The sequence below is a fragment of the Pristis pectinata genome, chromosome 4 (genome assembly GCF_009764475.1).
Source record: "Pristis pectinata isolate sPriPec2 chromosome 4, sPriPec2.1.pri, whole genome shotgun sequence".
Taxonomy (NCBI): Eukaryota; Metazoa; Chordata; class Chondrichthyes; order Rhinopristiformes; family Pristidae; genus Pristis; species Pristis pectinata.
Genome location: NC_067408.1, coordinates 105,343,495 through 105,631,852, shown reverse-complemented (window position 1 = coordinate 105,631,852; position 288,358 = coordinate 105,343,495). Strand labels below are relative to the sequence as shown.

Here is a 288,358-nt window from a genome sequence, read left to right as displayed (position 1 = left end):
GCTGGCAGGAGAGCAGTGAGGCACGACCATCTGTGCTATCAATTTCAGATGCAGGAAACCAACCAGGATTCCTTCTTTCCAATATCATCAAGTAATCTTGGTTGGACAATGGGCTTGCACAAGCATGATTGAAATATTTTAGTATCAGCAAAGGACAAAAAATTGTCTGACAATGTGGGTTGAGTTAACTCTGGTTTTCTCTCCACAGATGCTGCCCAGCCCGCTGTGTGTTACCAGCAGTTTCTGTTATAATTTCAGAACTGCTCCATGTTGAACACCACATGGATGCAGCAAGGAAGCAGAAAAATAGGAGTAAACTGCCAGAAAAAAGATATGAACAAATCCTTATGTAATTACAAAATCTTTGGGAAACAGACACATGAATACAATGCAAGGTCATGTTAGGGTTAACATGGAAGTCTATGCCCATATAATAGTAAGAATAGAAAACATACATGGGATGGGATACCAATGACCATTGCCAAGGATGGCAGAATCCTAAATGATGCAACTGTCAGTAAGGGTCTGCGGCAGGTGGTGACAAGAACGACTTGATTTAGTTCTCACTAATCCACCTCATAGATGTATCAGTCCACCTGAATGTTGAATTCCCATTTTCACTTTGAGGATCTCCTTCATTGTACTGTGTGACAATACTGGTGTTAAATAAGATTGATTCAGAACTACAAGCTCAAAACTGGGCGGTTACAAAACATATGGGGCATCAAATGAAGAATTGTATTCACCATGATCTGTACCTGAATGACCTTCCTTTTCCTTCACTCTACTATAGCCATCAATTCAGGAGGCCAGTTTTTGGTTAAATGAGTAGTGGAGAGGAACATGACAAGATCAGGATTAGCTCTTATAAGTTAGGTGCCGATGTGGTTGCTGCATCATTAACCCTCCATCAATAAATCAAATCACAACTCTATAGCCCTATCACATCCCACAATCATGAATTATGGTGGACAAATAACTTACAATGAATATAGAGACCGAAACAAGATTTTGCAACCATTTTCAGATACAATTGAAGGAACAGTCCATCTCTCCTGAGGTCCCACTGTCACAGAAACCAGTTTTCAGTCAGGTTCGCTCAATTTATAAGCTAAATGAGCTTTTCAGACAATTATTGCACTCTTTGATGGCAAATGCTCAGTTTTCAAACCTTTATCTTTTGTTTCAGGTCTCCAGCTTAGCCACTTTCCACAACACTTCCTCAAGGCTTAAGAATGGTGATCATATTCACTAATTTGCTGCCTTTAAACTTCAGCCGTGCAGCATCAGAGGTGTGAACATAGAACAGTACAGCACAGAACAGGCCCTTCGGACCACAATGTTGTGCCGACATAGCTAATCCCTCCTACCTACAGAATGCCCCTATCCCTCCATTTTCCTCTCATTCATGTGCCCATCCAAGCCCCTCTTAAAAGCCCCCAATGAATTTGCCTCCACCACCCTATCAGGCAACGCATCCACATTGGCCGGGAAGGTGTGCTTAAAACAACAAGAGAATCTCTGAGGTCCAGAACTGAAAAAGATGGTGGTATGATTGCTGGGGTGAATAATGGAGTAATTCTGATAGGGAAGCTCTGACAGCATCAGACTTGCAAAGGCAAATGATCCTATGTGTTCCAGAGCCTGATAAGCGTGTCCATCCACATTCAATGTCATGATAGCTTTAACTATGAAGCAATCCCATATAGGCAGCAACGAACCAACATCTCGGGGTCCGTGACTGTCAGGGAAATGTGCTGGAATCTGATATTGGTGGGGTATAGCGTAAAACTGGGGGCAGGAGTGCCGCTAAATGCACATGCAGTGGAAAGGTCAGACCAGGGCGGACAGGCATTATCGTTCGGAGTGCGGTAAGAATTTCCAGCGTGCAGAATTATGGAACTCAAGCGACATGAATTTTTTTCATAATCAACACTACAAGTGCAGCGGCCAGCAGTTTTCTGGGACTGAAGAGCTTTCCCAACAGCCCTCCATCCAACCTCACCTCAAACACCGCGACTGGTAAACTTCCACTGTTGTCTATTTACTGCTTAACTATGCCCGCAGAACGTGGTTGAAAGCGATACAACTGATAGCAGGAACCGTGCTCTGTCCACCCCTTTTTTAGTAGCATATGCTCATTTAATAAGCTGAGAAGGAACGGGTAAAAAAATGGTGCAAGCTTTTCCAGCTATTGGAAGTTGGCTACGCAGTACTCGAGGTGAAGGGGATCCTCATGCTAATTGCCAATAATGGATTCGACTAACACAGCCGATATACCTACGCAGAAATGTGTGTTCAAAAGGGTCCCTAACGAAAACTTAAAACGCTGGAAACACTCCGCAAGTCAGGCAGTATTTGTATTAAATGAGCCGACCTTTCTGCAGAATGGATTTTCTTAATAGACACAAGTCATCTACCCTCATCTCTCCAAAGATTTCCATCCGTCATTCACTAAGGCACATCCAGGAAAGGGGAGGCAGTTTATTCCGCCCCAATGACTCATTTCCTTTGCTAAACCAGATACCCGCCTCCACAGCAATTTACTATTTAAAAAAAAATTAAAACTTATCCACCGTACAAGGGAAGATACCACTATTTTTTATCTTGCCTACACTTTGCGGAATAAGGTCTGTGAAACACGCTGGCGGCAAGGTATGTTAAATTGAATAGTATGAATTGTGTAGTTTCGGCACAACTTTTATATGTCGTTGGTGGGAGATGAGTGGTTAGCTCTAGCTTCAGTTTACGTAAATGGCAGAAAGGAGGTCGAAATTGACTGAGTTATAGTAATCACACATGCCAAAGTATTATATTTAATATTTTAATAATAATCGATTTTGAGATCATGCCATGATCTTTGGGAATGCGAACAAAGATCAGAGTAAGTTCAGCTTAGAATTTGTTTTTTTAAAAAAAGCTTGTCACAAAAAAAAATGCAAAAACGTCTCAGAGTTGTATTGCCAAGGCTGGTCCACGAAGGAAGTTGCTGCATTCTTCACGGTGGTAGCCTGCTACGTTCATAAATGAAATTCAGTTTTTCTGCTACCTCAAAACTGTTGCTTTATTTAAAAAAACAGGGTAGCGAGCAATGATACACTGGAAATTAATACATATTATTAATACTACTGGCCAAACGCCGATATAGTAGAAATCTGGTCTCACAGACGAACAGCAGCAGCGCTCATCCAGGGGTTAAGTGTCGTTTATAAGTTTTGAATGAGCTACCAGCTAAGTAGTAAAACTATACACTTGAGAATTTTAAGGACGTCCGTAAAACCGGAATCCATTCGTTATCCAGAGACAATCTGTACTTATTTGCATTTTGTGAAATATGAAATTGCCTACAGTATGACTATATTTGTACCTCACGCTGGTGTGAAAAAAAACAGTAATTTGGTTTTGATCAGTGTTACAAAATTATTTCATCCTTAGAACAAATGGACACGGGCAAGAATTGCTAAAACTATTTTGCAAATATTGCAAACAATTTGTTTAATACAAACTAAAAGATAAAATGCTGTACTAAATTAAGCAGGTCACAGCCTCTCATTGTTAAAGGTCGTCCTTCTGAAATTTACTCCCCTCTCTCCCCGCAGATGTTGTTGAATGGCGGGTACTTCAGCGTCTGCAATATTTTCCTTTGGTACAGCACTTGTTTATATCAATTTTCAATATACCATTCTCAATCAAAGATGGAGAAAATAAATTACACTTTCAACTTGTTCTATCCCCATATCTTCACCCCAAAAGTAAAACTATTTCGTTTACCAGACATTGTATTGAGTACCAGGAAATATAAAGCTAAATGCAGGGTTTTTTTTAAATATTGACTGCTATTATTTCTGTCAAACAGTAGGTGGAGGAAAGAAACAAGAGTTCAATCCATAAACCAGTAATAACTACAAATAATAAGAACAAATGACATTTAACCCATGAAATGCCAGATGGCAGAAAATTTGAGTAAAAGCAAGGAAGTGTATGCCACTGATGTGTTTTAAGTATCGTTTCAGGTCTTATGAGAAAATGTCATCCCAATGACTAACAGATGATACTGTACTATTTTTGAGATAGGATAATGTTTGAATCAGATGCAAAACTCAGTTTTTGAAACCTAGAAATAATCACACACACAAAAAGAAAGAATGAGGACCAATTGTTCAATTTATCATACATAAGACTGCATGACTATAATACAAAGGGCTTGTCTTTTGTCATTTAACATATTACAATATACACAGCAAGTCTTGACTAGGTCTTACAATCTCTGGACACAGGTACTTAACCTTATTCCATGCTGTTTATGTATACAATGCACAGTCAGAAGTCCTGTAACCAAACTGTGTAGTCAAGCAAACAAAACTGGACTGTTAATTTAGGCGAGACAGGAGAGAAAAGGAGAAACATGAGCAAGAGCGCATTCTGAAATGAGAGTGCCTAGAACAAGGCAATGCCAAGACAAAAATGAGACACGCAAACACAAGGCATGAAACACGCACGCAAGGAAAAAAAGTGTGCATATTGTGACAGGTTTTAATACAGATGTTAACCGTTATGATTTGGATACAAATCTGACTAGTTTTGAGTTTGAAACTGATCTCACATCATATCTATTTGTATTTGGCATTTATTAGTTTGACAGCTGATGATACAGCATTAAATACTCCTAACTTAGGTGAAGAGTGAGTCAATATCAATCACTGCTATTTAGCATCTAAGATCCTAACTTTAAGATCCAATACACTGCATCGTAACACAGTATGCTGTACTTCTGTAGCCTTGGTGTTCAAATTTGCAAGGTTTTGATCTCCGGACTTGTGGCAATGGAGATTCATGCACCTCACCGGGCCAGCATAAACATTAGCAATCAAGATTCCCTCAAAAATTGAATTCCGCCCTCGGCAGGGCTCTTATTCCAATGTCCCATCACATTGGAATCCATTTCCCAATATTCAAAAGACAGATCTTCAGTCACAGCAGTGAGTGGATAAGAGTTGTACTGCATCAGATAGATGCTCATTCCATTCTTGTTTTAGAATATTTGTACCGCAACAGTTGATTTGAGTGAAATCGTATCTTGTAGAATTGTCCAGTCTGTAAAGAAACATCTACACCCAGTGGCCAGTTGACACCGAAGTCAAAGCTACTAAATATTGGACTGGATTGCTCAGAACAACAATCCCTGGGCACAGGTCAGCTATTACACACAGTGAAAATGGATTTAAATTATTTAGACTGCCAATAACTCTGCAGTCCGAAAGTGGACTGCTTTTCCTATTCTGAGCACTGATCCACTTGGATCAGAGTATGGCCATTGATCCATTAATTACAGAAATCTATTTGAGATTACAGACCAACAGGAAAATTATTAGTTTTCAAGGACCAGTTGCAGAGGCCATTAACCAATCTGTCAGTAAAATATGGCTGCAGGCGTTATATTGGTGTTTATGTACAATTAAAAAAAGTTAGGCTAGCCTTTTTAATGGCATATTGTCTTCGAGTTTTATGAAGAGATTGCAGATATTATACAATTGTAGATGTCATACTGCAATTGCTGCCCAAAGTTTGTGCCCTTTAAGATAAAAAAAATGGCTTATTTTGGCTCAAGTGAGATTATACCATCTAAACATTTTACAGATGGGTCTCTTATGTAGCATGCGCAGTATACAGAGTGGTCCATTAAAATGTATGGATATTAGCACAAAACTGCATTGTGAATAGTTGGTCCTTCCCACCTACTTACGCACACAAGACCTCATCTAATTAACTGGTCTGCATCAATGAACACTTGAGGTCCCAAGGCCTGCCAAACAAACAACTAATGACTGGACTTGCATAAAATGAGAAACTATTCTTCAGATATCAAAGGAATCCCTTTTGGGGTAAAATGAAACTACAACATATTTAGGCTATGAAAGGACTGCATAAAGCTAACATCAGTTCCAGTTTTGTTAAGCATTAGGTATAGCCATAATTATAATTAACATTTAAAAAGAAAAATGATCTAAATATACCTTGTCAAAAGTGCAGAACTGCTACATTATTGGTTACAGACATCTATGTGCTATAAAAACAGCTTTGGTACAATAAATTATCAAAAAAAAAGGAAAATAAATTCTTGTAAAATTCACAGCATAATCGTGAGGCGAGAGCAGTCACATAAAATTCTGCATTTTAAAAGTGTTCATAATGAACAGGAGTTGTCTTTGCGCAAAGTAATAGTGGGGAAATCACGTGCTGAAGGAAAAGCCAGAAACAAAATTCAGGTTGGGGTAGGAGAAAGAAAAGAAAGGAGTTAATATTCCAGAAAACTGAGATTGCTATTTTCGTGCCATATAACAGAGGATCTATATGGCACACATGACCTCTTCAATTCCTGCAACTGGTGGCGATGCAGGGGTGGGATAAGGGGCACAGGGGAATGTTACCAGAAGAGAGAAAAGGTGCAATAGGGTCATATTGTTTTCTCCAACAAAGGCCTCATTAATTACCCATGCTTGGTTTTTAAAAATAAGGACTATCTGAAAGTTCAATGACCTCTGCACAATGGCATGTTAAATGATGCCCAGCCTCTTAAAACGATTTTTCAGTCAAAGTCCAAAATCGAAAGGCCCAGGATATCCAACTGCCACTCAGAAAAATGTAAGCAATAGGCCAAGAATGACCAGATGATTGCCACTCACTGCATCTTAATGATTGGACCAAAATGAATGTTCAATCGCTATTAAAAGCCTTTGAATGATTTAACCGATGAGGGCCCAAAGAAATCTCCACTCAAAGCTTCAGTATGATTAGAACAAGGATATTTTACTAACCATCACTCAGCATGCCAGATGTGCTTTTGAAATTCCATTTACAGTGTCCTTTCAGTTCATGTACTGCTCTGATGGCAGCAAACTCCAATTTATCAAGCCCTCCTCTGTTGCAGCACATCACAGGACCATGTTAGGATATTCCAGGGACTCTGTTTTATAAATCTGACACAAAGTAGGTCAGAAAAGACAGAAGAGTGTTGATTGTTCATATAAAAAAAACAATCTGCAGTTCCATTTCTTTTTTCTCAGGTGGTTTTTAAACTAATGCTGCTACTTCACCCATGCCAAGTTGTGCTAACTCAGGTGGCGGGATGCTGTGTAAGAGAATTGTAGCTTAAGATGAAGCTACAGCTCTGGGTGACCCATAACATGAAGTGTAAGGTGATTTCTGGGCATGAATCCAGTCTTAAGCACTTTGACTCCACAGTCCATTAGCAAATTCCTTTTCAATTTAAAAATATAATCAGCTCTGCGCTCTTGACCTACCAATCCTGTTTCCTTTGTTCCAAAGCAGCACTGTTCTCAATGCACTTTGTTAAAACCCCCACCTTGAAGACACACAAAAACAAACCCCATCTCAGTGTAGTCACGAGCTCGCGACAGGACTCTGCTGAACACAAACACCTACCATTGGAGACTCCTCTCTATCCATTCCTTGCCGCGTTGACAAATGCCCTTCTGTCATGTAATGGGCAGGACCTGCTGTTGCTGAGAATTGGTACACTTGTGGGCCAGACACTCCCGTCTCTTGACGGGGATTGGCAAATGTACCCAAATTAACGTCCACAGTGCCATTTTGAGCAAAGTCCAAAGTATTGGCAACAACAGGCCGGTTGTGATAGGCTTGAGAGCCAGAAACAGATGAAGAGGAAGTGGACGAAGAGGAATTTGAGGAAGACAAGGACGTCATGGAGTGGTGGCTATGTCCCACTTCCATTGAGTCCTGGGCAGCAGCGCCATTTGTTGGGGAGTTATAAGCTCGAGGCCTGTTCCGGGTACTCATGGTCTGTCCATGGTGATGGTGATGATGGTGGTGGAGGTGGTGATGAGAACTGTTAGAGTGGTGGTGGTGTAATGCACTCTGTTGTTGAGGGACAATGTGGAACGTTGTCTCTTGAACTGGATGAGTTTCAACCGTGACTTGCGAAGTGGCATCACCAGGCGTCCATCCCAACGCCACAGGATACTGCTGTCGAACCTACATTTTGAGAATGCACAGTGGGGGAAAAAAAAAGTTCATTATATCAAAATTAAACTGACTTTGAAACAGAAGGACAGATTTTATTTTAGAACAAGAAGTGATTATCTATGGTTCCATTGATGCTTTATTAACTAAAGTAACAGAAGGCACGTGTAAATTAGACTCCAATAAATTGGCATTTCAATGCTAATACTCCATACCTGTAAAATTGTAAAAACAAAAGATGCACTGGCAATATCAACTTCTGAAGAAAGTGTGTCTTATCAGCTACAAAATACATACATGCACTGGTTACTGCAAATAGCAAAATAAAAATCAGTATTTTGTTAGTGATGGATCAGAGAATAGTCCAGGAGAACGTAGGATAATACATTGTGTAAATTAGGTCTGAATGCGCAAACTAATATTTCAATATCCATGAATAAATCAAAAATGAAATGTTTGAAGTTCAACATAATCAAAAGAATTGGATAATATTTTTCTAAAAAAAAAGCTTGAGGCAGCAGACAATATCCCCAAACTGCTCCATTATCTGGTAACCCTTCTCACTTTCAGACTTGCCTCTACAAAGTCTCCTTCAGCTCAGGAGCATGGCTGCGAGTTTTTGCATGACTATATTTACCAAAGCCACCATAAACCAGATGATGGGAAGCACATTTACTATGTCGTAAAGGTGCCAGTTCTATTTCTCAACTGAGATATATCATGTTCCTTGTCTGGAGAATTCTCATCAAGCAACTGATAGAACTGCCCAAACGAAATCACATGTGCAGCTGGCAGAAATGAATGTCAGATTTCACTGGACTCAAATCTGCAGCCACAGGGATGTGAAGGAAACATTTTTCAAGCACAGAGCTCACCTGTGGGCTGTGTGTCTCGCAGTCCATGGCCTGGACAGCTCCGCTGAAATGCCCACCACTGTGTCGGTGCTGATGCGTTGGGTCTGACCTTGCCCTTCCACTATTACTTGTCCCAGAAGAACCACCTGTTAAAGATGAGCATTAGTATATGCTTCATACAAAACATATCATACAAAATATGTCTTGCGTGGTGTGTGATCTGGGTAGGATGGTGGTGGGAAGGGCTTAGGTAGAGGCAAGGAAAAGTGATCAAAATGGAAACAATCATGCCATTGTACTGGTATCACGTCAACTGACTGAAACTACATTCATACCATTTAAGTACACTGTAACATCAATCAAAACACAAGCTTCCCATTAAAATACCAGTAATATGGTTTCAAAACTATAACTCATTTAAGTGTGGTACTAGACAAGATAGTCAACAAGTAGGGGCATTGTTTTAGCACTTCATGTGCTTACCTATTAAACATAGGAAAATGCACTGCAATGAATACAAAACAGTGATACAAGAAATGACTTAGTGTCATTAACCTCAAGAATGATGCCCAGTTTGCTAATTATCCCCATAACATGTGCCACTGCTTTGGAATAGGTTCAAGTGTATATGCCCATCCTTAAAAACAATATATAAAGGCTGAAAGAAGAATGCAAGTTGAAGTGGAAGTTAAACTGTTCAAAATAGTGTGGCACGGTGGTCTAACGTTAAAGATTTACTGGACCAGATTTTGATTAACTGCTCCCTAGCCAGAATTGCCAAAAGCAGGGAGCCTATCTTGCTGAACCAAAGCATCCCAGACTTCAGCAGTGCAGTCTAGATGGTGACAGAGTCTCTGGTGAGGCATGGGCCGCTGACTCAACCCCAAGTAGCTTCGACAGTCAGCAACCTACAGCCCCAGCATTTCCAGCTATAAAAGCTATTTGTGATTTTTCTTTAAAAAGATAGAAATAATTTAAAAATTTAACAAGTTAATTAAAACCCACAGATAATGAAAATTATTCAACTATATTAAATTTAAAATATCAACTTATCTTCTTTAGTGATTCATAACGCTTAGTCCTACAAACCCTGAGTCTAGCAGAGGAAATTGACCAATTCAGCATTTCAATCTGTCGGCAAGTCCAGGACTTCAGAAAATCCAACCATAATCCCAGATTTACTGCTATTTAAATGGCTAAATGATGGCAATTCCAAATGCATTAGCCAGCAAGATCCAGACATGAATACAATTTTCCCTGCTAATAAGAAAATTGGTGCCCAGAAAACAAAGGATCAAAACTGATAAATTTAGCTGTATATCTATTTAATCCTAAATAATAGGAATTTCAAACTAAACAGCACACCTTGATCAATATGCATTCACTTCAAAGATTTTTTGTTTCTCATCATGTGGGCGTGGTGTGCTAGTGTCAGGTGGGAATTAAAGATGAAATACTGGAATTTCAAATTTAATGAAAATACTGAGGATTTTTTTTTAAACTTGTTGGAAAAGAAATACATTCAGATATATTTACATGCAATTCCTGCCAAATCTTTGAAATATACTTGTGTTCAACCTCAAAACAACAATGGTCACTTTAATAATCTGAGAACCATGTAATTGAAGAAGATAGAAAAGCATTTGTTTTTGCCCTTTGCGGGGTGGGGGAGAACATTGTAAAAAAAAATCATGATGCTGCCTGAACAAACATGAAAATCTGCTGTTTGGGAATGCTTTTGAAACTTCTGGTTGACCATTCGCTTCTCTCTGTTAAATAAGACATAATTTTTACTATCACCTGGGAAAGAAATTGCAATAAACGTATACGTATGCAATCTAACTGTGGCATCATCATCAAATATAATGTTGCTGGGGTTTGGAGCTTAATTCTGCATTTCACATCTCTCCAAGTGGTGTTTGTCTTTATTGTCCCAGGTAAACTGTTAAACAACTTTACAAAATTGTAATAACAGATATTGGCAGCCTTCTGATTTTTTTTTGAACAGGGTAAAATGCAACGCAAACATAAAAGTTTCCCTCTCAGTCAAAATCTAATGGCATAAAACAAGTTTTTGCAATATATTCAAAATTTATCAGAATTTGCTTTAACCTGGTAATTTTACTCAGAAGATAATTCCAGGAATTGTATGTGACCTGATCACCGATAAGCATAATGCACACTGTCCAATTAAATAAAGAATTCATCCAATTATGAATTCTTGTCATAGAATTATCATATTGTATTGTCATAGGAGCATTCTTCTAAACAATCTACATTTTCCATCTGATCCCCTCAGGGGAATTCCAAAAATGACAAATATTTAATTTGCCAAATCTTCTAGCCCTTACTTTAAGGAAATAACAACTGACCCCAATAACAATTGTCTCTTGATGCAATTAGTATAATGGGGTGTGAAGGAAGTATTGCAACAATTTACAATCTATCATACATTCTGTAAGTGTGTACCTGAACTTGAGGATGTGCTAGAAGAGGTGCCTGTAGACTGCGACTGTTCCATGGCTGGACTTGTTGAAACACTATTACTTGTGTTTGTCCCTTCATCTGCTGTCTTTTTGAAAAAGCTGTGCTGCAGTGCATAATAAGGGGCTATCCGCGTCTTAGGGTCATAGTCCAGCATTCTCAAAATCAGATCCTTAAACTTCAGGTAATCTGCTACAGTATGACCCGACTCCCCAGCTCGACGTCCACCAGGACCACCAGTCTCTACTCCAAGAATACTGTGAAGTTTTCGGGTTCCAGGTGGCTTATATTCCTAAGAAATATTAATTATGATTAATTCTACTTCAGTAACTGAGACTGTACTGAGCCAGAAAATTTATCATACATGCTTATAAAATCATTGTAAACTGAATTTTAAAGGTCCCAGTAAGACATTAGCAATTCAATCAGAATTAACCCTAATAATTAAGGACAGTGCAGGCAACTTTCCTGCAGCAAGCGACAATGCATTTATTTCTACATGCAAATCGTGAGGCGGATTCCAGATGTGTCATGCTTTTGGCAGGGCAGTGACGAGCAAAGGTTACATATTCCCTATCTGATTGTTTTTTTTAAAAAAAATTCAAGCTCATTACATTGGACCAAGTTTATACCTTCAACTGCTGGTGATACTGGAAACAGAATATGAGCCAATATCTTAAAGGCAATAAATTGACAGAAAAATTTAGAACAAAAAGGTATAAAATTATGAACTGGAGCAAAAAAGTACAAATGCTGGAAATCCAAAATGTAAAAAGAAAATGCTGGAAACACATAGCAGGTCATGCAGCATCAACAGGAAATGAAACAGAAAAAGAATCAGGCCATTATCTCCCAGAAAGTCACTCATTTTCTCAGGAGATGTTCCTTCCATTGCCTCAAGCTCAGTTCTTCCAGCCCCACTTCTGCCACCTCCCAAGATCCATAAGCAAGACTCTTCTTGAGACCCATTATTTTAGCTGCTTCTTATTCCACAAACTTGCTTCTTACCTCGACTCGACCCTTTCTCCCCCTCAAATTTATATCCATGACCTGTAATGCCTTTAGCCAGTTTTGACAGTTTCCAATTCCCTGGTCCCAATTGATTTCACAGCAGATGCCCAATCCTTCTATATTTCCATACCATATCAGAATGGTCTGACTGATTTCACTGCTTCCTTGAGGACGACCAACCAGTCTCCTTCCACCACTTCTCCTTGGCTTGGCTGAATTGATTCTTACATTCAACAACTTCACCCACTTTCATCATGTCAAAGATGCAGCTATGAGAACTTGAATGGGCTAAATTAATGTTGTATTTCTTTGATGTTTGGAATTGTCATCATTTCAATCTTATTCAGGTCTCTTCCCTCAACTCTTGACCTATTTACATGGATAACTATATTGGTAGTTTCCTGAACTCATACAAAACTGGGAAATTTCACAATCTTTATTGCTGATTTTCACCCTGCCCTTACATTTATATGGTCCATAGCTGACACCCCTTCCCTTCCTTAACATCTCTAAATCCATCTCAGGGAATAGATTAGTCACTAACATCTGTTATTAGCCCACTGACTCCATGGGTATCACTACACGTCCTCCCACCATGCTCCCTGGAAGGACTCCAATCCTTCGTAGTAGTAGCTCTCTCTCTCTGTCATGAGGTCTGATATGGAGACTTCCCTCACCAGTGCTGTTAACATGTCTTCCCTTTTCCTTAACCATAGCTTTTCCTCTACTATAGTTGACATGGCTTTCAACAGCGTCTTCTCTATTTCCTGCACTTCTGCAGTCAACCCCTCTACTCACAGCCAGAACTAAAACAGTGTTTCCTTTTGTACTCACCTTCCATACTATGGAAGAAAATCCACTATTTCCACCAGTTCCTATACAATTCTACCTGCAGACAATCGTCCCTCCCAGCATCACAAAGGGACCGCTACCTCTGATCTACTCTTCCATCCCCACAAACTACTCACCTTCTTAAAGCACTTTCCCATACAATACCTCTCTATTTACCTCTTCTCTTCCTTTCCCACCATCAGGGACCCAAACAATCTTCCCAGCACTTTTTTCCAACTTGGTGTATTGCATTCAATGCACAGGATGCTAAAAGCTCAGGGTTGTGCAGACTAACAGAAGTGTTTTGCAAGGTGATCACCCAATAGGTGATTGAGTTTCCAGATTGGGTGACCACTTTGTAAAACACTTCTGTTCAGTCTGCAAGACCAAGGTTTCGGCATGCTGTCACTTTAATTCTTGATCACACTCCCACTCTGACCTGCCTTCAGCCTGCTACATTGTTCCCAATGCAAGCTCAAGGAACAGCATCTCATCTTTCACTTAATGATTTTATCAATTTCAGGGTAACCTTTTCTTCCCTTCTCTTTCCATGGATGTAGCAGTATATGTCTGTTTCAGTTGTTTGACTTTTCCATCTCCGACTACTGACTTTTAAAGTAATTGTTACCTTGTTATGCACCCTATCACAGATACCTCCTCTTTTCTCCATCTCTCCTTTCTGCAACTTGAAACATGCACTTCTCACTTTTCCCATTCTGACAAAGGGGTACTAAATGTAGACTGTTTCTCTCAATACTGATACCACCAGAGCTATTAAGTGCTTCCCGCATTTAACATTTTTGTTATAAAATTATGGTCTACTTCAAAAATCCCATCAATTAAATAAGGATAAATTTCTACTTTCCAACATCTGTGATGTGGTTCTTTGATTATCAATCTTTTATTCTGTATGCAACCAAAACAAAAGTTCAAAGGGAAACAACAGTAAAACATTGTGAATGCTAGAAATCTGAAATAAAGACTTAAGTGCTGAAAATACTCTGCAGAGCACACAGCATTTGTGAAGAGTTAATATTTCAGGTTGATGAGTTTTCATCAGAACAGTGAATGATATAAATGTTAATTTAAAAGAGACTTTAGCTGTGGGGTTTCAAGTTTGGGAAGATAAACACATTTCTTCTTATGTAGCTAAGGGAAAATAGCTTTTCAGATGAATTCAATGATACTAAAAGTGCCAGATATTTCATTCTCATGATTCTGAAGCAGCCACAGAAGATAAATACTGAGAGCTGTTCATTGTTAACATCAGAAATGAGAAAGTAAGTGCATTCTGGTTTACAGAGAATGCGGTGTAATTTTTAGCAGGCTGCCAGCAAGGGGGCAACCAAACTCCCTCAAATGGAAAATAATATCTGGAACAATTACTTCACCCTTGTTACAATATGGTGATAGAAACTCCTTCCAACTGTCGTCTCCTTTGAAGTACTCATTTCAGACATAATTACATGGTGTGTTTTCTCCCCCACAGTAATAGAGCAAATGTAAAGATACAGTTGAATTAGAACTAGTTAATAGTGTATTCCATGCTGCAGCTATAACCACATTCTTATAAGCTAGGACCACTTCTAAACAGTATTAAGATTGGTCTCACTTGGAAATTTTAAGCAGATTGCTAGAGGTATTCCTGCTCATGAGATATGGGATGGCACAACACAAAATTGATTGCTGCAAGCAACAAAAGTCTGCAACAGTCATCCAATTTAGAATCTCCTACCTTTAATTGCTCATTTACACTTATGCATAGATTACCCCCTCTTAAACAGAGATAATTTCTGTACAGGAGTGTTAGAAACACACATTTTGTTAAAGCAATAATGGCAATAATTGTAACATGGAATATCACTCATCTACTAAATACTAGGTCAGCAGTCACATGAATAAGTGTCACATAGCGGTCTATAAAATGGCTGGGAACCTACAGGTACATTGCTAAAGCAGCACAAAACATGCAAAAGATCTCTGAACTTTCCCTATGGAAATATGCATTTTAATCAACTGTCAAAAATCACATCATTCCATCAGGATTATAATCCATAACGTATGGTCTAATTTTCAAGTTAAATATGTGATTATGGCTCAAGAGTTAAATGCTGTCTAAATTTTAAAATAACATTTATTTGTCATTAACAATTAAGAAGCACTTAAATCTGTACTCCATCAATGTGCAATGAAAGAACAAACTTCATGAAGTTTACTATCAAAAGGAAGTCAGAAAATATAATTAGCCTAAATACTAGCAAATATTAAACTCAGGTCAATCCACTGGTCCTTCTATTTAGTAATTCAGAGTGTCACTGATGGAGGTCATGAAGTTGACAATTCAGATACTGCACTAAAGGATACAAGATTCATACAAAACCCCACCAAACTGTCACATGTAGTTAGTAATTATATTTCAAATAAGTTCAAGTCCTTACTGTGTTTCCAATTTTTTTTATGTTACTCTTGATATTCACCCTCTTGCCATCTTTGGTCTTCTTCACTGTCCACGAGGCATCAGATAACTTCTCAAAAAATTTCCGTGCTTTGGGAGCCTGATCTAAAATGTGAGATGGGGGAATTCCTAGAACTTCTACGATTTTATTCATCTGATCCACCTAAACAGAGGATGAGAACAGAAATGGTTATGCCAAAAATCACAGTTGAATAAGCCTCCAACAAAAGTCCTATGTTTTATATTTTGTGGACTTATTTAGGACAATGTGTCTTCACTTGAAGTAAACACAAGCCAAGTTATGATCTTCAGTAGAAAGCGGATAATGTTCTGTGCACACATCAGTGAGTGCTAAATGAACCCGTGAAGCCTTGTCTTTATTTCTAAACATTAGGCTTTAGTGAAATCGCAGTTAATCAAAGACTGGAGAAGCTGGAAATCCAAGATAGAAGCAGAAAATACTCAGGTCAGGCTGCATCTGCGGAGGGAGAAACAGATTTAATTTTTCAGGCTGATGACCTTAGACTGGTGACTTCGGATAGTGTCTGACTTGCTAAGTATTTCTAGCACTTTTGTGTTTTACCTGATGTTTTGTCTAGCTTTACTCAGTCAATAATTTGTCAAACAAATTAACATGCAGGTAAATGCCACCATTGTGAGGACACAATGAAATTTTAACTGAATACAGAACTTGGCCACAAAACTTTATTTGCACATGAATACCCGAGCAAATCCAAGTTTAAGCCAGAGTTAAGCAACTATCAAAACCTGAAATTCTACAAAAACAAAGCAGAAAAATGGGTCTTTTTTTTTACACATAACAACAATATTACGGTTATTGAAATACAAAGCCCAATATCATACAAGTTTCTCAAGTTCTCTCATGCGGTATCAGTTCTAATACAGAATGAAAAATAAAAATTCAAGTTTTATTTTCACAAAAACATTTTAGTGTTGGGGAGGGGGCAGGGTAGGCTATGATTATCCTTTCAGCCTCAATTGCTATAAGAAATTACTTAAATAGGGAAGTCATTTTTTGAAGATGCATTCAGTAGATGGGCAGTGATTACCTAAAATTCCCGCATCATAAGGTTTCTGCCCTCAATAATCTTTGAAATAAAATAAGGTGAAAAGAATTCTACACAAAGTCCCCTAAGCCTATTCCACCATTACTAAGGTAATGGCTGATTTGAGTGTATCCTCAATTCTGTGTATCCATAGTAGACTTTCACCCCTTGTTTATTAAAGTGTTCAGTTACCTGCACCTTAAAAATACCCAAAGACACTGTTTCCAACACCCTTTGAGGAAGCAGCTCCAAAGACTCTTAACTCACGAAGAAAAAAAATTCAACTCATTTTATAAACATGTGACCCTCGCTTTTAAACAGTGACCCCTGCTCTCCATATCTACCCTGTCAAGAAGCCTCAGGTTCTTTTGTTTCAATCAAGTCCCCTTTCATTCTTCTGGCCCTCAACAAATTCCTGGGATGCAAGTCTAGCCCGTCCATTCCAGATTTCAGTCTAGCAAACTTGCTTTGAACTGCTTCCAATGCATTAATATCCTTCCTTAAATAAGGAGGACAATACCCTGAACACAGTACGCATCAATGCCTACCTAACTGAAGCACAAGCTCCATACTTTTGTATACAATTATCCTGACAATAAGCAATAACTTGGTAGTTTTCCTAACTTGTAGTACTTGCACACTAGCCTTCTGAGAATCATGTACCACAACATCCAGATTCTTCTGCATCTCAGAGCTCTGAAACCTCTGATCATTCAGATAAAATGCCTCTTTTGACAAAATGGACACTTTCACATTATGCTCCATTTGCCACATCTTTGCCTACCACTGAACATATCTTTTTCCTTTTTGGGTATTATTTCATCATTTCTGCTCAGTACATCTCTCAGCCATCAAGTAAACTTAGAAATACTATTAGCATTAAGAAAATAATAGCTCCTCTACAGCTTAATGGAACAACACTTGCAAAAAAAATCCTACTATATTTTATAGGTTCCATAGACTTGATACAGCATATCTGGTTTTTCTCAAACAATAAAGTGTTACTCTGAGACAAATGCTGAGAGTGCGAGCATCTGTTCTAGTTACTTGATACAATCTTGCTTTAAAGTGATTTTCCTACCTCATTAGCACCACTGAAGAGTGGCTCTCCAGTGTGCATCTCCACCAGAATGCAACCTAGTGACCACATATCAATAGCTAGGTCATAGGGCATTCCCAGCAGCACCTCTGGTGACCGGTAAAAACGACTCTGAATGTATTGGTATATCTACAAAAAAGTAACACAACAGTTAATACAGGAACTATTAAGAGCGTAAAAATCCAACATTTTTGTCTTGCATTTAAGAATATTCTATCAAAACTGCAGTTTCTTGTTTAATGTTTACATTGTGATCTTAAAGTTAAGCATTGTTTTATTGGGTCACTGGAATAAATTTTAACATATCCAAGTTAAACTGAGGAAAACTGGCGTGAAAAATGCTTTGATTCTGTAAAAGTTAAAAATTTAAGGTGGCACAGTGGCAAGTTAGCAGATGCATTGCCTCACGGCTCCAGACACCCAGCTTAAATGCCAACCTTTGGTGTGCATAGTTTGCACATTCTCCATGACTGAGTGGGTTTCCTTCAAGTCCTCCCACATCCCAAAAACAAGCTGGATCAGCAAGTTAATTGACCACTGAATTGCCCCTACAGTGTGGACGAGAGGTGGAATCAAGTGGTTGACGGGAATGTGGGAAGGATAAAATGGGCTTAGTGCAAATGGGTGCTGATGGTTGGTGCTAACTCAGTGGCTGAAGGGCCTGTTTCTGTGCTGTATGTCTATGAAATGAGTGATAACTTTTTTTGCATTATCTGATCTATGCCATTTTAAAAAAATAACTAAACAAGACTAAATAAAAGATCCTTTATCCTATAAATTTAGTATTTAAAGTTTTAAGCAATATTTATGATGGCCTGTGGATTACCCAGATGTGGGAATTCTCTCAGTGAAAAATAAAAATATTACATATGCTTTTCTAATTAGTTTTCATTTTCAATGGATAAAAGTTTAGCATTAGAATTCAAGTTTGCATTTCGAGCAAAAAGCATAATTTAAAGACATTAAGAAACAGTATTCTGTAGCAGCTTCTATCCAATAACAGTGATGCACCCAAGTTTCCTAAAGACTCAGCTGCTTCAACTGCCCTCCCAACTGCTTGGAGTTTCTTCTCATTCAGTTGGCTCACTTAATTCAAGATCTGTCAGTTCACCACTTCTGAATTCCAGCAGATCAAGCCAGCTCTCATCTGGCATCATGCACACCTGCTTCAAAACTTTTCAAAACCCATCTTCAACTCCAAACAAATCAATTTCCTATGGTTACTATTTAGTCAAGATTTACTTTTCAAAGCCAATGTATAGGCCAATGCGTTAAAATAGAAGTTTGTATCATATTGAAAACTTATTGAAGCAGCAACAAAACTCATAAAAGCCACGATGTAAATGGTACACACCCTCTGTCCAAGCTGACAAGAGCTTCCAAAGTCAACTATTTTGATAGCGCTCCTTTTGGGATTGCACAATAATATGTTTTCAGGTTTTAGGTCGCAATGGATAATGCTGAGCTCTGGTGTAGCAAGAAAGAGCAGAGCGGTGCACATCTGCTGTGCAAATTTCCGTGTAAGGTTCAAGGAAACGCCACGGAAATTGGTGTTGCGGAGCAAGTCATACAGGTTGTAGGATAGCATCTCAAAGACAAGGCAGAGGTGATTTCGAAACATAAAGTGCCGCTTCAGATGAACTGTAAACGGAATAAAATATATTTAAGCAGACCAGTTGTGCAAATTTTCCAAAACAAGGTGTATTATCTAATCAATGACTATTGTAGATACCATACAAATGTTGCTGAAATATACAATTGAGAATTTTCCTGACAGAAATTGATGTAAAACATTAATTCCTTCCTTTTCCAGAGATTCTACCTGACCTTCCTAATACTTCTACCATTGCTTTTTTGTTCACTATTTCTCCATGTTTTGATTTAGACATTACCCCACTCACACTATGATGCAGACTTATCATATTGATCAGTTATTTTATATTTGACAACATTTTGTTTCTTCATAAGTAAAATTGTCAGAATGCCTTTTTATTCTTCATGATCCTTATTATTACTCACTCTTGTTCCACATGAATATTTTCTGAATAATGTTCAAACACAGTGAACTTAAAAAAAATCTTTCAGAATATTCCTTTAAATGTACACATCAACATAGCTTTGGAAAAAATTCAAGTTACGAATACATAGTGTGGACCGACCCATCAATTACATGTTGCTAAAAGTGAAATCAAACACATCATCACTCCTTCCAGTCCAGTGCATTGCATTTGGTGCTCGTAACATGGTCTCCCCTACACTGGCAAAACCAGATGCAAACAGGCTGACCACTTTGTGAAGCATTTCCATTCAATCCACAGAGCTGACCTCATGCTTCAGTTGCCGGTCACATCAATCCTCTATCCCATTCCTACTCTGACTTGTCTGTCTGTGGCCTAAACTCTTTCAATGAGGAACAACACTTCATTTTTCAACTAGGTAAGTGGCATCTTTTAGGGCTCAATATCAAATTCAACAATTTCAGGTCATTTGCTTTTTCTAATTTTATCAGAACTGGCCAGTTTTGCTGTTGGGTTATCCATCTATAACGTTAACTTGTTTTTCCTCTCCCCACAGGCATTGCCTGAAGTGATGGATATTTCTAACCTCCGATTGGCTTCAGGTTCTACAATATCCGACCTGGATTTCACAGCATCACATGTTCCTCTGTTTGCTTTCTAATTGCTCCTATTTATTAACTAGACAGTTCTGTAAAAATTTGAGTCTTTGATCTCAGCCTATCAGAAATATTGACTTTATCCTGTATCCTATACATTCCTCCCTTAGCCTCCCTGCAACTTTCCTAGTTTTCTCACATTCCCAGTTCTAATGAAAGGTCTTTGACAGAGAACACCAACCCTGTTTCTCTTTTCACAGATGCTGTCTGACCTACTGAATATTTCCAACATTTCCTATTTCATGCTACCAAAAACACCTAGTGCATGCTGTGAAACTGAACCAACACTAGAAAATTTCAATGAAGCCCCATTTCTGGTTTTCTTCAAATATGTAATGCAACTAGAGAATACTCCTTCGAAACTCATGCAGGAAAATTCAAAACGTGGTCTTTTGCAACATACTTCATTTTCATACTACAATGGCAATTTTTTTTTAAAAATCAGAAGTTTCTAAACATTGTTTTCCAACACATACACCACAGTCTAATGAGATACAGTCAACTGCCAAATTAAGGCTCAAGTTCTGGCACATAATGAAATCACAGATCTGAGCTGCACCTGGAGCCATCAAAAACCATTTCAGTATATGTTGTACAATGACCAGACCAACCACTTTCTAAGTGTTCTTGCCTCACAATGTATGGTACTGAACAACAGATTTAAAACAAAAGTTTCAAATGCTTAATACTTTACTGACAACATTTATCATTGGTATTAGAATTAGAGAAAATTCAACTGAATTTTTTTCCCCCAAATACTTGTAAATACATGTCTAAGTTTAAAATAAATTAGTTGATCGTTACCTATATAGTATTTCATCTCAGTGTCATGTTTGTTCATCAGCTCAAGCAGCCGGACCTCAATCTGTGCCTGATTTAGGAATGCCTTCTTGTTCTTTATGATTTTTATTGCTACACACTCCTGTTCCACACGATCATATGCTTTGACAACCTGCAAGTAAAGCAAGAACAATCAGCAAACCACACGGAGATATTTGTTGGCAAAAATGGCACTCACCAATAGCAATATTATTCTACACAAGACAATCCCACATGAAAAATACATAGACATACTTTCGCTTTCAAGACAACAGCTTACGTCTTTCATTGAATTTTATATTTCACACCTAGGCCTAGGGATCCAAACAGTGGTGGTGTATACCAAATGCCTAAGGGAAATATGCAAGACATTATTTTTGGTGGATTTTACTTGCTTTTATACTAGACTACCCACTTAAAAGGCTTGAAACTGAATTTAAAATGTATTAAGTAAAACACATGCAATGATGTATCCTGCTTTCATACCCAATCACCAAACTTTACAGCCTATTCAGTTTCCCAACAATGACTTAGTCTAAGTTCACAAATAAGTTGGGTTTTATTTTTCTAAACAGATACAAAGTTATGCCATATTATAATTAAGCATAAAGGAGAATGCACGAAGTATCAGAGATGAGAAGCAAATTTTGAAAATAGCCTTGTTAGTACCCTGTACTTGCTAAAATCACCACTGAAATGGCAACAACTGAATCAACACTTGAATCTGACTTATTGTTGAAAGCAGACCCATAACAGAATCCAAACCAAAGAGAAGAAAATAGATACAAAAAGTACATTTTGAACTAAAGCCAGTGGCACCTTCAGCCTCAATGTGTCTTATGAAGTCCAGTAAGTAACAGCTTTGCAGGCTCATGAAGAACCAAGGACAAACTTACAGACTCGTTTCAAATGGACTTGGGTGTAGGTAATGCCAACAAAGTTTAAGATCTGATGCCAATAGTGACAAAGTATGAAGGCCCTTGACTTTTCGTTCTTAAGAAGTTATTTCCGACACCTTACAAAACTGAAATTACGGAAAAAATGTTAGGTCTTAATCCTTATCAGAAGAGCTTGATAGCAATAATCTATGATTTAATTATGAAAATACGCCCAGAATCACTGGACAAAATCAAGAATGAATGGGAAAGCGAACTCCAGACATCTTTACCTACAGAGACTTGGAAGAAAATTCTTCATTTAGTTAATACATCTTCAATGTGTGCCAGACACTCTTTGATACAGTTTAAGGTAGTTCACAGGACCCATATGTCAAAAGGTAAGCTAGCTCATTTTTAATCACCATATAAATCCTATATGTGACAGATGTAAATCGAATGTGGCTTCTTTGACACATATGTTTTGGTCCTGTTCTCTTCTGGAAAAATATTGGAAAAACATTTTTAACATTATTTCAAGTGTATTGAAGATTGATTTACAACCTCACCCTATCACTGCAATTTTTGGATTACCAAGGATAGAGTCTGGCCATTTATCTGCTTCCGCTAACTGTATGATTGCCTTTGTTACATTAATGGCCAAACGATCCATTTTGCTTAAATGGAAGGATCCAATACCCCCTACTACTTTTCAATGGTTCTCTCAAACTATATGTTTAAACTTGGAAAAAATTAGGAGTGGTACTGTTGATCATTCACTTAAATTTGAAGATATTTGGAGTCCATTTATTCAATATTTTCACATGATACAGATCCCCTTTCAACAGCTTTCCAACTTAGAGGAACGGAGTTGATGACATAATATTGCTCTGTTTCTACTGAGAAATTTTAGTCCAGTGTTTTTCTTTGTTTTTTTAAAAAAATATTTCTGTTTAGCTTAGTTTGGTTTGATATATTGTTTATAATTTTTCTTATTGATTTGGGGATTTTTTTTTCTCTTTCATTTATATAATAAATCTTTTTCTTTCCTTTCTTTTATATTATATTCATTTACTAAGAGACCATTAGATCTACAGATTTTTTTATATTTTATTGTTCTTCATGATTATCTAGGCCATGATTGTTCTCCTGATCTCTCTGTATTACATGTACAAACATTGATGTTATATATTAATCTGTATTAATTTGAAAACTAATAAAAAGATTGAAAAAGAAAGAGAGGAAGTTATGAAGCTGCGAAGTCAGGAAAACCTCACCATAGCAAAGCAACTAATATAACCCGCAGCTATAGGATTAGCATGTGCAACACTTGAAGACTTAAGTCAATTCAGTAAAATAAAATGAACACATTGTCACACTGAATAAATGGCTTGCCAACAATGCCTAACTCAATGTGTCATTAACAGCTAGTAGTTCACTCTGCAGCTTGTCAAATCCACTGAAATAGCTCACCTTTTGATACAAATCCATCCATATTACATTTACATAGGTGCAATACCAGACATTTTGTTTTGCCATTTACCAACTTCCAGAACAAGAGATTTTCCACCTTCATAAATAAATGCCTGGTGACAATATACAGGGACTGATGAAGCAACCTCATATTGGTAAAGCAGTGAGGTGACTTAAACCCAAAGAAGTTGCTCCCAAATGCAAAATGGATATATTGCAAAGGGAAGCATTCTTGCAAAAGTACAACCTGAAAGAAATGATGCACAATGCAGTTAAGGTGGTAAACCTGTGAACTGGGACCCTGCAGTGTTCCCTGTGGTACCCCAATAGGTACAGCTTGCCAGACTGAAAAAGATCTATATATTGCAATTCAGTTAGCCAGTCAATGTTTCACAAGAAGATTTGACAGCTGTACTGTTGCAGTTATTTGAACTTCACTTTGGCTTTATTTCTTGCTGGCCACCCCTTCTCCCTCTGTCTGAACAACACAGCCATGTTTTCAAAGGCTGAAAGGGTTGTCCAAATGAGCTAAATTTAGGACAACAAGGGCTGAGTGCACCACCTTCAAAGAGGGGGACAAAATTGACCATGATTTTTTAAACAATTGAATTCCAGGTTTGTTTAATGAAGGAAAATAATGAGATTTTCCTAAGCATTCAGAACCTGCAGTAAATGAATTACAGTTGCAGAAATGTCTGAAAGAAATCACAAACAGCACAAACTGTCACACTTCACAAATTTCTCTGCAGTACCCAGAGTAGGACACTTGATAAAACAAGAGAACCTTCTGGAAGTTTCAAATTACAAGAAACTTAAGACCATGCTTCAAGCAAGAGGCATTTGGTTGGGCACTGAGTCAAAAGGTAAGAGCACTGACTTTGGGGTTAATATATTAGCATGGATACAAGTTGGCTCACTAATAGAAAACAGAATAAAAGTTTAATTTAATAATGAAAGGCTATAGGGATTATTTCTGAATCATACACGTTTCCATAAGCCTCTTCATCAACTATTTAAAAAGTCTAACTTATCAAATAGAATAGATAAATGCTTTCACCAGATAGCTTGAGACATTAGACGTCTAGTAGCGGCTTATGAAAGTTAACATGCAGTGTCAATAAACGATCAGTAAGGCAAAGAGTTTATTTTACTATCTCTTTGTACATGGTACATGGCAAGGACAACATGTATTGTCATCTTTAATTTCCCTTGAAGAAGGCAGTTAAGAGTCAATAACCACTGTAGAGTCTTATATAGGCCAGACAATACAAGGATAGTAGTAAAGGCATTGGTGAATCAAATAGGTTTTTATAACATACAACATGAGTGGTACAAGTTTGCAGATTAATTAAATCACTTGAATTAAAATCTCCATTCTCAGGACACTAGCCCAGTAACTTAAGCACTTTGCCAAATTACTAGCCTATATTGTAAGAGATTTAAATTACAAAAGTAAAGACATCTTGCTACAATTGTATAGGACTTTGGTATGAGCAGACCTGGAGTACTGCTAGGTGCAGCTTTGATCTTTGTTCCCAGAGAGCAAAAAAATACTTATCTTTGGAGTTGATGTAGCATGCATTTCTAAATGGATTCTTGGGATCAAGTAGTTAGTCTTATAAAGCGAGATAAAGATTACTTTATACAAGGTAACTTCATTTAAATATATTAAGATTCCGAAAGGAAATTACAAGCTGTTCCTGAGGCTGGAGAGTTCAGGGGGTATAGTCTCAGGGTAAGAGATACATCATTTAAATCTTTGAAATTCTCTGCCCCACGGGCCTGTAAATGTCCAGTCAATAACTATGTTCAAGATAGATCAATACAATTTTGGACACCAAAAAATTGAAGGATACAGTAATTAAAACAAGAAATGGACAAGGCACACAATCAGCAATCACCTCTGAAAGGAGCAGATTTGAGAGGACAAATGGCCTACACCTGACTCTCTTTATATTCTTATTCATTCCGGATTAGAGTAGATACCAAATATCCAATCAGAGAATCACCAAATGAGAGAATATTCAAATCAGAGCCTGCTGCTCCACACAATACAGCACTACAATTACAAAAATGAGTTTCTAACACACACACAAAGCAGACACCTGTGTGCAACTATGATGAAATATTTGAATCCAACTCAAATAGGGAAATTACAAATAAATAATAATCTCAGTTGTTTCCCCGATCTTGCAATATCACATTTTGAAGTGAGAGCCACTATGGTGATGCTAATGAACATGTCAAATCCACATGTTTATCTGTCAAAATATTATACCAAATAGGACTTGGATTCACGAAGAAAAGCTAACTTCCAAAATATTACAATAGGAAAGTGGAGACTAAACTTGGAGAAAGTTTATCATATTTTTCAAAATCTCAAGACTGTGCATCAAGAAACAGGCAGCGAGATGCGAGCTAGTTTCAATACTGAACAAAGAGGGAAAATGCAGCTACCAAGAAGTTCGAGAAGTGCAACAGATTAAATGATCTCAAAGATCACATCCTGATGTAGGGTCTTGAGCTTAAACATTGACTATCCCTTTGCCTCCATAGATATTGCCTGACCTGCTGAGTTCCTCCAGCAGTTTGCTTTTTGCTCCAGATTACATCTGCAGTCTCTTGCATCTCTGTGATCCTAAAGATCTGCAGAACTTGTAATAAATACTGTGCCATGTTCCCAACGGTAAAACATTGCCACCATTAGTTGTGACTGAGCAACTGCAATGTTTGCTGATATAAATCTCCAATGAAGAAAACTGCACTCAATTTATAAAATTAATAACTTCAATCTGTGCAGTATGAGTCTACAAGTCTGTCATGCATGCACCAGCCCTTTGAAAAGACCAATTAAATAATATAAACTTCCTTCCATCTAACCCTACAAATTTGTCCTCTCTAACTGTGTGCCCCACTGTCCTTCAAAGTTCCTGTGAAATTTGATTCTACCATCCTTCAGGAATTGTATATATGCTCATTGCAACAGTTGGCATCACTGCAGTACATCCACTAGGTTGAATACTTCATGGACAGTATGTGATATCGTTGCACAGCTAAAGAGTGCAGACCAACAAAAAGTAGTAGGGACAGCTATTTCAGGAAACCCCAAGGACATTCAGCTTTTAGACGAGGATTTGGTCAAAAAGGTGGTACCGAAGACTGCAGCCAAAACCAACATCATAGCATTATCGGTAGCTCAGGTGCATAGGGAGCAGAGAAAAAAATGTTAAAATGGTGGTAGTTATGGAGAATTCCATAATTAGGGGGATGGGCAGGCTTTTCTAGAGCCACAGAGGATGATACATAGCCTTCATGCGTCATGGTCAAAGATATAAAGTGGCTGCAAAGCATTCGGCGAAATAAAAATACACACCCAAAAGTCTTGGTTCACACTGGTACCAGTTATTTGGTCTGTTACCTCATAACAGTTACTGGGTCTGACGGGCAGGTTTTAAGAAACTCTTAAGCAGCAAATCTTGAAAAAGGTAGTGATCGCCAAATTACTCATCGAGTCAGAAGCAAGCAAGCAAGCATATCACATCACAAGAATAGTGCAAACAAATGCATGGCTCGGGAAGTGTTACAGGAGGGAGGGCTTTACATGACCAGTTATCAGGGAGGGTGGATTTGTACAAATGGATGGGCTGCACCTCAAAAAAGGGACAACCGTCCTTCTGGGAGAGACTGGGATTGGGGTGGAGAGGGGAAGGGGAGTAGTGGAGACGTTGGTTTAACTAATGAGAAGACAACTAAGCAGACCAACTACACAGACAATCTCATATAGTTAGACCACACATATATAAACACACAAAGCACATTAAACACGGTTGTTTAATTGCAGATCCACTTAATAGAACATAGAACAATACAGCACAATACAGGCCCTTCAGCCCACCATGTTGTGCCACCGTTCAAACTACAGCTCAGACTATCTAACCCCTTCCTCCCACATATCCCTCTATTTTAAATTCCTCCAGATGCTTATCTAACAATCTCTTGAACTTGACCAACGTATCAGCCTCCACCACCACCCCAGGCAGTGCATTCCACGCATCAACCACTCTCTGGGTGAAAAACCTCCCCCTGACATCTCCCTTGAACTTCACACCCATTACCTTAAAGCCATGTCCTCTTGTTTTGAGCATTGGTGCCCTGGGAAAGAGGCGCTGGATGTCCACTATATCTATTCCTCTTAATATCTTGTATACCTCTATCATGTCTCCCCTCATCCTCTTCCTCCTCCTCTCCAATGAGTAAAGCCCTAGCTCCTTTAGTTTCTCCTCATAATCCATATTCTCCAATCCAGGCAGCATCCTGGTAAATCTCTTCTGCACCCTTTCCAACGCCTCCACATCCTTCCTATAATGAAGCGACCAGAACTGGACACAGTACTCTAAGTGTGATCTAACCAGAGCTTTGTAAAGCTGCATCATTACTTCGTGGCTCTTAAACTCGATCCCACGATTTATGAAAGCTAACATCCCATAAGCTTTCTTAACTACACTATCCACCTGTGAGGCGACTTTGAGGGATCTTTGGATATGAACCCCCAGATCCCTCTGCTCCTCTACACTGCCCAGAATCCTGCCATTTACCTTGTACTCCACCTTGGAGTCAGTCCTTCCAAAGTGTATCACCTCACACTTCTCCAGATTGAACTCCATCTGCCACTTGTCAGTCCAGCTCTGCATCCTGTCAATATCCCTCTGTAAGCTTCGACAGCCCTCCACACTATCCACAACACCACCCATCTTTGTGTCATCTGCAAACTTGCTAACCCACCCTTCCACCCCCTCATCTAAGTCAGTAATAAATATCACAAAAAGTAGAAATCCCAGAACCGATCCCTGTGGGACACCACTAGTTACAGCCCTCCAATCTGAATGCACTCCCTCCACCACAACCCTCTGCTTTCTACAGGCAAGCCAATTCTGAATTCACACGGCCAAGCCTCCCTGGATCCCTTGTCCTCTGACCTTCTGAAGAAGCCTACCATGCGGAACCTTGTCAAACGACTTACTAAAATCCATGTAGACCACATCTACTGCATTACCCTCATCAATCTTCCTGGTCACCTCCTCAAAGAACCCTCTCAGGCTTGTGAGGCAAGATCTTCCCTTCACAAAGCCATGCTGGCTGTCCCTAATCAGTCCATGATTCTCTAAATGCTCATAGATCCTATCTCTTGGAATCCTTTCTAACAGCTTACCCACCACAGACATAAGGCTCACTAGTCTGTAATTCCCTGGACTATCCCTACTACTTTTTTTGAATAAGGGGACAAAATTCACCACCCTCCAATCCTCCTGTACCATCCCCGTGGACAACGAGGACTCAAAGATCCTAACCAATGGTTTAGCAATCTCCTCCCTCACCTCACGAAGCAGCCTGGGGAATATTCCGTCAGGCCCCGGGGACTTATCTGTCCTAATATTTTCTAACAACTCCAACACATCCTCTCTCTTGATATCTACATACTCTAGAACATTACCCTTACCAACACTGTCCTCAGCGTCATCAAGACCCCGCTCCTTGGTGAATACTGAAGAGAAGTATTCATTGAGAACCTCACCCACTTCCACAGCTTCCAGGCACATCCTCCCACCTTTGTCTTTAATCGGACCTACCTTTACTCTAGTCATCCTTCTGCTCTTCACGTATGAGAAAAAAGCCTTGGAATTCTCCTTAACCCTACTCGCCAAAGCCTTTTCATGTCCCTTCCCGCTCTCCTCAGCCCCTTCTTAAGTTCCTTCCTTGCTACTCTATATTCCTCACGAACCCTGTCTGATCCTTGTTGCTTACACCTTATGTATGCTGCCTTCTTCTTCCTAACTAGTTGTTCCACCTCTCTCATCACCCACGGTTCCTTCACCCTGCCATTCCTTCTCTGCCTCACCAGTACAAATTTATCCCTAACATCCTGCAAAAGATCCCTGAACATCGACATCTCCAGAGTACATTTTCCTTCAAAAATGTCATCCCTATTTACACTCCCAAGTTCTCACCTTATAGCCTCATAATTCGCCTTTCCCGAATTAAATATCTTCCTGTCCTCTTTGCTCCTATCCTTGTCCATGACAATGCTAAAGGTTATGGAGCAATGGTCACTGTCCCCCAAATGCTCACCCACCGATAGATCTGTCACCTGTCCCGGTTCATTACCTAAAACTAGATCTAATATGGCATTCCCTCTAGTCAGCCTGTCAACATACTGCATCAGGAATCCGTCCTGGACACACTTAAACTCCGCCCCGTGCCAATCAATATTTGGAAAGTTGAAGTCTCCCATTACAATAACCCTGTTATTTTTGCATCTTTCCAAAAACTGCCTCCCAACCTGCTCCTCAGTATCCCTACTGCTACTGGAGGGCCTACAGAATACTCCCAGGAGGGTAACTGCTCCTTTCTTGTTCCTAACTTCCACCCATATTGACTCTAGAGAGGATCCTTCTACATTATCTACCCTTTCTGCAGCTGTAACAGTGTCCCTGACCAGTACTGCCACCCCTCCTCCTCTTCTCCCCCCATCCCTATCCCTTCTAAAATACTGAAACCCAGGAATATTCAATATCCATTCCTGCCCTGATGTCAGCCATGTCTCTGTAATAGCCACAATATTGTAGTCCCATGTACTTATCCAAGCTCTCAGTTCATCTCCCTTATTCCTGATGCTTCTTACATTTAAGTGCACTTTAGCCCATCCACCTTACCACTTTTGTAGCCTGTACTCTGCTTCTCCTTCAAGGCCTCTCTACCTGTCAGATCTGACTTTTCCCCATCCCCTTCTTCCTCTGACCTACTCCTCCGGTTCCCATTCCTCTTGCAATCTAGTTTAAATCCTCCCGAACCACCCGAGCAAACCTGGCCGCAAGGATATTGGCCCCCCCCTCAAGTTCGGGTGCAACCCGTCCTCTCTGTACAGGTCCCACCTTCCCCTGAAGAGATCCCAATGATCCAAAAAATTAAAACCCTCCCTCCTGCACCAACTTCTCAGCCATGCATTTATCTGCCATCTCCTCCTATTCCTACCTTCACTATCGCGTGGCACTGGCAGCAATCCCGAGATCACTACCCTCGAGGTCCTGTCCTTCAGCCTTCTGCCTAGCTCGCTAAACTCACTTTTCAGGACCTCATCCCTCTTCCTACCTGGTTGGTACCAGCGCCATAGACCTGGCTACTGCTGCTAGGCCCTGGCAGGTCATCTCCCACAACAGCTTCCCAAGCAGAAAACCTGTTATTGAGGGGAACAGCCTCCGGGGTCCTCTGCTCTATCTGCCTGTTTGTTTTCTTCTTCCTCTTCCCTCCCCTGACAGTCACCCTTCTACCTACTTCCTGGACTCCAGAAGTACCTGCTCAAAGGGGGCGGGGTGGCAGCCGTCTCCTGATGTACAGTATCTACATAACTCTCCCCCTCCCTGATGCTGCGCAGTGTTTGAAGCTGCAACTCCAGCTCATCAAGTTTGAGCCGAAGTTCCTCTGGCCTCAAGCACTTACTGCAGATGTGGCCATCGTGGACCACAGCAAGGTCCATGGGCTCCCACATCAAGCAGCTGCAGCACACCACCATGTCCTCCATCTGAACTAATTCTTTTTTTTCCCCCCCTAGTTTTTCCTACTTAAAAATTTATAAACAGATAACAGGTTAAAACCTTTACCTACTTACCAGATACTCACTCACCCGCATTGTATTTGTAATGGGGACTAAAAATTTGTCAGGAATGGACAGGTTCCCAGATACAAGGTGTTCACAAAAGCAAAGAGAAGGAAGGAGGACAAGGGCATCAATATGATTAAGGAAAATATTGCAATGCTGGAGAAAGAGGTTATCTGTAGCAATCAAAGCAAAATTTGTTTGGAGTTAAGAAACAAAGAAGTGGCATTATACCACTTAGAATACCCTTTTGCAATGGCTTTCAAACTGGGGGCCGGCAATCACTGGGTCTTTTGAAGGATGTTAAAAAATGGGTCACTATCGCCAATCCTTTCAATAAATGCCAGGCTGAAGACCTAAGAACTTCATTATTGGGTTGTGTGGGTGAACTATTTGGTTGAAGTGAGTTGCCTGGAAAATGACTGCTTTAAGGAGCCAAAAAGTGGAAAGGTTATGGAGGATCAAATTTACTTCAAAATTACAGATTTATGCAAAAACCATTGTGTCATCTTAATGGGAGAATTCAACTAATCCAACAAATTGGGAGAGCAAGAATAAGGGGTGAAAAGGTGTGGTAGTTTTTAAAATGTGGTCATACAAATTAAGACAACTCTATGACTTTAAAAGGGTGTAGGTCACTCTACTTTCCCATTTAAAAAGATCAAGGCTTTTTAACTTTGCATTCCTGTCCACACATGATACTCTTACACCCCCTTGATTATGAAGTATTTATCCACCTTTGCCTCCAAATTATTCAAAGACTCTGCTTCCACAGCTTTAAGAGAACCCCAAAGACACATTGTGAGAGAAAAAAAAACAGCCTCGTCTTAAATGGATACCTGCTATTTTTGAACAGTAGCCACTGATTCTACATCCTCCTACAAGAGAAATCACCCTCTCCATATCCACCCCTCAGGATTTTGCATATTTCAATCAAGTCCCCCCTCACTCTTTTATACTTCAGTGAATACAAGCCATTCCTGTCCAACCTCTTCCCATAAGACAACCTAGGAAGGAGTCTGGTAAACCTTGTCTGAACAACTTCACATTTACATCTTTCTTCAAATGAGGAAACTAATACTGTAAACTGCACTCCAGATGTGATCTCACCAATACCGTTCATAACTGAAACATAACCTTGCTAATTCTGCAGTAAATTCCCCCAGAACAAAAATAAAAATTCAATGTTAACTTTCCCATTTACTTGCAGTACCTACATGCTAACCTTTTGTGAATCATGCACCAGGACTCCCAAATCCTTTTGCATCTGGAAGCTCTGCAATCTCTGATCATTAGACAATATGCATTTTTTCCCCCAATTTATCCTACATTATACTCCATTAGTAGGATCTTTGCCTACTCACTTAACCTATCTTCATCTCCTTGTATCTCTTAACAACTTTCTTGTCCTGTTAGTTTCAGGCCAAATAAGGAAGGAGGCATTGACGTACTTAATTCTCAGGAATGATGCAGGCCAAGGAGAGCAAATACCAGTAGGGAACATTTAGTGAAGATCATTTAAGGTACAGAAAAGCTAAGAAAAACAGATTAAAGCATTCCAAGGTAGTCAGTCAAAGATGGGCTGATTTCCATGGGATAAGAATAGGTAAACTGGGATCAAAGCCTGGCAAGCAAAATTCACACTGAACAGAAGGCAGCCTTTGGGGAGATTCAGGTGTTGTCTACGTACATTCCCATGAGCTCCCTGAATGACTAAGTTAAAAGAGTAAAATAAAACGGGACTTATGACAGATTAAGAACAAGAACCAGGATGATATAGAGGGGGAATGAAAAAAAATAAAAAGGGACAGAGACGAGTATGAGAAAAGGGGGACAAATCTAACAGTGAAAACTGCAGGGGGATTTTCTTCCTGTTCATCAGAGATAAGGTCTTGGCTTGCGTTCTCCTGAACTGCCTTCAGGCTGTCACTGATAAGATCCTCCCAAAAATCCAGTGCTGCCTCCATTCATCCAAGAGCACTGCAGCTCAACTCGCTTGCCAAGCAAATCCAAGAAAAATGGTGGGAACAAAATCAGTTGTTTCTTTCCCTCTTTGACATGATTAAAGGGTTTAACCCCTTAAATCAGCAGGCTCTGTGGATCACCCTCCAATGCCTTCGTTGACTGCTGAAGTCTGTCACCAAGCTGAGACTTTGGCATAGTAACATATGGAACGCAATCAGCACAACCCTCATCACTGCAGTTTCGCAACACTATGACCACTTTCATCACTGAAATGGACTTTGTTTTGTAAAAATTGTGTATAATTTATTTTTAATTAATGGTTTTCTTGTAAATGCTGCTTATATGATGCTATGTGCCTGTGATACTGCTGCAAGCAAGTTTTTCATTGCATATGTGCATACATGTAGAACCATAGAACACTACAGCACAGAAAACAGGCCATTCGGCCCTTCTAGTCTGTGCCAAAACAGTATTCCGCTAGTCCCATTTACCTGCACCCAGTTCATAACCCTCCAGACCCCTCCCGTCCATGTATCTATCCAATTTATTCTTAAAACTCAAGAGTGAGCCCACATTTACTACATCAGATAGCAGCCCGTTCCATACGCCCGCCACTCTGAGTGAAGAAGTTCCCCCTAATCCTTTCCCCTTTCACCCTAAAGCCATGTCCTCTCATACTTCTCTCTCTTAATCTAGGTGGAAAGAGCCTACTTGCATTAACTCTGTCTATACCCCTCAATTTTGCAAACCTCTATCAAATCTCCCCTCATTCTTCTGCAGTCCAAGGAATAAAGTCCGAACCTGTTCAATTTTTCACTGTAACTCAACTCCTGAAGACCCGGCAACATTTTAGTAAATCTCTTCTGCACTCTTTCAATCTTACAAGTATCCTTCCTATAGTTAGGTGACCAGAACTGCACACAATACTCCAAATTTGGCCTCACCAATGTCTTATACAACCTCACCACAACATCCCAACTCCTATACTCAATACCTTGATTTAAGAATGCCAGGATGTCAAATGCCTTCTTTACAACCCTGTCTACCTGCGACGCCACTTTCAGGGAATTAAGTATCTGAACCCCAAACCCCTTTGTTCCTCCGTACTCCCCAGTGCCCTACCACTTACTGTGCATGTCCCACCTTGATTTGTCCTTCCAAAATTCAACACCTCACATTTGTCTGCATTAAATTCCATCTGCCATTTTCTGGCCCATTCTCCCAGTTGGTCCAGATCCCTCTGCAAGCTTTGAAAGCCCTCCTCGCTGTCCACTACACCTCCAATCTTAGTATCATTAGCAAACTTGCTGATCCAATTTACCACATCATCATCTAGATCTTTGATATAGACAACAAACAACAATAGCCCCAGCACAGATCCCTGAGGCACACCACTAGTCACAAGCCTCCAGTCTGAGAAACAATCATCCACTACCACTCTCTGTCTTCTCCCACACAGCCAATTTCAAATCCAGTTTACAACCTTTCCATGGATACCTAGTGTCTGAACCTTCTACACTAACCTCCCATGTGGGACCTTGTCAAAGGCCTTACCAAAGTCCATGTAGACAACATCCACAACCTTTCCTTCATCTACTTTCTTGGTAATCTCCTCGAAAAACCCTACAAGATTCATTAAACACAATCTACCACGCACAAAGCCATGCTGACTATCCCTAATCAGCCCTTGGCTGTCCAAATACTTGTACATCTGATCTCTCAGAACATCTTCCAATAATTTACCCACTACTGATGTCGGGCTCACTGGCCTGTAATTACCTGGTTTACTTTTAGATCCTTTTTTAAACCGCGAAACATGAGCTACCCTCCAGTCCTCCAGCACCGCACCCGTGGCTAAGGACATTTTAAATATATCTGCCAGGGCCCCTGCAATTCCTAAACTAGTCTCTCTCAATGTCCAAGGAAATATCTTATCGGGCCCAGGGGATTTATCCACCTTTATTCGCTGTAAGGCAGCAAGCACCTCCTCCTCTTTAATCTCTATATGTTCCATGACACTAGTGCTTGTTTCCCTTCCTTCCTTATCCACTATGCCAGTTTCCTGAGTAAATACTGATGCAAAAAAACTGTTTAAGATCTCCCCCATCTCCTGAGACTCCACATATAGATGACCACAATGATCTTTTAGGGGATCAATTTTGTCCCTTACTATCCTTTTACTCTTAATATACTTGTAGAAACCCTTTGGGTTTACCTTCACATTATCTGCCAAAGCAACCTCATGTCTTTTTTGCCTTCCTGATTTCCTTTTTTTTTAGTATTTTCTTACTTTTTCTATACTCTTCAAGTACCTCATTTGTTCCTAGTTGCCTATACCTGCTATACACCTCTCTCTTTTTCTTAACCAGATCACCAATATCCCTTGAAAACCAAGGTTCCCTATGCTTGTTAACTTTGCCTTTAATCCTGGCAAGAACATGCAAACTCTGCACTCTCAAAATTTTGCCTCTGAAGGCCTTCCACTTACTGAGCACATCCTTGCCAGAAAACAACTTATCCCAATCCACTCTTCCTAGATCCTTTCTCATTTCCACAAAATTGGCCTTTTTCCAATTTAGAACCTCAACTCGAGGACCAGACCTGTCCTTATCCATAATTAACTTGAAACTAGTGACATTATGGTCACTGGACCCAAAATGCTCACCTACACATACTTCTGTCACCTGACCTGTCTGGTTCCCTAATAGGAGATCAAGTATTGCATTCTCTCTCGCTGGTACCTCTATATATTTACTTTGAAAACTTTCCTGAACACATTTGACAAATTCCAAGCCTTCCAGCCCTTTCACAGTGTGGGAGTCCCAGTCAATATGTGGAAAGTTAAAATCCCCCACTATTACAACTTTGTTCCTTACATCAGTCTGCTACCTCACTACAGATTTGTTCCTCCGATTCTGACTATTGGGCAGTCTATAATACAACCCTATTAGTGTGGCCACACCTTTCCTATTCCTCAGCTCCACCCATATGGCCTCAGTAGACGAGCCCTCCGGGCTGTTCGGTCTACGCACAGTTGTGATATTTTCCCTGACTAGTAATGCCACTCTTCCCCCTTTCATCCCTCCCCCTCTATCACGTCTGAAACAACAGAACCCCAGAACATTAAGCTGCCAGTCCTGCCCTTCCTGCATCCGTCTCATTAATAGCAATAATGTCATAATCCCATGTGCCAATCCACGCCTTGAGCTCATCTGCCTTACCTTCAATACTTCTTGCATTGAAATAGATGCACCTGAGAACATTTCTATCACATACAAACTTTTGATTTCTGTCGATACCTGCAGTCCTCGCATGACCTTTTTCCTCCTCCACCTCACTATCTGCTCTAACACTCTGGTTCCCCTCCCCCTGCAAATCTAGATTAAACCCTCCCGGAGCAGCACTAGCAAACCTACCCGCAAGAATGTTAGTCCCCCTCCAGTTCAGGTGCAAACCGTCCCGTTGGAACAGGTCCCACCTTCCCTGGAACAAAGCCCAATTGTCTAGAAACATGAAGCCCTCCCTCCTGCACCAATTCCTAAGCCACGCATTTAGCTGCATGATCCTCCTATTTCTAGCCTCACTAGCTCGTGGCACAGGTAGCAATCCTGAGATTGCAACCTTGGAGGTCCTGTCCTTCAACTTTGCACCTAATTCTCTAAACTCTCTTTGCAGGACCTCCTCCTCTTTCCTATCCACGTCATTGGAGCCTACATGGACCATGACATTTGGCTGCTCACCCTCTCTCCCGAGGATATCGAGAACTCGATCCGAGATATCATGGACCCTGGCACCAGGGAGGCAACAGACCATCCGGGATTCTCGATCTCTCCGACAGAACCTCCTATCTGTCCCCCTAACTATCGAATCCCCTATCACTACTGCTCTCTTCTTTTCCCTCCTTCCTTTCTGAGCTGAGGGTCCCGTCTTGGTGCCAGAGATGCAACCACTGCAACTTGTCCCTGTTAGGTTGTCCCCACCAGCAGTATCCACAACGGTATACTTATTGTTGATGGGAACAGCCACAGGGGTGCTCTGCTCTTTCTGTCTATACTGCTTCCCTTTCCTGACAGTCACCCAGTTACCTGCCTCCTGACTTTTAGGCGTGACTATCTCCCTGAACCTCCTGTCTATATCTGCCTCTGCATCATGAATGATCCGGAGTTCATCCAGCTCCAGTTCCCTAACTCGGTTTGTCAGGAGCTGCAGCTGGATGCACCTTTCACAGGTGTAGTCATCAGGGACAAGTGTGCTGTCCCTGACTTCCCATATACTGTATACGGAGCACACGACTGCACTGCTGCCATCACTACCTCTCTGGGAGCAAGCTCTTCTTCAGCCTCTGCTCGCTGAAGCCTCTTGAGCAAAAGCTTTAAAGCTCCACTCTTACCCTGAGCCACTCACACACTGGCCACTCCTCTTCAGTTACTCCTCCTTATATTTGTCCCTGCCAATTACCTCAAGTACACACTCCCTCTAATCAAGCAATCAACACTGTTTAACCTTTCAGTTGCCCTCCACTTATTAAGCTTTTTAAATACACCCACCGTACCTGAAAAGGAACCGCTGCTCCAACGGCTGCCAGGCTGCTTCTGTAAAAGTGTACTTGTGCATATGACAATAAACTCAACTTTGACAATCACTGGCCCAAATAAAAGAACTGTGACTGATGCCTTATGCACCTGTCTCAAGTCAAACAAGACTGTGTGATCGTCCCACCTACCAGAGTGTCATCATCGACCTCATCCAGCAGTAGTATCAAGTATTGACTGGTTGCAAAACTTTAATTCCAGTCACTTCCAGGCCAAAACAAAAATCATCAGGGACCTCCAAGACCTTCAGTTTGCAGTCAATTGCGCATCTCTGCAGAGAGCCATCGCACAAGTGATGTTCTCTTCAATGCTTCATTTGAGAGCTCAGTGATGACCTATGGGAAGAGCTCCACATACACAGCAACATCCCATCTGTATGGATGGCACATGGGAAGTTTACATGTCCTTCAACATCATCAAGAGAAAGGTCATCCTCCAAGCTCCTCTAGGCCAGCTGAACATCCCACATTTCATCCACACAAAATTCAATGATTTTGCAATATGTCAAGCACTTCCCATATCTCAGCAGTCAACTCTCCCAAAAACCTTTAATAGTTCGGCACCATGCTGCTTTTTGCAAGCTGTGACAAATGTCTTCAAAAACAGACCACCAGAGATCGTCAAAAGTCCTTGTTTATAGGGCTGTCATGTTGACTACTCTTCTCTGCTGCTTCAAAACCTGGACCACCAACAGCACATGATTATCCTTGATGGCTTCCACCAGCACTTCTTATACCAAGTTCTGAGGATCACACAGGAGAACTACAGGACGAACACAAGCATCCTCCTTGAAGCTGTGGGCACCAGCATCAAGTCCTTGCTCTTCATGAGCAAGTATGATATATAGGCCTCTGCATCCAGATGGCTGAGAACCATTCCGAGGTTTTCTCCCAACTTTTTATTGACTGATGTTTAAAAGGCAGCCAAGAGAAACGGTACAAAACACACACAGTCAGCCTCAAACATGATCGATGACATAATGACCGGGAGGAGCAAATTACTAACTGCTCAGCAGGATGCCAACGAGTTTATCGAAGCACACACCACCTCAAGACTCAACAGCAGCAGAGAAGGGGACTAATCCAGGGCTGCAAATCCCAATACCCTGAGCAATAACATGCCACCACTTCTAAAGATCACAGGCATCCAGAATCTGGTTCCTTGGTCATCTGAAGATTCACAAAGACCGACTATCATCATCTTTGATTCCAATGAATCTCCCCCGAGTAAGGGGAGGGATGAGGCCATTCAGAAACCAAAAAGATTTACTCAGAGATAGCGCTCATTAAGAACCTAATTGAAAATATCAGTCTTAACCAAAGAAGATACCATGGGAGTGTTAGCAAAAAGTTGTTGAGATTTTTGGATGGGCTAGGAATTGCTGAAGAGATGGTAGTAGAAAACCTAGCATTACAAAGTGGGTAAATCACCTGAGCAGAAGGAATGCACCCTTGGTTATTGAGGAAAATATAGGTGCAAATACTGAGTTCCTCCAGCTGTTTGTTTTTTGCGGTATGAATTACATGTTCAAATAAAAGGGGCAAGGAAAAACCCAGCTTAATCTTAATGGTGGGGAAGCTTCTACAAATGATAACCAAGGATAGAACGGGTGGTCATTCGGATAAGTGTGGACTGAATAGCGAAAGCTGATGTGATTTGTCAAAGGTAAATAGTGTTCACTAAACTGGACAGAACTTTTTAATGAGGTAGCAGACACAGTTGATGCAGGAAATGTAGTTGATGTCATGCACAAACATATACTACATATACAGATTTCAAACAGGCTTGTCATCAAGATTGAAGCACATTGAATATAAGAGATCAAGTAAAAAGAAACATAGTGGTGAGTAGTTATTTCAATGGATTGGAGGGATTTGCATAGTGAGATGTCCCAGAGTTCAGTACTAGGACCATTACTTTTCTTGAAATATATTAATGGCTCGGATTTGAGTGCACTTTGAGCATAATTTTCAATTTTGCAGATGATACAAAACTTGGAGGCATGGTGAACTGAGGACAATAAAAGATTTTGAAGAGAGAGACAGGCTGGGTGGAATGGACGACCACGTGGCAGACGAAATTGAATGCAGAAAAATGCTTGACATTATATTTTGGTAGGAGGAACAATAAAAAACAATAAAATAGAAGGCATAATTCACCAATGGAGATCTTGGGATATTTGCATATAAATAACTGAAAGCTGGTCAGGTTGAGAAAATGGTTTAAAAACAGCACATGGTATCCTGGACATTATAAATAGAGTTATGGAGTACAATGACAAGAATTTACAGTTATAAAACAATTGGTCGGTCACAACTGGAGTACTGTCTCCAATACTTAACATCACATTTTAAGACAACATCTTTTCTGCAAAGGTCATTCTTCTTATCCCCAGGAGAAGGTAATTTAATTACTTGGACCAAATGGAGAAGGTGGGGTTGCTCACCTTGGGTTGGAGGGCAAGATGGGAAAAATCACAAAGCAAATAGACAGTAGGAGGAGAAAAACATCTTTGCAATAGTGGTATGGTCAAACATTTCAATGAAGGTAATTGGCAAAAGGGCAAAATATTTCAAAATGGGAGTGGTAGTGTTCAAAAGGGAACTCAGTATATACTTGAAAGGAAAAAAATCTGCAAGGCAATGGGAGTGGACGGGGAGTAAGAAACTCAATTAGACTTAAGAAGAGTCAACATGGACTCCATGAACCAAATGGCCCCCTAGCCTGTTCCAACCTGTGGTTCTGCAAAATCTTTATTCCAAGAATTTTCCAGTCATTATCAAAAACTTTAACACTAGGGAAAGATCTTTTTCTCTGGCCTATGGCCACTTCATGGATATTGAAAAGTAAAAGATTAACAAAGTCAAGAGGTTCAGGTTAAATACCACTAATGCATAACATGATTTCCTGCAGTTCATATCACACATCCAAAGCAGTAAATGTCAAGCATCCGAAAAGGTATTCAGCTGAGAGTATAGATAGAACACAAAGTAGTACTACGTCTTCACTGTGATGAGCTAAAACTGGCCCTAAAGTCAAGACTTTTAAAGGCAATTTACATTGTAAGACCATTAGAATTTTTAAACTGGAAATTAAGAGATTCAAAGAAACATTTATATCAAATAGTAATTCATATCGACAGGAATTAGGAAAGGTGAAAATGTTTCCTTGCTTTTAGTTACTCTTTTACATTGAGCATATGTATCCAAAAAGGGACTAAGTCTGAGAAATAATCTGCAAGACTCAAAGTTGCCACGCAGGTCGATAGGGTTAAGAAGGCATATGGTGTGTTGGCCGTCATTAGTCAGGGTATTGAGTTCAAGAGCCATGAGGTAATGTTGCAGCTCTATAGAACCCAGGTTAGGCCACACTTGGAGAATTGTGTTCAGTTCAGGTCGCCTCATTATGGGAAGGATGTGAAAGCTTAAGAGGGTGCAGAGGAAATTTACCAGGATGCTGCCTGGATTGGAGAGCATGTCTTATGAGGATAGATTGAAAGAGTTAGGGCTTTTCTCTTTGGAGACGAGTATGATGAGAGGTGATTTGATAGAGGTCTACAAGATGATAAGAGACATAGATCGAGTGGACAGTCAGAGACTTTTTCCCAGGACGAAAATGGCTAACACGAGGGTCCACAATTTTAAGGTGATTGGAGGAAGGTATAAGGGGGAATGTCAGAGGTAAGTTCTTTTTTTTTTAAAAAACACAGAGTGGTAGGTGCATGGAATGCACTGCCAGCAGAGGTTGTGGAAGCAGATACATTAGGTACATTTAAGAAACTCTTAGATAGCCACATGAATGATAGAGAAATGGAGGATTATGTGGGAGGGAAGGGTTAGATAGATATTAGAGCAGGATAAAATGTCAGCACACATTGTGGTCCAAAGGTCCTCTACTGTGCTGTAATGTTCTATGTTCAAAGACCCAAAACAGAAGTGGGATCAACTTCAAGACTATTTTTGGCTGTCATTGGGCAACATGGGCCAAATGGCCTCCTCCTGCATCATAAATTTCTATGAAAGCAGCTGCTCAGCATTTTAAGTAAAACTCCTACATTTTAAAACACAAGTGAACTGGTAAATATCACAAGTAACAAGAATCATTTAAAACTGGCTATTGTTTCCATTCAAAAACTGATGGATGGGAAGGTATAATATTATTACAAATTTGTACAAAATATATTTTTAACTATAGCAAAACTCTAATAATCCAGCAAACTCCACACCATACAGGACATGGCAGCAGCACACCATCTACTCCACTACTACCAATGCACAGTAGCAATTTGTACCACCTACAGGATGCTCTGCAGCAACTCACCAAGACTCCTTAGACAGCACCGTACAAATCCATAACCTCTAGCAGCTTGGAGGACAACTTGCAGCTGGAAAAACCACTACCTGCAAGTTGCCCTCCAAACACCATCCTGACTATATTGCCATTCTTCATCATCACTGGGTCGAAATCCGGGAACTCCCCAACAGTATTGTGGGTATACCCACACCATAAGAACTGCAGTGGTTCAAGGTGGCAGCTCACCAGCACCTTCTCAAGGGGAATTAGAGATGGGCAATTAAATGCTGGCTCAGCCTGCGAAGCCCTCATCCTTGAATGAATGAACAAAATAAAAACCTCTGGGATTTCAGTGGTGCAGGTCTGGCAGATTTTATAGACTATTGGATGTTATTCCTATTGATACCGCAAAATACTTTGAATTCAGTATTTTGATAACTTTTCCAATGAACCCACTAAATCTAAAGGCAGTAAAAATAAACTACAGATGCTAGAAATGTAAAATAAAAAAATGAAAATGATGAAAATCCCTAGCAGCCCTTGCACCTGAAACTTTATTTGTTTCTGTTCCCACAGATGCAGCCTGGCCAGCTGAGTATTTCCAGCGTTTTCTGTTTTCATTTTAAATTTAATGGGAACATGGGAACTGGGGTCCCAGTGAGCCTAAAAGAAGTGTGGCAAAGATCATCTGGTAAACAAGGATGTGAACCTTTGATAATCTGCTATTCAGAAATCCCAGAGTTTTACTGTTTTAAGGATCAGGATGATTACCTGGGAGTAAAGGAGGCAACCTATGGTACATGAATACAACTTGCAAGCTTCTCATCACTAATGAATGAAATTACTTTAATCTATATTTCATCTAAAACCCAATTAGTTTGCCCATAAAATCAACACCAACCTGTCCAAAAGACCCTTTCCCAATTAAGGAGTCAATTTCATAGCGGTCCATCCACTTTTCCCCATTCTTCACTATGTAGTCATAGTTGTCATCATCATAGCCATCATTATAGACTTTTCTTTCCTTCTTGTGACTGGAATCATCTCCTTGACCCTGTTGGTGCCGTCTTTTCTTTTTTGCATAGTATACCTGAAAGATAAACAAAAATCACTTAAAAACTTGTACCGTTTAGACCAAAGCATCTGTTGACTATCCAAAAAGGACCCAAGTTCTTCAAAGGCTGAGTGCTTTGCTTCCTCCCATGCCAAGTTGGATGTAGTTTACTTACCCATCTTATGCATTTACAAATGTGCAATTAAACTTTACACAATGCAATTTATTTGTGCAAAAAACAAAACAGCAAAAGGCAGGAATTGTTTGCAGAAACTAAATCCAATGGCTGTAATGACAATGCTAAACCCTCTCATATAATATTCAGTGTATGACAAAGGGAAATTTGTTTCATTCAAGTGTAAACATGCCTGCCGTATTTTCAATATGAATAGTAACATCAGTTTTTAAAAAAAATTACATTTTTCAATGCTTTTGTTGTTATATGGTTGGTCCTTTTAATTCCAGATCCTGTGAAAAGCACAAAGATGCAACTCTAAAGGAAGTACATGTGGTTGTCAAACCAAGTGACTTCTGTTAAATCTCTCCTGGAGGGTTTCTAGTATGGTCTGAAGTATCATTCTTGGTTATAAGGATAGATGCATATTGCTTATATCTTGGGAGCAAAAAAAATTAACTTAATTTCTCAGACAACATGTACAAGTCTGTGACTAAAGGAGGCAGATGCATTTTTTGTAAGTCCGCCTCACTGTCTTAAAATTAACAACAATATGAAAGGTCCTGGTGTTGTCGTGAGCGGCATTAAGTCACTGCAGCAAAACCAAATTTTATGATGCCTCATACCCATGTCTTACAGTTGAAGTCAAAAACCTGAATAGACCCCAAGATACTTTTGGTCTCAAATCAGTTTAATGTATGAAGTCCAGTCCTAACATACACGTTGAAATCAAGTCAGCAATTTTATTGGAGAGATCAGGAACATTCTACAGGCAGCCATAACATTTGGAATCATCCAGCAGTAAAAGGAACAAATCCAAGGTGTAATTCATCCCATTCCTCCCACTTGGAAGGCAAAGTTTTGATTTATAGAAAACTACCTTTTCGTGGTGAGCACAAGTACTGCACAGAGCAATCTAAACTGCAGCAGTATGAAATAATTACAGCAAAGAAAGAAGCTGTTTAGCCCATCAAATCTATGTTGTCTTCCTGCACAGCAACCCCTTCAATCCCATTAATTAGTTCAATTGATATACCCATTTTGATAATCAGTCCTATTATCCTGGTCTTTTCCTGTGGGCCTTCAGTATAGTGCCTGTCCAATTTCCATTTTCAAAGCACTGTTTGACTGTTTCCACCACCTTTACAGGCAAGGTTCCAGATCATCATCGTCATCTGCATTAGAAAGTTTTTGCCTTACATACATTCTGTATGTTTGGCTCAGTACTTGTGAATCTGTGTCTGCTGGATCTAAGCATATCATGATCTTGTACAGTAATCCCCATTCCCCCCAAATTATTTCTTGGCCTTCAGTGCTCCATAGGACAGGAGCTCCAGCTTCTCCAATCCTAACCCTGTAGCTGAAATCCTTGTTCCTGGAGTCATTTTTGTAAATCTATTCAGCACTTACTCTAAGACGCTCATACCCCTTCCTTCAAGACGCTCATACCCCTTCCTTCAGTGTGATTAACAGAATTATACAAATTCCCATTTCATAGCCTAATTTGCCCGTTTTTTTTTTAAAGTTAAATTTTAAATTTTTTAAAAATTTTATTTACAGCGTGGTAACAGGCCCTTCTGGCCCAACGAGTCCACGCCGCCCATTTTAAACCCATATTAACCTACCCGTACGTCTTTGGAATGTGGGAGGAAACCAGAGCACCCGAAGGAAACCCACACAGACATGGGAGAATGTACAAACTCCTTACAGACAGCGACGGGAATCGAACCCCGATCGCTGGCGCTGTAATAGCGTCACGCTAACCGCTACGCTACCGTGCCGCCCCATGCTATAATTTATGAAGTCTAGTATTCTATATGCTTTACCATCTGCTCTTTCCAGACATTTGGAAAACTTCACATCTGGGAAGTTGCAGAGCCTTATGCCCCCAGATCTCCCAGTTATAGGAATGGGGACATTTAGTCAATGATCTTTCCTCATTCTTCATACTTACTTATTACATCCAATAAATTTCATGTCTTTGTCTGCCCAGTCTGACAATCAATGTTCTTTTGCACTCTAATGCTATGCTCATTGTTTACTACGCTTCAAGTCTTGGTGTCAGCTGCTAACTTTGAAATTTTACTGCATACATTGATGTCCAACTATACACCCATGTCCAAACAATTGCCTGAAACCCAACCGGTTTAAATAAAAATCAGTATAATTTCCTCATTTCCAATACTCCCTTCACTCTCTCAGTGAACACCAGATGGAAAATAAGCAAGTATACAACTCCTGTCTAGAATAAGGCTGTCAACTTTAGATGAGCTGAGGTTCCAAGGAATAGGACACAAGCAATAGAAGAGACAAAGGCTAGAGGTTCTTTAAACCAACCACAATGGAGTAAAAGGTTTTTAAAAAGCCCCTCTCCAGAACAAAATCTTTACTGCTCACCCAAATGTTCTAAATCCCTTCAAATCAACCTTCATTACTCCCCACAAAAATATTCTTAATTCCTCGATCATTTTCCCATTTCTTCAAAGACATTGTAGCCTGCAAACCTATGTCTCCCTTTCCAGTCACACTGTTTGATCCCTCCAATCAGGTTTTCACCCAGCCATACCATAGAAACAACTCTTGCAGCAAATCTCTTAATTTCTGATTGCAACAAAGATCCCTTGCCTTCTCTTTAGCCTTCAGCTTAATTGATGACACATGCCTCCTCCAACAATTTCCCATTGTTTGGTGTTACCCAAGAACCTACTCTTGGCTCCTGATTTCTCAGCTATACATTGGTGCTTGACAACATCACCCATAAATAAATATTGATAAGATTGTCCTCACTCCCAATTACAAACAGCACTGCCTACCCAAAGATTCCCTCTCTCTCATCTACCTGAAAATGACATCAAACTCATAATCAACTCCATGATGAGTTTCAGACTACAAACACACACCATCATATTCCATATTTCCATCTCGCTGTACGACTCTGCCTACCTCAGCTCATTTGCCATGATTACTTCAGCTCATCCCTGGCAAACCTTTCTCATTCCACCCCGAGCAAACAAACTCATGCAAAATTTTGCCTCCTGTATCCTGAAGTTCCTTACATTCATCAATCCTGTGCTTGCTCCCAGCTCAACTACTACTCTGTGCCAGATCCTCATAGCCCTCAGCAAGAACACACACATCTTCTGTAGGCCTATAATCCTTTGGGAAATCTACACTCCTCAGAACACGACATTTTGATCACCATTGAAATAATTTTCTCCACTTTGTTGCATGACTTTCAGAACATTCCCTTTAAATAGTCAACACCCAAAGCTTAGAATTCCCTTCTTAAATCTTTTACTCATTCTCCTCCTTTAAAATGTGCCTTAAGATATACCACTTGACAAGTTAATACCTCATGTGACTGTTTTGCTTGCTAACTTTCCAGTATAGCACCTTAGAACATCTTGTGATGTTAAAGGCACTGCAGAAATATGTTGATGATGATCTAGTGCATTAAAGCAACAGTGATACCTCAGCTGACATTATCTATTACTGGAGTGAGTTGGAACCGAACCTTGGATGTTTTTAAATCAGCGTAGATTGGTACTACACTGATAACCCTCTAATCAACTGGGCTAAGGGGAAGCTCTAAAATGCATCATTATAATAGTTACATAAGAAACCATCTCAGTCCATATAATTAATTGCATTTGCTTTGTGTATTTTAATAACACAAACTCTTTTGTCATTATCAACATCATGTAGTAGTTAATCAATGCCATTTTTAGTCCTCAGAACCAGAATATTACAAGCTTCTAACCATACTACTTCAGACCTATTTTACTATAACTTTTGATCATAACTCTGATGTCTTAAGTTACTTGTGTGGACAACTTAACAATTGATGTTTTAAACATTTTTTTCCTCCACAGAACTCATCACAAATGAACTACATCTCCTTACACCCAAAGATGATCAAAGCTACACTTGTAAAAACTACATGTGGCTCACAGCATTAAAGATCAAGTAAAAGGGTAAATAAAGCCATAATGACTTTCTTCTGAAGTAGGAACATCAAAAACATGTGTTTGATTAGGCTTTTGGGAACATTACACTGATTTATGACCAGTTTACAGTATTTACATATAAAAAAACGATATATAAAAATAATTTTGTCATGCACAAATTACTACTTTGGCCATCCTACAAAAAGCTTCCAAAGTGTTCATTCGAATAAACAGTTTAATATGGTTTACATTCATAAATCACAAACAGGGCTACTCAGCTCTGTGTTTGTGACAGCTCCAAGTACAACTATGTAACTGATGCCAGATTCTAGCTCTGACCATGATTCTGTAATTTATTAACTTAAATACTTACCCAGCTCTCTGTTGAATTGTACCATAAGGCCTACTTCTATCACCCTTTCAAGCAGCATATTCCAGATCCCAGAGTGTAGTCATTTAGGAAGATACTGACTGATAGACTATCATGGACTGGTAATATGGCCTGACACATGGCTGTTGAAATTTCGTGCATAAATATGAGAATTATTGTATTTTGGCAGAAAGAATATGAAGAGGCAGTACAAACAAACTGGTAAATTGAATTGAGACTATAGAAGTAGGCAGATCTGATTCCTTTGCCACTTTAAATCTCCCATACAGCTACAGTTAGTTTAAATCCATGGTCTTTAACTTTGCTGACAAATTTATAATGGTACTCTGTTAAACAAATTTAAAAGTCTAACTACCTCCCTCCATAACTTTTATCAAGAACTTTAGCATCTCCAACACAATCTGCCTTTAACTCCTTGTTGACATTTATCTGGTCATATTTTACAAATGTCAATTAATTTTGACCCAGATTGTTGTTTTTCTGATGTGAGGCTTATTGTCTGCCTGCACTGCACTCTCTCTGTAACTGTAGCACTTTATTCTGCCCTCTATTATTGTTTTCCCTTGTACTACCTCAGTGCATTGTTGTAATGAAATGATCTGTATCCAAGGCATCCAAAACAAAGTTTTTCACTCTGCCTTGGTACATGTGACAATAATAAACCAATTATTCTGTGAAAGCTTCCATACTTTTACCTTCCAATTTTTGATTTCAAATCACATATGCTAGATCACTTCTCAACTCAATTAGATTAACCCTGATAGGAGTAGAGAAATAATAGAGGGCACTTAAAAATTAGGAGGACACAATAGGTAGCACAAGATATCTATCGGTAGCAGACAAGATTAAGGAAAATCCCAAGGCATTTTATAAATCGATTGTGGGCAAGAGGTAACAGGGAAAGAGCAGAGCACATGAGGCACCAAAGGGGCAATCTGAGAGATTGTAGGTGATGTCTTAAATGAATATTTCTCATTTATATTCATTGAGGACACAGTAGTTGGAGAATTCAGACAGGGGGTGCTGAAATCCTATAACAAATTACCATTAAGGAGGTTTTAGATGTCTCAGTGGGCTTAAAGGTGGTTAAATCCCCAGGGCCTGATGAGATTCATCTCAGGCCATTATTGAAGACAAGGGAGGAGATTGCTGGGGCTCAGTTATTTTTAAATCTTAGATGGTCAAAGGTGAGGTGCCAGAAGACTGAAGGGCAGCAAACGTGATACCTTTATTTAAGAGCAGCAGGGACAAGCTAGGATACTACAGGCCTGCAAGTCTACCATCAGTGGTAGGGAAGTCATTGGAAAAACTTCTAAGGGTCAGAATTAATCTACAGTTGGAAAGGCAGAATTGATCAGAGAAAGATAGGGGAGATCTTGTACAATTGATTTAAATGAATTTTGCAAGGAGGTGACAAAGTGCTTCTGTATAGTTGATATTATCAGCACTAAGGCTTTTGATAAGATCCCACGTGGAAGACTCGTTCAAAAGAATGGAGTCCATTGGATCCAGGGCACATTGTCAAACTGGATCTGAAATTGACTTGGCTATTTTTGCCATCAGAAGATTGCAATCAGTGATAAACTGCAGGCATTGTTCCCGAGGTCCTTGCTATTTGTTACATGCATTGATGGTCTGGAATGTAAACATAGAGACATGGTTTGCAAGATCACAGATTGATGGTGTGTGGGTAGTGAGCAGGATAGTTTTCAGTTAAAAAATATTGATGAGTTGGTAAGATGAGTAGAGAAGTGGCAGATGGAACTTAATCCTGAAAAATGTGAGGTGATGCATTTTGGGATGACTAGCAAGGTTTGGATATATGCAGTGAATGATAAGTCCATTGATAGTATTGAAGACGACGGGCCTTGGTGTAAGAAGGATCCCTGAAGGTAGGAGCAGCAGCAAGATAGATAAAGCAGTGAAAGAAGGCATATGGAATACTTGCTTGAGCATGGACTCTAAGAGAGCAAGATGATGGTACAACTTTATAAAATATTAGTTCATCTATGTGTAGTTTGGAGTGTGCAGTTCTGGTTGCTACGCAATGGAAAGGATGCCAGGAGAGAGCACAGAGGAGATTCACCAGCATATTATCTGGGATGCAATGTTTCAGCTATTTGGAGACACAGGATAGGCTGTGTTTGTTTCTTTAGGGGACCCGATATAGGTATACAAAATTGTGAAAGGCATAGATAGGATAGATAATGAGAAATCTTTCCACTGAGCAGAGATGTCTATCATCAGAGGGCATAGGTCTGAGGTAGGAGATTTAGAGGGCATTTGAGGAAGAAATGTTTTTCGCCCCGAGGATGGTTGAAACCTGGAACTGCCTGAGCAGGTACAGGAGGCAGGCACTCTCATAATATTTCAGTATTTAGATGAGCACCTGACAACAGGAAGCTGATGGCTGACATCACAAGATCACAAGGGAGCAGAAGTAGGCCATTCAGCCCATCAAGTCTGCTCCAAGGAAAAGGGAAAAAAGAAAAAAATGAGAAATGGGGGGGAAGGAGGAAAAAAACTGTTCTAATCCCAATTTCCGGCCTTATGCCCATATCCCTTGATACCCCGACTATTTAGATATCTATCTATCTCTTCCTTAAATGCCTCCAATGATCTGGCCTCCACTGCTGTACCTAGCAAGGAATTCCACAAATTAACCACCCTCTGGCTAAAGAAATTTCTCCTCATCTCTGTTTTGAAACTGTACCCTCTAATTCTAAGATTGTGCCCTCTGGTCCTGGACTCACCCACCGAGGGAAACAGCTTGACCACATCTACTCTGTCCAGTCCTTTCAATATTTTAAATGTCTCTATGAGGTCCCCTCTCATTCTTCCGTACTCCAGTGAGTACAGTCCAAGAGCCGATAAACATTCATAATACGTAAGCCCTTTCATTCCGGGAATCATCCTCGTAGATCTCCTCTGAACCCTCTCCAACATCAGCACATCCTTCCTAAGATATGGGGCCCAAAACTGTGCACAGTATTCCAAATGAGGCCTCACTATTGCCCCGTAGAGCCTCATCAACACTTCCTTACTTTTATACACTATATCTCTCGAAATGAATGCCAACATAGCATTCGCTTTCTTTACTGCCGATCCGACCTGGTGGTTAATCTTTCAGGTATCCTGCACGAGTACCCCCAAGTCCCTTTGTACTTCTGTACTTTGAATCTTCTCTCCTTCTAGATAATAATCTGCCTGCTTATTTCTGTTTCCAAAGTGTACAACTGCACATTTCTCAACATTGAATCTCATCTGCCATTTCCTTGCCCATTCTCCTAAACTATCTAGGTCTCTCTGCAACCTTCCTGTCTCCTCAATACTCCCTACTCCTCCACCTATCTTGGTGTCATCCGCAAACTTAGCCACAAAACCATTTACTCCATCATCCAAATCGTTAAGGTACAAGGTAAAAAGAAGCGGCCCCAACACCGACCCCTGCGGAACACCACTAGTAACCGGTAGCCAACCAGAACAAGATCCTTTTATTTCCACCCTTTGCTTCCTGCCAACCAGCCAATGCTCCACCCATTCTGTTATCCTACCTGTAATTCCATGACCTCTCATCCTATTAATCAGTCTCTTATGCGGCACCTTGTTGAAGGCCTTTTGAAAGTCTAAATACACAACATCTACCGCCTCTCCCTTATCCACCCTACCTGTGATTTCTTCAAAAAAACTCCAATAGGTTGGTCAGGCAGGATCTTCCCTTCACAAAACCATGTTGGCTAGGACCTATCTTGCCTTGCACCTCTAGGTATTCCATAACCCCATCTGTGAGGATAGATTCCAGTAACTCTCCCACCACTGACGTCAGACTAATAGGTCTGTAATTTCTTTTATGCTGCCTCCCACCTTTCTTATACAGCAGAACTACATTTGCGACCCTCCCCTCCTCCAGAACCATGCCAGAGTCTATCGATTCCTGGAAAATTATCACCAATGCCTCTGCAATCTCTAAAGCCACCTCCTTCAGAACCCGGGGATGCACCTCATCAGGTCCGGGAGACTTATCAATCTTTAGCCCATTCAGTTTTCCGAGCACCTTCTCTCTAGTAATCTTAACTGAACTCAGTTCCATTCCGTGAGACTCCTGACTAACCGGCACATTGCTGATGTCCTCCACAGTGAAGACGGATGCAAAATACTCATTCAGTTCCTCTGCCATCTCTTTATCATCCATTATAATCTCTCCCGCGCTGTTATCAATTGGTCCTATATCAACCCGTGTCTGTCTTTTACTCCTTATATATTTAAAAAAACTTAGTATCCTTACTGTTATCTGCCAACTTCCTTTCATAATTCATCTTTTCTTTCCTAACGACCTTCTTAGTTTCTTTCTGCAGGTTTTTAAAAGTTTCCCAGTCTTCTGTTTTCCCACTAATTTTTGCTTCCTTGTACGCCCTCCCATTTGCTTTTATTTTAGCCTTCACCTCTCTCATTATCCACATTTGTGCCTTTTTTCCATTCAAAACCTTTTTTCTTGGAATATATCTATCCTGCATTTTCCTTATTTCTTGTAGAAATTCCTTCCATTTCTCCTCTGCCATCCCTCCAGCTAGCTTACTCTTCCAATCAACTTGGGCCAACTCCTCTCTCATACCATTGTAATTTCCTTTGTTCCACTGAAATATCGATACACCAGTTATCAGCTTCTCCTTCTCAAATTTGAAAGTGAACTCAATCATATTGTGATCACCAGTTCCCAATGGTTCCTTTACCTTTAGTTCCCTAATCACCTGCGGTTCATTACACAGCACCCAATCCAAAACAGCCGATCCCCTGGTGGGCTCATCAACAAGTTGCTCCAAAAAACCGTCCCGTAGACATCCCACAAACTCACTCTCCTGAGTTCCACTGCCTTGCTGGATTTCCCAGTCCACCTTCAAGTTAAAATCCCCCATAATTATCTTCACATTGTCACTCTGGCACGCTTTTTCTATCTCAAACTGCAACTTATCGTCCACTTCCTGACTGCTATTTGGGGGCCTATATATAACTGCTACTATTGTCCTTTTACCCTTGCCATTTCTTAGCTCCACCCATAAGGATTCCACCTCTTCTGACCCAATGTCCTTCCTTTCTATTGATTTTATATCACTACTAACCATCATGGCCACACTTCTCCCTCTGCCTACCCATCTATCCTTCCTATACACTGTGTACCCCTGGACATTCAGTTCCCAATCACATCCATCATAAAGCCATGACTCGGTGATTGCCACAATGTCGTATTTATTAACCTGTAGTTGTGCCACTAGGTCATCTACTTTATTCCTAATGCTACGTGTATTTAAATATAGTACATAGACGTGGTGGGAAGGGCCCATTTCCTTGCTTTATGACAAAAGACTCTACTACTTGCCTTCCTAATTGCTCACTGTAGCTGCACGCTACTTTTCAGTGATTCATGTATAAAGACATTCAGGTCCCTCTGAATACAAACCCTTTTCAATCTCTCATCATTTAAAAAATATTCTGCCTCTCTCTTTTTTTCCCAAGTGGATGACCATTTTTCTATACATTTTCCCACATTATATTCCACCTGCCATATCCTCATCCATTCTCTTTACCCGTCTATATTCCCTTATTTCTTCATCATCCCCATACCTCATAGTGTTCCCAAAAATGACGCATTAAACTGGTTTCTGTCTGTTAACTTATCCTTATTCCACACTAGTATATTACCCCCAAGATCATGTATTTCAATTTTCTACATTAAATGCCTTCTGAAACTCCAAATACACTATATTGTCAGTTTTCCTTAACTTTTCTGCTCGTTACAACTTCAAAAAAATGTAACCAATGTGATAAACTTCAGTTCCCTTTCAAAAATCCATGGCAACTCTGCTGAATCCTGTTATTATTTTCTAACTGCTCTGTTACCAATTGATTAATATTATTTTGCCACTACTTACATCAGGTTAACTGATTCATAGTTCCTTGTTTTCCCCCTCCTCTTTCTGAAATAGTCTCGTTATATTTGCTACCTTCGTAATTGTAGGAGCCATTCTGCAACCCAAAATTTTGGAAGGAGACAATACATTCACCTTCTCCATGACTACCTCTTTCAAATCTTGAGGATGCAGGTCCAGAGGTAATGGGTTTTTTTAAAATCAGCTTTCAGTCACATTAATTTCCTAATGCTTTTTCCTAAAAAGAAATGGTAATTTCTTTGAGCTCCGCATTCAATGAAATTCTCCACTATATTTGGCAGGTTTTACGCATTTTTTCCCGTAAAGATAGACAAAATAATTGTTTAATTTCTCTGCCTTTTGCTTATTGTCCAATTAATTTTTTTTGCATCTGAGGGACCCGGATTAACATCAGCTGATCTTTACCCATTTTAAATATCAATGGAGTGGTTTCATCTTTCTCGTTACACATTTCTCACATTCTACTTCCCTTTTACAATGCCTTACCTCTCCTTAACTGAATTCTAAAATTTCCCCCAATCTTCAGATCAACTACTATTTTTGGTAATGTTTTATATGGTCTACTGCAACCTTCAACTCCGCTTGATAGCTAAAGCTGGACTACTTCCCTTGTTGGGTGTTTTTGCTTTAAAGGGTATAAAAAGATATATTACTTGTAAACAATGTATTAATTCTTTAACTATTAACCTCATTGAGAAACTATTATAAGGTATGAGATAAAAGCAATCTAGCACAGTCAACCTGCATCTCAAGTCCTCAATTTCCTTTATTCAGATTTAACTAAAGCGCTTTCAATCTTGATTTTATATTCTATCATATTATGACCACTGATCCCTAAATGCCCCTCATCTACCAGATCATCAATTAACACTTAACATGAGATACAAAATACACTGTTCCCTATTGATTCCTCAACATACTGAGCTAAGTATCTTTTATAGATGAATTATCCACAAATTCATCCTCCACTAATTTGGTTTGTCCAGTAAATATGCAGATTTGGGTACCCTGCAGTTGTATTTCTTTCGCTACATGCACCTCAAATTTATTTATACTATGCCCTCAATATCACCATTATTCAGGGTCAATATACAGTGTTTGCTTTCCCTTGCTATTTCTTAATGTCACCCAAACTGTTTCTACTCCTTAGTTTTCTGATCTCAGCTCCTGCCTCTTTGCTGCTTTTGTCACATGTTCTGACATTAGAACAATTGTGCCTCATTTCCCATTTTGTATTTCCTCTTCTAAAAACAGTAATATATCTGGCATATTTAATTACCAACTTTGGTCATTTCATAAGCACATCTCTGTAATGGTTATTAGATAAAAATAATTATTTGCCCCATTAATTAATCAATCTCGCTACAAATACAACATGCGTTCAAATAAAGGGCATTCAATTGTGTCTCGGCACCATTTTTCCCATTACGATTCTAAAATATTCCCTGAAAACTTTCTTTATACAACACTGTAACAGGCCCTTCTGGCCAAATGAGTCTGCACCACCCATTCAGAATCCACGTTAACCTACCTATACGTCTTTAGCATATGGGAGGAAACCAGAGTACCCAGAAGGAACCCACACAGACACAGGGAGAACGTACAAACTCCTTACAGACAGCGACGGGAATAGAACCCCGATCGCTGGTGCTGTAATAGTGTTGCGCTAACCACTAAGCTACCATGCCACCCCTACGTTTGCATGCTTTGTACCTTTGAGACAGATTCTGGTTAACCTTACCTATTTCACCATGCACCGTCACATTGATCCTTCTAAACTTCCCCTCAGCAGAACCCACCTCCTCCTATTTCCCAATTTATACAGAGCTCCAGATATTCATTTTGCAAAGACGCTGGTTGCAGCCCAATTCAAATGAAGCCGGTGTCAACAGAATAGCTCCATTTCCCAGTACCGCTGTCAGTGTTCCACAAAGTGAAACACAATTCTCCCACACCAATCTTTAAGTCATTTAATTTTCTGATAATTATGAATGTGCATTTGTCTTAGGCATTATTATACTTTTGTGGTAGCTTTTACTTTGAAACCTTAGCTGCTCATATCCTTTTGGCATAACCACCTCCTTTGTGCTATCAGTGTAGACAACTGGATCTTTACGCTGTTTATAAATTAGTAATGTCCTTTATTATTCCTTAAGTTTAATGGGACAGAATGAGATTCCATCTCGTCAAATATATTATTGCCTGCAGAGTTGCTATAGTTTCTCATTTTTTTTTTCCCTTTTCTTTTCCTCATCTTTTCTGAGCAACTAATCAAAAGGAATATCAATTTCCAATTCCTTTCCTCGAAGTTAGGTTTGTCCTCTGGGCACTGCATCATGTGACCACCTGAGTCTATAGTCACCAACCTTACTCTGTGCATTTACATCTGAGCATTCCAGAACTATTTGAATACAACGTCATCAACTAATCATTCAGTGACAGAAGTCCTGTTCAGACAATATGATAAAAATAAAACTTGCTCCTGCTTTTATAACCTTCCATTTGTTTATTTGTATACTCCAGCAAAACTTAAATTTTATTTTTACTTCAAAAACTGTTATTCCTCTAGCTGTGCTGTCCTATCTACTCACTTCATTCTGGATCAGACTTAACTGTTCACTTTTCCCCCCCACACATCTTGGTATACATCTCTCATATAATGATTTTATTTTAGTGTTGTTCCCTTCACACTTGCCCAAAAACAGCAGAATCCAGGTTCTACCTCTAGTAGCACTAGAGATAACTTTTCTTTAATCAGAAATAAATAATACTGCCCTTGCCTATCTCAAACTCCCAGTCAAATAGATCAGTCACTAGAGAAACACTTCACTGAAGTATGAAGCAGGAGATCCTCCTATAACAATCCTTCAAGACATAATGCACCCCACATCTAAAATTATTAAGATGTATAGCCCTTCCAAATTTCAGAAGGACTGATGAGATTCAAGGCCAATCCAGAATTAGTTTCTAATATCTGAAGTGTTTGAAAAATACTCCTAAGAGCACAAAGGTAAATTAAGATATCACAGGTCCACCATATATCTTTGCAGAGTAGAAAATGAACAACTGAGCTGTCACATACTGTATACTTTTAAAACATCTAGTCAATACATTAAATTAGATGCTTGTGAAAACAAATTAACATCAAATGCAATTGTATGCACTTTCAAAATTGTTATCCAAGAATTGATTTAATCACAAGTAAAATTACCTCTTCCAATTAATTGAACATTTCAAAACAAATCTATATACACTCAAAATTTATCAATGCATTTCATAAATGGAACAACTTTACCTCATTAATGTGTTTGTAAGTTTTGATCAAATCTACAGAAAGTTTCCTCAGTGGAGCAGTGATAGGGTCACGGAAAGTTTGGGGCATTCGCCGCTGCAACATGACAACATCAGGCATCACCTGTAACAAATACAGCAATATGTATTACTTGAAGGATCGTCCTTGACATCAAGACAAAAGCACATTAGTACCATGAAATAAAGAGAACGGCCTGATTTAACAAACTAGTTTTCTGTAATCACTGAATTTTACATCCCAGAATGACTTAAATTCTCTTGTGCATCAGCCACTAGCCTACATTGTTTGCTTTCACAAGCATGCAGTAGATTCTCCCTTGAAAGTTACCACTGAGATTGCTTTCACCAACTATCATGATGCTATCCAAGAATCAACACTTAAAAATCAATGGATGAAATTCAAAATATTCATTGCATTTTATTAGATAACTCCTACATCAAGTGGAACAGTGCTCTCCATACATTCAAAAGGGTGCATTATTTTGAAGGACAATGAAAAGTAGAAATCTAAATAAAACCTGAACATCAAAAATATTTTAAGAGCCATTTTCCAGAAACATTGGAATACAAACTTAAAAAAATAATCAAATGCATACTCCAAAAATGCATAAATAGATAACAACTGCAGAAAACCTAAAAAAAACTTTCCTTCTGATGCCATGTGTGCTTGCATTTGTAACAGCCAGCTTAAATGAAAATAACACAAGGAAATAGGAGTAAGCCACTTAGCCCCTAGCCTCCATTACCATTCAATATGATGGCTGATCTGCTCCAGGCCTCACTTCTTCTTCTGTGCCAGCTACCCAGAGCCCTCTGTTCCCCGATCTTTCAAAAATTGATCTACTTTCTCTTTAAGAAGATACAGTGGCAACATTTAAGAGGCATTCAAACAGGCACATTAATAGGCAGGGAATGGAGGGATATAGACCAGGTGCAGGAAGATGGGATTTGTATGGATTGGCATCATGTTTTATGTTTAAATACCTCCAATGATCTAGCCTCCACAACCTTCAGGGTAGAGAATTCCCTGAGTTTTACCACCCCGTGAGAAGATTAGTTGCTCCTCTTACACAGGAGCATGAAAGAAATTAGCACCTGATATTACAATTTATTTCTAAGAGATATTCTAGCTTAGGCAATCGATAAGTTATAATTGTATCACACAGATGCCAGGCAATGACCATCTTCACTAGCCCTCTCCTCCAGCTCCACCCTACTCCTCCTCTCCCAAACACCAAATCTCTCATCATGTTCCTCCTAGAGATTAGCTTTAACTGGAAAATCCACATAGTATTGTGGATACAAGTGCAGCTCAGAAGCAGAGTATTCTGTGGCAAATGATTCATTTCCAGGAGTATGGAGTTGCACTTAACTGTCAACAGCACTTGAAACTCAACATCGTACAAAGCAAAACAATCCATTTCATCATATTTGTTCCATCCAGGTTTAGCTGCTTTAGAATGCACATAATGTATTCAATAGCTTCTCCAAAATACTCCACATCCAATGCATAGAAGGACATGTCAGCAAATGAAAATACAAATACCTGCAAACTTCTTTCCAAATCACAGACTGCCTAAACATGGCAAAAAAATCCCCTTTCAGATCTAGTAACTTTTAAGTCCTGTTGGGTAAAACGCTACTGTGGTCTAGACAGACGGAACAAACTCCAAGGCATTCTAAAACCAAATCTAAATCAGCTAGTACACAAACTGTTCTTAATTTAAACTCCTTGATCATTTGGCCCAACAACAGCTGAAAAGCACAATGCGGTAACTAGGATGTAAAACAGAGGAAAGCATCCTATACTTTATTTAACGATTTAAGCATGACGATTCGCAACAGTATGCAAATTTTATGCTGAGAATTGCTACGATTTATCCAAGTTATAAAATGTAAGACCACAGAAATGTGCTATGGTGTCACACTAGTTGTACAGAATGACATGAAGCTAGCCCCTGGAAACCACAGAAATGTCCCCCTGAAATAACAAAAATAAAAGCCTTCAATGTCAAGAAACAAAGTTCCAGAATGGTTTTGACTCAAGATATTTTTTGAAAATGTTTTATAAATAGAGTAAAAATACACAAATGCACTTCCCAAGACAATTTTTAGGGCAGATTACCAAAAATTCAAAGGCGGAGATTGGTACAGACATAAAAGGGCAGAGAATTTCGTGTTACAATTTCTGAGTTTAGACACCAGGCATAATGCAATTATATCTGGTAATGAGCAGAATCTGACTGGAGGTCTGCGACCAGTGGCATTCCACATGGATCAGATCCAGAACCAGAAATGATGTGTATGAAAATGTAGGTGGGCTAACAACACAAAAATTGGTAGAATTATGGATCGTGAAGAAGGTTGTCAAAGGATACAGCAGGACATGCTGTATCCCCCCGGTAGCAGTAGGGATACTGAGGAGCAGATTAGGACGCAGATTTTGGAAAGATGCAAAAATAACAGGGTTATTATCGTGGGAGACTTTAACTTCCCTAATATTGATTGGCACCTGCTTAGTGCCAAAGGTTTAGATGGGGCGGAGTTTGTTAAGTGTGTCCAGGACGGATTCCTGTCACAGTATGTTGACAGGCCGACTAGAGTGAATGCCATATTAGATCTAGTTTCAGGTAATGAACCAGGTCAGGTGACAGATCTATCGATGGGTGAGCAATTGGGGGACAGCGACCATTTAGCCATAACCTTTAGCATCGTCATGGACAGGGACAGGAGCGAAGAGGACAGGAAGATATTTAATTCGGGAAAGGCAAATTATGAGGCTATAAGGTGAGAACTTGGGAGTGTGAATTGGGATGACATTTTTGAAGGGAAATGTACTGTGGAGATGTGGTCGATGTTCAGGGATCTTTGTAGGATATTAGGGATAAATTTGTCCCCGGAGGCATGGATGACAAGAGGACAAGAAACCATGAGTGACAAGAGAGGTGGAACAACTAGTTAGGAAGAAGAAGGCAGCATACATAAGGTGTAAGCAGCAAGGATCAGATAGGGCTCGTGAGGAACATTGAGTAGCAAGGAAGGAACTTAAGAAGGGGCTGAGGAGAGCGAGAAGGGGACACGAAAAGGCTTTGGCGAGTAGGGTTAAGGAGAATTCCAAGGCTTTTTTCTCATACGTGAAGAGCAGAAGGATGACTAGAGTAAAGGTAGGTCCAATTAGAGACAAAGGTGGGAAGATGTCCCTGGAAGCTGTGGAAGTAGGTGAGGTTCTCAAATGAATACTTCTCTTCAGTATTCACCAAGGAGCGGGGTCTTGATGACGCTGAGGACAGTGTTGGTAAGGGTAATGTTCTAGAGTATGTAGATATCAAGAGAGAGGATGTTTTGGAGCTGTTAGAAAATATTAGGACAGATAAGACCCCAGGGCTTGACAGAATATTCCCCAGACTGCTTCGTGAGGTGAAGGAGGAGATTGCTAAACCGTTGGCTAGGATCTTTGAGTCCTCTTTGTCAACAGGAATGGTACCAGAGGATTGGAGGGTGGCAAATGTTGTCCCCTTATTCAAAAAAGGTAGTAGGGATAGTCCAGGGAATTACAGACTAGTGAGCCTAGTGGGTAAGCTGTTAGAAAGGATTCCAAGAGGTTGGATCTATGAGCATTTAGAGAATCATGGACTGATTAGGGACAGCCAGCATGGCTTTGTGAAGGGAAGATCTTGCCTCACAAGCTTGATAGGGTTCTTTGAGGAGGCGACCAGGAAGACTGATGAGGGTAATGCAGTAGCTGTAGTCTACATGGATTTTAGTAAGTTGTTTGACAAGGTTCCGCATGGTAGGCTTCTTCAGAAGGTCAGAGGACAAGGGATCCAGGGAGGCTTGGCCGTGTGAATTCAGAATTGGCTTGCCTGTAGAAAGCAGAGGGTTGTGGTGGAGGGAGTGCATTCAGATTGGAGGGCTGTGACTAGTGGTGTCCCACAGGGATCGGTTCTGGGAATTCTATTTTTTGAGATATTTATTAATGACTTAGATGAGGGGGTGGAAGGGTGGGTTAGCAAGTTTGCAGATGACACAAAGATGGGTGGTGTTGTGGATAGTGTGGAGGGCTGTCGAAGCTTACAGAGGGATATTGACAGGATGCAGAGCTGGACTGACAAGTGGCAGATGGAGTTCAATCTGGAGAAGTGTGAGGTGGTACACTTTGGAAGGACAAACTCCAAGGTGGAGTACAAGGTAAATGGCAGGATTCTGGGCAGTGTAGAGGAGCAGAGGGATCTGGGGGTTCATATCCAAAGATCCCTCAAAGTCGCCTCACAGGTGGATAGGGTAGTTAAGAAAGCTTATGGGATGTTAGCTTTCATAAGTCGTGGGATCGAGTTTAAGAGCCACGAAGTAATGATGCAGCTTTACAAAGCTCTGGTTAGATCACACTTAGAGTACTGTGTCCAGTTCTGGTCGCCTCATTATAGGAAGGATGTGGAGGCATTGGAAAGGGTGCAGAGGAAATTTACCAGGATGCTGCCTGGTTTAGAGAATATGGGTTATAAGGAGAGACTAAAGGAGCTAGGGCTTTACTCATTAGAGAGGAGGATGAGGGGAGACATGATAAAGGTGTACAAAATATTGAGAGGGATAGAGTGGACAGCCAGCACCTCTTTCCCAGGGCACCAATGCTCAATACAAGAGGAAATGGCTTTAAGGTAATGGGTGGGAAGTACAAGGGAGATATCAGAGGGAAGTTTTTCACCCAGAGAGTGGTTGGTGCATGGAATGCACTGCCTGGGGTGGTGGTGGAGGCTGATACGTTGGTCAAGTTCCAAAGATTGTTAGATAAGCATATGGAGGAATTTAAAATAGAGGGATATGTGGGAAGGAGGAGTTAGATAATCTTAGGTTTGGTTTGAAGGTCGGCACAACATGGTGGGCCAAAGGGCCTGTATTGTTCTATGGACATCGATCAGTTGGATATATATGCAGACAAATGGCAGATGGAGCTAAATCCAGATAAGTGTGAGGTGTTGCGCTTAGGGAGGTCAAATGCAAGGGGAAAGTTTATAGTAAATGACAGGACCCTTAAGAGCACTGATGTACAGAGGGATCTTGGCGAGCAGTCCATAGTTCCCCCGAAAGCGGCAACACTAGTAGATAGGATGGTAAAAGGTGTATGCCGTGCTTGCACTCATTGGTCAGGGCACTGAAAAAAAAAATCAGGAAGTCACACGGTGGCCATTGAAAACTTTGGTCAGGCTGCACCTGGAGTATTATGTGCAGTTCTGGTCGCCACATTACAGGAAAGATGTGGAGGCTCTGGAGAGGGTGTAGAAAAGGTTCACTAGGTCATTGCCTGGATTAGACAGTCTTAGCTATAAAGAGGTTGAACAGACAGGACAGACCCGTGGACAGGCACGGTAGTGTAGCGGTGAGTGTAAGACTGTTACAGTGCCAGCAACCTGGATTCAATTCCAGCCACTGTCTTTAAGGAGTTTGTACGTTCTCCGTGTCTGCGTGGGTTTCCTCACACATTCCAAAGACAAACGGGTTAGGAAATTGTGGGCATGTTATGTTGGCGCTGGAAGTGTGGCAACACTTGCGGGCTACCCCCAGAACACTCGACGCAAAGATGCATTTCACTTTGTTTCGACGTACATGTGACTAATAAAGATATCTTATCTTCCCTGGAGTATTGGAGGCTGAGGAGAGATCGAATAGAAGTTTGTAAAATTATGCAAGGCACAGATAGGGAAGATAGCCAGAATCTTTTTCTCCCAGGGTAGAAATTTCAAATACGAGAAAGTCCCCAGGATTTTGAATAGTATTAGGTCACCTCATTTAAAGATGAAATTATTCAAAACACTAACAGGGTTTATGGTGGTGAGGGAGAGGGCACTGGGAAAGAATTGTTTTTCCAGGTTGTGGAGATGAGATCTCAGTCTTAAAATGAGTTTAAAAAAAAACAGAACGTTGGAAGAACTCAGCTGGTCAAGCAGCATCAGGTGTCTGGCTTTGGTGCATTCCTGATTCAGGGCCTTAATGCGAAATGTCGACTTGCACCTTTTGCCTCCATAGATGCTGCCTGACCAGCAGAGTTTTTTTTCTAGCATTCTACTTTTTGTTCCATATTCCAGTATCTGCAATCTCTTTTGACTTTGGCATCTTAAAATAAGGGGTCATCTACTTAGAATTGCCTTGAAGGAAGGAATTATTCACACTAAGAGTTGCAGAGGGCTAAGGATATTCAGAGTCCTCTAAAGACAGATCAATATATTATTGGATACTAAGAGTATAGGGATTTGACAGGAAGGTGAAGTTAAAGATCACTAATGATCATGCTAACAGCTGAGCAGGCTTGAAGACCGAATGGCCCACTGCTGCCTATACTCCCCAAGTTATTTTCTTACGATTCTTAAGCCAAGTCACAATAAAGCTACTCTCAAATATAATTCAGCTTTTCATAATCAATTTTTCCCTTTTCTTCCATATGCACAAACAGACACCAGATCTTCGAACATGTTCAACCACAAGTAAAACTTCCATTTATTTCATGACCCGGCTGATCACATTGAGAAATAGCCCAATTGCAACATTGTTTACGAGGATACTTGCACAGAGAACTCACTTTCCCTACTTTAGCTGAATAACTTCTCTCACACAGTCAGAAGAAAATGAAAATCAATTTGAAGATCATTAACATACACTTTAAGTGGTATGTCAATACTAAATATTTGAGAATACAGGTACAAATATCCAAGCAAATTTTTACATTCTAACATCATGGTGGTTACTCATAATAAATGAACTCATGAACCTTCTGTATCAGTGAGATAGCCAATGGAAGTCTTTTCAATCATAGAACAGCTTGTAGGACACATTAGTACATTTTTCTTAGCTCTGTCAGACCTTGAAATTCAGTTAGTTCATCAGTTAAGCCAATGATTTCTGAAATTGGCAAGTAAAACTTGAATGAAGTAGATCTAGCGTACATGGTCTCAAATAAAGCTTCATACCTGATTAGTTACAGTTGGTTGAAGCTGGTCAGTGTATGATAATGCAGGCACCTGCTGGTCATTTACAGTCTGTTGATGACGGTCACTGTATTGCTGGTGTGAATGAGGCACCTGCGTAGCCATTTGAAGGCCAGCAGCATGAAACGAAAATGAAGGTGCAAGCCGAACGGTTGAAGGTTTGCATGCTGAGGTCTCTCCGCCTGTTGAAAGAAAAATATCTGTAAGGATATTAATCAGAGATTTCTTTTGCTTCATGGCTCTCTGGTAGCCAATAGCTCTTAGTGGAATACAGTATAACTAGAGATCTCCAGTACCTATCCTCTCACAGCCATTTTTTTTTATGTTTGGATCTTGACAGCAAGCATTTTAACCCTGGGAGACATGGAAACCAACTTCCATTCAACATTTACAAATACACTCTTCAACTGGAGTTATCAAGCCCTCGACAACCTTTTCCAACTCAGTTCCTGGTGTTGCACCAAACGATACAGAACTAATTTAGTCCTGGAAAATTCAAATTTAGTACCTGTTCAAAATTAAGAAACAACAGGTGCATGATTACACTTGTGGGACTATTTCATATGCTGCCAAATAATAAGAAAGATAGAGGAGCAAATATGCAGGGAAGTATTAGATGAGTAACAAAAAACAGAAACGCTAATGGGAGACTTCAATTATGCAAATATAGACTAGAATAACACTAACACAAGGACAAAGGAGGGGAGAGTTTCTCAAGTGTGTTCAGGAAAACTTTCTTGGTGAGCAAGTTTCTGTTCCAAATAGAAGGGGACATTGATGGACTTGGTCCTGAGAAATGAACCAAATCAAGTGGAGCATCAGTCGGGGAACCACCAAGGAGAAAACATAATGCCAGATGTTTTAGAAAAACTGAAGGATACAGACTATTCAAAGGTCAATTGAAAGGTCAATTTCAACAGGATGAGAAAACATCTGGGCTGGGTAAATAGGAATCCAGGCTTGGGAAGCAAAAATATAATCCATAGTTACACAGCACAGAAACAGGCCCTTTGGCCCAATTTGTTCATGGCAACCACACTACATTGGAGACCATAAAGATTGAGAGGTTTCAACTGCAGTCTAGGTAAATTCCCATGAGGGAGAAGAGTACAAAAAAAAAATCAAAGCCAGAGCTCCATGGATGACCCAAAATGATAAAGTCGGGGGGGGGGGGGGGGGGGGGGGGTGGAGAGAGAAGTGCAAAAAGACTGTTAATATAAGTGAGAATCTGGCTGATTAGAGAAAGCTCCAAGGTGAAGTAAAAAGCAAAATAGGCTAAGACAAGGCACGAGGTAAAAAAAACTGGCAGCAAGCATAAAAGGGAATCCAAAAATAAAGACACATGAACAAGGAAAAGATTGTAAGAGAGGTGGGACTAGTCAGAGACCTAAACTGAGACAGTTGTAGCAATATGCATATAAAATTGGCTAAGTAACAGGAAAAAGAAGAGTGAAAAGTCTCTCTTTCAGACTGGAAAGAAGTCAATAGTGAAATTCCACAAGGGTTGGTACCGGGTGATTGTTTTTCTTAATATACATTAATCTTGGACTTGGGCACAATTTCCAAACTTGCAGATGCCGCAAAGCCTGAGTGAATTGTGAGAAGAGTATTAGAAATGTAGGCAGGCTGGTAAATTGGGCAGATAGGTGGCAGATGAAATTTAACACTGAGAAATGTTAAGTGTTGCATTTTTGTGAGGAAAAATAGGTATGGGCAATATGATGAACCTTCATAAAACACTGGCAAAGTCACAACTGGGGTAGTGTATGCATTCCTGGGCATCACACTTCAGGAAAGATGTGAAGCATTGAAAGGGTAGCAGAAAACATTTACCAAAATAGTTCTATGGATAGCGTGGAGAAGCTGGGATAGTCGTCCTTGGAACAGAGATTGTGAGGAAATCTGATAAGAGGTGTTTAAAATTATGAAGGGAATACAATACATAGAGAGAAATTGTTTCCATTGGTTGAGGGGTCAAGAGCCAGGAGACATTGAATGAAGGTGACTGGTAAAAGAACTGTGACAGAAGGAATTTTTTTTTAATGAAGCAAGTGCAAGGATCTGGAATGCATGATCAAGAATGGTGGTGGAGGCAGATTCAATTGCAGCATTCAAGAGGAAGCTGGTGCCTCAAAGGAGAGATTGAGAGGGATATGGGGAGATCAGAGTGACAAGGGACCAGGTAGATTGCTTGTGCAGAGCCACTATGGATTCAGTGGACCCAAAGGCCTCCATCAAAGCTGCAATCATTCTGTAATATTCTAAAATAACTAGGATATGAAATAAAATCTTCAGGTTTACAGATGTGTAGTGATATATTATTTATCAAGGCAGCCATAGATTCAGGTAGAAATTTAAAAAAGATCTTTTGATGATTAAAAAAAACAAAACACATTAATTCTTGAAAAACTACTGGGGTCGGGGGGGGTGGAGAGAGGAGAGGAATTAGGAAATATCAAGCTAACATAATCCATGATACACACTATCAAGCACCATGGAAGAAGTCCGTTTGTAAAAGGACAAAAATACACAAATTGTCTGTACCAGAATTATTTTTAAAGTTGACTTGCTCGACTATACCACGCAATTCCTACCCTGCTTCACCCTCACCGACCAAAACAGAATTCAAATAAATTTCTTTGTGCAATACGTTCTTTTGATAACTATTTCATTGTTTTTAAAATAACAATTAGAGAGAAAATTGTCTCCATCTTGTTTCCATTTATCAAGTATTATCTGGGATTAATTATCAATTAGGCAACAACACAAGGAATCCTAAAAGCTGTGAAATTTACTTTTTGACTGGGTCAGGATGCTCAAGGATCAGGGTTAGGAAGTAATCAATGGGCCACCTCTTTCAACAGACCCATTGGATTAGGATACATTCTATAACAACAGATGATTTGTGTTTTTAGAGAAGTAATGACAGGAAATGGAATTGAGGCTTTCTCCTTTAGTTGGATCCAGAGAATAGCATCAGGAATGGGTGAGATTTCTACAAAGGGTCTCATCTAAGGAAATCCCAAGTGCACTGGCTGTCAAAACAAAAAAAAATACATCTTTTAAAAAATGTACAGATCAATTCATTGGTAATCCCAGTGAATCCAGTAGCACTATGTACAGCAAAGATCAGATGGCCACAAAGACATGAACCAAATATTTGTTTGCTTACATGGATACTGCCTCCTTGAGAATTTAATATTGACAACCACAACCAACATGCCACTAAAAACTGTTCAGCAGTGGAGATCTTCCACTGGCTGGTAAGCCACTTTCACTAAGTTACATGTATTCAAACTATGGCCCTTACCCAGAGCAGGTTTCCAAACACAATCTTATATACTTTGAAGCTGGCTCAGCACAGTGCATGGCCTTTTTGATCACAAAAGACCTACACCCATAATTGCTTTCAGAGACAGTTAAGGCTCATCCTTAGGATTACTAGCATTTTCTGTCAACGCCATCACTGAGAGTTGAATGTTTGCAGACATTGACAAACATTCAAACCAGCCAAAAGCTTAAAATTAAACACACTACTAAAATGCTCAAACAATGCAACAATAAAAACTTAAAACATGGTAATCTATAGTTTTAAAACAAGTCCAATAAAATAAAAGCGTTAATTGGCACTTAACTCTTTTCTGCTGTCCTTTCTTCCCTTTGAAATTAATGCATTCACTGGAAGTGCTCAAATCTAGCAGACAGATTTCCCAATGTAATTGGTGGACAATCTATGGAAATTTGTGCTAATGCCCACTGGACTCCCCAGACAGCCCAATGGCAGATCCTAGTTGCTCCAAGACGAACTGAAGGGTATTAATTGTAAGATCTGGACCAATATTTGAAGCACCAATCTAAAATAAATGTGTCTAATTACTACAAAAGATGTAGAAATAACACTGAGGAAAACAATTATTCCATGCTTTCATTTAGAGGAAAATTGCTACAGGACCAATGAACTGAGTTTTAATTGACAGAAACTGTGGGAAGGAACATACTAGAATTAACACTGAATTATTTTTAATTCTAGCATCAACACTTTAAGTCAATCACCCATCTGTGTGACACTAAATTTAGCCACTTAATTTCTGCCCCAGCAACTGATGAACCTTAACCAACTTAAGTTCAATTTACTGTCACCCAGTCTCAAGAAGCTCTATCCAATTATTAACATTTAAAAGAAATAAAATACACTGTGCATGGCTATATTTTCACAGTTCAAACAGCCAGTTCAAAAATAATGCAAGTTAAACATATTTCACTAAAATCCAAATAATAATTCAATTCCAAAACCAATAGGGAGACAGTAAAAAATTTAATCACAGATGTCTCATGCCACTTGAAGGAACAAGATTTCAGGAATTAAACTACTGCAGAGAGCTTTATAAAATAGACTTTGCTTTGCTTAGTTTTCTTGCACTGTGTAACAATCATCTGTTATCTCTCACATCCTTTAATTATTCTACCCTGGCCTTTGCTGAAACCTATTCTCCCTTCAATCCACAACTGGTAGCAAAGCTGTCAACCAACGTAGTCTTACTCTTGGAACTCTATACATCATCACTTCGCTCTTGACATTCTCAGACCCTTTCCCATAAACAAAGAATATGAACATGTTTCCTAACTCTTTATCCATGGTCTTGATGTCTATTCCATTAACCTTTTCTCTACTTTCTCCCCAGTAAAATACCATAAATTGTCTACACTTAGAGCAGCCAAAATTACAAATCCAGAAAGTTAAACCAACAGAATTTTACACACTAAGATCTGATATGGGAATTAAAATTGAACTTGAATGTAAATATCAGACAGCCTTAAGCAATAGAAATTTACATTTACTATTTTGGAGATGTTCAAAACAAATAATCACTGTGATCTCACCAATAACCTGTCTAGGTTTCACAAAGATCATTTAGCCCCATAATCCTTAACGAGATTTGTTTAAACATGGACTGAGGAGCTGAATTCCAGAGATGAGGTGAGAGTAAATGCCTTTGGCATCAAAGCAAATTTTGAAAGAATGTGGCATCAAAGAATGTGGCATCAAAAACCTGCTAAAACTGTAATCAAGGTGGCATAAAGAAAAATGGGTAACCAACCCTCACAATATCATTGTGGCCGACAATCTTCAGCTGCCTTATCAATAGCCTTACTTCCATCAAGTTGTCTGAGTAGGAGTTCACTGATGACTGCAATATTCAATTCTATTTGCACCTCCTCAGTAAGCAAAGCAGTCAATGCCTGAACACATCCGTATCTAGATAAGATTCAAGCATGGACTGCTATTTGGCAAGTAAAATCAAGGCCACACAGATGCAGGGTAATGACCATTTCAACAAGAGGAAGTCTCATCACCTACCCGTGATGATTAATAGCATTATCACTTGGCAGTTTTTTGATCTTCAATAGCATTACTATTGCTTGGTCCACCTCCAACAACGTCCTGGTGATGATCTTTGTGCAGAAACTCGTCTGTGCCACTTGAGCAGACTATGGCTAGAGTAGTACAAGTCTGGGTATCTTGTGGTGAGTAATCCACTTCCTTACATTCTACCATCTGCAAGGCACAAGTGCGTGATAGGATTTGCCCTAATGGATACAGCACCAGCAATAAAAGATTAAGAAGATCCAGAAGATTAAGATGCATGGGATGCACAGTGACTTGGTAGCTTGGATTCAGAATCAGCTTGCCCATACAAGACAGAGGGTAATGGTGGAAGGATGTTATTCTGGCTGGAAATCTGTGACCAGTGTTGTTCCGCAGAGATATCAGCGCTGGGTCCTCTGCTGTTTGTGATATATATTTAAAAAAAACATCAAAAATACACAAAAATGTAGGTAAGCTTGTTGATAATACAAAAATTGGTTGAGGTATGGAGGACAGTGAAGGTGGTTGTCAAAGGATACAGCAGGATATATCAGTTACACATATGTGTGGAGAAATAGCAGATGGAGTTTAATCCAGGTGTGTGAGGTATTGCACTTTGAGAGGTCAAGTGTAAGGGGAAAATATACAGTTAATGGCAGGACCCTAAACAGCATTCATCTAGAGGGATCTTGGGGTGCAAGTCCATAGCTCCCTAAAAGTGGCAACACAAGTAGATAGAGCAGTAAAGGCAGCATACTGCATGCTTGCCTTCATTGGTTAAGGCATTGAGTACAAGAGTCAAGGAGTCACACTGCAGCTGTATAAAACATCAGTTCGCCCACACTTGGGAGTATTGTGTGCAGTTCTGGTCACCCCATTACAGGAAGGATGCAGAGGCTTTGGAGAGGGTACAGAAGAGTTTTACCAGGATGCAACCTGGATTATAAGGCATGAGCTATAAACAAACTTGGGTTGTTTTCTCTGGAGCATCAGAGGTTGAGAGGAGACCTTATAGAAGTTTGTAAGATTATGAAAGGCAGAGATAGGACAGACAGTCAGAACTTTCCCCCCCAGGTAGAAGTGTCAAATACTAGCAGGCATAGCTTTAAAAATGAAAGGGGGAAGTTTAAAGGATGTGTGGGGCAAACTGCTGCTTTTGTTTTAAACACAGAGTGATAGGTGCCTGGAATGCACTGCCAGGGGTGGTGGTGGAAGCACACAAGACAGTGGTGTTTTAAGAGGCTTTTAGAGTGGCACATGAAAATGCTGTAAATGGAGGGATGTGGATCATGTGCAGACAATAGGATTAGCTTTATTTGGCATCACGTTCAGCACAGACATCATGGGCAGAGGGCCTGTTCCTGTGTTGTACTGCTATGTTCTAACACTGGAGAAGCTCAACATCAAGAAGCCATTCCTACTCTGATAGTGCCTCCTCAATCCATACCCTCTACCACCAAGGAGGTCAATATTTCAGGTGTATGGGATTCCCTTATCATTCTCAGCTTTGAATGCGCTTAGTGACATCAAGTCATAAATCCTGACATTTGCCATTCCAACATTGCTGGGTCTAAATCATGGAACTCTCTACTCAATCATGTTCACCAAAAGGACCATAATGGTTCAGGAAAATAGCTTTCTGCCACCTCTTCAAAGGCAATCAGACATAGGAAATAAATATGACTTTGTCAGTGACACACATATCAAACAATTAAAGACAAAACTTCAATTTTGCAGTGGATAATCTATTGTAGGACTTCACCTTCCAAATTTAACACTGCAACGCAGTACATGAGCATCAGCTATCCATATTTGTGCAATCATGCTTTTATTTCTGAAAAGGATCACTATATGTGCTGGGCAACAAAATACTAATCATATTGAAGAACATGCTGAAATTATGTTCAGCACCTTATGAGCTGTAACAATAATAAGAACTCCCCAAATACACACAAGTGTTTAGCTCTGTTGACCCAAGAGTTCTGCAATAAAAATTCCCCATTTCATTTGAAACCACTCACGTGCAGCAAGGTGTAAATAACATCAGTAATAATGTGGTGCACTTGCTAGCATTTGATTAATAATGGAAAAAAAAGGGAAATGTGTTCAAGCTGTGCTGGCATTCTGGAGCAACCAAAGGATTAAGAATATTTGGGAGGAAAACAAGAGTTTACATTATATTCAGTAAATCTGTAACTTTCTAGTTGAGCAGGGTGTCTGCAGCAAAGTTAATTTTAAAATTCACATCTTTTCTTTTCAAACCCTTCTATAAATCTGTGACACTGGGAGAAGGATCCTTTCTGTTCACATGCAAATTCTTTAATTCAGGAGGATGCAGTTCTTGAATGGTGATATTTCCCCAGCACCCACTGTACCAGAGAGACCATTTCACCCCTTGGTTTGTTCCATGAAAGAATTCATTCATAGGCAATAGTATCTCCGCAACAGTTGAAACTGCCTAAAATGCTTCCTATTATACAAAAATTGATGCTTTTAAAAACGTCACTACAAGTTCACATTTACTTGCACAGAATGAACTCAAAGATCCCAGAGAATTTGCAGCAAAAAAGCATGTTGCAAAGCAAATTATAGTATTCCCAAATCATTAAGTTCCAGATAGAGAAACTTCAATGATCTGCCCTGCATTTTGTGTCAAAAGAACTACAGATGCACACATCTCTAAGTTTTGAATATTGTGTGGATTCACAAAGCTTTTTGTATGTTTTACCACATTATGATGTGGGTCTCATCAAGGAGCAGGTTTCATTGTAACAAAGTGGCTAAAATCAGTAATTTAATGTGCCAATAAAATGGGCCATGCATACATCTACTCTACCATCCCATGGTGTTAAATCTTTCAGCAACCACCCTTCTTCCTGTTCCTTGAAAATGTGGGTGCTTTTCAACTGCGTAGACAGAAGACCAAACAAAAAATGTTGTTGCAAATTACATTATTGGATGAATTTACTTTTGCTTATCGTTTGATGATACAAAAGCATCAGTTTCAGAAACAAGTCAAATTAGAAACACCTGCATTAGAGATGGATTCCAATATTATGCTGCCTCCTTCAGTGAGTCAGATTGATCTCAAAGTGAATTTGTACTTTACTTGAAGCAATTGTCAATTATAATTGCCAACTGTTTCACAAAGGCAACAATGGTTGCAAGAAGTACAATTAAACACTGGCTTTTTGGGTTGAGGGCAATGCACTGCCATGGATAAACAACTAGTTAAAAGTGTGTGGAGTAGGGATAAATGTGTCTCATATTCAAGCGAGCACGCCATCTTTGGAGTCAATACTTCGACCTCAGCTATTTTCAATCTATTTCAATGATTTAGAAAAAGAAACCAAATGTAATGCTAATGATATTGCAAAGGTGGCAAATTCAGTTGCAGAAAGCAACAGTCTGCTGGAGGAATTCAGCGGGTCGAGCAACATCTGTGGGAGGAAAGGAATCGTCAATGTTTCGGGTCAGAAACTTGCATCAGAACCCTGCATTGACAATTCCTTTCCTCCCACAGATGCTGCTCGACCCACTGAGTTCCTCTAGCGGTTTGTTTGTTGCTCCAGATTCCAGCATCTGCAGTCTCTTGTATCTCAGTTGCAGGAAGAATCAGCAAGAGACAAGGCAACAGGTGAGTGAGCAGGGTGCAGTGAAAGTTCACTAAATTGATTCCTGGGAATAAAAGATTTGCCCAGTGAACAAAGATGAAACAGAATAGGCCTACAAGCTCGAGTTTACAAGAATGAGACAATCTCAGGTGTTAAATCCCTTTAAAATTACAAATGAGTCAGAGTAGGTAAAGATGTTCCCCAGGTAGGGTAGTCCAAAACTAGGGGGCATTGTCTGAGGATTAAGGAGTCAACCACTTAAGATAGGGATGAGGAGAAATTGTCTTAGGGGACTCTGAATCCCCAAATAGGAGTTGAAGCCAATGATCAAATCAGCTTTGGTCTTATTGAATAAAAGCAGACTTGAGCCACCACATGACCAACTTCTGTTCTTATTATGTCAGGTTCCACTTTTAAGCTCATTGAAAATTCATTGCTCTGATTTTCAGCAAAAATTGAACAACCACCCAAATAAAAACTTGATATTTACAAAATACTAACAGGTTACACTGCACACGGAGTATGCAGTACAATAAATTCTGTCACAGTATTGAGATGCTAGATTAAGTTCAACACCATTGATAGAAATTTTTACAATACTTCAAAATACATCAAAACCAAATGTTCTTAAATTAAGACTGTGTTAAAATATAAAAAAAATATTAACTTGACCATTCTGATAAAGTATCTGTCCTGAAACATTAACCGTTTCTCTTTCCACAAAAGCCACCTGGCCAGCTGAACTTTTCCATTAATTTTTGTTTTCATTTCAGATTTCCAGCATCTGCAGATTGATTCTCATTGACCTCCAGGAGGTTAGACCTGGCAATAATTATAGAATTTTTCTGCAAATGGAGGCTGCAAACAAATTAAACCAAGTCCATCATCGGAGCCTTTTACCCTCAACAACCACTAAGGCCATTCATCTCCACACCACCTTTTACAAGAAATTACAACATAATCCAATACCATTCTACCAATGTGAGACTTTTCATAATAATCATCCACTGGAATGTCAGAGAGATCAAGGGTCAGGTGAAAGTGTATAAACTAGCTCAAGCAAGCTAGGGTGATATTACTGTGGTCCACCTCTACAAAGCTAATGGTATTCTTAATGGCCTCTTACTGTGAAGTTGCTGCTAGCACTCAAACCAAATATGTGAATGATGTCAATGTCCAGTTAAACTCTGCATGCATATCACAAGCAGCCTGTAAAATACATCAGTTCAATACTTAATGATGCTGGCCAATAGTGCTCCTCAAGGCATTTCTTGTGATGATACTACAAATAACGAGGTTATCTAACTGAATGACAAATCATATCAAGCCATCTTGAAGAGGTTTTTCCAAGAGCCAACAGATAGAGCTGATGTGGATAATGCAGTTGATATTGTGTACATGAACTTCCAGAAGGCTTTTAAAAAGGTGTTACACAAGAGGCCTACTGAACAGCAAGCTTGAAGCACGTGGTATAAAAGAGATATCAGTGTATATTCAAAGTTGGCAAGTAACAAACAGAATGGTGAATTGCTTTTCAGGCTGAAGTAAGATGAATAGTATCATTTTACAGGGATTAGTATTGAGGCTATTGCTTTGTTGATACCAATGACTACGATCTGGGGGTGCAAGCCATAACTTCTACATTTTGGATGACAAATCTTAGGAGTGCTGTGAACTGTGAAGAAGACAGTGATAGCTTACAGAAGGAAACAAGTACATGGCAGAAGAAATTTATTGTGGAGAAATGAGGTGCTGCATTTTGGTAGAAAGAAATGAGACAATAATAGCACAGAAGACTAAAAATCAGAAAAGGCTGGGCATGCACAGCAGGACAGGCAGCAACTGTAGAAATAGAAACAGAGTTAACGTTCCAGGTTGTAGACCCTTGATAGTGCCCCAAATGGGGTACAGGAGATGATGGATCTGGAGGCACAAATCATTAAAAGTGGCTGAGCAAGTCAAAAGAGCAGTTAATAAGGCATACACAATTCTGGGCCATATCAACAAAGGCACAGAGTAAAAAGGAGAGAAGTTTTCCAAAGCTTTATAATATATTGGTCCACCCTCAACACGAATATTGTGTTCAGTTCTGACCATCAGGAAGGATGCAAAATCATTGGGAAGGGTCCAGAGGAGATCACCAGGATGTTGCCTGGGATGTAAAATTTCAGTTGTGAGGAGAGTGAAGAGGCTAGGTTTGTTTTCCTTGGAGGGAAAGAGGCCGAGAGGTCCTGATGGCAATATGCAAAATCATGAGGAGGTGCACAGATAGGAATCCTCTCCCCATTACAGAGGGCACCAGCCTCCCCTCCTTGGACTCTTGTCTTTACCTCCCATTGTCTTGGTGAAGCAGCCAGCATAATCAAAGACCCCACCCACCCGGGACATCCTCTCTTCTCTCCTCTTCCATCGGGTAGAAGATACAGGAGCCTGAGGGCATGTACCACCAGACTTAAGGACAGCTTCTACCCCACTGTGATAAGACTATTGAACAGTTTCCTTATACAATGAGATGGACTATGACCTCATGATCTACCTTGCTGTGACCTTGCACCTTATTGCACTGCACTTTCTCTACAGCTGTGACACCTTGTACGGTTTTTACCTGTACTACCTCAATGCACTCTGTACTAACTCAATGTAACTGCACTGTGAAATGAATTGACCTGTACGATCGGTTTGTAACACAAGCTTTTCACTGTACCTCTGTACAAGTGACAATAATATACCAATACCAAAATACAACTAGAGGGCACAGATTTAGGCAAGGGATGAAAAGTTTATAGGGGATCAGAGGAGGATTTTCTTTAAGAAACACACCCAGACAGTTGGGACCTGGAACACACTGACTGATGGGGTGGTGCAGGCAGCTACTCTCATTTGAGAAATACTTAGATGAACACTTGAACTGCCAAGGAGCAGCAGGCTGCAGACCAAGTTTTGTTAAATGGGATGGTTACTTGATTGCCATCATGAACATGGTGAACATAGAGACCATGTGTCTGTGACTCAAATCTGAACTGAACACGGCTGCTGTGGTAACTTGATTCATAAATGATACATTTACAGTTCTCTGGAATATGACTGTAGCACACCTGATCAAATTGTTGAACACATAATAACACTCGTCCCTTCTAATACATTGATGGTGGCATCGCAGGAATACATTCCCTCTCCTCAACAGCATCAATGACAGCACCATTAATTAATCAATCTTAAACTGGATTCAAGTGTTGCTCTAAAATGCATCAGTATCGTGCAAGAAAACTCCCCACCTTTCCTTCTAACTCGGTACTACATTTGCCAATTTCTTAACCATCTTCTAAAAATAAGTCAAGTCACAATCATCATATAATCAACTACATTAATGATGAGAACCTGGATTTCATAAGCCAAAATTTGATTAAAAAATTAAGTACTACAGTTAGGATCAGGCAAGTTTCTTTTAAATAAACCACTTACAAAATAACTTTCTCAAAAATAACACCTTCCTTTGGCTTTTGCATTTCATTTAAAAGATGATTAACAGGAAAAAGGAATTTCAGAAGGCTGTGCATTATGAAAGGGAACTATTGATACCCTGTGTCCTCCAGAACAATTCAAGAATAAGAGATCCATCCAAAAAAATTAGGCACAACAGAGCTTAATACTGTGTGGTAATCAGCTTCTAGGCCAGTTTTTTTTAACCAAATGCATTTAGGTTCACAGTTCTCAAACCTAGAGGGAACAGAAGTGGAAGTTTTTGATTCTTGAGGCCAACAAGAACATAGAAAACAAAGGTAAAAGAACATATGAGCACGTCAACAACATCAAAGACGACGTGAGGCAGTGGGGTTGGACAAAGGTAAAGTGATACAAGTAATGACAGAGAGATGTAAATGCAAGTACAACAATGTACAAACTCCCAGAATTAGAAGCTGCATGATAGCAAAATAAAGAAGTTGCAGGTTTCTCAACTGACGTGAAGGGTGATATTGCCCAAAGAGGAGGGCAAGGAAGAAAGTTTTATTTCAGAGCTTAAATGCTTAACTCAAAAAAAATCACAGAATGTTTAAGTATTTTGTGTGAAGTAGCAAAGTGATAGATAAGTTATGCCTGAATTTGGTGTTACTTTTTATTTTTGATTCAGTTGAAACATTTTATTTGATTTTTATTGGCATTCAGCAGAAAATGGTTAATTTCAGTTATTAAACAATTCATACATCAACTTTTGGTCTCTGAAAGTAGAACCAAATAGATACTGTATAAATGAAATGTCCAATTGTGCAAGCTGCAGAGTGAATCATTCGATCATTAATTTCAGTTATTAAACAATTCATACATCAACTTTTGGTCTCTGAAAGTAGAACCAAATAGATACTGTATAAATGAAATGTCCAATTGTGCAAGCTGCAGAGTGAATCATTCGATCATTTGAAATCTAAATTATTCAATTTTAGAGGAATATGCATGTAGGATCCCTACCACTTGTTAGACAATAATAAAGGCTGGCCTCAATTCTGCCCCTTTGAAAAAGGACATTTATTTAGATCACTTTATTCACACGTGCACAAGAATGAGGCAAGCCTACTTCACGATCTTTTGTGAGATAGATTTAATACAGAGTGACCTAGTCAGTCACAACATCTCATTGGTTTTGTTACCAAGGCTGTTAACTGCTTGGTTTAACACTGAAAACTGTTCATTAAATTTCTAGGAACAAAATCTCTCAAAATTAACAACTATAACCCATTTCTGCCTGCACTTTTACTCTTGTGGGCTTCTAATACTGTCACACTACTAACCATTGCACGCCACAGACAAATGGGATTGGTCAGTAACCTCTTGTTTTGAAAGTCACATAAAGCACTCTGAAAGGAAAATGGAAATTCTGCATGCTTGCCATTTACTGCTTACACCAAGTTTTAAATCAGGCTTATGAAAACTGAAGCAAATTGGATTCCAGAAGAAAACTCCCCACTGGCTAGTTTTAATCATGACATAAGAGAAGATGATGGCAACCACAGCTACAACTCAGGCCCAGAACATCACTGCAGGAGTTCATTTTCAGCTTCTTTGCCTAAAACCTTCCCTCAAAAGTTGAGAAATGGGGATGTTCACATAGCAATTAGTTCCATTTGCTCTCCCTCACAATGGAGGTCAACAAGGCCTAGACAACTTTGAAATTTGGACTGATATGAATGCTAATTGCAACCTATTTTTTTAATAACAGATTAACAACCATCTCCAAAGTCTAACCATCATTTAAACTTCAACCTTTGTTAAATAGCCCACCAGGGTGGTCACCACATCAGAAATTCTTATAGTCCATTAATATGAACAAGAGGTCAAAAATTTGGTATTCTGTAATGAGTCATTCATTCATCAACTTCCACAGCCTACCCACAATCTATAGGCTGAAGCCAGGACTATGTTGAAGCACCTTCTGCTTACTTAGAATGGTGCAGTTTGAATGATACTCCAGAGTCTTGATGAAATTAAGGATAAAAAGAAAAGTTTCAGTTTGGGCTCCCCCAGAAAAGCTCAGCTCATAATCTACTACCCCAAACATTCACTCCCTTCACCACCTGTGCATCATGTCTACAGCATGTAAGATTTACAGATGACAAGTTGTAGTCATTCCCAAGGTTTGTTCAACAGCACCTCTCAAGTCTATAAGCATGATTATTTAGAAGGTCTTAGCAATGGGCAAATGAAAGATCAACTCCAAATCAACCATTATGACGACTAGCAAAATGCCACAGTTGTTTCGAAGAGGTGAGTAGCCATGGGAGAATAAAACTGAGCATCAGCACTGTCAAAAAAACTCCTTCACTCTGCTGATTACTGAGGAGACTGCTGGGGCAGTAATTTAACAGTAGAATTTTCACACTTTTTAAATCAACAAGGCATATCTGGCAATTTTCCATTTTAATGGGTAGATACCCATGTTGTGGATGTATGGAACAGCTTAGCCCAAGACTCAACCATTTCTAGACTACAAGTCTTCAACACTGGAGTCCAAAAATGATTGGACCCCTAACCTTTGAATCAGCATGCTAGTGCGTTCAGTTATTATTTAACATTTAGACTTAACAAGTCTGTCTTCTACAATAATTAGAATCATTGGGTGGGGCGGGAGGGGGCAAAATGGATGAGTTTCTCATCCACTGAGCAATATAGCCAAAGATGTTAGCAAATGCTTCAGCTTCATCTTCTGCAATCCTGTTCTGAGCTTCACCATGGGTGAGAATTATGGAGCTTCTTTATGACCATGCATGAATGGATATGGCAAGTCCTGAGTTGTAACCTGATCTAATGATTGTGGGATAGCTTTCCTCTATGATTAAGATTACTATCAGACCAACCATGATGTTATTAAATGGAAGAGAAGACTTGAAGGACCTCAATGGCCTCCTGTCACTCTTAACTCACATGTAAATCCAGACCTTGGTTGATATAATGCCCATAAAATATAGGAGCAGAATTAGGCCATTCGGCCCATCAAGTAGGCTCTGCCATTCAATCATGGCTGATTTCTTTTCAACTCCATTTTTCTACCTTCTCCCCGTAACCCTTAACCCTCTTGCCAGTCAAGAACTTATCAATCTCTGCCTTAAATACACCCAATGACTTGGCCTCCACAGCCCTCTGTGGCAATGAATTCCACAGATTCAGCACACTCTGGCTGAAGAAATTCCTCCTCATCTCAGTTTTAAAGGGACTCTGAGGCTGTGCCCTCAGATTCTAGACTCTCCTACTGATGGAAACATCCTCTCCACATCCACTCTATCCAGGCCTTTCAGTATTTGGTAGGTTTCAATGAGATTCCCCCTCATCCTTCTGAACTCCATTGAGTACAGGCCCAGAAACATCAAACACTCCTCATACATTAACCCTTTCATTCAAGGGGCAGAAAACTGCCCAAGAAAACCTCACCTGCCAGTGGGAAGTTGATGTCTGATTTAAAACACAATCAAATGTGAAATAAAGCTTCATAACTGGTGTTTAGCCCAAGGGCAAGGGAGTGTTTGGAAATTTTTTTCTTCATTTGGAAGCATAGAAACATCAGTATGTTTTAGGAAACTAACAATGGTAGCCCAATATGAAGTGCACATTGTTACAGTTGGCATGCAAGCAGTTAGGCTCATGGTGTATCAAATCTCAATGATTAGGAACCCTCCAGATGTAATTAATTTCATCCAATTTAAACAGCAAAATATTGGTTCCCTCTGGTCATGATTTACCTGATCAGGTCCTAACTCTGCCATTAAGGCACTGGTTTGCTGTGCTACCGAAAAATGGAACTACTGCAACAATGCCTTCACCATAGAACAATATTCCAGTCAGCTTCACATGACCATTATCAAACAAAATTTGACACCGAATCATAATGATATACAACATAATATGACCAATAGCTTGGTCAAGGAGAAAAGGTCTTAAAGAGCATCTTGAAAGAGGAAAGAAAGGTGAAGAAATACAGATATCTGGGGAGTTATTCCAAAGCCAAGGCCCTTTCCAGATGAAGGCCAGACCAACTGTGACCCAAGTAAACCAAGCCTTAAACAATCAAATCTGGAGGTACAGTAATTTTAAAAGGCTAGGAAAGAATGTAGAATTAGGGAGGGCAAGGTTATGGAGGAATTTGAAAAAAATGTTTTAAAAATATCAGAGTTTTAATGGAAGCCAATTTAGGTCAGTGACCACAGAGATGATAGCTGTACATAACCAGTGGGCCAATTATCAACTATAACCTAAGATTATTTTGGTCTTGCCTTGTTGATGCATATATATTACTGAGTCTGCTAAGGGTGGTTCCATTTCAGGCATGCCATTTTGGATTCAATTTGATTCTAAACACCACTTCCTCCTCCCACATTAACACAAGCTCAAGCTTAATATCTAGTGTACACTTCTGAAAGATAATTATCAAATTCAGGTGCATATGATGCAAAATTCAACTTCACAGCCTACCTCTGTCTGAAAGGTAGTTACTTTATGTTGAAAGCTATGCATGTATACATGTACTGCAAGATAAGCCAATAATTTGATTCAACCCGAAGTTTGGGGAGGTTCTAAGCTAGAGGAAAAACCATCTATTCTATGAACTGCCTGAGATGAGATTATTCAGATAAAAGGGTTAAATAGAGAATGGCCTTGACAGTTCCAGCTTTTCTTCAACAAAGAATTTTTTTTATATAAAATGGAACTTAAAACATTTAAGAAATTCTAATCCAAATCTTGGTTTTATGTAGGTTGGAGACCTACTTTGCAACGACATCAGCTAAAAATACCAGATTAAGAAATATCCCATATTTTAAAGAAATGAAATTTCTTCTTTTAAAGACAAACCAACTTTAAAAACAAAACACCCTTGCTGAGTAGCAAATACCTTCCCAATCATTTTCTGTTGTCCTCTGTTTCCTTTTACTACTTTTCCCATACTAACCAGCTAGTCATTTACCCTTTAGTATTTTCAAAATTGTTTCATCTTATGAGAGTATCATTTGATTTCCTTCACTTGTATGAAGATAGCTGGTTGCAATGCTGAGTGGGAAAGAAAGCAATCAGCTAGTTTTAATAAATCTAGCCAGTTCCAATCATTCAATGCAAAACCTAAGCCAAGACATCACACTTTAAGCCTAGACAGAACAGCTGTGGGAGGCCAAGAGACTGCAAGGGCAGACATATTTAGGACATTGGTTCTATGTGGATTTGGGAAACATACAGATTTAGATCTGAAGCTAATAAAGAGAGAGAAAATATTGGGAACAATCAGTAGGTCAGACAACAGCTGTTGACAGAGAAACCATTAACATTTCAGGTCAATAACCTTTCATGTGATAAAGTAATAGAGATAAATAACTGTGAAGATACATAAAAAGGTAAAATGGTAAGGAAAAAGAAAAATCTGTGACTGAATGAAAGACAGAAGAGTTTAATTGATAAAACAGGTAATAGCACCAGTGATAAGTTTAGAGAAGATGTAAATGCAGAATCTCTCCGAAATTACCAAGAAATAAGGAAAGAATGACCTGAAAATGCCTGAAATGATTTGGAATTGTTCAGCTCAAAATTTTCCAGGAAAACTGAAATGTGCCTTGTCTGAAGCTGAAAAGCTATTACAGAAGCTTACATTGAGATTCATTCAAGCACGTTAGGATGCCAAGAATCCAGAGGTTAGAAAGAATACGACAGGGAACACAGTTGATATGCGACTAGAAGCTCAAGAGAAAATAGAACAGCTTTACAGGCACTGAAGGCCAAAAAAACTGGGACCAAAAGGAACAGATAGTGGATGGAGAGAGCACAGGAGACTTGACAACTTGCTGACATACACACAGGTTCTTCAGCTCAAACACCCAGATTCCACCCCCAAGTCTGGGATGAACTCAGTAAAACAGAGTCAATGCCTGCTAGAAGGAACATTTTGAGGGTGTCCTTAACTGCCACTGTCCTTGATGTGAGCATACTTGATCCCATGCCACAAACCTATCACAATGGAAAAAAAAGCAAGGCTTCAGGAGTAGATGGTAATCCCGCCAAAATCCTAAAACTCAGCAGTGAAGAACTTCAGTCACAAATCCATAGCCTCATTGCCCACATTTAGGGAGAGAGCATGTTCTAGGGGACCTCAGATGTTGTAAGTATGACTATCTTCAAGAAAACCAACAAGTCCAATTGTGGTAACTACAGAGGGGTCTCCTGCTGTCCACCAGAGGGTTACTCATCAGCAAGGTCCTCATCAATGCCTCCCAATGGCTGAAGAGCTACTTCTCAAATCGCAGAGTGGATTCAATCCATCCAGAAGCACAGTATATCACATGATAGTTCCAAGAAAAATGCAGGAAGCAGCACCAGCCATGATCTTTTTTGATGTCACCAAAGCCTTTGACTCAACCAGGAGGGACTGTGGAACACCCTCCTCAAAGTCAGCAGCCCACAAAAATTCCTCTCCATCTTACACATGCTCCATGATGCCATGCAAGCTGTGATATTAACCAATGAGTCTACGATAGAAATAAAAATGGGAAAGGCTGAAACTCAACAGATCAGACAGCATCTGTGGAAAGAAAAAAATGTTAATGGGTTTTCAAGTCTTAGACCCTTCATCAGACCAGTTTCCAGCATTTGCTGTTTTTTTTTGGTCTACAACAGAACTATTTTCAGTCTACGTCAGTGGCCTCGCCGACATCAATTGCATGCCAAACACATCTCAATTCTATTCCAAGGTCTCATGAGAAGAGACTACCAAATGGATAGAGAAAAAGATTGAAAGGTGTTCTCAAAACCTCCTTGAGGAAATGCAACATCCCCACTCACTCCTGGGAATGTCTGACCCATTTCCAAAGTGGAGGAAGAACATTTGACACAGTATTGAGAACTGAGGCCATGATCAGGAACACACAGAGGACTCATGCAAGAGTTGGATGACTTGCACCACCTCACATAATATCCATCCACCTGCCCCATTAGACACCACCTGCCCCGTCTGTAGAAGACTATGCAGTGGCCTTGTCAGCCACCTCAGAATTGACAAAGCTGGACTGCAATTAAGCCAATGTTGATCCCAAGGGGCTGCTTAACAAAAGCTTTCGGTCACACTTTAACACGGATTGAAAATGTTCCACAAAGCAATGACCAAATCTGTTTTTGGCCTTCCCAGTAGGAGAACAGAGTTAGCAAGGAATACAGTATACTAAATAAAACTGTCCGTATATCACTGCTTTAGGGGAAAAGATTGTTAAGTAATTATCAACAATGAATATAGTTTGTCTTGATCTCTAGTCTAGTCTTTCTTCCTTCCCCACCCTCCACCCCAAATGGTGCCAATTATTCAGTAATATGAATAAGCAATAGTAGATTACATGAAATATTGACCTGATGCAAACCAGATGACCTTTGTTTAAACCTTGATTTTGAATCAATTATATCTCACAAGTAAAAAGAATTCTTTCTAACAGTATTTTTCCCCCAAATTATTCAGCTGAAGGTGGAAATTTGCAAATTCCCTTCAAGGAACTACTGGAATATGCAGTGCACATAATTTTAATGACAATAAGAGATTCATGTAATTGTCAAACACTGAGCAGCTCCAACAAAATTATTCTTACAAGTGGATCAAACTGGAGAGAATTTGAACATCTGTTTGGTGGCTTGGGCTAAAAATAAAGAAGCATTCTTATATCGTGACACTACTAATTAATCAATAAATTGAAACTCAGTCAACAAGAGACAAAATACAGTAAAGCTCCAATATCCAACTATTCAGAAATCTTAATGGTTTGGTGCCAGGCGCTGATGTAAACAAAGAATGAGGCAAACAGACAGGTGCAGCTGCCCAAACTATTGTATTTTAAAAAGGCACCATTGATTACCTATGATTTCTCAGGTGATGCTTGCTGCGCTCCACCCCCAGTTCCCACTCTCCCCTCCACTCAGTGGACCCCAGTTTCTGTGCTTTCTTGAAATTCATCTGGTTTTGTTGGCTGTGTTCCCTTTAAACTTAACAGTTCCATGCTACCCACAGTCACTTTAAATGTTACCCAGAATAAGTTTAAAGTTAATTAAATCTGATGGAGCATTAATAGAATAACATCTATATTCCAGAAAATCTGTTGGTCTGTCATCAAAGTCAAGCTTGCTGGATTAAAAGAAGTTTTAAAGTATGCCACTCCTTTTAGAAGGCAAAATACTTCAAATCTTCAGAATAATTTTCTTCACAACTTTAGGGTTCTATTATTTAATTGAATAAGCCTGATTTCACTGTTAAGAATTTCAGTAAGAACTGTCATCCACCCAAAAACCCTGACACGTGCATTTCATTATCTGGGATGGTGACAAGTGATTATCTTCTCCACTGAAATTGAAACAGCAATGTGAACCTCAACATATACCAATATGGTTCAGTTAATTCAAAAACAGCACTAAACTGGGCTTCACTTCTACAGCTATGCTAAGAGCAACAACACTCCCTTTCAGAGCTACGTGTGATTGATCCTGTCAATGGGGTGATGTCATCTGTTGACAATGCTGTCCAGTTGTCTGCCCCATGAGAGAACAATTTAGTTAGGGATGAAGACTCAGATAACTTGGATTCTATTCACAAAGCACAATGGTGTTTTCACTCTCTCGTCAAGGCCATCTAACAGCAATTCAAAATTTAAAACTGGCTTCCATATATAGTACACGGTCGGTACTGAGAATAGAAACACAGCAGCTTCCACAGAAAAATTATGGATAAGTCCCAAATTTAATTTTTTTTATTAATAACAGTTCATATTAGAGTACATAACTCAAACCTTGTAAATCAAAAGTCATGAATCAGCTGCCCACAAAGGGCTTATTTTGCAATAAGCTGCGAATGTTTCCATCTATTCTACTAACACACATAATGCATCAGTTCCATGACAAGTTGAGATAGACCTACTACTGTGTATTTTGCAAAACTAAAACGATACAAAAAACAAAATAAAAACCTTTCTTAAAAATAGCTCACTGAAGAATTCACTGCAGGCATCAGAAGTGGACACCACACACAAGTTACTTTTTCAGTAGTTTAAAATCAAAAATAATGCTTTATGGAAGCAAAAACCATTGCAGAATTAAAAAACAAATCACCAATTTTACTTTCATCACATCCCATTTTCCCTGTTGTGACAGGCCTCTGGCAAAAGACGTACAATGATGAAGAAAATCATCTACATCAACAATTTCAGAACAAATTGCTGAAGTGCATCCAACTTTATCATTTAAATTTTTGCAAGGTTTTTGCCAGCTCTACACAACCTGGAAGTCCATTTTAAATGTTGATCCCAGACTGCGTGGAAAACAAGTTTGTGACTTCAATTATGACATACCCATTCACAATTTGAAATTTTTATCTCATGTCCCACCAGAAGCTCATCTTGAAATTGCACATACACTTACCAGTTCTGTACTTATATCTAAGTTTCCTCGAGGTTAGATCCTTTAAGAACTAAATGCACAAATCTCACATCTTGACTCAAATCCGAACTAACATTGGAAATTCAGCCTTGAAACTCCCCTTAATAATGCCCTCTGTTTGAAAGCTTTATCATAAGGAAAATAGGACACAATATACAAGATGGATCTTACTGCAGTATTGCTGAGGTTCAGAATACCCCTCTAACTTTTGTAGAGGAAATGGCTATTTATAGTGTGCTTAGTGTTACCTGCATTTCATAGGTTATAGCGTGTTTAAAAGGGAAATGTATCCAGTAGATAGATAGGTCAATTACAATTAACAGCTGTGACACAAGCTAAATTAAGTGTGATAGCACAAGTAGCTGATTAACTGAAGATTGGCACATATAATAGGTTGGAGGTGCTCAAATGGAACAATACTGAACAGAGAAAAGGACACACAGAGGAAAAAGTCAACTACCAATTCAAAACTAGTGAATTCCATCCTCATCTGTTATTATTGCCCTCCACTGGCTGAATACAAAATATGTTCATTTCTAGGATCCAATTTGTACTTCCCTACATTTTTGAATATTTGCTCAGATCAAGGGAATAGCTTCATTTCTTTTCAAAATAAATTGCATTTAGATGCAGGCCTCAACTTATTTTTCTTTCTTTATACTGTACTTAATCACTTTCCAAGAAACTAACTGCCAAGACCATTAATATTAAGTCTTCTCTTGTAAATATAACTAATTTGGTGCTTTTGAGTAAACATGAATGTTTTTTCTTCCATGGAGTAGCCTGCACTGAAATTCAGCTGCCACCAATGTACAATTTTATCTGCTTTCAAAACTTCACCACAAATATCCCTTCCACAGTAGGTATTCATTCTTCAATGGAATTAACCAACTTCTTGAGCATCACAAAGCTTAATGTTGAACCTCAATGTTAAGCTTTGGTAGGAATTTTCCTAAAAAAGCCAAGGCCTTGGACATTCTAGGAATACATTTGGCAGCTTTCCAAACTTACTGTCCCTTTAAGGAGAACTGCAATTCAAAAGGATTTTTCTGGCTGCAAAACTGCTTTGGACATGAATTGTTAAAATTGCTACATTAATGCAACTTCACTCTCTTTACTCAGAAATGCACAGAAACACACATGTAGTCTAACTTAAGTAGCATAAATGAAGCCTCCCAACTCAGAATGTACTATTAATAAAGTAATCAAAGACTAGCAGTTAACAGAGTTGGTACTGAAGTTAATAAATCTTAAGATATCATAATTTAAAAATCCTTAAGGGCAAGGTGGGTTGGGAGATATTTTAATCACAGCTATTACCCTGCAAAATGTTTTTTGCTTGAAATGAAAGACAGATCTGCTCAATATAATACATATCTATTATATTTATCTTTATATTAGAAAAAGGCAGTTCTACAGCAATAAAAAGTGCTTTAACTTCCAATATTGCTATTGGGAAGCTCAGTCATAATCTATAAACAGCGCTTCTGAAAACATTTACCCTGCAGTTAGATTTTCCCTATCCTACTTTGAAATCTCCGCCTGCCTGCAGTAAGCAGGAGTGCTGCAGATCATTAACTACTCATTTATCAATGTCTCTCTGCCAGGCAACACAATACAGCAGAACTGCACAAAGTAACCACTCTGATCCCAGCAACAGCATCTAATTAGCATAGCCTACCAAAGCAACAGCACCAGATGATTGGCTGTCGTTCAAACTTGCTGATCAAATCACAGCAAGACATGTTAATAACATACTTCTGTTGCTGGGGTACGACTGCCTGCTGTTGCCCAATAGGAAAACAAGTAGTAAACAAGCAATGAAAATTATGCTTTGTCATAATTCCAAGTTGCTTTTAACCCTTAAAATAGCAGTATGGAACCAGCAAAAGAATACAAAAGCAAATGTTTACAATTTTCATAGAATAAGACAGATACACAGATTATTCTGAATGCCATATATTACAGATTACAAACTGCCAGCTAACAGTTTATATTCATCATTGAGACAGTGAAATCAGGATACATACAAAAATAAACAAACAGAGGTTGAACAGCATCCATATACCTTTCCCTGGCTAGGGTTATACATGTTGAGATTCAAGGCAACATCATGCTGACAATTTCATCTTATGTACTTCAACATTTATTTCAACCGTTACTTTGTTCTCCCTCCAAGGAAAAAATACATAATAAATAAAACATTTCCAGATGTCAAACAAATAGTACTCATTGATCCAGAAGAATCTAAACAACAAAATTATCCAATAAGATCCTTTGTAATGACAACAAACTGCAAGTGTTAGTGCAGAGTCTCAAATGTAAAATGCTTTTGGAGAAGCTGAACTGCTATTATCAGTTGTATCATATTCTGAAGCTTTCCAGGCAACCAACTTACATCAGGTGTTAGATGTTTCAACATCTTTTGACAATTATAAACTTTAATTAGCAGTAGCATGCCTTCACTAAAGCTCTTGACAGTACTACTCTCATCAGCTAACAAAAACATGGAAAATAACAAAACTGCAATCACATTCCTGCATGTTGGCGGCCAATACACTCAATATAATGCGGCAATAGAATTACTATCTTGTCTGTCATTCCAAATGACCTGGATGGAGACAGAAATACGCTTGGTTACAGAAGAGCAAACTCCATTAAACCAAAATCAAAATTCATCATGTGAATACTAATAGTCACCATCTTTCACTCCCCTAACCTCATTCCAACTTGCCCTGATCACTCAATACCACTTGTTTTAATAAAGAAAACTATACAAGTCTATTAGAAATTATTTTTCTTTACTAAGGTCACAGTCCATCTAGCAAGAACTGAAAACTCAGATAATGAATAGAAGTAACAAAGTGCAAAAAACTGGTTAAGTTGGTAGCTTTCGCAAGTCAGATGTTGTAGATTCATGCCATGCTTCAGTACTTGAGCACATAGCACAATCAAGAATTCACTTTCCAATTTGGCTATATATTGTAACTGTGAAGAAAAGAATAATTTAATACTTAGATGTTGAAAGCAGGTAACTGCATCTGGCCTAACAGTCTGTGATCCTTCCTTCATATTTGAATTACACACTGGGTGATTATGTTTTCCAGGGTATGTTCCTGATCATCAGACACATATTGGAGAAATTCTTAATTTCCATTTGTACTTCAATTGTCCATACCCATCATCGTTTTTGTGGATGCAATTCAGAAATGACTGCAGCCATGTGGGAGGTCAAAGTCAGAATCAACTATATTGGTCTTTTACAAGGTGCTTATTTGTAACCTCTTGTGAGGCTTTTCAAGTTACATCGCAGTGGAGATGCAAGGATCAAGAAAGGCTTGTGAAATTTATTGGTGCCCACCTTTAGCATGAAATATTATACCAAGACATTGTGTCCCGATTCAAATAAAAAAGAACAATTTTGATTTGAAGAATACAATTTTTAGGCTTGGCTGATCAGCACTTGAGCCACCAAATTATTTGGCTACTTATTCTAATTAATGATTTTACATTGTGTTGTGTGTTTACTAACCAACACATTAGCCTCTGTACATTGAATAAACTTCAAAAATGATTTGTTGCATTTACAATGACCTTCAGGGTTGGAAGTGGAGCTGTTCACTGATGATTGCCCAATGTTCAGTTCCAATCACTATTCCTCAGATAATGAAGCAATTCACTCTCATGCGTAGCAAGACTAGGCCAGGCTCGGCCTGATAAATGGGAATTAAGATTCATACACAAAACCGTTGGTGTCAGCTACCTCTAAATGAAGAGAACACTTAACTAGCAAACTGAGTAAAATTACCAATGCCATATATTCTGCTATCAGTACCCCAAAATATTTGTTTGTGAGGTAAGTGGGGACGGAGGAGGTTGTCAGCACTAACTAGAGCCTGAAGTGGGCCAACCATATGCCAAGTGGTTACATTTGGAATGGAGCCAGGGCATTCTCTAACAACCAATTCACTTCCTGATTCCACAAATCTATTCCACCATGTGTATGAGACTCCACAAGTAGAGCTGCAATAACAATAATGTAGTCTGCTTGAGTGACAGCAACATAACTGCAACAAGGATCATCCACAAGGTGCACTGAAGTAACCCACCAAGGTACCTTCTAACATCACTGGCCAAATACATAACCTCCAAGCACTCGAAAGGATGAGGTACAGGTAGTACATGAGAACACCATTACCTACAAGTTCCAGCCTATCCTGACTTAAGAAATATCAATGCTCCTCCATCAATTCTGGGTCAGAATCAGCAAATCTCCAGTGACAATTCTTTATATGCAAACAATTTCTATTGATGACATCTTTGTAGTTTTGTGTGAGGATTCTGTATTCCCACTTTCCATTTAAATATGGGAAATATTAATAAAACATGCATTTAAAAATGTGTTCATCTATTAAGCAGAACATGCTGCAACTGATTCTGTTAATCTCAATTTACTTCATTATTCATAATTTCAGGTGGCTTCACTACACAAATGTTTTGATGTCATATACTGGGGAAAAATGCACAACTGGTTAAATACTGACTCACATTCAAAAATATTGCCAATGATATTAAGTGGCACATATTGATTGACTGGCTCTCAATGAATTTATTAATAATTAAATTACTCTGTGGAGGAAATTTAAACAAAGAGTAGCTACAATCCAGGTGTCACAAAAACAAATTTATTACAAAATATGTAAACTTGGTATGTCATATGATCACTACAGCAGAAGAGGGAAAAAAAAAGGAAAAACAATCGCTCTATTTTTCTTCATTTATGAAATTAATTCACACTTTTCTACCGGATATTTTCTAACATGCATAAGTTTCAAAACAGTTCACATTGCTTTCCTCATCAAATAGTTGCAAATTTTCTGGGCCCACCGAGAATAAATATTTCTGATGAAGACTGCTATTTTTCCAGAATGCAACTGCCATTCATAACTACTCCAATAATGAAGTTGTCCATGGGAACCAGGATAACATTCTGGACTATCAATTGAGTGGGATGTAAAATTTGTACCACACCAAATCCATTCTGTGCTATCAATTGGTTATCAAGAGATCACCAGAATTAACAATGACTCCCTCTTTCGCAGCCTCTGCTACCAATATTAGTTACCTGAACACTGCAAATTCTGCATTTCTCTCCAAATTGTGCACCACCTCATATGGACATATATCACTATTGATTTACTGGTGATAGGTCATTTTCAAGAACTTACTATTTATCAGTTTTGAGACACATCAGCAGCACCGCTCTCAGTATCAACTAAATATGGACAATAAAATGTCAATGTTATCTGCATCCAAAGAACAAAAGTCAGGCATGAACATTTAACCATTGCAATACATGTGCAGCCTATCCAGCTTGGAGACTGCAACTAAAAGAATCAAATTATACTTGGAACATAAGAATATCGAACCAGAAACATTCAAGGCAATTTAATGGATATCCATATCTTGCTAATTTGAAATTTTTTTTTCCAAAGCACACTTAACTTTTGATGCTTTAAGTACAACTCTCCAAAATAAAAAGTAGTCTCAATAACACTAGGAGCAAAACTGCTTTAAGAGTATGTTACATGGAAATATAAATAAATCCCATTATATTACAGCAAAAAGATGCTGCATTTCCTTTCGCAGACCCATATAAATAAAATGCTGGGAGAAAAAGCGTATAGTAAAACCATTTTTCAATGTGTTTTGTTTTTGAGTCAAAATTGCTGCATTTAAAATAACACAAATGTTACATGTGTTTTCATAATTTTTTTTTAAGTTAATAGAAACCTAGATTTGTCAACTTGAAATTAACAATTTCCTTTCAATTTATTTTGAACTAAAAAAATTGGCAGTAAAACATTGTGAGATTCTTTGCCAACAAGTAAAATAATGATATACTTTTCTTTATCCCTTTAAGATTGGACCCCTTTTGCAATCAATACACCATAACCTCCAAATGTTTTGGTGTGCATACATGCACACCAAAACATTAAACATGAAAAATAACAAACCACTAATATTTTTTTTAAACGTCTTTTGTAGCTAGTATGATTTTCCAGCAGCTTCAATTTTCCAACGAACGAGAATGGATCATGTCCTTCTCCTAGTGGGGACAGTTTTATACAATTACTCCTGCATTGCCCTTAAAGCAGCTGATTCCTTCAAACGGCCTAGCTTTCCAATGGTGATACCATTAAATTTCTGGCAGGATCAATAACTTCTGTTAGATGAGGCACATCAGAACAATTATCTAGTCTCTTGGTGCTCTAGTCCCCCAACAGAAATGCTTTTGGGATTAGACTTGCACTACTGGATCAGCAGAAGTCACAACAATGTTGCACTTTTATGTTAACACACAAGTGCAGACAATATGTCAATGTTCCATTCCTGATTACATCCAGCAGTTACTTGATTATGAAGTTGAGATGCAGCTTTAATTTCATTCATCATTGCAAATCATACCAGTCAATTTCCTCAACTGTCACAAGACGTTGACAGATTTATTTAAGAGGAACATTATTCCAACAAAGCTTTGGTATGATCCATTTTATTGTGATTTTGGTGTGGAACAATATAGTAAATATAGCAAGGAAAGTGTATCACTCATTTGCTCAGAAGCAATCAGATGCAAGGATGAATTATTCTAAGTGCCAGCTCTTTTTAACCACATTTGTCAGCTCAGTTCCCATTTTCCTTACCAAATTATCTTCTCTATTTTGTTCTACATCATAATTTGCTGCAAAGAAAAAGTAATCTTTCACCCCCTCCTCTTCTCAATTATCTTAAATCTTTCACCTCTAGCTGTAACTTTAATCACTAGAAATAGTTTCTTACTGTTTATTCAATCAAAACCATCATAAACCCCAATTAATTGAACAACTGTAATCATCTCACTTTAATCTTCTCCATTCTAAGGATACGAATCCCAGCTTCTTGCCACATAACTCAAGTCTCATGATCATGGCATCATTTTAACAAGCCTGATCTGCACTCTTTGCAAAACTTTTCATTCTGTAAAATGTATAACAAAACAAAAAGGCATAGTCAATTTTGATTTTTTGACCAGCCTAAAGTTTATCTGATGTGTCAAAAAGCTACACAAGCCAAACAAGAACAAGAAATTTGGTTGTTGATGCCAAGCATCCAACATTATAAAACTTGACATTAAGTACCTGTGTGCATTGTCTTCTTCTGTCACGTCTCATATCATTCTCTGTGGAGGATCCAGCAGCCAAACCAGAGTGTTCTACGATAAGAAAAATGAATAATTTTAAGTGGATAGTGTAGAAAGTATGGGCATCAGAATCAGACAATATCATCATCCCAATATCATATTGATACTAAAAAAGACAACTTCATAGTGAACTATAATTTTGTAAACCTTCATCAAACTCTTATGCTTTAGGAAAAGAAATGCATGTCAATAATGTTAAAAAAAATCTATCTCAGGTCAATGTTTGTCACTAACACGAAGTCACTAACTGATAACAATACCTGCAAATAATATTCCAATTAGCAGATCTGCTCTGAAACAATACTACTAATGAAATTATTTGGCACATCTGCATGTTCAGCAACATGTGTAGACCTTAATTCAAGAACATCTTATAATCATGAGTACACAACTTTGGGGTTATTTTCTGTCACACTTATGTAGATTTGAATTTTTTTTTTGAAACTTTCAGGATTCAAACAGCAATAGCAAATGTTATTCCTACTTCCAACAACACATAATTGAATCCATCAACCTGCTAGATCCACGGCCAGTTAATTCAACCAACTGGTAAAGTAAAAGCATAGAAGTATGGGCATCTTACTTTCACTCTGTCTATTAAATTCCCTTTCCACCGAAGGGCATTAAGACATACTTCTGTAAAATTTCAGTTTGTTTCTTTTATGTTAGTTTAAGAAAATGCATATTATTTGCCAGTAAGCAACTAAAAGAAAAGTCAAACATTTGTGAAAAGTTTAGCTGAATGCAGCCAAATCTTCCATTTTGCTAACTGCACCTGATGTTGTACAAGAACAAGTTAGTTTCATCAACCCAGCAGAGTAAGTTACAACATCATTGGCAGACATGCGATTTGAAGCTGGTTACGCTATCAACGCAGTTTAATGTTGCTTTCATGCATTGTGCAACATTATATTAAAAAAAAATGAAACTCTGCAGGCAAGAGAAAAATAAAAGCTACTCTTAAGATGGTATACAGGCCAATTACTATCCTAAACAACTCCCAAGTTTTCTTTAACTCTCAGTAAAAGCACAGCAGAATCAACATTCAAATTATTTTCTTTCCCCAAAACTGCACCTTATGCAAGAGGGAATAAATCTCATAACAACAAAAGAACTCAAAAATACCATGCAATTTGGTAGAGTCACCCAATTCCGTTCAGTCCTCCATTTCCTTCTCATTTCAGTATTTGGTCGCTGTTTGAAATATTTGTTTTTATTAAATGTGCTTGAATATTAGTGTCAACGATGAAGAGCCCAGTATATTGGGCCGCTAATATCAGTTTTAAAATAACATGCTATAAAGTAAAATCAGGAGTGATGCATCTGCTTCAAGCTCTTTTGTATTTTAGTAGCTCATGACTGATCTGTAACTGCTCTCTTTAATTCATTCATTGAATGAGGATATGACAGACAAAACTAGCATTTATTTTAGAATCCCATTCTTGCCGGAGATGATGATGAGCTGGTTTCTTGAACTATTGCAGTCCCATGGTGCTTTAATGTAGCATTCCAGAATTTTGAAGAAAGAGCAAACTATTACCTTCGCGTGCAACTTGAATATCAGCATCACTCTCATCCTGCTTCCCTTTTTCTTCAAAGCTAGTGGAGATCATAGTTTGCAAGGTGCTATTGAATAAGCCCTGGCAAATTGCTCAATTCCAATGTCCCTCATAACTTTCTCCAACAATGTCTTGAAAATATCAATGGATCTTCATTCACATGCAGGGGAAAGGATTCCAAACATCAACTTGGTAGCGTACAAATAAAACACATCCTGACTTCACTCCTAAATGCCATTGCTCCTATTTCCCACTAGAGAATTTTTTCCCCGTGCCCTCGAAGGAATTCCTTTATTACTCTAAATACTATAATATTTATCATCTCTTCAACTCGAAGGAATGACAGCCAAGTTTGAGGTACTATCCCCATAAACAAACCTTTTAAGCCTCTAGTTTGCTGGATTAATTCCAAACTAGAACTCTTTTTAATTTATACATTTTCCAGGATCTGGACATTGGTGGCAAACTCAGCATATATTGCCCATCTATAATTGGGCTTGAGGGTTGGGGTGAGTCATCATCTTGTACCTCTATTCATTATAACCTACTTGACAAATGAATATCAATGTTTAGTGAGAATATCCAATTTGAAAGAAGGCAAACTCTGACGAAGTCCACATGGGTTAGATAGATGTTAACAGAATAAACAGATAGGTAGTAGATCATTTCAGTAACAGGTGTGGAAAAACAGTTGAAATAGTATCATTGCTAACAGAATAAAAATAGGACACAGGTATATTAATTGTCAAGAATGGCAAACATTACCTTATAAAAAAGGTTTGCACATAAAGAAAGAAGCTATGTTGAATTTGTACATGATGTGGTTTAGCCACAACTTAACCAATGCTTAAATATAGGAAATATATTAAAACAATGGAAGAGTTAAGATTGTCTAGAATGGTACCTCAATTGAAACAACTTAAAATTATTCAATGAAGACTAACTCGCTTGTTGCCCCCCCTCAATGAAACAGACTAACTTAAAAAAAAACACAAGAGCAGCGTTAGCACATTACGCAGGATTTCAAAGGTAAACCATAAAAGATCATTCCCACTTTTTGGGGAACTGATAGCGGAAAAAAAACACACCGCAAAGGTAGCTACATACAAGAGAGGAAAAAAAAAATCACCTGCGGGAAACCATAAGATTCCCTACCACCCACTGAAGAAAATATATTAGTGGATTCTGAGGAAGAGTTACAAATCATCTTGGATAAATGTTCAGTTGGCTACCCAATGCATTTGTCAAGGAGGGAGTAGGGAAAGATAATTCCAACTGAATCCAAACATTGGCAAATTCTTGGTCTTAGCATCATTAACATTCTATTTTGCCAGAGAAAAGTATGAGACCTCATTGCAACATACTGATCCAGGAAATGGATCCTTCACCTTGCATCACAGTGGAGAGAGGTAGATCAAAAGAACGTTCAGATCATGAATCCATTATAGTTCCAATGAATGTAGGACTGACTACTGCCTAATCTGCTCTGTTATCTCCATTAGCCAGACCCCAAAACAAAAGTAATCACTGCTGCTTGAAAATCAATGTTGTATGCCTTAAGGGCCCAGCAAAGGTAATTCTATGCACTTCGCAGATTAGCCCGAACCAATATACATTGCAGACTGCATCTCACAGCAAACAATTTAGCCTAGCCTTACTGCTACCTCAAATTAACAAATCATAAAAAGACATACTTCAACTGAACAACATCAAGAGTAGATGGTATCCCTGAACAAGTTTTAAAACTTGGTAGACAGGAGCTTTAGTTGCAAATTTACATTCCCATGTCCCACATGGAGGAAGAGGTGACATGCCAGGAAACTTCAAGCATCCTCAGGAGATTCCTTACTACTTCACTGTAGTTGCTGTCCTGGTCATTTCAAAATATAATTTACTCCATTACATACATTTTATCATAACTGCTTCTTAACCACCCTTGCTGAAATACATGATCTCTCTTTTGCTTGGACAGTTTTCAATTAAGTGAAGTTGCTCATGATTACATATACTCAGATACTAACAGTTGGCTTCTGACATTGTTCACTGGTGGTCTGGTAACTGCAACCTGGTTGCGATTTTTAGCCAATTAAAAGGCAAGTTAGGCATGGTTTGAGCGTCACCTCTGGAAACCTACAATAATTTTCTTTTAACCTGCTTATGGAGAATTCAGCAGAAACTATCCCGATTAAGTCTTCCACCTACTTATTAATTTGTATTGAACTATTTTGCTTTGAATCTTCTTCAAAGATATTGATTCAATACAGCCCAACTCTATTTTTGCTTCGGATCAAAAGCTATTCCTCCCACAGGGATATCTCTTCTATCTCTCCTTTAAAAAGCATGCACCACTTGGAACTGGGAAAACCATGTGTTTGGGATTGCAATCATAATTGCCTCCCATCAGATGGAACTCGCATCTTAGTTATAATTTTTAATCATATTGTTTGCTTTCATCTTGATAGTGTGTGGATTCAACATGTGGATTTAATTTTCCTAGTTTAGATTTTCATCCATCTGCAGCCAGCAGTTTATACTGAAACTTTAGTGTTCTGCAAAATGTTAAATAATCAAGTTAAAGCATTCTCTACATATCAATATTTACCAACAGCTCTGCTTACCATACTTTTACTCAGTAAATCTGGATACCAAATAGCAACATAAATTAGTATTTGTTATATTACTAGGTACATACAGATAGGGTACAAGGAAATTGGTTCTGGATGCACATCAACAGGATTTGGCAGCATAATGTTGCAGTCTGATCCTGATCGGACTCCAGAATCCACAAAGGAAGCCTTACATCAAATGACATTCTGCTTGACATTCTGAGGAATACAACTCCTGTTGTGTGAAATCAAATTCAATAAATATTTATTGGATCTCCAGGGTAAGTAATGAACTTATCTTACAAGATAACAGACTTGCCCAATTTCAGCCTAGTGAAATTAAAAGATCTGTGCGTATGCTTTGTTGCCTAAGCTTTGCTTTCCGCAGCGAAAGCTTTCAGAGGTTAGGTTAACCACAGTCTGAAGGCATTATGGTACAGGATCAATACAAAATTAAAAATAAGCCTTAGACCTGCAGTATGACAAACAAACTTATAGCCACAAATTTTAATCTCCGAGCTATTTTTTTTAACAGTAATAATATAAATGACCTAAATTAAAAAACTTTCTCACCATTTAAAGAAACATCAAAAGCAGTTTAAAGTTAATGGAATGCAAGATCGTATTTGAAATAAAATCATTACTGCTAGCATTAAAGAGGTTTCAAAACCTTTTTCTTAAAAGGTTCCAGCCAACAAAATTCCACATTATTTTACTACTGAAGCAAAATCTGCAACAGTTCTCATTTGTCCCTGAAGAGTAAATGCAAGAGTAAGATATGAAACTATCTGGGGAAAGAAAGTGTCGCAAGACCAATGCAACCACATCCATTGAAAACTATCTAGTGCCAAGTAGTAGTAATGATATTTTAGATTTTTTAGTTCAAAAACTATCAGTTTAGCTCAACCATAATTTCTTTAACATATTAGACGTCTTGTATACATTTGCTTAAAAGTTAAAATAATAAATCTGAAAAGTCTTTTGCTAAAATAAGTGACAATATCTAAATTACTTATGAGATAAACTATCTGACATCACGTAGCTAGATACATAGGAATCACTTTAGGAACTCAAGTTTTAGGAGCATTTTGCATTTCAGAGTTTGGACAGCATGTTGGATGTTAAATGTACAGTTCTATGTTAAAATCTACCCAAAATAATAAGTAGTGATAGGAAAATGGCAATGGCAATGGGGGGGGTGAGAGGAGACATGCAGGGAATGGAGGAAATGTGTGCAAGGGCTCCATCAACTACAACAAAAGGGAAGCCATGTTTCTGGAAGGAGGAAGTTAGTCAGTCAAACAGCATCTTGCTACCTCACCTCTTGTAGACAGCCAGCATTTTGACATTTCGCTTTTCCAATGCTGCGCTACTTTGCTTCTAAATCTCATACACAGAATCAGATTCAAAGAATCTTCCCTTCCAATCAACACAGATTTGCCAATGACAGTCTGAGCCAATGCCAGCATAGCCTCAATGGGTTATATGGCCTCATTCTATACCAAAACAATTTTATGATTGCACAATGAGCTTTTCTCTTTGCAGCTCCTCAGATAATGAAGTAATCCAAGTGTGCATACAGCAAGACCTGGACAATACCCAGGCAGGCCTGATAAGGGGCTAGTAACACTGGTATTCAGCGATGACCAGCTTCAACAAAAGTTTTCCCCACCTCTCACTGGCATTTAAGAGTATTACCGTCTCCACCATCAATATCATGGGAGTCAATGACCTGAAAACTAAACATCCACAGGTATTATAGCTACAAGAACCAGTCAAAAGCAGTTTATTTTTTGGTGAGTGACTCAACTGTGAACTCCTTCAAGCTACAGTACACTCTCCACTTGCCTGGATGAGTGCAGATGCACCAATTCTCAAGCAGCTTTGTATCGTACCAGACAAAGTAGCCCTTATGACTGCCATCCCATCTTCCATCCTATTTATTCATGCCTGTCCACCATAGGCATAATCTGCCTGCAGCCCGATTCATGTACAGAGTTACTCTACCAAGCTTCATTGGCATCAACTCTCATCCCATGAGCTCAGCCACTTAGGATAAGATCAACAGTGATAGGGAAACATCACCATCTGCAAAACTCTCTCAGGATCACACACAATTCTGCTTTAGAAACATTGCCATTGTCTAAATATTACAACTCCCCAACAAAAACCCTGTATCACCACCAATGGACTCCTGCCATAATGAAGACAACTCAAAAGCACCTTCAAAGCCAATTCAGGATGGCCAATAAATACTGGCTTAGCCAACAATTCTCAAGTTCCATACAAGACAATTAGCTTCACAAGAACACATTAGAATGATTTTATTCATCTAGTCTCAATCACCATTCTAGTCAAAGTAGGCTGATTCATGGTAAATAAAGCTTTATGGTTATATTTGGTTAACAAGTTATAGAAAACACTGTGGAGCTTTCCAAATACTCAAACATCTCCATTGCTGTTCTCACTCTAATTTCTTATTTTAACCACAAGGTGCTGAAAAAGAGACTTTTCCAAATTTGCGTGCATCCTCAAAATGCTCAAGATAATGTTTTGAATAGAAATTGCAAATGTGCTGTTGCAACTATGACATGAAAATTATTCCATGGTGCACCATTGCTGAAAGTTTTAAGTTAATAAAATTTGCATCTACCAAATCTACTCTAAATGATTCAGCTGATAGCAGTCATAGAAAACACAGATAACCTTTATTGATTTAGTACGTACAGTATCATTTCTCTCTCTATTGCCTCTTTTTGCTTCGGAGCTTTAATGAAATATTTGTTCTTCAGTACATTATTCGTGCTCTAAAAAGGGATATATCACCTTTGATAATACATCAAAATAGACTCACTCTAGGACACAAACTGGACTTTTTTTTGAAGGAGTGTTACAGTGGCAAATATACAATTTTTCTGAAGGCACATTCAATGGAGCCAACATGCTTGTACAGGTAAATTTAAAAGGAATTCTACTGCATTACACAAAAAAAGTCTCTTGATAATTGTTTCTTCATCATGTCACCAAAGTAACTAAGCATCTCATTTACATATAGGATGGTGTGATGCTATCGTCACTCAAAATCGTATAATTCAAGTCTTGTAAAATAAGATAAGTTTACCCATCTTGATAAGTTTACCCATTTCATTTGTCTCATAACAATTTATAGCAATCAAACATTTTAACATGACATTTTTTAGAAAGTGAACTTCCACGTTGATGTGAAGGATGCTCACCAAAATGGAATACTATTGAAGTATAAACAAGCATTCACAGTAGGGAAAATCTGATGAAACAGGGATGGGGAGAGAAATAAAAGAAAACATACACGTCAAATATGATTTTGTGGTCAATCATGTCAAAATTAGAAATTGCACTTTAAATCTAGCTCTGTTCACACATTCTTTAAATTATTTTAATTTGGCAACCTGTCAGCACATTTAATAGGCTGTATAATTGTGATAATAAAAAACTGTATACAGGGAAGATTAATGAAACAAGCTCTTATTACCTCCTGCAGTTCTGTGTAGTTACTAACATGCTAAGAGTTCACACTCCTGAATTTGTTAAAGCAATAATCACGTTTTCACTGTCAGCAAGACTTCTGAAACTAAACAAAGATTACGATTAGACTTTGTCCACTATGTGCTTTTCCAATAGACCACCAGAAATCAACTAAGGCAAGTTATATTTTGTTTTTTTTTAAGCTACTACGTGTTCACAGTTAGAATAAATTGTGACTAATACATGATGACTTCAGAACTAAAATACAGGTCAAATAAATTGATTCTAACAACATAGGTTATGAGATTGATTCATCATGACTGGCAGCCATCCTGAGCACAGTTAAGGGTATGATCTTACTGAATGTTTCATTTAGCAAGAAGTTTACCTAAAAGAACACAACTTCAAATTTTACAGAATTTGATTCTAGAAGTTTACATGAACACAAAACTTCTCTCCAAAAAAGAATCACAACTCATAACATGCCTCACTCAGCACTAGCTTATCTGTTCCATGATAACAAAGTTATTATTTTATACGAAGATGCTTATTTTTTCCCTGTTTGTTGCTCTGATCACAAGTACTTCTCCAAACCTAGTCAAAAAACAGTTTCTATTGCTTTTTGGCCATTATCTTTTGTACCAGAACTCTGTTTTTCCAATGCCACATTAAAATTCTTGGTAGATTTCTTGAGACGAGTGGCAAGGAATTAGTACCTTTCAATGGGACTTCCTTTTTGTTACTGAACAAAACATAGGTTAATTAAAAAAAAGTATCAATGATCTTACTGAAGTCATCAGCACAGAATATCCAGTGTCTGCATACTGACATTATGATGTCAATATTCTGCTCATGCCTGTCTATCAAAATATCATGGCATGGTTCACCTCTGCCACCAGTTATAAAAGTAGATTGAGAGGAGAGATCCCAGTCTGCCCTCTGAAGAGCTGGAAAAGACACACGAGTTTCCACTGAAAGCCACTAATAAAGAATCAATGATTAAAATCTCTTGAAATTCGTCAGATGAAAGAACATTCTTCAATCACAATTATTTGAAATCAAAAGAAATTGAAGTTCACCGAATTTTTCCAAGACATATCTATAAAGCGATGCTAAAGTCAGAATGATTTCCTCAATTAATAATGATGCAACATTTTTCACACACAAAACCAATCTCAATTGTTATCTTTTGCCCATGATTTTCCCCCCTTCATTTCTACATCTGGAAGGTTACTGAGATACTTGAAAAAACATCAACTCAAAGTTAACCACAGGTTTTAAATAGTGCATGCGAGTAGCCTTTAATATCCTGTAGATCACTGCTTGAACGGGTCAAGCTTTTAAAATGAAATTTAAGATTGTGTAGGTCGTTACATGGTGCTGTATACTATCATTAGAGCAGCTAAAATTTCACAACTGAAATCAAGCTAAGGCACACATACTCAAGTTATAATTTCTATTTGTGGCATTCAGCCAGATCAGAACATGGCATATTGGACAAGATCAGGGTCAACTACGACGACCCACAAGAGTTGCCAATAATAACAAAGCACACATTAAAACTCAGCACCCATCCAAATATGCAGTTTACCCTGCCCTCCCCCAACCAAACACTCATACAGGTTACTGCAAAATCAAACTAACAAATGGGAAATAGTCGCAAACTAAACTGTTCTCCAGGACAATGAAACATAATACCATGTAAACTCAAGAGATATGACAAGGAGATGGTAGGCTGATCCAGAAAATTAAGGCACGTAGGATCCATGGAGACTTAGTAGACTGGATTTAAAATTGGTTTAGCCATAGAAGACAGAGCGCAGTGGTGGAGGAGTGTTATTCTGAGTGGAAGTCTGTGACCAGTGATGTTTTGTAAGGATCAGTGCTGGGGCCTCCGTTTGTGATATACAAATGACTTGGATGGAAATGTAGGTGCACCGATTAGCAAGTTTGCAGGCAACACAAAAATTGTCAGACTTGTGGATAGTGAGGAAGATTATCAAAGGAATCAACAGGATATAGATCAGTTCAAAATGTGGGCAGAGAAATGGCAGATGGAGTTTAATCAAAACAAGTGAGGTGTTGCACTTCAGGAGGTGAAGTTTAAGAGAAAAGTATACAGTAAATGGTACAACCCTTAGGAGCATTGACGTACAGAGAGATCTTGGGGTGCAAGTCCATAGCTCCATTAAAGTGGCAACACAAGTAGATAGGGTGGTAAAGGTGGTGTTCAGCATAATTGCCTTCATCAGTTGGGGTGCTGAGTAGAAAAGTTGGGAAGTCATGTTGCAGCCATATAAAACTTCAGTCAGGCCACATTTGGAGTATTATGTGCAGTTCTGGTTGCCACATTACAGGAAAGATGTAATGGAAGTTCACCAGGATGTTGCCTGGACTAGGAATGTGTTAGCTATAAGGAGAGGTTGGACAAACTTGGGTTGTTTTCTCTGGAGTGTCAGAGACTGAGGAAAGACCTGATAGAAGTATATAATATTATGCAAGGCATAGATAGGGGAGATAATCAGCATCTTTCTCCCAGGGTAGAAATGTCAAATACGAGAGGGTATAGCTTTTAAGGCGAGGGGGCAAGTTCAAAGGAGATCTGCAAGGCAAATTTTTTTTTTAAATACACAGAACACATAGCCAGTGGAGGTGACAGGAGCTGATATGATTTAGACAGGCATTTAGACAGACACATGAATAGGAAGATGGTATTAGGTAGATTGGCACATGGTTGGTGCTGTTTTGTTCAATGTTCTGAAGGGTCATTGCATTTATTACTCTGGTCTCCAAGTGACTCGACAACCACAACAGTGACGTCAACATGGAGCACACCATAAGACGTGGCTGCATGACGGAAAATGCAGCATTTTGCTTAAAGTAGCTATATCAAATGAAGGGGAGATCTGTCCAGATATCCATTGACACCTGATACAAGCCTTATTCATCAGCAAACCAGAAACATTCATAAGGAAAATCCTCACCTTCCACACTTCAAGCTCCATCAAGCTTAGATACACCCACACCATCATCTGAACATGAGTGACATCAAACTCTCACATTCCTTGCTACCACCTTGACATACAAAGCCACAATGAATAAGGAGCAAAGCAGATCACTCAGCTTACCTCAATCTTGCTCTATCAATTAGATCATGGCTGACCTGATGTCTGCCTACTTTTACCCATTAGCCCCTTATTTATGAAGAACGAGCCTCAAAGAAGATTCTATTTTCATCGCTTTTTTGAACCTCACAGCAAGTTTCACCTCATCTCTCTTAAATGGATCAAAAAACAAACTGTTGCAGGAACTCAGTGGGTCAAGCAGCACTGGGGGGGAGGGAACTGTCTCAACCAAAAATGTGGACAATTCCAGCAGTTTATTTTTTTGCTCCAGATTCCAGCATCTGCAGTCTCGTGTCTCTCTTAAATGGATGAAGCCTTACCCTGAGACAGTGACCTCCTAGTTCAAGGCCGATAGGGTAGACAGTCTTTCCCCTGGGGTGGAAATTTCACATACTACAGAGGATACCTTTAATGGAGATATACGTGGCAAGTTTTTTTTAAGAAACACACACACTCAAAGTGGTAGGTTCCTGGAAAGGGAAATGGTGGAAGTAGATACAATAGCAACATTTAAGAGATATTTAGACAAATGAACAGGCAGGGAACAGAGGGATAGAGACCTCGTGCAGGCAGACGTGCGGTTTAAATTGGCATTGTGGTTGGCACAGACATTGTGGGCCAAAGAGGTTTTTCCCCATACTGTACTATTCTACATTCTAGATAGGTCAATGTAACCACGTCCATTTTTCCTGCACACATCCCAATGGATGATTTGGGAGCAACGATTCTACTGATTTTTCAGTACAGTCTATTTGTCTACAATTAACAGTTCCGTCAACTGTGAACACTTGCTAATCACAAGGCTGTAGATTCAAGTCTCACAACAGAGATATGAGCACAAAAATCTAGTCCGGGGCAGTACTGAAAGAAAACTGCATGTTGGAGTGGCCAAAAGGCCCTTTCTACCACCCTGGATGTATCTTAAAGTATCGAAAGCATTAATTTGACAAAGAAACTGTTACTACTTATGTCATGGTCAATATTTACCCTCACCAGCACTGAATAAAATCCATTATCACATTGTTGTTTGGGAAAGAGAAATACACAGAAAAAAGGGCTCCCAAGATTAGGGAAGACCTTACCTTGGAAATCTAACTTTACACAAATTCACACACAAATTTTTCAAAGAATTTGTCAAGACAGTAACAACATAGTACAAGTAAACCTCACATTATGGAAATACGATCTTACAAAATTCATATACCACAACCCAAAAATTTGAAATGCAGAATAAAATTTGCTCTCATGGAATTTATATGAAAAAAGTAAACAAATCAACATAAAATTAATTTGTTTTCAACTCATGTTTCTTGATGCATGTTCAGATGATGTGGCTTTGCATTACTGAATATGCAGTATGGGCCATTTAGTAGGAATGCAACCACAGGGACCACACCCTCCCCCCCCCCCAGTAACAAGTAACAATAAAATGTTTTGTGATATTCATTAACAACTGTTTATAGTATATATTCCATTAGTTTAACTATGGTTAGTGTTAAGGTGAATATTTGATGAAATGAAAGCACAGGAAGTCTATACAAGGGTAGCTATAGAAAACAGACATTTCCGACGTGGGGGGGGGGGGGGTAAAATAATAGTTTACGGACAATTCTCAGGAACTGAAACCTGACGTGACCCATAGGGTACTTGTATTTCATTGCCCGTGGGCCATCCCAAGGTCATGAAAAGGGCTTTTCAAACACAAGACTCTTTTCATTTTAAGTATGACCAAAAGGAACATATTCTGTTAGTTACACAGAATCCAGCTTGTACCCAAATCAAAAAGGGCAAAGTTCATTGCTGATCCAGGTATTTGCCTATTTTTTTGTATTTATAATGAACAATAACATTTCACTCCAACAATGACATATTTCACTAAGGACTGCATCAGAAGATTGTATTGCAATACTTAAGAAAGCAGAAGGCCCTAGTTTCCTACCAAAACTAAATATAAATTTTACTCCAAATCTAAAATAGTGGGTGCTAAAAGTGGGAACCAATTAGGCAAATGAGGAGGCCCAAGAATTTCCAGGGGTACATAATTCAGACTAAATTTTTACTAGGAAACAAAATCTTATGACTAAATCATTCATGGCTTGTACTCTGGGCACATCAAGAAAAAAAACTATATTATAAGAAGATATTAATACTGTCAGTAGTCTGACGGAAAACTTGTATGTAAATTTGTTTCAACCTCAGAGGAATCTCCCGATTACATAGGTTCACAATGAATTGTCAAATACAAATTTAATCTTCTATGAATTATGTATTGTATGTAGGTGCTCCGACCATGACATCAAAAGAGATAAGAAGTTTCTAATAGTTTACAAAGCAGGTTAAGCTATTGAAAGCAAAACAAAAGTCAAACAATGAATCGGAAAATGAAAAAGGAGAAACAAAGCTGCCCATTTAAGATCCCCTTTGCCTTGACACTGAAACTATTGATCAAGTGGTCATATTTAAAATGGAAAGAGGCTTGTGTTTGAAAAGCCCCTTTCATGACCTTAGGACCTTCTCAACTGTTTCTAAAGATTAGAGATGTTTAGAAATAGTTTTTACTTTTATTTTTGCCCCCAATTAATGACAAATTTGAAAATGTTAATTGGAAACAAATACAATTGAAATGAAGAAAAATAGCCAAATACTAAACTTCTAATAAGTGACAATAGGCAACTCCATTCAAATTAATGAGGGGTCAGACAAAAGTTGATGTGTTTCCAGCACATCGGTTGAGCAACTTACTGCACAGAACATAATGTCCAGGGAAAGACTAGGTCAGGTGCATATGCATCTGACCTTCAGTGCATTCCCAACTTTCACACTAGGAAGTTCAAAATGCATTGCCATGAATGCAGCAGCTCAGAGCCAGTTCTCTATGGTGATGCTGGGAAGCACCTACTAAACAATCAGTTCTCTGCACAAATATTGCCTGGCATGCTAATTATTTTCCAATTTATCTGGTTTTATTTCAGATATCAAGCAGCTGAAGTACTTCAGTTTCAGATACTTTGTGCTTGCATTACTTACGTCAAGTGAAAAAAAGAGTAAAAGGAAAAAGTTGAAATACTGGAATAAAAGGCAAAGATAGATCACAGACTACGGGGCAGGGACGATGATAATACACAAAGCACAAGACTGCACACCCACACCAAATTAAAACACAAACACCCACAAATACATAGAGAGGGGGAGCAAAGGGAAAATAAGAGCAAAAGTGTGCCAAGTGGGTAGGGTCTGCCAGTCTCCAGTCTGCCCTCTGACGAGCAAGAAAAGACACTTGAGTTTCCACTTAAATGGAAAGCCACCAATAAAGCATTAATGATTAAAAACTCTTGAAATACAAAGGATGAAAGAACACCTCTCATTCAAATAATTTACTTGACAAAAAAAATTAAAAGGCAATTGCAATTTTTCCAAGACAAATCCATAAAGCAATATTAAGTGTGGTTTATGGGAGGAAAAAAGTTCTCCACTACAGAGTGCAAGCAACAAATTGGTTAGATGGAGATAAAGGTAGGAAATGGAGTGCAATCACAAGTGTAAGATAATACATTTGGAGAGAGCAAATAAAAATAACACACAGAAAATGATAGAATACTAAAGGGAAAGGAACCAAGGGATTTTGAAGTTCACGTCCATTGATCTCTGAAGGTAACTAAGACTGTTAAAGAAGTTTTAGGGATTCTTGCTTTTACTGGGCAAGGCACAGAATTTAAGAGCCAGCAGATCATGCTATATGTGTATATACACTGTGTACAGTTCCAGTCACTCCATGACATGAAGGATATGACAGGTACACAGTTTTTAAGAGGTTGTCCTATTGAAACATTTAAGAGTTTCATGGGACTCAAAAGGTAGATGCTGAACGAATGTTTCTTCTTGTGGTAAATTTTGAACTAGGGTGCACAGTTTCAGAGTAAAGGGTCATTCATTTATTACAGTGAGGAGGAGGAGAAGGAATTTCCTCTCAGAATTATGAATCTAGGGAATTCACAATAGCAGTGAACCGTGGCGGTTGAGTCACTGAATATGTTCAAAGCCTGAATAGATTTTTAGTTTATAGTGGATTCAAGGGTGATAGAAATAGGCAACTAAGTGAAGCCAAGCCCTAGAACAGATCAACCATAATCTTGTTGAACGGTAGACCAGACCCACGGCCTACTCCTGCTCCAATATCAGATGTGCTGAGGCGGGACGATAATTAGTTATGAGAAGAGGCAGAGGCTGACGTGTGAAGATAGAGGAGAAATTTTATTGAAATTATATAAAAGCTAGACAGAGTGAAAAGAAAGGACACATTTTCCTTGACAGAGATTAATATCCAAGGTGTCAGAGATTTAAGTTAAATCAGTTAAAGTATCTGCAATTTCATCTGGAAGAGAGTAGGTCTAGAACTCACCGGTAGAAAATTTGGAAGCAGCAGAAAACTCCATCACATTTCAAAGGTTCCTTGGTTGTGCATTTAACGAGCACTGACCTACAAGGCTTTACACCAAGATCTAAGTGGCTGTAACACAAATAGCTCCATTTCTGTACTCATGGAGATGGGCCTAATGGCCTGCTCCTATCCTACGAATTTCCAGGCTTTTATGATGATTTTGGGAATCAACATTTTACTTCAATTTCTAATAATCAAATATTTCAGAATAATTTCCAAACACATTCAACTTTCTTGAACAAGGTGATTTTTTCATTTAAGTCTTACAGCCAAATCTGCATTTTTAAATCTATAAGTATATTAATTCTATGGTGTGGGGTGGAAGGAGTTAGCAGTAGGTTCCTTTTAGAACACAGAAAATGAGTAGTACTAACAACTACTATTTACCGCTAAAAATATCATTTTTATTGGGAAAATACATAGAATCATATCTTCAAACTATGATGAAAGTGACAGCTAAAGGAATCAATTAAGGGATAGAAGAGGTCTGTAAAGATCCTAGTCACACAAGTTAAAGATTTGCTCATTGACATCTCCGCATGGTCATCTTGAAAATTAAACAAGTGAAAATTTGTTAATAAGCAGTACACAATTGCTTTTAAAAGAACCTAAACAAAAGCAGAAAAGCAAAAACAGCCCAACAGGTTAAGCAGCATCAGTGGGGGGGAAGCAAAATTGAAGTTTCAGATCAAGGGCTCTTCATCAGAATTGGAAAAATTCACATTGTTATGGACTCGGTGAATGTCCTTTTAAGGTAGAGTTAGTAGTGTGTGTGTAGCGCGCTTACGTCAACCAAAGATAAAGGACGTAATGACGTTGTTGAAGAAGTCAGAGAGAAAGCGCGCGAGAAGCCTGCTAGTTTCTCTATCAATGGAGGAGAAACAATAACAACTGTGTCTGTTACTACAATCCACGTATGGAAATTGGAAGTAATCCGGTGGAATTCACTTTGTCGTTAACCTGTAGAGGGAAACAGGTATTTGTGTGGACGACCACGAGTCGGATGCTTTTCGGGGTGAGAAAGTCACTACAGAGTAAACACTGAGGTGTTGTTTGGGTTCCATCGTGGAACATTTGGATTTCTTAATTACTCTCTATGTTCTCTCTACATCTACGTTTTATCTTCAGACAACGGTGGTTGTTGTTGAAGCCTTTGCTCATGTTTCATCTTATGGCTTGCTGAACTGAACTTTAAGAACCATTCCTGGACTTGGAGTTTGGGACTTTGCCACACACACACACACGCGCGCAAAGAGTTTACTTTTGGGGTTAATGTTCAAGGTTTAACATTTTTACTTCTAACATACTAACATTTTTACTTTTATTTTTCTTATTATCATAAGTAGTGATTAATAAAATAGTTTTTAACACTGAATCATGACTCAGTGTGTTTCTTTTGTTGCTGGTTCGTAACAACACGCACACCAATGATTAGACTACAGACAGCAGTTCTGCCATTCATATTATAAAAGGATATACAACTACTAGAGGAAAGTAAACATAATTTACAAGGATAATGTCCAAACCAAGAGGATATACTCATTAAGATTGAACAGACTTTTTTTTCCCCTCCCGAGAAAGTGGCAAGGCGTGACCCGATTTATGCAAGTATATGTAAATGGCTTTAACTGTTGGAAACATAATCTTTTGTCTACTCATGGGAAGTCACAACCAGGGAACACCAATGTAACATAGTCAAAATGAATCCAAAGGGAACATTCTAGATAATTTTCTACACCCAGAAAGTGCAACTTGCTATAAGGAGTTTGTGATGTGAAAAGCACAAATGCATTTAACAACGTGCTAGGGACACTCACAACAGGGAAATGAATAGCAGGGAGAGGACTCGTGGAGCACAAACATCAGTAGAATTGGACGAAATGACCAAATTTTCTGCAGCATTTTCCCCACACAATTCCATACAAAAATGAGGTCAAGCAGTAAAAAAAGCATCAGCCTTCATCCCAGAGTTGCTTCTAAACCTTCCCATGTAAAAGGTCATTTTAAGTGTACTCTTCTATTTTGTAACTGTTGCCAGTCTCCAAATTAATGTCAACAGGTCCAGCATCTTGAGTGTCACTCTGAGGTCACTATTATTTAGGGCTCAACTTTTAGTCAAGATACCTAAAGAGCTTAGCAATGCATTGTGTCCATAAGTGGCAAATTGATAGTCAGTTATCAAGCTTGTGAATTTATAGTAAATACGCATAAACATATCACCTAAAATGTTTATAGACCATGGTGCAGAAAATTGATAAACAATCAGAAATAAACCAAAGGACAATTTAATTTTATTATTTTAAATTGGAATTAAAGTCTGAAATGAAATTAAATAAGTTTTGAGTAAAAACAAATTTTGTATCTTAAATGTGTACGAAAATATTACAAACAAGTGTAAAGAAAAACTTTCTCATGTTCTATAAATGCAATTTGTTGTTTGACAAGATCATTGTGTATGTTTTCCTCCTCAAAACTAAGGAGTGATCTTATGCTATTGACTCGTGTAACCAACCCCATTTCAAAACTGGCACCAAATAGTAACCAATGTAGAAGTGTGCCAGTTTCCCTAGAACAGAATAAAAAAGCTTTTTCCACTTATGTTCACAGACATTAACAAAGGACTCAAGTACTATGTGCAGGTTCTATTAACTCCAATGTAACCCGCTCATACAATTAAACATAGATTGAATTAGATCACCATTGTTCCTAAAAGTTTAGATGCCTCTGAGAACTGACCATCAAATTGGCATTGTTCATGTGTAAATGGTAAGAAGAGGTAAGTCATGCATAGTACTCTGGCCCCAGTCAGATGCTACATACTTTGCCAGCAGAAGTATGGCAGTCCCGCAAGCTGTAAACTAAACTCAAAAGTACATTACATATAACACACTGGATTCAAGTCTCACATTATGTTTTAATGATTCCAATCCCATTTCAGTATAATGAAGAAAGCAGCATTATTCGAAGCTACTCACTCCATAAATTGAAATAATGAGAAAAGTCAATGATAATCTCATTGCAACATGCAACATTTTTTCAGGGGTCTGGCACTGTAGATACAGGAATGTTTCCTCTGGCTGGAGCGCCTTGAATCCTCAGTTAGTCTCCAAAGAGAGTCGGCCACTCAGGCTGAGACTCAAAGGAATTTCACCCAGATGATCAAGTTTTAAAATTCTTTTCCCAAGAGGGAAATGAAGATTCAGTTCCCGAGCATTTTCAAGACAGAGATCAATGGATATTTAGATATGCATAGATATGAGGCAACTATAGTAAAGTGGTCCTGAGGTTATAATCAGCCATGACCTTACTGATGGTAGACTGTAAGATGCCTGAATTAGACCATTTTTGGGCTTGAAAGGATAAGCTGGTGAGTAGCCTGAGAGATGGTGCGCTCCTTCCACTGTTTATGCTGGTCTTCTCTGGGATCCTGATAAATGGATTCAAGGTTTTAAATTCCATCCCAAATGCTCCCAAGATGCTAATAAATCTGTAACCCACTATTATAGTCTCCTCAAATAAAAGTGATGTCTGGGACCGTTCAATAGACTTATAACAGTGGGACAGAAGCTGTCCTTGAGCCTGGTGGTACATGTTTTCATGCTTTCGCATCTTCTGCCCAATGGGAAGGTGGAGGAGAATGGCCAGGGTGGGTGGAGTCTTTGATTATGTTGGCTGCTCTATTGAAGCAACAAGAAATGTAGACAGAGTCCATAGAGGGGAGGCTGGTTTCCATGATGTGCTGAGCTGTGTCTACAACTCTGCAGTTTCTTGTGGTCTCAGGCAGAGCAGTTGCCATACCAAGCCTTGATGCATCAGAGAAGGATGCTTTCTCTGGTGCATCTATAAAAAGTGGTGAGGGTCAAAGCGTACATGCCAAACTTCTTTAGCCTCCTGAGGAAACAGAGGTGCTGGTGTGCTTTCTTGTCAGTGGCATCTACGTGGTTGGACCAGGACATTATTTGGCGATGTTCACTCCTAGGAACTGGAAGCTCTCAACCTCTGCGCCGTCGATGTAAACAGGAGTAGGTGCAGGGATCAGGTGAAATTCATCCAAATTTGCTCATGACACAAAGATACTTGAAAAACCACTTCTTGGGGCCCATGATGTTTCCACACTCCCTTTCTACTTATCCAGGCCAGAGATCTCCTGCTCCCCATCCACTTGCTGGGCTCCCTGATTTTACAATCTCTCCAAACTCTTACGATTGTTAGCCGTGCTCCCTTGAAGCTTACCTGGTTCTCTTTCCCACACTCCCTTTAAACTTACCAGAGCCTCAATACTTTTCTACCGTGTGACATTTAAACAAACTGAATTAACAGTGTGACAGAATATTAGTAATTTCTGCTAGTCTGGAATATTTGCTAGTCCAGTACCAAACTCCCAAATGCTCCAGGTAAAAGTAGTTTTACGATAATTAGGAAGCCTAATGGAATGTTGGCCTCTATTGCCAGCTGCATGGAACACAAATCTTGGGAAATCTTGATACAAATGTATGGGGCACTGGTGAAACCACAAGAGGAGAAAAGGGTCCAGTTTCTTTGTTCTTATTTAAAAAGGCATATACTTGCAATGGAAGCAATTCACTAGGTTGATTCCTGAGATGATGGGGCTGCCTTATGGGGACAGGTTAAGCCAATGCTCATTAGAATTCACAAGAATAAGTAATCTGATTGAAGCCCATAAGATTCTGAGAATGCTTCGCTTGGAAGATGACAAGAGAATCTTTCCCCTCATGGGAATATAGAACTTGGGGGGGGGGGGGGGGGGGGGGGGGGGCGGGGGCATTGTTTCAGTATAGGAGGTGATTTGTTTAATATGAAGACAGAGGAATTTCTCCTCCAAGTTGTGTGTCTTTGGAATTTTCTTCCCCAAAGAGCTGTGGAGGCTGAAACACCGAATATATTGAAGGATAAGATAGATTTTTGGTCAATAGCAGAGGTATTGGAGTAATGGAGAATGGAAAGTGGTGCTGAGGTCAAGATCAGTTCAGCCATAATCTTACTGAAAGGCAGAACAAGCTTACATGAGCACATGCCTAGGTGTGCTCACATTCTTACGTTGAAGAAAGCTAATATTTCAGCTTCTACAACAGAGTTGTATCTTATCAAAATTGTCCTTCAGAAGCTCACCTGGTGTCTTTTCTGTAATCTATCGAAGTCTGTTTTGTTATTGTGAATAGACTGGATTAACTGGTAGAGTCTATCTACAAATCATTGATTTAAACAAAATCTAGGCTCACACATCAATTTAGTGTTAAGTAAACACTGCTATATACAAGTCTTTCAGGTGCAACATTAAAGAAATCACATCTGCACTTTCAGGTGGATGTAAAAGATCCCATGGTGCTACTAGAGAAAACCAGGGATGTATGAACATTATTTGTCTCAACCACAAGTAGAGCGGATTACCTGGTTATTAACACACTGCTGGTTGTGGAATCTTGCTATGTGCAAATTGCTGGTAATATTTTCAACATTATTGATAACACTACAGAAATATCTTACTTTTATCGTAAAAATCTTGATATCATAAAGTACTTTTGGGCAACCACATAACATAAAAGGAATATATTTCATTGCCAAGTTATTTTCCTTTACAGGTGACTAAGTTTAATGTAGGAGGGCACTGCAGTGCAATACTGAAGATCTCATTTTTTAGGAGAAGATTAGCCTTCCTTTTGTGGCAATTCGTACTGTTGAGCTAAACAAAAACTCAACAAAAAAAACAAAAAAAAGCAGCTCCTTACACCCTGGACAACATGCTCCTCTCAACTAATATGATCAAAAGTTGATAATTTATTTCATTTGCAATTTCTGCAGCCTTGTGTGCAAACTGATTGCTATGCTCAACAATGTGACACATTCATTACAAAGCATTTGGGACATTCTTAAGACTTGAAGTGAGCACTTTAGTTCCTTATTAAGTGGATGATGGGATGAGAGAGAGGTTAGGGGTGGATGAAGTAAAACAATTATACAACATAGCATTTGAATATGACACCTTTTTCAAGAATTCAGCTACTCCGAACTGACAAACCAGTAACCACTAATGAGACTTAATCCCAGTCGTATGGTTTAAAATTTTCTCACCAGCTAATAAAAATGTTGTCAGAATCAATCTTTTTTTTAAAAATTGTCGAGCATTATATTTCACTGAAATCTTGTTGACAGTTCTCATATCAAAAGATAAAAGTTATCCATTTTAAACGATGGTTAGACAGGTATATGGATAGGAAAGGTTTAAAGGGTTATGAGCCAAACATGGGCAAATGGAATTAGCTTGTATGGGCATCCTGGTTGGCATGGACCAGTTGGGCTGGAGGGTCTGTTTCCATGCTGTATGACTATTTATCTTTTATCTAATTAATCCAAAAATTCAAATCAGCTGGCTATTTTAGATCACTCATCTGCAAACATTTCTTTCTCAGTGATCTCAAAAAATATTCTAGCTGGCTTTAAAATGCTTAAAATTAGCCAAATGTGAATAAATGAAAATGAGTTTTAAGTGAATTGGCAAAATTTTGGCAAGTGGAGTAAAATGTGGTAAAAAGAAATTGTTCACTTAGGAAGGAAAAATGATAGAATTGATCATTTAAAGGGCGAAAGACTGCAGAAAACAGCAACACAAATGGATGGAGAGGTTATTTTGCATGAAAACAAAACTACATAAAGGTGCAGTGGGTAAGGAAGGGTCATGGAATGCTGTTTTTCTTTAAAAGGGTTTGGAGTAGAAAAGCAGGGAAGCTTTGCTATAAAGCACAATAGTAAAGCCACATCTGGAGTACTGTTAAAGTTTCGGTCCCCTTATTTGAAGATATATTACAGTTGGTGGCAGTTCACAAAGATGGAAATAAAAAAATGTAGTTGATGGAAACCCTAAATAAAAACAATCTGCTAGAAACAACAACTGGACAGCTTCTACAGAAAGAAAAATTAGTTAATGTTTCAAGCTGAAACCCCTCATCCGAGCTGGTAAAGACAGAAAACTAGTTTTAAGTTGCAGAGAGGATGGGAGAGGGTCAAATAATCCAAAGGAAACACCAATGAGATGATCTTGTATATAGAGGTACCATTTAATAAGGAATGACTAAACATGTCTAGTCTGGACTCAGAGTTTAGAAGTATAGAGGCAATCTAGTTTATTTCAGGAAGCTGGATGAGATGAACACTGGGAGCCCGTTTATCCTAATGGGAGAATATAGGACCAGTAGGTGCCTATTTATTTAAAAATTTCTTTGAACAGCTGCAAGTTTCTTGAATAGCTTGTTCCAGAAAGCTGTGGAGCCCAAATCCTTGAATACATTCAAAGCCGAGACAGACAGACTTTTAAACAGTAAGGAAACTGAAGGTTATGCAGATATGAAAAGAGAGTGGACTTGAGGAAAGCTGAATCATTAGAAAAACTAAATAGTTAAATTTTATCTTATATTGCAAGGACTGTCAGGAAGATCGGTCATGATCTTATTGAAAGGTGACGCAAGCTCAAGGAGTCGAATGCCCTGCTCCTGTATTTACTTCTTACGGTCTTAACCACAAATAAGTTTACAAATAGTATTAAAAGTAATGGACATTTCCTTTAATTACCTTGTGTGAATTTGCGCAATATTACAGGTGATTATCAGCTATGAGCTTGTTGCCCCTCTAAGAAACTTGATGTACTGAAATTTGACAATTATTATTGTCTAAATGGCTAGCAGGAACACTTCACAAAACAGTGATATGACGGTGGGGTTCACAATTACATGCATTCAACAAATTTATCAACTATATTGGTTTTGAGATTAGATTTCAGTCTTCCATGTCTGCATCTTTTTAGTTAACCATGCAACTTGTATTATTTGATGGCAATTTTCAAATATATTGCTTCTCATTTGTTCAAAAAATTAGGATTAATATAACAAAAGTTGGCACAAGCAGCATTTCCTATTTTCACATTATATCATAACCATGCAAGATTTCATCTTCCTATGTGTCAATAATTTAAGGGCATATGATTTACAGAAAGATATGCTAGGCATTGATGATAAGAGTGCAACAGTTTTTCAGTGTAATATATATGAAAGGATGAAAATTTAAATCAAATTTACACCAATTAAATTAAAGCAGGTGACTTATTACTAATCACTTGCTGATACTAAATTACAGAATAACAACTTTTGTGCTTAAAGAGTACATAAACTCCATTTCCCTGGACATACAATTTTATTTATCTTTGCAATATTCTCATCATAATATCAAAAAGGGCATCCACTGCCACTGATAGGTAGGGACAATTAACATGTCAACTTTCTCTCTCAAATTTGAAAGAAGGAGCAACATCTTGGTTCACAATTTAAATATGCTTAAGATCAAGTCTCCTGAAGTTATAGTACATAAAAACATTAGTGATGAAAAAAGGTGCACAATGCAAATAACTAGCAACTCACGACCAATATAGATATCTAATTAGGACATTGTGCCTCAAAGTAGAGCAATTTCTCCTTATTCAAGTGACAGACAAGTTCTTAGCAGGCTATACCCTGAACAGATTCCAAAATTGTATGCCAACTTCTTCCTGCAACTGTTACTAAAGAATACCAACTTAATTCTATAAACGTAATTTTGTTTCATGCCATGTTCTTTCATATTAACAAGAAATATGTTGCAATTGTGAAGCCCCGACAACTATTCCAATGCGGAAGCTAACCTGAAATTCTCTAACATGCTGACCAATTATTGAATACATATTGTCTCTGTCCGTGCAATTACTTTGAGTGTGAAATCTCAAGATTCTAAATTTCAATTTCTTCAGTTTTTGGGATGAGGCTTCAAAGGAATCAGGTTAAATCATTCATAACGAGTGAAAAGTTAAATTTTCCAAATTCTAACAGGAGATAATGCTGGTGCTACATACTAACATTACTAACTTGTGCAGGAAGAAGGGAAAATGTTCTAGATGGGAGACAGACAAAGTGTTTTCACTCAATTGTTAGGACCTAGAATATTTTTGCTCAACAAGTGGAATTAAATCCGTAATTTCAACAAGTGAAGTTGCAAGAGCAAGGCTGATGGATGCACAGAGACATGGACACAAGCATGATTTAGCACAACTACGCTGTCAAAGAGTCAAAACAGACACGATTGGCGAAGTGGCCTACTTCCCTGCTGTAGGTTTCTGTGATTCCACATTGTGAGGAAAATGTGAATAAAAGATTTTTTGTTAAAAATGATCAGGCCAAACACACTAATGTCAAGTATCTACCCTTATATTTCATTTGTAATCAGCTCATGTCCCATGCAATCTACTGATCCAAGGAAAACGCAACTTTACGAATAGATTCATAATGATCCAAAATATACAAGTTTCAGGTTTTATTCAAATTTCATTGCATGCAATGTGTGCATTATTCTATTATGTATGCCTCTGTGGAGTGCTATACTATTCTGTGCTAAGCACAAACTTATATAAAATTAGGTCATTCCAAGGACATTGGTAGTACTTTTATTTTATGAAATGTGAACAATATCTCAAGTAACTGTGCCATTGAAAAAGCAGGACTACAGCTGCAAGAAATGTTTAGTATTGGATGGAGCAAGATCATGGATGGACTTGATTTAATAAATTTAATAAGGGCAATGTTATTGAGATTCATGGATAGACAGATGATTGGGGAGAAAGCCAAGATTGGGTTAATATAACAGTCCTAGGCCTGACATAATTAAGGTTGAAATACGAGACAGGTTACACAGACAAATAAATCTAACAATTGGTTAACTATTAATACACTGACTTCACGTTCATTAATAACATTGTATTCAAAACAAAATTCCTAGTTTAAGTCAGTTGTTCTCACCTGTGACATTTTCCAAAACACTTTTGCCATATTTAAGCACACAGTGTACACTCAGGCCCAGGAACAAACTTCTGTTCAACTTATGTTGACGCCTGACAGGAGGATGCAAGAATGTCGCGTGCAATGCCTCACTTTTTAAAATACATCTTGGCATAAAACTAAACTTTTCCCCACTTTTCGAACATCACAAACTTTAGAATCTAATGAAAACCTAATCCTATATCACAATTTATGCTGCTGAAAGGAAAAAAAAATCAAGTGTTATCGAAGTCTTACAATTGCTTTCTTAAAAAGGTGTGAACGCTTATTCCACTCCATTAGGGGTCTGCATATAATCAAAAACACAATTAAACCAGGAAACAATCAGAGCAAGATCTCTAATGCAAAAGATTCTCAACAACCAGAACTGGGCATTTAAACCCAACTAATATTAAATATATGGAAAGACCGTCAAATTGAGACTAAATGGAATTAATCCCAATACGACTGTGATTAAGGCCTGTGCCAGTCATGGTAAACCAGAAGTTAACCCCAAAAAGATAATTATTGGCAACTTCAATACTTTTATTTATGATGCCACTGACAATACAACCAAACAAAACTTAACAGTCTCTTTGGACAAGTAAAAACCCAAAGCACTACACGTTAGGACACCTTAAACATTCACTCTTTAAAACAATTTTACTGCTTACTGATCTTAGTTTACTGTTTGCAGTTATTCCAGATCTTAACATACTACAGGTCAACATACTGTCATAATTCTCAACGTGCCACTTTGGGATCTTGTACATAGAAATCAAAAATGTAGCACCTGTATGCACCATATAATGAAAACATTTTCTTTAACATGTATATATTGCGATTAAATGACTCATCCTTGCCACCTATTATAAGCAGATACTTGAAAAGTATTTATATCAGATATCATTGATGAGTGCTTTATAAAAGTCTTTTCAAATGGATGTGACTATAGCTAAAAAGGACACAAAATAAATTGCAAGTAATGTAGACTGGGTGTCAACACGAGTTCTTGAAATTGCGTCTTATATAGCATAGAGGCCAACGTTCGCTAACCAGGCACAAAACGAATTTCTCGGAATAATTCCAAATAAATAAGAAGCCTGCTGTACGTTTTATATACAAAATGTGTTGTGTTATGTATAATCCACGCTCGATTACCATGCCCTATGCAGCGTACACTGTGACACTTACAGTACAGTAGGCCAAAGAGTCCATCTTTTGGCTCTCACTCTTGAAAACTAACACGGAGATTGGACCCCGGAGGAGAAAGGGAGCTCGGCGTCAGGTCATCCGCCGTGAGGGGGGGGGGGGGGGGGGGGGGGGGGGGGGGTGAGTAAGGGAGGTGGGGGAGAGAGGAACAAACTGTGGGAGAAATGGAGAGACAGGAGAGAGGCGACCCTCTCCGCGCCGGCCTTCCATCACTCACTCTCCCTCCCTGTGTGCGTGTGTGTGTGTGTGTGTATATTCCGTTCGGCCCCGTCCTGGTTGCCGAGAAGCGGCTTGGGTTTACACTGGAGGAGGATGATGGTCGGGGGGGGGGGGGGGTGTGGAGGGAAGAAAGGAAAAGAAATAAAACCTCCGCCGAAATCCAGCCTGCAGCCTCCGTCGGTGTGAGTTCTAATTATGTATTTCTTTAATGGTGCCTCTTTTTCTCCTCTCCCGCCTCTCGCTGTTCCCCCACCCCCCTCTCCCTCTTTATATTTCACAAAATGGCGCGCACTACAAACCTGCGCAACAGCAAACACCTCCTCGGCGCCGCCTTTTTTCAAACCCGACTTCCACCTCCCTGCGCTCCTTCGCCAGGCCGACTCGTCCGGGCCGCTCCGACCCACCGACCCCCTCTGACAATCCAACTTTCTCTTGGCGCTTCTTCCCCAACCTGGCCGTTGGATTCGCTCCCCAGAGGCAGCGGGGAGTTCAAGGAGGAGGAGGAGACCGGGAGGTTGTGTGGGGAGGGGGCGGGAGGGGGGGGAATCTGGAGAAAAAACACGGCGAAAACAGACCAAAAAAAACACACTCACAAAAAAAATATTCCGAGGCGGGAAAGACCTGAGAGAAGGCGAAAAAAAATTCTCTCTTCTCCCCGCTAATAACAAAATGGCGGCGGACGGAGCGTGTTGCTATAGAAACTGTCAATCAACTCGGGTGCCCCGGATGAGGCACTGACGTTGGCAAGGGGAAAGGCGGGGCCTTATTGCTGAGGATGTTGTCAGTCGGCCCTCTGTGCCCCGGCTGACGCACTGATTAATAGGGTGGGGCGTGTTGCCACGGAAACTGTCAATTAAACGTGGCTTTTTTTTCCCCCAAACACACACCAACTCTTGTTGCAAGGGAGTGGTCGCCCGTGGAACCTGCTGTGCTGTGTCTAACGGTTGGTTTCTGCAAAGCTTGCGCAAAACTGTGCGTTATGTTGCCCTTGAAGCAGCAATAACAATTGATTTAGGCACCAAAAGCTTTGCAAAACTTTTATGCCAAAAGATCTCTCCCCACTCCCCCCCCCAAAATAGAACGAATCCCAATCTTGCACAGAAACCGACGTGTGACCTGAAATCGATGAAGGTGTACATGAACTTCTGCTATTTTTGAAAGACGCTGGTTCCCTGCTTTGTTTATATAGTCCAAGGAGAACGTTTTTGATTTAAAAATAATGTGCACACTGAAAGGGTGGTTACAGAATGGTTTTCGCTCTTGTTGGCCGTGCAGCATTATCCTTTAAATAGTCCCTGGGCAGTTTTTAACGACTGAAGTTAAACACTGAGATGCTACTTTTCCAATCTGACAAGCAACGCTTTATCTTCCCCGCCCCCTCTCGAAGCCGCAGTGAATCCTTTATGACATGAACTTGATCGTAAAAGTGTCCTCCTTCCTCCTACGCGTTTTTTTTATCGGCTATGGCAGCGAAACGATTGCTTAACAATAGTTTTAGTTATAAAGGGCAAGCGAACGGATTTTCTCTCCATTCGCACCAGCTGCCGTGACATTCATAGTTCAAAGATGAGTTATGTCTGGCACACACTGCGTGGCGGATGGTCTTGAGCAGTAGGTAAGCAAGCATGTGAAGCTTCAAGGAGCGCAGTCCGTTTGCATTTTGAACAGCTAAACTCTCCCAGTATCGAGCTCATTTGTTCGTGCTAGCATTGGGATCTCACGTGCAATCCTGACTGAGGCATGTCATTAATTTAGTTTTGTCAAAGAAAAGAAAATGATCAACAAAGTAGATCATTCAACGGTAATAGAGTCACACAACGCGGTGCTGAATGACGCATACCTGTACAGTTCCCTAGCTCCTCATGTTAACCTGGCTCAGCCGAGAATAATTGCAATTATTTTCAATACCAGCAAGTAGAGGTCTGAGCCCAACTACCCTTTTTCAATGCATTGCTGGTATTCGCTATCTGGGCTCACACATTACAAAACGAGAAAGGGAAATTGAAGATGAATACTATGTTGCAGAAACTCGTCACGTTGCAAACAGGTATCTCAGATCTTCAGCTTTAGTTTTAGTTTTATGTGTGTACAGACCTCGGCATATGAACTAGCTCTCCCTCTGTCACCTACGACAGTGAAATGTGTCACAACAGTGTCCTTTTACTTTGGGGGGAGAAAATCTCAGGGATACTCCTGTCAATTAGCCCCACGGATCACGCGGGGTGGGGAAATGCAGAGGCGTATTGTCATTTGCTGACCTTGCAAATGAACAGCGCGCATGCCCTACGCCTGCAGCACAATGCTCCACAGCAGCAAGCCCGCGTTTTGTCCCGGGTTGAATTGAAACAAGCCTCCGGATTGTGATCTGAATATATCGTGAAATGTATGCAGTGAGGTACACTGCGTTGTCTGCAATGCCCACACTATGTTAATATATTCCTTCTCAATCACTGACTATACCAATCGCAGAGGAACATCCAACAACTCGAATTAAAAAAAACGATGCCCCTTCCTTTTATTTAGCTCAGCTCAGTCTTTAACATCCTATCAGGCATGTACGTGTGGATTGCTAACTCGCAGACGCAAATTGGATTGACTAGTGTTAAGGTCTGCGCAAAGCGTCGCTTGTAAGCTGCCGGCACGACTTGCTAACCGGCCTATCCGGTCCGAAAGCATTCTTCGGGATACAGCTGCGTTTCTCCAATTCTCACCGAAACTCCGGAAATATAGGCTGTTCTCAGAAAGCTGGAGCATTTAGTTCTCAGTTTATGCCAGTAAAAGGCACGTGTTTTAGTCCTGTTCATCCCGGCATCCAGTCCACGTGTAATTTTGAGGAATACAGGGATATTCCAGAATCCCAACAAATGTTTGACCCAAAGCCAACATCATTAAAACAAATTGTCCGTCCATTACCTCACTGTTGTCTGTAAATTTACACATACAATAAGTCATGGGGTGTAAAATTGCATTAGTGTTGTGAAAGACACTATATAAATGCAAGTATTTGTTTTCAACGTGCGCATGGTTCATAAATCCATACCATCATCTCCGCCCTTCAAACCTTTTCCTGTCTTCTGTCCCAGTCCGCACAATATAATGCAATGCACAGAACGTGTGGATCCCACATCCAGTGAGACATCACCGATACATTCGTAGCCCAACTCGCATCCGAAGAGAATCCACCGGACATTGGCCATGGGTTGCAACACATAAGATGCGGGATGAACTCAGCGGGTCAGGCAGCACAGACGCGGGATGAACTCAGCAGGTCAGGCAGCACTTATGGTCTGTCCAGATGGAAGATCTGGACCCAAAACGTCGACTGTCCATTTCCCTCTATACTGTCCATTTCCTACTGTCTATTCCCCTTCATACTGTCCATTTCCTACTGTCCATTTCCCTCCATACCGTCCATTTCATACTGTCCATTTCCCTTCATACTGCCCATTTCCTACTGTCCATTTCCCTCCATACCGTCCATTTCATACTGTCCATTTCCCTCTATACTGTCCATTTCCTACTGTCTATTCCCCTTCATACTGTCCATTTCCTACTGTCCATTTCCCTTCATACTGTCCATTTCATACTGTCCATTTCCCTCCATACTGTCTATTTCCTACTGTCCATTTCCCTCCATGCCGTCCATTTCCCTGCTCTTGGATGAAATAGGTAATGCTGGAATTGCTCAGCAAATCCAACAACATCTGCAAAGTGAGAAACAGTCCTTTATCAGAACTTCGGAAAAAAATCACATCTCATCAATCTTGTTTATTACAGAGGTAGGGAAAGGTAGAAGGAAAGAGAAAAAAGGGGAAAGTGTCTGAAGGGGAAGAATGCAGGAGAGATCGGACAACAAAGGGTGGGGGGCAAGCCAGAAGGAGATGGTAAGGGATAAAGAAGGAAGCAAATGTTTGGACTATTGGAGGTGCAGTTGTGCACAGCAGAATTGTCGCTTGATTGTGTTGAACTTAGTTTTGAGTCCAGAAGGTGGTGTAATCACTAAATAAAAGATGAGATGCTATTCCTTGAGCTTCACTGGAAGAGACTGAGGAGAGAAGTCAAAGTGAAACTGCAGGGGATTTCAGTGGAGAATTAAAATGACAGGTGACTGAAGCTTGCCCTCATGCTTGAAGACATGTACCTAAAATGGTGACCCAATGTATGTCAGCCCTCCCCTGTGTAAGGGAAACCACGTTGTAACCAGAGAATACTATCCACTGAATTGAAAGGGTAGCATTAATAGCTGCTTCACCTGGAAGGAGTTCCAGGACCCTGGACAGTGGAAGGTTTGGGTTTGGAGGTGGAGGGGTGGGGGGTGGGGGAGGGGGTGGAAGTGCATGCTCTACTGAATCTCCTGTGGCAACATGAGGTTGTGAGAAGGCTAGTGCAAAGGGAAAGGTAAGTTGAGCGTGATTGAGAAATGGAAAAATAGCAAAGGATGATCCGATGACTGTGGATGCTTGTGAAGAAGAAGAAAGTGAGAATAAAGTGTGAGAACAGGTGTGGATAATACAATGAGCTGTCAACTGTACCGGACAGGAAATCGTAGGAAAAATGGAAGGCAGGTTGGAAACACAGGTACTGAAGGTGGCATCATTAAAGAGATTGAACCAGGTGGAGAATAAAAGAGAATCCTTCCATAAAGGAAAATATCTATGTATCTCTGTGAATTAGTGGACTTTTGATGGATATTGGTCAAAAGTCTACAGTTTAAAGGAGATAGAGGAGGGAAAGGAGGGGATTGGAAGAATGGAAGATAGACCAGGTAAGGCCAGCAAAAGGTGCAGACAGAAATTGGAAGCAAAGTTGAAAAAATCCATTTTGGGGCAACAGGCAGAAACTGCATTCATAGAACTTCCCAGGAAACAAGGTGAGAGAGGGGAACTGAGTAGGACTGGAACGTAGAGTGTTCCACATACCCCACAAAAAGCTAGACAAAGATTGGACTCAGGCAGGCTCCCAGAGCAGCACTTTTTATACAAAGTGTGTCCTCATAATATTGCTTACCATTTTATTATACCCACTATTATTATGTCATTTGAAAAATTTGGCACTTTACCTACTCGAAACAAATCCAAATCAATATTGAGGAAAGCAGTGATCCCAACAATACTCATTGGGATGCACCATTGTTTATATGCCTACACTTTGAAACCACCATTAAATGGAATTCCTTGTTTTCAGTTCTTTTAACCAAGTTCAGAAACAGACTGAGATATTCCCTCTCAGGTACGTTCTTCTCTGAACTAAAAATGTTAACCTAGAAAGTTATGTTAAACTGGTAACTTTTGTAGAACTAGGTGACTCACCATACTCTTACCCAAGTCAATTAATACGTAGAGTGAAAAAGCATTTTAATTGTTTTAAATATTTTTAAAACATTAAAAGTTGCTGATAATCAGAAACATGTAAGAACAGTTAATCAGCAATCAGGTTGTTCCATGGGTGGCGCCTTGGAATTGAAAGTGATTTTCTTCAGTCTGAGAAAGCTCTTAATTGTAAGCAATGCAAATGGCAAAGCCACAAGATGCGGGTTGGCTAATGTTAGGTTGGGAAACTACGTTAAAACAATAAGTGAGCAGTGGGGCTAATATTTAAAGAATTAAGGCATAGTATTTTGCCTTTATAGCACAAAAACACAACAGGAAGTCTGATCCAGCCATGGCCATCAAGAGAAGTTAACGATAGAACTAATGATGGTTTCCAGTAAGAGCAGTAAACCCAAGGACTCAGAAAATTCCAGAATTCACCAAAGGATTCCAAGGCATTGAGAAAGAAAGGGAAAGTCGAATACAAGAGTACTGTATTAGGAAACATAAAAACAGACAGTAAAAGCTTCTATAGACTAAAAAAAATAAATTAGCAAATTAATTAATATTTAATATTAAAAGATAAAGTCAACTATAAACACTGCAAGGTACTTTATTAAAAATGTTAAAACAAATAATTAAGAAAGTTGACTAACCTAATTCTTACCTTTCTTTCTGGCAGTCCTAGAATCCTCATCCCAGTGAAACCAAGTGCAGCAACAAATCAGATTCCCCATGCCAAGTGTTTGGAACCATAGCAAGTAAATTTCATTGCACTGCACAACTAGGAACTTCCAGGCAGATGTTGGCTAATAATTTCCTGACTCCTGTTTTGCTGAGAAAGACCATCAGTTTTGCAAAACCCACAAAAATCAGGGCCATTGTTAAGCTGAGGTCCACTGGATGGTATTTCCTCCTTCAGAAGGATTCATATAAAATAATATAATTAGGTTCAAGTCCAACTCCAAGAAGTGAGCCACAAAAATTAAGCTGAAGTTCTACTGCTATCCAAGGGAGTGCTGCATTATTAGCATTGTTGTCCTTCATATGAGATGTTAAACAAAGGTCTCATCTTTATTTACAGGTGGATGTAAAAAAATTTCCAAGACATTATAAGATATTTATTAGTCACATGTACATTGAAATATGAGCTTGGACATTACCCATGCTATCCTAGCTAATATTTGCTTCTCAAAACTAATCACTAAACAGATTATCTGATCATTATCACACTACTATTTGTCATACCTGATTGTATGAAATTTAGCTCCCTCGCTTTCTAAATGACAACAATCATGACATATCAGAAAGGATTTCATAGATTGTGAAGTGCTTTGATATGTCTGGAGTTCGTGCTATCTAATTGCTAGCCATTTTTCTCTTTGCTACGAATTAACCCTAATTACAATTTTTAATTATTAACTCAATGTAATATGGGGTAAGAATGAATTCACTTAATTTCAACTGAGTTGAAGAAACAGCTGAGTACATTGGATAGGTTGTTGGAATGAACATCTTCCCCACCCAGTCTAACTGTTTCATTATGACATTGATTCCTGTGATCTACATGACAATGTCTCATCTCTGTACAAGAAAGCAAAACAAAAGTAATGTTATCCTATCAATCTTCTCTCACTCTTCAAGGAAATGACAGTGTTGTCAATAATTTATGCCACACACCAATGATCACTTTAGGTTCTGTGATCAATATTTACTATCTCTACTACATTTTAGCTGAATCAATGGATGAAGAGGGATTAGAAAGTTGGATATGCTTAAAGGAAATAAGTTAACTGCTCAGGATAGTACGTATTCTAGTTTGTTGAGGAAAGTTGGGGTGGAGATTACAGAAGGTCTTGCCATAATTCTAGCTAGACACTGGGACAGCGTCAGAGGACTGTAAGAATAGAAAATGTGGCACCTTTATTCAAAATGGCTTAAGAAAATACTAGCCAACAACAGACTGATTTCTTTAGCCTCCATGGTGGGGAGCTTTTAGAAACAATAATTATGGAAAAACATTAACAGATACTTGGTGAATTTTGGGTTTATAAATGAGAGACAACATAGGTTTGTTAAAGGTAAATTGTGTTTGATTAACCTCATAACATCTTTGATAAGGTAACAGAGAAGGCTGATGAGGTGAATGCAGTAGATGTTGTCAACGTGGATTTTCACAAGATGTTTGACAAAGTCTAAATAAAGGCTGATTGGCAAAACTGAGGTAGCATAGATTAAAACAAAATGGCTTAAGGACAGAAAGTAGAGAGTTGTGATAATGGTTGTTTTCTGGACTGGAGGGTAGTTGTTGGTGGTCAGTTGGGTCAGTTCTGGGACCGATGCTTTTCTGATAAACATTAACAACGAGGAAATGGGTCTACGTAGTACAATTTCAAACTTTGTAGATGATACCAAATTCAGAGATACAGCAAACTGTGAGAAGGATGGTAATAAAGTTCAAGAGGACATGGCTAGGCTGACAGAATGCTAGAGAAAAGGTGATCAAATTTAATTCAGATAAGTATTTTTTGCGGAAAGGTCAAGGAAAGACAATACAGGCTAAATGGTACAGTTCCAGGAACAGGAGGACGTGGATGAAGGTCTGGATAAAGGAGCAGACCACCCTGAGAGAGTTGTTCATGGAGCATTTGAGACCTTGTGCTTTGTGAATAGAGGCATGGAGTGAAAAAGCAGGGAAGTTTGCTGAACATAAAGCAGAAAATGCTGGAAGCACTTAGCAGGACAAGAAGCATTAGTGGGGAGAGAAATAGAGTCAATATTTCAGGTCTAAACCCCTTCTTCAGAAGTTCTGGTTATGTTCTGGATTTCCAGCATCTTCAGTTTTTGTTCCAAGTTATTTTTGATTTAGTTATGTTGCAACTAGACTATGTGTCCAATTCTGGTCATTCACTTTAGGAAAGATGTGAAGGTACAGAAATGATCTCCTAGAATAATTCCAGGACTGAAGGATGTTAGCAAAAAGGTTAGATGCTGGGGTGGTTCCCCTTGCAGCAAAGAAGATTGGGTGAAGATTTGATAAAGGTTTAAAGATCATGACTGGTTTACATTGGAAGAATACAGGGAAGCTGTTCCCACTAGTGATGGTTGGCAGATCAGGGAACATAATTTCAAAGTAGTGAGCAAAATGTATGTGGGAATGCATGGAAAAATCTTCTGACACAGTGCGTGTAAAAGATTGGGTCAGCCATGATCTTAGTGAATGAGTGACTAAGCTCAAGGGGCAGATTACTTACTCCTGCTCTTGCTTCTTATATTCTTATGAACAGAGGAGTTTGCAAGGAGATCTTATGGTGACTACTCTACTTCCAATGTTTTCATTGTTCATTCTTTCTCCCTCCTTCTCTACCTTCATGCCAGATATCTATCTGATCCCTTTACCACTGAACTGGATGGAAGTCACGGTGAATTACAGGTGTAAAGACAAGGGTAAACATGAAAAATGGAAATCATTATGTTTATGTATCTCCTATTTGTCTGATCTTCGGGTCAATTGATCTAGAAAAAGGTGTTGCTCACACCACCAAGAAAAACTCACCTGGATTTATTTAACACAATAATGCTCTTTAGAAGTTAAAGACAAAAATTACCTTCTGAAAAGTGAACAAGCAAAAGAGTTCAACCTTTCCAAGACTTTGCTTAACAATTATTTGAATTATATCTGCAGACATTATTAATTCTGCATCTATCCATACAAAGTGTCAGCAGTATCATATGTGTCATAGAGGATGAAAATCAAAAAAAGCTGCAGATGCCAGAAATCTGAAATCAGACCTGCAACCCTAACTCTTTCTATTTCCACAGATGCTGACTGGTCAGCTGAGTTTTTCCAGCACTTTCTGTTTTTATTGTCACAAGGGAATTCAGGTGACGTCACAATCCCCAAAAATACTGCTCCAATTGTTTACAATCATTAAATTCTGTAATTAATTATTATCATTGTGAACACTCACTTTACATTTGAACATGCGTTGCAGTGTTATACCTAATCCAAATACCTAAATACAGAAGTAGTAGGCTCTTTCTCACATGACAAAAGTGAGGGTTGCTTAAGAAATGACAACATTAAAAATTTAAACATCTTACAATAAGCACTGCAGGTTTACTGGAAACTTAGTGCATAAGCGATTGTTACAGAATAACATGGTTCCATGTTTTTTGCTGGTTTCCTCTTTATCTTGCCTGATGTGGTTGATCAGTACAAATAATGGCAACCCTCCAGTAATTCTTCATATCAGCCTGTACACCATGTGCTGGCAGGCTATTCAATCTTGGCAGCCAGTCCTCCCTTTAGGCAGTTTCTGTCGCTGCCCAATATTCATGTAAGCAGGAATTACTGAATTAAAATCAGAGTTTGAAATGTGATGGTTTTCTTTTTCCTCACCACTCATCCTCAGCTCTGAGGCACTGAGATCAATTGTTCTGAAGGCATATTTCCCCTTTAAGAGGCTGAACGTTCACTGCATATATAAATTAACAGAGGACATATTGCCAGTTGGATAACTAGCAGACTGTGAGTTGGAAAGCAGGGGGTTGGGATATTAGCTATTAAAAGTGACAGGAAAATGTGATCAGATTCCCTCAAGAATCAGTTTGGAGATTTTGACTTTGGAGTCAAAAACACCATTTCATCGGCCCGTGATCCTTCCCGCACCCTACCTCCCCAGTCCACCAATCAGCAATCTGGCCCCCATCTCACCACTCCCCCTCTCCTCCTTGTACAGGCTATCTCCCCTCTCCACTCTCAGTCCTGATGTAGGGTTTCGACCCAAAACGTTGACAATTCCTTCCACCATCCACACACCCAGCAGTTTGTTGGCTACTCCAGGTTCCAGCATCTGCAGTCTCTTCTGTCTCCAACACCATTTCTAAATTTGACAATGATATCAAAATGCGAGGAATAGTTATCACTGAGGGGAACTGCAACAACCTACATGACAACTTGTTCCGAATGAATTTCAACCTGGAGAATTGTGAATTGTGCACAACTTGCAAAATAAGAACAAAAATGGAATGGGGATAGAACGCATCATGGAGTACAAATACGCAAGTCACTAAAATTTGGAACAAGAGATCAACTTGAAGAGAAAGAAAAAGAAAGCACTAAGGTTTATTTTCAGAATGATCAAATTGAAAAGTTATGCTAAATAATTCGAACCTTGATTAGATTGTACATTGTCCTGTTCATTTTACTGGATGCCATTTTACAAAATAAATATACTAATCACTGAAGAGAGTTTAAAAATATTTACAGGGATAATATAGGAATTATGAAGTTACATCAGAAGAGAAAAGGCTAAAGAGTGACCTGAAAGTCTTTAAAATCATGAAAGTTTTAATGCATTAGACAGAGTGTTTCTTTTGAAGGAAAGAGCAAGTATAAAGTCTATGAATATAGGAAAGTCACTTTGAAATCAAACAGGGAATTTTGAAGAAAGCTCCTTGTTTAAAGAACGGAGAATATAGAACCCATTACAACAGTGAATGGCTATGGTAGAGGCTAGTACAGCTAGTCACGAGGGAGAATGGGTTATATGGACAGAGGTAGCTTAAATTCCTTTAAATCCCTATTCTTTAATTATCTATGGATGGGTCAATTTTCCCATGGAATTTTCCTCCCTGGAATGTACGATAATAGACAATTATGAAATATTTCTCTCAATGTTTAGCATTATTTATTCATTGACAAATCTTTTAATTTAGTTTCTCAAACTACCTTTGCTGATTTGCCTCTGCTACGTGGCTTTATAAAGTTCAAGGCTCTAGTTCTTGATGAATCATGTTCCTCTCAAACTCAATGCAAAATTCTATTTTATGATCATTTTTATGAGTAATTCATAATAAGGAATCCTCTAATTAACCTGTTCCACTGCACAAGACACATTTTAAAGTACTCTTTTCCGTAGCTGGTTCCGAGAACTACTGCTTCAGGGAACTATCCTGTTGCATTCCATGAATTTATTCACAAAACAATTTGAAACCTTGTTTTTTCTCTTATTTCCATCTATGGTAATATGACTTCCTATTCTTCTGGGCCATGACGTTCCTTGTTTCATTCTACAGGTCATTGTCTTCCTTTCACATTTAACTGCTCTTTCTAAACGTCACGATTCATGGATTCTTAATTTCAAACCCTGATTACCATGCAACAACTCTGTGGTAGCTATTAGGGAAAGCCCACTTATTTTATTTATTTCAATGATTGTCTATTTTTCGCTATTTGCCATTAATTTTTATCTTTTTCCCTGCTTTTCCTTGGTTTGATGTAGTTCATTGATGGACTGTTGACATTAAACTCTCTGTACACTCCTGTCAGACTCTGCTTAAAGTTCCCATATTGCTACTTTGTTCTATGGCCCTTCTTAAAACTATAATTTCCCCTTTCCTGAATACTCTTTACCTGTTTTTAATTTAAGGCCTTTTCTGGAGTCTTGTCATTTCATTTAACAGAACATTGGTCTCAACCTGAGAAAAGTTGAGCTAAATGTTCCAACATCTTAATGAATATTTGTGTCAATATTTTAAACTTGTTCTTAAAACATTGCACACAAAGTAAGTTCTGGCAATGATTTAAATGGAATTCATGCAAGCAGAAGCTTACTTGATCAAAGATGGATAATTCCACATCTCATTCAGAGTTTAGGACCAGCAGAGATGGTGATCATCTTCCCACCTTCAGAGACAAACATCTGTCCTGAGATGTCCTCAACAACATTGCTTTATAACCAAGTCAAAAACTTTGAATTAATTTGTAACTGGTGTCCTCCCAATTAACCTAAAGGACTTATCCTCACATCACCAGTTTCTTGTTACTTTAATCCATATTGTGCTCAAAGCAATATGTTGAAAATCATTTTAATTGACTACACCTATGCACAGATAGTCCAGTACATAACCAATTACTGCAAATAGGAAATACAAATAGCAAGAGCAGGTAATATAGATAAGGTCACAGATTCGTTCAAATGGAATCAATCTCCTACAGGCATTGAAGATAGGTTCCATTTGTCTTATTTTTTCAATTAGTTATCATGGGAAGACCAGCTTTCTAGCCTCCTAAACTCTTGTTGAATAAGCTGGTGCGCAATCTTGACTCATGACAATTTCTACAAAAAGATGGAAATGTAATATTGTTGTATGAAAATAAATATTATCTCCACTGGTCAGTACTGCAGATCTTCAAAGGTGTCTGTTATACTTAACCCCTGGACCAGTTGGGATTCATGCATTTTCTAGTGTTTCAAAGACACTGAAGCAGTATGTCCAAATAAAACAGAAGATGCTGGAAACACTCATCTGTGGAAAGAAAAACATGTTTAATGTGTCAGATCGAAGACACGTCAAGAACTGTTTCTCTTTCACAGATGAAGCCTAACCTGGTGATTGCTTCTAGCATTTTCTGTTTTTATCTCAGATTTCCAACATCTGCAGCTGTTTTGACTTTTTGAACAGTGTAGCCAATTCTATTCTACTTTAGTGGGATTACTGTTATAGAGAGCTGAGAGAATGCTTCATTCACAACAATTATCATACATCAGTCAATTCTTGCTCAAGGTTCAAAGAATCCGTGTAACTTATGTGTGTGTAGGAAATGAGTCCGGAACCTAGGGAGTGAACACATTTTTAATATATTGTCTGATGCTGCATTAAGTATATGTTCTGTCCTCATTATTAAACATGACTCACAAAATTAGGCATTCCAATGCAGCTATGGTCTGGCTGGCCAAATACTTGCTGAATGCTTGTAGTCTATGATACGATCTGCAATGAATCCAGAGGTGGCAATGTTTGGAATATCGTTCACATTCAATGTTGTTGTCAGGCCAGCAATTGCTAAAACCTCACCTAGAAAGGTGACCAGTTTTGTGTAATAGTCACTTGGCAGATTAATGGGTATAAATCTGGTTTTGCTTCTTTAAAATATGTTTCTGAAATCCTTCATGTTTTAAGACCTTTCAGGCCATAAAGTTCTCAATGAGCTCCTATTTACTGTACATTGTGTTACCTGGACGGCTAATATTCTGTTTTATATGGAGGGAAAATTATAAATGCAACTAACACCAAGATCAGTGAAGGCACCCATTAGTGAGGAGTCTGTTCTCCTGCAGAGTTTCAATACCAGGTTCTTCAACCGGCAATGATATTTTGCTGCTACAGTACCTTTTTTTCCCAATGCTTTGGATGCACAGATCTGGAATTCCCATTTCATCTGATATGTAAGATCATCAAGTGAATTTAATTCCTCCACTTATGATGAAATACTTCTCAAGGACTGACAGGGCATTCCTTTTGGGTTATCCATGTAAGTCAGTAGCTTGGACAGGGAGAAAAGTTGACCTGGGTAAAAATTGACCCCTCCCCCCCCGCCAAAGACTTTAACAAGATGTTTATTGTCATAGTACGCTTTGCCAAGGGGGCAAAAAGGGATTACTGCCACCTCAGATTGATCATCTGTAGCCATGGCAGTGACCTATAGTAATCTCTCTATGGCTTAAAAGTGACTGCCTCAAGCAAATTAATGATACAAGGTCAGTTCAGAGCAAATGAGGATATTTGCAATATCATCCGAGATCCAGAACTCTTTGTAGGGTAATTGAGACATACTGTAAAATAACTGGAGATTTCATAGAATTATCATAAGTTATTATACAGGAGTCCATTTGGTATCCATGCCAATCAAAATTTCAGCTACTTAGATTACTCCAAATGGATCCATAGCTTTCTAGGTTACAGCCCTTCAACTGATCACCTTAGGTACCTTTTGAAAGTGATGAGAGTCTGTGCCTCCTCCTGTTTGCTGCTAGTGAGTCCCAGACCCCCCACTCCTTTCTGAGTAAAAAATAATCTTCCTGAACTCCCTTTTCATCCTTCTACATATTAACATAAAACAATCACCTCATGACCACCATTACTGATATTGAATTAATTTCAGATTTTAGTGAATTAATTGAATTCTTTAGCTACAAGGAGGGGATTTGAACTCATATCCCCAAATCATTAGTTTAGAACTTTAGATTTAGCAATTTAATTACCATGCTTTGGCCCATAGTAAAATGGGACTATTCGTTTACACTGGGCTAATAACTCTTATTGACTCTAGACCAGGATTATTTGCACTTACGTGGCCACGCAAACTGAAACGGAATGGCTTCCCTCTCAGAATGTTTGTACTGTGTACGACAACCTGTGAAGGGCCCTAGAGCAAGATCTCTTGCAAGATTTCACATTATTTAAAAAAATTGACTCTCCTTGATATCTTTAGCAAAAGACTTATTGTTTCATGGGTGTTCAAACCATTCTCGTTTAGATAATGATCTTATTAAGATTGCCACAAAAAAAAGGAAGGAATTGCATTAATAATATAGATGCCTCTCAATGAATTGTCTTCAGGGCTTGGTTGAAGCATTTCTGTTGGCCTCGGCTGGCTGAGAGGAGTTCTGGAGTATGCTGCAGCTTATACGGCTTGCAATGTTGCACCCTGCTTCAATAAACACTGGCATACAAAAGGTTTGGACATTGACATTGCTAGGCTCCTGAAGACAGAGCATCATGGAAGATCTTCAGTCACAGTTCTCTCCAGTGAATGCTCCATCTTATCGATGAAGACTTCTCTACCTATGACACCATTACCTTATTTCATTCTCTTTATTTGAAACAAAATAATCATTCAATGCCCATACTAAAACATCCCAGTACAAAATAAGGGCATGCTTTACTGCAATTTTAAAACCCCCGTGAATAAGAAATCACAATCTCCACGCACACTGTATCATGTTATAAATCAACCGACTATTTTTTAATACTATTCTTATTCTCAGGTGTCACCACGTACCCTCTTTAACCTTTCCACATACTTTATTTAGGGTTGTATAACCACTTGTAATACTATCCTTCACCAGAAAAGAATTGGTAACATGTTCCCTACGGAGCTTACGGTACTAAAGTGTCCATCTCATTGCAGTTTGCTGCTAACATTGTGTTTTTAATGGTGCCGCACTGTATTTTTCCATTTGTGGTCTGCTGTCCCTCCCATTGTCATTCCATTGGTCTGGTGCCTTCAGGGGGACAACCAAAAATACGGCCTGTATTGCTGTTAGAACTGGCTGGTCAGCTGCAACTGTCCCCATTTCAATGGCCATGGTTTTGAGCTGATGGTAGAGAATCAAACCACAACAGCTTTGAGAAACAACAGCATGCATCACAACTATCACGCTTGGAAGCTTGTACATAGAATACAGCGTGCGTTATACCATAGAAACTGCTGTTGTGCTTCCATAGCGGGGGTGGATTGTAGGGGCTGCGGATTATCCTTAGGCACATCTTGGGTAGGGGACTGCGGTAGGTCAGTGGGCATCGGTGAAGCTGTCAAATGCTCCATTCATGCCTGCAGTTAAATAATTGAAAATTTGACCTGTACAATTAAAAAACACACCTTTCAGTTTCTCAGTATTTGTAGCGACCAAACTTAAGATTCGCACACAAGTATAATATTCCCTGTACAGCCTTATTTTCTGATGAATGTCATGAGTTCTTGAGCCAAGGGCAGTGGGGACATGCAAATAGCTTCAATAACCGCAGACTGGGAAGAAACCTGATCAAGAGTCTTACTTCCACTTGCCATAGAGTAACTCCCAATTAAAATCCTTGTGGTGAATTAAAAGAACTTCTTTACACTTTCCACAGTAAAAGCAACTTTCCCAAAACATGGGTATTGCAGGTAAATCATGGCCATTTAGGCAAGAGATTGGAGGGTGAAGCATCTCCCCAGGAAGTAGTCAATTCCCTTAGGAGGAAATTGAGTAAAATAACAGAGGGGGAAATAACAAAAGAAAACAGACTGAACACCAGTTGTAAAGAAAAGACACAGCTAATAATTCAGCAGATAAACACTTTCAGCAAATGTTAAAATGTGTCTAAATATTAAATGAACAGCATGATTGCAGAACTGTTCTTTCATGGATTTGGAAAAGTACTTCCAAAAGATTTGAAATTATTTATAGTGCAAAGAGCTCTAAAGTTGATATCAACAGAGCAACAGAAGGGAATGTGCAGCTGAGGAAGATTTCTGAGTATTTCTGCCCTTTCCTATTCCGTCTTTTGTTTGATTTTATTTGCCTCTGCAGAACTCTCATTGCTTTTCTTCTCATTTCACATTAGATTGCTCTTTTCACATGCCTCTCTTTCCCTTCAATTTTGTTGCTTCATATGTTTGGCACATTCTGTGTTTATTCCTAACTCCCTGTCTCATGCAAACTGGTTTCCATCCCAATTTCCATCTTGCATTTATTACAAAGAAAACCATAATTTTACAAAGAGGAAAATGAACCTTGTATAAATCTTAACATGCAAAATAAAACTATTTAGAGGATCTGGTAAGAAAACCCCGATAGTCAAACTCTGAGTAAAATTTACTTTTCCATAATCTGGAACAAAATTTCAACAAAATCCTATTTGTCTGAAAGCCCAGTTGATTCTGTCCTTGCACAGAAAAGTTTACTAAGCTGTTTAAGTTCAAGACTGCAGTCATTTTCATAGCTCCATCATCAAAGGGGAACAGACACATGTATTCAAGGTCAATTCTTTTGCAGTTAACATGAAATCCCTAGAGCAGCCAATAAAAAATTTGGAAAGCGTACAAAATACCATCACACAATGTATGACTTTCTTTAATTATATTTCTATGATGTTTGATACTAGCAGCTGGTTTTCTTCATTTTCTTCAGAGTTGTATTACTTTTGCACTCTTGCAATTTTGCTGTCCTTGGAGCTATTTGCAATACACAAATGAAAGAAACCATCTTTGGTCAGTCAAAGATTCCAAGTTTCTACAGTTGTATGGCTTTCAAGTAACCCATGAACTGTGTCTCACAAACTGCATGATGCTCATTAGAAGAGCGAAATATTTATAACTCTGCCAAGTATCCAAATTTCAATATTTGGACACCCTCAAGAAGTTCTGTATGTCTGTGGCACCATATGTTCTTCATATAAATGTATCCACTTTGATTTTTAATCAAGAGGTTTACTTCCTCTGAGAGTGGTTAGAATGTGGAACTAGCTACCACAGGTGGTGGTTGAAGGAATTCTAAATAATTTCCAGCATTTAGAACTACTTAAAATTTCTGAAACTTATTTGCTAATGGGTGGCAAATATAACTCCAGAATCTTGCTTCTCCCTTGGACACCTATTACACTTGAGAATTCTTTTTGTAATAGATTCCCTTTGCTCTTTATAGCGGGCCAAATTAAACTCTGCTTGCAGGAAGGCTGTGGAGTCAGTCACCACGATTCATAATAAATCACATTTGGCCCAGCTGTAAAGAAAATACATGGCTGGCACTGTTCTTTCTTAAGTGTTTTATTTTGGAGCTTTCTTGAACTGATATTTTGGAATTCTCCAGTGCCAGAAGGGAAAACTTAGCACGTTCTGACAGCTGTGCTCAGTCCGATGGATGCGTTGAGAAAAGGAAACAGCGCTGATGAGGGAAAATCAATCTTCTTGCCACCCTATATGAGGGGTAATTGATAGTATCTAATTAACCTACCAACCAGCACATCGTTGGTGTTTTCAAGAAACTGAGAACTCAGGGGAAACACACATGGTTGAAGGAAAAATGGACAGTATTCGAGAAAGGATTGAATCTGAGCCACTGGAGCTCTTTGCTGTGTCACGATGCCCTAAGAGTACAGCTAAAGGAGTTTGCATCCAATGTGGAACATGAATCTATGGCCCTGAGATTAAGAGTCTCATGCTCTACCTACTGAGACAGCTGGGCTTGAAAGGGTATACCATTGTTGGGAAGGATAATGGGATCTTCACATAAGATAGAAAAACATCTCTAAATCAGAATTATAATAAACATTAGTTAGCATGATTTTTAAAAAGCAAGGCCAATCTTATTCTAAAAACAAACTACTGGAGGAACTCAGAGGGTCAGACTGCATCTCTGAAGGCAGAGGGATAGTTGACGATCCAGGATGAGACTCTGCATCAGGATCCTGTGCCCCAATGCAGAGTCTCAACCCGAAACGGAGGGAGCTGAGGAGGGGGATGGTGGAGACACTTGCTGGAGGGTGATAAGCAGGAACATAAAGGTTACCAGTGCTGGAATCTGTTAAGTAAGGAAGGTGATCATGAGAACCATCAATTCGCTAAACCGCTCAGTCAATAACCCAAACTCAACGATCCAGGAACAGCTTCTTCCCCTCCGCCATCAGATTTCTGAATGATCTATGAACCCATGAACACTGTCTCATTATTCCTCTTTTCTGCATTATTTATTTATTTTTGTGATTTATAGATGTTTAGGTCTTTGCACTGTACTGCTGCCGCAAAACAATACATTTTATGTCACATGTCAGTGATAATAAATTTAATTCTGATTCTGCTTAAAGTTGGTCTGTTGCCCAGATGAGTGCATAAATTGGCTTACTTTGCCAGGTTTACAGGAGGTTTATTTTCAACAAAATCATGGAATTATGGAGCAACTGGACAAAAACTAAAATATATTTCATAATGTTGAGATGCATGAAATATTAAAGGCAGACAGTACACTACCAAGGATTACTATGTAACCTGGAGATTTTTTTCTGATTTCTACAAATGCCAAGCCTTTGCAAAAGCTAAGGTCAATTCAAACTCAAGACAATGGGACATTGTGCTCCCCTTAATTAGATAAAAGCAGTGGCAACCAGCCCGGCATGTAATCTAGAAGCCACTTGCTAGTCTAAAGTGAGCTCTCATAAAAATCTTGGCATGGAGTGGTTCATAAGGTTGAGATGGAAAGCCACTTTAACCTTGGGCTAGTACTGACAACAAAAATTACAAATATGAGTGAAACTAGTTTTGTTGCACTTGCATTTTCTTGAATCCTGGAATCTGCTGCTGCATTAGTTGTTTTCTGTTCTGGGTTAACAAACTAAGGGAGTTGATTCCTTATCAAATCACAGGTGAGGTAACTAATGCCTAAAGGTTGTTTGAGCCTTATATGATGAAGTGAATAGATCTTGGCTTCTCACCCAGTTTTGTGTGGAGGGCTTGAATGAAAAGGAAATAAGATTTAATATCTTATTTGCAAAAATTGTAATGTGTTTTGCAGACCACCTTTTAATTAAATGCAGTAATTGCCACTGTTTTGGCATATACAGTATCCATCTTCAATACAACAAAATAAATGGCCAGCTAATTATTTTTTTTTACACAGAATCAACAGAACAGAAACATTATATTTGACATGTTTGGTCATGCTCCATACAAGTCTCCCATCCTCCCACCCTACAACATATAATTCATTCTCATGGTTTTGATAGCATTTGTTACAGGGCAAGTATTATCTGAGCACCAGGAGAACATTCTCTTCCTCACTGTAAACCACTTAAAAAAATTTTAAGAAATGACTGCTGTTGATACTTATTTTTGACCCTTATCCAGAGTTTACAGTTTGCATTATAAAATTGGTAAATTGGTTTATTATTGTCACATATACCACATTATTACACATGTTTAAAGAGGATAGCAAGGAGAAGCCAGGGAACTACAGGCCAGCCAGCCTGACATCAGTAGTGGGGAAATTAATGGAGGGAATTCTGAGGGACTGGATCTACCAGCATTTGGATAGACAGAGTCTGATTAGGAGGAGTCAGCATGACTTTGTGTGTGGAAAGTTGTGCTTGACGAATCTTTTAGAGTTTTTTGAAGAGGTAACCAAAAAGGTAGATGAGGGTAAGGCAGTGGATGTTGTCTATTTGGACCTTAGCAAGGCCTTCGACAAGGTCCCGCATGGTAGGCTGGTCTGGAAGGTTAGGTCCCATGGAATCCAGGGAGAGCTAGTTAGGTGGATTCAAATTTGGCTCGGAGGTAGGAAGCAGAGGGTGGTGGTTGATGGTTGTTTCTCGGACTGGAGGCCACTGACTGGTGGTGTGCTGCAGGGGTCATTATTGGGACCCTTGTTATTCGTTATTTATATACAAATGATTTGGATGCGAATGCACAAGGCTTGATCAGTAAGTTTGCAGATGACACGAAATTAGGAGGTGTTGTTGATGGTGAAGGAGGTTATGGTAGACTACAGGGGATCTTGATCAGTTAGTGAAATGGGTGAGGAGTGGCAAATGGATTTCAATACAGATAAGTGTGAGGTGATGCATTTTGGAAAGTCAAACCAGCGTAGGACTTATACTGTGAATGGTAGGGCACTAGGGAGTGTAATGGAACAGAGGGACCTAGGAGTACAAGTGCATAGTTTGTTGAAAGCGATGTCACAGGTTGACAGGTGGTGAAAAAGGCATTTAGCACGCTGGCCTTCATCAGTCGGGGCACTGAGCATAGGAGTTAGGACATTATGTTGTAGATGTGTAAGTCGATGGTGAGGCCACACTTGGAGCACTGTGTGCAGTTTTGTTCACCCTGTTACAGGAAGGATGTGGTTAAACTGGAAAGAGTGCAGAAAAGATTTATGAGGATATTGCCAGGACTAGAGAGCCTGAATTATAGGGAGAGGTTGGCCAGGCTAGGTCTTTATTCCTTGGAACGTAGAAGAATGAGGGGCGACCTTATAGAAATGTTTAAGATTTGAGAGGCATAGATAAAGTGGATGGTAACAGTCTTTTCCCCAGGGTAGGGGAGTCCAAAACTAGGGGCCATAGGTTTAGGGTGAGAGGGGAAAGATTTAAAAGGGACCCAAGGGGTAACTTTTTCACACATAGGGTGGTGAGTATATGGAATGAGCTGCCAGAGGAAGTGGTTGAAGCAGGTAGAATAGTATCATTTAAGAGGCACTTGGATAGGTACATGGAGGGCCAAACGCAGGAAATTGGGACTAGCTGGGGGAGCACCATGGTTGGCATGGACTGGTTGGGCCGAAGGGCCTGTATCCGTGCTGTATTGCTCTATGACTCTGTACCGAGGTTCAGTGAAAAACTTTGTTTTGCATACTATCCATACAGGTCATTTCATCACAGCCAGTACAAGGGAAAACAGTAACAGAATGCAGAATAAAGTGTTAGTTACAGAAAGTGCAGTGCAGGCAGACAGTCAGGTGTAAGGCCATCACGAGGCAGATTGTGAGGTCAAGAGTGCATTTTATTGTACTAGGCAACCATTCAATGGTCTTATAACAGCAGGACAGAAGCTGTCCTTGATCCTGGTGGTATGTGCTTTCAGACTTTTGTATCTCCTGGCTGATGGGAGGGGGGAGAAGAGAGGATGTCTGGGGTGGGTGGGGTCTTTGATTATGTTGGCTGTTTTACCAAGGCAATGAGAAAAGCAGACAGAGTCCGTGGAGGGAAGGCTGGTCTCCGTGATGTGCTGAGCTGTGTCCACAACTCTCTGCAGTTTCTTGCGGTCTCAGCCAAAGCAGTTGCCATACCAAGCCTTGATGCATCCAGATTGGAAATAGGAACATAATATAAAATTCAATAAAATAATCTGCCAAATCCACCATGTTCTCTTCTTCAACAGTGCATATGTAATCTGCCCTGCCAAAGACTTCAACAATCCATACAATCTTTAGAAAAATATTTGCAAAATTATACCCTCGATCCCAATATAATTAAATAAAACTCTGGAACAATACTGATTTCAGTAGAGAAACAAAGGACTGCAGGTGCTGGAATCTAGACGAAAAACACGATGATGCTGGAGGAACTCAGCAGGCCAGGCACCATCCATGGAGAAAAGCAGGCGGTCAATGTTTCGGGTCAGGACCCTTCTTCAGGACTTAAGATAGGAAACGGGGAAGCCCAGTATATAGGAGGGAAAAGCAGAGCAGTGATAGGTGGGCAAAAGAGGGGAGGCAGGGTGGGCACAAGGTGGTGACAATTAGATGCAGGTAAGAGGTAGTGATAGGCAGGTGCGGGGGAGGAAGGGAGAGCAGATCCACCGGGGGATGGGTCAAAGGTAAGGAGAGAAAGGGGAAAAAAAGGTTGAAAAAAAGAAGCTAGGAAAGGGAAGAAGAGAAAAAGCATGGTTGGGGTGGGGGGTTATTTAAAGTGGGAGAATTCAATGTTCATGCTGTTAGGCTGCAAGGTTCCAAGACAGAAAATGAGGTGCTGTTCCTCCAGTTTGTGCTTGGAATTCTTCAGTAGATCCATCATCGATTCTTGGATATTTCTCTTCCACAAATTTCTTTGCCTCTGCAATACTGGGCCCTTAATGTTCCAAAATAATTGATCTCTCCTTCTGGCCTTTGTTTTCCTATTCCTTGATAGCTACGGATAAATTTTTTTTGATTTGTCACAAACCAGCAACAAAAGAAACACACTGAGCATGATTCAGTGTTAAAAACTATTTTATTAATCACTACTTATGATAATACGTAAAATAAAAGTTAAAAAAAAATGTTAGTATGTTAGAATTCAAGAATGTTAAACCTCGAACGTTAACCCCAAAACTAAACTCTTCGTGTGTGTGTGTGACAAAGTCCAAAACTCCCAGTTCCGGAATGGTTCTTAAAGTTCAGTTCCGCAAGCCATAAGGTGAAACATGAGCAAGGGCTTCTTCAACAACCACCGTTGTCTGAAGATAAGATGTAGATGTAGAAAAACATAGAGAGAGTACATACGAAATCCAAATGTTCCACGATGGAACCCAAACGACACTTCAGTGTTTACTCGGTAGTGACTTCCTCACCCCGAAAAGCATCCGAACCGTGGTCGTCCACACACAAATACCTGTTTCCTTCTACAGGTCAGCAACAAAGTGAACTCCACCGGATTACTTCCAACTTCCATACATGGATTTCAGTGGCAAACACAGTTATTGTTTCTCATCCATCGATAGAGAAAACAAGCAGGCTGGTGTCTCTCTCCCTTCTCTCTCTCTCTCCTTCTTCTTCTACCTTCTTCAACAACGCCATTACGTCCTTTATCTTCTATTGACGTAAGCACGCCCCACACACACATACACACACACTCTCTATCTTAAAGGGACTTTCACTGAGTCCGTAACACCTCCCACCTAAAAAAAAATTTTTCCCAAGAAAAATTTAACCGCGCATACAGTTAGTAATGTTAATAATTATCATGCTACACAACTACAGACTATCAGATTAGTACAGATACATGTTTCCCATTTAACATCAGGAAAGACAATCAGCAATCACATTACCTTTGCCTTTAATGTGAGTTATCATGAGATCAAACTCTTGCAAAATTAAACTCCAGTTTAACAGCCTTCTGTTCTTGTTTTTGACTCGGCTCAGAAACACCAATGGGTTATGATCTGTATATACAGTCAATGGTTTCTGAGCGGTGCAAACATATACACTGAAATGTTGCAAGGCTAAAACAAGCGACAGTAATTCTTTCTCTATGGTGGAATAATTCTTTTGATGCTCATTAAATTTCTTTGAAAAGTAAGCTACAGGATGGTCAATATCATCAAGGTCACCCTTCTGCAACAACACAGCTCCTGCAGCTTCATCACTAGCATCTACTGCTAATGAAAATGGCTTTTCAAAGTCAGGTGTTTTGAGCACAGGATGGTAGCATAAAATGGCTTTCAGCTTCTCAAATGCTTCTTGACAAGAATCTGTCCAAACAAACTTTACTCCCTTCTTCAGAAGATTAGTTAAGGGAAGAGCAATATCAGCAAAATTTTTACAAAATTTTTGATAATATCCAACCATTCCCAAAAATCTTCTAACAGTCCTCGTACCTGTGGGAATAGGGAACTCAGATATTGCTTGAACTTTTGCCTGAACAGGAGCTTGCTTGCCTTGACCTACAACATAACCAAGATACGTCACAGTGGCATGGCCAAATTCACTTTTAGCCAAGTTAACTGTAAGGTTAGCCTTGGAAAGTCTTTCAAACAACCTTTCTAACGCAGAGATGTGATCTTCCCAAGTATCATTCCCAGTCACTAAGTCGTCAATGAGGCATCTGTATGTTTTAACCCATGAATCACTGAATTAATCATTCTTTGAAATGTTGCCGGAGCATTTTTCATTCCAAATGGCAAAACATTGTATTCATACAATCCAGAAGGGGTTACAAAGGCTGAAATTTCCCTTCCTCTATCTGTTAATGGAACACACCAGTACCCTTTTAATAGGTCAATCTTTGTAAGAAATTTTGCCTTTCCCACTCTGTCTATGCAATCATCCACCCTAGGAATAGGGTAAGCATCTGACTTTGTTACAGCATTCACTTTCCTGTAATCTGTGCAAAATCTAACAGTTCCATCAGGTTTAGGTACAATAACACAGGGCGAACTCCAATTTGAAGTAGAATGTCTAATAATATCATTTTCCAACATGTATTTTATTTCCTGATCAACAAGTTTACTTTTTTCCACATTCATTCGATATGGGTGTTGTTTGATTGGTTTTGCATCCCCAACATCAACATCATGGGTAATTATCGATGTTCTGTTTGGAACATCTGGGAACAGATTTTTAAATTTTAAAATTAATTCTCTCATCTGTTGTTTTTGTGAAACTTGTAAATGGTCCAACTTCGTTTCAAGGTTCTCCAGGATATTTTGGTTTTTTAGTTTCGATGGAACAATATTTGGTCTAAATTGGCCTTCCTCAACATCAACATCAGGCATTCTAGAAACAACCTTTACATCATCCACCAAGGCCACAACTGAATCCCTCTCATAATAAGGTTTTAGCATGTTTACATGACAGAGTTGTGTTTTCTTGCGTCTATCTGGTGTTTTGATTATATATGTTAGATCAGTCACTCGAGATTCAATAACATAGGGTCCAGAAAAACGAGATTGCAAGGGATTATTTTGGCTAGGGAAAAATACCAACACCTTTTGCCCCACTGCGAATGTCCTAGGCCGAGCACGTCTATCAAAATATGTCTTCATTCTTATCTGGCTTGTTTTCAGATTCTCTCTCGCTAGCTGGCAGACTTTTTCCAACCGAGTTTTAAATTTTTTGGACATGAGGAGGTCTCCATTTCCTCATTAACACTCCATTTTTGACATAATATCCACTTGGCACTTTTTCAATCTCCTCACATGAGAGTGCTTTTTCTTTCAATTCTGTCAACTCAGGGTCCTTTGTCTGTTCCACCATAAAATCCTTCCTCGACAAAGACAAATCTTTAAATTCAGGCTCACTATAAGGATGTTGATCCTCCAGTGAAGACAGAAAAGTCTCAGATAAGGCATCATAATTTTCTTCCTGTTTAGGACTGTCACAAGGAACTACATCAGACTGCATCGGACTGTCTGTCTTGGCTAATTCTTTAGCTCTAGCTCGAGGTCACCGCACATGATGGGTAAACATCTGGATCATTCTCAGACTCATCAATACTTGGTTTGGTCTTTAACCGTACCACAGGAACAATTTCTCCATCTGCAAGGTCATTTTCCAATAACAAAGAAACTCCTTCCACTGGCAAACTAGGTCTTATCCCTATCTCGACTGGTCCTTCTACGAACTTTGACTTTAAAATCACCCTGTGAAAAGGGACAGACATGGTCTCACCTGTAACGCCTCGTACTAGATTTACTTCACCAGTGTCACTTTCTTCACCAAAATTTAAAACACTGTCCAGCAAGAGAGATTGACAAGCCCCAGTATCTCTAAGAATTTTCACTGGCACCTGGGGTGACTCATCATTCAGTGAAACAAAACCCTCTGATACATACGAACGGAATTCTTTTCTCACCTCCTCCAACTTTTCCGCTTTTCCCTCTTGCAAGGACTGATCTTTAACAGCATCTCCTAAACCTTTTTGATTTTTAATTGCCTGAAAGCAAGCATTGGGCCCAGCTTCCTTCTTCTTCAAAAGGGCACAATTAGATATCACATGGCCAGGTTTCCTACAGTAATAACAAGTACGCTCAACAAGTTTCTCCAGCCCTGGCTTCTTTTCATCCTTTCCTTTTTGATTACCTCCCAATTTAATCTCCGGTTTACCTGGATTGTCCTTATAACTCTTTTGAAAGGTTTTAGGTTGTCCCCATTTGGATTTATGGGTTAAAGCATAAATGTCTGCCAACCTAGCAGTTTTCTTGTAAAATTTCCACTCCCTTTTTCATTTAAATATGTTGTTAATTCAGCTGGAACACATCTTTTAAAGTCTTCCACTAATATCAATTCTGTCAATTTATCATAATCCCCAATCTACATTTTTAGCCAGGCACCATCGTTCAAAACATATTCTCTTTCCATTGGCAAATTCCATATAAGTCTGATCTGCAGATTTCCTCAAGTCTCTGAATTTTTGTCTATAAGCCTCAGGGACCAATTCATAGGCCTTCAATATAGCTTGTTTTACCTTGGTATAATCAGCTGCATCCTCAGCGGACAAAGCAGAATAAGCTTTTTGAGCTTTACCTTTAATCACACTCTGTACCATAAGAGCCCATCCTTCCTTTGGCCAGTTTGAACTCACAGCAACCTTTTCAAAATGTTGGAAATACTGATCAACCTGATCTTCTTCAAACGGAGGGACTAATCGAACCTCCCTACTGGCTGAAAAACCATCATCAGAATCAGATTCCAAACTCCTACGCTTCATTTGTAACTCATGCTGCCTCTGTTTTTCCTTCTCCTCTGCCTCAAACTTTAACCGAATTAGTTCCCGTTCCCGTTCAGCCTCTAACTTCATCCGAGTTATCTCTTGTTCAGTCTCTAATTTCTTTTGTTCGGCCTCTAATCTCTTTTGCTCTCGTTCAGCCTCTAATTTCTTTTGTCCCAACTCGAACTTCAGTCGTGTTTGTTCTAACTCCATCTTTGCTATCTGCACCTGTGCCTCAGAAATTGCTATTTCACTGCCAGGAAACTGTTTTAACACTTCCTCCTCAAACACCTTCTTTTCCACATAATGGCCAGCTATCAGTCTCTGAATATCTGCCTTTCTCATAATCGCGTTACTGCCTCAAGATGTAACTCTGCAGCAATTTTCACCAAATCAGGCTTCCTCATCCCCTGCAATCCTCCAGGAGAGGGTTTTTTCAAAATGTATCCATTGTTGCTGGTTTCCACACACACAAGCCAATTAGAAAGAATTTATCAGACCTCCCTCAACAATCTTTGGATTGAATCCCGAACGAATCTCGTCAATCTGGGGAACGATCCCAGATGACACTCGTTAATCTTTGGATTGGATCCCGGAAGATCCCCCAATTTTGTCACGAACCAGCAACAAAAGAAACACACTGAGCATGATTCAGTGTTAAAAACTATTTTATTAATCACTACTTATGATAATACGTAAATAAAAGTTAAAAAAAAATGTTAGTATGTTAGAATTCAAGAATGTTAAACCTCGAACGTTAACCCCAAAACTAAACTCTTCGTGTGTGTGTGTGTGACAAAGTCCAAAACTCCCAGTTCCGGAATGGTTCTTAAAGTTCAGTTCCGCAAGCCATAAGGTGAAACATGAGCAAGGCTTCTTCAACAACCACCGTTGTCTGAGATAAGATGTAGATGTAGAAAAAACATAGAGAGAGTACATACGAAATCCAAATGTTCCACGATGGAACCCAAACGACACTTCAGTGTTTACTCGGTAGTGACTTCCTCACCCCGAAAAGCATCCGAACCGTGGTCCGTCCACACACAAATACCTGTTTCCTTCTACAGGTCAGCAACAAAGTGAACTCCACCGGATTACTTCCAACTTCCATACATGGATTCAGTGGCAAACACAGTTATTGTTTCTCATCCATCGATAGAGAAAACAAGCAGGCTGGTGTCTCTCTCCCTTCTCTCTCTCTCTCCTTCTTCTTCTACCTTCTTCAACAACGCCATTACGTCCTTTATCTTCTATTGACGTAAGCACGCCCCACACACACATACACACACACTCTCTATCTTAAAGGGACTTTCACTGAGTCCGTAACAGATTGTTTTATCTCTGCCCCAATAGATGTGATAGATTTAGCAAATCAGGTTGATCCAGTAATAAAACATCATTAACCTATTTGATCTTCTGCAACTCCCTTGGGTATAATAAATTTAGTCATCCCCATGGTTTAGGGGTGGATCACTACCAAATGCATCAGATGATAGTTACCTTAGGAGCTTCAATAGTGTTGTGATGTGAATTGAACATTATTGTTGTTTGCATGTCTGCTTCAATTTTTTTTTGGAAGTGGACTGAGAAAACACTTAGAGTCATGATTAGAAACAAGACAAAATGCTGGCTTGTTTCACAGATAGAGATACAGCGTTAATAGTTATTGATTCACTTAGTATAGCTCTGGTTCTTTTTGAAATGACACAATAATAAACACACTGTGCTTCTTACATAAGTTTCACATGATTTATTTGAATATAACTATGGAAACCAATACTTAAAGAATAATGATGTTTTATGGGAAAAGCAATCACAAATCCTGAAATAACATAGATAATATTCACGACTCCAGCTGAATGGAAAAACAATGAATCAATTTGCAGAAAAACTCTGTTAATCCACCACACATGTTGATATTGCTGGACTGGCAGATTTTCCAGACTATTGGATGTCATTCCAATTAGTACCCAACACATTTTTAATTCACCTTTCTTGTAAGATGTTACACAATAGTACAATAAATTTTCCAATGAACATTGGTTTCAAGGGATTGTGTGAAAGAGGGCTGCGTTGAGTTTCAAGGGAGCAGAAGAAACATTATCTGGTGAGCCAGTTACCAAACCATCAGGATTTTTGAATAGTCGATTATTAGAGTTTTACTGTACTAGTTTGTTTTACCAGAATCTCACAATGTTCATGGTTAGGGAAGGTTATTTATTTAGATAATGTCTCCCAATAGAAACAAAATGTAAAATGGCTTTTAAAGGCTACTCCATTATAAAGTACAACTGTCAACCACACAAACAATTGCCTTAGTTTTAGGTCCCATAATGGGAACAAAAAACATTGGTTTAATGAAAATCAAATAAGTAAAAATCAAAAGTGAAATATCAAAATCATAAACGGTGAAGTGTGTTTGACCCAAAACATTAGCTGTTTCTCTTCCCACAGATGCAGTCTGACCCGCTGAGTATTTCCATCACTTTCTCTTTTTATGATTGAATCTTTAATGAATCTCTTCAAATACACATACAGGTTTGTCATTTGTTGTGAGTTCATTGGTTACATCTTGGAATGTTAAGTAGGCAGTACGGTAAGTAGTGTTCTATTTCAACCTTTAACTGTTCCCAATTTCCATTTCATGCTTTGTTCTACATTGTCACCAACAAATGAAGTGGGGGAAAAGTCTTTCGTTGGGCAATAATGGTAACCCAGTTTCCCAGCCCACGAAGAGACCACATTCTGAAGCTGAATGCAGCTGTGTCATTTGACATAATGCATTTCACACTTCAAAGGAGCATTGCTGGAAAGACTCAACAAGTCAGATAGTATCTATGGAGAGAGAAATGGAGTTAACATTTCAGGTGGAATACTTTTCATTAGAACTAGGAAAGTGGGAAAACAAGTTTATTTTAATTTTGAAATGTTGGGGTGGGAAATGAAACATAGGGAATATTTCTCATTGGGGTGCCCATGTGATTCCAATTTTTATGGAGCTGTCATGTTAATAGATTAATGGGAGAAGTTAAACAGAGAAAATGAACAAAGGGACATGTTAAAGGTGAGGAAGAGGTACTACAACTTGCCTGCCTCCTTGGCATCAGATAGCCAAAGATCAGCAGCAAGTGACTGATGTGCAGTCAGACATTGAGAAGCTTCTTTAAATAATGGAAGAACGGCTGAGGCCTCTCTTGCTTCATGAATGCACAGAATATGGAGTTATTCAGGCTACAAGAATTACAAGCAACTGGGATTTCAAACAGCTGTAAGTTTATCTATTCCTACTCAGTGAGAAGCCAAGTCATCCAAGTCTGAAGTAACCAGTAGGAAAATACTACATTTCTTATTCATCTTATATTTCAGATGAAATTTATTGATGGTATATGTATATATAATTTGGTGGGAATCAGGTGAAATTTTGACAAGGATTTAAATTGTGTAACATTTCTGTGTCAAAAGGTTAAGATTATGAAGGAAAATTGAGTACCAGTAAGGATCTTGCAGTTAATGCAGCAAAGTCAAGGGTTATAGTACTTTGAGAGAACCTTTGTTGTCAGCAGTCAATTAACCATATCAGAATATATACATATTTTGAACAATACTATGGCAATCCAGCTACAGCTGTTAGTCTTTACACTGATGCCATGCCTGCAATATTTCTTACTCTTTGGACCGTCCTTTCCCTGAAAATTTCACAACTGCATGAGGTAATGTGTTGAAGTCAATCCTGTGCCAAAGTGAAGAGACAGCTTTTTAGTTTTCTGAGTAACTTAAGACTTTTTCTGCAGTCTCTGCATCACGAACCATATGAGAAGACCAAAATTGATTACATAATACTGAACATCATGCAACCACACTCATCTGTGAAAACAGAATATTTTATTTTGAATAATCTTGTTTTGAATAACCTTTTTAAAACTGCACATCATATTTAAATTAGCTATTTCTTCACAGAATTTAGAAAAAAGCTGTTGAGGCAGATCACACACTGGTCTGTACCTTTGAGATAGTGCTCACACAAAAACTGAATGTGTCCCGAGGATTATGCCCTAGTTTTCTTTCTTCTTTCCTCTTGATCATTTACAGGTGAAAAAAAAAGTTGATTACATTTTTTTCTGTGTATTATGACGTAAACTAAAAGTTGAAATTCCTGCTTTAATTTTCTTCAAGCTTAGAACTCTTTATTACCTCCTTTAGATAATGAACTGGTCTTTATACTCCATCTGCCTCAGTACCTGACTTCTTGCTCACACCTGGTATCTTTGCCTATTGATTGCACATAATAGTTTTGAAATATTTCAAAATATACAAGACTACACAATGTTAACCTTCCCAGTAATGGACCACTTATAAAACAACTCCAAGAGCATATGGCAAGGTATCCTCATGGTTAATTTACTGGATAATTACCTGGAAGCTTGTACCATTGCTTTAGGGTGAGAATGACACCTACCATGGAAGTTTGGAAATTTAAATTCAGTTAATTAAGTATATTTAAAGTGAAATTAAGAGGACACAAAACTACCAAATTATGAAAACAAAATTGGGCTCACCGGCATCCTTGAACAAACATTACCTCCCTTCCTTATCCAGTCTAACCCATATGTAACATCACACCCACTTGTGTTAGAAATACTCAGTAGGTTAGGCAGCATTCTGTGGAGAGAGAATGTATTTGGCCATTACCCTTCACCACAACTGAAGATGTGAGAAAGCAAGTGTATTTTTGGTTGCACAGAGAAAGGGGTGGAGAGAATAAAGGGAATCTCTCTGATAAAGATTAATGATGTTTAGGTAACACAATACATTCAGAACCGTTTAATTAATAGAGGAATGAGTGAAGGTGGGTGGGTTAGAAACAGAATAAAAACAAAAGAACATGCAAGAATTGAGAGGTGGAACACAGCAACTGCAGAAAATCTGAAACAGAACAGAATGCTGGAAATGCCAGATCAGGCAGCAGCTGTGCTAGAGTAAAACCGAGTTTATGTGGATTACTTACATCTGATGCAAGATATCTGGCTGATTTTGGCTACTTTATGTTGATACCCATTGTTCTCAGTCTCATTAACTTGTGGAAAAAATTCCTTCACATCCACCCTGAAAACCCCCTTAAAGATTTCCCCCAGATCTTTTGAATCGGAATTGGCTTATTATTGTCACATGCACCGAGGTAGAGTAAAAAAACTTGTCTTGTGTACCATTCGTACAGATCAATTCATTACACAGTGCATCATGGGAGTACAAGGTAAAACAATACCAGAATGCTGAATAAAGTGTAACAGCTACAGTGAAACTGCAGTGCAGGTAGACAATAAGGTGCAGGTGTAGCAGCCCGTACACACGGGACTCAAACCGCCATCAGTGGCTGTGGGCGGATGTGTGGGAGCGCGTCATGAACGAACTGCGGGGCGGGCCTTCCGGCAGGAACCTTATGTCACGTCTGCCCCATGTGGGCCCGGAGAGGCTCTCGGGTACTTCGGCGCGCGCGCGTTTTGTTCTGAAGGAGTAAAGTGTGCTTCGAATTCAACCTTCTCGTCTCCGAGATTTTCTTCAGAAACGCGCTGCGTCCGGCTACATTTGGTGACCCCGACGCTTCCAGACAGCATCTGGAACCACGACATGCATTCCAATGACTCGCACAACGCAGTCTCGCTCAAGCTCCTGACTTTCTGGGCCGCTCAGCCACATTTGGTTTGAGCAGGCTGAGGCCCAGTTCAGTCTAAGAGACATTACAACCAACGCCACGCAGTACTACTACGTGGTCAGCACGCTCGACCAGGACACGGCAGGCCAGATTATCGACTTCCTGCACCAGCCACCAACGGAGGACAGGTATGCTAAGATCAAGGCGCTCCTAATCCATACTTTTGGATCCTCCCCCGCGAGTGAGCCGCGCAGCTCCTGCACATGGACAGCCTGGGCGACTGCAAGCCATCTGAGCTGATGGTATGATATGCTGGCGCTCATGGACAGCCATAAGCCATGCCTTCTATTCGAACAGTTGTTCTCGAGCAACTGCCAGAGGACATTCACCTTCTCCTCGCGGCTGAAGGTTTCAGCGACTCATGCATGCTCGCGGCCAGGGCGGACATTCTGTGGCAGAGTAAACAGTGGGGAGCGGCCTCCATCTGCCTAACCACGACCGCACAGTCCAAGGCCAAGACCCCACAACCGAAACCGCTGAGACCCACAGGGGACAAGGGCAAGGGTTCGGACCACTGGTGTTTTTATCACCAGAGATGGGGTTCAAACACGTGCCCCTGCCGCCCACCATGTGCCTTCCCGGGAAACGCCGGGGCCGGCCGTCGCTAGTGGCTTTGACGGCTGGCCATCGCGGCAGCCTCCTATTCCTCTAGGACCAACACTCCGGGCGACGTTTCCTGGTAGACACGGGGGCCGAAATCAGTGTTCTTCCCCCCTCCAACATGAACACCCGTAACGCCGCCCCAGGTCCCGATCTCACCGCTGCAAAATGGCACCACTATCCGAATGTACAGCTCTGTGAACCATCCCACTGCGGTTTGGGCCCAGCCGTTTCACTTGGACCTTCACGATGGCAGCGGTATCACGGCCATTACTGGGGGTGGATTTCCTACGGGCCAACTGTCTTCTGGTCGACCTGAAGGGCCGGCGTTTGGTCCACGCTGAGATGATCCAGACCTTCCAGCTCGGGGAAGCCCAGCTACTGGCCCTCCACCTGGACTCCGGCACACTCTCGGGTGACGAGTTCACCAGGGTGCTGGCAGATTTCCCCTCCATCATCCCCCCGCAGTTCTCCATAACCAATCCCAAGCACAGCGTGCAGCACCACACTCCCACACAAGGACCACCGCTGCATGCCCGAGCCCGTAGGCTCCCACCCGACAAGCTCCACCTCGCCAAGGAGGAGTTCCAGAAGATGGAGGAGATGGGGATTATCTGTCACTCGGACAGCCTGTGGGCATCCCCGCTGCACATGGTGCCCAAGTCCGCAGGAGGTTGGAGCCCTGCGGGGACTACAGAAGGCCAATGATTCCACGCCTGCGACTGATACCTGGTGCCTCACATCCAGGATTTCACGGCGAACCCACACGGGGCGACCACCTTTTTGAAAATCGATCTGGTCTGGGGGTACCATCAGATCCCCATGCACCCTGATGATGTGCCCAAGACAGCCCTCATCACCCCCTTCAGGTTGTTCGAATTCCTGAGGATGCCTTTCGGCCTCAAGAACGCGGCCCAGACTTTCCAGAGGATCATGGACTCAGTGGGGCGAAGCCTGGACTTTGTCTTCATCTACTTAGATGATATCCTGGTGGCCAGCAAGTCACACCAAGAGCACGTGGCACATTTGCGCCAACTCTGCCAATGCCTGAGCAACCACGGACTGGCAATCAACCCGGCGAGGTGCCAGTTCGGGCGGACAGAGATCGACTTCTTGGGCCACAGAGTCAATCGGCATGGCGCCACCCCTCTACCGGACAAGGTCCAGGCCATCTGCCAGTTTCCCAAACTCAGCACGGTCAAGGGCCTGCAGGAATTTGTGGGGATGGTAAACGTCTACCATCGTTTCGTGCCGGTGGCAGCACGCATCATGAGGCCCTTGTTTGGTCTAATGGCCGGCAAGGCCAAAGAGGTGGCATGGGACGCAGAGTCCACGGAGGCTTTCGAGCGGGCCAAAGAGGCATTGGCAAAGGCGACCCTCCTGGTACGCCTGAGAGTCGATGTATCCACGGCGCTCACAGTCAATGCCTCTGACACGGCGGTCAGCGGAGTCCTGGAGCAGCTCGTCGAGGGCCAGTGGCGACCGCTCGCCTTTTTCAGCCGACACCTGCGACCGCTGGAGGTTAAGTACTGCGCTTTCAACAGGGAGTTGTTAGTGCTCTACCTGGCCATCTGGCATTTCCAGTATTTCCTCGAAGGAAGGGATTTCACCGTGTATACAGACCACAAGCCCCTCACCTTCGCCCTCGTAAAGGTATCGGACCCATGGTCGTCTCAGCAGTAGAGGAACCTCTCCTTTATTTTGGAGTTCACCACAGACGTCCGCTACATCGCAGGGAAAAACAACGTGGTCGCTGACATGCTGCCTCGCCCCCACATTCACTCAGCGACCATCTCGTCCCCAGGGATCAACTACACGGCACTGGCGGAGGCGCAACAGGCGGACACCGAGATCCCGGCTTACCGCACCGCCGTTTTGGGACTCCAGTTGGAGGGTGTCCCTGTCGGCCCGACAGCGGCTCGGCTCCTGTGCGACACATCTACCGGCAAACCCCAGGCTGTGGTACCAGCAGCATGGAGGCGCCGGGTGTTTGACACGCTACATGGCCTGGCCCACCCATCCATCAATCAAATTGGTAGTGGACAAATTCGTCTGGCGCAGTTTGCGCAAGCAGGTCGGGCACTGGGCCAGGACCTGCGTACACTGCCAGACCGCCAAAGTCCAGCGGCATGTGAAGGCCCCCTCCAGCAGTTCCAGCCGACGCTCGGGAAGTGTCGGCACATCCACGTGGACATCGTCGGTCCCCTGCCTGTCTCCCAGGGCGCCAGGTATATCTTTACCATGGTCGACAGGTTCACCAGATGGCCGGAGGCCGAGCCACTAGCAGACACGTCCACCGAATCCTGTGCCAGGATGCTCATCACAAACTGGATCGCCAGGTTCGGACTCCCAGCGGACATCACCTCTGACAGAGGAGCACAGTTTACATCAGGTTTGTGGACAGCACTGGTGCAGCTCCTGGGCACCCGGCTACATCACACCACGGCATACCATCTCCAGTCCAACGGTTTGGTCGAGCAGTTCCACAGGCACCTCAAGTCGGCCCTGATGGCGCGCCTCAGCGGCCCCAACTGGACAGATGAGCTCCCCTGGGTCTTACTGGGCATCCGCACGGCCTCCAAGGAGGACCTGGGCATCTCCTTGGTGGCATTGGTCTACGGCACCCCCCACGACGGTCCCAGGCGAGTTTGTGCCAGAAGCCCAAGGTCCAGCAGGGACGCCAGCAGAGGTGCTGACAAGGCTGCGGGACAAGGTAGGGACCCTGGCACCGGTTCTGACCTCCAGGCATGGCACTACACGGTCCTTTATCCCTAAGGACCTCCGGGATTGCGAGTACGTTTTCATTCGAAGGGGCATGCACAAGTCACTCCTACAGCGGCCATACAAAGGACCATTCAAGGTGATCCAGCACAACGGGTCTACGTGTGTCGTGGAGGTGGGTGGCCGAGACTTTTACAGTGGACTGCCTCAAACTGGCACATTTGGACATCGAGCAACCGCACCGCGCCGGCGAGGCAGGCCACCCAAGCGGGACACACAGACTGGGGGCCCCATGCCCCCGATGGACGTTTCGGGGGGGGGGGGGGGGGGGGTTGGTGTAGCGGCCCGTACACACGGGACTCGAACCGCCATTGGCGGCTGCGGGCGGACGCGCAGGAACGTGTCGTGAACAAACCGCGGGGCAGGCCTTCCAGTGGGACCCTTACATCACGGTCCGCCCCACGTGGGCCCAGAGATGCTCTTGGGTACTTTGACGCGCACGCGCGTTTTGTTCTGAAGGAGTAAAGTGTGCTTTGAATTTAACCCTCTCGTCTCTGAGGTTTTCTTCAGAAAGGCGACGCGTCCGGCTACACAAGGTCATAACGAGGTAGATTGTGAGATCAAGAGTCCACCTCATCGTACTGGGGAACCGTTCAAAAGTTTGATAACAATAGTTCAATAGTCTTATAACTTATAGTCTTATTTCCCACGTGCTCATCTTAACTCCGGGTTAAATCCTTCCTTTCTGCACTGACTCAAGTGATTCTCTGCACTTCCTCTTAGTTACAGGGAAAAATGGAACCTAATCTTTTGAAAAATAACTTTGCTTCATGGATTTCGTCTACAGAGGCGAGGCACGGGCTGTGCTGTGTGATAAATTGTTAAGATTTCTATCCGTGCACATATAAAGACCAACATAACTGAAGGTAAAATCCCAAATAATTGCTGCTCCTCTTGGCTGGGAAGCCACTGCATCATTGACCAGATCCAGCCTCGCTGCACGCCGGGAAGGCCACGCTTCACTGGGCGGACCCGAAGCATGTCACATGATGCCGGCGGAGGCGAGGGTGGGTCAGGTGATCGGGCAGTGTCATGTGACGGGGGCGGTGGTGGTCGGCACTGAGTCTGGCTTTGGTGGCGGAGCGGCGCTGCCGGGGTCGGGGATGGCGGTCGACATCAAGTTAAAGCGGGCGAACAAGGTGTATCGTGAGGGGGTGAGTGCGGCGGCCGTGCTGGTGGTTCTGGCCGAGTCCGGCTGTCCGCAGGGCCCGGCCCGGCCCGGCCTGGCCTGGTCTGGCCGGGCCGGGGCGGGGCGGTCGTCCTGTCACTGGGCGGCCGGGCACAGGATGAGCCTCGCACGTTATTCGAGTTTATTCCAGCCCCAGCGTGTTGCCGGACCGCCCCCTCGTTCAGTTCATCCGCTGCTCACGCCCTCCTTTCTGAGCTCCTCACGGCCTCCCTTCGACCTTCCTCAAACTCGTTCCTCTGTCCAGGTCTTAACTTGTTCCCCCATCACTTCTGTATTCCTCTGGCCTCTTCTCTAGCAATGACGTGACCTTAAATTGGTTTATTATTGACACATGTTACCGAGGTACAGTGAAAAACTTGTGTTGCATAGCATTCAGGTAGTGCAAGGTAAAACAATAACAGAGTGCAGAGTAAAATGTTACGGTACAGAGAAAGTGCAATGCAGGTTAGTCACAACGAGGTAGATTGTGAGGTCAAGGGTTCATCTTACGGTACCCTTCAATGGTCTTAAAACAGCAGGATAGAAGCTGTCCTGGAGTCTGTAGTATGTGCTTTCAGACTTTTGTATCTTCTGCCTGATGGGAGGGGGAGAAGAGAGAATGTCCGGGGTGGGTGCTATCTTTGATTGTGCTGGCTGTTTTACCGAGGCAGCAAGAAGTACAGACAGAGTCCAAGGAGGGGAGGCTCGTTTCCATGACGTGCTGGGCTGTGTCCACAACTCTGCAGTTTCATGTGGTCATGGGCAGAACAGTTACCATACCAAGCCATGATGCATCCAGATAGGATACTTTCTATAGTACATTTATAAAAATTAGTGATTATCAAAGGGGATATGCTAAATTTCTTTAGCCTCCTAAGGAAGCAGAGGTGCTTGTGAGCTTTCTTGGTGTCAATGTGGTTGGACCAGGACAAGCTATTGGTGATGTTCACTCCTAGAAACTTGAAGCTCTCACCTTCTTGACTTCAGCACTGTTGATGTAAACAAGAGCATGTGCACTGCCACCTCCCCCCCCCACCCCTCCAGCTCTTTTGTTTTGCTGACATTGAGGGAAAGGTTGTTGTCATGACACCGTGTCACTAGGCTCTTTATCTCCTTCATTATTTGAGATACAACCCACTTCGGTGGTATCATCTGCAAACTTGTAGATGGAGTTCGAGCAGAATCTCGCCGCGCAGTCATGAGTGTATAGGGAGTAGAGTAGGGGGTTGTGGGGCACCAGCGTTGAGAATAATCGTGCTGGAGGTGTTGCTGCCTATCCTCACTGATTGCGGTTTGTTGGTCAGGAAGTCAAGGATCCAGTTACATAGGGAGGTATTGAGTCCAAGGTTAAGGAGTTTGGTAATGTGTTTGCTTGGAATTATAGTATTGAAGGCGGAGCTGTAGTCAATAACCAATAGTCTAACATAAATGTCTTTATTGTCCAGATGCTCTAGAGATGAGTGTAGGCATCTGGCGTAGGCCTGTTTCGGCAGTGGGCGAATTGCAGTGGGTTGAGATTGTCTGGGAGGCTGGAGTTAATGCGTGCCACGATCATTATCTTGAAGCACTTCACAACCTTAACTGTAAAAATTCTCAACCTTAATTTTAATCCCCCTGTTGTTCTAATTTTCCCTTAGTTTAGTAACCTGCTCTGAAATCCTCATCGATCTAATTCTGGCTTTTTCATCTCTAAATTTCTTGTTTCATGATTGACAGTTGTGTTGCCTTCAGCTAAAGGCTCTGGGACATTTTCCCTTAGGCAGTTTTTGGAATCTTAAGAACTACCTTTGACCAAGCCTGTCCTATCGGATGATTTATTTTGTTAAATGTTTCAAAAATTGTTGTATTGTTGGTTATTTTTCCTGTGTAGTTGTCTTGGCTGGGTTTGGTGTGGAGCAGATAAAGGAGTGAGAATGTGGGGCTAGTAATTTTTTTGCTGCAAACTACTGAGAGACTGCCGTGTAACTTGCTGTTAGCTCCAGATGTACAGTTAAAAAGGGTCTGGTGGTTCCCTTTTTCAGTGTGATTTGAGTTTTCCAAACATTCAGAAGTTTTCTTCGTGTGATGGGAAAAACTCCTGTCAAAGTTGTGCAGAATTTGTGGAAATGTGACTTGTCATTTAACCATTTATTAATGTTACATTTTTGTACATTCAGAGTGGTAAATAGTGACCTTGAACATCTGGTATTTAGTTATGCACAAGTTGATAAGCTCTAGAACCAGAGAAACCAATATTTTATTGACTGGAATGAGCCAAGAATAAGGTTTGAGCTTGATCTTGGGAATCTGTCCAGTAATTCGTGCTGTACTGTCTCCAAGTTAACTTTTTGTACCTTGAATTTTGAGATCAAAGCTTAACACTATATTTCAGGAGATGAAGGACAGGAGTTGGGAAGTCTATCATGGAGAAGTGTGAATGTTGAGCTTATGACATTGAGTTTATTCAAAGCTGACGTATTTGGACCACAAGAATTCAGTGTCATGGAGATATGGCAAGAAGATGGATTGAGACCAAAAATCAGATTAACCTTTATTATTGAATGGCAAAACATGTAACCTCTTTTAATACCTTGACCAGCCAACTTTTAATCCAACTTTCTCCTTGTTGATTTCTGGGAATCATTTTCCTTCTATCTTAAAATTGCTGGCTATGAACTTTGTGAGCAAAGTCACAGTTATAATTTCAGGTATGTAACTTTGCAGACTGGCAAACGGGTCTGGGTTATCTTTTGGTGCTGGATTCGATGGTGAGGAGAAGCTGTGATCAGAAACTAGGGACTCTTGCCTTTATTTTGAACCAAGTGGTTAGCACTAGCTCAGTACTGGCAGTGACCCAGCTTGCATAATTTATGTTAAATTTATGCTTTTCTTGTGAGTGCTGCTTATATGCTCTGTTCCTGTGATGCTGCTGCAAGTAAGTTTTTCATTGCACCTGTGCACACATGTACTTGTGCATATGGCAATAAACTTGACTTTGACTTTTGACTTTGCTTGATGCTTGTCTTTCCAACATTTAGATGGGTGGCTTGCTCCTTCCCTTTTTATCTCCTCCTTAATATCCTCCTTGTCCTGAAGACAGTGATCCTATTCAAGGTATCCTGTGTGATTTCATAATCGTGCTGACAACCTTCTTATACTGTCTTCTCCAAGATACTTCGGAAAGTTTTGAATGAGTGGAGCTTAAAATCGGATGGATTTATTAAGCATATTATTGCTGCACTCTGGTGGCCACATGCCATCACAACAGCAACTTGAAATTATACTTTACACAAGCTGAACGATTCAAGTGTGTGGTGCCTATTTTTCTGTGCAAATTGTGCATAAAGCCATTTTGCATGCTTGAATGTAATAGCATTTAGGTATGCTGTGATCTCTGCCTGTGCCTTGCAGTGGTGTGGAGCCTTGGCCATGATTGGACGTGATTTTTGAAAGTGATTGTCCACACACTGAAGATGGGTTTCTTTAATTGTCCATCCCTCCTTACCCCCCCCCCCCCCCCCCCCCCCCATCTACCATGTTTTCCCACAGCTTAAGGGCAACATTTTATGCTGTTGATCTTTGGCTTCCATGAAAAGAGTTCAAGGCTGAGATATTCTTCCAATGATCCCTGGATGTGATTGCAAAGATACAGCAGGCAACTCCTTTCAAGAACTGTTTTAACACAGTAATTGGGCTGAAAACAATTGTGATTTTTTTTCTATGTAAGTTTTTCCAACTTAGTTGGGGATCCCCATTTTGGTGTTAACACTCAAGTGCAAGCTCTTGGTCGTCATATTAGAGATCATGACCAAAATCTCAGTCAAAGAAGTGAATTTTAATGAGTATTTTGGGAAAGGAAATAGAAAGTAGTGGGGAGAATAAGAAAGGGAATTTGAAAGTTTATGGCATTGAACAAAGTCAGCAGTTGAATGAATAAATTCAGGATGATAAAGAGAGATAATTGGAGGAGTGGAGAGATCTTGGGGCTAGAGGAGTTGAGAGGCAATTTGGAGTACTTTGAAAACCAATATAGAATTTTAACCAGGTACCAGTGTGAGTCCCGAAGCATGGGTGTTAGTGAACATGTATGAACTAAAACTCAGGCAGCAGAGATTTGAATAATCTCAGTTTAATAGACTGTAAAATGAAAGTCAGTGATCAGGACTGTGTTGGAATAAGTAGTAGGTATTTATAAGATAAGATTTCTTTATTAGTCACATGTACATTGAAGCACTCAGTGAAATGCATCTTTTGCGTAGAATGTTCTGGGGGCAGCCCACAAGTGTCACCACGCTTCCAGTGCCAACCTAGCATGCCCACAACTTCCTAACCCATATGTCTTTGGAATGTGGGAGGAAACTGGAGCACCCGGAGGAAACCCACGCAAACCATGGGGAGAATGTACAAACTCCTTACAGACAGTGGCTGGAATTGAACCCGGGTCGCTGGCGCTGTAAAGTGTTACGCTAACCGCTGCATTTGGATGAGGGTTTTGGGAGTTTGAACTGAGGCAGGGCAGAGTTTGGAAATTAACAATTTAATGGACAATGGAAGGGTCAGGAGAGGTAGTGCTTGGTGCTATAAATGTACAATTGCTAGTTTCACTGCACGGCGCCATTTGAAATTGACAAGTAATGACTTCTATTGACACTTGTGCAAGGATACTTTATTAAACAATGTAACATACAGACTTCAGTATTTTTACCTTGTAGTAACAAAATGAACTTCGCTATTAAAAACACCTTTTATTTTTGAAATTTGTGTGGGAAAATAATCAGATTTATTATCACTGACTTGTATGACGTGAAATTTGTTTTGTGGCAGCAGTGCAGTGCAAAGACATAAGATTACTATAAATTACAAGAATAAATAAATAGTGCAAAAAGAGGGAATAATTAGGTATTGTTGATGGACTGTTCAGAAATTTGATGGCGTAGGGGAAGAAGTTGTTTCTGAATCGTTGAGTGTTGGTCTTCAAGCTCCTGTACCACCTCCCTGATGGTAGTAATGAGAAGAGGGCATGTCCCAGTTGGTAACGGTCCTTAATGATAGGTGCCTCCTTCTTGAGTTACTGCCTCTTGTAGATGTCCTTGATGGTGGGGAGTGATGTGCTTGTGATGGAGATGGCTGAGTCTACAACCCTCCGCATCCTCTTGTGATCCTGTGCATTGGAACCTCCACACCAGGCTGTGATGTAACCAGTCAGAATGCTCTCCACTGTACATCTATAGAAATTTGTAAGTGTCTTGGGTGATATACCAAATCTCCTCAAACTCCTAATGGAGTGAAGCCACTGGCATGCCTTCTTTGTGATTACATAATATGTTGGGGCCCAGGATGGATCCTCTGAGATGTTGATGCCCAGGAGCTTGAAGCTGCTCACCCTTTCCACTGCTGACCCCTCAATGAGGACTGGTGTGTGTTCTCCTGACTTCCCCTTCCTGAAATTGTTATTGCAAGTCTGAAACTTTCTAGCCCTTAATTTCCCCCCACCTTTCCCCAATGACACAATTGTTTTATACCGTGATTTTCTATAATGTGTGGTTGCTTAGGAACACAACTATGTGTTCGAGCAGAACTACTGTACTGCATTAACTCTGCTTCCTTCCAAGTCTGTAAATGCCATTTTTAAAGTTGTAAAAGACTTTTGCCAGCGGTGGTAGCTTTTGATATGTGGCTTTTTGCTGTTTGGGAGATGCCTTGGGTCCCTAAATTTGGCAAAAATAGTTGTGCATATTTGATCTTAGAGAATTTGCTTTCATATTACTGCAGGCTGCTTCAGACCTGGCCATCGAGAGTTTCACAGCCAGTAAACACAATTAAAAGTTTCATGTCATTGATTGTAGGGAAAAGCTTTCAGTTATTATCTCAGTGGATGGTTTAAAAGAGCCAACCAAGTACTTGGGCTCTTGAAACCTTGCCCATAAATTACAAAACAAAACTTATGACCAAGCAAACATTGTCTAGACGCAAGGCAGTAAAGGTTAGGAGGCTACAGATACAGCAGCCAAAAAGTGCCTGCTGCTCTTTAATGCTGACTGAAGGGTTAAAATTAACTTGAATTTGCAAGTCACTAGTTTGGCCACAAAATCCTCCTTTTAAAGTTGATAGCCTAGTTCCTTTCTCCTGAGGAAACTTAAGTCAATACAGATTGAAAATTTGGGGCAATTTTTATCTGTATCTGTCACAGGAGATGAAGTCTTATGCTTTTTGGCATTGGAGATTTTATTCTGATTTTTTTTCAAATCTGTGTAGCTTGCTGTGTTTTCAAGCTTGTTGAAAATACTTCATAAAGTGTCCTTATTTTCATTGTGCTCACTTTGTAAAAATATGTATTTTATTTCTATAGCTGTTTTCACAAGCTTAGCATATCCCAGAGTGCTTTATAGCCAGTGAAAGGAAGTAGTTCCTGCTGCAGTGCCAGTACATGATAAACCAAGGGCAAAACAATAACTGCAGATAGTAGCACTTGTCAGCAAACAGGGCAACCCAAGGGCTTGGAGAAAGTAGCAGTGGTTGTGAATCATTCAGCCAGCTCGTCATGTTGCTCATGGATAACGTTCATCAAATAAGATTATTGATGGATTTTTAAAATATTATTTGTATGACTGCTTGGAAATCAGTAGTCAAAGAAAATTGTAACAATATCAAATTTACATGGTGTCATGACAACAACCTTTCCCAGAATATCAGCAAAACAAAAGAGCTGGTCATTGGTTCAGCAAAGGGGGCGGTGTACATACACCTTTCTACATCAACGGTGCTGAGGTTGAGAGCTTCAAGTTCCTAGGAGTGAACATCACCAATAGCCTGTCCTAGTCCAACCACGTACATGCCACAGCCAAGAAAGCTCACCAGTGCCTCTACTTCTTCAGGAGACTAAAGAAATTTGGCATGTCCCCTTTGACACTCACCAACTCAACTTTTATCAATGCACCATAGAAAGCATCCTCTCTGGATGCATCACTGCTTGGTATGGCAACTGCTTGGTATGGCAACTGCTCTGCCCGGGACTGCAAGAAACTGCAGAGAGTTGTGGCCACAGCCCAGCGCATCACAGAAACCAGCCTCCCCTCCATGGGCTCTGTCTTTACCTCTCACTGCCTTGGTGAAGTAGCCAGCATAATCAAAGACCACACCCACCCGGGTCATTCTCTCTTCTCTCCTCTTCCATCAGGCAGAAGATATAGGAGCCTGAGGACACATACCACCAGGCTCAAGGACAGCTTCTATCCCACAGTGATAAGATTATTGAATGGTTCCCTTGTATGTTGAGGTGGACTCTTGACCTCACAATCTACCTTGTTTGACCTTGCACCTTCTTGTCTACCTGCAATGCACTTCCCTGTAGCTGTGACACTTTACTCTGTACTCTGTTATTGTTTTTACCTGTACTACCTCAATGCACTCTGTATTAACTCAATGTAACTGCACTGTGTAATGAATTGATCTGTACAATCGGTATGCAAGACCAGTTTTTCACTGTACCTTGGTACAAGTGACAATAATAAACCAATACCAAGCTTTACCCTCATTTCTCCTGGAGTCACAGGGATTTAATTGAGTACAGTTCTTTTGGAGCACCCCTGATGTGTTGTGGATATGACCATTTTCAACACTGATATAGACAGTGTTGGCAAACACTGAAGAGGGTTTGTAGTTGTGGGATTACTTGCCACTTGTGCAGTACATTTTCCAGCAAGGATTAACTGCCCAGTAACCAAACGCTCTGGCTGATAGATTCTTGCTCATCATCTCTAAATACGCAGGGGCGTCAAGGACAAGTATAGCCCTCCTCCTGCTGCCTGAATCACACCACCATATTGTAAATTTTGGATCTGACTTCCCAAAAGTACCAGAACACTTAACTGTACAAATAAAGCAATCACAGAATCAGTATTCTATCCTCTCACAGGGAAACAAAGATGAGATGCCCACCATCCAGGATGACTCGCTGTTTAGTTTTGGGTCTTATCATACACATTCCCCCAATGGATGTAGATCGTACTTGTTGGTTAGTTAGGGATAAATATATACCCCCTTTATATTATCTACACCATAATGCATGGAGGCAGTTCAAAACACATGAAGGGCACACCAGATAGCTAATATCAATTAAGTCCAAAAAGTGACATGGTTGGGGATGATTTTAGTAAGACCTGTTGTGTCTTATTTAGCCAGAACCTGGTGAGGGGTGTGTGCGGCTGGGGACTGGGACCCGAGAGAGATGGTCAGAGAAGGTATAGGTAACAGAAATCATTGATAATAAAGGAGCACTACCTTCAACTATTTCTGTTGATATCTCAAACTATCTTCTATTGACATTATCAACGTAATCAGCAATTGAATTGTCAGGACACACCTGTGTCAATAAAACACTTATTGATCAGAATGGCAGCAGCATGATATTTACACAGGCTGCAACTACTTGATGTAACCGCCTCATAAAACTAACTGGTATGTTTGTACAGACAGCAGCCACTTGATGTGATACTTGCACAACCTACAGCATTCATCCAAACACTGGTTATATGTATGAGGGTACATATTTGTTCAGTGATTGCGACAGACTGCAAATGTGACGTGACCATCTTCTGGGATAGTTAATCAGAGGTACACAGAACATAATGGGTCACATTGATATGGAAGAGACAAAAGACCACGTTCATAGAAGTACACATTTGTACCTTGAGAGATGCATTGAAGCTCTGAGCAAGAACACTGATGAGATGAGGTAGAGGGTGACAACAGACGAATGTATTCGAACTTAGTGGCTGACAAAAGCTATCGATAGGAGAGGCTGATGTAGTGCTTTGACCCTAAACGTCGAGAATTCCTTCCCTCCCACAAATGCTGCTCGACCTGCTGAATTCCTCCAGCAGATTGTTTGTAGCTGTCGATAGGAAGCAGATACGGTGTGAATAAAATGGGTAGTAGGACTTGCCACCTTGATGTACAAAGCCACTATGAATTAGGAGCAGAGCAGAGCAGACCACTCAGCTTCCCTTGACCCTGCTCTCTTATTCGTGGCTGACCTGATTGCCACCTTAGCTCTACATGCCTGCCTAATTGTGGTAATCTTTCACCCCCTTATTTATCAAGAATTTGCCACAGAGAAGGTTTTGTTTACATTGTCCTTATGAGAAGACAGTTCAGAAGTTTTTTAAACCTCATAGCAAAAATGTCACCTCATCTCTCTCAAATGGATCAAAAACAAGTTGCTGGAGGAACTCAATAGGTCAAGCAGCATATGTGGGGTGGGTTGGGGAGGAGTTGCCGAAATGTTGACAATTCCATCCCCCGCCCCCATAGATGCTGCTTGACCAACTGCTTGTTTTATTTCGCTCCAGATTCCCGATTCTGCAGTCTCTTGTGTTTCTCTGATGGATGAAGGCTTATCTTAAGATAATGATCTCCTATTTCAAAGTTCCCTACTGTGGCAATCTGTTGAACCTGTTAGGACTCGGGATCTTGAATGTTTCACTTAGTGTGTGCCCTGGAAATGTACATAATGAATGAACTTAAGTTTTAATTTGTTAATAAAAATGACACAGTAATGTTTCGGATATGTGTGTTAATGTATTTCAAGTGTTTAATTTTTGAACTTGGAAGGTTCCTGTAGATTTTGAACTGAAATAACTCAATAAAAACATTTCCCATTAGAAGTTTTCACATAATAAAACATAACCTCTTCATACTTCAGGGAATACTTGCAGTGTGTGTTGTGAATTGAACTGTACACTGCCAGGGCTCTTGATCTGTAATCTTGTTGTTGCAGGAAACACTCTCTGGAGTGATTATTTTATCCAGTAAAGAGCCCATCCAACACCAAGGTATCACCTTGACCATGGACGGTGCCGTTAGCCTCCAGCTCAGTGCAAAGAGTGTTGGTGTATTTGAAGCTTTCTACAATTCTGTGAAAGTAAGTGAGTTTGCTCCATGTTATTTTATCCTTTTTTTAAACAAGGTCACCATATGGATGATCTGTTCGAATTTTGTAAAAGGACTTGTTTCATTTCTTTCTGTTGTAAAATCTGAATTACTGTCACTGCATCTACCTGGGTAATTCTCCTTTCTTGGGAAGGTGGTATGCTATTCCTTTGATTTTGGTAACCCTCCAATTGAATGGTGGCTCTACTGTATAATACAAATACCACTTACTGAGCAAAACTATAGGTGACCAGCTTTGAATATTTTCTTTGTAAAGGAAGTCAGATCATTGGACAGTTGAAGTTTCTTTGTTACGGGTCTATCGGTTCCCTGAATGTAGTAATTAGTCAGTGTTGCACGGCACAGAAACAGGTTCTTTGGCCCACCATGTCCATGCTAACCTTTTTGTCCATCTACACTAATCCCATTTGCTCTTCTTTATCATGCCTATTTACGTCTCTGTCTCAATGCTTCTTAAACGTAGTAGTTCTATCTGATTCCACCACTTTCTCCAGCTGTGTGTTCCAAATATCAACCACTCTGTGTTTTTAATTTTTAAGAAAAAGCTTACCCCTCAAATCCCCTTTTAAGCCCCTTCCTCTCATCTTGAACCTATGCCCTCTTGTTGTTGATACCCCTACCATGGGGAGACAAGTTTTTTTACTACCATCCTATCTACGCTGCTGATTGATTTTATATACCTCTATCAGGTCACCCCTCAGCCTCCTTCACCCAGCCTATTCAATCTCTCCCCATAACTACAATCCAGGCAACATCCTCGTGAATCTCTACTTTCTCTCCAGCACAATCACATCTTTCCTATAGTGCGGCAACTGTTTTGTAAAGTTGCAACATAATGTCCTGACTCTTGTATTCTTATTCTTGAACCTGGGCATTTTACTTTGAGGTGCTCAGCTGAGACAGCCCACATCTCTTTCTCTGCCAGCTCCTCTGCTTCAATGTGAATTGGCTTTTAGAGTAATCAATTATATTGTCTCTCTGAAATAAGGAACAAAAAGGTGCTGTGGAGTTTTGACTCCTGAAAGTGCTCTGTGGAGTTGAGGTGAAGAGCGTGTATTTTTCATGATTGGGTAAATTGCCTAAAGCAACCAAGAGTCAGTGTATTCTGAGTCTGGAATTTCATAAAACATTTACATCATAACCCCTTATTCCTTAAGTTCAATCCTTCAGAAGGTGAAGGAAGACCTCCCAAAAGGTCCAGACTACCTAAAATCCCAGAAACGGTTGGAAATACCTGGCACAAGATAACAATTACTGGTAATTGTGTTCAGTGAGTTGCAGACATACTCTGAGATTAAAAATAAAATGCTGGAACTACAAAGGACTGATTTGTACCAGGTCAATGTTTTGGATGTGGTATTTTTCTCAGAAGGTAAATGTACGTTAAAACTGATAATCTGACGTGCTTGGGACATTGGAGTTGCTGGACTTGTAGATTTTCTGCACTACTCGATGTTAATACCTCAATTTCTTATTTTATATTTTTAGTAATTTTATTTTAATTTAAATAATTTAATCTTTTTATATGATATAAAATACATTTATACAATATAATAAAATTGTTAAATTAATTCAAATACAATTAATTTAATTAAAATAAAAGGAACCAGCAAAGTAAACCCAAGTTGGAACCAAAGAAAACAGCACAAGCCCTGATGAAGATGGATGCTACAGAAGAAGCACCGAGAACAGGTGCTGCAGAAAAAGAGGCGCAGAAGTGAAAATGGATCCCCTGATGGAGCGACAGAAGAGGCGAAACTGTATTCGCTCCCAGTTGGGAAGAAAGCTCCAGTGAAGGGTGTGAGCTGATCAACCCCAAGAAAACAAGCATCACAATTGAAGGCAAGTGCAGTTGGACAAGGTCAATAAAGGCATGGGCCATATCAAAGTGGCAGTTGTTTGTGAGTCTGAATCTCCAGTAAGAGAGCAACAAGCACTATAGGGATCATTATCCCCTTGCCCGCAAACTCAACACCTAACTAATCAAAGTGACATGCTCTTTATGACCTTGCTCCAAAAAAAAATGCCAGTGGATAGCCAAGATCCAGAGGCATAGAAGGAACCAGCAAAGTAAATCCAAGCTGGGACCAAAGTAAACAGCACAAGCCCTGATGAAGATGGATGCTACAGAAGAAGCATCGAGAATGGGTGCTACAGAAAAAGAGGCGCTGAAGCGAAAATGGATTCCCTGATGTTTATATTTGTAGAAATTATATATAATATAAAAAAATAAAATATTTAATACTTCAACCCTCTCTCACTGCTCCCCCTCTGAGATCTTTTGCCGATATCCATCTATCACCCGGCAGCTCTTGCTCCACCCCTCCCCCCCCCCCCCCCCCCCCCACCTTGTTATACTGGCTATCTGCCGCCTTACTTTCCAGTCCTGATGAAGGGTCTTGATCTGAAACGTCGACTGTCCACTTCCTCCATAGATGCTGCCTGACCCACTGAGTTCCTCCAGTTTTTTGTGTGTTGCTCTAGACTTCCAGCATCTGCAGTCTCTCTTGTATCTAAATTTTTAATATGTTTTTTTAGATGATTTTTATAAATTTTTCCTTTGAACCAAGTACATTTAAGGGAGCATGGGAACTGGGGTCCTAGTGAGTGGAAGGGGAGTATGGAAATCAGGGCCTCAGTGAGTGGGATGGGAGCAAAGGACCCAGAACCCCAGTGTGTGGGAGGCATGGCAAACGTTACCCGGTGAGCCAGATGCTGGATCATCAGGATTTCTGAATACTCTGACCATTAAAACTCCAATAATCTGCTATCATTTATCTTGCATTGATTAATGTGCCTCAGCTGTGCTTAGAATGTTAAGTTATGCATCGTGTGGGCCTGGATATAATTGTGGAGTGCTCAGACTTTGTTCCCGAAGAACACTGATGAAATAATTGGGCTTTTAACCATGGTCTGGCAGTTTATATGTACCCATGTATTGCCAAGTTGAAATAATTTAATTTCACAATTTATCATACTGGAACCTGAAGTTTTGACATCTGAGTTATTGGTCTATTGTCATTACGACTTAGTTTATCACCCTCCAGCAGCTGTCTCTGCCTTCACCCTCCTTTCTTTCCAGCGGGCTCAATCTGCCTTTGTTCTTTCTGCCTCCATCTGTCATCCACCTGCTTCTGTCTCCCAACTCCATCCTTCCCCACCTGGCTCAGTCTGCCCATCATCCTTCACCCCTCCTTGGTTCGCCAATCATCTCTGGCCCCTGTCTTGCCCCTCCCCCTCTCCACTCTTCTTCCTGATGTAGGGTTTCGACCCGAAACATTGACAATTCCTTTCTCTCCTCAGATGCTGCTTGACCTGCTGTTCCTCCAGTAGTTGGGTTTTTTTGCTCCAGATTCCAACACCTGCAGTCTCTTGTGTCTCCATTTCCAGAATACTATTTTATTTCAGTTTTCCAGCATTAACAAGGCTTCACTACTCTCACTCAACTGGCTCTGCGATTACTTGCATCATTCAGTCTCTTTTGGTGTCCGTGCTATCACTGACTTTGTTCTCTGCATCCCTTTCTCTTCTTTGCAACTTAAAGCATGCTTGTTTTCTAGACTTTCCTGGATCTGATGAAAAGAGCTGTTAACCATTTCTTTTTTCACAGGTTGAATATTTCCTGTTTTATCCCCCAAAAATCTTTTTGTTCAATTTGCCTTGATATTTTAACACTAATCTTTTTTTTCTTTTGTAGCCTATCCAGCTTATCAGCAATAATATAGAAGTAGCCAAAGCAGGAAAGCTTCCCAGTGGCCGGACAGAAATCCCTTTTGAATTCCCACTGAAAGTGAAAGGCGGTAAAATCCTCTATGAGACGTATCATGGGGTGTTTGTAAATATACAGGTATGTGAACAATGCCAATGTTTATAAAAAGGATCATGTTCAGCATTGAGTCACAATTATTGCAAGATCAGCATTCACCATGTCTCATTGGGGCTGGGATGGGGTGGATGGATGGGATGAACCTTTTCTACTACGCTTTCAGAGGGCTTTACACTTATTATAACCAGTCAGTGGTTGCACTCCAGGACAATTGCAGCTTGCAGTGGTGGTGTAAGATGGATGGTGATCAGAATAGTTGCACATGGAACATCTGGTCCAATCTTCCCTTCCAATGAATGGAGTCCCAAGCAATTTGCATTTGGCACACTACAAGGAGCTGAAGTTTTAAGATTTGATGTGCTGAGGTTTTTGGTGGGGGGGTGCGGGGGAGGTGGATGAGATGGGGAAATCAAGCCAGCAAAGGTTTCATCATTCCTTCCACACATGTGACTAAAGAAAAGAATCAGTATGTCAAATGAAATGCAAAGTGAAGCCAAGTTGAAAATGTACCTGAGAAAGAATAAGAAGGGTTAACATGTCAAAAATGACATTCTACTGAACAACTTATTTTTGATAAGTTAATAACACTGAAGACTCTTTCATGACACGTGGAATGCTGTAGGAAAGATAAAACTGGCAGTACATTGGTGATAATGGCTCAGAGTATTATGTGATAGTTAATAGATTAATTTCTGATATGAAAGATTGTGGCTTGCTGCTTGCTGAATATAGTGCTGTTTGCCCATTCATTTCTGTAGTAAAACTCCTCGTATTTCACTTGTCATTGTGCTCTTTTTAGGCAGTCCTTTGCCACGCCACCTTGTACTTTGGCAGCTAACTCTCTCCATCCTTCTCTTCTCCTGCTTACTTTTTAGCAGCCACCTTCCTCAATCCCTCCCACCCTCTGCTGACCGTTTGGCTGCCTGTTCTTGCCTTTGCTCGCCCTCTGGCCATCTCTTTCTACCTGCTCTTTACAATCTGCTGAGTTTGTAATGTCCATGTCAGCTTGTTTAAAATTTCATGGCACATTACTTCCTGGTACATATACCCAAAGAGTTTCTTGAACTCTGTTGAAGTTTATGGAAGTGATCAGGGCTCCCTTATTCTGCAGAAGACTGTTCCTTGTTGATTTTATATGACTGGTTCAAGTTGATGCATACCAATTTACTGCTCTTGAGTTGCAGGATAATAAATGGGCAATAAAATGAGATTGAAATTTATTTTATGCATTTCAAGACTTTCAAAGTGCTTTACAGTTTACAGCCAATTAACTTCTTCAAATTTAATACATAAAACAAGGCAGGTAGTATACTCACAGCTGGGTCCCACATAAAATATGATAACACCCAGATAAATGCTGATCAGTTAAGATTGGCTAGTGCAGGATTGAAATAGTGCCATGGAATCTTCTATGTTCATTTGTTGGAGCAGATGGGACTCAGAAGATTATGTCAATTGGATGTTAAACTGAAAATAGTTTTTTTTTGCGTTTGAATGTAGTTTAATGGCATTTTTTTTTTGATGGGCCCCCAAGAAACTGAGGTGTATTGGTTCACCTAATATGAAAAATAATTTTGTGAATATTTTTGTTGCAAACTTTACTCAGATTCAAATACTTTTTATTAGTTGAATCTACTTTAAGCAATGAAACAGCATTGTTTGTTTTATCTGAGCAAATTATTTTTACTTTTGGTCTTTATTACACTGGTTTTGGGAACGAAACTGCAGTTTTCAATGCAAATATTTTTAAAGTAATTTCAAATTAATCCTTCCAACGTTGTATAATGGGAATGTGTTTGAATGTGTATTGATATAAGTTTACTTGGTAGTCATTTTGCTGTATTTGTTTGACCTGATAGTTCATGTCGCTCTCAAACAAAACCTGTGGAGTTGTACTAAAGTTAGGCTGGACTGTTGTGGTTATTAAGTTGTCTTCTCTGGAGTGAAACACACTGTTTAGCTAACAGTTGAACCTAATTTGTTTCTTCAGAAATAAATTAACTTAAGTCATAGAACAGCACCATCATCTTCAAAGTAGATACTAAGAATTGTTGACCTTGATGACTGCAATCTGGAGATGAAGCTCTTTGTTTTGTTATCCAAGTGATTTATTTCTGCTTTGATAATCCAAAATTGCAAGTCTCCACGTGATGAAACCTATATTTTAAATTTCTGGTCCTTGACAATCAGTATTTATTAGGCTTCCTTTGTGGGTAGAGCTACGTGAAGCAAAGATGTTACAGCTTTCTTTAACTCCACAGTCTTGTTGCCACTGGTAAGCTTGCAGATCTGGAATGTTACTTGCTGAAATGTGTGGTTGGTAGACCTGTTCTCCCCCCTACTCCCCTTCTTCCTCCTACCCTGTAATGTGGTTACTCTAAGCACGGATGTGTCTCTTTCAGTACACACTCCGGTGTGACATGCGACGACCACTCCTTGCGAAGGACTTGATGAAGAGCTGTGAATTTATTGTGCATTCGCTGGTAAGTGGAGATCTGCTTTTTGAAAATGCTAGAGGGAGAATCAACTTTTACAGACCATACATCTGGATTTCTTTAATTAGGCTGCTAAGAACTTGTAGGGGATTGCCACTGTTTGGTTCTCATCAGTGGCTTCTCAGACATAATGGACATAGATAATTAATGAAGCTGGTGAACGTGCAGAGGACCCAAGGAAGCAATCAGTGCTCAATAGTGAAATAAATGCGAAGTCCAATAAGGAAGAAAACTTGCATGAATGCCAGGTAACTTGTTCAGATAGAACCTTAATATAAACAATAATAAATTTAATAATGACAAATAGAAATATCTTTTGTGGAATGACTGATTTTAGAATGCATGCTCTTGGTATTGAACCACACCTACTGGGATAGCATATGAATAGAAAATTTATGGGATTAAGTGTTTTGAGCTTTAATCTTGTGCCTTAGTATTTTCCCCCCAAGTTGAGAAATAAATGCATAACACTTTTTCTTTCATTAATTGTTTTATTTTAAAGTGCTTTTAATGATTTTCTTTTAAAGCCTCAGAAAGGGAGGTTAACCCCCACCCCTGTGGATTTCAGCATCACCCCTGAGTCCCTGCAGAATGTCAGAGAGGTGAGCTGCATATTTGGTAAGAGTTGGGGATTGGATGGGGGGCAGCCTGGCTGGGAAATAGATTTGCAAAGTGATTTGGGTAAAAGAAAGTGAAATTTAAAAAAAAAGCCAAAATTTCAATTGATTTGTGGTGAAGATACTGTGGTTGGTTCTTAGTCATCAGAACAGCACAAAGAAAATGTATGGTTGGAAAATATTATGTTAGATAAGTTTCTCAACAAACAGGAAGTCTAACCTTCCTTTTTTAAATTAGAAACTAGAGACCAGGTTACAAGGTTATTCACTTGATTCAGTGCCATAGTGTAATCGTATCATAATTCATTTTCAAGATCAAATTGAAGGTAGTTTAATATTCCTAAAATTAGAGGGTTATCGTCAAGGGAATTTCTCCATCTTTGGTCAGATTAGCAATTCTTTCGTCCCAGCTTAATAGCTGTGTATGTTTTTTTTCATGTTGTGACACAGATTACTGTGCTTGCTTTGATTTCCCAGATGCTTCAAAGCGGACAGTATCAGAGTGTAAGTGACTGATACAAATTTGTTTTGTGTCGTCATAGTACTGAGCAGTGGCAGAATTCCAATGTCTCAGAAATAATTTCCTCTGTTTAGTTTAAAAATGTGTTCCCACCCAGTCTAGTTGCTGTCTGCAAATAACCTTTGAGTCTTGCAGACATGGGACTAAATAATAAATTCTATCTTTCAGGGTGTGTCTCAGTTGTATTCAAAACACAAAAAGGATTTAAATTAGATCATTGGTGCCAAATTAGTGGTAGCTCCTGTTACCCATTATATTTAATCGTGTTGCCAGCATTAATTTGACATACAAGAACTAGTTCTAATCTCAGTTGTATTGTGGTTCAGGTTTCAATGTCTGCTGATTTGGTTTGCCCCTTCCTTCTGAGTCAGAAGGTCATGGGATTAAACACCGTTATCCAAAATTAAAAGCTAGTTTGCAAGTTCTGAATCAGAAACTAGATTTGGTGAAAATCTAAGTTTTTAAAAATGTATATATAAATATTTGAATTTTTTGCGGCTAAAATTTTCAAAGAAACTGGTAGGAAAGCTACTGTTATAGGTAGAAAATGTCACTCATTCTTTTTAGTTCCTTATTGACTGCTTGCTTGAGTGGAGACTAAGTTACACCAGGTTGTATGGCTATAACTCTCCTGGTGGACAGTGGCAGAGAGACTCAAAGAAGCACTGAGCAAGCCCTTTTCCTGATGTGGTAAAAAGAGTTATTAGTGATCTGAGCAAGTAATGAACAAGAATTAAAGAAAGACGAGGGACCACGTTGTTCAAGGTGGGCAAGTGTTGACTTGCAGATCTTGTCTGAATCTTTATCTTCGCAATATGTTCATTTTAATGTGTAGTGGTCTAGAGTTGCTGAAAATGCCTGGGAGATTGCTATTGCAGGCTGACCACCTGGGGTTAAGTGAAATGCATAGAGATCTTGCTGTTCGAATAAAGTTTATTTTTGAAAATAAAAAATTGCTGTACTACTTGAATGCTAATTGCCAGTGATTTGTAACTCAGCTGATAACCTGAGAAACAATCTGTTGCTATAACTGCAGTAGATGGATTAACACCCTTGTAAGGAGCTAGGAAAGCTAAATGTTCAAAACAATCAATCTTCAGAGAAAGGAAATAAAATGCCTTAACCAGCCTTTATCTAACCACTATGCATCACCAGCCTGTCTTGAAAACAATTGTAGAATGATATTAATGTTGCAAGTTCAGCTAAAATGATATGGTTACTGTACCTGCTATATTAATATGGTAGTGTAGCGGTTAGCGTAACGCTATTACAACACCAGCGACCCAGATTCAATTCCGGCCGCTGTCTGTAAGGAGTTTGTATGTTCTCCCCATGTGTCTGCGTGGGTTTCCTCCGGGTGCTCCAGTTTCCTCCCACATTCCAAAGACATACGTGTTAGGAAGTTGTGGGCATGCTATGTTGGCGCCGGAAGTGTGGCGACACTTGCGGGATGCCCCCAGAACACTTTAAGCAAAGATGCATTTCAGTGTGTTTCGATGTAGCTGTGACTAATAAAGATATCTTAGTAGGGTTACTAGATAGATTTGGCAATAGGATGGATGCCACATCTTGTACTTATGTAGATTGGCTGTTGAGACATCTAACCTCTAAAATACTGAGCATGAAGTTTATGTGAATTAGGGTGAGGAAGCTAAAAGATCTATGGTGTGGTAACTCGAACATTGTAATGCCAGGTTACTGAAACCAAGGTTTTGGCTGCCGTGCTATTGTAATATGATGCCTTCGGCCGCCTGTCTGTTGTAAGTAAGAATTATTTCCTCCCAAAATCAAAGCCAAAAAAATCTGAATATAGCCCTCATTCTTGATATAGAAAAAAAGGGATAAAATGGCTTCAATTTTGCATAGATTGATGTAATAACTGACACATTCAGCTCTGTTCCTGAAATTTTGTTCCATTTCCTTTCATAAGTTGAGTTCAACACTTGCACAAATGCATACAATGGAGGATGAATTTCGGCCTTAGATTACACAAACATCACCCCCCCCCCCACCCAGTGTTTCCAACATGCTGATTTATTTAGTATATGCAAAGTTGCTATATAATTCCATATGAAATGTTGTATTGTCATAGCCAGGATATTAAATGCACAAGCTATCAGATGATGCAGAAGGCATGATTCAGTCACTTAGAGTACTTTTCAGTAGGTAAGCCTAAAATTAATTTATATTTTGTTTTAATGTGAGCTCATTCTCCATCAATGAAGCCAAGAATGCTCTTGGACAACCCAAAGAAAGGCCCATGTTAATAAGGTAAAATGTCACAGATCATTGATTGATGTAGCACAGGAGGAAGTCATTTGGCTCAGTCTGCCTCTGTTGGCATTTTGCACAAGTCCACTATATACGCAACTTGTTTGCTCTCAAGCTCGTCTCCACTCGTTAATATCTCTTGTTTTTGTTTTGTATGTCTTCCAGTGAATCAGTGACTGGTACCTTCTTGCCTTCTGTGCTATCACATGTCTTCCATCACAGAAAAAACTTCCACGAAATAATAGCCTTATTATGCATGATTTTTTAAGCAAGTTTGTTGTTTAGCCCCAACCCTGGCCCCAAAATCTCAAAATATTCAAAGTGGCCAAGTTGTATTGAGAAATGAGATGGTCAGTATTGTGCATGGGAGCACACCCATGTAACATCCAAGTAAGATGAAAACAAATGTGTGCAGGAAATCACAGTTGAAAATGATGTGCCACAGTCCCCCCGATAGAGTTCAAGGCTTTATGGAGATTAAGAAAAAAGGCCATGGTACAGTGTTTGGTTTTGTTTCCTGCATTTTCCTCTGAGATGTGAGTTTGCGACTAAAATTTCACTCTGCAAAGTTTTTAAACTTCATCGTGAAATCAGTTTGTTCCCGAGGTCTTTTTATTTCTCATTTAGCATATGGTCTTTACAAAGTTTGGAATGGTAGAAAGCCTGGACCAGATAGTTTGCTGTGGATGGAGTCAAAGAAACTCACATCAAGGATAGTACAGTTTGAGGAGCTCTTTTGGCTGATGAGTACCTCACCTCTGTTCTAAGCTTTCAGTATTGGTTTTTTATTGTCTCTTGTACCGAAGTACAGTGAAAAACTTGTCTTGCATACCGTTCATACAGATCAATTCATTACATAGTGCATTGAGGTAGTACAGGGTAAAAACAATAACAGAACACAGAGTAAAGTGTCACAGCTACAGGGAAGTGCATTGCAGGTAGACAATAAGGTACAAGGTCAAACAAGGTAGATTGTGAGGTCAAGAGTCCATCTTCTCGCACTAGGAAACCATTCAATAGTCTTATCACAGTGGGATAGAAGCTGTCCTTGAGCCTGGTGGTATGTGCCCTTAGGCTCCTGCATCTTCTGCCTGATGGGAGAGGGGAGAAGAGAGAATGACCTGGGTAGGTGGGGTCTTTGATTATGCTGGCTGCTTCACCAAGGCAGCGAGAGAGATAGACCATAGAGGGGAGGCTGGTTTCTGTGATGTGCTGGGCTGTGTCCACAACTCTCTGCAGTTTCTTGCGGTCTCAGGCAGAGCAGTTGCCATACCAAGCTGTGATGCATCCAGAAAGGATGCTTTCTATGCTGCATCAATAAAAGTTAGTGAGTGTCACAGAGAACATGCCAAATTTCTTTAGCCTCCTGAGGAAGTAGAGATGCTGGTGAGCTTTCTTGGATGTGGTGTCTATGTGGTTGGACCAGGACAGGCTTATTGGTGATGTTCACTCCTAGGAACTTGAAGCTTTCAACCCTCTCAACCTTAGTACCATTGATGTAGACAGGTGCATGTACACTGCCCCCTTTCCTGAAGTCAATGACCAGCTCTTTTGTTTTGCTGACCTTGAGGGAAAGGTTGTTGTCATGACACCATGTCACTCTGCTCTCTATCTCCTCCTTGTACTCCGACTCATCGTTATTTGAGATACGGCCCACTATGGTGGCATCATCTGCAAACCTGTAGATGAAGTTAGAGCAGAATCTGGCCACACAGTTATGAATATATAGGGAATAGAGTAGAGGGCTGAGGACGCAGCCTTGTGGGGTACCAGTGTTGAGAATAATCGTGCCGGAGGTATTGCTGCCTATCCTCACTGATTGCAGTCTGTTGGTCAGAAAGTCAAGGATCCAGTTACAGAGGGAGTATCGAGTCCCAGGTCTAGGAGTTTGGTGATGAGTTTGCTTTGATTTATAGTATTGAAGGCAGAGCTGTAGTCAATAAACAATTGTCTAACATGAGTGTCTTTACTATCCAGATGCTCCAGAGATGAGTGTAGGGCCAGGGAGATGGCATCCACTATAGGCCTGTTACAGCGGTAGGTGAATTACAGTGGGTCAAGGTCGTCTGGGAGGCTGGAGTTGATGTGTGCCATGATCAGCCCCTTGAAGCACTTCATGGTGGTGAATGTCAGAGCCACTGGTCGGTAATCATTGAGGCATGTTACCTTGTTTTTCTTAGGTATCAGGATGATAGTGGTCTTAAAACAGGTGGGAACCTCAGATTGAAGCAGGGAGACGTTAAATTTGTCTGCAAGTACCGCCGCCAGCTGATCAGCACAATGTCTGAGCACGTGGGCAGGGATACCATCTGGGCCAGATGCTTTCCTTGGGTTCACTCTCCGGTTCAGCTGTACTGGAGGCTGACAGGGTGGGTGGTGACAATCCACTCCCCTTCTGTTCAAAACGCGCATAGAATGCGTTAAGCTCATCGGGAAGGGATGCGCTGTTGTTGACTATGCTGCCCGACTTTGTTTTGGTATTGGTTTATTATTGTCACTTGTACCGAGGTACAGTGAAAAACTTGTCTTACAAACCGATCTTACAGGTCAATTCATTACACAGTGCAGTTACATCAAGTTAGTACAGAGAGCATTGATGTAGCACAGGTTAAAAAAAACAATAACAGTACAGGGTAAAGTGTCACAGCTACAGAGAAAGTGCAGTGCAATAAGCCCATTATTGTAGCCCATTTTGTAGCCCATTATAGCATGTAAGCCCTGCCAAAACTGATGGCTGGTCTGTGACTATTTTGAACCGGTGTTGTCTCTTGGCATTCCTGATAGCTTTTTGGAGGTTGTATCTCGATTTCTTGTAAAGGGTCACCTGATTGGAATGCAGCAGTCCTCTACTTCAGTAAGGAGTAAATCTCCTGGTTCATCCATGGTTTCTGGTTTGGGACCACCTGCATTGTCCTCTTTGGTACACAGAGGACAATATGGGTGTTGCCAAACCAGAAACCATGGATGAACTGGGAGATCCACTCCTTACTGAAGTCGAGGACTGCTTCATTCAGTAGGGTTGGCCTTTAGGTGTTTGGGCCATGAATGCCCTGGACAGCACTGAAGAATCTGTGCATATCATTGTTATCAGCAAGTTACTGCACCTCAGTGTACTCTTTCCACCCACCAACTGTTCTTTGGGTCAATGGTTTTCTGTTGGAACTTGGCCTTCAGGTGCCTCTAAAGCAATTTCTTTTTTCTCATGGCAAATGGAGCTTCTAATCCAGAATGCCTGGCACTGTCCTCTCCCAGGGCAACATCCCCAGCATCGAGACCCTAATTATATTCCACTAGTTTTGTTGAGCAAGCTATGTTTTGTTTGCATGCCTAACACCAAACTCCTGACACACATGATCTCTTGCCGTGACGGAGCTTGAATAGGTTGTCAGACAGTGTAATGTCCCCACTGACTTGTGGGAGTCACTGGTCCATGGTTGCTCAGAACTGAGAAGGAGAATACGGGGTGGTCTTAAGGTCCTTGAGTCTGTGTGTCAGGAATTTACAGCCCAGAGTAAATAGTAGAAGGAGTGCACCACATCCCAAACTAGCCACAGGCTTGTCCTGTGTCACCTGTGGTAGTGTCTGTGGATCCTGAATCGGCTACATCGGAATTGAAAGCTGGGTATCCTTAATCCTACAGGACTGCACCAGAGAAAGAACATTGGATTAGAATATTTTGTACAACTTAATTGCATTTACAACTGAAGCACAAGTATGTGGCAAGCACAGGAGAGCAGTTAACATCAGCAGAACATGATTTCCTGCCTACGGGGCAAGGCTGAAATTACCAACTGGGCACAAGTTAAAGGAAAATGGGGTAGATGAGATTCCATAGCTCCAGCAGGAATTGTATTCCTCAAAGTAAAGGTTAGGTTTGTGATGCAGGAACTATTTTTATAAGGACTGTACTGTGCTCTCGTTTGTTGTTGATAGTGAAAGATGTCCAATTACAAAGGCTGCAATGTACTGATAATTTACCTTTATGGTATGTGTTGTAGGTTTGAATGAAAGGACATGATGTCACTTCCCTTCTGTTCACCACTGGCATCACCAGTCAGGGGGTTAACCCAGCAGAGCATTTCCTTTAAACTCTGACACCTACATTTTTCCCCATGTGTTTCTTGCCCCCTCCCTGCCTGTTTTTTTGAGGATACAGTTCTACAGAGGTGACCACTCTGGTGCTTCATTCCTAGTGACCATTTGTGAATCTGATGCTGATCAACTATTCAAACGTGGAATCTCTGACAACCTATGCTACCCACACACAATTTAATTTTGCAGAAGGGCCTTTAGTCATGGTAACTTTCCCTGTTCCTACCACAACTTGAATTATCTGTGCAGCCGCTGAGAATTAAATCTGGCACCTTCCTGTCTACATAAATCACTGGACAGTCTGTTCACTAGCTGAGCCAATGGGTAACACATCTATGGAGGTGAATATTAGTGTGTTCAGAGACCTAAGGCTGCATTTGATGAAATAATATGGATTAAAGCACCACTGGTATTTCAGCTGCCTTTACTCAGCCCCCTGCACTGATGTGCAAATTGTCCAAATTGTATTTGGGCCTGTATAATGATTCCTCCAACAGGTTGTCTACAGAAGGTCACTCGTGCTTATTACAAGTCTGTTAGAAAATAATACATTTTAGGTTTGTTAATTTTATTTGCAAACATTCATTTACTTAAAGTTTCCCCAATTTGATTTTAGTAAATTCTCATGCTAACCAGAACTGTTGCCTCTTCCCCCTGACTGTAGATGGTAAAACAGTTGTGATGAATGGTCTCAGTCTGGAAAATGACTGAAGGTGGAACATCTTGTTTCTTCTACGCAGCAATGTCCCAGACACGGGGCTGGTACTAATTTATGGGGCATAATAACCAGTGAAGAAACAAGCAGCTGTATGGCGGGGAAAGGTGAGATGGTGGGGAACAGCAGTGAGAGTAAAGAAGAGAAAGATAGCCTATCACAAGCAGTAGCAAACTTGGTTCTGTATTCTTTGGAGTTTAGAAGAATGGGGGGTGATTAGGGGACGTAATTATAAGATGAAGTGGGCAGTCTTCTGGAACAGACGTTCATTGGAACTTGCAGAGGGTGGTGAATCTCTGGAATTCACCTACCTCAGTGTGTTGTGGAGGCTAGATCAATTCAGAATTTAAATGAGGTAGATCATTTTAATCAAAGAATTTGAGGAATTGAGGGCTTTGGGGAACTGGTATGTGATGATTTGAGGCCTGGGGCAGATCAGTCATAATCATATTGAATAACAGGTCAGGCTTGAGGGTGAATTGGGCTACTCCTGCTATTTTCTTGTGTTCATAAGACATTCCCTTCGTGCCAGAATCAACCTCGCGAACCTTCTCTTCACTGCCTGCAATATAAATATATTTTTCCTCGCTGCCCTGCAAAATAAGGAGATCAAAATCGTAAGTAATGCTCCAGTTGTTGCCTTGCCAATACCCTCTATAGTTGGAGCAAGACCTGGTTATTTTTATACCTTAATTACATGCCTATATTTGCCTTCCTAATTATATGCTGTAGCTGTATGCAAACAGCAGTGTTTTGTAGTCTCTGTCCATTCAGATAATATTCTTGGTTTTTGTTCTCCTTGCCAAAGTAGATAATCTTAAATTTTTCATAGGTTAAGCAAGTAGGGAAAAATTTAACTGACAAACTATCTATAACTTCTGCAGACTCTGTATCTTCCTCACAATTGGCTCACTCTCCTTCCCCCAACTGCCCCATGAAACATTTATGAGCAAATTTGGCAAGAATATACTCTGTTTCTTCATTTAAGTCCTTAACATAAATTGTAAATGGTGAGGCCACTGCATCTATTTGTATGCTCCCCACTACCTCCCGTTTGCTAATCTGGAAATGACCCATTTGCCTGACGGTTTTGTTAACCAATCCTCTATCCATGCTAATATTTCCCTCAATGCCATGAGCTCTTGTGCGTTAATTTTTTTTATTATGAGATGCTTTCATTGAATGCTGAATCCAACTATAGTAAACCTACTGGTTCTCATTTATCAGTGCTGCTTTTTACTAGATAAACTTTTTACCAGATAAACTTAATGTCTTTTATGCACGTTTTGAGGCAAACAACAACATTCAGGCACAGATGCTTCCACCATCATCAAGAGACCAGTCTACAGCTGGAGTGAAAAAGGCCTTCGCCAGCGTCAATCTACATAAAGCTGTGGGGCCGGACAACATTCCTGGACATGTTTTAAAGGATTGTGCAGAGCAGCTGAAGGATGTCTTTGCAGACATCTTTAATGTCTCGCTCAGCCAGCCAGTAGTGCCCACTTACCTCAAAAGCGCCATCATTATTCCTGTCCCTAAAAAGTCAAACCCAGCCTGCCTGAATGACTTCCGCCCTGTGGCCCTTACACCAATAATAATGAAATGCTTTGAGCGATTGGTCATGCAGCATATTAAGACCTGTTTTCCTGCAAACTTAGATCCCCTACAGTTTGCATATAGAGTCAATCGATCCACAGAGGATGCAATCTCCACTTTGCTCCACCTCACGTTGTCACACCTGGAGGGGAAGAATACATACGCCAGGATCCCCTTCATCGACTTCAGCTCAGCATTTAATACAATCATTCCACAACAGCTGGTGGAAAAGCTGAGGCTGTTAGAGGTGGATACTGGCATTTGCAATTGGGTCCTCAATTTCCTGACGCAGCGGCAGCAGATAGTTAGAGTTGGCAGTCATACATCAGGAACCATCTCAGTGAGCACAGGCTCATCTCAAGGCTGCGTCCTGAGCCCTTTACTGTTTAGCCTACTCATACACGACTGCATTGCTAGATTCAGCACCAACTACATCATTAAGTTCGCTGATGACACAACAGTGGTGGGTCTTGTCAGTGACAATGATGAGTCTGCATATAGGATGGAGGTGGAGCAGCTAACAGCGTGGTTCAGATTACACAATCTCGCCCTCAATGTGGACAAAACAAAGGAAATGGTGATTGATTTCAGGAGGGCTGGCAAGCATGATCATACACCGCTGACTATTGATGGTGCTGCTGTGGAGAGGGTCAGCAACATTAAGTTCCTGGGGGTTCACCTAGCGGATGATCTGACCTCCACTATTAACATGCAGTCATTGTTTAAAAAAAAGCCCAGCAGCAGCTTTACCCCCTCCGGAGACTCAGAAAGGCAGGCCTCCCTATTCCATACCCCATCACTTTTTATAGGGGCACCATTGAAAGCATCCTGACCTACTGCCTCGCCTCCTGGTTTGGTAGCTGCAGCAGCTCAATAGGATGGTGAAGACAGCTCGCAGGATCATTGGTGCCCCTCTCCCCTTTTTGATGGAGATCTATCAGCAACGCTGCGTTCGCAGAGCTACGGCCATCATTAAGGACTTTCATCACCCTTCTCACGACCTGTTTTCCCTCCTGCCATTGGGGAAGAGGTATAGAAGCATCTGCTCTAGATCTAGTAGGATGCTGAACAGCTTTTTCCCACAAGCAGTCAGGGTCATAAATGGACTGTGTCCCCTTCCGCTTCCACTGACAAGCTCTCCCTCCACACACACGTACATACTCACCTCAATACAGAAACAGTTCGATAGTTAGTTACCTGATATGTTGAACTTCATCTCGAACTGAATAAGCACTTATTAATACATAAATGCACTTTAACAGATATGAATATGTGGTGTTGATATGTTTTTAGTTTTGTTTTGGAGATGTTTTTATAGACTATTTTAGATATTTATCACTGTTCTTTTTGTTGCACTGATATGAGCTGGTGAGAAACAGTATTTTGTTTTCTTGTGTATGTAAATACTCAGAGAAATGACAATAAAGTAAATCTTGAATCTACTTCCCTAAAGGATTCTAATAAATTTGTCAACACTATTTCACTTTCACAAAATAGTGTTGGCGAAGCTTGACTGCATTATTTTCAAAGTGTTCTACTACTCCATAATAATTGTTTTTGAACATCCCCCCAGTGGCATATCAGGTTAACTAGCCTTTAGTTTCCTGCTTTCTGTGTCCCCTTCTTGTTTGGGCATTTGGACTTTTCTCATCTCTTTGGGTCTCTTCAGCTCCAAGGGATTCTGGAAGATCCTAGAATGCAAGCTATCAGGTGCAGCTGACCGATCAGCCTTCAGTTCCATTAATTTGTATTGTACATTTTCTTTATTTATGTTTTAAGTTTCTTCCTTTTTGCCTTCCCTGATTTTTCTACTGTTATTTGAATGCTTCTCATGTCTTTTGCTGTGCAAAGTCTCTGCCATTTCCTGTTGCTAATTTCCCAGTTCCATCATCTATGGGACCAATGTTTAGTTTAGCTGCTCTTCCTTTACAGATACTTGCAGAAGCTTTGCTATTACCTTTCGCACTTCTTGCTAATATACCTCTGTAATCTATTTCATCGCTTTCTTAAAAAAAACACTTAACACGTGCACAAGAAGCAGAGGTAGGCTGTTTGACCCTTCAGGCCTCATCCACCATTTAATAAGATCATAGCTGATCTGATTGTACCCTCACTTATTTCTGTCTACCTATGGTAACCTTTCATTCCCTTGCTTATCAGGAATCTGTTCACCTAAAATATTCACAGACACTGCTCCTACCATCCTTTGAGGAAGAGACTTCCAAAGACTTGTGATCCTTTGAGAGAATAAAAATCAGTTTCACTTCTTCAGCTTTAACTGGGCAGCCCCTTATTTTTAAATAGGCAGCCTTATTTCTAGATTCACCCGAGAGGAAACACCCTCTTCACAGCCACCTTGTCGAGATCTAAATGTGCAAGTCAAGTTGCCTCTCGTTCTTATAAATGCCAGGGAATGAAATTTCCTGCTATAATATTCTTAACAGTATCATTTAATCTAACCCTGCCATACTCAAGTTTATGGTTGAGTTCCATGCAATGGATGAACAATTCTTTATGGAATGTAAACCATGTAGGGGAATAGTGTGATTATGGCTAATAAGAGAAAGAGAAGTTGGAAAATTGTACTGCTGTATAATGAAGGATGTTGCTAGTAAAATACTGAGTGATGTGCGAGATTATAAGAGCTTTTATGGGTATCTCTAAAGGAAGGGGTCAGCAAAAATAAACATGGGTCCTTTATTGATGGAGAAAGGAGAAATTATTGTGGACAACAAAAAATAATGTTAATGCTAGTGTAGCAAGCAGTTGGGAAGAAAACGATGTATTGCCCTTTATTCTGAGATTTTATTATGAGATGCTCACTGCAATTATATAGGGACACGAGACTGCAGATGCTGGAAGTATGGGGCCTTGGTGAGTGCACCAGGAGTATTTGTGTACAAGTCAGGTTTCCTTCCTTAAAGTGAGGCACTTGCCATAGAGCGAATGCAACAATGAATCACAGAATGGTTCCTGGAATGACGAGTTGTAAGTTGAGGAAAAGTTGAGTGGACTAGGCTTCTTCTGGAGTTCTTGGAGTTTAGAAAAACGAGAGAAGATCTCATTAAAACCTAGGAAATGATTACAAGACTTGGCGGGCTGGAGGCAGGGAGGATTTTTCTCTTCGGTGAAGTGTCTGGGACTAGGGTTTCACCATCTCAGAATAAGGGGTGGGCCATTTATGGCTGAGATGAGGATAAATTTGCTCTGAGGGTGGTGAATCTTTGAAAGCTTCAAACCCAGTGACCAGAGGAGGCTCAGTCATTGCGTTTGTTGAAAGGAGGGAACAATAGATTACTGGATGCTGAAGGAATTGGGAGTCATAGACATTGGAAGAAAGCAATTATAACCACATTATTTCAGAGAAAAATGGAAAGAAGAGTGAATGGAAGATGAGTTAGCCTGATGAGTACTGGTGGAAATCTGTATATCTGTTATTAGGGTATTACAGAGAACCAATAGTATAAAGAAATATTGTTTAAAAAGATTTTGACAAGGAACAATGTTTTGGACTCTTGGAATTGGTGGATAATATTAGCATTGATTAAGGATTGGATGATGGAAAGAGAATGAGATGAAGTTAGGAGAAAATTCTCTTAAAAGATTTATTTTTGAGATGGTATGGAGTAACACTGACTTCATGGATCTGTACTTGGGTATAAGCTGTTTAGAATAAGGGATTAGTCATTTGATATCGAGAGGAGTTTCTACTTTTGAAGGAATATAACACTCAGCAAGTTGAGTATATCCAAGCCAACAATAGATATTTTGAACACTGAGGGATACAAGGAGATAATGTAGGAAGGTTGAGTTGATCAACCACGATTGCACTGAATAATAGAGCCAACTGAGCCTTTTAATGTTCTTTAATCTAGTATTTTGTTTGCTCAGACACTTAGTCAATTATTGATCCTCCAGGGCTGTTCTGTGTGATATCAGTTGAGCACCAACTACAATGTGAATCTTTGGATTTGATAGCTGTTCCTTCTGCTGGCTTTATTTTTCATTCTTGTCAAACTTTTTTCAACCTCCCTTCCAGAGGACGCCGCTGCCTGGATTCAAAATCCGCGGCCGCCTCGACTCCACAAACTGCATCATCACCCAGCCACTGACTGGCGAGTTAGTGGTGGAGAATCTGGATGTGCCTGTCAAAAGCATTGAGCTTCAGCTGGTTCGGGTGGAAACTTGTGGTGAGTGCTACGTACCAGGAGCAACCGAATACGTTCAGCACAAGACATGCTGAGGAGTAGAATATTGTGCTTTAGCTTTATTGTTCTTGATTTATAAGACGTTTTATTCATACTTCACGGGTATTCATAGTTTATGATTAAGCAGGTGTAAATTTAAGGTCTTCCTCTCAGTCATCATTTTCTTGCTCCGCCAGACTAGAACAAAGAGAAGCAGGAGTAGGTCATGTGGCCCTTTGCTCTGCCCCATCATTCAATATTCTAGCTGATCCTGTGTCTTATCCACATCCCCCCTGCCTCACTGATTCCTTTAATGTTCGGTTCCTTAAGTGTATCAAAGTCTGACTTTAGGGTGTTGGTGTCGGAGTTCCATTCCAGATATCTGAACCCAAAGTGAGACTCCAGTCTAGTATTGAGAGAATACTGCACACTGCGAGAGGTGGCATCTTTGTGATGACACATTAAACTGATGCCCCATCTGTGCCCTGAGGGTAAAGCCTGTTGTACGTTGGGCAATACTCCCCATTGTCCTGGTCAATATTTATTCTTTGATAGACATGAGCAAAAGAAACTCGGTTATCTTCTGTTTGAGGAACCAAAAAACGTAGGCTTTGTGAGGGGGCAGAGCTTGTGGATATGGTTCTTGATGGTCTGCGGCTGTCTTGGCAGAAGCGGTAGACATTGTCACCATGGTTGTAAAATACTGGGTGGGATGAACATTGGGGGGGGGGGGGATTTAAAAAAAAAGAAAATATTAAAGCTTTGGGCATCTTTGAAGATGGATAATTGCCAGACCTGGTGTATATGAGTATTAACAGAAAGCAAAGAAAAAATTGTGGAGGCTCTGACTCCAATTTTTAAGTTGTCCATGACTATAGGGCTGCTGCCAAAAGACATGAGGACCGCTAATGTTGTACTGTTGTTTTTAATTTATTTAAAAACATGAGGAAATGATATACTGGATATTTACAGGCCAGTTTAACCTCAGGTAGTAGGTAAGTTATTGGAATCTATGCTGAGGACCATTTAGAGCAGCATGGGCTGATGAAGGACATTGAAGAATGGGACAACTGAACCTGACTAATGGAATTTTTTGAGGCGACAACAAAGAGGGTTGATGTAATCTGCATGGATTTAAACAAGACTTTGATTAAGGTCTCAACACAGAAGCTGGTCAAAAAAAAAAGTAAAGCCCAATGGAGTTGACTGGCAAAATAGATCCAAAATCAGTGGCAGGAAACAGAGTAATGGTTGACAGGTGTTTTTGTGACGGGAAAGCTGTTATTAGTGAGATTCCACAGTACTTGGTCTCCTCATTTTTGCAATATATTACTAATGCAGTATTAATTGTATGACTCATGAACAAGTGATACAAAAATTGACTGTATGGTTGATAGTGAGGGAAGAAGCTTTGGACTGCAAGAAGTTAAAGATAATCTGATCAGTTTGGCAGAAAGTGTCAAATGGAACTTAATCCTGAGAAATGAGGTGTTTTTGGAAAGATGCAACAAGGCAAGAGAATATACAAAAAAGCTGGGAAGATATTGAAAGTAAAGGAACAAAGAGACATTGTGTTGTGCATTCACGGATCCCTTAAAGTGAAAGGACAGGTTAGAAGGGATACTGATGCTTTCCTGAGCTGAGACATAGAATTTAAGAGCAGGGAGGTAATGCTGGAACTTTTCATGACACCAGTTAGATCACAGCTGGAGTACTGCAAACAGTCCTGGTCATCACGTTATTGGGAAGTTGTGATAGCACTGGCGAAGGTGCAGAGAGCTAAAAGGATGCTGCCAGCACTGGAAAATCGCAGCTATGAAAAAAGATTTAGTAAATTGGGGTACTCTGCTTTACAGATTTGCTTGAGGGGAATATTAATTAAGGTGTACAAAATTTTGAGGAGCCTAAATTGAGTAAAGAATGGTCTATTTCCCAAAGCAGAAGAGTTTTTTTTAAAAAAGGATTGCTGTAAATTAATTCATAGAATGGTAAGAAGGGAAATAAGGCCAAGTGTCTTCACCCAGAGGATGAGGCCACTTGCTGCCCAATTAGGTGGTGGAGGCAGAAACTTTTATCACATTTAAACAGTGCTTGAATATGTACTTGAGGGGAAGTGATCTGGAAAGCTATGGACCAAATGCCGGAAGGTGTTTTTAAGGTGGGTAGCTCTGTCTCAACTGGCACACTCACAATGGGACAAATGGCCTCTTTTCTGATTCCATTTCTTATTTCTGTGGGCATTATCATGTTGCTGTCTGTGGAACTTTGGGTGTACATTGGTTCACATGTTTCTCACAAGGTAACAGTGAGCACTTCAGAAAATGCTTCATTGAGAGGTCATGAAAGAAGCTATGTAAATGCAAGGCTTCCCAACTAACTTCTCCAATAATCTTATTAGGTTGTGCAGAAGGTTACGCCAGAGATGCCACAGAAATTCAGAACATCCAGATAGCTGATGGCAACGTTTGTCAAGATTTGGCCATACCTATCTACATGGTGTTTCCCCGACTCTTTACTTGTCCCACGCTGGAAACAACAAATTTCAAAGTCGGTAAGTGTGAGCTCCCAGTCATGTGTGCATTTGCTTCTTCTCTGTGGCATCACCTGAACTGCTTGATGACTGGTTTGAGAGAACTGTGAATCAGGATCTAGGCTATTCAACCACCCTCTGCAACTAAAGCAAGCTTTTATCTGGCAGGGTTAACAGTGAGCAACCATGGGTGGCCCGGACAATCTCTCAAGTCCTTGACCATGACTGCTAAAGCTTTGTTGTAGGTTTAGTCCTTCAGGCTGCACCTGCTCACAGGTGGGTGTAGAAGATCTCCGAGCACTGTTTTGAATGTCAACATTTATTCCTCCTTCAGTATCTGTGAACAACACCAATTATCTGGTTGTTTGGTTGCACGTGTTGATGATGTGAACATGTGTGTGCATTGGCTGTTGTGTGGGCCATGTGTTTAAGAAGGAGGTGTTACACCAATGAGCCAGGACCCGGCCACCTCAGTCAGTGGTGGTACAACCCAGCCACTCTTGGTTGCTGGACCCCACCCAGGTACCTTCTGTACCCTTGTTACGTTCAGCGCTTCTTCCAAATGTCACTCAACATGGAGCACTTGCTCATCTGCCGAGGACAGTAGGTGGTAACCATGAGAAAGTTTCCTTGCCTTGTTTGACCTGATGATGTGAGAATTTATGGGGTCTATAGCTGATGTTGAGGTCTCCCGAGGTTTCTTATCTGCCACTTGTGATCGGTCTGACCTGTTGGTGGGACTGTACGTACCCAGGGATTGTGATAGCAGAGCCAGCCAACTGTCTCCACGGAGGGCTGTGGAGGCCAAGTTGTAGGGTATATTTAAGGCAGAGAATTTTTATTGGTGAAGGGGTTAAGGATTATGGGGAGAAGGCAGGAGAATGGGATTGGAGCAGGAGAAAATCAACCATGATTGAGTGGTGAAGCAGACTTGACGGGCCAAATGGCCCAATTCTGCTTCTGTAGCTTATGGTCTGTAAGGTCTGATTCTGTGTGTGTGTGATGATATCAGGCTGTTACTGGACCATCTGTGGGATGGCTCTCCTGCCTTAGATACCTTTTCCCAGATAGTTTTGGGAGACTTTGCAAGGTTGACTTGGCTGTGTATGACTCCTGTGCCTAAGGTCAATCCACAGTGGTTTGAGGTTATTTAATGTACCAAGATGGAAAGCAGCAGATTGTTTGAATTGTAATTCCTCGTCGTCCCACAGTACATGGTCCTGCTTTTCATTCAGTTGGTCAAGGAACTGATTTCTGCACTATTGGCTTCAATACAGGAATGATGATCACCCTGACCCCCAGGTGGTTGACCTGTCCTTATGGGGAAAATAGTGAATGACTTCACAGGTTTGCCCAAGGTTTATTGCTGGGTGGTGGGTAAGAGGTTGTCCTTGTTGTCTTATGGCTTATTCTTCTACTCTGCCCATGGGTGATACTGCTGGGGTTAATGAGTTATTTTTGAAGTGGGTTAAGACTAACATTGAAAACTTTCTTTAAAGACGTTGTTGAAATATCAGTGTAAAGTTGGAATCCACCCCAAAATTGTCAGTCCTTTTTGTTTTGAAAAAACAAGCACCAAGGTGTCTGCTCTTTCTTTCGAGCAGATCCATCAGGAATTTTTCTCATTTTCTAAATGTTGGCTTTAGTTTGCAAACCTGTTGAACTTTTTGTTCAATATTAAAACAAGAGTCAGTATCCAGGATGCTTTATCTGTGTATGTAATATTTAGGCCTGGGCAGTCAAAAGTAAAGGATTCTAATTGGCATCTTTCTCCTTTTCAGAATTTGAGGTGAATATTGTGGTGGTTCTCCAGGACGATCACCTGATCACCGAAAATTTCCCGCTTTAAAATCTACCGTTTTTGAGTTCTGCATGGACAGAGCTACTGATTTGATGTGCAGCATCAGAGTTGACTAAAGACTTTCACTTGTTGGAAAACCTATTTGCATTCCATTCTGAGAAGCTCATTTCCTATAAAACCTGGCTTGTGTATTTGAGAACTGGATAATTTTTCTTATTTAAAAAAAAATAAATATTTTGCACAGTTGTCTTTTCCCCTTGATAGTTTTAATACTTTGGGGAAATCTGCAAATTAAAACACAGTGGGTGGAGAAAGTGGTTTGTAAAGCATATAGGATCCTGGGCTTGCAAAAGGAAGAATGTATAAAATATGGTTAGGGCACAGCTGGGGTTTTTGCATTCAATTTTGCTCATTGCATTTAGGAAGGATGCAAAGACCCTAGAGAGGATTCCAAAAAAATCACGAGGTCAACAGTTTCTATTGTGAGTATCAACTGAAGAATCCTTGGAGCAGAGAAGGTTGAGAGGCGATTTTGATGGAGTTGTACAAATTTTTGATTGGTTTAGAGAAAGTAAATAGAGAATCTGTTCCCATTAGTGGATGGTTCAAGACCAGGGAACATATTCGTTATTTTTAGTAACAGGTTAAAGTGATGTGCCGAAACATTTTTTATGCAGTGTTGTTGATTTGATCTGCAATGCATTGTTTAATGTTATGGAGACCGTAGATTCAGTTGTGGTTTTACGCAGGGAGATGAATAATATTTTAAAGTTAGAAAGGTTCATGGAGCTATATTGAAGAATTGGGATGGGATAGACTGAGTAATGGAGACAGGCCAGATAGCTCTACAGAACGCTGGCACAGACTTATTGGGTCGACTGTTGGCCCTCCTGTACTGCAGCAGGTCTATGGTTTTACATTTAGACACTTGGATAGGACAGGAGTTGAAGCCAGAAAATTTCTTGGACATAAATGCGTTCTTAATGAATTCCTAGTTTTCAAAAAAGGCTTTTTGATAAGGGATTCCCTAAGTAGACATTTAACTAAGGTCAAGGCATGCGGAATTGGGGAAAAAAGTGACAGAATGATTCAGTAAGCAATGTAAACAGGAAATGAGTTTGGTTTAAATGGATTACACTTCAGCTGGTGGGTGTTAGTCAATGATGTGGCCCAGAGGTGGTCTGGAGAGCAAACTTGTTTGGACTTTGGGATGTGTCTGCCACCAAATAATTAATTTTGCAGGATTGTGATAAAACACATGAAGAACTTACCAAACTGACAGAAATGGATTAATGAATGGAAAAGACTTTCAAGGCAGAATAAACTTGGAGATGTTTGACAGGAAGGATAAAGACATTGCAAATTTATTGAAGAGCCAAATGGGGAAGAGGTGTTAATGCAATCGGGAATATGGGCTCGCACTATTAAGAGCGCAAAACTAGCACCAGGATTCATTTCCATAATTATGGAATTCAGAAGTTATGGTACACTTGTGTAGGACATCACTTAGCACTCTACAGAGTTCTGACCTACATATTATTAAAACACCGCCACATCCATTTATATAACAGGATTATCCATCTGAAAGCACCTCATGGGTGTAACCAAACTAAAAATTGGGACAGAAATAAGTTATTTCCCAAAAGCTTGGTTTAAGTGATGGGTTTTAAGGGGCCAGTTGGAAGAGATGGAGAGGTTTGGGAAGAGATCTGGAGTATTAGACAAGCAGAAAGTGTGGCTGCAAATGGTAGTGAGGTTAAATTCAGCAATAGAGCCATAGACATGGTCATAGACAGATTCAGCACAGAAACGGGCCCTTTGGTCCACCATGTCCATACCACCATCAACTACCCACTTACACTAATTCTTTCCTTTTATTCTCCCTGCATTCTTAACAGCTCTCCCCAAGTTCTACAACTCACCTACGCACTAGGTTCAACTTACAGTGGCCAATTAACGTACCAACTGCACGTCGTTGGGATGTGGGAGGAACCCCATGCAGTCGCAGGGAGAACGTGCAAACTCCACACACTTAACACCCAAGATCAGAATTGAACCAGGGTCTCTGAGATGAGAAATCAGATACAATTAGAGGGATGTAGGAAAGCATTTTGCAGAGCTAGGGAGGGTTGAGACCTTGCATGTATAGGAAGTGAAAATGGCGAGGCTAGCCAGGAGTGTGTAGAATAATCAAGACTGGAAATTGTGGATTGAGCACTTCTGATCAGTGATGATCTGAGGCAGTGTTGACGTTGGGCAAAGGTGCCACAGTATTCCATTGTAGTGATGGTGCGGATATCAGATACGAAGTGGACTTGAGGTCTAATATAATGTGATTTTGAACAATCTCATTCAGAAACTATGGAGGACGGCCTGTGCCCAGGGATTGGAATTTTGACATTGGACTGAAGATAGTGGTTTATGGTTATATGTAGGAGTTTTTTGTTTTCTCCTCTCTTGGATGTTGGACAAATCAGATAATTCAGAGACTGTGGAAGCATCAAGTGAGCTGGTGACGTACAGCTGTGTGTAGTTAGCATGCATGTGGAAATAGGTGGCACATCTTTGGATGCTGCCTTGGGGGATACCAGTGATAGTGTTGTACAGTAAGAAAAAGGTTACAAAAAGAAATATAAGTGCCTCCAAAATGAAAAATAAATGCAACAGGATGATATAATTGACAAAATATCTATATCCCAAGAAACTGAACAAACTTTAGCAAAGTGTCCTGAATGATGTCTTAAAAAAAATTATGAAGGTGTTTAATAGAGTAGATGTAAAGAAGTGTTTCCAAGGGGGCTGAATATAAAATTGTCTTCATTAAATCCAGTGAGAAATGCGGAAGGAGTTTCTTTCATCCTGTGAATTTATAACATATGGATATACTTAAGAGGAAGGTGTATCAATACATCTTGGAGAAAGGAGTAGAACCATCAGAGTGAGATGAAGCAAATACAGTGGGTATGGAGCACAAACAGCATGGACTGTGGAGCCATGTCACCCATCTCTATGCCCACATATTCAATCTATTCCAGTCCAGTGGAGATACATTGCTGCAGAATATGGAGCTGACTACTAGTCACCTTGTTACTGAAATTGTAGCCTGTTACCTACACTACAAATATAAGTATTAGTCTGCCACAGTGTTGATTACCACTTTGTAAATGTAATGAAACTTGTTGATTGAGTGTTTTTACGAGGGACTATACTGATATTTTGGTAGGGAGAGTGAGGAGAGGCTGAATGAACTAAAGAACACAATTCTAAAAGGAGACAGGAAGAGAGAATGATCCAGGGTGTACATACACATAAATTGTTGAAAGTGATGGGGCATGTTGAGTAATGTAATAAAGCATGTGGGATCCTGGACTTTGAGGCATTGAGCACAAGAGCAGGGCAGCTACGACAAACCTTTATAAAGCACTGGCTCAGTGGCAGCTGCAATATTGTAACTGGTTTAGGAAAGATATGAAATCTCAGACATGGTGCAAAAGAGAGCTATCGGAATGATTCCAGGGACTAGGACTTTAATTGGATAGGCTGAAGAAGCTAGAGCTCTTCTTGGAGCAGAAGGGGTTGAGAGTGGATTGGGTAGTAGAATTTAAAGTCATGAAGAACTGTTCTCATTGGTGGAAGGGTCAAGAGTAGAGTGAAGTTAATTGTCAAAAAATCAACAATGACACATAACCTTTTTATGCAGCAAGTGTTGAGCATCTGGAATTCACTGCTGAGGTAGTATTGGAGGCAGATTCAGTCAGAGCATTCAAAATGAAGTAATTGAAAGAAAGAAAACAAGGCTGTTGTGGGAAGGTGAAGGTGTGAGACAAAGTTCCATGCGAGAGCAATCCACGACCTTGAACTTAATGAGTCGAATGAATCTCCTCCCATGTTGTAACCTTTGCTTTGACTTATTCCATTGTTGTAAGTTTTTCTTTCATGTACAGATGTACACGTGTGTATTGGGTGACTGGTAATTGATATTTCAGATATTTTCTTGTACTTTTGCTTATTTGATGGAATATATTTTTAGCAAAGTTAGAAATGATTGAATATTCATCACTGCAAGTTGAATGTGGTCTCCTGAAGAACTTGTTGTACGTGTACTGGATTGTGGCGGTGAGCCAGCCTTATTCCTCAACAAGTTACTGCATAGACATTTCTGGACTGGACATTAACACTACAAGTATGAAGGAAAATTCTCATCTGTTGCAAAGATCTGACAAAAGGCTGTGAAATTCTTTTCACTGTGGGAGTGCCACACGCAGCAGATAAGTGTTATGATGGACAATCTTTAACCTTGCACTTTGGGGTGTTTACAAAAGGACCTTGACAGTGGCTGCATCTTAACAATTGTTTCTTTCCCCACTCCCCACAATTCTTTCTCCATTGCTGAAACTCAACTCACTCAATTGTTAATCTGATGAGGAAGACAGTTTTGCATTTATATATAAACTTTTCACAACCCTTGGATATACCCAGTTGCTTTACAATTAATGCAGGTCTTTTAGAGGTATGGTTACTATTAAAGGGAAACCAGGCATCCTTGCACACAAGCTCCCACAAATGTCAATGTGAAAACAAACAGATTTCTACATGATGGTTATTAGATAGATATGGAATTCAGGTTCTTAAATCAGAAATTAGTTGTTGAATAAAGGTAATTAATCAGATTACCTGTAACTTGTCACCAATGTTAAAAGTTTATCTGGATAATGACCATAAAAGCCACTTGAGATAAATAAAAAAATAGTAAATACTGGGAGTACTCAATTAGTCAGGAATGCCTGGGAAGAGAAGTAGAGTTAATACTTCAGGTCAATCACCATTTCGGAGAAAACTCCTCACCACTTTGGCGAGCGAATGTACTTGAAGGTAGCTTTGTAAATAGGGTTTATCGCATTTGAAATGCAATCAGTGAATTTTGAGACTAAATAATCCACTATAACTCAAGTCTATGTCATTACTATGGTTTAGTCAAATTTGATCAGAGTAATCCACGTCAAGTGACTAAGATGCTTGTTGAAAATGTCTTGTTTTGAAACATGATAAAGCTCCAATCCATGGAAGTGAAAAATGAGTTACCTGCGTTCTAGATGAAGGGTCCTTCATTGGAGATTAGCCACAATATAATTTTGGCAAGCCAGGAAGATGTGCCTGTTTGATGCAAGTTACAGGTAAGCCTTTTTACCTGTGATAGGTGGTTGTGAACAGTTCTGGGTAATGCATCCTGATAAGAATATGTTGGCCTTATTGGATTGTGGTATTGATTTGCCAGAATGGATTCTGAAGGTTAAATTACAATTACATTAATTTAGAATCATGGAACTGTTAAAGAGCAGATGGCCATTTGGCCCATCGAGATCATGCTGACGTAGAGCATTGTATTCATGGAATGCCTTGCGAGTGAAACCGAGATAGTAGAAGTTTAGAAATAACTCGTGTAAACAGCTATGGATTGAGACTGACCTTTGGTAACCAGAGTTATTTATGGATGGGGGAGACTTGTTGGGTCACTGATGTTGTTGGTACAGGCTTGAGGACCTAACTTCTGTTCTTCGAAGAGATTAGTTGGATCTTGTAAAAATACATGTACACATTGAAGGTGGCTGGAGCAATATCTCTTGCATTTATGACGTGCTCAACCGGGGAAATGTGAGCTCATTTCTACTTGAACAATTGTGCAAGGCTTTGACTTTCTAGTGTCCAAAAGCTAGTTAAATTTGAATGTCAAAGCCATTCTTGGATGGAAAATGAAGGTGAAACTGCAAGTGTGAAGTGGAAATGTGGATTGAGCGGTTTAATCATTTGCTGACCACTGAAACAGGTATTTAATTTGTCAGCATTTCAACAAAATGATCATTGGGTTTGGATTAGCAATTGCATTTGTTGCTTCTGATAATATTTTCATCTCTAATATCAGGTAATGTGATTGACCATATATCTATCACGGGTTTAATCTGTTTTCAGTTTTTCAATGTTCATCACTACAGATACTTAAAGTTAGTCAAATTTGAATTTTCTAACATTAATTCTATGAGCAGTTTCAAAAGAAACATTTCTAATTTGTCAAAATCTCCTTGATACATTGCCAGATACAAATTATTTTATAATTACTGTTTAATATGGTGAAGGAAATTGACAGATCCCCTGTAGCCAGGCAAAGTAAAGCAAGGATTTAATTGGACACACCTGGTTAAAATTAATTCCAGAATACATTCTTTAAAAATTAGGTTGTGGGAAAAAAAGTGGATACATTCCTTCAGACTTCTGTGAATGGAGAATTAATAGGAACATTTACGTGGCAGTTGGATGCATGGGAAATTAGATATTCGGTAGATAAAGGAAATTAGAATTAAGGAGAGCTGGTGTGATTCAAAATAGTGGAGCAGAGTTAATGAACCAACTGGTTGTACAATAATTTTAGTAAATTTACAGCTAACTGAAAGCCAGAGAACTCCAGTAAATATCTGATTCAAAAGGTCTTCTCATGCCAGGGCTCTTCACATTTGATCACTAACAGATTGTTTGTATTCTCTGTATCACACCAGTGTTGGCTGCCCCTATGTGTGATGTTTAAGGAAGCCAGCACAGGGATAATCAGAATCCTCTGCTGCTTGATTAACTCTGAATGATTCTCCGAAGAAGTGTGGTTATTGCTATATGCCTGAAATGCTAATGAGTGAAGGAACTGTTCCTACAGACTTGAAATTAAAGATTACTTTGTGCATTTCATGAGAATGAGCCACATTGAATGCAGGTACACAGTAGTGAGGCATGAAAGCAGTGATGATGAAATTAAGAATTTTGGATTTTAACCTAGTGCAGGAAACAATTTGGCCCATGTCTGTGCCACCCCTTCTTGGATGAGTGCCTCTCATTCCTACGTGTCAAGGTTTGAATAACATTCCTATTGTATTATCTGTCCTTGTTTTATATTTTAAAAGGCTATCTGGATCTATGGAATATAATGCACCTTTGGTTGTGTAATCTTATCCATCATGTTGATTCAGTTATTTAAACAGAAAAGGCTGGAAACGGTCAACATTTCAGGTCTGAGACACTTCATCAGAACTGGGAAAGAGGAAGTTGAAGTTAGCTATACAGAAGGTTGGGAGGGCTGAGTAGAACAAAGGCAATATCTCTAATAGAGTGAGACCAAATATAATGTGGCAGCTGGGAGCACATTATGCTGCTTAGCAGGGCTGTGGGATATGCCCAGAGGTATTAATTCAGTTCTACAGCACAGGTTCAGTACGCTAAACTTTGTGCCTTTCTTCCTCACTCTTTTTAAACAGGTACATTTGTAAAAGGGAAATTTTATAAGACCAAGGAAAACTTGTGAATATAGTTTCTCTTTAATCAGAAATGGAAATATCAGTTAACATTTTCCTTCTATCTAAAGCTTTTCATGTTTTACTTATTTGAAACACTGGTTTAAAAGAAAAATGTGCACTTTGATCTTGTTTTGCAAAGCGAGTTTTGAAATTCACCAAGATAAAGTTCCTCACTCAACCAAAATCCTAATTTTCTTGGCAAATAGTGGGATGTGAATTTTCCTCTGGTCCCAGTGCAACGGAGCCCAGGGTCAGGATATTTTCATAATATGGGTGGGTGTGGAAATTGAGCTACAGCAGGTTTAGATAACAAGCAGAGAAATGTGAAAACAGATTAATGAATCTCTGAATTCTAGATTGTCACAATAGATTTATAAAATAATGTTGTAATGTCAAACCTGAGTGAAGTGTTGATGCAGCTGGGATACCTGGCTGGTAGTTTGGTGGTGTATATACAAAAGGAAATAACTGCATGGGTCACTTACTGGGATTGAATAACTCATCTGGTAAGACTTTAGTTTTACAGTTCTGAAATTGGTGTTCCTGACTGCTGTGTGTCTGCACAGTATAGGTATGTTTCCACATAGACCACTTGAGACTGAATTCTGCTACCATTCCAATATTGTGAAGAAATTTGGGGTTTTTAATTCATTGGATTTGGCTATTAAGTACTTGGTGTCCTGTGTACAGTATATGGTATGTAAATGCAATTCAATTATGCAGACACGAGACTGTAGATACTGGAATCTAGAGCAACAAGCAATTTGTGGAGGAACTCAACGGGTCGAGCAGCATCTGTGGGGTGGGGGGGGGGGGGGGGTGGTGGGGGAGTTGTCTACACTTTGGGTCCTGATGTAGAGTTGTGACCCGAAACGTTGATGATTCCTTTACCCTCCACCCATGCTGCTCCATCTGCTAAGTTCCTCCAGCAGAATGTTTATTGCTACTATTATGCAGTTTAATTCATCATTGTAAGTTCACCAATTCTTTTGCCACCACTTTATTGTGAGTATAAAGTTTTTTTGAGTGGACGATTTGTCTTGAATTTTCAATGTTTTATTAATGGGTCAGCATTTGAGATAGTGTATGGTAGTAGTGGGCAGAACATCTGCACATACAATATTGGAGCAAAATTGACCTCTGCTGGTAGAATGTGGAAATTGCATCACACTGGGTGAACTTATGGATTCAACTTCATTTGTATAATGCCTTTCCACAACATTGACATTTACAAAGAAATAATCTAAGAGCTATTGAAATGCAAGTGTAAAATGTAATGGAAAGATGTATTTCATTGTTAAATAGTTATTTAGGAGTGACTTTGAAATTTGCAGTTCTGATGCAAGGTCATGAAACTGAAACAGGGTTTCTCTCCACGGATGCTGTCTGACTTGGCTTCTCCAGTACTGAACTTTTTTTATAATTTGATTTACTATTTTAACAAAAATAATTGTATTTCCTTCAACTTTTAGTCCCTTTTGCAGATTGTCCTCTATATTTTGCATTCCCATCTATCTTTGTTTTGTTAAGAAATCTGGATACATTACATTTGAATCTTTCATGAAAGTTGTTAACATCATTTGCAATACAGATGAACCCCAACTTATTCCCAATGTTTTCTGTTAACTAATCTATCCATGCTAACAATTTGTCTTATCCACAAGCCCTTTTCTTGTTCAATAACCTTTTGAAAATCCATAGTGTTTATATTTGCTGTATCCCCTTTATTTACCCTGCTAGTTACATCCTCAAGGAACTCAAATTAAAGACCAATTCCTTTTCAGAAAACCATATTGGTTGATTAATCACGTTATGCTTTTCTTAGTACTGTTTTCAGTTCCCCAATAATGTCATCCTTTTGTGTACGTGTCTCTTTCTCTCTCTTCTGGAAAAAAAGTTTGCTGTTTTTTTTAAACCAGCTGGGACTTTTCCAGAATAGAGGGAATTTTATATCCAATATCTCAGCTGCCCCCTTAAAATCCTAGTTAGTCAAGTTTCCTAAGGTGTGGAGATGGTGTTATTGCTGGGAATCTCCCCAACGCTTGCACTGCCATATCCAGCAAATTTGGTTTCAGTAAAAAAAAACTTTCATAAATTACCTCATCTTTTAAATTAGTCTATTAATTAGAATTTACCTTAGTTGCCACAACGAGGCCACTTGGGGAAATAGTACAGCAGTAATGGGCAAGAGCCAGGTGTGTAGTTAAATGCAGACACCCTAAAGCCCAGCTCTGAAGTGAGCTTCACACAAAGCAGGAAAATCAAAATAAGGACACAATGCTGGAAACACTGAGCCCGGACAGCATCCGTGGAAAGGAACAGTTAATGTTTCTTGTCCAGGACCTTCATTAGAACTGGAAAAGAGAAAACAGGTTAGTTTTCAGTAGCCGAGGTGGGGGAGTAGGAACATCTGTTCTATGGGGAGTAGCATTTTTGATTCAAGATTCCACACAGTATTTCACATTAGTCTTTTAATGTAGTCTGAAACATATGAAAAAGTGTAACATTGAGTAGGAAACCAGCAAGAGGGCACATGATGCAACAGTACAAAAGATTTGCAGTTTAGTATCTTCCATGATTATATAAAATTCATAATCTACTAATTTTAAAATCAAAAGGATTATGGTATTTTCTTGTGAAATTATAGTTATCTTAAAATCTTGCTAAACCTCTGTTCATTATCTTCACTGTAGCAGAGCTAGACTGATTGTTGCTTATAATCGTCACTTTAATATGTGGAAGTTCATTATGTCATAAGACAATTAATTGATTATAGAAGTAATTTTGTACTCTATTCTAGATTGTGGGGAGAAAAAGATTGACATTAGTCTGAAATTAACGATTAGTTTGTGTAGTTAACATTCCAGGCAGCAGAGGGAAGTCCTCAGGATGGAGAGCATGGACTCGACACGTCGGACAGGTGCTATTTGCTTTCAGCCACTGCTTGATGCACTATGAGATAACAAAGAAAAACTTAAGAACACAATATTCATTTTATTATTTTCACGCAGGAACAGATATTTGTTGCGTTGTAGACAAGTACTCAAGGCATAAATAACTTGTGTATTAAAAGTGTGAATAGATGAAACAAACCACATGCAGTGAGAGGCAGTGATGCAAATAGTTCACGAGCAAAACAAAAGGTTTAACCAGGTGAATCAGGTATCTTAATTATGAAAATAAGCAATCCTTTCAGCCTCCATTGAAACTATCAAGAAAATATTGCACAATTTACAAGACAAGTGCCTTCTTCCTTTCCACCTGAACTTCAGCTGGCTGAAGCAGGCATTTCCCCTTAAGACCAAAGTAACTTATTGTCACCTTAATCACCTGGAGAAATTACAGGAACAACCTGATTTCCCATCTATCAACATGAGCACATTTCCATCAGCATAAATAGGCCACGTATTAAGTGCTGAAAATAAGATCAAGATGAACTTACTGCTTCATGAAAGTGATGTCTGCATTGCAGCACACACATACTATCCGGTGTCAAATCATCATGACAAATAATACATGGTTCGTCATCAAATGTCTACAATGGAAAAAGGAAAACATCTTGAAAGTTTCTCCCATTTTCTTTTCAGATTAAAAAGTCACCTAAATATCAATTTGAATGTTCAAAAACAAATAATCCTGGCTAACCTTTTATCTTATCCACCTTCCCAGTGATCCCCATTATCTTGACATCAACCTCAAAAGCCCATCTAGATTTGTATCACTAAGTCTTTTATGTAATTATGTAGACTACTGAATGGTCTCTTGACCTCAATCTACCACTTTATTGTCTGCCTGCACTGTTGTAACGAGATGACCTGTATGGATGGCATGCAAAACAAAGTTTTTCACTGTACCTCAGTACATGACAATAATAAACCAATTTATAACTGAGGGCTCAGAAATGATCCTTGTGGCACCTCATGAGCAACAACCTGCCAATTTATCCTGTTGTGTCCTTTTTACTAATCCTCAGTGGTTAATAACTAAATGCTAACCGCACAAATCTCCTACTTTGAAGTGACCTTGTGTGGTACTTTAAATTTAGATATTACATCCATTAGCTTTGCCATACCATATCCAAGATGCATCTTCAAAAGATACCTGGATTTGTCAAAAATCACTTTATGCTGGAATCAATTATGATAATTGATTTCAGAATTCTACGACGAATAGGAGACTGCTCAAGGAAAGTTCTGTGTTAAGGACATTCAAAATGGGCTTACGTTTTTGAAGGTCAGGATTTACTGCATTAAGATGTCATATTGTATTGGCCTTCTCAACTTGTCCCTGCAGCCTGCAACAATGATTGAAGTTGCTACAAGTGTGGGCTGATGATTGTATGCTGAGTACAAGATGCACCTTGGACCTTGGTGAACAAATAGTGCACAGGGGTTTTGCTGCTGAAATTTAAGCACTAAATAGCAGAAGGACAGCAAGGAGGCTAATTCAATGTCAAAGCAGAATGGGAGAACTGAAAAAGTTTTTTTTCGAAGAAATAAGATTCAAGATACACAATTTGCTAACTGAAGGTACTGCATGTAATCCTTTAATTGGCAACCATCAACAACTGCAAGGGTAGTTTTGGCATTAATAACTAGTGAACATTTAGGGGGAGGTTAATGTGCAAGTATAGCAACTCAATGAAAATGAAGTGAAGGTTTTGGTAAGCTGTTTGAGCAAAGCAGAAAACTGACTAGTAACCTGGTGTTTTGCAGTTTAGTGTAGCTTTTGACAAGCAGCTGGCCAATATGCATATTATTAGTAGCCGGTATCATTCACAATGCTTTAAATTCTAGTCATAGTCTTAAGTTTTGAATAAGAATGTTACATTATGATTTTGTTCTTTGCATATTACACTGGGGAATTTTTAATCCCTATCATTATGTTGTTAAAGTAATGAAGCTATCACACTAGTGACTTACGGTGGTATTGCTTCCCTGCCACTGTGAAGCAGTCCAAGTATTGACTGATTGCCAAGGTTGGGAAAGGCCATCTGGTGCTCTGATCTTCCTGGAGGCCGAGTCAGTTTTTGGGACTTCACTTGTGGCAGAAGTGGATCTTTGGTCAGTCAGGAATGTTGCCTGTTGAGGGCTGGCAGATGGAAACTGGACCTGAAACTGAGGTTTAACAAAAGCATGTCATTAATCCTGCCATTTGCTCCTCTTTCAAAATAACAATACCAATTCTGACAATTAATAACATTGTCTAAGTGTGATTTCAATAAAATATTTTGTTCAGTCATTGGCAATTTATGTTGTTACTGTTAATGAATTATTGTTTTCTTTCAGTCCAGTTATATTTTTCTTCAGCCACCTTGGCTCCTCGTTCTAAAAATTTTTTAAAAACTTGCAATATTTTTCCAAGAGGCATCAAGCCAATTGCAGCTGCTATGTTGAAATTAACAGGAATAAAACTCAAACAGCCACTGAGGGGCAATGATTGTGTTTGCATATAGCAATTTATGACCAGTTTAAGCTGTAAAAACACCACCAAATTCTGCTTTTCAAGCCAGTAAACAAGTGGCCACTGCAGCAGATGGCAGTCAATTATTGCTGGTAGCTCCACAATCTGATCTGCACATTTATCCTGAACCACAATACATTTTAAAAGACTACTGTATTTGTTCAAGATCTTTGGTTTAGATTAACCTGGATATATTTGACTGCATATCTGAGCTGTGTGTTTGACTTTTAATCTAAGCTTTACTGCCACAGCAACAAAAAAAGTATTAATTTTCCAAGCATGAGAAGTCGATTGCACACTCTTGCAATGTTATGCATTTGCAAATGAACTGGTAATTATTCTTCATGTGCATGTTAATTTCCCACATAATTTGCTCTGCTCCCAAAATGTGATACAGCTTTTGTTAATCCATTTCCCGATTCTGTCTTGTTAACACCTTTGTTTCCTCTAAAATATATTCACTGGGACATGGTCAGTGAACCCAAAACATTTTTGGGACAAAAAAGTGTAATGAAGAACTAAAGTGTTTGCTCCTTTGCCTCAAAAGATATCTATGTGCAAGACCTTACTGCTTTTGAATGTGGTTATTTTACTATACAAGCTAATAGCATGATTAATAAACAAAGATGGGAGTTGCCACCAAATAAAAATTTTGTGCAATGATAGCCCTAAATCTTTACACCCCAGTAAAGACTTAGTTGAGCAGTTTAAATATTTTTGTGCTTCTTAAGTTAACAGTTTCAGATGAGAGGTTCAAAAATCCTTGCTTAAGGTTTTTATGAAGTTTCAGTATATTAAACTGACGGAAGATGTGTTTTGCCACTGAGATCTTCCATAAACATACCAACTGCCAGAGTTACCTCAACTATACCTCCTCTCTCCCTACCTCCTGTAAGGATGCTATCCCTTTTTCTCAATCTTTCAGTCAGTCTGTTCTTCTCGGGCTTCTGAAATGTCGTTGTCATCCTCCTCCCTGAAAAATTGCTTCCCCCTCATATGCATTTCCTTGATTTCCCACATATCTGCTCTTAACTCTGCCCACCCCCAATGCATGTGATGTGGTCTCCTCTACAATGGAGAAACCAACTGTAGAACAGGCAATTGTTTTGCAGGGCATCTGCACTCCGTCTGCCACAGCCATCTTGAGCTTCTGGTTCATGCCAGATTTGCTATGTCACCAAAGGCTCTTGCAAATTTCTACAGATGTACAGTGGAGAGCATTTTGCCTGATATGGAAGCTCAATGTGCAGGATTGAAAGAGGCTGCAGAGGGTTGTAGACTCAGACAGCTCCATCACAACCCTCCCCACCATCAAAGACATCTTCAAGAGACTATGCCTCAAGAAGGCAGCATCCATCATTAAGGACCCTCACCATCTGGAACATGCCTTTTTCTCGTTACTACCATCAGGGAGGAGGAAGGCTCACACTCAATGATTCAGAAACAGCTTCTTCCCCTCTGCCATCAAATTTCTGAATGGTCCATGAAACACTACTGCTTTTTTGTGTTATTTATATTTTGGTAACTTGTAATTTTTATGCCTTGCACTGTACTGCTGCCACAAAACAACAAATTTCATGACATATGTCAGTGATAATAAACCTGATTGTGATGCCATTTTAAATCCCCCTTCACACTCCTACACTACCCTGTCTGTCCTTGGCCTTCTCCGTTGCTATGGAGAAGCTAAACACAAATTGGAAGAACAACATTTCATTTTCTGCTTGGGCAGCTTTCAGCCCAATGATAATGAGCATTGAATGTTCACGTTTCAAGCAACTCACACCCCCAGTTTCTTACACATGCACACACTGATATGTATATCCAGTTTTCCCATCCCCCTTTCTCAGCTGGTTCCACCTATCACGCACCATTTCTCCATATTCCTCCCCTCCTCTCCCCCCCCCCCACCCCATTATTGCTATACACTGGCAACCTTTCCTCTTCCCTCCCAGTCCCAATGCAGCATCTTGACCCAAAATGTCAACTTGCACCTTTTGCCTCCATGGATGCTGCTTAACCTGCTGAGTTCTTCCAGTGTTCTGTTTTTATTGTGCCTGGTGTCTGATGTTGCTAAGGCACTGATCGTCCCACTTTGATACTGGTGATTATTTCTGAACATGTTATTTCCCAGAATCTATCAAACTATTCTTCAATCTGTATGCACCCCCACAAAGAACTGATGGTCTTTGTTTTGTTTGTTTTTAAATCATGCCACAATTTTTCATGAAGACTGATACTCTTGGGGCCTTTGTATTGTTGACAATGAACATTAACCTCACAGAGAAGCCAAGATCTGAATGGAGATTGCCAAATTTGGTTTGATCTTTCCTGTTTGATCTTTAATCTTGAGATTTTGTGTCCAAGTAACATCACATTTTAATATGATTGCCCAGCTAATGCATACTCAGATCCAGAAAGCTAGGTGGCAGCAGCCTCATCTCAAGGAATTTAAACATAACGGCCCAGAATTTATGTTCAGCCACAGAGCAACAGCATTTGCTGCCGCTCTCAAATAAAGTTTCCCACAAATTAATCTGGTGGTCTCTGTGGCAAAATGTCCTTCACTTCTGCTACCTGGCATCACATTTCAAGGATTCCAGTTCCTAATGTCATCACAGGACAGCTAGTCACAAAATTCTCATAGGTATCTTGCTGGGAAGTAAACATATGTTTTTAATTAACTTTAATACATTATAGAGTGTGGTAAATAAAGATCAAAACTTACACGATTAAGAGAGCAACTCAAGTGATTAAAATAGCACATTTTGAACTCGTTCTGTGGGAATTACAATGTACATAAGTTACTTTAAGGCCAAGTAGTTTAATAAGCAGTAATCATGGCTTAGTGTGCCATTAAAAACTCAGCCTTCATGTAATAGTGCAAGATTTAAGTAATTAAGCAATGGAATCAGCTCATAAATACAAATCAATTCTAACTTTACTTGATTGTAGTAGAGAAAGCTGCAAATTGCTTGACTTGAGAAAGAGTCGCTGATCTTCTGCTATAAACATGGACAGAAACCTTGAAGTTGATGCCAGTTTTAGAGCAAGGAAGTTTTGCCATCATTTTAAGCATAAAATTTGGCCCAGTAATTTGCATGGGTTACATCTCAAAGGCTGCTTGATGAGTTTTAGAAGGGAGATAAATATGTGCTGTCTTTGGCACTCATCTCTGGGTCTTAACAGGATTATTAAAGTAAAACACTCCTGTAAGAGAGAATGGTTTCCTGAAATTTGCAATCTGTGAAGCAGGATCTATAAGATGGCAAATCAGCTACTGCACCATAGCTGAGAATTGCTCAAGCAGAATCAAGGGGATTATTGAAGAGGTGTAGAGCAGACATCAGTTTATGGTTATTTGGGGTTCTTGCATTAGGGCTAATGGCTGTCAGAAAGCTGACACTTTGCTTCAAGATTGGAATACAGGCAGTCCCTGTGGGTTATGCAAGGGTTCTGTTCCCGAGAGCTGTTCATAAGCCGATTTCTCTGTAAAGCATGTATGAACCTTATACAAACATTTCACACTTTTCCCATTTATAGGTCAAGCCTCATTCTCTCACCTTTTTTTGGTCCTGATGGTCCTGATGATCCAGGATGCGATCTGCCACTTGATTGATTATTTCATCGTACAATAATCCAGCCAGGGAACCACCATTTGCACTACGAACTTCCTTAATGAAGTGAGTCAGACCAGTGCTGAAAAGTAAAATGCAGGGCAAAATGGAAAATGGTGTATGAAGCAAATTTATGCAAAGCAAACAGAGACTGACACAAAGATGTCCATTCGGTGAGCAGGAATGTTATCCAATCACCCACAGAATGGACACCTCAATGCTAGTATAAACTGTGATTGGGGAAAACCAGAGGTTTGAAGATCAGATCTTCAAACTGGTGGTCCATTCAGTAGCTGTGATTCCTGCCCTCCTACGTGCTTCTGAGACCTAGACTACCCATAGCAAACACCTCAAGGTAACTGAAGGTACCAATACTGTCTCTGTAAAAGTCCTCTGATCACAGGAAGACCATTTCAATCACCAGTATTCTCTCACAGGCTGACAGCCCCAGCTGAGGATCTAATTGCACTCTGTTGGGTAGGTCACATCATTCACACGCCCAATATTAGACTCCAGAAAGAGACACTATTCTGAGCTCAGTCATAGGAAGAAATTACCAGGTGAACAAAGGAATATATTCAAGGATGTGGTCAAGAATGCCTTGGAAAAAGAAACCACTGACTTTTGGGAATCTCAGCCCCATGCCCACTCAAAGTGGAGGAGGAGCATTTAGAATGGTACGAGAACTTGATGTCTATGTATCAGGATCAGAGAGATCTGTGTAAACGACAAATGGAATGAACCACCTCACAAAATAGCTGCCTAACCCTTCAGGCATCTTCTATCCCATCTGCGGAAGGGCCTGCACTTCCCACATTAGCCTCATCAGTCACCTCCAAACCCACAAAACTAGAGTGGAAGCAAAGTTATCTTTGATCTTGAAGGACTGCCTGAGAAGCAGCAGTTGCTGCATTAACTTCAACCCATCTTCAAAACAACATGGATTGCTTAGCATTCCTGACACTGACTGAGCTGTATCACCAAGAAATAAAAGTCAGGAACATTTTTGAATGTTTTTGGATGAGGCCTGCAGCAACACAGAGTCAACATAGCTCAGATACCGTGTCTCCTTTGTGCTCTGTAAATTTCACCCCCACTACCACCCTCCCCCACAAAATCCTCATTGCTGACAGCATGCAACTTTAGTACTCCTGGCAAATAATACAATTTCATTTTTCCTTGATAAGAACAAATCACAGAGAATTACATCTCAATTGCTACGACCAAGCACTGGTTTAAAAATGTTATTGCTAGCCTTATCAATATACTATTAAAAATCCAATAACTTTTGGTTACTTTAAACTAAGCCTGCTCAGAAATGATAGTGTGATAACGAGTAATTTAAAACAAATTTACAGGATGTGGGAATTGCTGGCAAGTCCAGCATTTACTGTTCTCTAATTTCCCCTGAGATTCGGTACATGAGCTGCAAGTCATGATTTTGTGCATACAACTCAAGCTGTTGATCGACTATCTGTGAGACAGCTTTCCCAATTTAGGCACCAGTTTCCAGATGTTTGGGAGGAGCACTGGAGGTCAAGTGGACTGAGGGGATCTTTACCATGCCCGAATCTGTTTCTATCCAGCCCTTCTAGTTTTATTCTTGCCAATATTGCAACACAGAGGGTTTGACAAAATTGAATGGCTTGCCAAACCATTTTGGAGGGAATTTAAGGATCAATCACATTGCTGTGGATCTGTAATCGCAAATAGTTCAGGCCTAGTAAAGATAACAGCCTTTCATCTCTGTTGATGAGCAAGATTCCAATGACAATACAAGAATTTTATGGGCATCATTACTGAGACTAGCTTTTTATGTTGCAAAATGGATTGTTTAGTTTTATATGAATGTCTCCAGATTGTCAATCTAGTAACAGCCACCATAATACCATTCCTCATGATTAATATTTGTTAATTACAATTGCTTTTTCAGTAGACTTACTGTGTATAATTAGGGAACATGGCTAAAAGGCGTTTAATTATCTTATCAAAGCTATTCTTGGGTTGCTGAAATTTTGGATGTGCAGATTGGCTCGTAGAAGGCTGTGTTTCATGATAGCTTGCAAGTTCGGATCCTACAGGTGACTCTGATCGACTACTTGCTGGTGACCAGGTAGACTGAGACTTAGTCAAAGCAGTACCAGGTCGAAAATGGTTTGAGGAAGCCTGGTTCTGGAAGCTAGATGGAGTCGTCGTCTTTTCCTTAGTGGCTCTTGTGACTGAAGGCAGGTGTGGAATCGGTGGACCATGTTTTTGCATATGTGACCCGAGGGCCTGAGTAGCAGCAAGAGGGCAAGATGCAATAATGGCTGGATCATCAATAGGCGACTTTTCCATCATTACCTGAATTTGAAAAGCATATGTCAAAAATAACAACAACATGTAAATATAAAAAACATTTGTTTCTAGTCATAGAGCAATACAGCACAGGTGCAGGCCCTTCAGCCCAACCAGTCCATGCCAACCATGTTACCCACCCAGCTAGTCCTAATTTCCTGTGTTCAGCCCATATCCCTCTAAGCCCTGCTCCTCCCTGTACCTATCCAAGTCCTTCTTAAATGATACTATTGTACCCGCCTCAACCACTTCCTCTGGTAGCTTGTTCCATATACTCACCACCCTCTATGTAGTAAAAAAAAAGTTGCCCTTCAGGTCCCTGTTAAATCTTTCTCCTCTCACCCTAAACCTATGCTCTTTAGTTTTGGATTCCCTACCCTGGGGAAAAGATTGTTACCATCCACCTTATCTATGCCTCTCAAAATTTTAAACACTTTTAGAAGATTTCCCATCATTCTCCTACATTCCCAGGAATAAAGACCTAGCCTGGCCAACCTCTCCCTATAACTCAGGCCCTCTAGTCCTGGGCAAGATCCTCTTAAATCTTTTCTGCACTCTATCCAGTGTAACCACATATTTCCAAGAACAGGGTGATCAAAACTGTATACAGTACTCCAGGTGTGGTTTCACCAATGCCTTATACAACTGCAACATAAATGTCCAGCTCCTATACTCAGTGCCCTGACAGATGAAGGCCAGTGTGCTAAACGCCCTTTTCACTACCCTATCTAACCTGTGACGTTGCTTTCAATGAACTATGCACTTGTACTCCATTTCATTACACTCCCTAGTGCCCTACCATTCATAGTACAGATCCTATGCTGGTTTGACTTTCCAAAGTGCTTCACCTTCTGAGTAATCTTCCTTCTGAGTTCAATCATGTAGTCAAGTCCACATTTAGAACTTAAGGTTAGCTGATTCAAATCTCTAGGAATTCTTCTACCTTGCTCCTGAAACTCAAACAGAAAATGCTAGAAATACTCAGATCAGGCAGCACCCATGGAGAAAGAAATACGTCAACATTTAACTATGGTCAATAACTCTCTGTGGATACTGCCTGACCTGCTGAGTATTTTCCATTTTCAGTTTTCATTTCAAATTTTCAGCATCTGTTTTTTGACTTTAGATCCCTGAAAGTCTCATCCCTGTCAATGTCACTTAGGGACTGGACCCTTCCGGTGTCCATGATGGACAGCGAGTACTGATCTACATGAACTCCACATTTTGAGCTCTGCAACTTGAGTCCAGTACAAACCCCCATTCACCTACCACCATGAATGTCTCTCTCCCCATTGCCTCAATTTCAACATACTTGTGCTATTTTTCAAATATTTTTGGCTTCATGCCTTCCTGTACTTAAACACTTCCTTCAGAACCCTACATTCTTGTTAACTGTCCTTTGGTGGCAATTCTCAAGGACAGTAGGCCACTACACTGTCCCAAGACCCAACCCATAGGCTAGCTGCAGCCATCTGCATCATTTCATCCTTCAACTAAAAGGTGTATAATTGTACCTAATGCATTTTTCCCAAGGTCCCATTTTTAAAAAATAGATAGGTGCTCAATTCTGTCCAACGCGAGATACCTGTAATGTAACTGAGGTATGATGCTGGATGTAGTGTCTACATGCATCTACATGGTTTCAAAAATCTGAACTAATTTTTAGGAAGAGATTTCACTGGATACATACACCAGAGCTTGGTGGTACTGGGAGGCTCGGTATAGTCACTGATGGCAGGCTGCTTAATTGCATTCCAGCTCTCACTTGCATAATCTGATCTTTAAAACGCATCTGAAAAAGATGAATGCGCCATAATATTTTTCCAAGATCAACATTCTTCTGCACAACAGCAATGAACCAGGCAAACTACGCTAAAAATAAAACATAGATTTCCATCCAGAAAATGTCTTCATGTCTTGGGTCAGTGCAGAATATTATTCTATTTCACAAGAAGTGAATATCATTGGGTACTCGAATGCATGGAGGTAATCGATATGACAAGCAAGGTAATGTACAAAGAGAATATTATTTCTTTTATTTTCAATTATACAGTATGAAAAATAACTCAAAACTGAGCTGTTAATATTTTTACTTAGCAGCTGCTTTCCTCTGATATCAAGACAATCAAGAGACTAGGACTACAGACAATGACTATAGCTGTGCTGAATCCAAGATAAACTCACCCCAGTTTGATGGCTCTGCTGTTCAATTTGAAATAGAAAATGTTCCCAGGCAGCAATTGACATCTGTAGGTGTGGAAGATCCATGGCTGGTATGCTGCATGAAAGAACATTCAAATGCCATAAAGCTACTAGTGGAATTGCATTGCCGCTTTATTCCTACACAAAATTAATATATGATAGCATAACTTACAATTTCTGGAAGAGGATTCAGAACTTCAAATCATTATTTCAAAAGGGCTTGCTGCTAATTTTTAGGATTTCAGAAACAGTGGAAGTAGTTTCTAGTAATCATACATTTCCTTCAAAACGGGAAAACTTCAATTAAATCATTTAATTGTCTGACCAATTTAACTCTTGGAATCCAGGTATCATTCTGGTATTTCGAACCCATCCAGCACATCTCAGATTTTCTCAGGTGCAGCCTTCCCAGGGCTTTGCAGCTAAACTTCTAACCCCTTGCATTCCAGCATTTTCAACAGGACAACATTCAATTTGCTTCGTTGATTATTTTCTGTTCCTGTCCATGACATTTAATAACCCAGAAACATAACCCCCTAAACCTATTTGAACCCTTATTGCTATTAGATTTTCACCATTTAGAAAGTACCCTGTTCTTCAACTTTTAGAAGGCGGATGACCTCATTTGTTTTTACTGAATCTGTTTATCTGAGATTTGGCTATTCATTTATTCAATTAATTTTACCTGCAAGTTTGATTTCTTTTTAAGGCAAATTCAGATAAGTAGCATTGTCCAACCATCTTAGTTGTTACGAATAATGAGCCTTACCACTCATCACATCCTGCCAGTCTGAGTACCCTCACTGTCTGTTGCTGCCCAGCTAATTCACTAGGCAGGTCAAAAAAAAACTTGTCTTCAATTCCACAACTTTAGCCATGACACTTAAGAGAAACTTTTGGAAACCCATTCAAAATCTATCCATAATTTTAATCACCTCTTAAAAAATGCATTTGTACTCATTAGGTATGAGTTAATGATTTTTTTTTAAACACCAAAATGAAAACATTTCCAGGTATTTGTTCATTCAATCCTTAATTATACACTCTAATATTGGCAACATTTACTATGGTAGTTCACTGGTTCCCTGTTCTCATTTTTCATAAACATTGGAGTAACTTGCACAGAATTTGAAGTCTAAAGGAACTTTGGAAAATAATACTTCGTACATTAGCAGTGCTCTCACTTACTTCTTATACAATCCTAATTTCGAAATTATCTTTCTAAGAGATTACTGCAATTATTTACTTCATTTCCTCAGAATGTCCACTATCCACTCTATGGTTAGTACTGATATAGATTTGAAATGTCTGCCATTTATTTTTAAGCACCCACACTGCTCCTGGTCACCTTCATAAAAGTTTAAAATATTCTGCACTGTTTTTCATATACCATGCAAATTTCTTTTCACATTTGCTGCTTTTAAAAAAAATTCTTATCAGTACGTTCAGTTTTCTTGTTAGCTCTCCCATTTGTCTAGATCTGTGAATTTATCTTTGTGTAGGTGTCATCTTTTTAGTTTTTTTTAAAAACTCACCTGGCATTCAATGCTTTCAGTTTTTCCAAAGTACATTTTGTATCTTCAGCTGCTCTGTAATGAGGAAACAATTGTGCTTTCTGCTGGCTTTCTAGCACAGCCACCTGGACAAAGATTTAAAGCAATGAAGATTTTAGTTTCCTAGAAGAAAATCCAATCTTCATAAAACTAACACCTCAATCCTCAAAATGACAGATGTGACCATATTGTTTTCTTAAATCATCACCCATAGTTCTTTGATAATCTTGTCTGAATGAAACTGTGTCCTACTCTCTAAATTTGTAAAGAAGCCACGGAACCATGTTTGAACTGCGTCCTCCAATAACTTAACGGAGGAACCCAACATGGTACAGTGCTGAGGAAAAGTGATACAGGACCCAGTTCAGTTGCTGATCTTTTGTAAGACAGATGTTTCCAATTTCTAATTTACTGTTGAATCAAGAGATATGGAGCGACATAGTGTGCAGCCAGCAGAGCTACTGCCTCACAGCTACAGGTACGCGGGTGGATTTTGCACATTGTCCCAGTGGCTGCATCCTCTAGATGCCCCAGTTTCCTCCCACATCTCAAAATTGTGTGTGCTGTATGGTTAATTCGCCACTCTCAATTGTCCACGTAGATCAGTTCTAGAATATCAAGCAGTGCAAGTGTGTGGAGGGAGTTTATGGGAATGTGGGGAGAATTAGACGAGTAAGGGTAGGATTAGTGTAAAATGGGTGTTTTATGATCAGCACAGATTCAGTAGGTTGAAGGACCCATTTCAGTGCTCTTTTTATGACCAAGATGTTACCCTCACTTCGAAAGCACTTCCAACTTCTCTTTCAAGACTTGATACTGTGGATGAAAGCCTCAGTGAATCTTAGATTTAAATCCATAAGGTCCCAGAACTAGTAACTATTCAACTGAAGTACTTGTCTGCTTTCACTCAAGTTGCCTCCCTTCCTGTGTCAATGAGCTGCTGTCATTCACAGGCCAGATTGCATATTAAGAATCATCTTTTGCAATTTCCACCTGCTCTTGAACAGGATCTCACCACCATCTCTTCCTCTCACCTTTCAGCATACGAAGGGACTGTGCCTTCGTGACTGCCTGACCCACTTTACAATTCCCACCAACAACTCGTCGTCTTACAGCACTTCCCATGCAACCACAGGAGCTGTAATACTTATTCTTTTACCTCTTCCTCTCTCAGCAAAGGATCCAAATTACCTTTCCAGGTGAAGCAGCAATTCACTTGCACTTCTTCCAATCTAGTGTACTGCATTCAACATTCACAATATAGTCTCCTCCACATTGGAGAAACCAAATGCAGATTGGATGACTGCTTTGCAGAGCATCTTCATTCAGTCTGCAAGGATGACCTTGAGTTTCCTGTTGCTTGCCACTTTAATTCTCCATCTCACTCCCACTTTGACCTGCCTAATGGCCCCCTGCACTGTTATAACAAACACAAGCTTCTCTTCTACTTTAAGTCATCCATCTGTGATAACTGCTGTTTTTTCTCTCCACTGGAACAGACTGCCCTGCTGGGCATATCCCACAGCCTTCCTTTTTCACCATGCTACAATTCTTTGATTGTATTATCACCCTCTAACTGCTCCTATTAACCAGAGGATATCTATAACTTATCCCCATTACAACCATATCCTCATCCTATTGCAGATATTCCCTTTATCCTACAGACCTCTTACCCTGCTCTTCTTTGCTATTTAAACTAAATTGTTTTTTCTCTCTTTCCTAGTTCTGATGAAGGGTCTTTAACCTGAAATGTTAACTTTCTATCTCATTCCATAGATGCTGCCTGGTCATCTGAGTATTTGCAGCATTTTCCATTTTTATTTCAAATTTCCAGCATCTGCAGTCTTTTTTGATTTTCATACACATGAATAGCTACACCTGAGTGCAATGCCAGTATGCTCCCAAGGTTATGGTAATGCTTTTAAGTACTAGCTTCAGAAAAGAAAATTAAAAAATCATGAAAATGGAAAAAAAAATTCAAATCTTTACCTCTGCTTCACTGGCTCTCTTACTGGTTTCGTGGTACATATCAACATTCTTCTGAATGGCTTCTTCTACTTTTTTCCTTTCTTTTGATAACTGATCACTAAGGTTTGAGCAAAAAGTCTTTTAGGTTGCATAACAAAATTTACCGTCATTTTTGATTAATCTATTTCTTTAAAGAAATGCTGCAAAATAAAAAGATTGAGAAATTTGACTCAATTCCAAAAGATCTTACCTTATTTCCTCAAATTCCTTGAAGCATTTTTCATAAAGCTGTTCTTTTTCCTGTATATTTTGAGTGTACCTTCAATAACAAAAAGTCACTGCAGCTTAGAAATTGGATCCATTAGTAACCATTTCTCATGCACAAATCATGCAATAAAATGGCAGGCACGGTAGTGTAGCAGTTAGAGTAGCGCTATTACAGTGCCAGCAACCAGAGTTCAATTCCAGCCGCTGCCTGTAAGGAGTTTGTACGTTTTCCCTGTATCTGCGTGGGTCTCCTCCGGGTGCTCTGGTTTCCTCCCACATGCCAAAGACGTACGGGTTAGGAAGTTGTGAGCATGCTATGTTGGCGCTGGAAGCATAGTGACACTTGCGGGCTGCCCCCAGAACACTCTATGCAAAAGATGCATTTCACTGTGTTTTGATGTACATGTGACTAATAAAGAAATTTTATAAAAGTGACTTAACCCAGGTTAGAAATGTCTAACGGTTGTTTTCAGGTGAAGTCATGCTTATCGGGATATTGATCTGGGCACTTCCACATATAATTCACCCTAGCACGTGTAATGTTTCTCCAGCATCAATTGCACACAGAAGGATGTCGTTATCATCACCCACTGTACTCTTTATCCCTTAGCAACATAAATTGCACCTTTTGGATACAATCTGCAACCTTAATAAGTAATCACAAATAAACTGGGAGCATATTACAGTGATAATTATAGAGTCTCCATTCTGACACTGATCTGCAATTTTTCATCTTGAGTTTTCAATATTTCAATAATTTGAAGCCTTGTTACAGGTTGCTCTCTAATTGCTGCCTTTTTATATTATTCATATCAGTACCACATATCACAATCTCCACCTCATTGATTATCACAAACTTTGCAGTGGTAAAAGGCCACTTGGAACAGGACTTGATTAGGGCAGACAGCGTGTGGGTGTCCAGACACACGGAAGATCACCACATCTCCCTCATCTCCATGGCAATGTCTTATGCAACAGGTCTGTGGCTGCCATGGCAAGAGTTCCTTTTAGGTTGGTCACCTTTCCCAGCATGGCAAGGACTGGGCTTTGGGAGATCTCATGCAGATCCCATTGGAACTGCACAGATCCCGTTTTAGCACGATTCTGTGTACAAATCCAAATACTATGTTATTAATATATCTTTAATCAGACTTCAAGACTTTTTGCAGGGTAACTGTCTGGGCAGTGGCATTATATACAGCACAAATTTACACACTAGTAAAGGGTGAAATTCAATTGTCTATTCTCACAACATGCATGCATACATGAGCTAAGTTGCCATATCAGAAGTAGGGCCAGGCTAGGTTTTCCTACTCAATAGCTGCTGAATCGCAAAATGAGCCATTTCTGGGTGCTCCCAATAAGAGACTGAGCCAGGTTAGTGGAGTTTGTGCATGGATCCCAGAAAACAAAGCTCTCATTTTAAAAGCCAAAAAGGACCTAGATAGGTTGCATACAATGAGCAATAAAAATAGGAAAAACAAAATTAGAATTTCAAGGGGCCTTAAAAAAAACATATTAACCATCCATTCACAGTATCCATTAAAGATGTGTGGATTCATTGCAGCCAATATATTTGTTCCTCAATATACAGATCACTTAACTTCAACAATATTAATTCTGCCCAATGCTAAATTGTCCCTTTAAAATAAAACCTAAACTTTGTTAACTAGGTTCAGTATTTAACTATGCAATACATCTGTAAGTAAAACAGTAAAAACATTATTAATTCATCTGACATATTGAACATAACTTGCATATTCTGCTATAGATCTTCCAGATATGTCTCAATAGACAGTGATGTAATAAACATAAAATATTATTGTAATTCCTCTTGATGTTACAAGCATGTTTAGCAACAAAAGAATAACTTGACCCAACAGATCTATCCCTGACAACTTAAATGCATCTCAATATTGTTTCTTTTCATCGGAAGGCGACCCAATTGTCTCTTGAAGCCACAAATACAATAATCATTCTTTAGACATATTTTTCAAATTGTTACCATTTCTACCCAACTTCAAATTCCTCATTTTTAAACACAGTGCTGATGTTTGACTATCTCACTGCGCTAATTATGTAACTTCACTTGAAAACTTCAATTTCTGAAATTGTTAAATTCTGAAGCCACACATGGAAAAGTGTGGCATGTTGATGAAATTCACTGCACGTGATGAGGACCCTTCTTTTCACAAGGCAACACGAAATTACAAAGTTTCAATCTAATGGGCCACATCAAATATTCACTGTGATTCTATGACAGCTTGACACAGCAGCATGTGCCACTCATTGTTTACCAACGGGCCTGTCGGACTCTTGGTGAACGAACTGCACTATCACAATGAGAGAGTGTGTTCATGCTGGTTGAGAACATTTGTGTAATGCTTGATGTTCTCAGGTGATTGACAGGAAAACCCCTATAGGCATTTCTCAGCTGTGATCTTTCTTGGTCTCAGTCACCCCAATCCTGAAGGACACTGTTGTGAAATGTTGCCAAGGTAAGAGAACAAAGCTCAACCCAATGTGTCTTCCCCAATTTCCCTTGTTCTCACCAGTGCTTCCCACATCCGCTCAAACCCAGCCACTTCCTCCCATCTCAGGTGCACCTCAAAATGTTTTCCCAATTTCTACTACCTCGTTGCAGTGGGAGACTGGTGATTGTCACAAAACTCTGCTGATCTATCCACTTTTTGACCAGAAACGAAGGCAAACACTGCTCCATTGGTCAGACGATCTGGCCCATTATTAAAATCCTTAACCCTCATTCATACAGATAAATCAGATGGCTTTATAGTACTTCAGGTCAGGAAAATGTATTCTACCCACATAAACCCTGATCCTAATTTTACTTACATTTGGTTCAGCTCAGCAAGAGATTTAACTTCTGATTTGAGTTTTTTTAAGATTTCATTATTTTCTCGCTTTTCATGTTGACTCTTCTTAATTTCACTCTCCAAGAATTGGCGTACTGAGTCAAGCTCAGATTTTAGTAGCTGCACAGAGAGAATTTATAATTTATTGAAGTTCCAACGTGCTTCGAATACCAAGTACTTTGTCGATACTGATAGGCACCATTCCAGCAAGAATGACAGATGAAGGAGCAGTTTATTTTATATGCATTTTCATAGCCACCTTCATGCTACTGCATGCATGGGTAGATTTTAGAGTTTGAGTGATAAAATGGGTAATAAAAAATTGACACTAAATTAGAAAATACTGGAAATACTCAGTAGATTGGGCAATATCTATAGGGAAAGAAACAGAATTAACTTGGACTTGGGAAAAGCTCCAGGTTTGAAGATGCAAAGAAAGGAACAAGGGAAAAATAGAATTGAAAGGAAGGTCTGTCAAAGGACAGAAGGCAGCAGTGATTAAATGATAAAATTAGTGAATACAGAAAGGCAAAATAGGATGGTAACAGGACAATTAAAGAAACAAAAGATCTTGTCTGGCGATATGTGGAAGAGTTCTGTTGACTGCAAGCATAATCTAGCCTAAACTGCCAATTACTTAATTTAATTTTCTGCCCCACTATAACCTCACCGTCCTCTGTTTCTGATAATGTGCCAGTGAATCTCAGCACAGATTAAAAGAACAACACTTCATATTCCCATCAGGCATACAACTATCTGGACTCAACATTATCTTCAGTATTTTCACCTGTCAGAAAGCACTTTTATCTCAGACTGCCAGCATTTCCCATTAGTAATTTAAAATAACATTTTGCCTTCTGTCATTTACTACTCCTTCAGGCCAGCCTTTATTTTCCTTACATATCCCACTGCCACTTAATTTTGCTTTGCATTATCACTCTTTTTACCTTTAATCTCTTATGCCATCCAAACTGTCACAGACAAGGAGTGCAAAGAGGGAGAATTGAAGGAAATTTGTAATTAGGTAGAAATATGGCTAAGGAAAGAGGGCTAAACAAATCCCCCAGGTCTGATTATCTAACATCCCAGAGTCCTAAAGGAACTGGCCCTGGATTCACATTCATCCTTCCAAAACACTTTACACTCTGGAGCAGTTCCTACAGATTGGAGGGTGGCAAATGTAACTAGAATATTTAAAAAAGAGAGGGAGAGAGGGGAAAAAAAAGTGAGAGAAAAAAAAACAGAACTAGCAAGCCCAACATTATTAGAAAAGATGCTAGAATCTTTTATCAAAGATGCAGCACAGAACACTTGGATAGCATTAATATAACTGAAAAAAGTTAGCATGGGTTCAAGAAAGAGGAAATCATGTGTAACAAATCTACTAGAGTTTTTATTTTGAGGATGTAACTAGTAGAATAGATAAGGGAAAACCAGCGGATGTGGTGGAAAATGAAAGTAAATAGGATTGGAGGTAATATATTGGCCTGGACCAAACATTATTTGACAGATCGGAAATGGAAAGTAAGGATAAACAGATTTTTTCCAGGTGGCTAGCAGTGACAATTGGAGGTTTCACAGTGATGAGTGCCTGGCCCCAGTTATTCACACTATATCTCAATGATGTGGAGAGAACTAAAAGATTTATTAGACTGATTACTGGGATGGCAGAACTGACTTACAAGAAGAGATTGAAATAACTAGGTCTATATTCACAGGAATTTAAGAGGATTAGAGGGGATCTCTTAGAAACCAATAAAATAATAACAGAACTAGACATATTTGATGCAGGGAAGATATTCTCCATGGCTGGGGAATCCAGAACCAAGAGTCACTGCTTCAGGATTTGGAGGTATGCCATCTGGAACTGAAATCAGGAGAAATTTCTTCACCCTGAGGTGGCTAACCTGTGGAATTCTCTACCACAGAAGTCAATGGAGGACAATTCATTTAAATATATTCAAGCAGGAGATACAGTAAAACTCTTAATCTAGGATACTCAGGATTTTAGAGGCGCCAGACTGGCAATTTTCCAGACTATTGCAAGTTCATACAATACAATTCATACATAAACACTCCTAATTCACATTTTTGCTTTACACTGTTGTGTACAGTTACACCACAGTATAATAATACACAAGTATAACAATACAGTATAATAACTTTTTCAGTGAACCAAGGGCGAGTTTCAAGGGAGCGCAGGAAACAGGGGTTCCCAGAGTGCCCGAGGGAGCATGGAAAACGGGACCCAGTTTGCCTAAGGGAACATGGGAATCAGTACTGGCCAAGCCAGGTGCCAAACCATCAGGGTTTCTGAACAATTGGATAGTGGATTACCAGAGTTTTACAAGAGATATAATACCTAATGCTAAAGGGTTTAAGTGGTATTGGGGGGGAGGGGGAGGTGGTGGGGATAGAGTACTGGGCTGGATGTTTAACCATGATAATATTGAATGGTGGAGCAGGCCTGAAGGACCAAATGGCTTACTCCTATGTTTAGTGTATCCTCCTTATGCTTTGCTTCCTTCTCCATTGCATCTTAAGATCTATTTATGTATCATGAAAAGCCTTAACCCAAAGTATTAAATGTTTCTCTACCTACAGATGTTGCCTGTCCTGCTGGATATTTCCAGCATTTTTTGTTTTTATTTCAAATTTCCGGCTGCTGCAGTTTTCTTCTGTTGTATTAAAAGCAAAGCAACATTTCACTTTCCCAGTTTATTGTCTACACTGACTTCAATGGCGATTCACTACCTACTTACACAGACTTCAATGGCAATTCACTACCCATTTACACCATCCTATATAATCATAATCTACCTGACAAGGATGATCCCAAACTTGGGTGAAACAATGTTCGAGGGGGAGATTATTCCCCAGCAGAGCATGCAGCAGTATTTCAGATCCCAATTTTGAAGTGCTATACTCCTACATTTTTTTGGAATGAATAAACAACAGGAATGGAAGAAGTAAATTTAGCTAGACCACAAGACTGAGGTACTGTATTGTCACTGCAGACAGGAAGTTATAAACACAGAAGAATGTGTACCTTGTTTTTTTGTATGAATTCAGACATCTTTTCTTCAAGAGCAGTAATTTCATTCTTGCTGCGATTTGCAAGCTGATCATATTTTTCTTCTGCTTCTTGTAGCTTTAGCTGGAGAACATTATGCTCTTTCTCAATCCTCAAAATATCACCCTATTGATGACACCAAGACACAAATTATTAGATTTAACTTTAATTTACAAGATCTTAAGAGTGCTGTATCTTTGTTATCCATCAGTAGTGCCTCATTTGGTTTGGCACTGTGATGGTCATGTTGTATTAGCTCAGTTGTGGCACTTCAGTGTTAAGAGATGGTGGATTCAAACTTTCACTTCTGAAACCTGAGCACATAATCCAGGCTTACGTGAAGAACTAAGCAAGTACAACAATACTGGAAGTGCCATTCTTTAGATAGGATATCAAATAAAGATGGATGTAAAAATCCAAATTTGGAAATCAGGGGATTTCTGTTTCTGTCCCTCATATTCAACATCAAAACAAAAGATAGCCTTGTTTGGACATTTATTACATTAGCATTCGAGAGATCCAAACGGGACACCTTGATCAAAAAGTAATTCTCTGCTTGCAAGATTTGCTTTAAAGGGAAAGGCACAATGTAAATGCAAACGTTTACTTTCCTCATTTACCTGTTGATTTTCAAATGGCTGAAAAGGATCAGTATTGATTTTGGTGTTACATAAAGATTCCCGATGAACCTGCAAGTAATCAAGATGTAAATATATTTTTAGTAACAGGCACAGACTTGGAAAAAAATCTCTTTGGAAAAACTTCCTATCTAAACACTGCTGGCTATAACTGGCCCAATTCCTTCCCAAGGCTCAAAAATGCTGGAACCCCTTACCTCTCATGATTTACAGGATTGTAAAAGACAAGCATAGCATCATTACAACTCCATTTTCTAACTTAATGCATCACTGTTCCTATTCTATTAAATCTCGCTGGCTTGACTTGTCACCTTGTTTTGATAATAATTAGAAGCAGAAGCCCTGGGCATGAGATGAGCTGCTCTCGATTTATTACTAGTTTGTTTGGGAAGGTATTCTATTCAAGATTTCCAATCTTTGCTTGTCTTTAGTATTTGGAGCCAATCTTCTCCCCACAATATTGGAAGTATTGAAATGTTTTTTGGAGCAACGTGTCCAAAACTGATGAATGTTCCCTGAATAAACCTGATCAGCTCAATAGGTATGTATTCTGCCTACCTTCCTGAAGATACTTTTAATTGTTTTATCAAATTTCAAAATATTGTGACTTATCATCACTCCCATATTGAATTTCTCTTCCACTAAATTCAGTTTTATTCATCATATATGCAATGAGTCAATAAAGAAAATCTCACTTTAGTCTACACTGATAAGGACACATTAGTTCTATTTCCACCAACTTTACAGGCAGCAAATGTTAGATCCCAAATACTCACCAAGTAGGAAAATAACTTTCCTCACATTGTCCTTCTATCTTTAACCCAAAATGATAAACCAGTATCTCGATTCTAGAACCATCTGCTGTTTACTATTTACCCATCAAGGTTAGAGGTCTGTCTTCAAGCATTTCTTGAAATGACTCCCATTGTTATTAAATACCATATAATTAATAAACTTTAAACAATTCCTACTACCTCTGAACCTCAAGTACAGATCTGCAATGTTTTATTCCTAACTACTCCCTTAATGAAGACTGCTTCAGGTCACTGAATGTAGATAATTGTTATTTTGGGTCATATTCCTGTTTCCACAAACCATGTTCCATGTTCCTTTTCAACTAGTTTATAAACAATTTATCAGTTACAAAACACAAAAAATCTACAGGTATTCCTCCTTACCTGTACTGCAATGGTCCTTAGTAATGGACCTTGTTTATTTTCACACTTTTTATTATTATAACTGTATTCCACACTTGTCTTGTTTGATGCTCCATTAGAACTTGCTGTCTTAGAACTGCCGTGAGACATCACCTCAAGAGCGCTTACTGATGTCGTATTAGTACTACCAGATGGAAGCTTCATACTTTCCATTTCATTTATTACAGAATCATTCCCTTCATCGGGATTGAAAGAATGAAACTGATAATTATAATTAGTAATAGGTAGGTTTGATTGGTGTATGGAAAAAGCTGGGATTACTTGTGATACATCAGTGTGCACAGTACTGGATGATGGATCACCACAGAATGTTGGATCAAAAACTGTTGAACGTTCAGAAACACTTAAGTAATGATTGGTCATTGGATCTCTAGTCTTCACATTATGATCCAATATGATGGTTGATTTATGAACCTTTTGACTTGCATCAGAGTAAGGATTAATATGCACATATCCATCATCTGTTGAAATATTATCTCCCAGTTCATTATCATATAAATACTGATTTTGTGGTTCACTTAATGAATTTATATTTGATGTCAATATGGATGAATAAGATACTGGTTTAAATTCTTTAGCAGCAGGATTCAGATGAGCCACTGGTCGTAAGCTTTCAATAGAAGTTTCAACTAAGTTTGTTTTTGACGCTTCCAAGCTTCTGGTTGCCACTTTATCGTTTACAGTCGAACTCTCCAATTGTACTGCATGCTTCATGAGTCCAATCAAGTTATTAATCATCACAAATCGCAATGACTCCATAAGAAATGATTTCAAACCACCTTTATTTTGCACCAGCTCTTGAGCCTCCGGTGGGAAGTTTTCAAACTCGCCTACCAACAATGGGGCATTAACTTCCAGAGGACCATGTTCGTTCAGAATTTGGGCAAAATAACTAGGAAAAATGAGAATGGAGTGGTGAAAAAGACATTGTAAAATATGCCTGAAGCACTAATTTGGTCTATTATCTAATACACATTATTACTGCAACAGTGCCATAAAGTGAAAATGCTGGATCTGAACAAAAACATCAACGGCCGAAATATAGGTTATTTCAGGTGGGACTCTGTCAGAGCCCATTTCTAATCTCAGAGTCCTTGTTTATTTCAATAAGGATGCATCAAATTTCTTTTCTCTTTTAGTATCAACTGATTTAAGCCATACTTCCAGATTTTACCTTTTTTTATTTTGATTTCCAGCATTTTCTTTTCTCTCCCCATTACTACAATGTAAATATACTTCATCTCATAGTCTACATTCCCCAATGGTGATCAACAAGATTTCATCTACATTAAGACCGAGTGAACAAATTTTTTTAGAAAAGGGGATAAAGCAAAGTGGATCAAAGGCAAGTGAATGAATTTGAGGTGTAGATAACCCAAGATATAATAGAATGGCAGCACAGAATTTAGATTTGAATGGCCTGCTCCTGTTTGTTTTTTCTCCCAGACTAAGAAAATCTCCAGTTTACAGAGCTCGAATACCTGATACAATTCTCACTTGAGCTAAAAAGGAAGATTGTTTTACTTTTAATGCCATACTCCTTTCTGGCAATTCAGAAATTCCCTCCCCCATCTAGGAGGTGGTTAAATAAAATGATGCTTACTCATATAAACTTTCACGTGTAGGGTCTGGATTATTGTCAAGAAGTCGCTGGTAATGACTGCCATCTGAAATATTAGCGCTCATATCTTCAAACTCGCGTTGCTGACCTAGATAATCTGGATGTGCATAGAGATCCGTGGAGTTCATATGCACCCTATTGGAAAGAATCACCAGTACATATTAATATAACAGCTGCAGTATCATTAAGATAGGAGTAGAGTGAAATAGTCACACATCGGTTCATGCTCTGCATCGGTTCTACAAAGTCCAATGGTGAAATCTCAAATTATATCCACTAGAAATATAGAATTTGATTCCCCCCCACCCCCCCCCCCCAATTAACCCTGACAGCCACCTGGAATAAAAGGCATAAAAATTTGTCCTTAATCACAATGTGCAATATACAAGAATGGCTATTGAAATCAGCTTCTGAGATTCAGTACAATTTACTTCAATAGAAACAAATTTCAGAAGAGTACGGAGAATGACCACATAATGAGGATGAATTTTATTCTAGTACTTTGAGCTTAAAGAAATTTCATAAAGATATGCCAGTATAAACATTTAGCTCAAGTATTAAGAAACCAGCTGCAATGCATTGCAATTCACAGAAACTTCAAAAACAAAACTTTCAAAAAACCTCATTTTCCTTCTGCATTTACTTTTTGTCTATTTTTTGTCCGGAGAATTCGAACCATAGAGCTGTCCAGCAGAGAATTGCTGGATGAGTTGCAATAGGCCCTTATCTCTTTACTCCTTTCATATCCAAGTACCTGTCCAAATACCTTTTAAACATTGCAATTGTACCCGCCGTTACCACCTCCTCTGGCAGCTTGTTCCAGATAACCACCAGCCTGTGTGTGAAAAAACTTACCCTTCAGATTTCCTTTAAATTTCTCCCCTCTCACTTTAAACCAATGCTCTCCAGTTCTAGACTCCCTTACTCTGGGGGAAAAAGACTCTGATCACCTACCCCAGCCATGTCCCTCATAATCTTATAAACCTCTGTAAGGTCACCCCTCAGCCTCCTAGCTCCGGTGAGAACAGCCCACCCTATCACTCCAGGCAACAATCCAGTGAATCGCTTTCTAATGCTAACATATCCTTCCTGTAGTGCGGTGACCAGAACTGTACATAATACTCCAAGTGTGGCCTAACAAAAACTTTCTACAGCTGCAACTTTACGTCCCAACTCCTGTACTCAGTTTCTTGGCCTATGAAGGTCAGCATGCCAAATGCCTTCTTCACTACCCTACCCACCTGTGTCGCCATTTTCATAGAACTATGAACTTGCAGCCCAAGGACTTTCTGTGCATCGACACTCCTAAGGTCCCTGCCATTTTCAGTATACGTCCAGCCAGTATCTGATGCCCCAAAAAATTAGGCAAAGAGAATTAGTTTCCATAACTAATTTCTACCTAGTGACTATTACAGGAATTTTTTTTTAATTTACATTAGCTATTACCAACAGTAGCATGCTTTTATTGACAGGCCAATTTAAGGTAATTTACAGTTTCTAAAATCAAATGAGTTAAGAAAAATTAAATTTTATTTTGAGTGTTTTCATTGTTTAAAACATTTTAATGGTATATTTAATTTTGAATAGTTTGTATTTTTTTTAATGCTTGTAGACTTCAGAAATATTCCAAGTTAAAAGCCATCTGACAGCCAGCAAGCTTGGGTGAATGGTTGAGCCAGTTATGAAGGCAATTCTAAAGGCAGGACTTGCTCTCTACAGTGGGAAGACCCTATGTAGCTGCTCAGGATGACTTGGGAATCAAATTACCACTCCAGGTAAGAACATGTAGTTGACCACGGTGGTTCCCAACTCACTAAAGCAGGGCAGAGAGAACTCCATAACTGAGACTGCCTTGAGGGCAATATTTTATGCACCACGGATCAAGGAACACCATCATCTGTAGTCATTGCCAAACTTCTGGTGACAATTATGCTCTTTAAATCAGCATATGCTCTTTCCTGAAGATGCTATTTAAATGAATCAAAAGGAAATTTGGGAATACTTACAGGTTGCTATCATCCGAGTTTATTTCGTCATCATCCTCTTCACGGGTTCTACTTCCAAACATCTCAGACAGAAGGATCACAGACTGTGAATTAAAAAGAGTCCAGTGCTTCCATAAATACATAGAAATACAAGATCAAAAACCACATCAATGCATAAGTCATAACAATTACAGCTTTACAAATTTGTTTTTAAACAAGAACACGAGAAATAATAGTAGGTCATTTGACCCTTTAAACCTATTCTGATAATATTCAAGGGCACAGTTGATCTAGCTCAATGCCACTTTCCCACACTATCCCCATACCTCAAGTCTCTTAATATCCAGAAATCTATCAATCTGTTTTGAACTCAGAGCCTCTACAGCCATTTGGGTAAAGAATTCCAAAGATTCACCACTCTCAGTTTAAATCCTAATTGGTGTACCCTTATTGCAAGGCTGTGACTCCTGGCTCTAGACTTGTCAGCTAGGGGAAACATCCAGCCTGTCAAGCATTATAAAAATGTTGTCATTGTCATTGAAATCTCCCATTCTTCTGAATTCTAGAGGAATACATACCTAAAATACTCAGTCTTTCCTCATGCGTCAAAATCAAAACCCATCTAATGAACCTTTGCTTCACTCCCTCTATGGTGAGTATGCCATTTTCAGGTAAAGACTACACAAAAATCCAGGTGCAGATTCACCAAAGTCCCATATAATTGAAGACATCTTTACCCCTCAATGCAAATCCTCTTACAACGAAGACCAACATACCATTGCCTCTTAAGTACTTTCCGCACCTACATACTGGTTTTCAGTGACTAGTCTACAAGAATGGAGACACAATAGACTGCAAATGCTGGAATATGGAGCAAAAAATTGAGCTGTAGGGAAATGGACAATGTTTCAGGTCAAGACCCTTCAACTGGACTGAAAGAATAGTAGGAAGATAACCAGTATAAAAAGGTAGGGAGGGGTGGAGCAAGAGATAGGTGGATCCAGGTAAGGAGGGGTTGATTGGCGGACTATAATGAAAGCTTATCACGACAAATCATAAAATAGTAGGATAAATGCTGAGAAATTTCCCCATTTAGTGGTATAGCTGTTGATATAACTACAACTTGAAGGCATGCATACAAATGAGTGGCAATTCCTTACAATATAAGAAAGTAACATCAGAAGCATACACCAGCCTTCACTCAATTTAAAAAAAATGAACAAATGGAAGACTGAGTGCTGTTCGCCCAAACTGATATAGCCCAATTTGCAGAGAAAATTCTTCAAAAGAGGATCTTAGACATATGCACAAGGTTACCACAACAAACCAGGTGACACCAAGATTATCAAAATGTACTAACTTTGGAATCCTTTGGCTTCTTTTTTCTGTTTCGCATTTTACTTTTAAGGGCAGTATTCTGCAGGGAAACCAGATATAACAGCTGGCATTAGAGTGCACTGAAATTAAGAATGGTCATCTCACAAAACACAAATTTTTCTTATGAAATCTTTTAATGAACTGGGGGTCCAAAAGGTATAACATGTTTTGAATAAGAGTTTAAAATACCAAAAAACACAAATGTTTGTACATTCTGCTTGTTATTCCTTAGCATTAATAGAACTTCTTGTCCTATTTTACTGAAAATTTATGTCTTGGCATAATGAAATCCTGAGATTACTACAAATAAATACATTATGGCCACTGGAATTTTTGTTGCATTACTGCAGTTCTATTATCCTTAATAATTAAATGACCTCAGCTAAAAGCAGAATTGAGATGTCTGCATTTACTTTGTCTATCTGCACATAGTGGAGTGATGCTGCATTTGTCATACAGACTCTGAACTGTAACTGCATTGCAGAAAGGAGTGTTCACCCTTCCTTGCTCGATGTGAAAGAACCTTACTAATATTGCTTATTCTCCAGAATACAAAAGATCAATGAACTCTTTATGTACTAAATAGTTGTAAAGCACTTTGGAGTATCTTGAAGGGAAATGCAACTATTTTTTAATAAATGATCTGTGATTTTTTAATCAATTTTCTCTACCCAATGTAAATATATCTGCTTAGACTTAATGTGAGGAGAGGCTTAAGTAATCAATTTATTTAACTTTTACTGCATCCTTTCCAAAAACTAGCTGTTACCAATAATCTGACCACATTACACACTACACCAGGTGGAACCAGATTTGTATATTTGAAAGCAAGTGGGACTTTGCAGTAATGAAATGGTAATCTGAGAGGTAACTACCTTAAGACCAATTTCAACTTCAGATTTTTCATTTGAAATATCTCAAATGGGATATTTGTTGAGCAACTTACAGATAATTCTTCATTTTCTTGTTTCTTTAGTACAGTACAAGGAGCATCTATACAAAAAAAGGAGCAAAGTTTCAAAATAATTTTTCTGGGGAAAAAAAACCAACAAAATAGTAACATGATCAAAATCAAAAATGAAGAAATAAAGTTAAATTGCTCCTTCAATGTTAAACTTACACCTACACATGTATACGTCCTAGTTCCAATACCTACAAAACCGTATTGTATTCATAAAGTACATTCCTCCTTTCTCGGAGACAAAACTAGTAATAACAAAGTAAATGTTATTCCTATTTATGTTGCATGCAAGCTCTCTGGGACCCTTGTGGTACTTCAGGTAGCATAACCTGAATTTTTATTTTTGAAGAGACACTACAAAAAGGAAATAGTTGTGTGTTGGGTTGCATTTATTAATAGAGCAGAAACAAACATCTCAACAGAAGCAAATGTTTCGTACAGAGAAGACGTGCACTAAATGAAAAAGGATTCTGATTCATAGACAAAAACAGCAACACACCAACAATCAATGGAAATAAACACTGGGAAAGAAAAAGCAAGAGTTCATTTGCTACTGCTCCTCTTGTATTATCACAATCAAAATGACCTCCTGAGACTCAAAACTTGACATATTCACTCAACGCAGAAGGTAAATAAAATCTTCACGAGCCTGGTTAAGACAACAGCATGCAAGATTGAGGCGAGGTTTAAAGGGTTCAGTGCTTTGGTTGTAAACTGGTGGACCACGAAGCTGAGTTCTGATCTCCAGGGAAATATTGCAGAGAGCAGAAGGGCTATCCACTGTTGTAGCAAGGTGTCGAATGAGAGAGAGAAATACTGGATAAATTTAAACTTTTCAGACTGCAAAAGAACACCCAAGTTACAGCCTTAAGTTAAGAGCAAGGAAAAAGTCTGGAATATTATGAATTCCGATATAGTTCTATCTGTAATTATTGTGAACAATATCACAATTCAAAGCCACCTTGCCCTCTTTACTCTTTCCACAAGGTTATCAAATTTCTGATTGAAAATTGAATATATTGAATAATTTGATTGGCTATATAATTAATGGTTCTGGTAACGTTATTAATTAAAGCATTAATACATACCCATTGCATTAAAATATTCATCTAAAGGATTATGCAGAGAAGGGAATTGCTCTCTTTTCTCCTCCAATGTCCAGATAAAGCTGCGGGTTTTTGTGGGTGATTCCTGTTTCAGTTGCTCTATGATTTCTTTACTACTATCAAATAGTGGTAGTTCGATCTCAGATGCTTTGAGCAGGTTTAGTAGAGAGTCCAAGTCCAATTGCTCTAGAAATTTTGAATAACGAAGCAAGAACAATCCTGCTGCTTCACGCCCTGTAAGAGACAAAAAAATTACTGTGGGCTAAAGCTTAAAAGTGATCATTTTCATACTAGTTATCTACCTTTCCTTTCTTCAAATTAGTTATCTCTCTCCTGAAAAGCTTGCTGGAAGAATTTTTTTAAAACACAATTTCTGGGACTGTCAAATGATAATAATGCAATTATAGAATATTAATCACATTGTAATTTTAACAACAGAAAACTAATCTTTTCCTTCCCCCTCTCATTCTCAAAACTAGTTACCATTTTGCAGCAAGCAGCATTATGTTATATCAAAAAATTTTATGATTCAAATCATATCTGATGATTTATTTCAATTGCAGAAAACAAAAAACATACTGGTTTTATCCCAATTCCTTTGGGAGTTTTATTTTGGAAAGAACAAGCTCACTTATCTCAATCTGACCAACAGAGGGAGTTTTACATAACAGCAGAACATCAAATTGATTTTCATGACAGAAGTTACAGAAATTAGCTGTTTAACAAGGTATAGTTAAGGCCACACAGAACCCTTGCTTAAATGACTAAGTGCTTAAGACCTAGAACAAACCTCCTAACGCTACAGTCAGCTCAAGCAAAATGTGCTTCCTGGAGCATCCTAGGATGGAGAGGTAAATGACTTAATTTTTTTGTTTTACAAATGTGTAATGTTTGGTGTTAACAAATATGAGCATTACATTAAAATGAAATGTTAATTACTCTTACAATAATCATGATCAGTATCAAAGGATTGTGCCTTCATAACCATCTTAGAGTCATGCAGCATAGAAGCCATTTGGCCCACCACATCCATGCTGACCACAGGGCACCCATCCTTATTAATCCCACCATCCAGTGCTTGGCAATAGCTTTTTATGCTTTGGCAATTCGAGTGCTCATCTAGATACTTTTTTAATACTGTCACCAACTCTGCTTCTACCACTCTCTCAGGCAGTGAATTCCAGGTATCTGTCACTGAGTGAAAAGGGTTCCCCCTTAGATCCCCTCTAAATCGCTTACCCCTTACCCTAAATCTACGTCCTCTGGTTTTATCTGTCTCTGATGTGGGGAAAAGTTTCCTGCAGACTACCCTATCTATACTCAAGATTTTATAAACCTCAATCATGTCTCCTCTTAACCTCCTCCACTCCAGGGTAAACAGACCTAGCCTCTCCAGTTTCTCCTCGTAAACTGAAATGTTCTGGGCAACATCCTGGTGAATCTCCTCTGTGCCCTCTCCAGTGGTATTATATCCTTGCTCTAGTGTAGTGACCAGAACTGCGCGCAGTACTCCAGCTGAAGTATGACCAAGATTTTATAAAGGTGGAGCATAACACCCCTGCTCTTATATTCAATGCCCCAAGAAATCAAGGCTGGTATCCCATATTCCTTCTGAACCATGTTATCTATCTTGCACTACTATTTTCAAGAACATTTGGACATGTACACCAAGGTCCCTCTGTTCTTCAGTACTCCCTAGAATCCTAACGTTCAAGGTATGTATGTTCTAACCTCATTAGTAATGCATCACCTCACATTTATCAGGATTAAACTATCTGCCATTTCTCAGTACATTTTACCAAATCATAGATATCATCCAATTGCCCAAGACGGCATCAAGGATCTCCTCTTTATTTAATGAGACTTGCACTAGAATTCCATCTTCCCCTTCTCAGAAATCTCCAGCTACAAAGTTGGTTTCTTTTGTGAACACTGATGAAAAGTATTCATTTAATCTGCCTCCATGTACCGATTGCCCCTATTGTCCCTAATGGGTCCTACTTTTTCCCTAGTTATTCTTTTGCCTTTAATATATTCACAAAAAAACCTTTGAATTTACCTTAACCCTGTTCACCAGTGATATTTCATGGCACCTTTTTGCCTACTTAAATTTTCATTTTAAGCATCACCCTACACTTTCTATACTCTTGACAGCCCTCTCCTGTATTTAGTTCTCTATACCTGCCATATATCTCCTCTTCAAAGAGCATTGGAAGCAGAGTCTTTGAATACTTTTAAGGTTGTGGTAGACAGATGCCTCATGAGCAAGGAGGCAAAAAGTTATCATCAGTGGACAGGAATGGCATATTGAGTTTATAATTAGATCTTCCGTGATCTTATTAAGTGCCAGAGCAGGGTTGAGGGGCCACACAGAACCCTACACCTGCTCTTAATTCAGACTCCTTTGTTTCAACATTCATTTCTACACTTCTCCTGTTATTTCCCCATTTCATTAATGCTCAAATTAACTCCCTGTGGAGGTTTCAGTTTCATAGTACACAGCATAACAGGTTGTGTGCACATATACTAAGGTTTGCATGCATAATGACATTACCTGCATCATTTAACCACTTGATCCAATCCAACAGCTTGTTGTCAACTTCTTGGCATTTTGTAAGTGTGTAGAGGAACGCCCTTGTCTTTACTCGGTTATTCTTCTGCACAATGAGATCAAGCAGTTGGCCCATAATTTGACATGGTTTGGAGGCACCTATGGATAGCTTATCACAGTCCTCTTTGCTTAGAACACGGAAGGACTGTAATTCTTGAAGTAGATTTGAAACATTCCACTCTCCAGCTTTTAACTTTTCTTTGTTTTTAATTATCAACTGCAACATTCGATCACCAAAAGGATTCCAAGACTGACCTGTGTATAAAAGGAGGCCAAGGAATAAAATGAAGCAACATGTACTTGATATCTTTTACATCTTGTTAGAATGCACTATACTGGACTACATTACACCAAAAATCAAAGAATTCCTAAACAACAAAATGTACTTTTCAAATGATTTCTCCAAAGTAATATTGTAACTAGCTATAATTAACTTGAATTTAACATATTACTGTTTCTCTGATTGTTGGACTTTTCCATGCCCACTTGTCAGGTTATGAGAAGGTCCGGATCATTAGGTGAAGAAATTATGATGAATCAGGCATTTTCTTTTTTTTATTTACCTGTTTTAGAATTGGTTTCTTCAATTCTACCATTCTTTTCAACATTTTCCCTAATTTCTTTTTCAGCATTGTATCTTGATGCTTCTTTTAATAATTTTCTGGTTTGTTTACGATCTTCTTTAATCTTTAACTTCAAAGCACTACAGATATATAAAAAAGAAATTACATTATGAGTAACAATGACAGAGACATATGCTGCTGCAGAAGAAAAACAAGCAATGGTTATTTTATGTCTGTAGTTACAATGAGAAAAAGACCAGAATATAATAAATCAAGAAAAACAAGCTAAGGGAAAGACATACAGCAAAAAGACTCTATGTGTTTGAGTCCATATCCTTCAAAAGAGAAATAGGTGAACAAATGGAAGAGATTTAACTTTGGAGGTGTTAAAAAGTACTGTTAAATAGATGTCATTTAAATATTTCTTATCTATACATGTATTTCTACATGCTAAAGTTTAAAAAAGGCAACTAATATGAAACCTTGATATAGCACCAGTTTATAAATAAATGGGAGTCAACCAATATTCAAAATCGTGCTATCACATTTAAACTGCACAATTCACAGACCCGAAAGGTTGACCGTTTCTCTTTCCCACAGATGCTGCATAACCTACTGAGTTTTTCCTGCATTTTCTGTTTTTGTTTCAGATTTCCAGCTCTTTTAGTTTTATTGCCCAATGGAAAGCCATTAAATTCAACATCAAGTAAACTCTGGTGTATGTCAACTTGAGAAATGCACTTAGGCATAGATAGAACATAGAACAGTACAGCACAGGAACAGGCCCTTTGGCCCACAACTTAGTAATAAAATGCTCAACTAAACAAATCCCTTCTGCCTACACAATGTCCACATCCTACCATTTCCCTCACATTCATATGTCTATCTAAGAGCTTCTTGAACACCCCTATCGTATTTGCCTCCACCACCTCTCCAGGCAGCACATTCCAGGCACCCACCACTGTGTGTAAAAAAAAAACTTGCCCTGCACATCTCCTTTGAACTTACCCCCATCACTTTAAATGCATGCCCTCTGGTATTAGACATTTCAACCCTGGGGAAAAGATACATGCTGTCTACTCTATCTATGCCTCTCAATCTTATAAACCTCTATCAGATCTCCCCTCAGCCTCCGCCACTCCAGAGAGAACAATTCAAGTTTGTCCAATCTATCCTCATAGCACATGCCCTCTAATCCAGGCAGCAAACCTCCGCACCCTCCCCAAAGCCTCCACATCCTTCCTATAATGGGGCAACCAGAATTGAATGCAAACTAAAATAGGTCGAACTAAAATTTTATAAAGCTGTAGCTTAACTTCCTCTTTACTGCCCTATCAACCTGTGTACCCACTTTCAGGGAGCTATGTACTTGGACCCCTAGATCCATCTGCTCATCAACACTGTTAAGGGTCTTGCCACTAACAGTGTACTGTCTCGTCACATTTGGCTGGGTTGAACTCCATCTGCCATTTCTTCGCCCATATCTGCAACAGATCTATATCCCGCTGTATCCTTTGCCAGTCTTCTACGCTATCCACAATAGCGCCAACCTTCGTATCTTCTGCAAACTTACTAACCCACCCATGTACATTTTCATCCAGGTCATTTATATACATCACAAACAGCAGAGGTCCCAGCACGGATCCCTGAGGAACACCACTAGTCAAAGACCTCCAGCTAGAATAAGGCCCATCAACCACTACCCTGTCTTCTACGGACAAGCCAGTTCAGAATCCAAACGGCCAATTCACTATGGATCCCATGCATCTTAATCTTCTGGATGAGCCTCCCATGAGGGACCTTGTCAAATGCCATGTTGAAGGTCCACCTTCATCAATCACCCTCATCAAAAAACTCAATCAAGTTGGTAAGGCATGACTTGTCCTGCACATAGCCATGCTGACTGTCCCTAATTAGGCTATGGTTTTCCAAATGTTCATAAATCCTATCCCTAAGAATCCTCTCCAGTAACTTCCCTACCACTGACGTGAGACTCACCAGTCTATAGTTATCAGGATTACTCCCGTTTCCCTTTTTGAATAATGGAACATTAGCTACTCACCAATCCTTCGGAACCTTGCCTGTGGCTAGAAAGGACATGAAGGCATTGGTCAAGGCCCCAGCAATCTCATCTCTTGCCTCTTTCAATAACCTGGGGTATATCCCATCAGGCCCTGGGGACTTATCCACCTTAATGCTCTTTAAGAGACCCAAAACTACCTCCTCCTTTATCTCGAAATGGCCTAGCATATTAGCATGCTCCAAACTTATCTCCCTGTCCTTCTCCTTGGTAAATAATGATGCAAAGTATTCATTAAGGACCTAATCCATATCCTCTACTTCCAAGCACGTTACCTCCTTTATTCTTGAGTGGTCCTACCCTCTCCCTAGTCATCCTTTTGCTCTTGATATATGTATAGAATGCCTTAGGATTCTCATTAATCCTACTTGCCAAGGACTTTTCATGGCCCCTCCTGGCTTTTCTAATTGCCTTCGAGTTCCTTGATAATCCTCAAGTGCTCTGTTTGATCCTAGCTTCCTAAGCTTTACAACCTTTTCCTTTTTCTTCTTGACTAAATTCACCACATCTTTCGACATCCAAGGTTCTCTTACCTTGCCATCCCCATCCGCCCTTCTTACAGGAACATACCTGTCCCTGAACTCTGTGCACTTGGTCTTTAAACACCTTCAGATGTGGATTTCCCAAAAACAGCTGTTCCCAATTAATTCTCCCTAGTTCCTGCCTAATGCTCTCGTAATTTGCCCTGCTCCAATTCAATACTCTCCCGCAAGGTCCATACTTATCTGTAGCTATCTTAAAACTTAGAGTTGTGGTCACTGTTCCTTAATTGTTCTCCCACTGAAAGGTTGGTCACCTGGCCAGTCTCATTACCCAACACCAGGTCCAGTGTAGCCTCTCCTCTTGTTGGGCTATCTACATATTGATTTAAGAAACCCTCCTGGACGAATCTCACAACTTCTTTCCCGTCTAAAGCTCTCACTTTAAGGAGGTCCCAGTTTATATTAGGGAAGTTGAAGTCCCCCACGAGAACGACCTTATTAATTTTACACCTTTCCTTAATCTGCCTCCATATCTGTTCCTCGATGTCCCGGTGGCTATTGGGGGGGGGGGGGGGGGGGGTCTGTAGTATAATCCCATCAGAATGATTGCACCTTTCTTAATTTCTTTTTTAATTTTGAGTCCTACCCATATAGACTCAGTGGATCAGCCCTCCATTATGTCCAACTGTGATATTGTCCCTGATTAGTAGTACAACTTCACCTCCCCCACTCCACCTTCGGCCCCCCCCCCCACTTTTACCTCCCTATTTTTTCTAAAACATTGAAACCCTGGAATATTAAGAATCCATTCCTGTCCCTCTCTCAACCAAGTCTCTGTTGTGACCACAACATCATAGCTCCATGTACTGATCCATGCTCTTAAGTTCATCACCCTTACCCATAATACTCCTAAGCATTCAAATATACACACTTTAAACTGTCCATCCTATTGTGTATATTACTTTGCTTCTGCCCGTTTTTACTGGCCCTGACATCCACCTTCCTCTCAATCCCTTCACTTTCTGACCCGATGCTCTGGTTCCCATCTCCCTGCCAAACTAGCTTAAACCCTCCTGAGTTGCACTAGTGAACCTCCCGGCCAGGATATTGGTTCCCCTTCAGTTGAGGTGCAACCCATCCTTCTTGTATGGTCACCCCTGCCCCAGAAGAGGTTTCAATGATCTAAGAACCTGAAACCCTGCCCCCTGCACCAATTCCTCAGCCACTTATTCATCTGTTCTATCAGCCTATTCCTGCCCTGACTAGCATGTGACACTGGGAGTAATCCAGAGATTACTACCATGGAGGTTCTGCTCTTCCACCTCTTTCCTAACTCCCTATGCTCACTGCACAGGACCTCTTCCCCCTTTCTACTGATGTCATCGGCACCAACATGCACCATGATCTCTGGTTGCTCACCCTCCCCCTTGAGAATATTCTGCAGCCGCTCTGAGACATCTTCGACCCTAGCACCTGAGAGGTAACATACCATCCTGGTGTCTCTTTCGCAGCCAAAGAATCTCCTGTCTGTCCTCCTAACTATCGAGTCTCCTATCACTATGGCTCTGCCTAACTTTACCCTTCCCTGCTGAGCCACAGAGCTGGCCACAGTGCCACTGACCTGGCTGCTGCTGCTGCTGCTGTACCCTCATAGGTCTTCCCCCCCAGCAGTATCCAAAGGGGTATACTTGTTGCTGAGGGGTATGGCCACAGGGGAACCCTACACTGACTGCTTACTCCCCTTACTTCTCCTGGTGGTCACCCATCTATCTGAGGCCTGTACCCTGGGTGTGACCACCTCGGTAAAAGTCTGATCTATGAGGTTTTCAGCTTCCTGGATGGTCCTGAGTACATCCAACTCCAGCTCCATTTCCTTGACCTGGTCAGTCAGGACCTGCAGCTGGGTGCACTTCCTGCAGATGTAGTCATCAGGGAGACTGTGAGGTTCCCTGACATCCTACATCTGACAGGAGGAGCATCCCATTGCCCTAACTGCCATCCTACCTACACTGAATCAAGGACTAAGGATTTACGTTCAACAAAATAAAGGCCTTATATATAATAAAAAACAGAGCTGCTCGCATTCCCGTCACCTAGGTCACTTACTCAGCCTCTTCTCGCTGAAGCCTTTCGAGCCAAAGACTCAGTCCCCCACTCTAACAATGAACCACTCCAACAATGGCCACTCCACTTAACCTAGCTTCTTTTTATTGGCTGCTGCCGATTAGCTAATTAATACTAACAATATGCAAGTGTGTCTCTTTAAAGGTCTTGCTCACTGAAGAAAAACACCAAGCACAGACACTCACCTCTGTTGAAAGCTCCTGCCTCTCATTCCAAGTCCCGGCTCCTGCTCACTGAAAATGAACACGTTTAAAACCCATCTACACTTTATTTTAAATGCCATCAGGTGACAGACAGTTAATTTCTTTAACATTAAGTATTTTAATGGCAGTGAGTGTTGAACATTTGTGTTTATACGCTTATGTAGGGCCTTTTTGAATCCTTTGGTGAAAAGAAAGTAAGGCAAGATAATCCCCAGCTGCATAAAAGATAGGCTGCAACAATCTATTTACAAACATCACTACAAGGAGATTTCCATGAGAAAAATTTACAAAAACTGACTCAAACCGGTAAGAAGGTAAAGAACATTACCTTGAACATTTCTGTTTAACAACTGTTTTTGCAGATTCTTTGTTTTTCATTATTTTAGCCTCAAACTGAAAAACAATACAAGTTGCATTGAGAAGTTATTTATACTTCATTTGTGATATCTAATGTTTTAAAATGCAAATCAAACTTCAAAGACTAGCAATTTTCTGATCCTTAAAATATTAAATACAAAATATATTCAAATAACTGCAGGGTTGCAATATTCCATTTCAAAAACAGCAAGACAATTTAGACATAAAAGATTCCAAGAAATTGGCAAATTAAATGTCGAGAGCTAGGGAATCTAGAAACAAGAGGCATAATCCCCAGATAAGCAGCTGGCGATGTAGATCTGAGATAATGTGAAATTTCTTCAATGCAGAAGAGTGCAAATCTCAGTCACAGTATATATTCAAGGCTGAGAGAAAATGTTTTGGACATTAAGAGAATCAAAGTAAATATGGGAAAAAGGAGAGAGAGCGACATTAACTGTTTCTCACTCTACCTATTCTTCCTGCAGTATTTCCAGTTTTGTTCTATTTTGGATTTCCAGTATCTACAGTATTTTCTTTTTGCACTTTTATGGTCAACAATCCCTCAATGGATCACTAAACCAAATGATGGAGCAAGCTCAAGCAATTATATGGCCCATGACTGCTTCTTTTTCTTATGCTTGCTAGGTACTTTGTATGAAACATTTGCTTTGAAAGCATCCTCATGTAGTTGTAGTACCAGCTACAAATGCTAGTATGCATGAAGGAGTCAAGTCTGATTTCATGCAAAACAAGGAAAAGCTGATAATGCTGAAGAGGTCAAGCAGCATCTCCAAAGAAAGAAATGGAATTAATATATCAGCACAGTGATATTCCATCAGGAGGTATTGAAAGTAATTAGGAGCTCTGTCTAGTCTTTGCTTATGACTGAGAAATCATCTTCAACAGCTTGTAGTTTAAAAATTTTATTTTTGAAATTCACAATGGCCTTTTTGTATGGAAGCCTCAAGAGGGTATCTTTAGTTGTACTATTTTGAATTGCAACATAATGGCAATGACCGTAACATGGCCTATCTTTGTAGTCTTGATACTGCCACTACAGAACTGGCAAACTTCAGCTCAAAACTTGTGCCCTTGGTAGCATGTGAAGGATCATCCTATTAGGAACTTGTACAAAAAGTAACATTAAAAATGAGCTAATGCCTCTTTTCAATCTATATACAATTTGTAGATCGAGTCTTTGTAATCTTTCATCCTCCACCAGTATAATACCTGCGTTCTCGGTTTGACTGTAGTATGAAATGATGAACAAATTGACCAAGACCATGACACCCCAATTATCATCTTGGTTTATTTATGTGGTTCCTCCGGACTAACTCGGGAAGTTTCTACAAACAATGCTCCAAATCAGAAAGTAGTCAACTAGCTGACACAGTTCTTGGAGGTAGCAACTAGGCAACAATTGCCTTCATACAACTAATATTACAAAGGGCCTGCAATCACATATGGGCCAGTTTGGGTTAGTATGGCAGATTTCCTTTCCTAAAGGACACTGGTGAACCAGACAACTTGTTAGACAACATGAGAGTGGTATTGTCAGCTCTATTGACATTACCTCTTTTTTCAGATTTATTTCACGAATGAAATTTAGATTCCCCACCTGCTAATCTGAGATCAGATCTCGCATCTCCTGAGCATTAGTCCATGCCTCTGGATCAATGGTTGAGTACATTAGCTACTATTCTGTATTCCTTTCCACCATTTTCCCTTTAACTTTTCAAAATTCTGATGTTTTTAAACCCATAACTTGTAGAGAACAGTAAATTCTCCAATCTACTTCTATTTGTTTGGTACTGAATTCTGATGAAAGATCATCAACATGAAACGTTAACTGTTTTCATCTTACAAATTTTGCTTGACCTGAGTATATCCACCACTATTTTAGGTTTCTAGTATCCACTTGTGAACTCTCAAAGTCTGCTACCCTTCAACTCAGGTGAAGTCTACACCAACCAACCAATCTGCACAATCCACCACTTTATACATTGGGCTAAAGAACCCCATCCCTAATGCCCATTTCTGCAGCCCCTGGGATAATGCCAGCTTCATTCATACCAACCTTACTACTCAAGAAGCTACATTTGGCTCTACGTTTCTCAAATCTGCCCATTTCCCCAACTTTGCCAAGATGGATTATCAGGCAGTAATTACAATATTAGCAATTGGGCCACCACCATTTTCACTAGCCCTGCATAATCCCAGCCTGAGCACAAGTTTGGGGTCATGGGGGCGCAAGGTTTCATGATATAACCAGCATTGAAAGTTTGGTTGCTTTTCTCACTTGTTATGTTTCATTTTGGGAGGAGATATTTTGCCACTAAACCTTCACTCAATGCTGAGCTCACTTGCTGGTATAATTATTCCATTAGTTTACTTGGGTTTTGGGCCCGACCAATGACAAAAGATCTCATGAGGTCAATGATGGAATCGGTAACCACAACAGTAGAAAAGCAACTTACTTTGCCAGAAGTGGTACAAAGAATAGCTCCACATATAATGAAATGTCATTGAAATGTGGCATTACTTTCACTCAGTCATAAAACCTGTGGAGTCAGTGATTATTCATGCAAATATGTTTAACAAAGCAGTCAATGTTTAAGATTTCTCAGCAGGGAATATCATTCAAGAGGCAAAAAATGGCAAATGTTATTTCAAATTAAAATGCAAGATCAGAATCAAAATAAAGTATCCAAAATCTATTGAAAAATTAATGGTGACACCCTAATAAGTGGTCTAGTCCTAGATATCCTATTATTCTTTTTAGTTTATTGCCTGACCCTATTCTGTCATCTCAGTTTCTAAATAACACTACATTTAGAATCATAGAGTACTACAGCACAGAAACAAGTCCTTCGGCCCATCTAGTCCATGCTGCCCGGTTTTCTGCCCAGTGCCATCTACCTGTACCCAGATAATAGCCCTCCAAACCCCTCTCATCCATGCACCTATCCAAACTTCTCTTACATCACAATTGAACCCACATCCACCACGTGCACTGGCAGCTCATTCCACACTCGCGTCACCCACTAAATGAAGTAGTTTCCCCCTCATATTCCCCTTAAATATTTCACCTTTCACCCTAAACTTATGACCTGTAGTTCTAGTCTCACCCAACCTGAGGGGAAAAACCCTGCATGCATTCACTCTATCAACACCCCTCAAAATTTTGTATGCATCTATAAGATCTCGGCTCATCCTCCTGCGTTCCAGGGAATAAAGTCCTAACTTATTCAACCTTTCCCTACAACTCAAGTCGTTAAGTCCCAGCAACATCTGTATAAATTTTCTCTGCATTCTTTCAAGCTTATTGATATACCATTCCTGTAGGTAGGTGACCAGAACTGCACACAATCCTCTAAGTTTGGCATCACCAATGTCTTATACAACTTCAACATAACATCCCAACTCCTGTACTCAGTGCCCTGATTTATGAATGCCAAAGTGCCAAAAGCTCTCTTTATGACCCTATCTACCTGTGACTCCCAGATCCCTTTGTTCTACTGCACACCTCAGAGCCCTACCATTCACTGTGTAATTCTTACCCTGGTTTGTCCTCCTAAAGTGCACCACCTCACACTCGTCTGCATTAAATTCCACCTGCCATTTTTCATCCCATTTTCCTAGCTGGTCCAGATCACTTTGCAAGCTTTGATAGCCTTCCTCCCTGTCCACTACACCCCCAATCTTGGTGTCATCCGCAAATTTGCTGATCCAGTTTAGCACATTATCATCTAAATCATCAATATAGATGATAAACAACAATGGGTCCAGCACTGATCCCTGTGGCACATCACTAGTCACAGGCCTCCAATTAGAGAGACAACCATCTACTACCACTCTCTGGCTTCTCCTGCTAAGCCAACATTGAATCTGATTCACTACTTCTTCATGAATGCTAAGCAATTTAACCTTCTCAACCAGCCTTCCATGCGGGACTTTGTCAAAGGCCTTGCTAAATATCTATATAGACAACAACCACTGCCTTCCCTTCATCAACATCCATGGTAACCTTCTCGAAAAACTCTTGGTTAGTCACAACCTGCCACGCACAAAGACATGCTGACTATTCCTAATCAGGCCCTTTCTATCCAAATACTTATATATCCTGTCCCTCAGAATACCTTCTAATAATTTACCCACAACTGACGTCAGCTTCGTGGGCCTATAATTTCCCGGCTTATTGTTAGAGCCTTTCTTAAACAACAGAACAACATTAGCTCTCCTCCAATCCTCCGGCACCTTACCCATGGCCAAGGACATTCTAAATTTACTCTGCCAGGGCCCCTGCAATTTCTGCACTAGCCTCCAACAAGGTCCGAGGGGACACCTCGTCAGGCCCTGGGGATTTATCCATCCTAATTCACTTCAAGACAGCAAGCACCTCCTCTTCCATAATCCAGATACAGTTTGTGACCTCACAACACTTTTTGCTCAGTTCTATAGACTCTGTCTCTCGAGTAAATACAGATGCAAAAAATTCATTTAAGACCTCCCCCACCTCTTTCGACTCCACGCACAGATGACCACGTTGATCTTCAAGAGGACCAATTTCATCCCCTACTATCCTTCTACTCTTTACATAGCTATAGAAACCCTCAGGATTCTCTTTCATCTTGTCTGCCAGAGGAACATCATGTCCTCTTTTAGCCCTCCTGATTTCTCTCTTAAAAGTGTTCTCTTGCATTTCTTATACTCCTCAAGCACCTCATTTGATCCTAACTGCCTGTACCTGATATGCGCCACTTTCTTTGTCTTTAACCAGGGCCTCAATATCCCAGGTTCCCTAAACCTGTTAGTCTTGCCTTTTATTCTAACAGGAACATATCGATTCTGTACTCTCAATATTTCACTTTTGAAGGCCTTCCACTTACCAAGCATCTCTTTGCCAGAAAACAACTTATCCCACTGCATGCTTGCCAGATCCCTTCTGATGCCCTCAAATCTGGCCTTCCTCCAGTTTGGAATCTTAACCCTAGGACCAGTCCCCATCATTCTCCATAATTAACTTGAAACTAATGGAATTATGATCACTTGATCCAAAGTGTTCCCCTACACTCACTTCTGTCACCTGCCCTGTCTCATTCCTTAAGAGGAGATCCAGTATCGTGCTTTCTCTAGTTGAGACTTCAACATATTAAGGAAACTTTCCTAAACACATTTGACAAACTCTATCTCATTCTGTCCTTTTACAGTATGGGAGTCCCAGTCAATATGTGGAAATTTAAAATCACCTACTATCACAAGTTTATATTTTCTACAACTGTTTACTATCTGTCTACATATTTGCTCCTCTAAATCCCACTGACAATTGGGAGGTCTATAATATAATCTCATTAACATGATCATCCCTTTCTAATTCCTCAGTTCCACCCAAATTGCCTCAGTAGTCGAGCCCTCCAGTATGTTATCTCTGAACACTGCCGTGACATTTTCCCTGATGAGTAATGCCACCCCTCCCCCTCTATGATGTCTAAAACAATGGAACCCCAGAACATTGAGCTGCCAGTCCCGCCCCTCCTGCAACCAAGTCTCACTAATGGCTACAACATCATAATTTTATGTACAGATCCATGCTCTAAGTTCATCTGCCTTACCTACAATACTCCTTGCATTGAAATAGATGTAATTGAGAACATTATTTTTTTGTCCCACCATCTTCAATCTTTGTTTCCATCTTTGCTTGTAGTCTTAACATCTACTTTTCCCACAGCCTCTCCACTTGCTGCCCTGCCACTCTGGTTCCCACCCCCCTGTAACTCTGGTTTAACACCCCAACCACCCCCAAAGCAGAACTAGCAAACCTTCCCGCAAGGATATTGGTCCCCCTCCAGTTCAGGTGCAAACTGCCCCACTTGTACAGATCTCACCTGCCCTGGAAGAGACCCCAATGATTTAAAAACTCTGAAGCCCTCCCTCCTGCAGGATTTGTCCAGAACAGTCTATTAATTTTGTGAGGCATTCACGCTGAGATCAAAAATTAAGTCATTGGATATAATCCTTACCTCACATTTCACAAGACCTTTTGAATCATAGATGACAATTTTGGAAATTTTCCCTCCACAATCTGGAGTGAAGCATGGATCTTTGAGAAAATCCTTCAAAAGAAAAATATGCTCTGACCAATGCAAAATTAAATACAAAACACAGTGATCAGTGTAATTCTTAACAGCTATAATTATTTAAATTTTGGGCTGAACATACTTGAACCAATTTGATACCCATGCATGAGAAATTTATAAACAGCTGAAATTGATATAATTAAAAACTTTAAAAACATTAAACTATTTAAAGGCATAAATATACTGAGAAATTAAAAACAAGCTTTATTTTTCAACTAACTCCAATTGTTTCACATATACACACAAATTAGTTCTCTTATGCACTACATACTATCATCTCTACTGAGGACTGTATTTTCCATTGACAATTTACTTTTGTGTAATGACTACTAGATTGAGCGCAGGAGTGAGGTCAGATCATTTATTGGGATACCCCAAGACTCAGAACTTGGACCATCACTAAACTCTAATATACATCAATGATTTGGACTTCAGTTCAATGAAAGCTAGTTAAAGATATAGAAGCCAAACGTGGCAGTGAAATTGGAAAAAGCTCAGAGTTGTGTGCAACCACATAGAACTTACGTGGGAAAATAACTTGGATAATGTACATATTCCAAGAGTAGTGCGATAGCTTTTGAAAAAGACCAAGGCACGGATGTGACCCCCAAAGTACTTAATGTATGCAATGTAGCAATCAGAGCCAGATTGAACTATACAACTGAAATACATAGCATTAACTTCCCCTTACCCCAATTATCCTGCTACCCACCTACACTTGGAGCAATATAAAGTAACTAACTAACCTACCAGCCTGTTGTTGGGATGCGAGAGGGAAAGTGGAGCACCTGGGGGAAACCCAGGCATTCACAGGGAGAATGCGCAAACTCTACAAGTACAGCACTCAAGATCAGGATCAAGCCTTTCCCTCAGTGTCAACAACCTTTCCCTCAATGTCAGCAAAACAAAAGAGCTAGTCATTGACTTCAGGAAAGGGGGTGGGTGAACATGAACCTGTCTACATCAATGGTGCTGAGCTCGAGAGAGTTGAAAGCTTCTCAAGTTCCTGGGAGTGAACACCACCAACAGCCTGTCCTGGTCAAATCATGTAGATGCCATGGCCAAGGAAGCTCACCAGCGCTTCTACTTCCTCAGGAGGCTAAAGAAATTCGGTTTGTCCCCTTTGACTCTCACCAACTTTTATCAGTGCACCATAGAAAGCATCCTATCTGGATGCATCATGGCTTGATACGGCAACTGCTCTGCCCAGGACCGCAAAAAAACTGCAGAGAGTCGTGGACACAGCCCAGCGCATCACAGACACCAGCCTCCCCTCCTTGGACTCTGTCTTTACCTCTCGCTGTCTTGGTGAAGCAGCCAGCATAATCAAAGACCCCACCCACCCGGGTCATTCTCTCTTCTCTCCTCTTCCATCAGGCAGAAGATACAGGAGCCTTGAGGGCACATACCACCAGACTTAAGGACAGCTTCTACCCCAGGGTGATAAGACTATTGAATGGTTCCCTTATACAACAAGATGGACACGATCTACCTTGTTGTGACCTTGCACCTTATTGCACTGCACTTTCTCTGTAGCTGTGACACTTTACTCTGTACTGTTACTGTTTTCACCTGTACTACATCAATGCACTCTGAACTAACCCGATGTAACTGCACTGTGTAATGAATTGACCTGTACGATTGGTATGCAAGAAAAGATTTTCACTGTACCTCAGTACAAGTGACAATAAAAAACCAATACCAATACCAAAACCCAGGTCAGTGAAGCTGTGCAGAAGCACCAATTGCTGCACCATTGTGCTACCCTTGGGATGGGCTTTCAATTTTCAACCTTGTAAACCAGTTTGAGACACTTAGTTACAACATAGCCACATACACACAAAACCAGTGCACTGAAAAGCCTTCATCCCAATCCTGTGTTGGAACCTGTTATGACTAAAGGCTAAAATATCTGAGGCTTTTTAAGGTTTCAAAGTGATCATTTTAAAGATATTCAAGATAGCAAGTAGGAAAAACTAATTCCAAAATTAAACTCCAAATGATATGGCTCATATTGTAAAAGGGCTATTCAAACCCTATATTGAAAAGTTGCTCTTCAAAAAAAGCATGGAATACATTTTCAGATAAGCAGTGGAGAGTAATCTTATGGTTAATTATCAAATGAATTCTGCAAAAGGATTTTTAGATTTTTTGGGTTGATGGACTAAAAATTGGGCCGGAAGTTCCTATTTGTGCTAATGAGTTTAATGCCAATTGTTAGAAACTGCTAACACATTTATTATCTGTGAACATGAATACATATTCTGAATAATAGTTACAACAGGCAGTTTGATTACTCATTTATTCATTGCTGTAACTCATTTAAAATATCATACAAATTGCTTGTGATTTCTTAATAGTAAAATCAATCGACATTAAACTAAACCATATCTGAGAAAAATAAAATGGCCTTAAACTTTGTCAAAGTGATTATCTAGTTCACAACAAGTTCCAGGAATAATTTGCGCCAATATTATAAGAACATCGATTAGAACGATAGGAAAGTCACTTGGAATTCCAGCAGTATTTAGATGGCAGAAAAATTAAACTTAACTTTTACTATAATGAATCTCAGCATTGGGTACATTTTGATTCCAATTACAGCAAAACTCAACTAGCCACTTACCTAGTTTATGCACAATTACATCCTCATTCACTTAACTGTAGAAATAACATATGTCTACCCTCATTTATAAAGTAAACTAACCTTGTCATTTTTATCTTGAAATGAAGCTGCCTTCAATTTTTTCCAACAGTTGATATGATACTCTAAACGGCACTGTAGGACACATATCACTTGAATAAAACCCTAACACATAAATCAAGATGGTTAGTGGTGAAATTTGCAGATCATGAAATTACTTTATTTCTTTCAAGTACAATGGCTGATTTTATAGGCTATTCACTGTTGAGTAAGAGGTCAGAAATGCCTCTAGATAACTAACAATTAAAAATTATGCCAAGTCATCCAACTATGAATTGCTTTTGAAAATATTCTCCACCTGCTACTTATATACAAAACCCATTACCTTAAAATCTGGGTCTGAGAAGTAAATCTGGGTCTTAGAATGGCCATGGCAATATTGATAGCGGCAGATTGCATCAGGCTGTGGTGGGAATTGACACTTCTCTATGTATTCTTCTAACAATGCCTGAAAGATAAAATTGCTTGGTTAAGAGAAAGAATGACAAATACTAAATGGCAGAATTCTAAAGGGCATGCAGGACCATAGGGAACCGAGTACATATGTGCATTAATTCTTGAAAGTGGCAAGATATGCTGAGAGAGTGTTTAGTAAAGTGTATGGAATCCTGGGATTTATAGAGGCAGAGAGTACAAAAGTAGGTAGGTTATGTTGAACTTGTTTAAAAAAAGTGGTTAGGATACTGCATCCAATTCTGGTCACCTAATTTCAGGAAGAATATGAAAATTCTTGAAGATTGTTGAGCTTTACTAGAACATTTCCAGGGATAAGAAATAAGATTATATTGGAGAAGCTGAGATGTTCTTGGAATACAAGGCTGGGAGAAGATTTGTTTTCCCAGGAGCAAAGTTTGAAAGGAGTTTTAATAGCAGTGTGCAACACAAAGTGCAATTTAGAATGGAGATGAAAAATATGAATGCAACTCACAAAATGACAAGATTCACTGACCCAAATGGCCTAATCTTGGTCCTATATTCTTTAACGGAATTACTGGTTACAAGAGAAACAAATAACATCTTTAAAATGTGTTACCTTTAACTTTTCATTTTGTGTTTCTTCGATTACAACAGTTGTTGTGGGCCACGTTAGTATGCCTGGTACAATCTTACGGTTTACCATAGTTAAGGATTTAGTGAATGGATCTAAAGCATTGGTAAATCTGGGAGGGAAACACAATGGAAAAGGGAGAGGAATTATTGGAGACAAAAATCAATGTCGTGTGTTCCTATATGTTGGAGTCATATTCTAGATATTGGATCAAAACTTAACGCTTTAAGTCCCAGAATCATTGTAGTAAATTTGCACTGTAATTCGTTCAGGGTCTAAGGGTTGACGTCAAAAAATAACCACATTATTCCTGATGAAGTATAATCAAAGCTTTGTGTAACTGAAAGATAACCTCAAGGGTGATTCAAGCCCCTTGACAAAAAGGCCAACATTCTATTAACTTATTTGGCTGCTTTTTTTGTCCCTGGGTATTAGATTTTAATCTTCAGGGATATCTAGATGCCTTTACCTTTCCATACTTTTCACCACAATGAAAATACTTTCATCAGAGCCAAAATGAATAACCCACTCACTTCACCTGTCTATTTTCTTTTGTAACCTCCTGCTTACAACATAGTTATATAACAAAATGTCTCAAGGCATTTAACAGGATTTCATCAAAAATAAAAACTGACATTCAGGCAAGAGGAAACATTAAGGCAAATATCAGCAGCTTGGTTAGAGCTTTGATGTGCAAGTAGAACTAGAGGGGGCAGAATTCCAGAGCTTGGTAACCAGTGGAAGAATAATTAAAATCAGGGATGTTTAAACTACTGGAATTGAAGGTTGGACTGAAGTTGCTGGGATTGTTCTCCTTGGAGTAAAGACAGTTACGAGGTAATTTGATGGACATTTAAAAATCATAGTGAGTTCAGATGAGGTAGATTGAGGGAAGCTGTTCCAATCTGTGGATGGTTCAGGGACCAAGGGGAGGGAGGCACACAATAAAAATTTTGGCAGAAGGTACAAGGAAGATGAGAGGAAAAAATACTTTTACCTCAGAGCAGTTAGGATTTGGAATTTACTGCCTGAGAAGATAGTGGAAACAGAATTACAGCCTTCAAATGGGGTAGTGGCTAGGCAACAGAATATTTTGCAGGGATATGGGAAAAGAGCATGGAATGGGACTGATGGGACTGCTTTACAGTGATCTTGATAGGATGAATGGCCTGCTTCTCTACTGTAGTAATTCTACATGAGCACAGAACACAGGGATAGAGGGCGAATGGGACTTGTTGTATATTAGGACACAGGCAGTAAAGTTTTGGAAACCTCAACTTTTGGGAGGTTCAATGTTTCGATTGTATGCTTTTGTCCTTTTCTTTATCTAGGTACAAACCTGTTCTGCTGAAAGTACACTTTGCCAAGTCCATAGAATGCCAAACAGTCAAGCCGCTGCTCTGGGAATTGCTCCAGAATTTTATTAAATTGATTTTCAGCCTCAGTCAGCTCCTGGTCAAACAAAGTGCAAGTTAGTGGCTCCAAGAAAAACAGCTACAGAAATACCTTAGATTAGATTTGCAGTCTAAACTATTGGCAAGCTTCAAAGGAACAGGTCATTTAACCCTTTATGCCTGAACATGCCATCCATCCTATCAGAATTAAACCATACAGTAACAATCCAGATCTCGATTAAAATATGAAAAACTCTCAACTGAATGGGGTATTGGCACAACCATGCAACCATTACTTCTGTAACTCCAAGCTTAAGGGGTGTGGAGATGGGGGGTTGAGGTGGGAAGCAGAAACTAATCTTGTGGTCCACCGACTAAAGAGATCTCTGGGTCAGACAGTCACGATAACTTACTCGCTACGCCATTCAGTTCAAACACATTCATTTATATTAATAATTGACAATTCACAAAACTCCACAAGTTAGAAAATTATGGTTCTCACCTCAGGCAGTCCAATACCAAGGAGGGCACAGGCATGACCATAGATTATTATCACATAGTCAATAGTGGACAAAGATACTTCCTAATAAAGAAAAAACAATTACTTGAATTAACATCTATAGTCTATGCCTTTAATTAAAGTTATTACATTCTGGGAACCATTATATTGGTTTCAATAAAGCTGACCCCAAAACAAAGTTTTTATAAATGGTTACATGAGTTTTTTGGGTGGGGTTTAGGTAGGACAGAACAGTGCCGAAGGCCACTGTTGCTCCCTTAACTAATCTGAGTACATACAGTATCAAACATTTGATCAATACTGAAGGCTGAGAGGGGAAGCCGATTACAATGAAATTTGAAATTTCAAGCTTGCACTCAAAAGGGCAGGCACAGTAGTGTAGTGGTTAGTGTAACACTATTACAGCGCCAGCGACCTAGGTTCAATTCTGGCCACTGTCTGTAAGGAGCATGTACGTTCTCCCTGTGACTGCATGGGTTTCCTCCAGGTGCTCCTGTTTCCTCCCACATTCCAAAGATGTACGGGTTAGGAAGTTGTGGGCACGCTATGTTGGCACCGGAAGTGTGGCGACACTTGCGGGCTGCCCCCAGAACACTCTACACAAAGATGTATTTCACTGTGTATTTTGATGTACATATGACTAGTAAAGAAATCTTTTCAAAAAAATGTCAAAAACTCCACTTCATATTTTATACAAAAAGGACACATATTTCTCAACACCACCCCCTCCCCCAAACATAATGTCTTCCAAATATACAGAAGTGAAATGCAAATGTAGATGAAACTTCAACTCTTCTGTTGAAGTTTCTTCAAAGAGAAAACCTCTAAATGACAAAATTACCCTAGACCAACCTCAAGTTTTTCTGGATCCAATAATTTCAGGATCTGCAAGAAGGCATGTTCCGCATTGCGGGCACGCTGGTCCGTTAAGGCTACATGCCCAGCATGAATCAAAGACTTCAATTTATCCATCAAATTATCGGAACTGTTTAAAGGCATCGACATCTAACAAAAACAATTTGAGGTTAGTATCTTTGGAGGCAGCTTTAAAATCTTTCAAAACTATGTGTTCATTGTCACAGTCAACATGTGCCAGGCAATCCCAGGGTCAAATGTACCAGGTACAATAACAACAGAAGTAAAGTTGGTTCCAGGAATAAAAAAACTACGCTATTTATAACATGCTGGATGACATACATGTTCTCCCAAGGTTATGAAACCCAGCATATGGACACCCTGTCCACAAGAACAAATGTTTGGGAGACCAGTGGGATGGATTTGCCAGCTGGGTGGGAATGGGGTATTTCTGAGCGCCATTTCTCCCCGTCCTTCCACCCCCAAGTCGCAACATTCGGAGGCTGGGTCAGGCTGAGAACACTGAAAAGATTTACTCACTGAATCAGTGAGGCTGGTTGGCAGCCACTCTTCCTGCATCTGCTCACTCATCCATCACAACTGTTTCTGTGATCCTCTCCCGCACACCATTGTTGTTCATTTCCAACTTATGAACAGTTCAGGTTAAAAAAAAACACTTCTCAGGAACTGCACACTGTGGTAACCCCAGGGACTGCCTGTACTATAATCTAAACATCAGAGGCTTCACGCAGACCTACTGAAGATGACGTCAGCCCATATTACACCCATTCACTGTGCGAAATTCTCGAGAGAACTCATTTTATATGAAAATCAAAAGAACTTCCTTCTGATGCTGGAAATCTAAAATTGAAACAGAAAAATGCTGGAAGTACTCAGCAGGTCAGGCCACAATAAACCTGCCTAGTATTTCCAGCACTTTATTTTTATAACTCATTTTAGGTGCTGTGACCAGATCCTGAACCCACAAACACTTAGCTATGCTATATTTAAGTATCATGCCATGCATAGTTACCTTCTTTGGCCATTGTGAAAGACGACCCTTTAAACCATTTCTTTCCTGGTTCCTTTTGGACTCATTCTTATGACATTCTTCACTTAATGGTCGAGTGGACTCATTCTTACAACATTCACTTAATGGCTGAGCAGATAATTGTGGTTGCTCTCTGGAAAAAAAGTAGTTTACATGAATATACAAACTTTTTTTTAAAAAAAAAATTAAAATCAAGACCCTTTTTGTCTTTGAATGAGGTGGTGTCTGAATAGCACGTTTCAATAGCCAGGGAATGTAATTTAAGAGTGAGCAAAGGATACAGTGGGGTACGAAGAAAGGCTTTTCCACTTAGAAGGTGGTTACAATCACTGTTTAGAGGATTGGTGCAGATTCAATTACAGCTTTCAAAAGAGAATTAGATAAGCAGTTAAGGGAAAATAATTTGCAGGGTTACAGGGAATCATTAACAGCATTTCAAGTATTTGCACTGCAAAACACAAACTCACTAGAGGAGGAACAAGCAAACAATCTCGCACAAGAAAATCCATTCTAAAAGGTTCAATAATGCAAGCAACCTCATGCTAGGATGGATTTTTAAGAGAACTAGAATCACAAAATAATACAAAATTCAAGCATTATTGCAAGAAATAACTGTACATAATTCAAACTGAATCTGCTGAAACCTTGCAGAATTCCAGATCAGCTGAAAGAAATATGGTCTTCTTCCATATCACATTATGTTATCAGACTTACTTTTTGGTGCTTAATTCTTCTTTTAATGCATCAGTCTTTGTTTTTTCAAGATCTGCAGGAAAACAAATGTTCAAAAAAAATTATGAAAAGTGCCAAAACCTCCCCACAAACAAAATGTAGATTTACAGCAAAATAAATGGTGAACTTGTTAAGAAACCAAACAACTCAGCGATAGCCTATCAGAACAAATTTGGAATTTTTCTCAAAAGATGCAACGCATTTAACAATAGAAGTATGGTTACTTTCATCCTGCAGCCTTTTAAGGAATTTTGATTTCTGCTGAATTAAATCTCGAATTCCATCTGAATCACTCTTGCATAATTCTTGAGCCTTGTTATTAGCTTCAATAGCATGTTTGTGTTCTCCCATTGAAAACAAGGCATCACAAAAGCGATAATGACCCTGCCAAATTAAAATCAAGATTTAAAGTGTGAAATTGGACCAAGAATCCTTTTGCAAGGAATTAAAAAAAAGACACATCAATAGTAGACATTATTCAGTTGCTGATCAGAACATGCAAGCACATTAACTTGTCGTTTCTTCAACGTGATGAACAAGATTGCTAACAAAATAAAACGAAAGCGTAGTCTTCCAACTTATTTACAAACATTTTTTGTTCTGTTAGTCAATTCCCATGTTGGGGAAGTCCAAGAGGCAGGTTGGACAAAAGGAACTTATGCTTAAGAGAGTGAGACACTCTGCCATCTAAGACAATAAGCAGAAGGGGTTTAATGATTTATTAATTGAAACACAGGTTAGTATTTCTGGAAGTCCAAATGAAAATATTTCCAGTTCCCAGCAATGGCCAACATCCCAATGCTGAACAGTTTCATGCTTGCCCCAGTTTACACAACACCAAATCTCCCCACTGAACTGTGAGCAATACATTGTTGGAATTACACCAGGTCCTGAGCTCCCAGGTTACTGGCACAGCAGCAAGTAACAGAGGGGATAGCAGGGGTTCACACCTGGTATAGTAGCTCATAGAAGTGATGAGGACAGTGGTTTGTGACAGGCTTTCTATGTGGATAATCCTGTAATAATCTTTTTTGGTTCTGATTCAATTAGTACTTATTTTCTGGGAATGCATCTTGGATAGGGATATAGGTCATATGCAGGCAGATGGGATTAGTTTGGATTAGCATCGTGCTAGGCACAAACACTGTGGGCCAAAGAGCCTGTTCCTGTGTTGTACTCTATGTTTTATTAACCAAAATACCAGTGTATGCATGCACAGCAAGGTCGTGTAGTCTGGCAGGTTAATGCCAACTAATAATTTTATTTGTTTATTGAAACAAATTGAGTCATCTTTAACAAAAAGGTGTTATCCAAAGTTCGGCTGAAAGCATCAATTCTCAGAATTAAACATTATTAAGATTAGTTTTGAAACATGACAGAACTATGAGATTCAACATAATTATCCTACAAGCAAGAAGTTATTAGAAATTACAACTGAGACAAGCTTTAATAAGTGTCTCTAATTATCTCTCAATTACATATTCTATTCATAATAATGTGTCTATATCATTAAAATTAGGTTGGATGCATACATTATAAACATCTGAATTAGTTCACTGTAAGTATTGCATACTGGTTCCAGTGACAATACTAAGCCTTGCACTTACACATAAACTGGTTCTCAATGTATCATCACATGAAATTTGAGAAGTAAGAGATGAAACAGGGCGAGATGCTAAAAGCCAGTTGGGAGTGGGTCAGAGAGGAATGAAGCGCAAGCATAAAAAACTCACCTTGGTCCAATCAGGTTTTAAGATTATGGCTCTTTTTCCATCACCAAGTGCTTTTCTAAAAAAAGGAAAATAGAAGTACTTTGAACAACCTATCAATTGAAAATAATTAGTTACAAGAAAAGTGCAATTATTTCAGTGACAACTGATTTTTTTTTAAAAAGGTAACTAATTCAGTTAAGAAATTGGATACTGCTAGGAATGCTGCCTACAAGATCCACCCTCAGCAAGAAGTCAATACCACCAAGTGAAGAGGAGAGAAAAATATTAGAACAGAATTTTGACAGAACCAAGCTAAAACTGGTTTAGCAACTATCTGCCCCTTTCTTGCTCTTGTGCAATATGCAAACTTTAACCAGATAAAGCTTCTGATTAAATTTTAATCTTTGCACAAGAAAAGCTGACTTAATAACAATCCAACTGTGAATCATTATGAGCAACATTGATGTTTGCACATCCCCTTGCCCACTGTCTCTCAGTCAACTATAAAGAGTTAAAGTAAAATCCAAACCATTAAACCTCTAACCTGAAATTGAAATGCCATTCACTGAATGAATGGAACAGAAATTGCAGAAAGGATCAATGAAGCTTTTCACAGAACATAATGTTTAAAACTTTGTCCAGATGTATTCTGATGTATTTATTCAATTCAAATAGTGACCACACAATGACAAGCTCCCGTGAAGAGAAACTACCAAGCTGCAGGTCAGTCTCGAAAAGTATAGAAAAGAAAATTACTGGCACCACAGTCCTAAACCTTGCACATTTCAACAAAATCACTTTTCATTCTACAAAATTCTAGACGGTATAGATCAATATTCTTTAATCTCTCGCAGTAAAAGGATTCAAAAACATGAAATGGAGGATACTTCCAAGCAAACTCCAAGTCTCATTTCCTCCAAAACAACTTAGTTAAGTGAGAGAAAGGTGATTGCTGAACTTTACAAATTCAAGATATTTTATTCTGGAATTCAAGTGCAAAAGAACACTCGATACATTTTTAAATCTCAAATCTTTCTTTTTCAATCTTTTTTATTAGTTTTCAAATTAATACAGATTAATATATAACATCAATGTTTGTACATGTAATACAAAGAGATTGGGAGAACAATCATGGCATGGATAATCATAAAAAACAATAAAGTATATAAAAAATCTGTAGATCCAATGATCTCTTAGTAAATGGATATAATATAAAAGAAAGGAAAGAAAAAGATTTATTATAAAATATAAAAGAAAGAAAAAAAACCCCAAAACAATACGAAAATTTATAAACAGTATATCAAACCAAACTAAGCTATAAATCTCAAATCTTTCTGATTGAATGTTAACCTATCAGGGATGCCAAGAGGCAATACCGACTCAAAATAGAGTCCCTGACCAGCTGTCAGTTATGGCAGGGCTTACATGCCATAACAGGCTACAAGACGAAGTCGGGCTGCATAGCTAACAACAGCGCATCCCTTCCTGATGAACTTAACACATTCTGTGCACCTTTTGAACAAAAGGGAAGTGGATTGTAACCATCCACCCTGACAGCCACCAACACAGCTGAACCTGTGATCACAGTGGAGGACGTAAGATCAGTCTTCCGGAGAGTGAACACGAGGAAAGCTCCTGGCCCAGATGGTGTCCCGGGCCATGTGCTCAGATCTTGTGCTGATCAGCTGGCAGAAGTATTTGCGGACATATTCAACCTCTCCCTGCTTCAATCTCAGGTTCCCTCCTGTTTTTTAAGAAGACCACTATCATCCTGGTACCAAAGAAAAGCAAGGTAACATGCCTCAACGACCACCGACCAGTGGCTCTGACATCCACCATCATGAAGTGCTTTGAGAGGTTGGTCATGGTTCACATCAACTCCAGCCTACCAGACAACCTGGACCCATTGCAATTTGCCTATCGCCGAAACAGGTCTACAGCGGATGCCATCTCCCTGGCCCTACACTCAGCTCTGGAGCATCTGGACAGTAAAAACACCTACGTGAGACTATTGTTTATTGACTACAGCTCTGCCTTCAATACAATAATCCCAAGCAAGCTTGTCACCAAACTCCGAGACCTAGGACTCAACACCTCCCTCTGTAACTGGATCCTTGATTTTCTAACAAACAGACCGCAATCAGTGAGGATAGGCAGCAATACCTCCGGCACGATTATTCTCAACACTGGTGCCCCACAAGGCTGCATCCTCAGCCCTCTACTCCCTATACACTCACGACTGTGTGGCTAGATTCTGCTCTAATTCCATCTACAAGTTTGCAGATGATACCACCGTCGTATGCCATATCACAAACAGCGATGAGTCGGAGTACAGGAAGGAGACAGAGAGCTTAGTGGAATGGTGTCATGACACCAACCTTTCCCTCAAAGTCAACAAAACTGGTCATTGATTTCAGGAAAGGGGGCAGTGTACATGCACCTGTCTACATCAATGGTACTGAGGTCGAGAGGGTTGAGAACTTCAAGTTCCTGGGAGTGAACATCACCAACAGCCTGTCCTGGTCAAATCATGTAGATGCCATGGCCAAGAAAGCTCACCAGCATCTCTACTTCCTCAGGAGGCTAAAGAAATTTGGTTTGTCCCATTTGACTCTCACCAACTTTTACAGATGCACCATAGAAAGCATCCTATCTGGATGTATCACAGCTTGGTACAGCAACTGCGCTGCCCAGGACTGCAAGAAACTGCAGAGTTGTGGACACAGCCCAGCTCATCACAGACACCAGCCTCCCCTCCTCGGACTCTGTCTTTACCTCTCGTTGTCTTGGTGAAGCAGCCAGCATAATCAAAGACCCCACCCACCTGGGACATTCTCTCTTCTCTCCTCTTCCATCGGGTAGAAGATACAGGAGCCTGAGGGCACGTACCACCAGACTTAAGGACAGCTTCTACCCCACGGTGATAAGACTATTGAACAGCTCCCTTATACAATGAGATGGACTATGACCTCACGATCTACCTTGTTGTGACCTTGCACCTTATGGCACTGCACTTTCTCTGTAGCTGTGACACTTTACTCTGTACTGTTACTGTTTTTATCTGTACTACATCAATGCACTTTGTACTAACTCAACGTAACTACACTGTGTAATGAATTGACCTGTACAATCAGTTTGTAAGACAAGCTTTTCACTGTACCACTGTATAAGTGACAAGAATAAACCAATACCAATAAGCATTTTGTCCTTTCTGATCAAACTTTCAGTAAAGGTCCAAAAGCAAAAATGGTACTTGTGTTTATTGAACTCAATATAAAAGAAATTAGCACTACATTTCTGTTTCAACTACTTGCAGATCAATTAAAATACAAAAATAATAAGTAATAGTCATAACTTTCTCACACTTACTTGTATTTTTCAATACGGAAAAAGCAGAGAGCTCTGTTTCCATACAGAATTTCATTGACAGGACTGAAAGACATTGAAAATGAATATAATCATTAATCCACGGCTTAGAGTCAAAGTCGTACAGGATAGATTCGAGCCCTTCTGCCAGACTCATCCATGATGACCAAGATGCCCATTTACTTTAAAACCATTTTCCTGCAAATTGGCCCATATCCTTCGATGCCTTTCAGATCCATGTACCTGTCCAAATGCCTTTTTTCCCCCCAAAAAACGGTGTGATTGTACCTGCCTCTAACACCCCTTCTGGCGACTTCTACCATATATCCACCACCCACTATGTGCAAAACTTGCCTCTCAGATCTCCTTTAAATATTTCCCCTTTCACCTTAAACCTGTGTGTTGTAGTTTTAATCTTTTTTTACCAAAGCTAGGGGAGTCTATCTACCTTATCTATGCCCTTCATAATTTTATAAACCTCTACAAGGTCACCCCTCAGCTCCAGTAAGAACAATCCCAATGTATCTAATCTCTCCTTGTAACTAAAGCTCTCCATTCCAAGCAACATCTTGGTGAATTGCTTCTGCAGTCTTTCAAGCACTAGCACATCCTTTCTATAGTGTGGTGATGAGAATTGCACACAATATTCCAAGTGTGGCCTAACCAATGTCTTGTACAGCTGCAACATGATGTCCCAACTCTTATACTTAATGCCTTTGCCTATGAAGGCGAGCAAACTAAGCACCTTCTTCACTATCCTTTCTACCTGTGTCCCCATTTTCAGAGAATTGTGAACTTGCACCCCAAGGTCCTCTGTACATCAATGTTTCTAAGATTCCTGCCATTTACTGTACATGTTCAGCCAATATTAGACAACCCAAAATGCATTGTGTCACACTTTCCTGGATTAAATTCCATCTGCCACCACTTCACCCAACTTTCCAGCTGAACTATGATCCTCTGTATCCTTAAGCAACAATCCTTGCTATCTAAAACTCCACAATCTTTGTGTTGTCAGCACTTATCAGGTGAGAGACATTCTCACCCAAGTCATTTATAAATATGACAAACAATAAAAGTCCCAACATTGATACCTGTGGTACACCACTTGTTACATACTTCCAGTCAGAAAATGATCACCAAGCCAATTTTGGATGAAGTTTGCCAAAACACCTTGGATAGCATGCAGTCTAACATTCTGAACCAGCCTACCATGTGGAACCTTTATCAAAAAACTTGCTAAAGTCTATGTATACTATGTCTATTGCCTTGCCTTCATCAATTTTCTTAGTAAACCCCCTCAAAAAACTCAACCAGATTTGTGAAGCAGCATTTCCACATATAAAACCATGCTGACTTACACTACATAGTCCCTGCCTTTCCAAGTGATCATAAATCCTATCCCTAAGAATTTTTTCCAATAGTTTCCCTACCACTGACACAAGGCTCACTGGTGTGTATTTTCCTGGCTTATCCCTACTGCCCTTCTCGAATATGGGATCAACATTAGCTACCTTCCAGTCTTTCAGTAGCTCACCCACAGCTAAAGGTGATGCAAAAATCTTCTTCAGCTGAGAAATTCAAAGCTAAAGAACCATGAACTCATACACAGATTTTGTTTCAACTTTCATGTATCTTTTAAAATTTTAGTCTCTGAGGTGAGCATTTCAAAGAAGTTATGCAATATTCTACACAAGTACAATAGAAAGGATACATGAGATGTTACCAGCTTAGCAATCTGTAACGATTTTCCAAATAAGATCAACTAACACTTGGTTGCTTTTTGTACTACACTGTATTAGACCGCTTTAATATACTGGCAACAAAACAAAGTAAATTTACAATGACTGGATTGTCAATCATATGGAACAAAGCACAGAAAAGCTTCCTAAATAGCATCAGTTTTCACAATACAGCACACAAGTAAAATCCCAGTAATAGCCCTGATGGACTTTATCCTAGTTTCTTAAAATGCATTGGTTTTAATTTTCAAAAACTCCCTAGATTCAGGGAATGTTCCATTACACTAGTAAAAAGGGAAGGAGAAAGAAGGCAGGAATTAACTTAAAAACTGTCACAGGGAAAATGTCAGAATCTATTACTAAGGATTTTATTGAGCACATTTTAAAAAAATTCAAGGTAATCTGGCAAAGTCAACATATTTTTGTGAAAAGGAAATTACATTATCAATTGTTTTGAAAAATTAGTTTGAAAAATGTGCTGCAGTTAAAGGAAGATCAAAAGATATTATACTTTAATTCACAGAAGGCCTTTGATAAGGTACTGCAAAGGTTATTACAGAAAATAAAAACTCAGCATAGGAGGTATTGTATTCGCACAGATAGAAGATGGCTGGGTAACAGAAACAGAGTAGGCCAAATTGGGACATGTTCCTGCTTAACAAGGGATCAGTGATGGGACCTCAACTTATTTATATTTGTTTAAATAATGGTCAAAGGAACCAAAAATATGGTTGCCAAATTTAGATAAACAGGAAGGTAAATTGTGAAAAGGATTTTCACTGAAAGTAGCCACATAACTAGATAGGGTGGTAAAGAAGGCATATGGCATGCTTGCCTTCATTGGTCAGGGCACTGAGCACAAGAGTCAAGAAGTCACGTTGCAGCTGTATAAAACTAGTTAGGCTGCACTTCAAGCATTGTGTGCAGTTCTGGTCATGCCATTACAGTAAATCTGTGGAGTCTTTTGAAAGGGTGCAGAAGAGGTTTACCAGGATGCTGCATGGATTTGAGGGTATAAGCTACAAGGAGAGGTTGGACAAACTTGGGTTGTTTTCTGTGGAGCGTTGGAGGCCGAGGGGAGATCTGATAGAAGTTTATAAAATTATGAGAGGCACAGATAGGATAGACAATTAATCTTTTTCCCAGGGTAGAAATGTCAAACACAAGAGGCCATGCATTTAAGGTGAGGAAGTTTAAAGGAGATGTGAGGGGGCAAGTGTGTGCGTGCCTCTGCATGCATCTGTGTGTTTTTTTTAAAAAACACAGCGGTAGGTGCCTGGAATGGGCTGCCAGGGATAGTGATGGAAGCAAATATGATAGTAGCGTTTAAGAGGCTTTTAGATAGATACATGAACATGCAGGGAATGGAGGGATATGGATCATGTACAGGCAGAACAGATTTAGTTTAATTTGGCATCAGGTTTGACAGACATTGTGGGCCGAAGGGCCTGTTCCTGTGCAGTACTGCTCTATGTTCTGTGCTTAAAGGCAGCTACAAAGGGTTATAGCAAAAATTGCCCATTTTAGCAGGATAAAAATAAAAAGTACTTAAATGGGGAGAGATTCAAAAGGTACCAGAATGCGAATCGCAAAAGGATAGTATGCCGATACATCAAATAATTAGAAAAGCTAACAGAACATTATCGTTCATTGTTACGGGAGGCAAATAGAAAAGGCAAGGATGTTATGCTTCAGTTACCTTGGGCACTAAGGGATCACATTTGCAATATTGTGTCCATTCCTGCTCTCCTTATTTGAGGAAAATGTAAATATGTTGGAAGCAAATAAGGAGACTTACTACTCTGTTATCTTGGATGGGAGGGTGGGCAGGCTAGGCAGGGAGACTTGATTGAAACATACAAGACTCTGATGGCTCTTCACAGGGTGAATCTTATGGGAGAATCTAGAACTAAAGGTTTCTGCTTCAAATAAAAAGGCAAAATATTTTGTCTCAGAGCACTGAATCTTTGGAACTCTATTCTGCAAATGGTGGTGGAAGCAGTCTTTGAATATTTTAAAGGCAAATTTTATAAACTTGATATGCAAAGGGAGTGAAAGATTACTGAGGAAGGAGGGAATGCAGAATTGAGATTACCAGCAGATCACTGTGATTCTATGGAACGGCACTGCATGTTTGAGGGGCCGAGTGGCCCACTCCTGCTTCTCATTCAAATCTTTGCATTTGATTCACTAACACTCTGTCCAACTTAGCAGGTACATTTCTGGGCCTTTTCTCTGAAAGTGACGTACCATAAATCAATTGCCCTAGAGTACCATTTCACGGCAGCTTCGTAGTTTTCCTTTTTAAATTCCTTGTTGCCTTTTTCTCTACAGGATTCGCTTTCCTGAAATGACTAACAGAATTGAGATTTTGATGTTATGCAAACTTAGTAGCAAGGCATGTGAAGAAAATGTAATAAATACGTTTCAGCTAAAAACTTTAAAGTTCAACATCCTGCAGCACAAAACCTTGCGACAGAATCATTTTCGCTTTCTACGTACCATGCCATCTCTGTTTGGCACTAAATTAGGAGTATTTTCAGGGCACTTAAACAGCTTAATAAAATATGCATCTGCAAGGAAAAAAAGAGAAAACACTCTTTTAAAATTTGAACTAAAATTAAATGGCCGAGCCATAGAGAAAATAAGACAGTTTTCTTTCAAGTCTGTACCAAGTTGTCTGATGTCATGGAGAAGCAGCAGAAACACTTTGGCACATCATACACTCGTCCTAATATTACAAATGGATAAATGATGCAGACTGAGGAGTTAAGTGAAACCAAATGCAGATCAGGTAATCGCTTTGCAGAATACCTGCATTTAGTCTGCAGAGGCAATCCCAAACTTCCCATTATCACTCCCAATCTGACATATTGGTCTGTGGGCTCTTGTACTGTCACAGTGAGGCCCGATGCAGACTTGAGGAACAGCAGCTAATTTTCCATCTGGGCACGTTCCAGCTATCTGGACTCAAATTTGAATTCTATAACTTCAGGTACTTGACTTCTTGATCCGTATCAGTCATCCATCTGTAACATTAGCTCAACTTGTTTTGTTTTTACTTCCTTCCTTTTTGTTCCTCACTGGGAATGGAGGACACTCCCAGCCTGACCTGCTGGGCTTGTCCTCCTGCTCTCCATTTTGCAACTCCTATGTTCTTTTGTCTTCGTGTTTACTCTTTCACTACTCCTTTTCACTCAATGATCAGATAACCTTGTTTACAGCTTATCCCCGTGGTCAGCCTAGTTTTACAGTATCAGAGACACGCCCTCCCCCATCTTCCCAACAGCTGTACAAACTTCTTTTTGTCCTTTTCAGTTCTGACAAAGGGTTGCTGTCCTGAACAGTAGACTGTTTCTTCCCACAGATGTGGCCTGACCTGCTGAGTATTTCCAGCATTTTCTGTTTTTGTTTTAGACTTCCAGCATCTGCACCGCAGTTTTTCTGATTTTTGCAGAAAAACTCAGCAGTTCAAGCAACATCTATTGGGAGAGATCAGAGTTTACATGTCAGGTCAAGGACTTTTCATAGTTCAAGGATAAAAGAGGCCAACAAGTAGTTGAAGAATCTGTGGTAGAAACTCAGAATCAGTGGATTGTGGCGACTCACCGTCTAGTCGGGCGAACCGGCTCGGCAGTCGGGTCGCGCGGCGTCGGAGCGACGAGGCCCAAGATGGCGGCGGGCCTCGTCTTTCCAAGCAACAGGGAGAACCCGCGCGCGGGAAAGTCCTGATGACGTAGGACTTACGTCATTGCCGGTTGTTTTGGGCGGGAACATTCTCCCTTAAAGGGCCCGCGCAAGGCGGGAAAATAAACCAGTTCTGTTTGGCAATCCTCTGAGTAGAGTCTTGTTTTATTCCACGGTAGCAACCACTACATTGGTGACCCCTTCATGCCCGAGCACGACGATTACCTCCAGACAAGCTCCGCCTGGCAAAGGAAGAGTTCCGTCACATGGAGGAGCTGGGGATTGTTCGCAGGTCAGACAGCCCCTGGGCCTCCCCCCTGCACATGGTCCCCAAAGCCACCGGAGGGTGGAGGCCCTGCGGCGACTACCGCAGGCTGAATGATGCCACCACCCCGGATCGCTATCCCATCCCTCACATCCAGGACTTCGCAGCGAACTTACACGGGGCCCGCATCTTTTCCAAAGTGGACCTCGTTAGGGGATACCACCAAATCCCGGTCCATCCGGATGACGTCCCCAAAACTGCGATTATCACCCCATTCGGCCTGTTCGAATTCCTTCGGATGCCGTTCGGCCTTAAGAACGCCGCGCAGACCTTCCAGCGGCTGATGGACGCAGTAGGCCGAGACCTGGACTTCGTGTTCATTTACTTGGACGACATACTGATCGCCAGCCGTAACCGCCAGGAACACCTTTCCCACCTCCGCCAGCTGTATTCCCGCCTCCGTGATTTCGGACTCACGATCAACCCAAGTGCCAATTCGGACTTGACTCTATCGATTTCCTCGGCCACAAAATCACCAGCGACGGGGCAACACCCCTACCCGCCAAGGTGGATGCTATCCGCCATTTTGCCCGCCCCGACACAGTCAAAGGCCTACAGGAATTCCTTGGGATGGTCAACTTTTACCATCGTTTCATCCCTGCAGCAGCCCATATCATGCACCCTCTGTTCTCGCTGCTGGCTGGTAAGGACAAGGACATCACCTGGACTGACGAGGCTGCGGCTGCTTTCGTTAAGGCCAAAGACGCCCTGGCAGATGCCACGATGCTGGTACACCCCAGGACTGACGTCCCAACTGCCCTCACAGTAGACGCGTCCAACACCGCGGTGGGTGGGGTACTGGAACAGCTACTCGAAGGCCGCTGGCAACCCTTGGCATTTTTCAGCAAGCACCTTAGACCGCCCGAACTGAAGTACAGCGCTTTTGATCGGGAACTTCTAGCGCTGTATCTGGCGGTCCGGCATTTCCCATACTTTCTAGAAGGCAGGCCTTTTACCGCTTTCACCAATCATAAGCCTCTGTCCTTTGCCTTCTCCAAAGTCTCCGATCCCTGGTCAGCTCGTCAGCAGAGACATTTATCCTACATTTCCGAGTTCACAACTGACAGCCAACATGTCTCCGGAAAGGATAATGTCGTTGCTGATGCACTTTCCAGACCAACCATCCACAACCTATCCTTGGGTGTCGACTACACGGCCCTAGCTGACGCACAGCAAGCCGACGACGAACTGCCCAGCTACAGAACCGCAGTCTCGGGTCTGCAGCTCCAAGATTTCTTGGTTGGTCCAGGTCAGCGGACCCTACTTTGCGACGTTGCGACTGGTCAGCCCCGCCCTATAGTCCCTGCAGCCTGGCGGAGACGCGTTTCTGACTCGGTACATGGGTTGGCGCACCCGTCCATCAGATCTACTGTCCGACTGGTCGCCAGCAAGTTTGTCTGGCATGGCCTGCGCAAACAGGTCAGTGAGTGGGCCAGGACTTGTCCGCACTGCCAGACGTCAAAAATCCAGCGACACACCAAAGTCCCACCACAGCAGTTCGAGCCTATCCGTAGGAGGTTCGACCACATACACGTCGACCTCGTGGGCCCTCTGCCGGTTTCAAGAGGAGCCCGGTACCTCCTTACCATCGTGGACCGGTTCACGAGGTGGCCTGAGGCAACCCCCCTGGCTGACATCACAACTGATTCCTGCGCCCGGGCGCTGCTCACAACTTGGGTCTCACGTTTTGGCGTTCCGGCCCACATCACTTCAGACAGAGGCACCCAATTCACTTCCAGTCTCTGGGCTGCATTAGCGAACCTGCTAGGGACGCAGCTGCACACCACCACGGCCTACCATCCTCAATCAAACGGGTTGGTGGAACGTTTTCACCGCCATCTGAAATCGGCCTTGATGGCCCGCCTGAAGGGTCCTAACTGGGTTGACGAGCTGCCTTGGGTCCTGCTCAGCATACGCACTGCCCCCAAAGAAGACCTCCGCACTTCGTCGGCTGAGCTTGTATACGGGGCGCCACTAGTTGTCCCCGGGGATTTCATACCTGCCCTTCGGGACCAAGGGGAACAACCCCCAGCAGTCCTACAAAGACTGCGCGAGAAGCTTGGCGCCTTGGCCCCGATTCCCACCTCACGGCACGGTCAAGCCCCATCCTGCCAGCCCAAGGAACTACGGGACTGTAAGTTTGTTTTCATTCGCAGGGGCACACCTCGGGCGCCATTGCAACGACCATATGAGGGACCGTTCCGAGTCATACGGAATAGCGGATCCACTTTTACTTTGGACATTGGAGGCAGGGAACAGGTTTTCATGGCGGACCGCCTCAAACTGGCCCATTTGGATCTGCAACAGCCTGTCGAGGTTGCCACGCCGCGACGCAGAGGCCGCCCCCCTAAGCGGCAGCTGGCACAGCCCACGGACCTTGGGGACTATCTCGCCGGTTCTGGGGGGGGGGGGGTTGTGTGGCGACTCACTGTCTAGTCGGGCGAACCGGCTCGGCAGTCGGGTCGCGCGGCGTCGGAGCGACGAGACCCAAGATGGCGGCGGGCCTCGTCTTTCCGAGCGACGGGGAGAACCCGCGTGCGGGAAAGTCCTGATGACGTAGGACTTACGTCATTGCCGGTTGTTTTGGGCGGGAACATTCTCCCTTAAAGGGCCCGCGCAAGGCGGGAAAATAAACCAGTTTTGTTTGGCAATCCTCCGAATAGAGTCTTGTTTTATTCTGCGGTAGCAACCGCTACAGGATCAATGTTTTATCAGATTAGAATATAATTCACAGTAGTGTGTCCGAAGGAACTACTTTGGCTCCATTACAATTTTAGTTTGACTAGAAGTTCAGGGCGATTGTACGGTAGAAGTATGGCATGTGCAGTTCAGTGCGGAGCAGTGTGGAAGGAAGAAGAATGTGGAAAAACATTGCACAATAATCAGCACAATTTTTAAAAGTACAAAGAAAGAGACTCCAGTGTCCAAGTAAATAAGCCTTTAAAAGTGTCAGGACAAAATTATACAAATAAAAACATATTAGTTACCAGGGTTTAGGATATGGCAGGGTCCAAACTTTCCACAAAAAAGCCTCCAGTTCTGTGTGGAATTGTATAATAGTTTTAAATAAATTAATCCCAAAAGTCAGTACAGCTGAAAGGCACATCAAGCCCTTGGTGCTAATGGACTTCAAAGTGTTTAGTGATGGAACGTGAACAAAGTTTTCCAGCTACTGCACTGAGTAATCTGCCAGCTAAACCCACACTTCAGTGACTCCATTAATTTCAACGGAGAGGGAAGCTGCAAAGAAGTTATGCAGGCTTTGGGTAATTTATATCATTTTTGAAATTGGTATCACAATCTTGACAGCCAATTTAGATTAGAAGCAAAGCTTCACCAACTACAAAATATTTGTGGGAACAATCTGAAAGTCCTACCCTACATAAGGACTTAGCAATTAAGCCAGTCCCAGGTTCCACTCATATAGAGGAGCTTTAGCAAGCACCTATAGGAAATTTCTGAACAAATAAAAAGCAAAAGGTATCTCATTGGACCTTTGTAAATTAGAGATTAGGCATTGGCTAGATTATTGAGGTTAATACTGGGCACCACACCAACAAAGATGCAAAGGCCTTAGAAAAGATAGAGGAGCTCTGAAAGATAAAAGAAGATTGGAAAAGTTACGATTTTGACCCTGGAACAGGAGATTAATGGGTAACCTAACAGAGGTTTTCATATGGCAAGAGTTTCAAATAGAGAAAATTCTATTCCCTGGTAAGCAGTCACAGTTTTAAAATTACTGGCAAAAGATCAAGAGATAAGCAGAATATCTCAATTATTCTATAAAAGGTGCAATAATAAGCAGCAAGTCTAATACACAATTTTCAGATGATAAAACTTTAGACATTTCATTCCATTGTTGTTACTGTCTACCACACTATTCCTTAAAAGTGCAAATACAACTTTGCCAATTAACATACAGCTCCCCCACTCACAGTTCTTACCAACTTCTTATTGAGTGCAATTTTTAAAAAAATTGTCATCCTCATTTAGAAAACCCACCCATTCTCTCCAAACTTTTCCTGTCCCCCATCTTCATGCTATAAATCTGTGTTCATGTGGCTTCTAGTCCAGCAGTTCAGCATTCAGCCACAATGACCCTTTGGCCCACTATGTTCATGCCAACCATAAAGTACCCACCTAAACTAATCCCACTTTCCAGCACAGAACTTGGCAATTCACCTACTCTTCGGGATACTTCTTAAATGTTGAGAGTTTCTGTCTCCACCAATCCTTCAGGCAGTGAATTGATAAGCAGAATATCTTCACTCAGTTATCTTCTGAGTGAACAAATTCTTCCTCAGATCTTCTCAAAACCTTTATATAGTTATTTCCTATTAATATTTTAGACTTCTCATATTACTTACATTGAAAACACCCAATTGCAATAGCTGCCATTCTTGAATATTTTGTTCCAGAATTCACCTCCACTTGCAAGTTGGTAAGTTCTTCTGTCTTTTCTATCATAGCAATAGCATCATCCAGGTCACTATCATTCTGTAAAACGGAAAAGAAAGTGAGAACTGGACTAAAATTACAATTGTTTTCTCCTCCCATCTTTGGAATATGTATTCCAAATGCTCCAATATAACTATCAAGTTAAGTACCAAAGCTAATATGTACTTAACACCAACAGTATGGAAAAAGTTATCCAAGGGATACAATCTCACAAGAAAAAACACTGCACTTTAGGAGAGTGACCACCTTCTCAGTAAAGAAGTCATTATAAAGAGGGTTTTAAAGGGGAAGAGAGGTTAAGAAGCGAAGGAGTTTAAAGAACTGAACTTCTAAGTTCAAGGCCGGGACAGCTGATGGCATGGGCCGTCATTGATGGCAAGAAAGGGAAAGAATACACAAGTTGCCAGAGTTAGAGATAGTTAAAGTTTCAGGGATGGGGGTGGTGCAGAGCTTGCTGTGGTTTCAAATACAAAAGGCTAGGCAGGTTAGCCAGCAATACTTGGGGAGGATATACAAAATATTTGGTATGGGCTTAAACATCATTTAAAACATTAAATAATCTTTATTCAAACAGTAGAAAAATGATTTCTATCTCACTTTTGTTTATGATTTTGGTAACCTTCAAGCAATTGATATGCATTTTTCTGTATGCAGTAGAAAAATGACTTGTATATTTTTCTATAATTTGCCTGTGGAAATTAAGTACCCTATGATGTTTCTCATTATGAATATTATATACATTACACAAATTTCATTAAGGGGCATCCACATGGGTGTTAATTTACTTATTATAAACAAATAAGTGGGAGGAATTCTCAACACCACCTCCCTGACTTTTCAGCAAAAAAATTTAGACCCAACTGCCTATTAAAATAACTTTTCTGGTATCAAAATGACTTGAAGTGGTCAAAAATTCACAAGATATTTGTAAGATTTCTTTTCATTTTCTATTCAATTCTAGGATTTGGATCTATAACATAATCACATAGCTCCCTGAATGCTTTGTTTAAACAGCTAAAGATTAACAAACTATTGCATTAAGTTTCAATATTTAGTTATCTTACTTACCTCATCTACTTTATCCCACAAATCCAATAAACATGTCAGAAATGTTATAGAGAGCTACGAAAGAAAAGTTGAAATGTAATTGAAGTTCCCAAATTTTATTTTTTTTAAAGCCACTCCAAGTAAATTAACAGTTGAATTCAGCAAGTGTTCCAGTATATATAAATGTCAGCATTTTGTGTAAATGACTGAAGTTCTACTATCAAGCCAAGAATGTCAATCAACAGGTCATGAAGCTTTAAGCCTATTCTAGAAATTTGAGAACATACTTATGTTGACACGTAATGCTGTACTTAGGCAGCACTGCACCGTTGGAAGGCTAGTGTTTTAGAAGAAACTTAAAAAATCCCCATGGAGGTACAGTATAGGAAAATCTCCTGATGCTCTGGAAAATTTATTTCACAATTAATTACCACCAGAAGAAAATCTGACCATCATTTATCCCTTTGCTAATGATGGAACTGCTAACAGGGAGCAGTGTTGCCAATGTTATAAGAGACTATACTATAACAATACTTGTTAACATTACATTAAGTTTTCCAAACTATCAAATAAACATCCTTCCATTCTTCCAAGATAGCCATCAATCAACTGCAGTGTAACAGAGGCAACATTTTCTCACTAACACCCAAGAACAATTCCAAAATTTATCAGTTGAATAACAATCAAGAAGTTCCAAGTGCTTTGCTTGGATGCTTCAGAGAACAGTTATAGACAATCAACCATATTGTTGCAGGACAGCACCAGATACTGGTTTCCTTCCCCAAGATGTTAGTAGGGCGAGACCTGCCAACTTTCTATTCCGGATTCCAGCTCCCCACCAACCACCCCCCCCCCCCCCACCCCCCCCGCCCCAACTCCCCCAATTGAATTCAAGTAGCAAAGACTACCAAAGATAGATAATCACATTACTACAACTTGCAGGGCCACAGCAGGAGCATCCACATCATGGTCCTGGGATTCTGATTGCTGATCCCACTATTACCATTCACTGTACCAAACAGTATCTTTTTACCCATCAATGGAAGGATCCATGGCTTTTGAATGGATGCACACAAGATGTGACTGTTTCTTTACACTGATTTAATTCTTTAAAATTCCTACAAGAATAGTAATTCTGGGCACTCTTGCTGGTATCCAACCACCTCCCACCGAGACCTCGATTTTCCTTTCCTTGTTTGGAGAATTCCCTGGAAACGTTTACTGCTGCACAAAAGCACCAGAATGAATCTGTTTGCACTTATTCATCAAGTTTAAATATATGAACAAAATATTTTACCAACCATCAAAAGCTCAATATTCACTTACAATCTGTTTCCTTAGTGCATGGAGCACTTCTTCTAAGATTTCAATATCTTGTAGCTTTATCAAATTCAATTCAAAAACATCATAATTCCTGAAAATAAAAATTAAGATTGAAGATCTCATAATTCATATCCATTAAATTTCAGTTATACCTTTAATCTCAAGCATCCATGGGAAGAATCTGATGAACATGAATAGGTTCTGGTTTACAAGAAAGGGATTAGACCAAGGACCTACTGCCCAGAACAGGTTAAGTAAAAGAATCTATAGCACTGTTTCAAAATGATATGGGTTGATCTCCAAATTTCCCAATTAATATCAATACCATGAAAATATTGGATTGCTGTTTGTGGGACCTGCTGAGCGTAGTTACCTGCAGGACCTTCAGGCATAGTTACTTGTATTATAACAATGACAGTACGTCTAAAAGTACTTGTTTGGAACTTTAAAATATCATGAAGATATAGTAGGAGTTTTCAAAAACTCTATTTTTCCTTCTTTTTCTATTTTAAACTAGAGGAATAGCTTGACATTCCACCAGCATTTACATACTTCACTCAGCAAATAACAAGGACAATTTATTGTTATGAATCTCATTATCAAGATCGTTTGAAGGCCTGAAAGATTAAAGAAACCAGGCCAGAAAAAACACAAAGACTTACTCTGGATCTATGAATTTGGCTGCAATAGCCCACTGTAGATAGCGATCATGTTTTTTCTTCTGAACAAATAAATAGGGCCATAAGATGTGCAACTTTATCGTACGCCAACACCGGTAACGATCTACACGAGTTGTCTGAATGTCAGTACACCAGATCTCAGCTGTTTCCACTGAATGAGGGAGAAAGAAAAAACAAAGCACATCAAAAATGCATTTTATTTTTCCCATATTATATCTGAATGTGCTACTGGATGCGGGATACAATTCCATGGGCACTAAAAGATCCCCCTCCTGTAGACTTTATGAATAACCTTCTATGTACAAGACAGAACTGTAAATACATAGCAAAAGGGGTTGATTATTTAACTCCTCCATCCAAATTATTGGAGTGATAGGTGCTAGGGACTTTATGCACTCACCTTTGCTCCACATCCCTTAAAACATTTGGTTAACAAAATAATAAACTTAAAAGTGAAAACTAGGATTTGGCCTAGAGAACGAAGCAAGGCACAGAATTCAACATAGAAGAGAAATTACACCAATCCTGTTCTCACATGTCATCTAAATACGTACACTTCACAGCAGAGTTGGGGTGAGAGGACAACACTTTTTTTGGCACTTGACCAACATGGAAATTGGGTTGCAGCCGGTGCCTCAGAGCTCCAGCATCCCAGGTTCAATCCTGACCTCCAGTGTTGTCTGTGTGGAATTTAGACATATCTCTGTGCCCAGTTAGGATTTTCTAAATGCTCTAGTTTTCTCCCACATCCCAAAGATGTGCACACTGGTAGGTTAATAGCTCACTGTAAATATCCCTTAGTGCTGGTGGGATGGATGAGAATAGCAACGGGGAAAATTAGTGGGGGAATGGGATTGCCCTGCAAATCAGCATTGGCTCAATGGGCTAAGTGGTCTTATTCTACACCACAAGCAAATAAGGAAATAATCTACTTCGGTTTCGCACCATTGTTCAGACTATCAACTAACTCTTCAGACAAACAGATGAGTTTTTTCAGTCTAAAACAATGTTTCAAATTTATAGTGAACATGGTATTCAAAAGTGATGTGTGCTTTTTTGTCCCACCCAAAGTAATCAAATAGATTTTTCTGAAAGTCGAGGAAATAAAAAAAATCCGAATAGCTGCCAATCAAGAACTGAACAATTATTTACTACATACACAGGTCATTTCTTATGGGAAGGTGGTGATGGTGTTTTCAAAACTATAACCTTGCTTCATTATCATATGACAGAGAAACTTGCACCTTGTCCATACAACTTATCAACTGCCTATTTGACCACTGTCATTAACGAGCCAACATAACCTCCTGCCTGTTACATTAATAAACTCCCTCTCATCAGGTACTGTTTATCTTCTTTTCTAAGCCATTTTTATTGCCCTCCACCACACTCTTTTGATGGAAACTATCCTTGACTATTTGTCCATGACTGCAGCACTTTTGCGTACCTTCTTTTCCTCTCCAATATTCTTAAGTATCCCACCTAATCCATGGACCAACTCCATGTATTAATCAAATTAGGTTTCCACTCCCACCACAGCACAGAAAACAGATCTTTTATGATGAATTCATTCTCTCAAAACCTGATATAAAAACCAAGAATGGAGGAAAAACCTCTGCAAGTCAGGCAGTATCCACTGAAAGAAACAGAGCCAAGTTTCAGGGCAATCACCTTCCAAACTGATGCTGCCTATTGTGTATTTCCAGAATTTCTGCTTTTATATCAAATTTCTAGCATCTGTAGCTTTTTCCAGCAACATCCCTAGACAACTGCACCATAGGTCTTAGCCACTCTATTGCTGAAAACACACTTAACTTTCACTTCATTGACACCATTTATCCATCACTCCCCAGGTTAGGGGTATTGGTTCTCCGCTGACAATTTTTCAATATTTCAATTTTGCATCCTCATGTTCAAATTCTTCCATAGTATCACTATTTCCTATAGCTATAGTCTCCCCAATACTGAAACTCTTCATGTTCCTTCAACACTGTTTCTTGTACACTTTCAGATCTTTTGGTTGTACTCAGCTATATATTTTCTGTTATCTTGGCTTAATCTCTGGAATTCCCTCCCTAACCCTTCCACATCTCAATATTTAAAGATTCTGCTTAAAGCCTGGTGACCACATTTTCCATCATCCTTCTTACCATCTCTTTCTTAAAGCTGGTGTCAATTTCTCTGGCTAGTTATGCTTCAATGAATGTCTTGGGTCATTAGCAGGACTACATAAAATGAAGTTATCGCTGTAAACATTGTTGTCAACCGACATTAAGAAAAACATGAATGTCTAGCAAACACAAGATTCAAAACTGTAAAATAAAAATCAATCATCAAGCAAGTCCACAAGTCTTAATCTCTTCATAGGAAGTCTATCCATAGCACAGGTTGAGTGAACATGCAGTGTGATGTGGCATTGAGTCAACAGACCAAGGAAATTGACAATTCAGTTTCCTATCTCAGCATGTAGAAGCTAAGAACCAGGGTTGCAGCACGCATAAAAATGGCGTTGACGATTCCTATTTGCAATTTAGAGAACTTTATGGAGTTCTTGCAACAGGTATTAGCCCTTTATCAAAGATCTTGGTGAAATTCACTATTTAATGTCAATGTCTACTAACCCACATTCCATTTTAATAGTCAAGAATGATAAATAAAGTCAGAAAAAAATCCTACCACACCACCCACCAGTACATCCCCTTGTTGCACTTACTATTATTTTTTGGCTTCATTTCCCAACTATGTCTTTCAGATATTTTCTTACTCTGAAATAAAACAACAGGTTGTTACAATTTTGTCACTGGTTAAATTTAAAATACAAATCATTCAAGAGCTATTAATTCATGGGATCGTTATGCCATCTCTTCTCAATGGGAACCTTTGGCATCGACTGCAAGTTTCATCATTCATTTATAACTGGTTTACTTATCTTTACTGCCTTCTTCATTCGGGAAGTTTAAAGGGAATATAAATTTGATTGACCCTGGCATTCTAGGCAGATTTACTAAATTAATTCATTAATATGGAAAACTAATTTTAATAACACAGGCATGCATTGCATTCCCTTCCAGTTTAGTAAATTCATTACCACTGACAAATTGGAAAAGCCTTCATAGGGTTTAATTGGTACACGAGTTTTATAAAACATTAACAGGTGTGTGCACTTTGATATTTACCTTAACCAAAAGAAATATGACCTGTACACGCAGCAATTATGCACACTTGATATGAACTTTTAAGTTTCTTCTTCTGGATTGGCAGTTCCTTGGGATTTAGGATTACCTGTTTCTACTCCAGTTTTTGGGTTGTGAGATGATTGATGAGGCCAATTGGGAATAGTGTACTCTTCAGAATTAAGTTTTTGTTCAATGAATAATGTACATTTGAAGTAAAGCATTCTAAATGTGTTCTCAGCACAAAGTACTGTAATGCTAATATTCATGTTAGGCTCCTTGATATTGCTGATCCTCTTCCCTGATAGCAATTCTCAATCTTTCTCTCAAAAGATTACAACTGTGTTTTAAGAACAAAGTGCTAACAACCTGTCAAATTCTTTCTTTAAAAGCAATGAAGATTTAATTGTACAGTTGTACTCAGTCACTTTAACTATCAGAGTAACGCAGTGCAGAAATGATTCATACAGCTGTTTAAATTAACCACCATTATGCAAGCAGTCTGGCCCATAGCTTATGCCCTATATGCCTGTTTTCCCCCCAAGTATTGCTGTTTCTTACCACTATTCCCAGCGACTTTTGCTTCAAAGTTACTTGCTTAAAATCACAGAACATTACACACAGCAAGAGGCCATTCAGCCCACAATGTCTATGCTAACCATGATGTCAAATTAAACTAAACCTATCTACCTGCACATGATCCATATCCCTCTATGTTCGTGTACCTGTCTAAATGCCTCTTAAATGTGACTGTTGTGTCTGCTTCCACCACTACTCCTGCCAACATGTTTCAGGCACCCACCACTGTGTAAAATAATCTTCTCCCGCACGTCGTTAAACTTTCCTCCTCTCACCTTGAAGCTATGCCCTCTAGTATTTGACATTTCTATCCTAGAAAAAAAAGCTATTGACTATCTAACCCTGCCTTTGCCTCTCATAATTTTATTAACTTCTATCAGGTCACCCATCAGCCTCTAGAGAAAACAATCCAAGTTTGTCTAATCTCCTCTTATAGGTAATACCCTAAGAACTTCTCAAGATTCCTCAAACCTCCTGATTTTCTAGAAATGTTTGTCTGATTAGTCTCTCCTATCTCCCAAAACATTCATTCCCCTTTTCTGTTGCTTAATGAGAAATTTATCTTGTAAAATGTTCAGTGATGTCTCAACATACTAACAAGAAAAAATGCATTTAATTGAACTGTTACCAACTGAGCCCAGACTCCTTTAAGGTAGAAGAGTTCCTGCCCATCTTAGGATTTGAGCACTCAAACAAGGTGCTGTCCTTCAGACTACATACCAAATGAATACTTAGTTCTCCTTACACCATAAACATTCACATAAGAAATAGTTCCAGTTATGATCTACTTGCTGGTTCAATACAGATCACTTTGTCCACATTAACACAACCTACATTTAGTCATCTGAAATGGTTTCATTAATTTTAAAATTAACATGACCAGAAGAATCTGCCCTTTTTACTGAAGAAAACAGAACCTGCTTGTGTTTTAAAGACCAACACAACAGACAACTTAGTGATAGTTGTAAATGAAAAAATGGAGTAATAAGTCATTATTGTGGTGCTAGACAAATAGCAATTATACCCAAAACATAGCATGGACTTCCGAATATAAACAGTGAAAAGTTGAGCAAACTGACACACATACACACACGAACGCAAAAGCAGACAGGTGCTCAAACTCTTAATTTCTCTACAAGCTGAAGAAACAACTGCATAGAGGATGAGCGAACACTTCTTTTGAAGCCGTGAAATACTGCACTTCGACAACAGTAAAAAAAATTTTTTAAACAAGTGTGTATTTTATTAAACTGCATTCTATACTAACATTCATAAATATGCAATTTAGAACATACATGCTCCAATGCAAGTGTAATATACATTACCACTGTGCACTGGTAGGGCTCTCACCATTTATCCCACTTACAGATCGTCCCTATGTTTAAATAACATTTTGAAATCAAATAATTGAAAACATCAGAAGAAAAAAATCAGAAGGCCAAATAATTTGCATTGCTTTCATAGCTACCAAGAGACCTTGAAAGACTTGGAACAAGGAATCTGCCTGTTGTCAGAAAATGTGCATCCACAAAAAAAGGTTGTGAAACAAATAATAAAGCAATGCTTAGAAGACAGGGTTGGATAAAGTGCTGAAGTCACCAGCATAAAACATTAAACGTCCATAACAGATTACCCAGCACCCATAAAGATGAATGGCATTTTAGATATTTTAGACAGGCACGGTAGTGTAGCAGTTAGAGTAATGCTATTACTGCGCCAACGACCCAGGTACAATTCCGGCCGCTGTCTGTAAGGAATTTGTACATTCTCCTTGTGTCTGGTGGATTTCCTCCGGGTGCTCCGGTTTCCTCCCACATTCCAAAGAAGTAAGGGTTAGGAAGTTGTGGGCATGCTATGTTGGCGCCAGAAGCGTGGCAACACTTGCGGGCTGCCCCCAGAACACTCTACGCATAACGATGTTTGTTTCGATGTACATGTGACTAATATAGATATCTTATCTTATGTTCTATTACTCACAACAATAAAATTTCCAGAAGCAACACTTGGGAACATAATGCTCTTGCTATTTAAATAAGTATTAGAACATCCAAGGTGTTGTCTGCCTTTTCATTTTCTTGATGCTGTTTGATCTGCTGGGTATTTCCAGCATTTGGTTTTATTTCACACTTCCAAAGCTTGCATATTTATATTACAGGCATATTTAATGTGATCAGAAAACTTTTGGTTCATTTATTAATGAGACCTGCTTGACAATAATCAAACAGCAAAAAAAATTACTTCCATCCACTTATGGAAATATTTGGTCTTAAGTCTCCAGGTTTCCTTAATTTACTTTATTCAGCATGAGCTTCTAGTTTATGTGCAATCCTTTATGGTTCACTGCTCCTGAGACCACACATAATGTGTGACACCTGATCAAACAATAGGTAGGATGGATTTGCACTTAAAGTTGACATCTGTTGTCCGACCCAGTCAATATTTCCACAAGTTTCTCAAAGATTTCAAAATCTGCAGCTGTTTGCCTAGTCAGAGTTTAGGTTACTTTAACAAAGGGCCACCAATATTTTTCTGTATTTGAAAGCAAATTTCTCCATTCAGGTTTTCTGAGAACATACCATAAAGTTGTATCGATAGGCGATCTGTTTAACATCATCCGAGTCAGAGCAATATTCATCCATAACCGTTGGCCCTGAAAAAACATTTATTGTATTTATTACTTGTATGAATAATTCAAAGGTCTTAGAAAGCTTACTCTTGCAAGTGCATAAAAGATTGCAAGATACACTGAACAGTTTCTTCCAGTGCACCATCATGCGGCAGTGGTAGGGACTACAGAAGTCCACTTTCGTATTAACTATTAGCACCCTCCACTGAAATTGCTTCATTGCGCCAATCATGTGTTCCTGCCCTGGAGATAGAAGTTTGTAATTCAGTACAAAGGACATATGAATAGGGAATAGTAGGCCACTCTGCCCTCTGCCATTCAAGAAGATCAGGACTCATCTTATTGTAACCATAACTCTGCATCCCCATCTAGCCCAGGTAACTCTCCTTACCAAAACAAGGCTTCTGCCTCAAAAATATATTCATCATTCTTTAAGGAAGTATTCCAAAGACTTATGATCCTCAGAGAAAAATATTTGCCTTACTTGTCATAAATGGGCAGTTCCTTATTTTTAAAATGTGATCCCTAGTTCTAGATTCTCTCATAAAAATTCTCTCTAAATCCACCTCTGAAGTCTTCTTGAGATCTTATGTTTCCTCATGTCACTTTTCTAAGTTTCAGCAGATACAAGCCTAGCCTGTTCAAACTTCCCTCAAAAGACAAAGAACATTTGTTGTTGTTCTGATCATAGGGAGGTTATGGTAGCCCCAGGCATGGCCAACTACTGTGAGGTCAGTTTAGAAAGGGTTTAGAATAATCTGGAGTGGACTGAAACACAAGATCTTAAGAGGTCTTGACAGGATGATGTGGAGATGTTTCTTGTTGAAAGACCTAGAACAGGGAGGGAGGCAGTTGGGGTCACTGTGTAAAAATAAAAGGTTGCCCTTTTAAGTCAGACTTCTTCCCTGCTCACAAGGTTGTAACTCTTTGGAACTCCCTTCATCAAAGGATAGTGGAAGCAGAGTATGTGAATACTTTTAAGGCAGAAGTAGATAAGTAGTCTAAATTAATCTCTTGGTGCAGAATACTCTGTCTCTTGTAGCTGAACTAGCCATGCACACCAAGTTTCTCATTAATGGTGACACCCACCTCCACCTTCCCACGATTGTACAGGCAGGGAATTTGGGGATGGTAATGCTGCCAAAAGATGGCCATCATGTGGCACTAACATTTCTTGCCATTCATCAGCACATACCTGGCATAGATGTACATGACAAAGACCATTATTTGAGGGTTCTACCCTTTACTTTCTATCCCCAAACTCTATGCTTTATACCTTCACAATATATAATTGCACCCCTAGTGGAGTACAAGAGTTGGATACAAAGGTATATTGTGCTTTATTCATTGTAAACTCTTTTATTAAACCATGGACGTCTGATTCAATGCTTGAACGTACGATTTTATTTCAATTTTATATTACATTACTTTTGATGTGATGACCACTGATTTCATTGTTAATTGTGAGATTCTGTTCTGCTCAATCAAAATCTGGAACTGATCTTTTTAGCTTCACTCATCTATAGATTAGATGACGCTTTGTATTTATAAACCACCTGGCACTCATTGTGTAATATGCAGATAGGTTTCTGTTCTTATTGTCAATATTTTTTCACCTGTCTTCAGATACAAGATTAGTGACAATTATTACAGGAACTAAAATTAGATCAAAAGAATTTATTTGCAAAACTACAAAACAAAATAACTACACTCTTGATTATGAAATCAGGATGAAATAGACGAAAAGCAAATTTTAATGGTAGAATCAGAATTAGTAATTTTTAACTATAATTGGGGCACACAGCTTCCACAAATTATTTTGTACTCTTTCAAGTGAATGGTAATTGACTATTACTATTTGAATGGTAATAGTCTAACATTCAGACATGAAAGTCGAAGAGTCAAATGTATAGTTAGATGATACTAAACACTGATTTTATTTTAAAACACAGAACACCATTGCAAGAGACATAGAATTGAAATGTTAAAGAAAAGAATCTGGAAGGTTCTGAGAATACAATGAAGAAAAAGTGCAATATCATCAGTGCACCTGAGGCTTAGGAGTAACAAGTATGCAAGATGATTACTCACAATGACTAGATTCTGTTTCCTCAAAGAATGGTTTCTTTAGAAACAAATGACATGATGCAATGGTGGGCAGACAGTGGCATAACATTACAAAGTTTCCTGTCATTACATGTTATTCACACACAAGTGGCGTGCTTCTATTCCTAATTTATATGTTGTTACGAGCCCAGGTTGCTACTTGATGAGTGTCCCTCTAAGGTGCCTAAATGGTAGTGTGTATGGCTTTGTCTGACTACTGTGAGTGAGAGCAGGGAGCTTCTATAACTGGAGTGCTGCAGGTGCCTGAAGGAGGATTCATTGGACTGCTGGCAACTGCAGACATGTCTGAAAGCTGATTTTCCGAACTCGGCCACAGACAAAGAGAGCGAGAGAGAGACGCGAGAGTTGGTAGCACTGACTGCCAGTCTCTATCTATGGCTGAAGCACAATCGTTGTGACCGTCACTTTGCAATCCATACATGGATTTTTGGAGCAATCTGTGGAGTCCACTTTGTTGTTAACTTGTACTAGAAAGCAGGTATATCTGTGGGCGGCCACATATTGAGTGCCTTCGGTGTGGCAGGTACATCAGAACAAAGCAATGGAGATCTTCGGTGATTGTGGTGTCATATTGTGGATTTTGTAAACTCCTTCTCTCTACATTCTACTCTACATTTTAACGTGGTTTTCAAAAGCCTTTGCTCATCGTTTTGGCTTTAATATTCCTGAGTGGTATTGCTTCAGGAAATCTAGAGGTTGTACACATGATGGTTAATAAACTGATTCCCAGCTTTAGACTTTGGTTGTACACATGATGGTTAATAAACTGATTCCCAGCTTTAGACTTTGGCAATGGGCCAACACAATCCACAATTACCTTTGAAAAGGAAGTGGCAACTTTGCAAGAAAATGCTAAGTTAGCAGATGAGTTTGCTTTAACCCACAAGTTTAAGTTGGGGCAAACTAAGACCTTCCAAAAGAGTAATGTGGAATAATCCAGGTAGATCAGAATTTAAATTGGGAAGTAGTACAAAGGGAAAAATTGATCAGAAGCAAGTATTGGAGAAACCTGCTGACTGTACTTATTATTGTAAGAAACCTCTTCATGTGATAGCTAATTGTTCCCTCCTGAAGAAAAATAAAGAAAAGGAGGCAGTGCCAGATGCTTGTTTGCAAATAGTTGAAACAACTAAAAACCATAAAGGTCCTGGACATGCTGATAAAGCTCAGTCCTTGCCAGAGGCAAATGCTGAGATGTTGGATGGAGTTAAGGATGAATTCCGTTCTTTTGTGTCAGAAGGTTTTGTCTCAGTGAAAGATGGGTCACCTCTGGTGCCAGTGAAAATCCTTTGAGATACTGTGGCTTCCCAGTCCCTCTTGTTGGGCAGTGTTTTAAAGTTTGATGATGAGACTGCCACTGGTGAGGTAAATCTAGTGCAAAGCATTACAGGTGACACTGTGTCTGTACCTTTGCACAAGGTAATTTTGAAGTCAGAGTTAGTAGAAGGACCTATTAAGACAGGACTACGACCTAGTTTACCAGTGGAAGGAGTTTCTTTGCTATTAGGGAATGACTTTGCAGGTGGTAAAGTTGTCCCTGTGGTACAGCTAATGACCAAACCAATTATTACTGAGTCAAAGATTGATTCAGATGTTTATCCATCCTGCGCAGTGACTCGAGCTAGGGCTAAGACATTGGCCAATGAAGATGGTCCTGTGCAGCCTGATTTTGTTCCCTGTGACAGCCCAAAATAGGATTCAAGTTATGATGACTTGTCAGAGACTTTTGTCTTCACTTGTGGATCAAAATCCTTGCGTTGAGTCCGAGTGTAAAGATTCGTCTCTATCCAGGAAAGAGTTTATAACGGAGCAGACTAAAGACCCTGAGCTCACTGCTTTGAGAGAAAAAGCTCTCTCAGGTGATGAGATTGAGAAAGTGCCAGTTGGATATTATTTCAAAAATGGAGTGTTAATGAGGAAGTGGAGACCTCCTGATATTCCTGCTAGTGAGGAATAGGCAGTTGTTCACCAAGCTGTGGTTCCTAAAATTTATAGGAATAAGATTTTAAGTCTGGCCCATATTATGCCCTTAGGTGGTCGGTCACCTTGGTGTGAACAAAACTATAAGGAAGGTTTTCAAACAATTCTTTTGGGCTGGTGTTAGAAAGGATGTTTAGAGGAAAAAAAAACTTTTCCAGTCACAAATGATAGATATTATTTAAAGAATGCTGTTCATGTTGTTAAAGTTGATATTAAATTAACTTTGTCTCCACTGTGTAAGGGAAGAGGGAAATAATTAAAGGTCATGGTGAAATTCCTGGAATAAGTTATTCATAATTGCCCTGGTCAAGCAGTAACATCAATCATGAGTCATTCACCTAAAAGGAGGACATGCAATTTTCAATTAATTCTCAGGATCTCGATGCTGTTGGCAAGCAAGCATTTATTCCCCTTGAGAAGATGATGATGATGATGATGATCTGCAGTCCTTCTGATGAAAGTACTTCCACAGTGCTGTTGGGGAGAAAGTTTTAGGATTTTGACAAATCAACAATGAAGGAGTTGTAATATATTTCAAAGTCAGGATGCTGCGCAACTTGGAGGGGAATCTGCAGGTGGTTGTGCTCCAATCATCTGCTGCCCTCGTCTTTCTTGATGGTAGAAGTCATGGGTTTGGAAGGTGCTGCTGAAGTGGTCGGGACATGTAAGTGCCGTGTATTTTATAGATGGGCCCCATTGTAGCCACTGGGCATCAGTGATGGAAGGAGCAGATGTTTAAGGTGGTTGATGCTGCTTTTGCCTGAATGGTGTCGAGCTACTTGAGAGTAGCTGGTGCTGCATTCATCCAGGCAAGTGAAAAATATTTCTTCATGCCCCTAATTTGTGCCTCACAAGTGGTGGAAAAGCATTGGGGTGTCAGGAGAGTCACTTGCTGCTGGAAATCTAGCCTCTGAGCTGCTCCCGCAACAGCAGTATGGTTATGTGACTGGTCCAGTTGAGTTTCTGGACAATGGTGACCCCCTAGGATGTTGATGATGGAGAACTCAGCATGGCAGGTGGGTGGTGAGACAATTTCTTGTTGGAGATGGTCACTTGTGAACCAGATAGTTTATTCCAGAACAATCTCGTAGTTTTAATGGTCATCAGGTTAGTGTGTCCCCACCCCCCAAATTCCAGATTATTTACATGAAACCCTTCAGGTAATTAGATACTTATGATGTGTAGACCCAGGCACAAGATGTACACAAAGCAATCTTACTCAAACAGAAACAGACCACCAATATTAGTAAAGATATTTTACTGCTGAAAATTAATCACCAAACAACTGATCAAGTCATATTTGCTGCTTCAAGTAGGTGTGTTGTAATTTCCAGCATCTAATCAGAACAGACCAGATAATATTTGAATATGGAACAAGAGATGAGCAAAGAATGCTCTACCAAGCTGACATTCTCAGAAGTCTACCAGATATTTGATATAGGCTAACAGATGACAATTAGAAACATGAACCCAGCTGATTTTCATCCTCAAACATCTAGGACAGCAAAGCCCAGCACTTGTGTTAAAAAATGCATTAAATGGCAAGCCAATGATCTATCTCAGCCTCCTTCTGAGGTTCTCAAGATCACTTTTCAGCCAAACCAATTTATATGAACAAGTAAAGATTTGGCAAAAAAGCAAAGAAACAGATCTGAACAAATTTGAGGCTTCAAAGTGCATGACTTGTGTTCCAAATCAATTTATTGGTTAGATAAAAGAAATCAAATCCTGGATCTCCCTACCCAATAGCACTACAGGAGTAGCTTTACCAGGACTGTCACAGTTCAAAGAGGAGGCTCACCACCATCTTCTCACATAAAACTAGGAATGGGCAACCAATGTCAGCCTTGCTAGAGACACCCCATGCCACAAAGATGAATATTAAAATATTAGTTGCCTTCTGTACAAGCTGCCCAACTGTCCTTAAATCCACAACCATCAATATCTTGTGTGTATGGACAAAGTTCGGATGACCATTGACCAGAAACCTATCTGGACGAGCCAGATAAGTATGTTGGCTATATAATGAGACTTCCTCCCTGACTTCCAAAAGTATTTTCACAACCAACTGGGTGAAAAATCAAAATGTAATAAAATACTCTTATTAACTTGGATAACAGCAGCACAGCAACACTCAAGAAACATGTTATTATCCAGTGGAACGTCTGGACATCTTATATGGGCCTAAAAGTTTCAGTGACAATTGGGAGAGCTGGGAAATTTTTCCAGCCATCATTTCTTGATCATAATGCAGATGCTGTCCAAGTTCAAAAAAAAGGATCAGAGAGACAGAGTTTGTTTTCACTGGGAGAGGGAAAGCCATACAGGTATATAAAATTATGAGGTTACTTACATACAGGTATATAAAATTATGAGAAGGTCTTGGCAGAGTAAATAGGAAGAATCTATTTCATTTAGCAAAGGGGAATAAACCAGGAAGCATATATTTAAAGAAATTGACAAAAGGATTAGAGGAAAAACAAAAGAAAAAAAATCATTTCCTCAGACATTAAGGGATCTAGAACTAACTGCCAGAAAAGATGGTAAAGGCAGAAACTCTAATCATATTTTAAGACTACTCAGATGTGTAAATGAAATAACTGAGATCTACAGATCTTGCGCAGACACAAACATAACTGAACAAATGGCACCTTGCGCTATAAACTTTCTATGGTTCAAACAACATCGCTGACAGGAGAGAGCTCATTTGCAGGAAAAGACAAAACAATTGCCAGATCCCTACGTTAGAAAAAACGTGTGACAACAATTCGTCCCCGTCCAGATGGAGCTCTGCCCCCCTTAGTACTGAGAACATCGCTCTCCTCCTGGGGATCCCGATCAACCTGAACGGTGCCAAAACGGTAGGCTCATTCAGAGTGGAGTGGGGGGGGGGGAGCGAGGGCGATGAGTGGGGGGGGGAGCGAGGGCGATGAGTGGGGGGGGGAGCGAGGGCGATGAGTGGGGGGGGGAGCGAGGGCGATGAGTGGGGGGGGGGAGCGAGGGCGATGAGTGGGGGGGGGGAGCGAGGGCGATGAGTGGGGGGGGGGAGCGAGGGCGATGAGTGGGGGGGGGAGCGAGGGCGATGAGTGGGGGGCGGAGCGAGGGCGAGGAGGGGGGGGCGGAGCGAGGGCGATGAGTGGGGGGCGGAGCGAGGGCGATGAGTGGGGGGCGGAGCGAGGGCGATGAGTGGGGGGCGGAGCGAGGGCGATGAGTGGGGGGCGGAGCGAGGGCGATGAGTGGGGGGCGGAGCGAGGGCGATGAGTGGGGGGGGGAGCGAGGGCGATGAGTGGGGGGGGGAGCGAGGGCGATGAGTGGGGGGGGGGAGCGAGGGCGATGAGTGGGGGGGGGAGCGAGGGCGATGAGTGGGGGGGGGAGCGAGGGCGATGAGTGGGGGGGGGAGCGAGGGCGATGAGTGGGGGGGGGAGCGAGGGCGATGAGTGGGGGGGGGAGCGAGGGCGATGAGTGGGGGGGGGAGCGAGGGCGATGAGTGGGGGGGGGAGCGAGGGCGATGAGTGGGGGGGGGAGCGAGGGCGAGGAGTGGGGGGGGAGCGAGGGCGATGAGTGGGGGGGGAGCGAGGGCGATGAGTGGGGGGGGAGCGAGGGCGATGAGGGGGGGGGGAGCGAGGGCGATGAGTGGGGGGGGAGCGAGGGCGATGAGGGGGGGGGGAGCGAGGGCGATGAGTGGGGGGGGGAGCGAGGGCGATGAGTGGGGGGGGAGCGAGGGCGATGAGTGGGGGGGGAGCGAGGGCGATGAGTGGGGGGGGAGCGAGGGCGATGAGTGGGGGGGGGAGCGAGGGCGATGAGTGGGGGGGGGAGCGAGGGCGATGAGTGGGGGGGGGGAGCGAGGGCGATGAGTGGGGGGGGGAGCGAGGGCGATGAGTGGGGGGGGGAGCGAGGGCGATGAGTGGGGGGGGAGCGAGGGCGATGAGTGGGGGGGGGAGCGAGGGCGATGAGTGGGGGGGGAGCGAGGGCGATGAGTGGGGGGGGGAGCGAGGGCGATGAGTGGGGGGGGGGAGCGGGGGCGATGAGTGGGGGGGGGAGCGAGGGCGATGAGTGGGGGGGGGAGCGAGGGCGATGAGTGGGGGGGGGAGCGAGGGCGATGAGTGGGGGGGGGAGCGAGGGCGATGAGTGGGGGGGGGAGCGAGGGCGATGAGTGGGGGGGGGAGCGAGGGCGAGGGGTGGGGGGGGGGAGCGAGGGCGATGAGTGGGGGGGGGAGCGAGGGCGATGAGTGGGGGGGGGAGCGAGGGCGATGAGTGGGGGGGGGAGCGAGGGCGATGAGTGGGGGGGGGAGCGAGGGCGATGAGTGGGGGGGGGAGCGAGGGCGATGAGTGGGGGGGGGAGCGAGGGCGATGAGTGGGGGGGGGAGCGAGGGCGATGAGTGGGGGGGGGAGCGAGGGCGATGAGTGGGGGGGGGAGCGAGGGCGATGAGTGGGGGGGGGAGCGAGGGCGATGAGTGGGGGGGGGAGCGAGGGCGATGAGTGGGGGGGGGAGCGAGGGCGATGAGTGGGGGGGGGAGCGAGGGCGATGAGTGGGGGGGGGAGCGAGGGCGATGAGTGGGGGGGGGAGCGAGGGCGATGAGTGGGGGGGGGAGCGAGGGCGATGAGTGGGGGGGGGAGCGAGGGCGATGAGTGGGGGGGGGAGCGAGGGCGATGAGTGGGGGGGGGAGCGAGGGCGATGAGTGGGGGGGGGAGCGAGGGCGATGAGTGGGGGGGGGAGCGAGGGCGATGAGTGGGGGGGGGAGCGAGGGCGATGAGTGGGGGGGGGAGCGAGGGCGATGAGTGGGGGGGGGAGCGAGGGCGATGAGTGGGGGGGGGAGCGAGGGCGATGAGTGGGGGGGGGAGCGAGGGCGATGAGTGGGGGGGGGAGCGAGGGCGATGAGTGGGGGGGGAGCGAGGGCGATGAGTGGGGGGGGAGCGAGGGCGATGAGTGGGGGGGAGCGAGGGCGATGAGTGGGGGGGGAGCGAGGGCGATGAGTGGGGGGGGAGCGAGGGCGATGAGTGGGGGGGGAGCGAGGGCGATGAGTGGGGGGGGAGCGAGGGCGATGAGTGGGGGGGGAGCGAGGGCGATGAGTGGGGGGGGGAGCGAGGGCGATGAGTTGCGGGGGGGGGGAGCGAGGGGAGCGGAATGGGAGCAGCTCCTTCACAAAGGTGGCGTATACCTGAAGGGCGAGAGGTGCGGTACATCCTCGGGTTCGCCGCCAACGGCGACCTGGGGCCAGCAATAGTGGGGCGGGCGGGAGAGGAGACGACGACCGCAGCTTGGGGAGGGGTTGTTCCCTTCCCAGGGCGACAGCCCGATCGACAGTAAAAGGGTGTCCGACGCTGCCTGTCGACCCTCCCGGATCGCCCGGCGCCAACGGTCACTCACCTCTCCCGCTCACCACCAACAACCGCCAAACGGTGACCGTCACACCGAGGGCGCCCGCGCCCAACGTCACTTCCGACCTCAATGAGTCCCGATGAGCGTCATTGCTGTGACGTCACTCACCCCGGACCTCACCCGAATGGAGTTCTGGCGGGACTGTCTCTCCCTCTCTCTCTCTCTCCGACTTGCGTATCTCCACTGGACACCGGCAGCAATCCTGAAAGGGACCGCTTTATCCCCACTGCCAGTCAGCCGATCTTCAATCCATGCTAGTACCTTGCCTCCCTTAATGACAAAACACCGTGACGCTGGAGGAACTCAGCAGGCCTGTCTTGTTCAGCAGCCCTGTGGGCCGCACCTATTAGAGGTGGTGCCTTCAATTGTGAAACTGTCTGCCCCACCACCCTCTTTCCATTGAGATGTCATCTGTTCTCCCACTGTTCTCACTT

The 288,358-nt window shown here is 40.2% G+C and overlaps 3 protein-coding genes across 7 annotated transcripts; 1 reads left to right on the top strand and 2 right to left on the bottom strand.

Annotated features, from left to right (window-relative positions):
- Positions 1-4,146: 4,146 nt before the first annotated feature.
- Positions 4,147-120,289, bottom strand: dyrk1aa (dual-specificity tyrosine-(Y)-phosphorylation regulated kinase 1A, a). 5 transcript variants are annotated; one of them, XM_052014233.1, is made up of 12 exons: positions 119,911-120,289; positions 93,036-93,109; positions 63,928-64,127; positions 56,952-57,071; positions 43,046-43,234; positions 21,281-21,428; positions 19,157-19,443; positions 17,785-17,931; positions 15,620-15,799; positions 11,325-11,631; positions 8,877-9,001; positions 4,147-8,013 (listed from the first exon to the last, which is right to left on the bottom strand). In XM_052014233.1, exons 2-12 carry the CDS (start codon positions 93,043-93,045, stop codon positions 7,402-7,404), a joined length of 2,325 nt encoding a protein of 774 aa, XP_051870193.1. In that variant the 5' UTR covers positions 93,046-93,109; positions 119,911-120,289; the 3' UTR covers positions 4,147-7,401. The 5 variants fall into 5 exon arrangements, with proteins under 5 accessions (XP_051870193.1, XP_051870196.1, XP_051870194.1 ...); XM_052014236.1 differs by having other exon boundaries at positions 15,659-15,799; positions 119,911-120,281; XM_052014234.1 differs by lacking the exon at positions 119,911-120,289 and adding an exon at positions 119,375-119,460.
- Positions 120,290-156,545: 36,256 nt separating this feature from the next.
- Positions 156,546-191,516, top strand: vps26c (VPS26 endosomal protein sorting factor C). Its single transcript, XM_052014174.1, has 8 exons — positions 156,546-156,669; positions 166,441-166,584; positions 170,311-170,460; positions 172,842-172,922; positions 173,462-173,536; positions 186,785-186,935; positions 189,331-189,483; positions 191,244-191,516. Exons 1-8 carry the CDS (start codon positions 156,619-156,621, stop codon positions 191,309-191,311), a joined length of 873 nt encoding a protein of 290 aa, XP_051870134.1. The 5' UTR covers positions 156,546-156,618; the 3' UTR covers positions 191,312-191,516.
- An 8,734-nt stretch (positions 191,517-200,250) lies between these two features.
- ttc3 (tetratricopeptide repeat domain 3) lies at positions 200,251-287,989 on the bottom strand. The gene is made up of 43 exons (XM_052014742.1): positions 287,913-287,989; positions 278,388-278,461; positions 274,773-274,824; positions 272,042-272,210; positions 271,383-271,470; positions 270,078-270,131; positions 268,919-269,048; positions 263,042-263,112; positions 262,790-262,893; positions 258,801-258,863; positions 255,453-255,507; positions 253,944-254,103; positions 253,702-253,753; positions 252,970-253,120; positions 251,934-252,086; positions 251,064-251,144; positions 250,507-250,619; positions 249,153-249,279; positions 248,445-248,567; positions 248,123-248,224; positions 245,299-245,391; positions 239,247-239,311; positions 234,030-234,169; positions 233,410-233,721; positions 230,838-231,089; positions 229,735-229,781; positions 228,772-228,828; positions 227,433-227,515; positions 225,409-225,561; positions 223,767-224,697; positions 222,571-222,639; positions 221,927-222,076; positions 218,858-218,997; positions 215,988-216,056; positions 215,759-215,855; positions 213,752-213,855; positions 212,199-212,292; positions 211,705-211,806; positions 209,620-210,020; positions 207,624-207,759; positions 203,520-203,714; positions 202,040-202,132; positions 200,251-201,549 (listed from the first exon to the last, which is right to left on the bottom strand). The coding sequence occupies exons 2-43, from the start codon at positions 278,448-278,450 to the stop codon at positions 201,433-201,435; spliced, it is 5,811 nt and encodes a 1,936-aa protein (XP_051870702.1). The 5' UTR covers positions 278,451-278,461; positions 287,913-287,989; the 3' UTR covers positions 200,251-201,432.
- Positions 287,990-288,358: the final 369 nt, after the last annotated feature.

Bases quoted from the DNA above. Each gene is read 5' to 3' on its own strand.
- dyrk1aa (XM_052014233.1), bottom strand. The intron at 17,932-19,156 runs GTGTGTACCATT...ACTTTTTTGTAG, and splicing joins CTTGTCAGCTTGGACAGAGG to ATATACCAATACATTCAGAG. The intron at 9,002-11,324 runs GTACACACTTAC...CATCTTTAACAG, and splicing joins TAGCACATCCTCAAGTTCAG to GTGGTTCTTCTGGGACAAGT.
- vps26c (XM_052014174.1), top strand. From the start codon at position 156,619: ATGGCGGTCGACATCAAGTTAAAGCGGGCGAACAAGGTGTATCGTGAG. The intron at 172,923-173,461 runs GTAAGTGGAGAT...TTTCTTTTAAAG, and splicing joins AATTTATTGTGCATTCGCTG to CCTCAGAAAGGGAGGTTAAC. The intron at 189,484-191,243 runs GTAAGTGTGAGC...TCTCCTTTTCAG, and splicing joins AACAACAAATTTCAAAGTCG to AATTTGAGGTGAATATTGTG.
- ttc3 (XM_052014742.1), bottom strand. From the start codon at position 278,450: ATGGATGAATATTGCTCTGACTCGGATGATGTTAAACAGATCGCCTAT. The intron at 272,211-274,772 runs GTAAGTGCAACA...TCCCTCATTCAG, and splicing joins AATGAAGCCAAAAAATAATA to TGGAAACAGCTGAGATCTGG. The intron at 228,829-229,734 runs GTAAGTTGCTCA...GTTTCCCTGCAG, and splicing joins AAGAAAATGAAGAATTATCT to AATACTGCCCTTAAAAGTAA.